This window comes from Vicugna pacos, chromosome 4 (assembly GCF_048564905.1).
Source record: "Vicugna pacos chromosome 4, VicPac4, whole genome shotgun sequence".
NCBI classification, from domain to species: domain Eukaryota; kingdom Metazoa; phylum Chordata; class Mammalia; order Artiodactyla; family Camelidae; genus Vicugna; species Vicugna pacos.
This window is the reverse complement of record NC_132990.1, coordinates 9,466,629-9,702,907: the sequence shown is the minus strand read 5'-3', so window position 1 is coordinate 9,702,907 and position 236,279 is coordinate 9,466,629. Positions and strand designations below refer to the sequence as shown.

The window sequence follows — 236,279 nt, the reverse complement described above, 5'->3', positions numbered from 1 at the left end:
GCATAGTTGAAAATCTAACTCAATGAAAATATGCCCAAGTGGGGAAAAAAAGCTACATCCCTGGCAAGATTTTGAACTTTATGATTTTTTAATACCAACTCCCATTTATGGAAAGACTTTTGTTGAAATTAGGCTCATTAATTCCTATGTTCTCTGATCTCAATCAGATCTTACAAAACTAATCAACCCACTGACTTTCTCTTCTGGAAATTTTTTTTCAATTAAGGTATAATATACTAGTTCATTGTAGTTGATTTATAACATTATATTAGTTTCAGGTATACAGTATACTGATTCAGTATTTTTACAGATTATACTCCATTACAATTTATTACAAAGCAATGGCTATAATTCCCTGTGCTTATCTATTTTATATATAGTAGTTTGTATCTCTTAATCCCATACTCCTATTTTACCCCTCCCAATTTCTTCTCCACTGGTAACCATTAGTTTTCTATATCTGTGAGTCTGTTTTTGTTATGCTATATACACTTGCTGGTTTTATTTTTTAGATTCTACATATAAGAAATATCATACAGTATTTGTCTTTCTCTGTCTGACTTATTTCACTAAGCATAATATTCTCTAGATTCATCCACTTTGCTGCAAATGGATTTCATTCTTTTTATGACTGAATAACGTTCCACTATTCACTCACATCTTTATCTGCTTGTCTGTTGATGGACACCTGGGCTGCTTCCATATCTTGGCTATTGTAAATAGTGCTGCTATGAACACTGGGGTATATGTATCTTTTCAAATTAACATTTTTGTCTTTTCCAGATATATTCCCAGGAGTGGAATTGCTGGATCATATGGTAGTTCTGTTATTAGCATTTTGAGGAAACTCCATACCATTTTTCATGGTGGCTGTAACCAATTTACATTCCCACTAACAGTCTGCTAGGGTTCCCTTTTCTCCACATCCTCACCAATATCTGTTATTTGTAGACTTTTTGATGATAACCATTCTGATAGATGTGAGTTTGTTTGGATCTGCATTTCTCTATTAGTGATGCTTAGCATCTTTTCATATGCCTGTATGAATTCATCTGTATGTCTTCTTTGGAAAAAAATGTCTACCTAGGTCTTCTGCTCACTGATTGTGTTGCTTGTTTTTTTGATATTGAGTTGTATGAACTGTTTATATAGTTTGGATACTAACCCCTTGTTGGTCATACCATTTGCAAATATGTTCTCCCATTCCATAGGTTGACTTTCGTTTTGTCAGTGGTTTCCTTTGTTGTGCAAAAGCTTCTAAGTTTAATTAGGTCCTATTGTTTGTTTTTGTTTTTCTTTTGCCTTAGGAGACAGATCCAAAAAAACATTGCTACAATTTACGTAAAAGAGTGCTCTGCCTATATTCTCTTCTAGGAGTATGGTTTCAAGTCTTAAATTTAGGTCTTTAATTCATTTTTAGTTTATTTTTATATATAGTATGAAGGAGTGTCCTAGTTTCATTTACTTGTAGTTGTCCAGTTTCCCCAGAACCACTATTGAAGATTAGCTTTTTTCCATAGTATATTCTTGCCTCCTTTGTCATAGATTAATTGACCATGTGTGTGTATGGGTTTATTTCTGGCCTCTCTATTCCATTCCATTGATCTATGTGTCAGTTTTTGTGCCAGAACCATGCTGTTTTGATTACTGTAGCTTTGTAGTATAGTATACAGTCCAGGAGGGTAATATCTCCAACTTTGTCCTTTTTTCTCAAGATTGCTCTGGCAATTCAGGGTCTTTTATGGTTCCATATAAATTTTAGAATTATTTGTTCTAGTTCTGTGAAAAATGCCATGAGTATTTTGACAGGGGTTGCATTAAATCTGTAGATTGCTTTGGGTAGTATGGCCATTATAATAATATTAATTCTTCCAATAAGAGCAGGAGATTTCTTTCTATCATCTTCAATTTCCTTCATCAATGTTTCACAGTTTTGAGAGTATAGGTAACCTCCTTGGTTAAGTTTATTTCTAGGTATTTTGTTGTTTTGGGCGCAATGGAAATGTTTATGCCAGTTACAAAATTCTGGTTTCTGAAGTATAGAAGTATCAAGATTTTTGTGGTTGAGATACATCATTTTCAATAACAAAATCATATAATGATAGAAACATTTATCAACATCCATTTTCACGATGTTCTCTCCATAGCAAGAGTTCTTTTGATAAGCAGATACTCTCTCTCATTGATAAAATGTCACCTTTGCCTTGAGGAAGAATAAACTTTTTTAAAAATAGCTACTAGCATCACAGAAAAGGTCAGTGCATTTGGAATACTTGTTGAAAAAGAAAAATATATAACATCTATAAGAAGGACCATTCTTTTGCCACAAGATGGCCAGAAACCCTCCTGTGATACAAAAGATTTTCATAGTCACTCTCTTTTTTAAAAAGTTTGGGATGATTCTACTACTCTTATTATTATTATATCTATGATGTTTTCTCAACTTAACCACATCCAATGACCCCCTGTGGCACTCTACACCCTTCTGACTTCAATTCTTTCCTACACTAGATTGAACACAAATACCAGTGGATGAATTTCACATGTGGAAATAACAGTCTAGTCTCACCCCAGAATAATTTTTTAGTCCAATCATAGTAACTGCCCCATTAGTGGTTACACATAGGTGTAAAATATTATTTTATTTAAGAATTCATTTCCCATGTGACCATAGTTGACAACTGCAAGTCCTGTGCCATGTGTTCACAGATGCCTCATAGCTTGGATGTCCAGCTTCACTGGGTCATGTTGCCAGTAGTAGACAGAGTGTGAGTGAATATTTGTCCATCGTCAGGATTCTAGGGGCCACCTATCCCACCTTTCCTCTCATCTAAGAGAAAAGAAGCTGTTTCATTAACAACAGATACAGGCAGGAAAGCATCCGTTATAATGACAAGAAAGTGCAGAGCAAAAAGCAAAAGAGAAAAAAAAAAAAAAAGATCACTGGTGGGATTACCTAAACCCTTTCTCCTGACCAGGGCTACTCTGCAGCAAATGCAGAGTAATCACCCTGAAGAGCTCTGAAAATGGGTTATTTCAGCTCCCTAGTCAGGATATAATGCAAGTGAATGGAATTCACCTTTTAAAAAAAATTCCTTTTCTGTGTCTTTTGTTCTCAAGGAATATCACAGTAATGAGCTGGATACCCAAAGTATAGTTATTATTTTTAAATGCTCAAATGGCTCGGCCTATATATGCCCTCAAAATACTTGAGTCACTGGAAGAAATTAAGAAAACGTGCTGGAGGGTTAGAAGGGATTTCCACAGGAATCATATTCTCACCTCAAATCAGAGACTCGAGGCCTGCTGTAACTACAAGCTTTGGCCCTTTTCTTACCATATATGAAATATTTGGGCTGTTTCTCACTACTATAAAGATTTGAGATTTAATTTCAAACTACTAAATAAAAGTGACATTCACCAAATTAAAAGTAAGCAAAATCTTCGTGGTATTCTTCATACAAATACCTTTCCATCTTAAAATTAACAAAGCTCCTCTGATTGCAAACGGAATTTAAACTAAAACCTACTGCTACACCCCTAGTGGGTGGGACTTTCCTTGACACCACTGAGTGAGTGGAGTCTCTGGTAGAGGTTATCAATCCTATATATATTTATTAGCAGGACTGTTTTCTGTTTCTTAGGGTGGGGTGCCCAGACATCTTTATTTCTCAGTCCTGTTTGAAGGTGAGAGTATTCAGTTCAACAGAGTTGTAATGAACTACTTTGTGAAAAGACTTGGTCTCAGTTTTGTGAGCACTTCAAATATGAAGAGGTCCCTACTTTCAAGAGCCTCCTTGAGGAAGAAGACATAAATTCATTTTTTAAAAGATGCCGGAAAGTCAATGATATAAGTTACTAAGTAACTTTTAATAAGGGCTCTGTTCCAAAATTCTGAATTATAAAATTACAACATTCACTTAGCAGAATAATCCAGGCTAAAAGAAAATCCACTTTTCTCCTTCAGTCGAAACTAAAGTTTCTATAGGTTGAAAATACAGAAGTAAAATACACAAGGAGGCAGAAAAGACAAATAGGGTAAGCATACTTAACTGCTAACTAGGCTTTTAACCCTCGAATAAACATGATCTATATGTTACCACTTTGAAGAGGTACAAAGTGAAGGAGGGGAGAGCCTAAGAGGGGCTGGGTTTTTAATGACAGGACCTCAAGGACAGCACTGAGGCTGAACCTTCAGCACTGACTGCCTGGTCCTGGATCAGTCAGATCCAGACACTGGACCCAAGATGAGTGACTTCTTGGTACCACGCTCATACCAAACGGACCAGACCAATTCCTAAGCCCAGAATCTAGCCAATCTTTCTTTCTTCATTCAAACCATGACTTACTCCAAAACAAACTTCAGGCCACTTAGAAATATGCAAGCATGTTACAAGAGCAAATAAATCCAAAATAAAAAGATGAGGCCAAAATCAAGTAAAATTAATAAAGCAAGAATGGCTTGGGGAGTAAAGTCAGCCCACAAAGCATAGCAGGAGGTCCTATGTTCTTTCGTGAGTAGCAACCTCGTAGCTGGAATACAGAGGCAAACATAGCACGTTACATGGTGCGCTGCCACCATTCTGGTATGAAGATACCAAAGAAGCCAATCAACAGTCAGAAGATTGTTCAGAACAAAGGAGATATAATGGATCGGGAAGAGACATGCCACCTAAACCCTAGGAAAACTTGATATCTTGTTGCCCGAGCAAGACCCATAGCACAGTGGGTTGCACAGCAACCCACGTGGTTGCTCAGTGTCCTACACGGTCTCCTGTGTCTCCTCCCTGGTCAGGACGGCAGAGCTACTTCTCTGTGCCCGCTTTCCTGTGCTCACACTCCCCTTCACTGACACATTAAGTGTCACCGAGGATACGAGGTGTCTAAGGACACTTCAACCAACTCCTTGTGTGAGTGTGAGACACACTCTGTCCAGTCCCATCTATTCATTTATCCTTGAATTTTATCAGACTGATCCTGCAAACATATTAGGCCAAATGCATTAGCTATAAACTAGATAGATGATTGCCCAAAAGCAGCAGTAGTGCTTCCAAGACATCGGGGATCTTGGCACAGGTTAAACTAAGAAGAGTGGCCCCAGATAAAATTCTCTCTAAGGGATCCTACTGCCAACAGCAGGACATACACAAAGCTTCTGCATAAAAATAAGCATATCTCTTCCCACAGTAATTCAGCCAATGGGAATGTGCTCTTAGGAAGAAATGCAAAACAGAAAAAAAAAAAGTACGTTCAAACATACCCGTTGTCAAAGATGTCCATGTTGTTTATAGTTCTTTATTTTTATAGAATTTGAAACAAGTGTCCAAGAATTGGGAAACTGGTAAGTAAACTACTGCATCAACTCAGTGCTATATTATATATCACTAAAATGATGTTAAAGAAAATGCTGCTGCACTGTAGACAAAGGCTCATAATACAATTTAAGTCTTTTTTAAGGAACATAGAAACTTGTGTGTGTGTGTGTGTGTGTGTGTGTGTATACATTCTGAGGTACTAGGTTTTAGAGATTTCAACATGAACTGGCAGGGGAGGTCACAGTTCAAACCATACAGCCCTGAACCCTGAACCCTGCTTTCTTGAAACTCTTCATCTAAAACATAAACTAACATGAATGAACAAAAAACAAATTGAGAAAGCACTGAGAACCCCTGACCTGCGCTGTTTTGGGGTGGAATTAGCACTGGTATTGTGTGTGACTTTTTGACTGTGTGCAGCTGCCATTTTACCCTTAAATATTCTGAATCATGTAATGAACCATGTCAGAAAGGAGTTCCTAGAGTCATGCTTTTCTGTTCCTAAATCCAGCCTCATGACATGGCACCATGAGCCCTCAGATCCTTCCTCCTGTGCCCTGAACTGATCTTGTAACTGACCCTGGATTCTCCCGGAGTAGATCTTACAAGCTGTTAAAGAAAGCATGATATAATCACTCCGTAAGCACTTCTAGACACCCACAGTGCACATAGTCCTCTTCTCCGCTAGGGGCTAGAGGAAACAAAGACAAGGCTACCCAGCGGATTTGGCCCTACCTTCAAATAGCCCTTAGGCTGCTCAGAAATAACAGCAGAAAGGAGGAAGCTACCCTCACGACACATACATTTAGATGTCCACTGAATTCACAGTTATCATAGGTGAGACAGAATGAAAAGGAAAACAGCCCAGACTGCTAATGAGTGGGAAGACTTGACAGCCTAGACATAAGCATGTCTCCAGAAGAGAGAAATTCCCATTAGGTCTCATGCTTTTCCCCTCCAGGGAACAAGTCACAGTATCTTTTCCCAAGTCTCATGGCCTCATCTTTTTATTTCGACTGCAACAGTTTTTCACTAGTAGAGAGCTATCATATATAAAGCAAGTATTTAAAATACGCATTTGAACAAAAGATATTTTGCCCACAAACTACTCATTTCCAAAAGCATCAAAAAAAGGTGTCTGAAACTGTCACTGTTAGGAGGATCCACATTATGAATCTTCTCAGGGCAAGTTTTCTTCCCCTCCTGCCAATCCAGTATCATGTCTCCCTTCCCATCCTCAAAAACATCAATTTTCAGAAAAAAATTGAAGTGTAAATCAAAGTACGCCTATAGCTTGTCATTTCACTGAGCAGAGTCACAAGCACTTGTTAAATGCTTCCTATGTGCCTAGCCATGTTCTAAGTGCTTGGAGGCACAAAAGAAGCACAAGGAATCTCTCTGGATCCATTTAAAACCCATTTTGGCACATTGAAAATGCCTCAAAGGTTCTGAAGGATAAAGAGGGACAGCATCTCTTCAGGAAACTTTTTTCCTCTGTGAACCTTTGAAGTGCATGTTAAATACTACAGAAGAGTATTTGAAACTTAGAGTCTTAAAGGGGAAAAAGCCAGACTGGCCTGAGGATTGAAAGATAGGTTGTAACAGCCACTATGAGGCATTCTTCAGGGAAAACAGTGCCTTTGGGTTTATGAGTTATTCCTTAGCAAGGCAGCATCTAGCTGGCTGACACTGTGGGTGTTTCAAGCAAAACTTTCATCCTGGCTGGAAGGCAAGAGCTCTAAAGCCAAGCAAGGGCTGCCATGTGTTCCTGGAGGGCAGTTCTAAATCACAAGGTCATGGAGAAACAGAGTGAGGAGAGCAGGCAGCACAGATAGAGGAGGTTTTGCTGTCTTGTCCACAGAAGGAAATGACAAATGTCAGAAGCAGAGCTGCTCAAGGCCTCATTAGGAGGTAGGAAGCCAAGAGGAGCACTCATTTTCAGAAGATAATCACAGGGATCATCTTCTCTACAATAATTTTGATTCAAAGGTCAGAGTGGTATAGCCTCAAGACTCTGACACAAAACAGAGTTAGTCTGAGACCCAAGAGCATTAAGTAGATAAGGTTTAAAGATAAGTGATTCATTGGCATAGGTTACAGGCATCCCCGGCTTTGCACAGTTCCAAGATGTACAAATTTTAGTTACCATAGTTTAAATAACACCAGTCATTCAATAAAACAATTCAAATTTCAGTTAACACCATATGTTAGCCTGAGTCATCACATAAGATATAAATTTTGTGCTAACCTTCAGTTCACCAACCACAATACAACAGATGGGCGTCATGATCAGTGACCACTCACATCTCTTCTGCCCAAGTCTGTTCGTGACTGGCCACTGTACATTTGCTATTCATTTCTTTCACAGACAGTAATGAGCACAGTTGTGTTGCCTCCTTTTTTTCCAGTGATAAACTCACGAAACATTTTACAACAAAGATTAAAGTGCAGCAAATATAAAGTGATAATGTTGGAAATGAAACTGGATGCAGTTAGAAGATCTGAAGAATGACAAAAGAAAAGCAAAAATAGGATGAGATCTAGGCTTTCATGAAGTTATGGTCTAAACTATGTTGACAAAATTCAATGAATACAAAAGACAAGGTAAAGTTGCTTCCACATATTTTAGCTTAAATTGTAGTAGGGACAGAAAGGCAATTATGGTTGAAATGGAGCATTTACTTCTACTTTGGACTAAAGACTGCAATTAAAAAAAAAATCCAAATCAGTTCCACTAGCATTCAGGCCAACACATTAAAGCTGGCTACCATGTTGAAAGAAAATGGCGATACAGGGAGACCAAAAAAGAACCTTTACTGCCAGTAAAGTCTGGTTTCACTGTTTCTGATATTGGCTTGAATTAATTAAGATTAAGCTATCTGATGAAGTGGGTACAAATAAGGATGCTGCTGTGAAATTTGAATCCAGATTGTAAGAATTAGTTAAAGCAGGTAGTTATGATGCTGACATGAAAGTGGCTGTGACAAAAGAATGAAGATGTCCCAGAGGAAGTGACACTGGCAAAAAAAGACAAAAACCCTCAGGTTAAGAGAACTCTCAGATATTTCACGACACTGAAAGTGCAAAGGAGAAAATGTTGAAAGATGATTCAAACTTAGAAAGGATTCTGACAATCTGCCAAGGCATAAAGTACTGATACATGCTACAACATGGATGAACCTTGACTATCACGTGAAGTGAAAGAAGCCAGTCATAGAAGACTTCATTTATATAATTCCATTAACATGAAATGTCCAGAGTAGGTAAATCTATACATACACAAAGTAGATTAATGTGTGCTTAGGGATGGGTGGGGGGAGGTGGAATTGGAGGGTGATAGCTATAAGGTATGGGGTTTAAGCCATCTGTTTAAAGTTATCAGAGAGTTGTCAAAATAACCAGGCTATAAAGGGCCAAAATTCCAAAGAACAGGGAAGCTCACTAAAGTGAGTCCAATATTCTGTTTACCTCTTTTTTCCTCAGGGAAATGTTTCTTAGGCTGGTAGGTGTTGTAAGGGGCCGGGATAGGAGGGCAGGAGGGAGGGTGAGAGTGGTGAGAAACCAGGCGGAGAATGGATGCTGGCAGCAAACATAGTCATAATCTCACAGACTCGGGGAGGGAAAATAAAAGGTGGGGCCTACAAAGACAGTCAGGACTTAAACAGTCAAGGCTCCTGAAGAGGGGAGGCTTAGGAGAGACATCCTGGCATTCAATGATTTTCTTTCAAGATTAATAAAACTGGCCATCCTTTTTAGCAAGATCAATCAAGAAAAAAAGAGGAAAAGTACAGATTACCAATAGTAGAAGTAAAAATGGAGGCCTCACTACAGAGCCTGCAAACATCAGAGACACCAATGGAATTTTAGAACATTTTTAAGACAATAAACTTGATATTTTAGATAAAATGGACAAACTCCTAGAAGAATAAAACTTAACCAAAACTGATATATAGTAAGAAATATAAAATGTAAACAATGCTTAAGCCATTAAAGAAACTAAATCTATCATTTTAAAATCTTTCCACAGAGGAATCTCCAGAGCCTGTTGGTTTCACTGATGAATTCTTCCATTTAAGGAAGGAACACCAATACTAAGAAAACCTCTCTCAGAGAAGACGACCTATAACTAAGTGAATTTATCAAATTTACCAATAAACAAGGTCAATATACAACAAAAATAAAATACCAAAAATAAACTGTAAGAAAATGAGATTTGAAAAATGAGGTAATAGTAACTCTCACCCCCTCTCCTCAATGGAGCTCAGATCGAATTTTTTAAATGATCGTCTGATGATGAATTTAACACCTTGGAGGAAGTCATAAGGTCTATATTTGAATAACTAGACTCCTTTTTATCCAACAAACATGAACACATGCATGTCTTTCTTTTAGACAGGCCTTCAAAACAAATCTTCTGGCATTTAGCTGCAAGGAAACCCAACATCCCAGGTGCCACAATAGTTCCAGGCACGTCTGCCTGAGCTCCAGGAAGCTAAGTCATACAGCTGATACAATCCACAAGCTCACTTTCAGTTTATTTTCAAGGGGAACCCTTGTTTTGGGGACACTGATTCTGTAAGACCTTCCTTGGGCCTGGCTGGAGAACCTCCAGAAATGTCAACAAAAAGGTAAGGACCAGACGTCAAGAAGCCTGGCTGGTGAGCCTCACAATTTGATGGAGAATCTGTTCTAAAGACTATTAACACTTACCTACTACCACTGCATCGATGCTTGTTTGCAAATATGATTATAACAAGTACAACAAAGGGTTATTAATACCCTTAGTATCTAAGGAACATACAAATGTCAATCCAAAAGACCTCTAAGACCCAAAATATAAGTAGGCAACAATCCTGAACAGAATTTACAGAAAAAATATTAATACAAATATCCAATAACCATCTGAAAAGTATTGGCCTGGGGTAGAAATCAAAATTAAAGTTAAAGTGAGTTACCTGTTTTAATAAACATACTAGCAGAGATTTTTTAAATAATAATTTTCACACACACAAGAGATGGGCACCCTTGTATCTGCTGGTGGTGTGTTAATATACCTTCAAAATCTGTGAAAGCTTAACAGAAAGAGATCCGAACAAGGCTAATTCTAATCTAAATGCTGTAAAGAAACAAATGCTGTGGGGATGGGGGTTAATATATTCTAGCCCACCTCATGTCTAAATAAGTTAAAAAAGCTTTTACTTGAAATAAGTACTGCCCTCTGGCTACAGCAAATAAGACTACTATCTTCCTTTATGCTGTTGACCTGGTGTTTCTATCAGGAATCAGGAATGACCTTACTGGAGAGCTAAATCTACTGGCAAACTATGTTAGAAAGAAGAGTTTGGTAGAACATATTTCAGCATTCAGATTGACAACGTACTCTCAATACAGCCCTCCAACACACACACACACACACACACACACACGCACGCACGCACGCACATGTAGTTTCTGAAATTGTTTCTTCCCTTTATTTTCAAAACTTTTCAAAGTTTTTCCTTTCAATCCTCTAACTTCTTTTTGGCCAGTCTTCCCTCCCTGTCAGCTAGTTTTCCTCTGTCTGCCCCTTAAACACCCCAAAAGTTTCATATTCTTGCGTCTGTTTTCTTTAAGGTTTATACCTTCTTGCCGAGTGGTCTCAGACTCTACTATTGCTTCAAGAAGCATCTCTGTGCTAACAACTTTCAAATCCATTATCTCCAAACCTGCGTGAACTTTCCTCACAAATACTAGATCCATGTCTCTTGTATTGCCTTCAAATGTACACATCTAAAATGGAATTTTCCTTTCTTAACCTATATCATCCACTTTTTATCCTGTATTTATTCACTCCAACAAATATTTACCCAGGGTCAGCCACTGCTGACCACTTATTCTTCCAAGCTAGACACTTGTGAATCAACCTTCATTCTTTTCAGCCCTTCTCCTGTTCAGGTCAACCATGTCTTCTAACTTAGGTCCCTTAAAATCTGCCCTTTTCTTCAACCCCACCAACACTTCAGCCCCAGTTCTCATCATCTTTCACCAGGATGCCTGCAGCAACCTCCTATATGTTTTCCCTGCTGGTGAAGTCAGTCCACTTTCCACACAGTTGGCAGAATTAAATTCCTAAAAAAGTAAATCAGGCCATGTCACTCCCTGTTCTTAAAAGCCTTCATAGCTCATAGCAATGGTGGGGTCTGTAGACCAACTGCACTGGAATCAGCTGGGGAGCTCATTAAGCTGTCGCTTTCTGAGCCCCAGATCGACTGCAACCATCTCCTTGGAGAGGAGGCCTAAGAATCCCCACTTCTTAACAAGCTCCCCAGGTGATTGTTGTGCCCACTAAAGGTGGAGACAACTTCCTGAGGCAGAAAATACAAGGTGCTCCACACTATACTGTGGGTCCTCCAGGCCCAGCTGATCTCAGCTCCCTCCACTCTATACCGTGCACCCTACACATCAGTCACACTGTGCTTGTTACTCTTGTCTAGACACTTCGAGGTCTCCCACACCTCCATGCCTTTCTCTATACACCACTCCTCTGCCTCCTTCGCCAAGCAAAACCTGATCTACCTTCCTCTGAGAACACTTCCCTGACCACCACTCCCTGCTTCATCAGCTCTGCTTACAATGTAAAGTTCTATTAGAAAAAACTGTTTTTTCATGATCAGGAAAAACAACCTTTACCATGCAAGACAGGCCTGCCTCTGAAATTTAGTTTCTAACCTTGTAACAAGTTAGCTCAACAAAAAACTCCTTATTTTAGCTGCCTACATTCCTCAGATAATTATAATTTGATGTAATGCTCTACTGTCACTGGGATGATTAATTTTCTATGTGAACTTGACTGGGCCTTAGGGTGCCCAGACACTTGGACAAACATTATTTTGGGTGTACCTGTGAAGGTGTTTCTGGGTGAGATTAACATTTGAATTGGGAGACTGAGTAAAGCAGATTGCCCTTCTCAATGTGGGTGGGCCTCACCCAATCAACTGAAGAAATGAACAGAACAAGGAGGCTGAGTAAGAGGGAGTTCCTCCTGCCTGAGTTTTTGAGCTGGGACATTTGCCTTCTTCTGGCCTTTGGACTCAGACTGAAACATCAACTCTTTCTGGGTCTGGAGCCTGTCTGCTTTCAGACTGGAATTTACACCATCAGCTTTCCTGGTTCCCAGGCCTTTGGACACAGATTGGAACTACATATTGGCTCTCCTGGGTCTCCAGCTTGCAACATGAAGATCTTGGGACCTCTCAGCCTCCATAATCACATAATCCAATTCCTTATAATAAGTAATGTTTGTTTGCTTGTATATATATTCACATCCTGTTGGTTCTCTTTCTCTGGAGAACCATGACTAATACAGTCACCAAGTGACTATATTCTCCCCCACTGAAAACCTCATCCATTATATTAAATGCTCCACTAAGACAGTGCTAGACACAACATGAGTGTGCTGCTGATGCCCAAGTGTATATCACTTCCCTGAGTTCCACACTCATGGACCCCACTGTCTGCCTCACATCTCAACTGAGTTATCACAGAAATAACTCAAATTGAACATATTCAAAACAGAACTCCTGATTTTGCTCCCAAACCAGGTTTTGCCCAGTCTTCACTGTCTCAAAAGGTGGATCCTCATTCATCCCTTTACTCAAGCCAAATTCAACACCCATTTATGACAAAAACTCTCACCAAAGTGGGTATAGAGGGAACATATCTCAACATAATAAAAGCTATTTATGACAAACCTACAGCCAGCATAGTACTCAACGGTGAAAGACTCAAAAAGCTTCCCACTAAAATCTCGGACAAAACAAGGCTGCCCATTTACTCAGGCCAAAATCTAGAGCAATCTCAATCCTCTCTTTATCTCATTTCCCCTCATGCAGCTAATAAGCAAGTCTTGTTGATTCTACTTCAGCATGAACACGTAACACCACCTCTACCAGCTTTCTCCTGGACCAGGCCACCATCATCTCTCACGCAAATGCTTGCAATAGCCTCCCAGACAGTCTCTGCTTCCACTCTTGCCTTCTGCGGGCTAGTCTCCATAGAGTAGCCAGTGGGAACTAGAATTAGACATTTTAAAAGGTGGCGTAACTCCCTGCTCAAAACTTCCAGCAGCTCCACAATCTTGCTTGGGGAACAAATTCAAATTTCTACAAACTCATCCATGGCTACCATCTCTAGCTTCTTCTCTGACCAGTCCCCTGCCACTCACCCCCACCATTGCTGTATCTCCCCAACCATGTACAAGTCTTCTACAGTATCACTGGCTCTTTCTCAAACAGATCAAATTTTTTCCTACCTCTGGCCTTGGAGTTTGCTGTTTCCTTTCCTGAAATGCTCTCTGCATGGCTCACTCCCTCTCATCATTCAGGTATCTGCTCAGACATCACCTCCTCAGAGAGACCTTTGTTCCCTTGCCTTCCTAGCATGGTCTACCACATTAATCCACTTCAGAGCACTCACCACTACCTGATGGTACTTTATTCACTGACTTGGTTGTTGACTCTCTCCCTCCACTAAAATATAAACCTCTTGAGGTCAGAGAATTTGTTTTTCCTGTATATCTTCATATCCAGGGTACCTGGAACACAGTATGTGCACAATAAATAAATAAATGGGGAGATTCTTCTTGTATATAGTACCAAAAAAAAAATTCAGTGTTCGTAAACTATTATGTACCCTCTTATGAGACAAGGAAATTATACAATTCATCCTGTTTCCCCTTTTCTTAACTTCCAGGAAGCCCAATTCTAAATTTTGTATTCAAACTCAACAACTTAGCTTAAATTGGGTTTCCTTTTCAATTATCCCTCTATTACATGGGCCTTGATCTTTTATCACTGTTGCAACATTTTATAGAGCTATCTTTTATTATAAACCATCTTGATTCTTTTGTGTAGGCAGACTACAAAAATTAATACAATCTTGTCCTCTGCTGGTTTTTTTGATTCATATACGTTAATACTGTCTCTCTAACATGACTAAGCTTCCTGAAAGCATACCTATATATAATTGCCCTTCTTATGCCCTCAAGCACATATAAAGGGGTAGAACTTATATTTGCTCAACAAGATTCTTAATGCACTGATGTCTGCAATGATTGACTGATTGATCAACAGCATGACCTGACTTTAGTTACAAGTGAATAAGCTAGGGTCTAGAAAAAAATTGTCATCTCCCTTTCAAAAAGTAGACAAAGATTTGTTAGAAGGGAGAGAGCAGGAGTTATGTGATATAAAAGAGAACTTAATTTGGTGAGTTGGACCAGGAGGACACCACAGGCACAGCTAAACTGGATGCAAAGCTTAGTGCAGAAAACACAGAAGAAACATCCAAGAAAATGCCCCAGAAACCTGGTGGAGAGAAAGTGAAATAAGGGAGGGAAAGAAGCTTGAGGATGCCTCAAGGTTAGCCTTCAAGAAAGGCGAAAGGTATTGATCCAAATCTTGCTGGAGAAATAATGAAGACCCCTTGGCAGAATGGATGAGGTAGAGGGGAGATGGATAAATCTGGTATTAAAGGGATGGGAGCAGTCGAGGGCTTTGTCATTAACACTGCTTGAGAACTGCCTGGAGGTGAGGACCCAAGAGACATCCCTGTGGGGTCTAAACTGAGGTTTGAGACAAGACAGGGAAAAGAGAGAGAGAGGTAAATTCTGAAACAAACCTGGCAGGTCTACCCCCTAACCCTTAACTCTTGACGTTTAGCAAAAAGCCCAGCACTACCCGTGAAGCCAGCAGACAGGAGTGGATGTTGGCCCCACTGGCATCTGTCCAGCCACCGGGCACTCCACGTCTTTACAAAACTCTTTGGCAGCAGCTTCAGTGCTAGACAAGTGCAAGGTTGTGAGTTTCTTTAGGGATTTCCCCACCCCCCACAGGCCTCCTGAATCTGCAGTTTGCATTCCTCACACTGGGAGAGGGCCCAAGATCCCCTCATTAAATAGGATGGAAAAACAAAAAACGAAAAGCTGACATCCCACATCCATACCCTTGTTTCAGCACCCAGAGCCTTCTAATGGATACTCTGCTCACACTTTAATGTCTACATAGGGGCCCAGAAATAGCAGGGACAAAATGTGAAGTTTCATCTGAAAATTGTGCCAAATAACTGCATGTTAGTCAGAGTAACTTACATAATATACCAGGGTTTTTGTGGGGGTTTTTAGTGCTCTCCAAGTACAGTTCTCCACTGCTGAGATACTTACCTATTCCAGAGCAGGAAACAGATGGTAGGGCTAGTTTCAGCATGTGAGGGAGAGCACTTTAGCTTAGAGAACTTTTTGTCCTAACATGGGACCAAACCTAAAACCACTGGCATCTTCAAAATCTCTGGTGAACATTCATTAAATGAGGCATTTTTGGCCCCACAAAGAAATCAGGCTACCCTGATGCAAGAGCTGAGAGGTCACTCATAAATCTAATTGGTATATGCAGGCCCAATGAAGTAGCAAGATTTTTTCCCCCTTAATGGAGGCACTGAGGATTGAACCCAGGACCTTGTGCACACCAAGCCCACACTTTACCATTGAATTATAGCCCCACCCCACAAAATGGAATAAATTCACAATAAATCTTGGAAGAAATGGTCTACTAACAGCTTCCACTGCCCTCTACACCTGCAGAGGCACAGCCAGATCCATACGAGAGCCCACCAACATCAAAGCATGTGCTCACTGAATACTTACCATCTTCCAAGCACTATGCTTACACCATCATCTCATGTAAGCCTTCCAACAACCCTGCAAGGTTGTACCACTATCACCCCATTTCACAGATGAAGAAACTCATTAAGGTTAAGCCTTCACCGAGTTGGTGGAGCTGGTATTCGGACCCACATGTTCTGACTCAAGAACTCCCATTCTTAGCCTCTAAGCTAAGAATCCCAGGGATGGCATAGGGCCAGTGAGGAGAGATGCCAAAATGAGGCACATCGTCCCACACAACTGCCTCTGAAGCGAAGGAAATGGTTGCAGCTTAACAGGGAAAATGGCGTTCACATCAGAGGCAGAGGAGATGGGACCTCTTGAAGCTGTAACTCTGAATACGACTGGCTTTGTTTGCTAAATTAAATTACAGGATCAGCTAAAGTATTGTAGCAATCATTTTCACTTTAATGTAGTTTATAATATTTCAAGTTTCTGCCTAAAAAAACTAACATTTAGGCTTAAGAAAAAAACTTCCAAATGATTTCTGGGGAGATGAAACATTTAAAAAGACTTTACCAATTAATCTCAATGCAGAGATACTTTTAAAACAAAAACTCTAACCTCTGGGTCTTGGATCCCTGCAGAACACCACCCTACTCCTCCACCAACACACACACACACACATACACTACACAAACAATGCACTTACACCACAAGCACACACACACAGTACATACCAGAAACACACACATCCCACACCACACACACACCACAGGACACACTTACTCCTTATGAAAAACTACACCATAAATACACACATATACATAACACATATATACCCAACTCACAAACCACACACCCACCACACATACACACATATACCACAAGGCACCCATGCCACACGAATCACACACACAATACACGCTCCATACACTGACAGTAAACTGGCATGTGCTTGCCTGTGTTTGTGATCCCCTTCCTGCGTCCATTTATGGTGTAATTGTACCTTTCTTTTTCAATTTGGAAAGTACAGCTCTGTAGGGACAATTGTTTTAAATTTGAGAATGCCCGAATTAAGTAACAATTTTAGTTAATTTTATAGTCAAAAATGCAGTTTACATTAGCAAAAAGAAAAAGTATGGGGCTTCTAAAATCATGCTCTTAAGCTTACTGAGTCACCTCAGTTTTAAAGTTTTGGATCTACCATTAGGGGAAAAAGGAAATCTATTCTGTAATCTGGCACATTCTTATGAAGAGTCTCTTACTGTGACTCATGCCATGGATGCTTTGTGCAAATGTAAAAGAAAATACCCAGACTAACATGTGAGGAGAATTTCAATGATGGGAGAGAGGCTGCTGGGGTAAATCAAGCCTTTCCCACCCTCCACTGACTTGGGGCTCCTCAGAGTGCCCACATAAGGCTCAAAACAGCATTCTCACAGATTAGAGAAGAACTTCATTGGACATTAGCAGAAAAAAAGAGGATTTTTCTACTGGCCCTGACCTACACTCCCTTTGTCCACTGAAAAACACTCTTTTAAACCTAACAGCCTATCCTCTATTTCTTTTATTCTCCTAATTAAAAACCTTATGGCCAAACACAAGTGGCCTCAACTGCTTCAAGCTTAGCCCTGGAGAGGGCGAATGCTGGAGAGGAAGGGAAAAGAAGAAGTCAAGGAAGTTAACTGATGGGAGATGAGGTTGAGTAGGTTTCTCAAAGAGGAGGGGTGGGTGGAAAGTGGGTGGGAAGAGCACAGCGTTGAGGAAAGCAGGTGATGCACGTAACTCAGAAGTGTCCGCTTGATTCTCAACATAACATGTGCCAAATAAGTTTACACTAAATCCATTTTGTACATTTCCTTGATGAGTTTGGTTTACATTGCAATTTGGGGTTATCTATGACCATGTAGTTATCTCAGCCTAGTATTTACTGCATTGTGTTTAAGTTTCAGAGGGCAAAACCATCAAGAACTTTAAGTCTATTATTGTAGAAGAAATCAGGTATAAGTGTTTTTATAAATGGTGGTTACTACCTGCCTTTAAGGAAGGTCTTGGAAGTTTACTGTGAATCATTATGACACTGAACAATATTTGAGCCATTTCTCTTCATAAAAACCACTATTAAAATAATATAATTTATCTAAACAATATTCCCTAAGTGCCATAGACAATAGTTAAACAAAGAGTTTATTGTATGCTATAGGAAAGGAACTAACAGGATTTTTTTAGGACTAGAAAAATTCTTATCTTCTCCTTGGATGTCAGGAGCTGGAGAATAGTTCAATCAAAGCCAAATGCATTTGTCTTGGAGATTTTTCTTAAACCTTTAAAATCTAACTCACAAGCACTTTACTGCTAAGTTGACTTCTGTTCTTAAAGGGGAAAAATCATATTTCTGTTCTTTTAATTTTCTTTCTTTCTAAAGGAGATTTATTTGGTTTTCTAACAGCACAGTTGACATAATTTGAAAATAACACATTTTCAAGGTACAGATAATTTTCAAGCTCTGTAATCCATTACAGAGCATTAAATTTAGAGAACTATTTCCGTCATTTAACAAAATTCACATACCCCTGAGTAGAAAAACAGAAAATGAGAAATCAATTCTCTTACAAATGTTAAGTTTTAAAATGAAGACAAGGATATCCAATATTACAACGATTATCTAACATTGCCTTGAATATTTTGGCAAATGGGAGTGGGATGAAGGCAATAAAAAGCAACAAGTATAACTATCAGAAAAGAGAAAGAATTAGGTAGATGTGATAGTCTACCTAAAAACTTTAAGAGGGTATAGCTCAATGGTAGAGTGCGTGCTCAGCATGCACGAGGTCCTGAGTTCAATCCCCACTGACTCCATTCAAAAAAAAACTTTAGCAAGAGGGAAATAGCTCAGTGGAATGCTTAGCTTGCACAAGATCCTGGGTTCAATCCCCAGTTATCTCTATTCAAAAAGAAAATGAAAAAAAAAAAAAGGCTGTGTAACTCTCATGTTGAAGGAAATCAATTATTGAAAGTATGTGTTCACATGTGCAGTTAAAAATGATCATTTTAACAAAACTTTAGAAATCAATCAGAAGTAATTAGAACTAATAAGACTATTAGTTACGAAACAAATTACTCAAATTACTAACTTTCCTTTATATTAGCAATAGATCAAAAATGTGGTGAAAAACGTAAACTGCACCCCAATACAAGAGGATCTCTTTACATATAAAGAATAATCACTAGGAATAAACTTAAGAAATAGATTGAAAAAAATTACAAAACTATGCTGTAAGTCATAAAGGAAGACTTGAATCAAACTATTTCCAGGGCAGTGCAAGAGTTGTAAAACCAAAGTCCACCCAGTGAGACTTCATTCAAGACTAAAAACAGTGACTTAGTGATGCCCAAACCTAGGAAACCAGGCTTCCCACAGGATTCTAGTCATCAGTCACTGGACGATGGGGAAGACCTTATGTCAAAAGGCACCAGCAGGTCCATCTGTCACTATATTTTAGTGGTAATGAGACTGCACACAAAACAATACAGTCAAGTGGAGTTGGGCTGTCTCCACAGATTGCCAGGTTTCCTGGGGTAGGACTAAGTTACTCTGTATGAGTGAAAGTAACGCTTGCCACTGTAAAGATAAACCCATTTTCTCAATAGCTGAATAAAATGCTTATTTAAAAGTCCAGTCATCCTGGGATAAGGAGAAAGGAGAGAAAACAGGTTGATGGGGACCCTTGCCATCTTCAACACACAGCTTTTCAGGTTGCCCTGAACATCAATGTCCCAACAGCAGATGGGAGGAAATGGAGAAGGATGCTGTTTACGAGCCAGATCTGAATGAGGCGCCCTTCACTTCTGCTCACACTCCCTGGATACAACTCAGTCTCATAGCCAACCTAACTGCAAGGGAGCCCGAGAAAGGGGCTCACGTTGCTTCCCAACTCTGACTAAAAGAAAGGACAACTTGGTTTACTATCAACAGACAAAGACAGACTTGCCCGATTGTCTTCTTCATATAACTGCAGCTTGCCCTTTAAACATTTAATTTTTTAATTTTGCACGTATTGATGAAACTTTTCCCAAAATGCATAACGATTTTCCTGTTTCGAGAGAGAGCAATAATGAGACTTTTCCTATGGCTCAGGACCTTCACGACTAACATCAGCTCTCTTCCAGCAACTGTCATCAGGAACACTTGAGGAATTACTGATCCTTTCCCTCTATACCAAAATGCTCTGGATCACTATCCTTTTTTTAAATCCTGGGGTCTTTTGAAATGTCTTTTCTGAATCCTTCCTCCAAATAGAATGGCACCAGTCGCTTCCTGCTGTTACCAGCACACAGGCAGTTCATTTCCCCTCTAATGTCTTGTTTCTACTAAGGGTTTATACTAAAAGTATAAAAATTGAGTGTGAAGTAAAAGCAAAAAGTTGGCTCAGACTAAGACTCACTTCTGAACAAAGACTGTGCACTTCTATCACCTGGACTTGCTACCAGTGACTTTGGTTTTCCAATGTCTTTCCATTTTTTTTTTCTCTCAAGTTTTTACTGCTTTCAGCAGCTATAAAAAAAAACCCAATTACGTTGGTCTAGGATATGATCCTGGGGGAAAAAAAAACAAAATTATGTCTCAAAGAGAATCACTTTAGAAATAGTTCTATCTGTGAAGAAAATTAAATCATAAAAAATAACAAAACCAGAATAACAACCAACAAGGAAAGAGGTCTACAAAATATTCTTAGGTAGAAAAAAGCAAGCTGCAAAATGACATTTGTGGTGCAACCCCATTTTGTGAAAAAAAGAAAAAAAGCATATGTTTGTATATACATAGGAAAAGTCTTAAGAAATCAGGAGTTGTTTTCTCTAAGGGGTAGAATCACCGAGAACTTTTATTTTACAATGTCATTTATTTATGTGTTTGAGTTACAAGAAGCAGATTTTTTTGTAAGCATAAAAAACAATAAAATGAATTTCAAAATAAAATTCATGCTGTCTTCTCAGAATACAAGCTCCTGGAAGACATGGATAACAGATGAGCACTCCTCTACATACTACCTGCTGCCACAAATAAAGGGATTCTTAACAAACACTGACTTTTATAGACTGAAAAATATAGACAAACTAGTTTTGCACTCAGAGTCAATCTCATAGACAGGGCAAGTTCCAAGAAAGAGTTGATGACTTTCCCCTTGGAAGACTTCTGCCCGGAAATCTTCTGGAGACCGTATGAAGCAGAGTTTCAAGAGCCCATCAAAGCCCTGGCAAGCATATGCTAACCAGAGCCACACTGTGACCTATATTAGACTCACAATGGAAACGCACTCAGCTGGGAAAGAATTCTGGGTAAGTACACAGTGTCATAAAGGCTTCCAGAATCTACTTCACTTTTCTAACAAAATGGCTGATCATGCAGCGTGTGAAACCAACATGCACATAAAAGGTTTTTGCCGCTTGGATCCCACAAGACACCTTCTGCTCAGAATTTCTCACTACCTGGCATGAAACTCATTAAAACACACACCAGGATTAAGGCATGAACTCCAGAATACTCCAGTTTAAATGAAAATATATTCACTAGAAAAGTAATGTATCAGTTAACTATTGTCCCCAAAATGCTGCTTAACAGATTGACCCCAAACCGAGAGGTGTGCAACAAGAAGCAGTTATTCTCATGTTCATAAGTCTGCAGATATGATGGGACAGTTCAGCTTCATGACATGGGTGTGTGCATTGGTTGGGGCAGCTATGCTCCACAAGTCATCCTTCTTCTGGGAATAGTGGAGAATCTAGGGTATGTTCACGACAATGCAGAAGTACAAGAGGGCAAGCCAAAACCCAAGGGTATATTTGAAACCTCTGCTATCATCATGTCCACTAACATTCCAATGACCAAAGCAAATCACAGGGTCAGTTCCAACATCAGTGGGACAGAAATTTGTATGACTTCTAGCAAGAGGAACCACAGTCATCTGTCTAGCATGCATGAGGTCCTGGGTTTGATTCCCAGCACCTCCATCAAAAAAAAATAAACAAATAAACCTAATTACCCCCCCACACACACACACACAAAATCTGATGTAGAGAGGAACCACAGAATCACATGGCAGAGGGTGGGAACACAAGGAAGACTGAAGAATTGGGAACAATAACACAATCTCCCAAAAGTAACATGAATTCACTATTAACCAATAATATAGTAACATTTCTGTTTTTATACTTAGCCAGTCTGAAAAGGAGGACACTAAGGAAATAGGACAGGAGGAAGGAGGAAAAGTTGGATCTAAAAATGTGTAGCATTCTAGACATTGCCTATGAAGGAGGAAGGGCTGGAGGAGGTGCCACAGTGGAGGTGTCTGGAAGAGAACATAATAAAACAGAACACCCTCATGAGTGAAATTCAGTGCTGAAAACTCAGAATTGAAGAAAAACAAGATAAGACAAGAGGAAGATATAGTTACATGAGCATAAAAGAAAATCCCAGAGAAAGATAAGTTTTAAGAAACCTGCCCAGAGGAATGAAACTGTTCAGGCACAATGTGTTTCTCCACTTGAAACAGATGACCATCCATGGTCTATTACCTATGGCTTATGATTCATAATCTGAAGAGGTTGCAAATTCCTATGAGAATCTCTCTGTAAGAATCATTTCTACAAGAAAAACAAGTGTGTTTGTGTGTGTGTGTGCGTGTGTGTGTGTGTGTGTGTGTTTTTATTTTCAAACCAGGCAGATCAGAAACTTCCTAGAATTTGAGCCTTGAACACAAGAATACAAAACTGAAAATGGCAAGAGCTCACTCGTCCTTCTGGTTGTCCTGATGAGGCTATGTCATGATTACTGCTATCCAGATTCTCAGAGTTGCCCTGTATTCCTGACCCCTCTAAAGATCCCTCTTGCACACTTCCTCCAACTCTGAACCATCCTTTGATCCTATATATATATTTTGCTTGAATGAGTTAAAATTTATTTCAAATTTTAAGTCAAATAATTGAATTCAAAGAACTGTACCAGATACAGGTCTAGTTCCTTTGTTCAATCCTGCAAGGAGACGAGAGAGAGGAGAGAGAGCACTAAAGACGCCTTGAAGCAAATAACAAGGGACGCGATCACTCAAGAACCTAGTATCTAAAATCATTTCATGAAAATCACTGTTACTATAGCAACCTTTCAGTGTGCATTCAGTGATTTTATAATATATCAACATTTTAATGTAACACAACTGTATTTGGCCTTGATTCCTTTTCAAATACAGATTTTGTCTCATAAAATTTATCAGAGCTGACCAACCAAGTAAATTTACTGTTTCCTCTAAAATTTCTATTGAAATGACACTATTAAGAAAAGCCCTCCATGTTTTACCTCCCACCACCACCACCACCATCATTCTATACACATACACACACACTCATAATATCCACAAGAGCCCCAGTTCCTGTCATCAGAATCTGTTCTGATGACCCAATATGGTTAATATCCCTCTCATTAAATGATAAATTAAAAACCATCAAAGTAATGAGATTTCTAAATAAAATAAGACAAGTTGGAGAGAAAGTTCATCTGGAAGAGTAACTGTGTAAGAGCCAACAAAATGCTGAAGAAGAACACTAGTCAGACAAGCCATGACCATAGGGAAAGCCAAGGTGAATGACAGCAAAGTAATGCACGCAGCCCAGGGAGGGAGAGCCCTAGGGACAGGTGTACCCTTTCCACATCATTTTGAGCTACACAACAGCACTTCATTATCTGCACACAAAATAAGCTCAGGCAAACTGTTTCCAAGGCCATGTGGGACCACTGAGCACCATTAATGTGCTACATGATTCTGAGATTCCATGTCTCATTAATTCAGAGATGAGCTTCACAGAAAATAAATAAAAGAGGAAATAAAGAGGTGAATCCACACATACTGGGGTCAACAATGTTTTCACATCTTCAAAGAACTGAGAGAAAGTTAAGTTAAATTCAGTAATAAAAAGAAATAGATTCTACATACACAGGGTCCAAAGGATCAAAAAGAGGAAGTACAAAGAACAAGCCTTAACTAAGCTGCAATCCTTCCAACCTCAGCAAGGCCTCGAAAGGGTGACACTGGGCAGCAAAGAATGGGAGAGTAAAGAGTAGGGAAAGGACAAAGATTCTGTGATTAAAGAAACAGAGCTGGACACTCATGTTGGTTTGCCTCAACTTCACAGGAATATCCTACAAGCTTGGCTGAAGTGGAAGTAGGGAAAAGAAAGGAGGAAAAGTGGGATAAAGTGGAGAAGAAAAAGAATTTTTAAATTCTACAAAATCATATTAATGAAAATTATGGTATGAGTTTAGTAATAGATGGCTCAACAGAAGTAGAAAAGGGAGTCCATGACAGACTCCTGTGTGTGTTAGGATTTAGCTCACCATAAGTGTGGCATTTCAAGTGAATAAGAAATAAAGGCTTGTTTAATAAGGGAGTTGGGGTATTCAGCTAAAAATTGAAAAAATAAAGATGGATCCCTACCTCACATCATGCCACAAAAAAAAAATGCCAGTTATAATAAAGACCTTAAGTCAAAAACAAAAGTATGAAAGTACCAAAAGAAAATATAAGAACGTATGAATGAAGATGGCCTAATTAAGCAAAATATAAAATCCAGAAACAATAAAGGAAAAAGAAAGAATGCCCAATTTGGCTTCATAATTTTAAACCTCTGTATGATGAGAGATACCATAAACAAAGTTTAAAGATTTAAAGGTCTAAATTTATAAAGTATTTGCAAAATAAGTAACAAATATGTCAAGAACAAAAAGAGAAGCAATCCAATTTTTCCCGTGTACAAAGGAACACTGGCAGAAATTATTTAAAATTTCTAACTTTCATTCTGTGCTGCTTCTATAATAAAATTTTATTATTTAATTGGGCATTTAGTTACACAAAATAAAAGCTTATAATTCACAACCTCCCTTAAAGCTTAGTCACCTGTGGCATGTGACTGAATTCTAACCATGAAAGTATAGAGAAGGGTCAAGAAAGAGCTTCCAGGAATTTTCTTAAGAGCCACTAGGTATGGGTCCTTGACTCTCCATCTTACTGCCCAAAGTGCAGATGCTTCTGTCTTGGACCTGAGATCAAGGTGAGAAGTTGGATTTGAACAGGAAGAGGGACCCCCTTATCCTATGGAAGAAAGTCAAGAACTGTATGCATGTAGACGAGTGGCAGTAAGGGGGACAGAAAGTGAGCAAGGTAATACTTACTGGCCTCAGTCTTTTGATGAGGTAGCAGAAAACAGTCAGTTAAGAGTAAGGGAAGTAAGAACATAAGGACAGTGGTACTGAAATGGAATAGTTGTTGAAGACAATGAAGGAGGAACCTGACAACAGCCAACTGACAGAATGAAAGGGGAGTGCTGAGAGCCCAGCAAGGGTTCAAGGCCATAGATGTGTGGGGGTGCCAATCTGTAAGGTTTATTGCAAGACGTACTGATTTTTTTTCTAACATTGATTAACTAATCTGAAGACAGGAGTAGAGGAAGCAAACTGTGGCATTGATCCTGGGTTAGGATACAGTAGAGTGGGGATTAGCAGTAGGATAAAAGTAAAAGAGGGTGTCTGTGGGAGAATATTTTAGGTGATCAAACATGACGTTCGTGGAGAAGAAAGCAAGCCCAGGATGGGGTTGTTAAACTGGGAGGAAGTGGAAAGAGCACGGGACTGGAAATCTTGACAATGCTAAAAAAACAGAGAGTGGAAATGAAGCTATGAAAAAGCTGAGGGCTGGGATCAAGATACTTAGTTTTACTTGAGTCTTCTCAGATGGAGGTGTTCTAAAAGAAGGCAAGTTCCAGAATATGACCACACAACAGACAAGAAGTGTAGCACAGTGGTTAAAAGCATTCTCTTTGCAGCCAGAGAGAATTTCTGTTATTGGTTTTATTATTTATCTCACTTACCCTTGGTTTCTTCATCACACCTAGCTCATAAGATTGTTGTAGGGATTAAAATACGGAGTTTTGTTCAGTGCCCAGGACATACCAAGCTCTCAATAATTGACAGTTTTAACATTGTAAATCAAACTACACTTCAATAAAAAATAAGAATTAAAAAAATAAATAAAAATAAAAATAAATTTTAAATAACTGACAGTTTTTAAAAAGAAAAAAAAACACACAGGTGCCCTACTATTCTGCCTACTATTAGTGAAGATGGACCTTATTGGGTAGAAAAATGTACTACCCTTAATAATGATGCTAACTTTGCCTGTGGGCAGTAAACATTTCCAAACTGCAAGCAAATGCCTAATAAAAAAACAAGTAAATAGCTTAATCCACTTCATTTTCCTTGATTGAAAATATCAGAGAATGAGTGCTTGTTATGGTGTCAGTACTTCTGGAGGGTGTGCCTATTACAAATTAATTATGTCATAAAGCACAGTAGAAACTCAGACCCTTCAACTAAGCCAGTATTTTGAAAAGAAGGAAGAAATATTTTTAAATGAAAGAAAAAAGAACCTATTTCAGATAACTAGTAAAAAACAATAATAAGTAAAGACAACAGAGCTAGTGTGCCTGGAGATGGAAGAATTATTCTTGGTAAAGTTGGAGACGACATCAGTGTTACCTAGTGCAGTCAGCATGTTACTGTCAGAGAGCTTCCCCTACTCCATACACCCTTATCAGACCTCACTCACCCTGTAAATTATTACCTGAAGTATGGGAAATGTATACTTGTATATCAAAGATTTAAAATAAACCACTTTAGCAGAATCCCTTACGATGCAGCTGGAGAACAGGTATAGCCCCTTGTCATGGGCTAAAGGAGTAACTGCAGGCTTGTTATCTGTTATGCTTGAGGGCACATGGTTTGCTCTGTGATATACCAAAATCCATTTAACTCAAATGGCTTTAGGCCACACAGCTAAAAGGCAATGCCTGATGTCCAGTCCTTAGTACATAGTAGGTACTCAACGAATGTTAAAATCCATTTGCTTATTTATGCAGCCAACATTTACTGAGTGCCTAATATGTGCCAAACATTGTTCTATTATTAGAAATAGAGCAAAAACACTTTTAAATTTTGTCTTTATTTTGGCGGTTTTTTTGCATTATAAAAGTAATACATGATTGTTGCAAAAAGTGAAATAACACAAAGCTGTATCAAGCTTTCTTTATGGTCAGATATGGGATCAAATAGTTTAAATGTTCCATGAACATATGGGGGGGAGTATATCTTCTCTATTCAAATATGAGGGTCCTTCTTCTCTATACATGAGTGCACACCTGGGTGCTTATATGCACGTGTGCACGCACACACACACACATTTACTTATTGTAGTGTTCAGTTCCTATATGTCCTTACTTATTATCTGCCTCCTGGAGATGTCTAATTTTAATATCTACATATTAAAATTTCTCACTATAATTATTTTATTTATTTCACCAGTCAATAAAAATTAAGATGAAAGAATCACACAGCGAGTTGAAAAGCAAGAGCTAAAATCCTTTGTTAAGCACCAAATGAATCAGAAAAAACATTAAACAATTTCTGTCAATAGAACTGTCTATAGCTAAGTACACTGTGAATTAAGTCACAAGATTTTTTTTTCTTCAGAAAAATTCTTTTCCTGTCAATGTCAAATTAAATCCCTCAAGTACAAGAACTACATATCAGATCATTTATCTATTCCCAGTCTGCGAGTCATAATTATTTCCCTTGGCTCATTGTTAATGTGGGCTTTTGTATGGCTGAAAATGACTGTGTAATTAGGTAATTCTGTTAAAAAGACAAAAATTAGGTTTTTCTCTCCAGAAACAGAAGCCATATGAATACAGTGATGAGAGACTAAAAAGCAATTCAGAAACACTTTTAATTATAATACAATGTCCAAAGTATCTGCCTGCATTGTTCATCTTTAAGGTCTGTTGCTTTTCATTTTTATAACTCCTCCTTGGATTTTAAAGGAGAGGACAATGTGAAAAACACAATTACGTCATGTGTAGAGAGTAGCCCCATCCAGGAAGCAATGAGCCACAGAAGGAGAGAGGATGCCCTGTCGACCATCTTCGCTATTAGTCTCACTGGTTTAAAACCTCACAGGTTTTGTGGGGATAGAACACACGGAAAACAGGAGGGAAGGACCCAGAGGGTAGATACTATGATAATGATAGAGGTTTACAATTATACGAAATGTTTACTTTCCTTATAGGCACAACAACTGAGTTAGGATGTTAATCTGCTCCTGGCCAAGGGACTGGGAGTTCAATCTTGAAGTTTACTGTTGCTCCGAACCTTTGTGAAGTGAATTCACCTAAACTGTCATCTAAAGTGTTTTGCTACTTTAAAACATAATAGTTTCAATACTATACAGTGCAGGTTTATGATACAAATGCCCGAAACTATTTGAGAACCAAGATGAAAAGCCCAAAACATATGTATATTCTTACAGTCACTGAACTATTAGAACATTAGGGAGATTCTGTAACTAATAGGAAGGAAGAAAGAATGACTCAAAGTAGGGGATTCAGCTGAAGTTCTCCAGTATCATAAATCTCCACTGTATAGTATTTGGAAAACTAAAATTGGGTTCTTCCTATCCTTGGAAATTCCATGCCCCAGTGCCCTCCAGATAACAAAGTCATGTTGGTAACTGCTGCACATTTCTTAGGGTTGCCATCTAGTGAAGGATAAGTAGAATCAAGTGAATCATGTTCAATTTCAGAGGAACAGAGGCTGCTTTACTGACGTTGATAACCATCTGAATGAGACTTGAGACCTATTTGAATTTACCATGAGAAAAGTTCAAACAAGTTATCTCTTTTGAAATTTTCTTTTTCTTTTAATGTAAAACATTTTAATACGTGAAAACCAAATAAAATATTTTTAGATATCTTAACTGTGCCATATACTTATTTTTGGTTGTCATTTCTCCACATTATTTGATCTTTCATTGATTTGACACCAGTCTGTGCTTTATCTTGTGGTGTTAGCTTCTAAAAAACAGATCAACTTATACATGGATTTATTTTCCCCCAAATTATTTTCTGGTTCATGATGTTAACATATTCAATAAATCCTTCTATAGTAAAATAATAATAATAATAATAGTTTATTAATTAATATAGAAACTACCACTGCTAGCTCTTATGTTTGGAGGAGGGGCTAAATTATTTCCTTTCTCAAAATTGTTTTGAACTAAAAGTAATTTGTTTTGTCAAGAATGCTATTTGGTCCTAAGGCACATTTGGCATCTACTAAAATAAATCTTACGCCTGCTGCCACTGAGGGAGGGGAGATGGAAAGGGCAGGAGGGCAGAGAGAACTAGCATGTTTTGTCATTCTTCACATCAGAAACAAGAATTCCATTGAATAGATTAGACCAATTCCACAAGAAAATTTCCTTTGAAAACAGCTATTTGCCATAATCACCATAGTTATTTACTGACCATCTACCGAGTGCTTTACCCTTATGATTTAACAGTAATCCTACAAGGTAGATGTACTGTGTCCTGTTTCACAGGGGAGAAATCCTAGAATCAGAGAAGTTAAACAACTTGCCAGTGTCACAGCTGCTAAGTGATAGACTTGGCATTTTAACTCCGCGACTTCAAAGCTTCTAGGGTTGTCATCCAGGATGTGGGTCCTTTGGGTTAACATGAGAGACTAAGAAAAATCAATACTGGCCATTGAGGATAGGTACACGTATTTCTCCAAGAGGTGATATTAAAATCACTTTTAGACGGGCAGCCCTAGAGCCCCAAGGATATTACGGGAACTTTCCTCACAGCCCCATGTCTGGGTGTCCAAGCACAGCCCCAGCGGGTCACTAGGGAGCTGCACTCACCCCCGCAGTCCAGCACGATGCCCTCATCCATCCAGGTGGAGCAGCAGCCAGCAGGCGAAGTCTTTGTTGTCCAGATCTTGCCAGGCTCAGGTCCCTGTGACGAGCAAGCAGCTCCTGCTCTCTGAGACGGTCTCTCTGAGCCTTCCATGACTTCAAGCCCCAGGGGTGTCCTCAGACCACCACGACCACCATCACTACCACCCTCCAACCAGCCCAACTAGTCCCCAGCACAAACTTCTCATGAGGGTGCCTCAAAGTCTCCAGTGGGCTCCTGGGGAAGGGCCTGGGGCTTACCCTCCTCTATCCCTAGCCATCTGGAACCCAGGACTCCTTCCAGGGGTCACCATCTCTCTTCTTCACCTCCTATGGCTCAAGCCCCTATGGGCAGCCTCTGACACCCAAGGATGCCACAGAGCCCTAGGAGCGCTCTCACGATGAGGATCCCAGGGCGGCTCCTGCAGCTCCTGCCCCCAACTCAGCACAGAGACCTGGCTCAACTCTCTCAGCCCAACTCCACAAGAAGAGAAGGGAGGTAAAAGGCGGGCAAGAGCTTCACAGGAGCTGGAGCCACAGCCCCTGGCCCCTTCCCCCTCCCACCCACCTCTGCCCCCTCCTGGAGGGGTGCAGTCCACATCTGCCTGGTACTTTCTCCCAGGCAGGCCAGTGTATTCCACTTCGCTGCTGTGGGGAAGGAATGTAAATTAAAACCCAAAGTGCCAAGCCCTGTGTCCAGCACTTTAGATACTTTATTTCACTTACTTCTTACAGTTTTAACCCTTGATTTTACCTCGAAGGAAACTGAGGCTCCAAAAAGCCAGCCAGAGCAGGGCGGATCCAAACAGATCCAGACATGCTGGGTCTCTGATCTCCACCTTTCCACCTCCCCTCGCTCAATGACAGCAGACGTTTTACTGGAGTAAGTCATTTTTCAGCTGTACTTTCAGTTGGGAAGCACATACTTTTATGAAGAGGGCTGAGGGAAGAAGCAGGGTTATCCAAATAACATGTCCCAGCCTTCAGAGTCACTGCCTTCACCTTATGGTCATTCTCAGCTTGCCTTCCAACATACTGTGATTGAAAGTCAAGGCTCAGTAACCAACTTAAAGGAGATGTTCTGTGTGGATACGGGAGGAGGTACCTGGACGTGAGGGAAGAGCTCCAGCTTCTGATTTCCTATCCTCCACCCCCTACCCTGGTCTGAGAAAGAACCACCTTGAGTTGTAAATTCCTCAAGTAAAGTGAAACTAAGCCCACCTACCTTATGGCATTGCTGCCAAGGTCAGTGACTGTCACAAAGGGAGCCTCGGTACTGTTTATTTAATGCCTCCCTCTATACCCAGCAGACCGTACTTCCTAGGCCCCAGCAGGAGGAAGAAAATCTCACCTTGAAGGAACCAGTTTCTAGATCTCATGGTAAACCCAGCATGAGAATTCCTTTTGTCCCCAGAGACCCCCCTGACCTCACTGCTCACCCACACACCTAACACTCCCTATGCCCATCTCCCTTTCACAAACGAGTTCCCATCTCTTTTCTCAAAGAGGGGACACCACTCTGGTGTTCCTCCCACCACCAGGAACTGGAAAACAAGATCTGCCTTTACAGAAAGAACACTACGCTCAGCAGGTCAGCCTGGCAAACTGGAGTTCCAAAAAGATGAAAAGATTCCTGGAGGGTTTTGCAGTGTTTTGGTGAGTGCCTCTGGGCAGATCACACACCATGACAACTTCTTTCCAAATTGTGACAATTCAATCATGTCTTCTACAAAGGACTGACTTTTTACAACTAACATCAGTGGTAGCTGCCCTTGCTCAATTTCCCCCAAATCTTGAAGTAAGTTTGGGATTGTGTTATGTAGAAAAATGCATGGTTTTCTGAACACTGCTTCCATTCTGTGGCACCTGTGAACCGGCAGCCAGGCACAAGCAGGAGGTGGGCAGGCCCCTGCTGATGGTTATGCTGGAGCTGGAAATGCTTTTTGCACACTGAGCCCAAAGAAGGCAGAAGCTTCCATAAACCCATCCCCACCAGCTGTCAGAGGCAGAAAAACAAACAGCTGAAGGAGGAGTGGATGTCTCACACTCTAGTCTCCCTAATTTACATGACTTTCTGGTAGCAATTGCATTGTTTTCCCTTGAAATTCTTCTCTCTAATCATAGTTTCTCATTATCAGGGAAGTGGGACAGCAGGAGGGGAAGAAAGAGATGCTTACTTCATACTAAAAATTTTCCCATCAGGCACTGCTTTAAATCCTTTAACTAATCCTTTAAATAATTCATATGCAAAAAAAAAAAAAGATCTAGACACAGACCTTACTCTTGTCACAAAAATGAATCAAAATGGATCATAGATCTAAATGTGAGATACAAAACTATACAACTCCAAGAGGATAACATGGGAGAAAATCTAGGCAACAATGAGTTTGGGTGGGGCAGGGGCAAGGGATGAGTTGTACTACATTAAAATTAAAAATCCTTTAACTGAGGACAAATTTTTTTGTTGTACAAATAGAACTGAAATGCAAGTTCCTATCTGAAAGAGATAACACTGAAATTTAAATTCATACCAAAGTATAAAAGACTAACGGCAGATCCTTGCCTAGGTCACATGGTTTTGGTTTCATTGTTGTGATGCAAGTAAGGAGAAAGGAGATGAGAGCACTCAAGTATAACTACTCATTTACAAGAAAAGAGGAAGAAAAAACATGTGTGACATGTACAAGGAATAGAGCCTTATCCTAGGGATAAACACACCACTTCCATTTAGCATTTTGAACGTATGCATTCTCTGATGGACATGAGGAAACCCCATGGTCCAGGTCTTAAAATCAGATTAAGTATTTCCTTGTTAACAACAGCCAAGGTAGTCTCCATAAATCTCAGGTCCAAACCAGCAATCAATTCATAGTAATAAATATTCTCATGATTTTAAAGGTTCAATTATTAATAAAAAAAGATATTTTAATACTAAAGTATATAAACTCAGTATGTGACTCAATTTAGAAAAAATAATAAAAAAAGAAATAAAGGCAAAAACAAAAGGATTATAAATCCATGAAAGTAACTAACAAATGCAAGAACTACTTTTCCAAAAATTAACACTTTATAAGTATTCAGCAAACATAATCAAGAAAAAAGAAGAAACACAAAATGCAAGATATGAGAAATGGAGCAGAAACAACAGAAATCAAAATTTCCCCCCAAAAAAGATGATGTGTATAATCTTTTTTGCATCTCTCAAAAATGATTAAAGGGGATTCAGGTCACATCAGGGAGAGTAACCTTCTCCAAAATCTCCTCCCTCCTCTCCAGACCCCTTGACCACTTGAAAGCTCCCACTTCCCAGATGTTTCAAAGTCTTCACCAAATGTTCACTTCCTGTATCTTCTTTCTCCTCTCTTTCTCCCTTTTCATTATGTAAATTGGGTTAGCTTCTCTGACTTCTTTTTATTGCCTCTTCACTTCTCACCTTACTTAAATTCTCTAACACAAAGGATATCCAAAGCCAAAATCCTGACCCTTCTCCTCCTGATTTTCAGGTCCCATTTGCTCCTCCTCTTCTCCTGATATTTTATGTCTGAAGTCTGGGTTTCAGGCCACAAAGCACTCACACATGAGCTAATCTATAAACCTTATCTCCCATCCCCACCTCATCAAAAATGTTTCCTGGTAAACAAGTTTATACTGCATAACACAGGGAACTATATTCAATAAAATCTTGTAATAACCTATAATGAAAAAGAATATGAAAACAAGTATGTGAATGTATATGTATGACTGAAACATTATGCTGTACACCAGAAACTGACACAACACTGTAAACCAACTATACTTCAATCAAAAAAAAAAGTTTTAAAAAATGTTTCCTGGAGCTCAAGTCAACGCTTGAGAGACTAGCCCTCGGAAACCAAGAGGGTTGATTCCCAGAACTCAAGGATGGTTCAATACTTGCAAACTTAATATAAGATGCCATATCAACATAACACACAAGAGAAATCATGGAACTTCAATGGCTGCTGAAAGACATTTGTAAATACAAACAGGAAGTTGCTATGGACAACAGTTTTGAACAAAATGCAGTTGGTATCTCTGTGAAAGAGCGTGATCAAGATTGGGGGCAGAGAAAATCTACTTTTCTAGATCTAGTGGTAGGGAAATCAGATCTAGGACATGAATCACCTTCATTTGTGTCATCCTCAGGCCCAAGGGAACCTGTTCAAGGCCTGGAATTTAGCCTTGCAGGGTGTCTTTCTCCTCTACAGCGGGCTGGAGAACTGATGTGACTTGTTAAAACTATTAGCCATTTTTGGCTTTACTGGCTATTAAGTATAAATAACTGAATGTTGATTTCATTCCCTTGTAACATTACTTCTTTTTAAATAAAATTTTTTTCTCACATTCCCAAATACATACTTACTGCAGCTAATTAGAAATATGCACAACATAATAAAATTTAAGTTACCCAACTTCTTACTATCCAAAGACTACAAATTAACATTTTAGTATATTTTCTCCCAGCATGAGTTTGGGAATATACGCACTCTTGATGTTTAATAAAGACATAACTTTGTCACTGGTGTTAAAAACAACTACTTCAGTGTCCCAGACAACTCAGTGGGACACACAGAGGCTACTAGATTAAAGAATTTTAACACCTTCTCAAGGCAAGAGATTATACATTTGTCTGCCTCCATGACACAGGGGCATTAGATGTTCTCGCACTGGTAGCAGGGTGAATTTCTATATGTGGTCTGGAGAAATGCTCTACCAGATGTTTCAAAATAATCAGGGTCTAAGGGATATACACACACATGAGCGTATACCAGCTAAGAACATCTGCCCTAGGAAATCCATAGATGATTCATCTGTATGGAAACGTATATATGGGAAGAGGGTCCACAGCTCTCACCAAATTCTCAGAATCTGTGACTCCTTCAAAACATTAGCAGCACTGGTTTGTAAAGTTCTTTTCAGCTCTAATATCCTGTAATACTTGAGGTTGAGGTGCTTGTTCTGCCTGCTTAGATGACAGAAGCACTGAAACAGCTGGAGGACAGAGGTGAAGCTGGGTTCTTTTATCGGTAAGAGGCTTTGGGGGAAGCTGGCCCATGAAAAATGCACGCACAGCCCTTTATCTTCTCTGTGGATCATTTATCTCGCTTTGACGGTGCTTCCTCTAATATTGAGCCAACAGAGAAATAACAATTATGTCAATGTAAAAATTATGCCACTTTTCAAAGACATACCCAGGAGAAGCAGTTCCTAGTGCTACTTCTAGGTCTGCCTGTGACTGGAACAAAAGTTACTAAGCTTGGGGTCACCTTAAGAAATGGGAGGGAATGAGCCAGCTAGCATATTTCCAATGCCTACCATACACTTGATATGTCCAAGACCCTCACCTTCTTAGTGCCAGAATCAGACCTCAACCCTGGCACTAGCCAATTTTAGAGTCTATTTAACCTCCAGATCAAATGGCCTCCCCTATCAATCGTGTATGTTTTGTATTCTTATCTACACCCTGGCTTTCTGTCAAACTTCTATCCTAATTAGGAGATCAGTTAAACATACATAGGGCCTTATTTTAAAAACCCTTCTATTTTATTTTAAAACACTGATCCTGAAACATAGAAGAATTACATAAAACTTCCCCAAAAAAGCTCTGGAATAAAGGATAAATTAAGAATTTAATGTTCAAAGGCTGCCATCTGGTGGCCAAAGATAGCAATCCCTCTAAAAATAGAGCCTTCATAGAAAAGGTAAGGAAAACCTCAGCAGCCCTAATCACCCTGTTTGTTAGCAGATTGATAACCTGGAGCATCATGTGGGAAAATATTAACATGTTTATGTTCCACTAATTCTGATACATGAGAGATGTATGATCATAGACAACAGCAGCAGGACATTTATCACAATGTTTCCAAAAGCCAGATGCAGCCGCACCAGACCACACATTTGACACGTAAATCCCGCTGCAAGAAAGAGTTGTTTCCTATAAAGCTTTCAAGGTATGACACAAGGTTTCACTCATTCAACAAAGTTTTATTGGGATCCTATTACATTCTAGGTACACTAAATTTTACTGGGCACATGATGGAGAATCAAAGAAACAGCTTCCGTCCTAGAGAACCTCATGGTCTGGTGAGAAGCAGGGTCCCCACCCTGTAAGGCTGCACATGTGAGCCTCAGCCTCAGGGGTGAGTGTGGGTAAAAGCTTCTGCCTGAATAAGGTGCCTTTCCTCATTCATATGAGACATATATTAATAGTTTCTTAGGTGGGGTATTCAGACAGGTGTGCCTATTGGGGCCTCTCTACAAAATCTTAGGTCTCTTCTCTAATGCCTGACAAGCTAGAGGGATCCCATTTTAGTATTTGACCTACTTCCTCCCCTTGTTCTGTCATGAACATTTTCCTCTTTATGGGTTCTTAAAAGCAAAAGTAATCGTTTTCCAATCCCCAGTCACTGGACAATTCTCTAGGTATTCACAACCTTGAGAATACTTGTGACAGCAGAAATACTATCAGTAGTAGATAAGAAACTAGCTCTCATCTGGCTTCTCAGGCAACTCCCAAAGCCCCTTCCTCTGCCCTGGCCCTGGCCTCCTACCCCAGAATGCAGCCAACGAAAGAGCAGCAGAGGCTGGTGATCTCCTAGTGAGCCAGGACATGGAGCTGTCTCAGGACCCTGGCAACTCCAGCCAGCATGATAGGAGTACATCCTACAGCTTCTGGAGAAGTTTCTGCAAAAGGTCCTTGCATAGTAACTATTCAGTTTGAATATGATAGTTTTTCCTCCAATCAAGGCAAACAGTACAGGTCTGGGGCGGGAGCTGTGGGTTGTGTCAACTTTCAACTTGTAGCTGCCAGAAACCCATGACTGTTTGCCTCCTTTTTAGGCTCAGATCCCAATAACATCAGGGTGGGGTCAAGAGAGCTTCCAGTGGTTGGGATGATCCATATGGTCCATGTGAGTGCTAAATATCTACTATTTTGCAAATTGCTCTTCCATGTTCCAAGTAATTCTAGTGAGGCCATCAGTCCTGTGATCCTCCTCCCCTCACACCTCAAGATGGTCCTGTTGCTCACGATGGCCAGAGTATGTCATCCTCCTAAGAAACACAGTGACTAGTCCAGAGATGAGTATGTGACCTAAGCAGAAAGAGTCAGAGCCCTTTCTACACTTTGGCAGCAATGTCAAGGAAAAGGATTGCCCTTTCTCTGAGGCATGTGGCTATTTTTGTCCTCCCCACCCCCATCCCTGGAGCGAGTCAACACAGGAAAGCAGAACTAAGAGATGGAAAGGAAATGCTCTAATGATGTCATTTAAATCCCTAGATTCGGCTATGCCTTTTGCTCTCCACATGGGTCCACAATCAGCATTAAGTGGGGCAGACGAAGACATCTTTAAAAACTTACTTTACAGGTGAAGGCATGGATGTAAAGAATCTTTTGTGTTCTAGAACACTCATCTGCCAATTTTGGTCTTAGGAAAAAAAAGGAGGCCCTGGGGACTGAACAATAGAATCTAACCAACTGGAGTCTGAAGATTCGAATCTTACAAATAAGATGTCAGTACCTTGCAAGCAACTGGGAAGAGTTAAGAAGATGACTTCAGTACAAGAAAAGATCTGGTTTAAATTGCTAAATGAGCCCCTTAAACCTCCAAGTCCCAGCTGCCTCCTAAAAAAATGACAAAGTTGAAATAGATGGTCTCAAAATAAACTTGCAAAATGGAACAAGCAAAAGGAATTGGGTAGAAAGTGGCCCAGAATCCTAGAACTCCTTTCCCACTGCCCCATGTCCAGGCTGTTTCCTTCCCTGAGGTCGAGGTAGAAAGCAGCTGCCAAAAGGGTGACTCTCACGCATTTGAGGATGTCACTGATTGATGAGTCATTTGACAATCGCTTACATAATACTCACCTACCAGCCCCTCTCTGAGTCAGCCTCTAAAACCCAAAGTTCATTCCTTAGTGGTAGTTTGTTTGCTTAAAAAAAAAAAAGTTAACAGATTAAGATATAAATACTAAATTACTCCATTTCAGAGTCTGCCTAATGGACTTTGAGAGTCTTTCCCTCCAGCCCTGACTTAAGATCTGCTGAAGGTCTGTTCTTCACGCCCTCATATAAGGCACTCACTTGCTCAGTTTCCAGTTGCAGTTCAGCTCTGACGGTCACATCTACCTATGTTCTCTTACAGCAACAGAAGAACTCAGTTATAAAAGTGCCTTCTTGACAAGAGTTTAAAGTATCCATCCATATTCAACTGCTTTATTTTGATAAAACTGCTGCCTTGCCTGGCTATGACGGAGCCAAGATAAAAGAAGATAGTGGAGAAAATTTCTCCCTAATGGAGAAAATATTACGATCTGGCATCATAAATGTGACTTACATGTTTTTTGTCAATTTTTTTCATGCCAGTTTGCCATGTACTTTGAGAAGACTCCACTAACTTTTAATGCAATGATAAATGATAAAATTCCTATATAACATAGGCAAAGAAAGTAATTTTTTTTCTAGTATTGTCAGTAATAGCCCACCTAGTGGAGGGGGTGGCATGGGGTCCATATACCTCAATATTTCACATCCTTTTTCTGGCCCCTCCAAGTCATTATTTACACCTGTTCTAAAAGAGCTATTATTATTCAAGCTCACTGAGTAGCCTGGCTAAACAAAGAATTTAGAGGTGGTTACCTCACTTCCAAATTTTCCTTCATTATATCTCACATACTATACTGTCTGTGATAGTCTCTTTGGTTGTAGTTTCTTATCAAGTATCCTCATCCTGATTTTAACACTGATATATTGAACTGTATAACATTGATTAGGTGGAAAATTAAATTGAATGCTTTTGCAATATCTTTTTTTTTTTTTAAGTTCACTGAGCACATAATCTGAAGTTTAGTTAACTGTTCTGTAATTCTCAAGTGCACTGGCTGGGGCCTCTAAAATCTCTGCATTAGTTTGGCGGTACAAGCTGCTACAAGCTGTACTGGGTCTTCAGTACAGTTTGTAACATTAACAGACTGTACACAAGAAATACTGCCACTCCCACTGTCTTGTGATACGGTCATGATGCAGCTGACCTATTTGTGCAGATGATCAGTACTGTTTCCCCCTACACATTCATTCTGATAAAGCATATTTAATGCCTTTTAGATAGCTTATGATGAGTCTGTCAGCCAAGGTTCCCAAACCCCTCAGATCAGAGGATTTCCCCGTTTCCCAAGACTCCTGCCTGAGTGTGGAGGCTAAACTGGAGCCAGCAGTTCCCGGGCCCGAGTTCCATCTCCAGCCAGAGGCCCCCAGGTTGTGAGTGTACCAAAGGACTGAGGGAGGAGCACTGAGACCAAAGGAGAGCATCCCAGAAACACCCTGGAAGTGGTCTCGCCCCTCGTCCATGGTGATCCCAGACACCTTCTGACATCCCAGAAGCATGCTGATGACCCTTTTCTCCAGAGCAGAGGTTCCTAAGGTGCATCCACAGACCCGTACAGAGTCTATGAAAGCAATTTAGGGACTTTATAAACTCCCTATTAATGTATATAAAATGTGTATATATACCTTATTCTGGGGAGTAGGCTTCATGGCTTTCATCATATTTTCTGTAATCTAGTCTACAGAAGAGATCTGATGAAGTCTTCAAGTTGGGGTTACTGGGACAGAGAGAGACAGGCCAACTCTGTCACAAATGAGCCCTGAAGCTCTGATATCTAGCCACATCCAATGAGTAAGATAAACTGCCAGATGCCACATTCCAGGAAGTGTCCCCGAACCCACAGAGACTCTTAATGGCCATCCCAAGTATAGTCTGGTCTGTGGAGGGACTTTTAGTACCTGGATATCAGAGACAAACCCAGAAAATGGAAAACAAATATGCTCTGAGCCTAAGGCAGGCTGCATTCTTTAGGGTCCCAAGCCAAGCCTCTGGATGAGAAGAGAGGATGGGAGCCACTGAAGAGCAGTCATCAGCTCAACTGGCTCCTAAGAGCCTGGGGACAGAAGCAGTCCTTCCAACCCCTGCAGAAAGGGAAGGATGGTCACTACAGCCAGTCACCCTCCCTCATCTAATGCCCAAGGTCTTCCTGGATCCTGAAATAACACTGACCCTGCAGAGGGAAGGAAAGCCCACAATTGGCCTAGAAAGCCAACCAGAAAACGAAGTATGAGTCCTAATCTAGCAGATTCAGAAATATCATGTGCTTTGAAGCTAAGGGCTCATTTACACTGTGGTTCTCAAACTTTAGTATGAATAAAGATCACCCTGAATGTTTGCTATATAATGCAGACTGCTAGGCACAGGGGATTGTGATTCAATAGTTCTGGGTAGAACTTAGGTATTTACATCTTTTAAAAGGAAATTAGTAATTCTGATCCCTGGAGTCCATGTAGTATACCTTTAGAAACAGAGTTTCTAGGGATTCCAAGGCACCAGATGTGGAAACGTGGATACATCAAGCGAACCTTCCTTCCCAATCCCCACCACTGCCCCCACCAAAATAAAAGTAGGGACTTCTAGTTACCACTTATTGAGCCCTTCTCTGTGTCAGGTACTATGCTAAATCTTTTACACGGATTATTTTATTTAACACTTATAACCCTGAAGTTCAGAAAGTATAAGTAACTTGCCTAAGATTCCTCAGATCTGAGTACCACAGACAGGACTGGGATCCAAGTCTGAATCCAGAGTCTGTTCTTAACCAACAATCCCATGATTTTGAAAAGAGTTACAATGCCTAATACCTGATGACACCTGAAGCCACATCCCCTCCACAGCTGGGCTGAAGGAGAACCCCATGGGCCACGGCATTACTTGCTTACTGCAAGCACTGAAGAAGAGGAAGCAGCCAATTGGGCAGGCTCAAAGGTCCAGGGTTGAGCCAGACAGAAGGAACTATGGATAAGCTGGGCTGACAAGGTAAGGACTACATTCCTGTAATGCAGAAGGAACAGCAGAGAGAGATTAAAAAAAAAAAGAAGTTGGACAAAAGGGGCTTTAAAGGAATTGACCAGCCTCAGAGAAATCAACGAAAACTGTGGAAAATTTGGACAACACAGGGCCACGGCCCCTGCAGGTCTATGACCCCTGATAGTACTGCATTTTACTATTCGGCTGAGAGGGAAAATAATGAGTTCAGTGCACCAGAACCAAGACCAACTTTGGAGCGCAGGACCTCTTATAGGTTCTTAGATCTTCATCTTTTAAAGGGGTCTAACAATAGTGCTTACCCCACAGAGTTACATACAGTGAGAAGTAAATGAGACCATCTGAATAAAGTATTTAGCATAATACCAGAACACAAGAGTTAAACAAGTGTTAGCTGCTATAAGCATTAATTACTACTAATCATGACTATACCCACGCTCACCAAAAAACCACTATGGCATCTTGTTTATTTGTGAAAGACACTGAGATCAAATGTGGTCTCTGTGGATTGAAGTTTTCTCTCTTCAGAGAGAAGATACAGTTAAGGATGTTCTTTTTTTTTTTTTTTTTAACTCAATAGCAAAGAAAGTCACATCCCCAAACAGATCAACAATTGATCAAAACAGTGTTTTAGATCTCCCTTAGCCTTTAGTTCTGATGTTATCCAAAAACCAGCTTAATCCAACTGTTCCATCCAAATTTATTCTGAGGGAAAAGTGAAGTGATGGGGTTCTCTGCAACTTTTTCATTCAACAGCTACTTTTTGTGCATCGGAGCTGACTTTGTGACTATTAGCTGAACTCCTGATAGTTTTCAATTACCTAAGGGAGATGCCCCAAACAAATGAACTTTATTTTCAGACAACAGATTCAGGCCACCAAGAAGAACTGACAGCTAAACCACAATGAACATGTGGCTGAGTATTTCTTTACCAGCCAGGAACTCCTGGTATAAGAAGAAAACTCCATCCCTCCACCCCCTCACCTAGCCTGTTTGCTCAGAGTGAAGGAGAACTGACGAGGCAGACTTCTTGAAAAGGGAGGATTTGGATGGTTTTGGATAGAAAGGAATGAAGAGACAGAAGAACCTAAGTCTTCCTATGAAGGAGGGGAAGAGATAGACTATTACCGACCAGATTAAAATCAGAGAACAAGACCAATCAGTGCCTTCAGGATAAACAAGAGAACACTCTGGCTGCTCTGATGAAAAGGTACCAGCTATCTCCAGGGAGGGAGGATAAATGTAAGGAACAGAAATAAATAAGCAGCCATCTACTTCCATATCCTGCATTTGATCTGAACGTGATTTTGCTCCCATTAGTCAGAGGTGACGTGGCTCCCGGCGATGGTGGATCCAGCCTGTCCCAGGCACCCTCACCAGAGAACATATCCATGAGAAACCCAAATTCCTAATTTCTAAACTATTTCCAGTCACCCCCACATTGTGCCCACTCAGGAACAGAACAAGCTTTGTAGAGATATTTTCTAAAAATTTAAAAACTGCATGTTTTAATTCAAGAAATAAAAGTTCACACGCAATCTGGAACAGATATCAGGAATTTGCTCTTAATCAGCCACACCTGCTGCAGAAGTTCAGGCTCCGCATAATCACTACGGCCAGTGCTTCCTGAGATGCTCTTTCAGCTGAGGAATGGAAGGCAGCAGCTGCTGGCACTCATGACAACGGAGAGGAAGCTGCAAGAGCTCAGACATTCCATCTCGCACAGTCACTCTGCCAGCCTCCTGTACCATCTCAATCACAGCTGCAGGCAAGAAAAAAAAGTTCAGAGCCCAGCTACTCTGGAAAGCCAAGATACCAAATAAAAGGAAAATCTGACTACAAATATGCCAGGTTATCTTCAAAGCCAGTACAGTTGAGGTTAAGTTCACTGTTGTGGGAAAGGGGCTTGGTCAGATTCTAAATCTCAGCAACTTATTTTTCAGATGATTACATTCCTTCAGGATACTCTCTAAGCAATCCATGTTACTACGTCAAAGACATCACAGGGCTTTACCCCTGGTAGCCCTTAATCAATGGTAGCTATTGTTGTTAACATCCCAGCACACTGAAGTTCCACAGTATGCACACCAGGAAGGGCTTCCTTCTACATATACACAGCCTTCCCCTGTTAAGTAACCATTCTTGACAGAAGGCAGCTTCCAAGCCTCTCCCAGCCAATGGCAGAAGAAACAAGTAAGTGTTCAGAGCTTTCATACCCATGAACTCCAAAAATTCTCAGGACAATTTTTAAGTCCCCCAGTTACAATAAACAATCTTTTCTGACCCTAATATAACAGCATTCCTACTCCCCCAAGAAGGCTACTCACAGCAGAGCGGCAATCCTACTACAATTCAAGTAATCCAATTTATTTTCATGGGGCTCTCTGTATAAGCTACACAAAGTTGCACATGGGTTTTTGAAGCCAAGTTATTATTTAAGGAAAAACAAATGAATCAAGTATAAAAACAACTGAGAAAATGAAACAAATGTGAAAACCAAAGAACACTGTTTACCTTGTGATTCAAGGAAGTATTCTGTATTGAAAGAATTCCAATGCTTTTTATTCTTAAGGCAAGGAGAATCAAAATCCTGGCTAATCACATGAAGGTGTACATGGCTAGTTGAGAGGAAAAAAAGACTGACCGTTAAACTCATTAAAAACTACAGCTTAATCAAAACGACAAACAGTAAAAGTATGAGTACGTAAAATATTGACGGTGGTTCCATTTAATTCAACTCATCCATTCATTCACTTAAGAATATTTACTGCTCATTAAATACCTACTAGAGCCAAGCACTGTTCTAGCACTGGAATTCAGCAGTGACCAAAATGGTAAAGGTCTATGCCCTTATAGAAATTATATTCTAATGAGGGCAGAAAAATAATAAATAAGTAAACAAATAGACAAGGAAAATTCAAATTGCTAACACTGTTAAGGAAAAAAAAAAGAAAGCAAAATGGGATAGAGTGCCTAGTGGGTAGAGACTGCCTCTTTAAACAGCTGGGTGTTCGGGGAAGGCCTCCCCCGGGCAGCAATCTGAGCTGAGAAAGCAGTCAGGCAAGCAAAGCTCTGAGGAAAGAGCCTCAGGAAGTGGGAGGCCAAGTGCAAAGGCCCTGTGATGAGAATGAGCTGTAACCAGGGAACAAAAAGAAGGTAATGTGGCGGAATGGCTGGAAACAAGGAGCAGAGATGAGGTAGGAGCCAGGTCATAAAGGGTCTTATAGGTCAGCAGAAGGTTCGCATTTTATTCCGATTACACTGGGGAGCCACTGAAGGATTTTAAGCAGGTGGGTGATATTATCTGATTTATACTTTAAAAGATCACAGCAACCTCACTTACTACTCATTTTGCTTCCCACCCACACCAGTCATAGCTCTTGCTTTTAGCATTCTCCTTAGCATAGCAGCACTCATTGTATGAAAAAGGTATGGACACCATGATTACTATGTGAAAAGCACTATGGTCAAGGGCTGTTAGTCATGAGCTCTGCAACATTAGGGAAACAGGATTATGGGTGACTTTTCGCAACAAATTTTTTGAATAAGGTTTTAACAATAAAAAATATTTTTTAATGATACACAATAGACATTCATCCTGTAATGTAGCAATTCCACTTCTAGGTATTTACACAAGAGCAGAACAATGAAGTACGTCCATGACATACACAACCTGCCTGAATCTCAAAATCCACTATGCTGACCAAAAAAGACAGAAAAAGAGTACACATTGTATGAGTCCATTTACATGAAGTTCTAGAACAGATAAAACTAAGTTATACTAAAAAAAAAAACCAGGACAACACCTGGGGGTTGAGGGGAGAATTAAGCAGAAAGGAGCACAAGGGAACTTCTGGGAGATGATAGAAATGTTCTGTATCTTGAGCACAGTAATAGTTACATGGTATATACATCTATCAAAACCGATCAAACTATAAATCTTACTGTGCATTTTACTGTATGTAAGTTATGCTTCATTTTAAAATAAAGAGTATTGATGGGGAAAAAATGTGGCACAAAAATTTCATTTGGTTAAAGTGGCCAGTAATCTATGCCCTAATTACCCTCCTAATAAAATGTGAGGAATGTTGGGTGATTAAAAAAAAACAATCAATATAGGGAAATGGGTATAGCTCAGTGGCAGAGCACATGCTTAGCATGCACAAGGTCCTGGGTTCAATCCCCAGTACCTCCATTAATATAATCATCATCACCATCATCATCATCATCAACAGAAATTCTGACACAAATTACAACATGGATGAACCTTGAAGACATTATCCTAAATGAAAAAAGCCAGCCACAAAATGACAGATACTGTATGTTTCCACTGGAATGAGGTATGAGGTACCTAAGGTAGTCAAATTCATAGAATCAGAAAGTGGAATGGTAATTGCCAGGGGCTGAAGGGATGGAGGAATGAGAGGTAGTCTGGGAAGATGAAAAAAGTTCTAGTAATAGATGGTGGTGATGGCTGCACAACAGTGTGAATGCACTTAATGCCACTGAACTGTACACTTGAAAATAGTTAAAATGGTACATTTCATGTTATGTACATTTTACCACACACACACAGAAAAACCCCAAGATTAAAACCTTCAAAATCTAATTAGTCTGCTTATCCTGTTACCTAGCTCAAAAGAACAGGAGATCTGCCTTGCTTGAAATCTTTGAAAAGAATCGATCACCCTTTTCTGAATCCATCTTGGTATGTGCCAAAGGAAAACAAGCTCTACTTTTTTTTCTCATTTTATCTTAAATCTTAGATCTACTAAGCTGTCATGAAAGAAGTCAGTGATGCCTGTCTCCTTCAAAGCAATGGTCCTTAATCATTTAGGGGTTACAGATGCTTCTGAAAAATCTGATAAAAATCACTGACCACAGTTTTTCTCCTGAGGGTAATGAAGCTGCTTCATCTAGTTCATAGGTTAGTCTCTCAAAGTTTATACTTTGAAAAGAACAAAGAACCGTATGTTACCGAATTATAAACAGAAGTAGGAACTCAAGGCTTGCCAACAAGTCAGGCAGAAGAGTCTACATTTCAGCCCACTTGCCTTGGCAACATCCCACCCTACTGTCCCTGGGCCTTGGGACTATCAGCACACTCAGGAGACCCAGGCTGAATCCACGTGTCCACCCAGACAAAACCAAGATGGACCAGGACCCCCACAAGGCTTACCTCATGCTGGGAATGGCATGGTAGCCCAGTCGGAAGCGGAGTTTGCTAGATCCAGCAAAGTCTGCAATCACCTTTTCCCCCATAGTGTGCATGTGTTTGAGGAGCTCAAGGTGTTCTCTGGTCACAGCCTTCAGACTGGAAATGGAGGCCCACGGTAAGACCAGCCAGTGGTGACGAGCCTTGGGGTATTTATCCTTAATCACCACCACCTGCTCATCTTTGTAAACCTAGCAGAGGGGCACAAAGAAGGAAACAGGCAACTACTGCATATCTTACATGTGTCAGATGCTGTCACATTCATTAACTCAATTCCCACCTCAATCTTGTGCTGAAGTCTTAGCATTCTAATTTTGACAGACGAGAGTACAGAGACTCAGATAAGCTGAGAGTCTTGCACCAGGTCACACAGTTAGATAGTAGTGGGAAATCTAGAATTCCAACACAGATCTAGTTACTCCAGAGCCTGTGTTTTCAGTCACCACACTACACAGAACACACAGAAGAGGTACCGTACAAAACAGTTCCCAAGAACCTGATGTAAAATCCCTGCAGGCATAAACTCAAATGTTTCTCCACTCGGCAGACCACATCACATCACATCACATCACACACACACACACACACACACACACACACACACACACACACACGTGTGTGTGTGTGTGTTCCAAGTAGCCCTATCAGATCTTGCCCCTTGTCACCCCAGGATGTAATTTAAGAACTCAGACCCCTCCCAGGATGATGCCTGACTAATAGTCTCAGAGAAGCCCAGTAACTTTAGTCATAATACATTATCTGATGCTCTGTTGAAAGGGACCACACTAAGTGGAACACAACTTCCCTTAACAGTACCCAGAAGTTTAGGAGGAATGAGGCAGAGGAAACATTTGTTAGAAAAACTTAGCTTCTCTCCAAACAATTCCAGTTGCTAAGTTACTGACAATGAGAAAAGCCACCTGATCTCACAAAATAACCCAATAAAATGAATCTCATTCAGACCAACTGATCTCCTTTGATTTCATTTGTAGTTATGAGCTCTGTGGAGTGATCATTTAAAACGTGAAATGTGTTTCAATACCCAAATTTTATTCTGACCTGCATTTTGGGGTCCTCCATTGAAATCTTCAAGCCTTGACTCCAGTGGCCCAATGATTTCTAAAACAAAAAATGGCAATGTAAATCACAAATGCTGATAGTTAAATTTTGCATTAGTTAATACTGTTATGTTAACAGAGTCCAACCAAACTTGGAAATAAGGTTAGTTTTTAAAAATTAAACTATATCTCTTTACCTCAATCTTCTGCCTTTATAACCTATAAGCCATCTCCTTTCTCTTCCCATACTCAGAGCCCTATGTCTAGACAGAGCTTGGAAATGCCAGTGTGTGAACTGCATCTTTGCCCTCTCCCTTTCCATCAACAACCTAAGTTCCCACTTTGACATCAGGATGTAAATCACATGACCTATGTACAGTGTTTCAATGTTCACCTTCTATAGGTATTCACATGACTGACCCATTTTAGTAGCTCAGTGTTAAACACACTGCCATTATCGTCCTACCTTCAAGTGGCTTACCTTAGGAATTCAAGAGAAAAGTACATAAAAGGACATTCACCCAAGTGACTGGTGACACAAACAAGTGACTCTTTCATCATGGTTAATAATCCCTTATGCGTCTGGGCTTTACAGCGTACAAAACAATTAAGCAGTCATTACACCTCGTTTAATCTCTACATCATCTATCAAGGTCACTACCCTCACCTTTTTGGTGGATTCATCTTTTTCTTTCTTTGGGGGCACAGAGTACTGGCTAGGGTTGCTCCCAGGTTCCAGTCTTGTACTGGGCTCAGCTTCCTGGGCAGCAGCCCTTTCTGCAGAATCACTGTTGCCTGACATCTTTCTCTTCCTGTGTGGGTCCAGGCCAGGGCTTTTTGCCTCTTCTTCAAACTCTATAATATATGGATAAAGTTCATTCACCATGTGGAGAATCTGGCCAGGCTGCAGCTTCATCTCTTGGTCCTTCCCAATTATGACTGAGTCAATGCTGGTGGGATTGACCCCTACCTATGGAATAATCAGAAAATAATTATAATGATAGCAATAACACCATTAGTACAGCAGCCACTGCTATGTTAACCACTTACTATGTGCCAAGCAGCATGCTTAATATTCACTTACTTTACGCTGTCACTTCTACACATGACAGAGAAGCCTTTACTGGCTGTCACTGACACTCCAAAGTCAAAAGCATAAAAAAATCAAGTATAAAATGGAAATCCAAGTTACAAACAGACATACCTGCTTTACCTTGACATATCCTTTGTTACATTCTGCTTTCAACTGAACTGAAAGAGATTGAAAAAAGTTAAACTCAAATGCCACAAAGAATCAGGCACCTGCTCCTGTTCTCCTTACAACACAGTGAAGCCTCACTCCAGGAGGCAATCTGACAAGGGTTTCCTCAATGGCCTACAAGCAAAATCATGTTATTCAGGTGACTAGGGCTCCAAGTCCTCCCATAAAATGCCCAACAGTGTACATACTCCCTTAGCTACTGCTAATACCTCTATTCAGCTTCACTGAATCCCCATAAGTCTTCCTATTCCAGAGCCCTTGGCCCACTCGGGATCACAGGCTCTGCAGTCAGGGAAAGGGGTCCACTTGTCTCACAAGCTCTTAGCTCAGGATTAAATCAGGCTTCCACTATTATATAAAACTTTCAGATGCCTTCAACAGAGAGAGGTAAAAGATACATTCCTGGAAGACAGAAGGTTAGCTGGCTTTGGGTAGGAAGAGTGGAGAGAATATCCTTTCTAGAAAGAGGACTGCAAGGACAGAACAGTCTGAGCATGTGTGGGAAGAAACAGCACTAAACGCTCATGTTCAGATAAGTGAACAAAAAGTTTCTGGGCTAAAATAAGGAGCAAAGAGACACCACAGCTGCTCTCTGAGGACAGGCAGAGGACAGACTGACATAAACATTCCTACAACTGTTGTTGCAACAAGGGGTATAGAGAGTAAGAAGCAGTGTCTGCCTCTGTATCTTTGGCTTAGTCAGCTCAAGCATGGCTTTTTTTTTTTCCCATTTAGATTAACTCACATGGGAAAAATCATAATCACTGTTGCAAACTCCAAGCCTTGGGAAACCCTGCTACAGAGAACATACTGCAATCAGAGGCCCAGTAGCAGGGAGCATGTCTGGAGTTTACAGGTAAAAAATGAAGTACATGGTAAAGCTCTTTCCTAAGGACTTTCACTTTATTAAATCCCAGGAAAGACATTTCAAGAGCTGGATGCCACGGTCTTTTAAAGATACCACCCTCTGTGTGCGGCAACATGTAAAGGATGGAACCACTTCCCAGAAGCGGTTTCAACCTGGAAATCCCAGAATTCAACTGTCTCACTGCCCAACGAGGACTCTCCCTAGGCAAAGCAGAGTGCAGGCCTCAGTTCCACAACCCATAGTACAGTGTGGAACCTGTACCTGCTCCCAATATTAGTGGAATATTAACCACTCTCAGAGGGTAGAATCTGGTAGTGTTGGCTAAAAGAGCTCAGTTCCTGAGTTTTGTTTATGGCACACAGAAGGTTTTCCCTCAAGAGCATCCAGGAAATATGCATCTTTGATTATCACTATCCTTATCACTGAGGAGCCAAACATGGTAATCTCCACATCCCCATGACTAGTTACCTTGCTGTCGAGAACATTTCTTGTCAGTGATCTTGGTCTCTGGACCACGCCCTACAACGACTGCTTTCAAATGTGGCAGTTTAATTCGCTGGTGCCGGTTGTCCTGTCTCACCAACCAGCACACCCGCATCATTACTCTGAGAGATGAAACACAAGAGAATCGCTGGAAAAACCAACACAAGTCCTCCAGGATCACACCCCAGCACCACCACACATGCCATTTATCAGCTGTTCATCTTGAGGCAAGTGACTGCACCTCCCAAGTCTCAAATCCTCACCTGTAAAAAGTCATAATGACAGGACTCATGAGGCTGTTGTGAGGATTAAATAAGATAATGTGAGTATTTACCTCTGTGCCTGAATCATGCTAAGCAATCAATATTTGTTACATTTATTGAGACACTCTATGTTCTAGGCATTGGGCTACATGCTAAGGATCAAAGAATGATGAAACACTGCCCCATCCTTCAGGGGTCTGGGGTACAGTGTGGCAGACAGACTCATATACCAATTATTACAACGTAATGTCATAAGCACTATAAGGGAGTAACCAAACATGGCATTAGCCTAGGGAAAGGAATGACTGACTCTTGCAGGGAGTGTTAAAAAAGGCTTCATGAAGAAGGGATATTTATCCTGGGTTTTACAGGATGAGAAGGAGCTTGCCTGGCAGAGAACTAAGGACAGAAGAACAGAGGATGTTCTTCGGTCCAAAGGCATTCCTATGTGTATTAGGTTAACTGTCATAACATACTGATGTTAGAACAATACATTTTACTGCCATTGGCCAGAAGACTGTCATAAAAAATACACAAATCTGCAGTTTCTAAAGCATGAATGCAGCATCTTTGTGCACTACACAGCCTGCATAACATGAGTGAAGGTGCTGGTGTTCTTCTGAAAAGTAATCTTCACAGTCATGTAGAGTAGCAGTAACAGAGAAAGAGAAGAAATTTGGGAGAGAGATGAGGCCTGACCAAAAGCAAAACAAAGGAGACGGAGAGAAAGAAGGGCCAGGAGAAATTGTGAAGGTAGACTTAACTACTGACTGTATTTGGGGAATGACAAAGAAGTAAAGGGAGATACCAAGATTCCTAATTTGGAAATGCTCATTAACCAAAACGATGAATACACAAGGAGACAATTTGGAGATAAACAGCAGGTGGAGAAGGGATGATTTCAGACTGAAACACAATTAGATCAAGTTACGTGTAGAACATCCAAGAGTCATGCTGCAATATATGGGTATGAAACTCAAGAGAGAAATGGACTGAATGTGTGTGTGTGTGCGTGTGTGTGTGTATTTTTGAGACTACAAAGAGCTTTCTTTGGGGTCTTAGGAATTACAATTCAGGAGACACAGTTTCAAGTAAAACCAAAAGTGTTTCATGGAAGAGAAAGAATCAGGGGCTTAGACAGGGAAAAGCCACAAGGTTGTTAAAGCTGTCTTGTAAGAACTGACTGGCTCTGACGCAAGAAAGAAATATTTGTCCTTAACTGAATGTAGGTATTTGAGAGGCATCAACAAGTCATAGAAGAGTAAGGTTGAGATCACGCCGGGAGGCAGAGCAGGGAAGTGTGTGGGAGGGACAGGACCAGATCTTTGGGATGCCTCCCCAGACTCCAGAAGCTTACCAATGCTCGAGCCTCTAATACCCTCTCTTTGAGAAAGGACCCCTGCAGGCAAGGCAGCACTTAGCAGGCCCTCTGCAGAAGCTTTGTATCCAAAGGGGAGAGAAAAGAAACCAGATTTTTAAAAATTGTAGTTTAACTACCATCTGCAGAGACAGGATAACACAAGGCAGTGTGAGCAAATGAGTGCCAAACTCTGAGCCGCACGGTGAGGAAAAACGACAGCTGTGTGTAGGCAGGCTGGAGTGGAGAAATCTAGAGTCAGATAATAGTCAGGAAGCTGTGACCATAATGTGGGCCAGAGAGAGGTCCAAAAAGTTAAGCAGGCTTTGTGCAAGAGCATGAAGAATCAGCTGTAAATCTAAAATCCTAAACTCAGAGCCTCAAGTGATGATGGCTACAGGCAAATCCCACTTTTAAATGCTACGTGTTCAGAATGGCATCTGTTTGCACTTGCTGGAAACTGATGAATGAGCAGGTAATGGACTGAGGAGTATGGCTTTATTAAGCACTGGGAAATGAATCATGTGGTGACTGACTATTCACAGTAATAATAAAAGAAGCCTAAAAAGAGAACGGTTAGAAAGGAGGGAATACGATGGACAGCTGAGATCATGGCTGACTTTTGCAGGATAACAGGAACTACCCCTCCTGCCCTAAATAAACACACATTCACATGCTTCATTCCCCCTAAAGTTCTGAAGTTATGATGTTCCTATTTACTACTCATTGAGAAGCTGAAGCAGTGACTATACGATGCTCACACAACTAACCTTAAGCAATGTCTTGGCCCATTTCAGCCACAGATTTCAACTTTTAGGAATGAAGCATTTTAGAATATGGGGAGTATATAAGGATGGATGTTTGTTCCTGAACCTTCAATATGATCCATCCAGTAAAAATCCATAAACTGCAAACTCCATGACTGCAGAAGTCAAGCCTGTTTTTGCTTCCACTATATCCTCAGCACTTACTACTTGGCATACAGCAAGAATATAATAAATATTTGCAAGTGAATGGCCAAATGATAATCCTATCCAGGTTCTCTTCCCTTCCTTCTCTCTCTCCCCTCCTCCAGGTCCTCTTCTTATGTGGGCGCTTTGTTACTCTGAGTAACTCCATCCTCACATCTATGTGGATAAACCCTAATTCTCTCTTTTCAGCCCCATACTTTTCATTCCAGAGTTGTGGGGATTGGTCAGAAAGAAATTCTGATTATTTCTTAAGGGACCCAAGTGATCTGACAGGCCACACAAGGCCAGAGATCTGATAACCTGGAAAGTGCTGTCCAGTAAAATTTTTAGCAATGATGGAAGTGTTCTAAACACCAACAGATCCACCACGTGACAATCGAGCATTTGAAGTGTAGCTGGTGCGACAGAGGAAATGAATTTCTTACTTAGTTTCTTTTAAATTTACCTTAAATTTAAAATTAAATAGCTACATGTGGCTGAAGGCTACCATAATGTCCAGCACAGACCCAGAAACTTGCCCGGCCCTGGTCAATTCCAAATCCCTCAGGTCTGAAGTTAACTTTCATACTCTAATCCCACAGAGGTTACTTATTTCGCCTCCCACTTCTTTTCATAGAACTAGTCCCATTTATCCATCCCTCTCTCTCCTCCCTTCTCCCAGACTCAAACACATGCACCCTCACACACACATACATCCTTCAGGAATGACGTACTGAATCAGGACTCCCAAATGAGTCATTCTTAATATGATCTCCTGGTACTGAATTATACACTTTTCTCCCTCCAAGAAAACCAAATCTTTCTCAACTTCCAAGTCCCACCTCCTCCCTGAGGCCTTCACGGAGCTGTCTTCTGTACATCTTGTTATTGGGTGTGGCTGATTTACCTTCTTTGAAAATTAAACATGGATGTAATCTCACTGGCCTACTGAGATTATAATCTCCTTGTAAACAGACTGCATCCATTCAGGAAATTCAGAGGAAAGGTCACTGGACCTTGCTGGTCTAGGCTTGGTCTGATCCTGTACTTCTGGATCCCCTGGTGTTCAGCATACTTGTATCAAGTGCACACTATGTGCCAGGCACTTGTCAAATGTCTTACTTACATTATCTCATTTAATCTTCACAACAACTCTCACTCTAAGGAAAATTTAAGTCTTAGAGAAAATAAGTAACATATTCAAGACACATAGCCAACATGTGCCAGAGCTAGAATTTGAATTACTCCAAAGAATGGGTTCTTACTCACTACATCATATTCTTTCTGTCTTCATTCATTTGATCATTTAAGCAAAATTACTGCATGCTTACCACGTGCCTTGTGCCATTCTGGTGCTGGGAATAAAGAGATATTACACCTCACTTATATGTATGATGCAGGTATAACACATCAAACCTGCCTTCAAAAGGCTCAGAAAAACTAAAAACAATTGTAACATCCCTTACACCATACACAAAAATAAACTCAAAATGGATCAAAGACTTAAACATAAGACAAGATACAATAAGCTTCCTAGAAGAAAATACAGGCAAAACATTATCTCTCATACATCTCAAAAATGTTCTCCTAGGGCAGTCTACCCAAGCAATAGAAATAAAAACAAGAATAAACAAATGGGACCTAATGAAACTTACAAGCTTCTGCACAGCAAAAGAAACCATAAGTAAAACAAAACAACAACCTACGGAATGGGAGAAAATTTTTGCAGATGAAACCGACAAAGGCTTGATCTCCATAATATAAGCAGCTCATACAACTTAATAAGAAAACAAACAAACAACCCAATCCAAAAATGGGCAGAAGAACTAAACAAGCAATTCTCCAAGGAAGACATACAAATGATCAATAGGCACATGAAAAAATGCTCAATATCACTAATTATCAGAGAAATGCAAATCAAAACTACAATGAGGTATCACCTCACACCAGTCAGAATGACCATCATTCAAAAGTCCACAAAAGACAAATGCTGGAGAGGCTGTGGAGAAAGGGGAACCCTCCTACACTGCTGGTGGGAATGCAGTTTGGTGCAGCCACTGTGGAAAGCAGTATGGAGATTCCTCAAAAGACTAGGAACAGACTTACCATATGACCCAGTAAGTCTGCTCTTGGGCATCTATCCAGAAGGAACCCTACTTCAAAAAGACACCTGTACCCCAATGTTCATAGCAGCACTATTCACAATAGCCAAGACATAGAAACAGCCTAAATGTCCATCAACAGATGACTGGATAAAGAAGAGGTGGTCTATTTATACAATGGAATACTACTCAGCCATAAAAACCAACAACATAACACCATTTGCAGCAACATGGATGTTCCTGGAGAATGTCATTCTAAGTGAAGTAAGCCAGAAAGAGAAAGAAAAATACCATACGAGATCGCTCATATGTGGAATTAAAAAAAAAAAAAAAGAGCATAAATATAAAACAAAAACAGACTCATAGACATAGAATACAAACCTGTGGTTTCCAAGGTGGGAAGGGATAGACTGGGAGTTCAAAATTTGTAGATACCAACAGGAATATGTAGAATAGACAAACAAGATTATACTGTATAGCACAGGGAACTATATACGGATCTTGTGGTAGCTCACAGCAAAAAAAAAAATGTGACAATGAATATATGTATGTTCATGTATAACTGAAAAATTGTGCTCTACACTGGAATTTGACACAACATTGTAAAATGACTATAACTCAATAAAAAATGTTAAAAAAAATTTAACAAATGTGTAAAGTATAATAACTGGTGTATACAAAGGGTGTAAGGGAAGCACACTGCTGGAGTACCCAACCTAGACAGAGGCAGAAGGTGTCAAGGAAGGTTTCCTATAAGAGGTGGGCCTAAAATGAGACCTATATATTAACTGGGTTAATTAAAAATGGGCAGCCTAATTAGGTAAGAAGCAGGAAGTGGAGAAAGGAATCAGAGAGAAGATTCCAGTCAAAGAGAAGAGCAAGGGCAATGCACAAAGAAATAGCACAGCGCACATGAAGAAACAGTTCGGCGTTGCTGAAATCTAAAGTACGAGGCAAAAAAGAGGCTGGAGATGCAGGCAGGTCCAGAAGGAGCAGAGCCCTGGGGGACCAGCTGAGAAGCTCAAACTTTAGAAGTTCTAATGGATTTTGCAACTTAGTAAACAGTAAATATTTGCTGAATAAATGAGAGAAAAGGTTGGATGACTGAACAGACAGTTCTTTAAACATTATTAAGCAGGACTCTGACTCAGTCAGATTTGTTTCAAAGTTCATTTGGGGCAAGGGGATAGGTACTGTGAAGAGCAGATACATGGGGAACAGGACTAGAGCAGGAGAAACCAGTTAGAAGGCCATCATACTCTAGATGAAAAATGATAAATTCTAAAGTAGGACAATAATTGGGACAGAAAAAAGAGCACAGATTTGTGAAATATTTAGAGGACAAAATCAACAGGATTTAGTGATGGATGTGCTAAGATAAAGTTCAGGGAAGATGGCATTTGAAGAGTCTCTGGGACTTGCAGGCAGAGCTGTCCAGCAGGGTAGCCAAAGGTGAGCATGAAATTCTAAGCTGACACTTCAATTTGGGAGCATGTAGGAGGGAGTCAGCTGACGTTTTCACTCTGGCAGGGTGTACAAAATGAAAAGAGCAGTGGGCCAAAGTTACAAACCTTGGAAACACCCAAGATTTTAAGAGAGGAGAAAAAGCTACCCACAGGAGAAAAGATCTGAGAGAGAGGCACATGGAGAAATAGCTAGAAAATAAAGTGTTTTCTCCTTACAGGAAATCACTGTGTCTTGTTCATCTCCATATCACAATACATGTTTGTTGAATAAATCAGCTGGGTGTATTGTCCTGGAAAACAAAAGGAGTAGGGAGTGAGAGGTATCATCAAGTTTCAAAAGCAGTAAAGGTATCCAGTAATGATTGAAGAATGTCTATGTGGTTTAATAATCAATTGTTGGTGACTACAAGGTAAAATTTCAGGGGAATAAGAAATCTGAAAGCTGGACTGCAGAAGGGAACGGAAGGTGGGGAGTTGGAGACAAAAGTCAGAATACTCTTTTTAAAAAGTATGGATAGAAGGGGAGAGAGGTACTGGATGAGAGCCAAAGGAAGATGTATCACCAGGAAATTTTTCTTTCTTTCTGGCTTGTGGGAGGGAGGAAGGATTCTGAAAAACCTTACCTTGCTTATAAATGATTGGGAGACACAGGGGCAGAAAAGACAAAAGAAAGCAAAGTCTCATGAGTGAAAATATGAAAGAAAGGTCAGAAGCAAAGATAAAGGAATTTGCTTTGATCAGAGGAGACAGCTCATCCTTTGATTCTGAAGGAAAAGTAAAGCTGGGTATAAATCTAGATGACTTTGTGAAGAGAGAAAGTAGGGGCAGAAACCCAAGAGAAAGCACATCTGATGACCTTAATTTTCTCCATAAAATAATAGATAACAGAGTTTGGTGTTTGAGAACTTAATAACAACAGTTGAAGAAAATCAATATAAAATAGTGAATAATACCCAGCTTCTGAAGTCCAACTGCTCAAAGTTCAAATCTTGCCTCTACTCACTGTGTGACTTGAGGTCAGTTATTTAACCTAAGTCTTTATTTCTTCAGCTGTAAAACGGTATTAATTATTGCTCTACACTACATGGTTGTCTCAAGGGCTAAATTAATACGTAAAAAGCTCGGTGTTTGCCAAAATGTAACCATTCAACACTATTATCACTCTCGTTAACAGTGAAGGTAAAATGAAAGCATGGATGAAGGAAATGTAAAAAGATCATCTCACAGCACTGTGCAAAGAGAAAAGGCAAACCTGTTTCGTCTGCCCACACGAACAGTCCTGTCTCAAGTGTTTTCGTAACGCCCAATATAAATCAAATTCCCAAAAAGCTCCAAACCTGGACCACATTAATTCCATATGGAAATTATATCCCTGCTTTGTTGAACCGCTATTACTGGTCTGCAGGAGCAAAGTCTTACATCTTCTGGTCTTCCTATAAGGCCTGTTGAGGACGCTGTAAATGGCTCTCAAGTTCCTCTCACGGGGCATTTCTGGAGGAAACAATGTCCTTCCTGAAAAGCTGAGAAGCCTCCTTGGGTTGGGCAGTGCCCATTTCCTATTCTGCCTGTGTTCCGACCAAGCTAGGTACACGGGGAGAGGGGGGCGAGGAGCACTCATGTGAACGACCGCGAAGTGGGGCGGAGACCAACGTGAACGCCGCCAAAACCCCGCAGGAGAGAAATGAAAGCGGAGAACCCTGGAGCCTGAGAATGGAACAACGCTAGCTGTAGGGGAAAGCAGTGAGAGCGTTATTCAAAGCACATCACCCAGGGGTAACAGAGGACCCACGCTAAGGCCCCCACTCAAGGATTTCAACCCAGGCACAGAAGAGGCACGCCGACAACTGCCTTACCTCGAAACCGCAGAACGGACAGGTTCACGTTACTTCTCCGTGCCGCACCACTTCCGGCGCTGCGGAATGACGTCGCGACTCAGGCTAGAGAGCAACCGCTGACGTCACCAAGCGCTTGTCGGAAGAGTGGTTGAGAGTCTCGGCCAATGCCCGGATCGGGAAGCCCCAGCCCTAATTGGTCCGTACTGGACCAGGATCCAAATTTGGATCCTGGCAGTTGTCCCGGTTCGGATGGGCTCTCTCAGCATCTCTCTACTCGAGAGCTGCTGCCCTGTTACCACCTTTTAGCAGCTATCCCCGCGGCGGCCGTTTCTAGGCAGCAGTGCAGCCTCGACATTCCCTTCGTAAGCAGCTCACTACCTTAAAGGCCATCTTTACCTGCTTGTAGCATTGTTTTCCCTCATCCTTTCAAAGCTACAATCTGCTTTCTCTTTTTTCTAGGGTAAAAGAGTGGAAACGGGAAAACCTGCTAAGATTTTTTTTAATGCTGTCTTCACTAAATGAAATGGCTGAAGAGCAATCAGGGAGGAGAGAGGCAGGATGTTGGGATGAGCAGTGTTTACTGATTTTTTTTTTTTTTTGGCAGTTCTAGGATGTTCCCCAAGAGGCACGTGCTGCAATTATTCTAAGGCATTTTGGTATATGGAAAAATTCCTATCTCATTTGGAAAACTGTTTCCTTCTATAGGAAAGCAGAGACTCATTGGTATGATGTTGATATCAAAGCTATCAAAACAGAGTGGTAGGATCCTCCAGAAGACACTGAAGAGAGACTTCCCCTCGTTAGCAGAGAAGATACAGGTTTATATATCCACACCAGGAAGTGGATTAAGCACAGGAAGCGTCTCAGCGGCTACACAGGCCTTGTGGCTGTGGAATGTGATTCACATTGTTCGAGGTAAAGAAACGCTACTCTGGTGACCTGACCAGTTTTGTTCTTCCCTCCGAATTCTTCTCTTAGCCTCTGCTTCTACCTGACCTGCCTATGTGTGTCTTGCATTCAAAATTGGATTGGATTGTTCTAATTAGATTATTCATCATATGTTGTGCAAAATTAGGCAGAATTTTTAGGCCCTATTAGGTCTAGCCCTTTGTGTATAGCATAATACTTGCCCAAGAAGCAGGTTCACAAGGCACAACAAACACATTGCTTAAGGGCATGGTGGGCACTTAAAAATTTTTTCAAGGACCCCAGAACCAAAGATTTATCACAACAGATACATAGAAAATAATACAGAGTAAACCTGTAGTATTATCTAATGCAGTAGCCCTCAAAGTGTAATCCTTGGGTCAGTAGCAGTAGCCTCAAAAGACGGGAAATGCAAATTCTCAGTTCTCAATCCAGGCTTAATGATTCAGAAACTTTTGGGGTAGGGCCCAGCATTCTGTTTAACAAGCACACCAGGTTATCCTTCCTAATACATGCTTAAATTTGAGATTCACCGATGAAGGCAAAGCTTCAAACCATACGCTATGTTAAATGTATTTTTTGGGCTGTTCAGGGCTTTTGGATTTCTTTTTCAAAAAAGAAATCTGTTTTAATTTTTAATTGTGGCAAAATACACATGACATAAAACTTGCCATCTTAACCATTTTTAAGTATAGAGTTCAGCAGTGTTAAGTATATTCATATTGTAGTGAAATCTATCAACTCTCCATTTCCTTCTTCCTCATCCCCTGGCAGCCACTATCGTACTTTTGGTTTCCATGAGTTTGACCACTCCAGATACTCCACGTAAGTGAAATCATACAGTATTTACCTTTTTGTGACTGGCTTATTTCATTTAGCATAATGTCCTCAAGATTGATTCACTTGCAAAGTGTCAAAACTTCTCTCCTTTTCAAAGCTAAAAAACATTCCATTGCATCTCTACACCAAATTTTATTCCTCTGCTTCCACCTTTTGGCTATTACAAATAATGCTGCTAGGAACATGGTTGTACAGATATCTCTTTGAGATCTTGCCTTCAGTTCTTTTGGATACATACCCCAAAGTGGGTTTGTTGATTCATAATTCTGTTTTTAGTACTTTAAGGAACCACCTACTGTTTTCCATAGCGGCTACACTATTTTACATTCCCACCAACAGTGCCCAAGCATTCCAGTTTCTCCACATCCTTGCCAACCATTGTTATTTTCTGATTTTGGTGGGTTGTTTTGTTTTGTTTTTAGTAGCAATTATCCTAATGGGTGTGAGATGATATCTCACTGTGGCTTTGATTTACATTTCTCTAACAATTAGTGATGTTGAGCATCTTTCCATGTTTTTTGGCCACTTGTGTATCTTCTTTAGAGAAGTACCTATTCAAATAACTTGCCTATTTTTTAATCAGGTTATTTTGTTGTTGTTGCACTACAGAAATTCTTTTTATCTTACAGATATTAACCTCTTATCAGATAAATATGATTTGCAAATATTTTTCCCATTTCACAGGCTGCCTTTTTACTCGGTCAATTGTGCCCTATACAGATGTTTTTAATTTTGATGTAGTCCAATTTACCTATTTTTACTCTTGCTGCCTGTGCTTTTGGTATCATATCCAATAAATTATTGGAAGCCTTCCCCCTGCATTTTATAGTTTTAGGTCTTACATTTAGGTCTTTGATTCATTTTGAGTTCATTTTTTATATGGTGTAAAATTAGCATCCAGCATCATCCTTCTGCATGTGGATATCCAGTTTTCCCAACACCATTTCTTGAAAACACTGTCTTTTCTCCATTGAATGGTCTTGGGATACTTATTGAAAATCATTTGACCACATATGCAAGGGTTTATTTAGGGGCTTTCTATTCTGTTCCATTGGTCTATGTCTGTGTTTATGTCAGTACCCTGTTTTGATTACTGTTGCTTTGTAACAACTTTTGAAATCAGGAGGTGTGAGACCTCCAACTTTGTGCTTTTGCAAGATTGTTTTGCCTATTTTGCTCAGGGGGGGTTAATTTTTTTGAATTCCAGTAGTTAGAAATTAGAAGATCTTGCATGAAAATAAGGATTCATGGTCTCTTGAAAAAAAAAATCAAGAAATCCAGCAAATTCTGGCAACAAATAACGGGAATTATGAGTGGCTGCCATGTGCTCTCCAGCTGCCATTGCCTCCACCCACTTATTTATATAACCTGTCTGGTGCCTTGAAGGCCCTGCTTTCTTTGAGATTTTGAGACTCCTGGTCTAAGGGAAAGGAAGTTGGAACCAGAGGACCGACCTGGGGAGGCTGCAGAGGCTGCAGTGGTCTGCTTCAGAGATTTTCTTAAAAGTATAGAGTTCTAGGAGAAAATATAACTAGGAAATTTTATTTGGTTTTTTGTTTTTCTTTTTTCTTTTTTTTTTTTGGTTTGGTTTCTTTGGCAGAAGGGAGGGTAAGGTGGGAGGGGTGTCAGGAAAAACCTGTGTGAGGAAAGGACAATTGTACTGACTCCAGAAAGATTAAAATGAAACCAACTCAAGTGAAGAGTTGGTGGAAGAATATTCTAGGTCTATGATGTAGACTGAGGAAAGAGTATGTACAAAAGCCCTACAGTAAAGCCTTGAGCATATTCTTTCAGGCATGACAGAAGCCCAGGGGAGTTGAGGGATAGATAGTAAAAGGAAAATAGTGAGCAAGGATCAGATAGTAAACCATTTAGGAACTGTATGTGGGCTTATCCTATACTCAATGAGAAAACCGTAAAGAGTTAGCTGGAGAATGACTTTATTTGATTTTCATTTTATGAAGATCACTGTGGATGTTGTGAGGAAGAATGGATTGGAGGGGAAGATGAGAAAAGAAAGGCTAAGAGCAGTCAGGAGTTTACTGATGGAACACAAAAGATGTTGGCAGCCTGGACAAGAAAATAGGGGTGGACTGATTTAAGAGGTATTTTGGAGGCAGCATCAGCTGGACAAGACTTTCTTCTCTGTAGGCCAACTTAGGTCAGATGGCAAATAATAGAAGTCACTTAGTGGGGATAGGACCAAAACCTAGTGAGCTGTAAATGTAGTTGCATCTTTTACATATCCAAAAACTTCTCACTGCAAGCACTTGCAACTCTGCCTGCAGGCTTCCTCTGGCCTCGGCAGCCTTCTCTGACTGCACGCGGGCCGGAAGGGAGGGGATTTACACCCCTGGGAGCAGCAGTGAAAATGATGTAAAGTGGATGGGTAAACTTGTTTCCACAGCCCTGGGGAGAAACAACTTTAAAACACTGTCTCCTCGAGGCTCTCCTGCCCCAGTTGTCTGCAGTGGTAAACTGCAGGTTAATCCACCTGTACTGCTTCCTTCCCATCCCTGTCTTCTTCACTTCTCTGTTCCCCTACTGCTGCTTCCTGGGATCACCTTCTCAACAAACTAACTACACTCAAATCCTTGCCTCAGTGTCTGCTTCTGGGGGAACCCAACCTACACACTCCTGAATATTTTCTACTGATATTTTATTTCTTTTTAGATTAGTTAATAAACTCCCACTGCTTCCCAACTTTTTGACGTTATGGCACAAAGATAAAATTATATATGCAGAGCGTACTGGGTTCATCTTAAGGTCAATGAGGAACTTGGTGAAAAATCACATTTTCTTTATAATTATACATGATATAAATTTAAAATAGACTTTTTGAGAAAATAATATTGGTTTTAGCTAAATATCAAGTAAAATAGTTTAAATTTTTTCATGAGAAACTTGACCATGTTTCTGTGCATATTACTTTTCTTTAAAAAAATATGTAACACATCACGAATTTGCATGTCATCCTTATGCAAGGGCCTATCTTCTAGAGGATGCAAATCCTCTCTGTATTGTTTCAATTTTAGTGCTGCTGAGGCAAGGACTATTACCTTTTTGATATTAGGTTTCTTGGTGAAATAGCTGTATCAGTTATGATTAGGTTTTTAATGATAATCTTTTAAAATTCCTAGTCACACATAATTGGCACACCAATAGAGAAGTTCTGTTCTGTACATTACAGTGTAAACCTAAACCTGCTAATGTATCCATAAACTATACCCTACAATTTGAAATCTCCCACCTATAATTTACACTCCACTGTTTTCACCTCCTACTTTCAGTACTGGTTAACCTCTCCCACTATGTGTTGATTTCATAGCTTAACTCTCTCAAGAATTTTACCTTTCAAGAGTTTAGGGGATTGCCACTGTAATCTCAAGTACCGACATTCATACCGTTGATGGTTCCTATTAGAACTTTTATTCAGTTCAGCAATTCTTATTTGTGTAAATCTCAAGAAGATGTTGTGGTGGTCTCCTCTGAAATTTCTTATAAGCATACTAAGAAGAAAGTCACTAACTTATCCTGCCTTGTATTCTACCGTCTCCTCATTGCCAGCCTTGTACCAGCAATACTGAACTTCTTACCCTCCCACCCCCTCCTCCCCAGTACTCTAGAGAGATAGGTGAGCTATCCCTGCTAAGCCCTGGCCCAATTGCAATACTCTATTGCATTCCTTGATGTTCATGTTATTTCCTCTGGAATGTTCTTTTTTATTTTCTCCCTAATTCACTCCACCTCCCTCTACCCTATTTACATGCAGCTAGAGAAGGTATTTCAAGACACAAATCCTGACTGAAGTCAGTGTTTAGTCTTGCTTTTAAGCAAGGTCTCAACTATCTCTCTAATCCTATCTACCACTTTTTCCTTGCCTACCCACATACACAAACATAGCGGCTTTTTTTCCAATTTTTTGAACTCACTCAATCAAGGTTCTCTGATTGGAAACTAGAAAACTAATGTAGCTAACTTAAAGATTGATGGGGCTGCCCTTGGTGCCACTCCCAAACCATATGAATCCTGCACTATCCAGGCCCTCAACCTCACAATTACAGATCATTAACAGTAACTCCAGAACAGGAGGGCCTGGGCTCTAGGCATTGTCAAGATCAGCTCTTCCCACTAATCAAGTAGGAGGGACATGGCTGTAGGAGCCCACATGGACACCTGCATCCCACATTCTCCAGGGCCTTGACCTCTAGCCAGATGAAATCAGAAACTCTCTAGCTTTCTGTCAGTTAGTACATCTATTCATCCATTCAACAAGTATTTTTGAGTACTTTACACACGTCAGCCATTGTTTTAGGTGCCAGGGCTCTGCCACAGTGAACAAAACAAAATTCTGCAATTAGAGCAGTGTTTATCAGGGATATATTAGTTCTGTGTCGTGACTACTGAGACTGCTCCATCCTTAGTTGGTAAATGATAAAAAAGTAAATGATTGTTGCGATTTTAAGCCACCAATTTGGGGGGCATTTTGTCACACAGCATCAGATAACTAGAATGTTCTCTTAAAAAAAAAGAGGTGCTGTTCCTTCTGTATGTTGGAATTCTTTAGACTGAAATGTCTGAACCCTGGGTCAAGGTTCAACTTCCCTAAAAAGAGGACTGCCGTATACACTGGGGTAATTGTTAGTTTAATATCTGTGCCCCCTTTTATCTGTAAGCTCCATGAAGGAAGGGATTGTGTCTATCATGGTCAACATTGTTTCAATGACCTAGAAAAGACTCTAGCACATACTTAGCACTCAATAAATGTTTTAGTAAATCGCTATTATATTGATTTACTAGCTATATTAGTTCTCCTGTTTGAATAGGATAGTAATTCTTCTTATATTGTTATTATTAGCAAACATCACTATATAATATTTACTACATATAGACACTGTTTTAAGCCCTTTACATGTATTAATTCATTTAGTCCTCACAATAACATATGAGCTAGCTACAACTATTACCCCCTTTTACAGGTGAGGAAACTGATGCACAGAAAGAATAAGTAACTTGCTTGTTGCAGGGCCAGGATTCAAACCCAGGGAGTCAGTTTCCAGAATTCATATTCCTAGCCACTACACTGCCTCTCCCAGTTTCCTGTCCTAGCTCTGGCAGTGTCATTGCTGTTGAAGCAGGAATAGGGTAAGGTTACACACCAGAAGATGAAGAACATCTTTATCATGATGAAGACAGCATTGTGACTATGCAGGTAAAAAGCTGCACATGGGGACCAATTTCCTGCTCTAAAACAGCTTTCCAACATCAGTGACAACAAGAAGATGACAGTCAGGAATGAGAGGTGGTGACACACACCAGGAAGAAAGACCCTTATACCAGGCCTACCCCAAGACTCCAGCTCTGCCAGCTAAAATGACTGTACCCCAAACTGTGAGGTCTGCTCAACCCCAGTCACCTTATAGGACTAAGGAGCCCTGAATCAGTAGCTGCTAGCTCAACGCTGAGTCTCTTTTAATGCCAGTGCTACTGTGACTTGTTACTGAGGCTTCCTGATGCTCAGCAGAGAGATCAATGACCAAGGCCTGCTGTGGCACCATCACCAGCCCTGCCTCTGCTGTGTAGAACAGCCTGGATGTGGGAGTCTAGATGTAAGCCAACAGTACTGCGAAGGTCACCAGCAAACTGACCTCCCAGTTTGATGAGTATGGTATCTTCTTGACTACCACCAGCAAGTGTGTACGCCCACATACAAACGCCCCAGCCTCACTCCCATATTTGGAGAAGACATAAGTTTAAATATCAAAATACTGAAATGGCAATTTATTTCAACAATAGAAGAAATATTTCATAACTGTATTGCTTGACAGCTAAAAAAGAGGTTCAGAGTTGGGGAGCAGGTCCTGGTAATTAGGGCTGGGGCCTTTGAGAGGGAGTCTTCAAACAGTCTTCTCCATTTGACAGTCACCTGAATACTTTTTGACACCTGCTATATGCCAATAATTGTACTAGGTGTGGGAGATAAAATGTGAAGCTGTGATCACTGAGGGTGCTCCATCTCAGAAACACTGCTTTAACCCACTCAGTCGCTTTTTGGTGTGCTGCCATCACACTGTAAGAGGCATCCTTGTGAACAGGCCACCCTGTCAGGGATGCTGTCAAGGACACTGCTCCTCATATAACACAATGTTCTCTTCATGAGCATCCCTGGGAGGCAGTCCAATCTCATCTCAATTCCAGGAATAGTATTACTCCTCCAGCGTAACGGGTTTGTTTTTTATCTATGGACACCATGAATTGTGGGGCCAATGAAGCTGTCAGCTTAGAGACAAATTCATGGCCCAGCTGAAGCAAATGTGAAGGTCAGTCCTATCTGCAATTTTAGTTTTATCCCTGGCTTTATTTTGTCTCTAACCTAACCATGTATTTATTTATTCACTCTCTGCATTTTTAGTTAATGGCATCTTATGTGTGTGTGTGTGTGTGTGTGTGTGTGATTTTTTGTCTTGTAGGTTTTTCTTGTACCCTTAGAAATGGCTATGAACTCTTTCTAAAAGAAGACATTGGCATCAAGGTTTATAATACATTATACACATTTACATAAATGCTATGATAGAGGTGTGTCCACAGAGTGATGTTGGCACACAAGAGGGCTTATAAGTCAGTTAAGAGCATTAGAGTAGACCTCGCATAGGGGTCATTGCTTGAGTTGAATTTTTCTTTTGTTTTGTTGTTTTTTTGAGGACGTTGTAGAGTTTATTCACAATGCAACAATTGTGAAACAAAATCAGGTTGTTAACAAGTGCAAGAAGACATAGAAAAAACTTGCAGAGTAAATTTTTACATATATCATGGTTTTATGGGACACTATAAATAGAAATTATTTAAAAACAGATTGCGACTACTTCCACAAGAGTTTCCTTTCATCCATTTTTTTTCCTGACAAATGGATCATGGGGCAAAATAATTCATATCTACATCAGAATTTATGTGCAGAGAAGGAAATTCAGATGGAATATCGAACAAGTTAGAAGATACTTGATAGCAAAATAAGGAGAAGAATTAAAGTAACTAAAAGATGTGTATACACAAAATGTTAGCAACTGGATTGTTCAAATAAATGAGGACAAACAGGATTTAGTTTAAATTATCTACATCAGGAGTTTCCGTTTGGAAGGGATATAAAAAATCATTTAGCTGTTGCATACCTGTGCAGCACTATTCTTCCTTAATTCTTCACTACATCTTGCAAGTAGACCCCCAGCCTTGTACTTTCCCGGCATTGTGTGGTTGTCTGTATGAGAACAGGTGAGAGAAAGAATACTTGCTGACACATTGTTTTAAGTGTGCTGGATCAGCAGGTTATTTTTAAATACACTCAGTTTGAGCTCTTTAATTCTTTTTTCTTAAAAAAAGAGTTCTAGCAATATAAATACTCGTATTGACCAACTGCATATAGAGGAGCTCAAGAAATAGCTCAAGATCTCAAGCATTTCATAATTTACAAAAATACAGCAATAAACATGTTTACTGCACATCTTGTCATTCTTCAATAGTGTGAAAAATTACAACCATATCTCTTCAGATGAAAGAAAGAGGAAGGAAAGGAGGGAGGGAGGAAAGAAGGAAGGAACCAGCTATATTCCATGACATTTTTCAGCTATCTGTAAGGCCTGGCGCATTAAAGGGGACACTATTCTCCCTTGCATTAGGGGAAATTATTGACTTTTAACTTAGAATGACTATAGAGTATGTATTAATATTTCACCTTCTTTTTTATTAGAATGTTTTAAAAATAAAACTTAAAAGTAAAATTACCTGAAAATTGCTGACTTCTGAAAGGAAAAGCTACTCTGAACTCAGCAATTGGTCACTCTGACATTTCCTGGAGAAGGGCAGCCCAGGCAGCAAGAAAAACCACTAGTGTGCTAGGCTCAATGTTCCAGGATGGCAGGAACCATCTCTGCTTTTTTACAACTATCTACCTAGTGCCTGGCTGAAAGTCTGGCACAATGCATATTCATTCACTCATTCAATAAATATTTTTTATTTTTTACTGATGTATAGTCAGTTACAATGTGCCAATTTCTGATGTACAGCATAACATCCCAGTCATGCATGTATCTATATATACATATATTCGTTTTCATACTATTTTTCATTAAAGGTTAATAAACATTTATTGATTACCTATTCTGTACCAGTATTCTAGATGCCTGGGATACATCATAAAACAAAACAGACAAAGATCTCTACCCAAGTGAAATTTTAGTTCTATTGAAAAGGGGGTATAGAGAGAAAAGACAATAGGTCAGTAATTTGTTGTGTCATGAATGTGAAGGAAAAAGGAAAAAATCAAGCAAGTTAAAGGGGATTGGGAATGCTGAATAGGAAGAGAAGACTGGGATTTTGAATAGAGGAGGCACTGTAGGTCTCACTGAGAAAATAACATTTAAACGAAGCCTTGAGGGAGGTGAGGTGCTCAATACTTGTTGATTAAATAAATGAATCAGAGCAAAGTTAAGAAAGCAGGAAGTACAAGACAGGTTCAGGAGGGGGTGAGAAAACAAGTTTGAGAAGGTAGGCTGTTGGAGATGAAACTGGGAAGGAGGTGGGAGGCTCACTAAGAAGGGCCTTGGGTGCAGAGGTAAAGGGTATGAATTTACAAAATTTAGAGTTTACAAAGAACTTTCAATTATAGTCCTATTTAATTCTTAGATCCCCAGTAAAGTTTCATCTCCATTTTATCAATAGGGAAACTAAGAGAAGCTTGGTAATTTTCCTAAGATCACACAAAGATACAACATAAAAGTAAAATTTAATTTACATTTTAAAAATTATACAACCTGTAGAGCAACCAATAGGTTGTGGGTGCTAAACAGAAAAATTAAAGGAGTAAACTAAGAGCCTATTTTGAGTCATACGTATCGAGTTACTGGCAACAGAAAATAGGTGGCTGAAAACCTATTTCTATAATGAATGCCTTTCTTTTAACTATAAACTTCGGCGAACTTTTACTTTCAGATTGAATCAATTTCTCTTACAAACAAAATACTTTTTGTGACTTAATTTTCATTAAAAAATTATTTCTCAATTATACACGAAATACATGAATACTTTCTTTAAAAGGTTAAAGTCCCCAACCAATGGTCACCCTCCATCCTGGTCCTCGACCTCAAAGATAAGTAAGTACTATCAGTTCTGATTGTATCCTTCTGCTCTTTTTCTATGGATACTTGTATATACAAATGCTTCCTGAATATCCACACTTGAACATTAATACGTTTAAAACTGAACTCATCATTTTCCCCTTAAAGCTAATCTGGTCCTCTGATTTCCTGTGTCAGTGAACAGCATTACTCCATTAGAAACTTTACATTCCATATTTTATTTGCCCACTCACCTACCACAAGTAATCATCAATCCATTACTGTAGGTTTACCCCTTTAATACGTTGTATTACCACTTATCTTCTCCAATCCCACTTCCACTGCTTTAGTATTGGCCCTCTTTACCTACTACTTGTACTACAGGACCAGCTTCATGCTCATATGATGTGCAGTCACCCAGGGTCTCATGCTTAGAAGGGCCCGATGCTTGAGAATGCTCTGCTATCACTGTCTTGAAATTCTCAATAACTTCTGAACAAGGGACCCTATGTTTTCACTTTGCACTAAGTCTTATAAATTATATAGCCAGTTCTCTACTACTGTAATGGCATCTCAACTGGTACCCATTCTCCCAGTATGGCCCTGTTGCAACCCATCCTCTGCAATTCTCTAGGGAATTTAAAAAGGATATTCCAATTGGATCAATTGGAGTTGGATCAACCAATATATGGCACAGAAGTCTGTCCTACTCAAGGCTGAGAGGTCTAAAGTAAGTAATAAAGTAAATAAAATAAATAACAAACTTTGCATTGAAAAGATAAATTATTGAAGAATAAAATTTCCACATAACCAAGGATCTAACCACAGCATTTATACTTTTACATTGTAAGTACTTAGGGAAGGTGGCTAAAGTACACATAACTCTCTGTGAAGCCAGAATGGTGTAGGTGAAGACCACAGGCTTTGCATTCAGAAAGGCTGGGATCAAATTCCAATTTGACCACTTACTGTGTGACTTTGGGCAAGTTACTCAAATTTACTGATTTTTATGTCCTACTGATAAAGTAGAGAAAATTATCTGGCAGGACTTTTATGAGACTCATAAAATAGGGACCCAGTTTAGTTCAACAAACACTACTCTGTGCCAGACATGCCTCCATGCCAATGGCATCGAAATGAGTAAGACATCCTTCAAAAGCATGGGAGGGGGACAGTAACTTCACAGTGGAGAAATCTGACAAATGCTGTCTTGGCAAGTTGATCAAAGTCTGCATTAACAGCCATAAGTCATGTTCATAGTATATACCTTGGATATAATATGATGAAAGAGGTAGTCTTTCTCCCAAAAACCCATAAATCCGGTCTAACCATGAAAACAAAAAGTTAACAGAAACCCAAATTGAAGGACAGTCTACAAGATACCTAGCCAGTACTCCTTAAAACGGGCAGGGTTATCCAAAGGAAGGAAAAATCTGAGAAACCATTGCAGTCAAGAAGAGCCTAAGACACATGATGACTAAAAGTAACGTGGTGTCCTGGATGGGATCCTAGAACAGAAAAGGGACATCAAGTACAAACTAAAGAAATCAGAATAAAGAATGGACTTTTAAAAGAAAAAAACTTGTAACTTTGTACACTGGAAACTAGACTTACTGTGCTGATCATTTTTCAGTGTACACAAATATCATATTGTTGTACACCTGAAACTAATGTAACGCTGTATGTCAATTATGCCTCAGTTTAAAAACAGAATGGGCTTTGGTTAATAATGTAACAATATTAGTTCACTAGTTGTGACAGCTATACCATTTTAATTAAGATGTTGACAATAGGGAAAAATGGGTGCCAGGTATACAGGAACTCTCTCCACTATCTTTGTAATGTTTGTGTAAGTGTAAAACTATTCTAAAATAAAAAGTGTATTTAAAAAATAACAACTGAGGACTGGGGACTGAGACCGTGTGTAGTTATAGATAAGAGGAGAACCAGAACAAACTGGTGACACTCAAAAATAATAATAATTCCAGCCCCACTAGGCCCCACAGTTAATTAAACACCAAATGTAAGAAATTAAAATTAATTTACACAGGCATTTAAAAATAACATTTTAGCTAGAATTTACTTTCCATTTTGTGCTTTCCAATAAAATTTTTCTTTCTTTTTTAAAGAAAAAACTATAGCATCAATTCTACATATCATCCAAAACTCAATTCATCATTCCCACGAACTCTGCCCCATCACAGTCTCCTCTTCCTCCTCTTTTGGGTCTCCCCATCTCAGGAAGGGCATCCCCAAGCATCCAGTTGCTCAGGCCAGAAACCTGGAAGTCAGCCATGATTCCTTCTTCCTCAACTCTGTATCCAGTCACATGACCTGCAGATTCCACCTCTATCTTTTTTTTTTTCCGCCTCTATCTTTATGTTTCCTTCCCTCTCCATTTCTACTATGTAGATCAATTCTAATCTAATCTCTAATCACAAAAGCTTCCTATGACTCCATCCTCCACATTAGCACCCAAATGATTGTTCTAAAATGTACATATGATCAAATCATCTGTAAAACAAGATTGCTGTAAGCATTAAAATATAACAACATTTATAGAATTTAGCACAGTGCCTAACAGACACTCTAAAAAAGAGTCAGCTGTTAGAGGTTATATCATTCCACCCCTAAAATCTTCGAGTATCTCTCAAGAGCTTTTAAGACAAAATTCAAACTTGTAATATAATTCTCAAGCCCTCATGACTTGGCCCTGCCATGCCTCCAGTCATCTCCAGCTATTTCTACAGACACCTGTGATCTGGTCACATGGTTCCTAAGAGTTACAAAGACACCACTGAAATAAAATATAATGGTAAGAAAAGAGAACATTCATGATAGCAACAAAAAGACAATGCCTAGTAACATCTTTAAGAAGAAATGATCAGGACCTAATTTGTTTGTTTTTTTAAAAAAAGATAAAGCACAATAAATAAGGTGAATATACAGTTATATACACAATGTAACTTGTTTATGTGTAGGAAAATTCAACATTATTAGCATGTTAATTCTCCCCAAATTGACTGATATATAAAAGCACTGTAATCACAATCAAAATCACAACGGAATTTTGGGGAAATCTGCCAGAAATATTTTTAACTTCATGTGGAAAAGTAAGCATACTAGAAAATGCCAGGAAAATTATTTTAAAGAAAGAGGGGCAATGAGGAGAAAGAGGCCTACAAGATATTAAAATGTATTTTAAGGAAATCTAGTACACAATAAAAGTGGCACTTCACAGTAGTTAGGAAAAAGTTAACATAGTTAGACAAACTAGCTCAACATCTGGAGAAAGATAAAGCTTAGTTAAATACAAATAAGCCTCAGTCCTTACACCAAAATAAGTTCTAGGTGGAATAAAGATTTAAATATAAAAAAAAGGAACCATGAAAGTACTACAAGAAAACCGGGGAGAATACATTTATAACGTTGGATTGGTTAAGACTTTAAAATATAGCAAATGAAGGAGATGTAGGAGAGGAAAAGAAAGGAAGAGATGAAAAAAATTAAGAAGCCAAAAAGGAAAAGAGTCAAAACTTACTTACATAAAAATTAAAGAGTTTATATGGACAAAATATATACATATACAGTTACAAGTTAAGTGAAAAGCTACAAAACACTAGAGAAAATAACTGCAACATATGACACACTAACACGCTCTATCCCTAGTATAAAAGTGCTATTATACATCATTCAAATAGTGGAGGGACACCACAGAAAAATGGTCAAATGACAATAGACAGTTGACCGAAGAAGAGTCAGTAAACATTTCAAAGATGCTAACGTCACTATTCAAGAAACTCTAATTAAAACAATCAATATCACTTTTTAATCTCTAATGTTAGTTTAGCAAAGACCAAAAAAAAAAAGACAAGACAGAACCCACCCACCAGGCCATATTGGTAAGGCCCTCTCACACACTGCTGACAGCGGTACAAACCAATATGAAAAGTTATTTACTCAACTTAAATCTGCATGCCTATTGAAACAGCAATTTTGGTTCCAGATGTCTGTCTTACAGAAATACTTTCATGAGTGGCTAAAGCTCTATTTAAGAATTTCTCTGCAGCACTGTGAAAACTACCAAAGTGCTCATCAACAGGGAAATGGTTAAAGAAATACAATGCCTGCATACCATACACTACAAAATCATTAAAAATAGCAAACTAGATTTATCCTGACATGGTAAGATGACAATAAGCAAAAAGGGCAAATCACAAACAGCATGTTTAATATGATCCTATTCCTTCACCAAAAAAGATCACATTCTAAAATTATTGCTGATCTTTTTGTATTTTATGTAAATAAGAATGCTTCTTAAAAGTGTTAACTTCTATTACTGAAAAGTCAGAATATATAGCAGGACATATTTTCAGCATCGACATAAAATTCTATGAAGGAAAAAACACCAAACAAAATATATAATGTTTTTTAAGGCAACTAAGACCCTCCTAACTGCTGTCAGAATAAGTTACTAGCTCAAAGCTTGAATTGGGAAGAGAGATTTTTATACTATATTAAGTTTAATTCTTGAAATAAGTACTACATTCAAATGGATTATATACTCCAAAGTTACAGCAATAATATGAAATGTCTCCCTCCCATCAGCCTCTCCTCAGTTAAACAGATCTCCCCACAGGCAACCATATTACAAGTTTTGGGGTATCCTTTTGAAATAGTCTAGCACATACAAGAAAGTACGTACGTAGTTTTCTTTAACTAACTTTTATGATCTTTAGTCTTAATAAAGAATTAACTTGTAATAGCTTATAATGGAAAAGAATCTGAAAATATGTATATATAACTAAAAAAGTTATTAAGCTTACGTAAAAGTTGCACATTTTAAAAGTATTTTCAATATCAAATTTCATAGTCTTAATGTTGCAGCCTCAAGGAGGTATCTTCATGTTTGTGTCACACTTTCATCTTTCTAAAACTTGTGAGAATTTCAACTGGGTTCCTCAGGCAAAAATAAACACTGAACATGGTAATATTTAAGAAACACTAGACATAGTAATATTTATTGTGGAAATTCTTGGTTGAAGTGATTTGATATACACCATACTAATGCTTATTTCATATGCTTAACCAGTATTAGATTCACACACAGCTCATGTTACACTAAAGTAGGAATTTTGGGACTTAAAGCCTACATAACACATGAATGATATTTCTTAGTTGTTTGTTTACTGTTCTCTATTAATTGTTCATGTTTTCACAGTTGCTTGCCTCTCCACCTGGGATGCTCATCTGCATGGTGGAAGGTTCCCGTACTTAGCACCCCAGTACTCTTCCTTTATTGGCATTTACCTCGGAGGATAGGGACAACGACTTATGTGACTTTTATTTTAACAAGCCCTAGTTCGCTGCCCGGCAGTATGAGACTTTTACTAACTGCTAATTAAAAAACAAAACAAAAACTTTCATACCAGAGGTGATATTTGAGAAGGTAACATCTAAGATAGGAAATATTAGGTGTTTTGTCATCTGGAGCTGGAGCACAGACTGGTGAAAAGGTCCATTTGGGGAAATGCAGATAGTGACAATTTACAGAGATAAAGCTGAAGTGATAACCATCAGGATGCCTCCAGGGTAAAGTTCAAAATCCTTAGTTTAGTAAGATACACCAACAAATGTTTGCCAACTAGCTCCGAAGTTTCACCTCTTGTCCCTCCAGCTCTCCTATCTGTGGCTAGATTCAAGCATCTGCAGTTTTCTAACAGCATCAATGTTGTTACACACCTTAACCTTACCCATTCTTTGTGCTTTGTCTTTTGCTAGGAATGCTCTTCCTTCTTCAAAACTCAGCTCAACTGCCACTTACCCAGAAAAGCTTTCTCTGTTCCATCAGATTAATCTAGGAGTCCCTTCCTGGCTGAACTCCATTTGTGGTTCCTTTATACCTCGTTGAACTTGTCTCCCTTCTAAAGTCTGTGCGATGTCAACCAGGCTTTTTCAACTTTGCCTCTCCATCTTCTTTGGTACTAGATACTCGTGTTTGTTTCGTTACTGAGTAAGGAAAATAGATCTCATTTTCCATTATGCCCCGGGCCCAACATTCGAAAATCCCAAGGACTCATTTTGCAGACTACAGGCCAAGATTCATAGACTGGTAGTACTTAAACTTTAGGTCAGATAATTAAAACTTGTAAGTTACCCATTGTTTGGTATTACTGTGTCCCCGGCTGGCCAAACCGGGTCCAAAGCCCCCGGTTTGCACCAAGGTATTTCAAGTACTTCCCTGTTAAGCGCTGTCTGAGCCCAACGTATAGCAAGGCTCAAAGCAAATAACGGGTGTATAAGGGCCAAAGAGCTCTTCCAAATTGGCAGTTTGGTGAATTAGGAGGCCTTGGACTGTGTGACAAAAGGAACAAGATTCAAGGCCTGCTAGATTGTGCTGGGGCCCAGGCCCGGCATGCTCAGCATTTCGTGCTCCGCGGCTTCCCAGACCTCAAGGCTAAGAGGTAAGCCGGTTAGAGACGCCGAGATGAATCAGGTACCGGAGGGGAGGAGGGAGATGCGGCACGGCTTTGTTCTCAGGTTCCCGTTCGGCACACAGCCCCTGCCCGGGGCCCTGTTCCCGAGCCTTCAGAGCCCTCTCAGGCGGCCGCGGCCGCACAGATTTGGGAATCCCGAGTTGGCCCAGAACTGCAGTGGTCTGGGAAACCCCCACTCTCGCCCGATACTCCCTCACTCCGGGGCCCACTGGGTGGAGGTAGGGACTCCAGAAAGTTCCACAAGCGCCAGGAACCTAGGCTTGCGCCCACCCCCACAAGGCCCTTCGGCACAGCCCAAGAGCCCCCGCGCCGTTGCCCAGACAACCGCGGGGCGAGGCAGCGGCAGGAGGGGTGGGACTTCCGGTGGGTGACGCGCCTGGGCTCGGCTACAAAAGACGACGGCTGCGGCGCGCCGGGCGGAACTTTCCAGAACGCTCGGTGAGAGGCGGAGGAGCGGCGGCTGCCCCAGCTGCGCACAGCAAGGCGCTCCTTTCCACTCTCCAACACCGGCCTCGGCCCGCTCACCGGTGAGTTTCAGCCCTCGCGCTTCCCCTCGTCCCGAGGCCGGCGCCATTGGCGGCGCCGGGAGGCCGGATGGAGCCGGGGTCGGGAGGCGGTTGGCTCCGCGTGGGCGGGAGGGTTGTCGGTTACTGTATCCACGATTTCGTTTCTGGAGGGCTGGTGGGGGTGCTCTGGCAACCCTCGCCGGCGCGCAGCGACTGGCCCGAGACCTTTCCTGGAGCTTCCCCCACGTCCCGAGTAGCCTGGGGTCTCCAAGGACCTGCCGCCTCCGGCTTTCCCTCCGCCTGCGCTCGTTGGTGGGGGGGGGTGCGGGGGGAGAGATGGTGGGCGACCCTACGCGCACGCGCAGAAGGAGCCGCGGGGCGAGGGGCTGCGGGAGGAGTCGGGCGGAGGCTGCGGCTTTCGCTTCTCTGGTCACTTCTCTTTGTTGAGGGCTGGGCTTCTTTCACCCCTTCGATCCTGGGTGGGAGAGTGAAAGGAAGGAAACCCTAAAGTTCGGTGCCAAGTGCAGGGGAAACCGCAACAACATGTAAACTACGCCTGCTTGTGAGGGCGAGAGGCGCTCGGCGGTCGAAGCAAAGGAGCTATAGGTCCTGTGATTGAGAAACAGCCTCCGGATTGAGGGAGAGGGGCGCTTGTTTTCTGGAGCTGGTGGGGTTAGTGTCATAAAGCACTCCCCGCCTTGTGCCCATATGTGTTTTCTAGGAAGTGTATGGTTCTTCAGATTTACTAAAGGTAATGTTAGTGGACTGAACCTAATAGTGCTCCTTTACTGCCCCCTGCAGTTGTTGGGGAAGGGAAACGGGAAGAATCCAGACAATGGTCACAGTAGTGTGGAGGTTTTCATATGGGAGAAGGGGAAACAGCTGCTATAGGAGGCTTTTGAATTATTCCTTGATAATTATGAGCTTGTATAAAGTCTGTTAGCATTTACGGCTGAACTATCAAAGGAATTGTTACCTTCTCTGAAATTTAGGGAAGGCAATCCTCTTAAAATCCAATTTGTCTGAGAATATATTTCTTTGCCTAAACTCTGATTTTACTGATTAAAACTACCAGTTGAAAGTCCGTTAAAATGGAATTTTCTTATTTCAGGCTGTAGAAAATGGTGAAAGAAACCACTTACTATGATGTTTTGGGGGTTAAACCCAATGCCACCCACGAAGAATTGAAAAAGGCCTACAGGAAACTGGCCTTGAAGTACCACCCTGATAAGAATCCAAATGAAGGAGAGAAGGCAAGTAGTATACCTACCTATCCATTAATGTAGCTGAGTAGGTCTTGCCAGGTGCTTGGTATTTCCATTACAGCATGAAATTGAGTATGTAATATAGTGGCTGTGCTTTGTAAAACTTAAGGTTTTTGAGTGTAATTTACCCCCTTTCTCACAGTTTAAACAGATTTCTCAAGCTTACGAAGTGCTCTCTGATGCAAAGAAAAGGGAATTATATGACAAAGGAGGAGAACAGGCAATTAAAGAAGGTGGAGCAGGTGGCGGTTTTGGCTCCCCTATGGATATCTTTGATATGTTTTTTGGAGGAGGGGGAAGGATGCAGAGAGAAAGAAGAGGTAAGAATAACAGTCCCCGTGTAGCAAATTAAAGTTAGCCCCTGATCAGAGCAAATTGTTGATAATTCACCTATTTTAAATGCTTGTTTACATGGTAGCATAATGTTGCTAACTGACTGTAAACTGCCACCTTGATTCATGGTATAGTTATTTTGTTTTAATGAGATTTTGATGAAACTAAAAATAGCTAAGCCGATGAAGTGCTAACCAGTGCTTCCGTAGCTCTTGGGGTACATATGACTTAAGTGAGGTAATTAAGGATTAAAGGAATGAAGTATAGGAACACAATTTCGAAACCCATTTTGCAGATCTTTGACCCTCAACCCTCATACCCTCTCCCCTCAACTCCAGTGGGAGGTACAGTGGCCTTCTTCAGTCAAAAATGAATTTAGTTCAGAATCCTAGATTTTTGTCAAGGTCATATACAGCCAGGCATCAGGTCTCAATGGGAGCACAGGTTCATTGCTTCCAAATAGCATGTTGTTTATTCTTGCTTTAATTTTATTATATCGAGATATGTACTCTTAACATTTAACAGAAATGTGGTTTCCAGGCTGTGGAAATATTGCTCAAAGGAGTACAGTGTTTTGGTCAGTTATGCTTACTTTGTTCCCAGTATAGTTGATACAAACAAGGACTCATGGCTAGAGCCTATTTTAGGAGGAATGGGCAAACTGTTAGTTTCTTTTTGAGCTTTTTTGAATTCAGAAAGACTGGAAATTGTTTATTCAGATTTTCTTAAAAGGGAAGGGCTATGTTTTATTTATTTTTAAGGAATTTACCTTTAAAACAATTACCAATCCAAATCAGACTCCTGTGTGGCTTAGATCAATGAAAGGTCATTTTTTAAAGTGAGATTTTGGAAAATACTTGCTTAGATTTCAGAAGCTTTATTCCTTTTCTGTACTCTAAACTATAAAGTAAGAAGAGCACCTTTTAGCATGCCAGAACCAACTACATGGAGCTTTTGTTACAGAACGTAAAGGTGGACCTAGGAGCAGAAGGATACAGTTAATGGTACTTAACTTGTCGTTGGGAGCTAAAAATGTTCTTTAGGCATGTTACACAGATAGGAGTTTGAAAAGTGAAACTTAGGCGTGAGGCAATATTTCATAGTGGGTAAAGTCCTTGTGGAAGAATCACTAGGTAGGAACTTATTAACTATTGGCAGATGACTACATTTGTATAGCCTCTGTCTTTATCTCCACCTTCCACTTCCCCTTCTGGGATGAGACAAGCCACTCCTTTGTAGCCACTTGCCACATCAAATTTAGATTACTTCAAACAAAAATAAAAATTAAGTTACTTAGTTTGCAGTAGCCATACTTATGTGCTAAAAAGTCATGTGTGACTACTGGCTACTGTGTTGAATAGCACAAGATACAAAACATCTCCATTACTGCAGAAAGTTCTACTGGACAACACTATAGTAAAGAATGAGAAATCTAGCCTTTGAACAGTTAGTGCTGGCCTAGCAGTAATTGTGCTGCTCCTACTTCAGGAAGAAATAGGAATTGATAATTCTTCCATGGAGACTGAATAAATACATTAGCTTCTCTGGCTAAACTTGATTAGTTGTTGGAACTTGGTGTGCTGAGTTTTTGGGTGATGTAATTGGTCATGTTGCTCAATACCATAGTAAATGAAAGATAAAAAGAATATATTAGGACAGAACAACAGTTCGGTTAGTTTATTGTGAAATGTGTGTATTTAAATAACACTTTTTCTCAAGAAGTGATTTTGCGGTTTGTTTTTGATTGCTATAAATGTGGGATGGCCACAACTAAATTCTTACAGATTACTTAATCTAACCCAGTTTTCCTCATTTGAGTTTTCCTTCCTCAAATTGAGAATCATGTGTATACCCTGTGGGGCTCATCTTTCATTATCCTTTATTTTTATAGTGCAGTTGAACACAAGATGCAGCTTCTTAGATTTTTAATGACCAGTATTTTGTTGTAGGTAAAAATGTTGTGCATCAACTCTCAGTAACCCTGGAAGATTTATATAATGGTGCAACGAGAAAACTAGCTCTGCAAAAGAATGTGATTTGTGACAAATGTGAAGGTATGTCTTAATAGTTGCAATACAGCTGAAAACAGGACTGAAGCCAGAAAATGGGAATGAAGCCTTTCTGGGTATATAAAACTGAAAATACTGCACTGCCTTAATCTTGGAGAGTGCAAGTATGAAAATCACCTAAATGTACCACCGAGAGAAATACTAGCAAAATATTAGCACTTTTATGTGTGTACTTTGAATGCAGGTGGGATTGATCGAATTTGGTGTCCTTTTTTCCCTACACTGTTTAGAGATGAGTACTTCCTATCTTCTCCAGAACTTAAGAGGCATTCCAGTGGCTTCACAATCTGTAATATGATTCATATAGTGTCTTCTTTTGGGATACTCAGTTGTCAAATTATTGGCTATGAACTTGTTAATTTTTTTAAAATAAATCCAAGTTATTTGTTGGAAATACAGTGTTTTCTAAAGAGACTAAGCTCTTTAAAATGTTCTCATCTATAAATGAAGTAGTCTTTAGAATTGTACTTCGAGAACACATGTTTGAAGTCCAAAGTTCTGAAATGACTTCCTGGGAAAATAGTCAAGATGTTTATAGTTAACTGAAGCTGATTGTAGCTACATTTTTATCAAATGAAAGGCTGAATTTTAGATTCTTAAAGCAGCCTTCCCTTAGACCTTGAAAAAAATATTAACAAAGTATAGCGTTTAGGGACTGTCTGATTAAAACATTCATCACTGGGTCCAATACTTGATTGAAGCATAATTTCTTTTTAAACTACTTAGGCCGAGGTGGTAAGAAAGGAGCAGTAGAGTGCTGTCCCAATTGCCGAGGTACTGGAATGCAAATAAGAATTCATCAGATAGGACCTGGAATGGTTCAGCAAATTCAGTCTGTATGCATGGAATGCCAGGGCCATGGGGAGAGGATCAGCCCTAAAGATCGATGTAAAAGCTGCAATGGAAGGAAGATAGTTCGAGAGAAGAAAATTCTAGAAGTTCACATTGACAAAGGTGAGTTCTGAGCCACTTTTTATTCTGGACTCTCAAGTGCTATGACAAATTGATTAACATTTTTATAGTTAAGACCATCCTAACAGGTTAGTTCCTTAGGAACTACTGGGTAGGGAGTACTTTGACCTATAACTTATTTGTGAGAACTTGTATTATGAATATTACTTTCTAAAGGTTTTTACAGATTATGTAAACATACCGATCAGTTTCTACCTCTTGGGCTTTGGGTTATAACTTAAAATTTTCTTTTCATATCATTAGGATTTACTTTTATTTTGCCAATTCCTTAATTTCGTCAATTTATATAAAAATGTTTTAAAATGTATTACAGTAGTACATATTCACTGTAGAAACTGTAGAAATGTATGTAACCCCCAGAATAAATTCTTCTACTCTGAAATAATCAACATCATTATCTTCTTCTGACTTTGTTATTTTAAGATAAGACTAGTATGTACTGATAGGGAACTGACCTGGTGCGGACATCTTATCGATATACACATCTACATTAACGTAAGCCCCTGCAACAGTATTCTACCATGTGAGTCATGATACTCCCGCTCCATTTTTCTCCCTCGTAATCGGCACATGTTTAGTAGAGTTTGAATTTTTCCCCCACCTGGTAAGACCCCCCTCTTGCTATCAACAGTATGTACTCAGGAGGGCATTAGTTGCAAGTGAAGAAGCCTTTTATAAATACTGTACTTGCCCGTTCTCTTCACATCAGTGAAACTACCAGCAAAACTTAACTGAGTTAAATTGCTTCATTACTGTAGCGAGACAGTTACTTGGCCTCGTGAATGATTAAAGATGGACTGTTTGGTGTTGTCAATGTGTAATAGTGGTATTTTTGGTGTAAGTCCTTATCTTTTTAGAGATACTTAACTGAAGTATTTGAATTAATTGATATGTATGGATTTTAATGGAAATACATGGAGGGAATGCAGATAGAAGTGTATAATACATGAAATACTAGTCATGAGCTGATAATTACTAGATGTATATTGATGGATATATAGGGATTCATTGTACTGTTGGCTGCTTGGTATGGGTTTAATACTTTCCATAATAGAAAGTGAAACAAAAGTTGCTCTTGTTGGGTCATCCCAGTGGTCATTGCTTCTGGAAATCCAGAGCTACTGCTGCAGTATAATGATCTGCAAAACATCTGTTTAAAGAGATGCTAGTTAAGTAAGCCCTTATTGAGCTAAAACATGTGGGCCAGAGGTAAGAGGGAGGAAATCTCAGTAAATATGTTGGCCTAGAAATATTTGCCTGATTGGGAAAACTTCCCTGTATTTTTGACACTAAACACATGGTCTTAAAGTGTCTAGCCATAATTTTTTTTAAAGAGAACTTAAACGTCATTCAAAAGGATTATGGTTTTTGGAAATTTTTAGGTTTTATGCATTGCTGTATATAAATATTGCTAATACTTGAGGGAAGAAAGTCTGATTTATGCTTCTATTAGATGTATTACAAATAATTTGACTAGGATTTTTTAAATGATGAAATTGAAGTAGTTTAAACATTTATGGTTATGATGTTTGCCAGTCATTGATTTGGTGCCCGCGTAGAAATTTTTATTTAGTCCTCATATGAGCCCTGATGGAGAGGTAGGTCTCTGTGGGAAAGTTGATGCTTAGGAAGGTTATGCAACTTGCTTCCCCAGGGTAATCCAGCCTAGTAGTAAATAGCAGCTCTGAGATTTGAAGCCTGACTTGTTTGCCTCTGGAATTTGTTCTCCACTATGATAGCTTTCTTCAGTAAGAAACTGGTCTGATCCTAAGCATGTGGGCATTTTTGGTCAGTTCTGTAAACATGTGGGCATTTTTGGTCAGTTCTGTAAAACTTGAGCTTCCACAAAGGCTTGAACATTTTTTTCATGCATACACAAACATGCGTCTAAGTTTCTTTATAGATTGAGATCCTAAGCTTAGATGTTAAGAGTATAAAATTAGTCCTTTGTTTTTAGGTATGAAAGATGGCCAGAAGATAACATTCCATGGTGAAGGAGACCAAGAACCAGGACTGGAGCCAGGAGATATTATCATTGTTTTAGATCAGAAGGACCATGCTGTTTTTACTCGGTAAAAACTTTTATCAGATACTCTAAAATTAACATCTTGCATATCTGGCGTTTGGGGGATTTTTCTTTAATTTAAATGAGCTTTTCATTATTTTGGGAACACATTTCCTGGAAATAGCCTAGAAGAGTATACCAGCAGAGTTAGGTTATGTGTAACATCTTTCATAAAAGATTGTTAATCATTAATGTTTCTATATTAAAAGATGCTAAAAACAAAAGTAATCAGCTTTTAGCTTTTGTCTAAATTTAGGTAAATTACTGCCTAATCTGGGTTTTGAAGGATATACTTCAATTTGGATATGTTTTGTATGAGTATAAAAAGATGGATTAGGCAAAACTTTGTCGCCAGTTTTTGTATAAGCAGTTAATTGTGAAATAAGTGCCCTAAAGCTTTCATGAATTTCTTCAATCCTGAGTTCATAAGTTGGGTTGCTTTTAATTTTACATATCTAGAATCATCTCTAAAAAATGTTGATTCAGGTCTACTGTTAGAAAATACTTAATTCTGTGTTTATGATGAACCTAGAGTGAAGCACAAGAAAGATAGGTTAATTTTAAAACACTGGACTGAAATAGGGTTCCAGTGAGTTTGTTGGGAATGAACGTCTAAAGGAATAGGTTTTCAATGAATAGTGTCTTAACAATAATAGGACATGTTATAAAATATCTTACTAATATGAATTGGAAAAGAAAGTTAAGCATGAGGAGAAAGTGGGCTGTAACTAAATACAAAAGATTGTATTCATGGAAGATTGTGTTCATAATGTGCCAGGCACTGCATTACTTCAGGTAATCAGTAAATTCTTACTATCCCTTGAAATTGGCCATATCCCCGTTACTTAGTTTTATAGACCTGAATAATCCAGGACCTAGCCTGAGGTGTGTTCCACTTAAATGGCTTTGTCCTTTCTCCTTTATGTATGTTTGCTTTCTTTTAGCCTCATTATTGGAAGGGTGGTTTTTTTTTCCCCCAGTCAGAAACTAGATTTAAAATTAGGTAATGAAACAATTCAGGGATGGTAAGTGGCAGAGGTTGCTGCCTAGAACGTGTGGAAGGATTCTGAAGCCTTCTCCAGGAAACTGCTGGCAGGTTCCATATATTTGCTGTTTGCAGTTCTCAGCTCTGTTTTTAGAATGGAAGAGAAAGGATATCTTTTGAAAGATACCCTTTGTTTTTGTTTTAGTTTATGTTTTGTTAGAACTGCCTGCTTTGGTACTTGTAATCATTGGTGCTTTGAAAAATCTAAGTATATGCCATATTTATATCGTACAGACGAGGAGAAGATCTTTTCATGTGTATGGACATACAGCTGGTTGAGGCATTGTGTGGCTTCCAAAAGCCAATATCTACTCTTGACAACCGAACCATAGTCATCACTTCTCATCCAGGTATGGTAACTAGATAAACTTCTCTTTCTATTCTAGTATTCTCATTGTCTGCTGGTAGCTTGTACAGTCACTGAGAAAAGTAGTATTTAAGTTTCTCAGTACATATCCAGCCTTGAGCTGCGCTGAAATTGTGCATTCTTGGCTCTTTTGTAAGCCCCTAGAAAATCCATAAACAAGACCCAGATCCTTTCACATTAATTTACCTTAATCATTGAGCTCTAGGACATCCTCTGTCCTTTTCCCCGTCTCATAAAAGTGTGACTGTATTTTAAAGACTTTGGCTTCGATGTTTTTAGGTCAGATTGTCAAGCATGGAGATATCAAGTGTGTGCTAAATGAAGGGATGCCAATTTATCGTAGACCATATGAAAAGGGTCGCCTAATCATTGAATTTAAGGTAAGCTATAAAGTACTCTAGGAATATTTGAGAATGATTCTGAATGGCCAGAAACAACAAATTTATATCCTCCCTTGTCCAGACCTAGTATTCCTTTCATATTGAGAATTTTTCAAGTTGTGATTGACTTACTTGCATCATTGGCAATTCAAAGATTGGCAGAGGAGGGGTGTGTGGCAAGTGGGTATATTACTAATGAAAGGCTAAAACTAGAATATTAAAGTTCAGCAGAAGTGCAGTAGCTAGTATGGGTTTTGGGCAAAATACTGCAGTGGCTGTTAATAGAATGGTTCTTGGAACAATCCAGTCATTTCCCTCAATTTTAAATTGAGTGGCCTCGGACGTACAAATTTAACATTTTATTAAAACATTTTTGGGTAAGGGGCTCCCTTTTTGAGTAAGAGTAGTAAGAGTAGTACCCATTAGAAGGAATTAGAATGCATTTTAGGATGAGTTCTCCCATTAAAAATTATTTGCTGAATAGAATAATGTTCATTATAGTGCAGGTTACTAGGATCATTTTTTTAATGTGCCTTGAGCTCCAGCTCAGAATACTAGGTGACATATGCCTTTTTAGAACTTGTATTCTAACCTGGAATTGGCAGATTTACCAAAAGATAATGTGGTTATGTGTGTTTTTCTGGGGGAAAATGGGTCAATGGTAATTTGTCTAAGGAGCTCCAAGGATGAAGTAACTTAACTCAATTGGACTTAAAGTAGAAATTTCTTTTTATAGGTAAACTTTCCTGAGAATGGCTTTCTCTCCCCCGATAAACTCTCTTTGCTGGAAAAACTCCTACCTGAGAGGAAGGAAGTAGAAGAGACTGATGAAATGGACCAGGTAGAACTAGTGGACTTTGATCCAAATCAGGAAAGACGGCGCCATTACAATGGAGAAGCATACGAGGATGATGAACATCATCCTCGGGGAGGTGTTCAGTGTCAGACCTCTTAATGGGGCCAGTGAGCACACTCACCACTGGCATTTTATTTGCAGTAGTGAATGAGTGAAGGACTATCATCATAATATGCTCACTACTTGCTATTGTTTTTGTTTTAATATTCAACTATAGTAGTGTTTTAAAAGTTAATTGAAGAATAAACTCGAATATAAAAGCTCTGACTTTGCCATGTATGTATGATGAGTTCAGTGTGCAAGATAAGTTCAATACCTGTAAAAACTTCCTTAAAAAAGTTTCCCCTAGCATTTGTTAGGTCATACCTTGTAATTCATTTCAGCTGTGTACATGGACTAGCTTAGACTGAAATGCTAGGTGTATGTATTGACTTCAGTGTATGACCCTTATTGTTAAGCTATGAAGTTAAAACTGTATTTAACTGGCAGTCGGACAACTTAATTTGTAGAGAAGTGTTGGTCTGTATAGTTGTATTAAGTGGGATTCATTGTGATGCCTCCGCATTTATTCTATTGCCTTAGTTGTTACTTGAAGATGGCATGCTATATGATTTAATTTAGCCTGTGGTATCAGTGATAGAAATGATACCTTTCTAAAAAGGGGTTTATCATGACATGCTGCTTCTTGAGGGCTTGCATTTGTAGAATTGCATTCCCTTCTGCTGTGCCATCTTTTAATATAGATAACTATCGGTCCTGGTTATTTTTTTCCCTTCTCTTTGGACCACGATAAGCCTCAAAGTAGTAGTGACTTCTGGAGCAGGGTAACTTAGAAATTAGAGTGATGAGACCATTACATGGAGAAGTATTTTGTATGTATGAGATAAGGTGTTTTGCAGTATGTTACAGGCTTACTTCAAACCATTTAACTTATGCTCCAGAGTAACTGTAATTTAATGTTGGTAGTATAGCAAATTATGACAAATAGCTTTAATTGTATGTTTAAGTCATTTGTTCACAAGCTTAAATCTGGATATCAGAATTTAAGCAATTCTTGAAATGTATGGATGTCTCCTTAATACACTGATTACAAAGCATGTCCAATGTGTCACCAACAGGCTTTTTTTTCCCAGCTTAAAATACTGGCTTTTCAGTAAGGTAGGTAATTTTTCATTTAAGTAGTTAAAATGAGTAATACAAAAAATACTATTTAGCCATAGTTTAATGTTTTAATACTAAACAAGGGTGGGGAGTGAAAATGGAGGGGTGAGTAAGAGCAAAAAAGAAGGAGTGGGGCTTAAAAATCTTGACAAACACTGGAGTGCGAGAGAATATGAGAGCTTTTTGCTTACTTATCCTGCTCTGGTTCTGTATCTCCTATAATCAGGAGGTGTTTATTTCTAACCCGGAAGTAACCCACAACTTAAGTTCTCCTCAGAACACTTGAATTTAAAAAGGAGAGACAAACTTCCTATAAAGTGCAAATTTCCCAAACCTTCAGTATTTCATATCATAGTAACATTCTTAATTGATAGCCTCTCTCTCTTGTTTCTTGAGTTATCTTCTTTTAGTCTGTGGCCAGACAGCTACCCCTCGTATTTGGATATGAAGGTGTTCAGGAAAGGAAAACAAATATTCAAAATAATAGTTGACAAATTTTAGTTTTTATTGAATTTATTTATATTACAGATTCTAAAAAGTTCTATAAGCCTGTATTGTAATGCATTTTAAGAAGCATTTTGAAAACTACAAAAATCCTTACATGAGGCTTTCAGTATTACCAGTCATGAGAGAAATACAGTGAAACTTACAGTGAGATATATACCAGTTCACACCTTCAATCCAAAATGAATTGAGAATGGAGAAATTGGAACCTTGTTGGTGAGCATATAAAATGGTGCAGTTTCTGTGGAAAACTTGGGCAGCTCTTCAAAAAGCCAAACATGGAATTCACCATATGACCCTGTAATACCATTCCTTGATTCAGATAAATGTGTGCCTATGTTTATTGTATCCTTATTCATAATAGCCAAAGGGGAAACAACTCATGTGTCCAACAGGTGGATAAACAAAATGTGTTACATATGTATGTGATAGAAAATGACTTCCATTTATGAAATACTTAAGCAAATTTGTAGAGGCAGAGATTACCAAGGGCTGGGAGGAAGAGGAATGGAAAGTTAGCGTGTGCTTAATCATTTGGGGTGGTTAAAGTTTTGAAAATACAGTGATGATTTGCACAACATAGTTTTTAATAATCATTAATGCTACTTAATTATACACTTAAAAATGGTCGAGTATGCTTTGCTTTTGTTTCACTACAGTTAAAAACTTAAAATAGAAATCACTAGAAGAAAAAATAGTTACAACCTGGAGAGGCAGAAACTGACAAGTCTGTAGTCTGTAAAAACTAAAAATCAAATAATGCCTGTTTGGAATTCTAGCCAGGGTTGTTACAGAAATACAAGCGTATCCATGTAAGTGTAGTTCCTGGCCCCCACCACTAACGCTTTGTTACGCTTCATTCATACTTGCAGAGAGTAAGAATAGAAGCTGATTATGTCCCACAAGGGCCCTTGTGGAAGATGGTGGCACATCTTTTGTGAAATGAGAGATCTTTCTCTGCCTTTAGTACTGGCTCTCAACCTTGGGCTACAATTGGAGTTAACCTGGGAAGCTTTAAACATGACTTGTGTCTCACTCTCCAGGGGTTTTGGTGTAGTTGAGCAGGGTGTAGCCTAAGCAACAGGATGGTTACATACAGTCAAGGTTCTATGCCACCACCATGGGGACATGGTTATATTTATTACCTAGAACAGTAATGCCACTGTTAAAATGGCTGGAGACGGTCAAATAATGGCAGGCCTTGCTATTGCCAAGTTTGTTTCAGGCCAAGGGAGCCTCCCAGCCTAGACATATACCATGTATGATAATTTCCTGTCTTCTGAAATAATGTGTGAAGATGAAGCACGTGCTCTGAAAGCACACTAAATGAAAAATGCTACCATGCTAGAGCAACACAGGTGCGCTCTGAAGGGTTTCTGAAATTTTGTACCTCTGCCACCTATCTGGTTATCTCAGCAACCTTTGAGGACTGACAGAACAAGAATTAAAACACCCAACTTGTGAATGAAAATGCCCTCTATGTCTACAGGTTCTCAAATGTGAGCATGCTTGCTGAGCCCCACTGCTGCACTTTCTGATTCTGTAGGTCTAGGGTAGGACCTGAGAAATCTGCGTCTCAAACAAGTTGCCAGGTGAACACTCAGAACCACAGCTCTGTCCTAAGTGAAAAATGACAGCAGACTGGAATCCAGGTTCTTGTAATTCAGTATTCTTTCTATTCATCTCACTGCCTGTGTTCAGTTTAGATAAATTATTAACAGAATGTGGAGAAATAATCCATGGATTCTTTGCCCAAACCTCAAAACTGAGAAGAAACTGACAGCATCTAGATTGGAAAAGAGTAAAGAAAGTGAGCTTTGGAATCCGACCTGGTTTTCAGTTCCAGGAGCAAGGTATGGAACCTCTGGAAACCTGTTTCCTAATGTGTATTATGGGAATCAGAATAGGCTGCTGCTCTTAAAGTGGTTCTGAGAAGGCTGCTTACATAGTAAGGAACATCTTGATAAGTGCTATTAGTGGTAGTAATGCAAGTTGAAAAATAAATTCCTGGAGAAGATACTGAATTGTACCTGAGATGTTATTTTTTAATAATATGCTGTGAGGTATTAGGTGGTGGTTTTCTAGAGTCATTCAACAGGTGAGTGGGGGAACAATTCATGGAGTTAACTTTAATGCCACGTATTTTGAGTTTCAAGTCCTGGAGAAGAGTATCGAGAGTATCAGTTAAATAGGTGGGCTGCAGCACAGCATCTCCTTGAGAACCGACAGAAAATGGCCATTGATGGCTATCCAGCTGCTATCCACTCCTTTAGCCTCTGTCAATTTGTACACTGAACAGCAGCCCAGTAGCTCCAGTAGATGCCTCCAGCCAGCCAGCCACTTCCTGCAGGGGTGAGAGCCCAGGTGCCCATCCCATTCCCACAGTTCCTTGCTGCTCAGCCCAGGGGCATACGCACCCCTTGGGTTAGTGTGGCGTGCCCTTCAGCTCCTGATGCTCCTTTTATGGTTAATCCCTCCAAGGAAGCCTTTCCTAACCCAGTAGGTCTGGGTAATGCCCCTCCCATTATCCAAAAAAAAACCAAGATTTTCTCTTAACCCCAATACCTTAATCCTGTTAACCTGCTTTTTCTCCCCTATCTTCTGACAGAAACTGGTCTTTTTCGCCATCCTCAACATTAGGTGCAGGAGCAGTGGTGTCTGATAAAAATTCCCAGGAGGTGCTGACTAGATTCTTGCTCTCCATGAGCCTTGGCACAAAGTATGCATCTCGTAATTGCCAGTTTGAGGCCATAGGTTAAATCAAAACTCCCAATTTCGTAAAGGAACTTTTTTCTAACTTTTTCCTAAGGTTTTTGTTTTGTTTAGCATAAGCTATTTCTTTTTACCTTAAGTGAAAGCTTCTTTGGGGAGGAACAGGATCTGTTCACATAGAGTGGTGGCTATTGTTCACCTCTCAGAATGGCGGCAAATGACACCCCATGGAAAAGCTGCAGGTTTTGTGGCAAAGGGACGAAAAGTTTTGGGAATATGAGTGGGAAAGAAGGAATTCATAGTGTTGTTAAGAATTATTCAGCAAATACTGAGCAGTACCATGTGCTAGGTATAGCTGATCCCCAATACATGATCAGGCTGTGTTTTAAGGGACCATCGTAAGACTGCAAAATCTTTCCCCACTAATTTTGTACCTAGTAATTGGGAGTATTAAAAGGAGACAGATAAGCCCTAACTTTCTTGAAATGGGTACCTAGCACAGTACCTTCACACATCAACACAGGCACTCCATACATCTTTGGTTGAATGGTTGAAACAGAAAAGAGCCACATACAAAATATTTTCAAGGGTTTTGTTGGCTTAATTTTTTTCCTTTAACTGGTAATGATGCACATAGCAAAAAAGACTTCGCTAAATTTCAGGTGCTTTTCTAATTTTTCAGAACAGCAGCATATTTTCAATGCCAAACCTTCCTTTAAATACAAAGAGGATACTCAAAATGGAATTCTCATAGTGGATCCTACAACTAGTTCTGTCAATGAGATGGAGAGAATATTCTCTGGACTCAACACACAAGCAGGCACAGCTAAGAAAAAGGAGTGCACGGGTGAAGGCAATGAAATAAAGATGCTATTCAACACATGACCTTTTTACATTCAGTCATTCTACCCAGGAATTGACTTCCTGCTGTACTTAAGATTCAGGGATAATACTGTGCCTCTAAGTAAACATAACTAGACGAGTACTTACATTTAAGAACAAAGCCTCCAGAAAGGTGTAAAGTTTATTAACATCTTTAAAAAAAATGGAACAGCTACTGTATTCGGGATAGTTAATAAGTTTTACTGTAGGAGGACCATTTTAATCAGCATTTCAAATAATCAAAGGAGTACAGTTTTTTCCTAGAAATACCAGTATCTCACTCTACAGGTAAAAGATACTGAGAACATTAAGTGATTGCCCCAATTAGGAACAGATAAGCAAATACCTTACATATTTTAACAAAGGGTAACCACTACGTGAATTTTCACAAAATTACTCTTGTGCCTTATTCAATCTGCTTAGAAAAGCTGGCCTTTAAAAAAAAAAAGGGGTGGGGGGCAGCACATGAATATGTCTCCATTTAAGTACATGCTCTCAGGGTAGTTAAAGAGAAAAGTTGAATTTAGGGCTTCCAGAGTTTTAGAAGTCCATCTTCACTGTAAGTAGCAATCAAGTTCTGATGAGGGTGATGTGCAATACCAATCACATCCTTCTCATGAACCTGGAATACGTAAAGCACAGGGTTAGGGCATATAGGTAGTCTATTATAACAAAACCAGCCTGAAGAAGCTTCCAGAGCTGAGTGGAAAGAAGAGTGAAGCTTCTACCTCTCACCAAAGGATTCAAGCCTAAGGTAGCCCCAGAGAGGGCTAAACAAACAGAAACCAAAAACGAGGCTATTTACACTTGTGCACTATAGCTGGTCCTAGGCCAAGACAGTGGCTGAGACCAAACAATTCCTTCAACTCTGGGAACTCAGTATTTCCTGAGTTGGAAAACCACATTGTTATGTTCACATCTTCAATCTGTACTGGAGGCTTCACAGGGCAGGTATACCAAAAGTTAACTTGAACAATTTGAGATGAGATTATTCTCTAACAGAGGTATGTGTGTAATTTTTCATACGTTCACCAGACCACTCCTTCCTGGACCACAGATGACTACATTTTCCCTGCCACCCCCCACACCCCTTGCATTTGGGCTGTGGGCACGTGACTGAATTCTAACCAAAAATGGATAAGGAACAGATTAATAAAAACCACTTCCAGACGTGGGTCTTGAAAAACATCCAATATACCCCTCCAGTTATCGTTTCTCCTAAGATTTCAGAGGCCACGTATTCCAAACGGTGCATCTTAAAGACGGAAGAAGATGATGCAACTTCTATCACACTGTGACATGAGAGAAACTTTCATTGTGCTAGGCCACTGAGATTTGAAGATTGTTACAGCAGTTGCCATTAATTACTCATACTACTGACTCTCACACCACAGAGCTGCTTAAAATATAATTGGTTTGATAGGATAATACATAAATAATTTACCTTTGAAAGGACATGGGAGAGGACTAGCTATATCTGCCACTCTCCAATTGCTCTGGGGAAGGTCTGACTAATCTAGCTGGCTTGTTCCCTTCTTTTCTGCTTTCCATCCTGAGGAAAGCTGAGGGATCACTAAAGGATGATACAAGAGATAATTCCATACAGTTACTATGGGCCCTATATTTAGTGATTAATTTTTTAATTTTTTTATACCAAGGTTCACACTGATAGCAGGCTGGAAAGGTTTACTTCAGAGTTCAGAAAGACAAGCATTAACCTAATTTCTGTAGATGGCCTTAAATTAGTAATACTTACTGTCAAAGTTCTCTCCAGTTTGCCAGTGACTGTGCTGAAACAGTAGAGCACAAAGTCCTCCCCTACACAGTAGATCCATTCCCCACGGGGAGAAAGGGCACAGCAAACAAAGTCACCACCTTCTCTCTTACCAGAGCTGAAGCTTCTGACAATCTAGATCATAACACAACACCCAAGGTAAAAACAAAACATGGATTAGCAACAGTTCTGCTGCAGCAGTTTAAACTGACAACTCTTTTTATTTTGTACTTTGGTTTACTGTCATTCATAACTAGATTACCAATTCCATTAACCGTGTGCTAGATCCTCTGGCCTGGGCAATATTCAAAGGATAAGCTATCTGAAGTCAGTGGCAGAATTTTACAATTCAGATGTCCCAAGTCACCAATCCCGCTCTTTAATAGTCTACTGGGCCATTTTACCCAGAAGCAAAATGATTATCACACACAATTTCCTGAATCAACATAATACCAGTTCTCAAAGCTCTGTGGACCCATGCTTCCGTTTCCTTTTTCTGACAGAATGGGATGCCCTCCACATTCATGATAGAAATCTGTCTCCAGGACTTGCTCTAGTTTATATACCATTAAAATAATCATAAATCAAGTTGAGAAAACCGATCTCAAAAGGTTATATATGATTCCATTTACTATTCTCAAAATGAAAAATTATAATGGAAGAGATCAGTGGTTGCCAGGGGCTCTGACTGCAAGGGAAGGGTTTAACTATAAAAGTGTAGCACGGGGGAGTTTCTTTGGGGGTGATGAACAGTTCTGTATCTTGACTGTGGTGGTTACGTAAGTCAACACATAAGATGAAAGTGGTGGTTACATAACACGAGATGAAATTTCACAGAACTATTCATGTCCTACCTCAAAAATGAATGCATGTTAAAAACCAGTGAAATCTAAATCAGGATTGTATTTGGGTTAATAATTCTGTACCGATGTCAATTTCCTGGCTTTGATAATTGTATAATGGTTATGTAATGATAACATCATCATTGGGGGATGCAGGGGAAAAGAGTACAGGAACTCTGATCTCTTTTTGCAACTTCATTTTGGCCCTTTTTTTTTTTTAATGTTTTCTTTATTTTCTAGTGGGGGTAATTAGATTTACTTATTTTTTAGATGCAGATACTGGGGATTGAATCCAGGGCCTCATGCATACTAGGCACGCACTCTACCACTGAGCTATACCCTCCCCCTGTTTTTGCAACGTCTTTGTGAATCTAAAAACAAATTTATTTTTAAGTTTTTAAAAAGCAAGCAGAAAACTAGGAAGTGGGCAGCTATGGCTATTATGCAATGTCCCAGCAGATACTACAGACCAGCCATCCCAACCATGGAATCTAAAGTACCAATTTATCATTTATAGGGACTCAAACAATGGAGAGAGAGATCCACTCATCAGCCCGTGGGTCTTCTCCATGCTCAGCAGGATCACCAAGTGCCCAGGCCAACATTTCAGTAGCATCACAACACATTCTCAAGGCCTGAGACCTCAACCTTGTGCCTGTGTCCCTGGTGCTTAAACAGCGAGGTTCTGATTGCAAATACACATCGTGAAGACACTGTTGCTCTTCTCCTATTGGAGTTCCACCTCAGATCATATGGTAGCTAGACGTCCCAAGCTGGTAAGGCACACACTGTCTCTCTCCTACACAGGGATTATTACATCTTAAAATTTTCAGTGAGGTTTTCTGAAGGAGGCTTAAAGACAGTCTCATTTATCCAAAGGATGCAAAGAGCATAATCACCCTGGGGAAAGGAGATAACTTTTGAGATGCCGAAAAGATGTTTTGTTGATGTAGAATTTAAATATGTGTCTGGAAAACAAATACAGTGTATATGGTTTTCAGAGTGGTGAACCCGTACTTGGTTACTGAAGTGTGAGGACCAAGACATGCTGATTTGGGAACGGCCCCAGGGCTTGAACAAAGGCACTTTTCTGAGCACTCACCTGTCCCTGCATGTTCATGATCACCACTGTGTTTGATCTGTTGCAAACCACAAAGTGCTCTGGGTTTTTAGGAAGCAGGATCACACTGTTGACAGTGATGTCTGTCCCTGCAGTGCTGCCCAAGGATTTAAAGGTATTTGAACATTCTGTGGTCTTCATGTTCCAAATCTACAATACAAAAATTTAAGGCATAAACATTGGGGGGGACATTTAACAATTTCTAAAGTTTTAGAGTTGAAAAGTAAGTTACTAAAATTAAAAAAGAAAAAACTTCAGGAAAAAAAAGCTTCTTATAGTCCAAACACCTGGCACTGCAACATATTACATAAGAACTCCCATATTTCCTGATTAATTGGTATAAATAAAATAAAAGCCAAAAAGCTAAATAATAAAACACTTAACGAAATCTATGATCTTTTCCTACAAAATTTTCCTTGACTAACATAACAGTCTTTTAAGTTTATCTTTAAAATTAGTACGTATCAACACTGCTACTGTCATAAACAACCAAAATGCTACCTTATCTGGCCACCAAAACCAAGTGAGGGTTTGTTTTGTTTTGTTTTTCCAGATTTACATGCTCAGGACCCTATCCTGAGATTCAGATTTAGTAGGTCTGGGGTGAGACATAGGTTTGTGCATTTTTAAAAGCTCCACAAATGATTCTCACGTATATATTGTACTAACCACTGAACAGAAGTCATAATGTTAACAAACACACACACACACATGAGGATCCATGAAGTGGAAGCTACTCTTGGCCACCTATATTACCTCCCCAGTTCAACATCTCTTCTGCTAATAGTTCTCCACCCTAATGCTTTTCACTTTGCCCCTCTGAGCCATTATGAACTGAAGGGGTTAAACCAGACATCATAGTTACTGAAATCTGAGATGTGCTTAGAGACGGGATGGACCAAATATTGCCCGGCATTGTCTAGACACCATTCAGTGAGGTGTAACCTCAAAGGCATGGACTACTGTGCTGCTGTGCCTTCAACAAAGCCCATCACAAATGTTGAATAAATATCTATAAACAGCAAATCATTGCCCCACTAGTGCCAATATTTATTTGCTTCATAAATACTGTATCATTTGCCCCAATCTCCTCTCTAAAGCCCAACTGCCTAGAACAGAAATTAACATTTCTTCCAGGGATCAAGAGTTCTAAGGCTAGATTCTAGAGTTTTCTGTCCAAAAGGTCAGTGAGATGCTTTACGCCATTCACTGCAGAGCTAAAGGAAAAGACCACAAAACCAAGAGGCCTACACAATCCACCCCAATGGCATTTTACAGGTGGTGAGGCCCACAAACATAGCATAAAGGGCAAATCCCATGACTAAACCACTAACAGCTCTGTTATTTCCCCTGTCTATCCTGAGAAAGAGTATATCTCGTACCTTCAGGTTTCTGGTTCAATTCCCAAGCCAGAACAAGCCATCTGAGAAGGTGGTCTGACTATTAGAGATCTGTGTTAGACTGTTTAGGTCTTCTGCCAGAGAGCCCTCGCTTACGTAAGGCAATTTAAAAGCAGGTCCAGAACGTAAATGGAGTCTCTTAAAGATCTCCAGCAATTTTCTATTTGGATTTCCCATCTTTTCTAGGAAATGAGGCCCTCTCAAAATAATTACATCTCTTAAGGTACTAAAGATCCATTACTTTCAGCTGAGAGCTGAAGGCACTAAGTATCTGAGCAAGGACTTAGTTCTACTCTACACCCCTCCTGTTCTTCTGTAAATGCTGCTAGAAAGGCCCTAAATGTGGGGGCCAGGGGTGCGGTGAGGCTGTGCAATAAAAAAGAGACCTATTTATTCAACCACTGAGCCCTTTGTGAATTTGAGTGTGGATCATACTTATGGCAAGATAGAATTTAACCACTGTAAATGGGGTCACATTTAGAACTCCACATCTCTCCTCTTCTCCTACACATGACAGACTCTATAGGTCTGATTTTGTAGGTTTGAGATTTGAGGTCCCTAGGTCACTAGGAACTGCCCACAGAATATTACTACTATCATAGACTCACCTCAGTTATGGCTAAAATGCAAGTAAAGAGTTTTACCCACCACAATTATCATAACCACCACTGGAAACTACTCAAAGGGCAAAAACGGAATAGACACCCCAAATGAAACCAGTAGTAAATACTTAACCTTTACAGTGCCATCGGAGGATGCACTAATAATATAATGTCCATCTTGTGTGAATGTTGCTTCATTAACGAAGGAGGAATGGCCACGAAATTCCTTCAGGGTTTTTCCAGATTTTAAACCATGAATTCTATCACAAATAAAAGCAAATGAAAAGAACAATTAATATTCTACATTTTATGGTTGGGAACAAGTGTTGAAAGCATTTTAGATGAATTATAGAAGCTCATGTTATAGTAAGTGAAGAAAGAAGGCTATGCAATTATGTATGAAGTATTATTTTCATGTCAAACAAACAAAACCAAAACAAGTTTTGCACAGAGTGGAAGAAAATACGCCAATGATACCACAATTCTGTTCAGCAACAGACTTCTAGGTCTCAGCTGGGTCCCAGGAATCTGTATTTGTCACATGCCCTGTAAGGTGACTCTGTTGCAGATGGGTCCATAGACCACACTTTGAACATGAAACACTGCTAAACCCCCTTTCTAATCTCTCTTCTGGGTAAAGACCCAAATGGACAAAACAAAAGCACTGTTATCAGCTGTACTTCTGGGAAATGAAATCTCACTTATCCTCACTGTCCATCTAAGAACATCCTGGTGAAAACATAAGGAATCATTAGTCCTCCCTCTGGGGCTTCATCATATCAAACCCAAATGAGGGCAGTTTGGGGATTCTTACTTACCGAATTGTCTGGTCAAAAGAGGCACTAAGGATCTGACTGCTATCCTTAGAAAAGCTTAGACAGGTGACACCTTTACTGTGTGCCCTTTCAAATCTCCTTAAACACTGTCCACTCTGAATCTTCCATACCTTTAAAGAAAAAAAAATAATAGTAAAAACTTACAGTGTCCGACACACTACCCTACAGAGCCAAGCAAGAAGCAACACTCACTAATGTAATAAAAACAGTATTAAAAATGCATCCTAATAGCTGAATGTGGTATGTCTGGTCCACACAGTACAATGGTAACTTGAATCCTTTGAAATTTAAATCTCTTTCCTTTTAAATTATTAAAACAGAAATTTAGACTCTTAAGTTCACTTAGCAGAGACCACTTCTGTATTTTATCTAACCCAGGGCATTTTACCAGCAATTAAATACAAGGCACAGCTAATCAGCTACTAATCACTTGCAGACCATTCCATCCCCTAAAAAACCCAAACACAACACACCATGTAAGGTGAGCTATGGTGGCAGAGCAGAAAGGGCCAAGCAGATCTGGACAGAAGTCCCAGAGACATCACCAACTGTGTGACTTTAAACAAATTATTGGACCTCCCTAGGCAGAGTTGTTAGGCTTAAATAAGAAAACGTAAAGTGACTGGCATCAAGCTGACGCTCAATAAAGACTAGCTGTTATTAAGCTAAAAAGCATATGTAGAAGGGGCTTCAAGATGGTGAAATAGAAGGATGCAGAGCTCACCTCCTCCCACAAACACATCAAAAATACATCCACATGTGGAACAATCTTCACAGAATATCTACTGAATCCTGGCAGATCTTATGCTAGCAAAGTTACAAGAGGAATCTCCACGTTACTGGGCAGGACAAAAAAAAGAAAAAAAGAAAAATAATTGGGATGGGACCTGCGCCCCAGGGAGGGAGCTGTGAAAGAGTAAAGGTTCCCTCACCCTGAGAAACCCCTTCACCAGCAGGGAGATCAGCCGGAACAGAAAGGGAGCTTCAGAGGCTCAGAAAGCACAGCAACAGCTTCACAACAGGGAGAATAGAGAGAAACCAGCGCAGGAGATCCAGGACATCTCGCTGCGCTCCTCAACCCGGACACCAGCCTGCTGGTGCATGCAGGAGCTGGTACTGAAACTCAAGCTTCAGAGAACAGACCCAGGGAAAGAACTGGGGTTGGCTGTGTGGAGACAGCCTGAAGGGGCTAGAATGGGTACAGGCTGAAACTGGGAGTGTGTGCAAATGAGCCGGGTCTGCCATAAAACCCCCCACTGTTAGCATGCTGAAGGGAGGAGCAGGACCCTGCTGTAGCGGTCTCCTTCTCGGCTTGCTCTCTAGGCCAGGGGTGGCTCTGCCTCTGGGAGCTCTGGTAGGGCTGGCAGATGGCCCCCAGGCAGAGGTAGGGCTGAGATCTGAGCCCATTCCCAGGGGCCAGCAACTTCCAGGGGGAGCTGAGGTCTGAGCCCTGTCCCAGGTGGTTTCGGCAGATTTGTGCTAACGATGTGTTTGTGGGCTTGATGCTTGCAAGAAATTCAAGTGAAGGGCTGCTGAGCAGCTAGGGCAGGCCCAGCATTAATAGCAAGCATACACATGGTGGCAGGGCTGGGGTCCTGGCTGACCCTGAGCCCACTGCAGATCCAGGTGGGATATTATGGCAGGTCTGAGTGCCTGACTTCAACAGATCTGCCCTGGTGGTTTTGTTGAACAGTGCATGAGCGACACCAGGGCAGGCTGCCTGCATCCCCACAGCTGAATCAGGGCCGAGAGAGGTGCCAACAACCCTGTACTTTATGAGTCCGCACACGGGTGACAGGCGACATCACAGAGGGCACTTCCCAGCAGACATCCCCTGCGGAGGAATACTCAGTGGCTCTTCTCCCAGCAGAAGCACTCCAGCCCCACCTACCACACACAGCAGCTCAGAGAGGAATCTGGGGGCATACACTTCAACAACTGGGGAGCAGACCCAGTCCCCAACAGGGCTGTGACAACCACAGAGCAAAGAGGAGGCCCTAATCAACATCCAGTGCAGGCTCTGGTCACCACAACACCAATCACACCCCCTATAAGGGGATAACAGCCAACACACATGAAGGAAAGATGTGGCAGCCATCCACACTAAAAACAGCCCTCTCATCAAAAATATTAGACACACACAGAGTACACAAGGACACTCCCACATAAAAACAGTCCTTCAAGATGTCAGTAGATAACTGTTACCCCTAAATTGAGTCAGACAAGTAAGTAAAATGAAGAAGCAGAGGAACCACCCCCAATTGAAAGAACAAGAGAAACCCCCTGAAAAAACAATGAAATAGACCTCTCCAGACTACCAGAACTTAAGTTCAAAAAGGAGGTAATAAAAATACTGATGGAATTAAGAAAGGCAAATGATTGTAAAAGGAACTACAAACTATAAAGGGGAGCCAATTAAAATCAGAAAACTCAATTGCTGCAAAATGAAAGCAGAGCTAAAAGCAATAAATAGCAGACTGAATAATGCAAAAAAAACCAGTAAGTGATCTGGAAGACAGAATAATGGAATCCACCAAATGAGAACAGCAGATAGAAAAACAAATGGAAAAAACTAAAATGAAGCAATAGAAGAAACCTATGGGATAATATAAAGAGTACCAATCTATGCATAACAGGGGTCCTCTAAGGAGAAAAAAAAGAAAAGTGGATTGAAAATGTACTGAAGAAATAATTGAACAGACCAATCACTAGAAGTAAAATACAATCTGTAGTAGTAGCAGCAGTAGTAGTAATAATAATAATAATAAAAACTCCCTGCAAACAAAAGTCCAGGACTGGTTGGATTCACTGGGGAATTCTACAAGACGCACAAACAACTTACACCAATCCTTCTCAAACTCTTCCAAAAGACTAAAGAGGAGGGAACACTCCCAAACTCATTCCACGAAGCCACCCACCATCACCCTGATACCAAAACCAAACAAAGAAACTACCAAAAAAGAAAATTACAGGCCAATATCTTTGATGAGCATAGATGAAAAATTCTCAACAAGATATTAGCAAATCAAATCCAACAATACATAAAAAAGATCATACACTGCAATTAAGTTGGATTCATCCCAGGGACACAAAGATTGTTCAACACATACAAATAAATCAGTGTGATACACATCAACAAAAGAAAGGACAAAAAGCCATATGATCATCTCAACAGATGTAGAAAAAGCATTTAATAAAACTCAACATCTATTCATGATAAAAACTCTTATATAGAGGGAACATATCTCAACATAATAAAAGCTATTTACGACAAACCCACAGCCAACATAATACTGAACAGTGAAAAGCTGAAAGCCTTCCCACTAAAATCTGGAACAAGACAAGAATGCCCACTCTCACCACTTCCATTCAACGTAGTATTGGAAGTCCTAGCCACAGCAATCAGACAAGCAAAAGAAATAAAAAGGATCCAAATTGGAAGGGAAGACGTAAAACTGTAACTTATGTAAATGACATGATACTATACATAGAAAACCCTAAAGACTCCACACAAAAACTACTAGAGCTGATAAACCAATTCAGCAAGGTAGCACGATACAAGATTAACATACAGAAATTTCTTGCATTTCTTTACACTAAGAATGAAATATCAGAAAAGTAAAGTAAAAATACAATCCCTTTTAAAATCACATCAAATACTTAGGAATAAATCTGACCAACGAGGTGAAAGATTTATATACAGAGAACTATAAAACATTGATTAAGGAAATTGAAGATGACTTAAAAAAATGGAAATATATCCGATGCTCTTGGATTAGAAGAATATTGTTAAAGTGGTCATACTACCCAAAGCAATCTACAGATTTAATATGGCCCCTATCAAATTACCTGAACATTTTTTATATAATTAGAATAAATAATCCTAAAATTTGTATGGAATCACAGAAGAACCAGAAGTGCCAAAGCAATACTGAAGAAAAAGAATAAAGCTGGAGGAATAACCCTCCCAAACATCAGACTGATGTCTGAAGCTACAGTAATCAAAACAAAGCTACAGTAATCAAAACAGCATGGTACTGGCATAAAGATATATAGATCAATGCGAGAACAGAGAGCCAGAGATAAATCCACACACCTATGGTCAATTGATCTTCAACAAAGGAGGCAAGAAGATACAATGGAGAAAAGACAGTCTCTTCAGCAAGTGGTGCTGGGAAAGCTGGACAGCCACACATAAATCAATGAAGTTGAAACACTCCATACCATACACAAAATAAATTCAAAATGGTTTAAAGACTTAAATATAAGACAAGACACCATAAATCTCCTAGAATAGACCACAGGCAAGATATTCTCTGGCATAATAAATTGTAGCAGTGTTTTTCTAGGTCAGTCAGCCAAGGCAATAGAAATAAGAGCAAAAATTAACAAATGGGACCTAATTAAACTTACAAGCTTTTCCACAGCAAAGGAAACCACAAACGAAACTAAGAGACAACCTACGGAATGGGAGACAGTATCTGCAAACAATGAGACTGACGAAGGCTTAAATTCCAGAATATACAAACAGCTCATACAACTCAGTAACAAAAAACCAACCAATCCAATCAAAAAACGGGCAAAATATTATTCAGCCATAAAGAGAAATGAAATACTGATACAAGCTACAACATGGGTGGACCATGACAACACTATGCTAAGTGAAATAAGCCAGGCATGAAAGACTGCATATTGTATGATTTCATGTATCTCCAGAATAGGCCAATCCATAGAGACAGGAAGTAGATTAGTGATTGCCAGGGGTTAGGGGGATGGAGAAAGTGGGAGGGTGACCGCTTTGCGAGTGATGAAAATTTTCTAAAATTTGACAGTAGTGCTGGTTGTACAATTCTGTAAATATACTAAAAACTGCTGAGTTGTACATTTTAAAAGAGTGAATTTTATGGTAGGTGAATTATATCCCAATAAAGCTATTATTAAAATGGAAAAAAAGATGAACAGATAAGCAAATTATAGTATATTCATATTATGGAAATATAACTTAACATTAAAAATGAATAGACACTGAAATAGATAAACACATGGATGAATCTCAAATACATGCTGAGCTTAAGAACCCAGACACACAAGAGTGTGCACCTTCATATTCCATTAATCTGAGTCTCTAAAGAACAAATCTAATCTGTAGTGACAGACTGCACAGCAATGGCTGCTTGGGGCTGGGGCTGGGGTAACTGACTGGAATAGAGCACGAGGGAATGTTTGGGGCTGATGGAAGTGTTTTTTATTGTTATTGTGGTGGTGGCTACATAGGTGTATAAATCTGTCAAAATTCATCCAAATGTTAAGTTTAAAGTAGTTGCATTTTGTTACATGCAATCTATCCCTCAATACAGTTGACTTTTGGAAAAGAATAAAACTTCTTCAAATGTGGGGAAAAAAGGGGACAGAAGACCTAAACAGACATTTTCCAATGAAGACATACAGATGACCAATAGGCACATGAAAAGACGCTCAGTATCACTAATTATTAGAGAAATGCAAATCAAAACTACAATGGGACATCACCTCACACCAGTCAGAATGGCCATGACTAAAAACTCCACAAATGATAAATGCTAGAGAGGGTGTGGAGAAAAGGGAACCCCCCACACTGTTGGTGGGAATGTAGTTTGGTGTAGCCACTATGGAAAACAGTATGGAGATTCCTTATAAAACTAAAATTAAACTTACCGTATGATCCAGCAATCCTATTTTTGGGCATATGTCCAGAGAAAACTCTAATTCAAAAAGATTTATGTACCCCAATATTCATAGCAGCACTATTTACAGTAGCAAAGACATGGAAATAACCTAAATGTCCATCAACAGATGATTACATAAAGAAGTTGTGGTATATTTATACAATGGACTACTACTCAGTCATAAAAAAGAATAATAGTGCTGTTTGCAGCAACACGGATGAGCCTAAACATCATCATTCTAAGTGAAGTAAGCCAGAAAGAGAAAGAAAAATGCCACATGAATCCAAAAAAAATGACACAAATGAACTTATCTGCAAAACAGAAACAGATTCACAGCATAGAAAACAAACCTATGGTAACCAAGGGGAAATGGGGAGGAGGGATAAATTTAGAGTTTGGGATTTGCAGATACTAACTACTATATATAAAATAGATAAACAAGGTCCTAATAGTGCAGGGAACTATATTCAATATCTTGTAGCAACCTGTAAGGAAAAAGTATATATACACATCTGAATCACTAGTAGTTAGTAGAGACTAACACAACATTGTGAATCGACTATACTTCTATTAAAAAAAAAAACAAAAGCGTATGTAGGACACTAAGTCATTACAGAATTCTCAGAATGTCTACATACAAGAGTTCATGCCACTAATTCATACCTTGATTTTTCCATCTTGGGCACCAGTTGCTAACATTTCTGTATCTCTGCTGAAGCACATGCAGAGGACAGCATCATCCATCATCATAAAGTTATCCTGGGCTTGGTACTTGAGATCCTAGAGGGAAACAATGATAAGCAGTTATCAAAATAACACAAAAAAGCCAGTCACCCTAGATCTCTACAAACTCACTGAAAGCAAGATAATGGATTGTGCCTACCCTAAATCTCCAACGAAAACAGTAGTGTCATTCACAGTATCCTAATTAACAACTGATAATTCTGGGAATAACTTTTTACACAATTCAAATATTTAAAAAAATACAAACAAAATAGCCTACATCTTTAGCTTACTGATCCTTTCTAAGCAAAATTTCCCTACGGTTTCATACTGTACATCTTTAATAAATCTAAATGTATTTATTTAAAGGGTATGATGTGAGAAACTACTGTGTTTTCCCTATTGTCAGTTACCTTTCCTAAAACCATGTATTGACTAAACTATTTATTTTTTTCCTTCTATCATCCATTACTGCTCATATTGAAATATCTTTATTTTTGTCTAATTATAAAGTGAGATGGCTTCATGGTTAAAAAACAAAAGGCAAACTATAAAAAAATATACAAAGTAGAAAGTAAAAAATCACTCATAAATCCACTTCCCATGGATTAATATTTTATAATAAAGACTACATTTTAAATCAGTGGTTAGTCAACAGGTAGTTATTTGGGAAAAAGTTAAGTTGAATCTACACCAACTTTACTGGCCTAAACAAACGCCAGATGGATCAAAAATTAAACATGAAAAGAAACGTAAAAGTACCAGAAGAAACTGGTAGAAAAGATGGATAAATGTGATGATACAAAAAACTGTTAAGTGTATAAAGCAAAATCACATGTTAAGTCAAGAGACAAAAGTCAAAACTGAAAAATGTTTGCAATATATATTATAACGTTGATTTCCTCAAATGATTAAGAGCTCCTACAAATCAGTAAGAAGCAATCCAAAAGAGAATTGGGTAAAGGATATGAACAGACTTCATAGAACAAGAAATAGTGCTGACTTTTCACATATGAAAACATATTCATTCTTTCAGGAATTCATTTATAATGAACTTCATAATGAGAGAAACACAATTAGTACTACAATAAGGTTAAACTGGAAATAATGAGTAATTGCTTACATATGCACAAAGAATATTCCATAAAGGCTACTTAATAAACTGGTAACCCTCGCTGGACCAAGGAAAGGAACTGACTGGCTGAGGGACAAGAGGAGGGAACAAGACTCTTTACTGAATTACTGTTTTATTTTATAAAGCTTTATGAGATGTGCATATTACCCATTTTAAAAATAAATTTAAATTGTAATAATAGATAATTTAAAAACAGTAATAGATAATGCTCCCACTAGAGAAGTTAATATATTTAAAATACTTTACCTTCCTGATTTTTCCAGTTGTAAAGTTCCATACTTCAATGAATCCATCAACAGACCCAGTGACCAGATACTGACCATCTGGAGAAAATCGAGCACACTCCACATGTGATTTCTGACCAAACTGTTTCAAATGAAACAATGAAACAGATGTACTTTTATCTAGTGGCCTTAAAACAATTCCCATTTTAACCTTTTGAGAGCTCTGCCCTAGCATAAAGCCATAGCTAGCCTATATTACGGAGTTCTGAAGGAGTATTTCTGTCCCCAGACATAGGGAGATGGTAGGTATAAATTTTCTCTGACAAGCTGTTTGTCTAAGCTCTCCATTGAAACTAGCTTTTTTTAAAATGACGTTAGTATTTCCAAAGAAAAGCAAAAGAAATAAGCAAAAGCAAGGGATTTAGAATAATCCTATTAACTCAAACAATAAATTTTTACCAAAATCAGCCACTATTAGCATAACTTTCACATTCAATTTAATATGGCTCAATATGATGTTTTTGGGTTTTTTTTGCATCTGGGGAAAAAATTCATTTTTTCAAAATAAATGGTTATTTTCCTATACTATTTTATAAACAAATTTTCCATCACTGTTTCTTTCCATGATCTTCATTTAATCACCTGATAATGTGTGGCTGACTAACTCTAGGAGAACTAATCAGAGCTGAAATATTGCCTGCAAAATATATCCTGAGCATTAAACAGCAATGATTCTTCTAATAACAGATGAAAACTATAGAACATTAGGCACATGAGAACAGAGAAAAGCTCTATTATGAGTTTCATTTTAAATGCCAAAAAATGAAGTGTTTATAACAGAAAATCTTAGTACATCAGCATAATTATAATGGATTTCTATTTGTCTCAAAGCTTTAGCCAGGATAAATAAAAGCACTGCTCAAAAATATCTTTACATGCAAGTCAGAACACATAATCCAGAAAAAACAAATTCAAAACATTAAGCCAGTCAAAGATTTGAGGAATATGAAATATCTCAAAATCTATAAATTCAATCAGAGCACAAATCCAGAGAGAAACTGTAATATAAAGGAGATGCTGAAGTAGCAAATATGGTGGTAATTTTGGGAACTGCATCAATTAGTTCATTGTGCTTGTTTCTAGAAAAGTCTCAGAAGGAAAAAAAGGGAGGTGGCAAATATAGTTCAGTGGTAGAGCACACACTCAACATGCACGAGGTCCTGGGTTCAATCCCCAGTACCCCCATTAACAGGAAAAAAACCCAAGAACCAAACATTAAGACTGTAAAATTATTTTCCTCGAACACTACTCAAGCCCACTTTACAATCCATGCCTGGTACTTGCCCTAATACATAGCAGGGCAAAAACACAACTGTTGAACAGGACAAACAAAAAGTTCATAGTTCTTAATCTCAGGCTTAACCAAAAAGCTAATAAGCATTTTTCCAAATGCCAGGAATCCTGGGAGGAAGTCCATGAGATGATGGGCCAGATGTCAAATGTCTAAGTCCACTTGGTAATATATGAGGTATGCCACTGCCAGGCCACAGGCTCAGTGGTCACTAGCAACAACCCTGAATGTTGTCTGAGCTGGCGAATGAGTTCTGCTCCCCAACCCAAGCTCCTAGCACTGAGCAAGCATATGCTGAGACCCCACCAAATGATTACCAACTGGCTAAGTGCGCAAGGATCCTACCTTAATGTGCCTGCTCAGCTGTGTAGGAAACTTTTCTTCTTCTACGTCTTTGACAGCTGCTTTGCCTCGGAACAAATCTATGGTCATACCAGGAGGAAGCAATCCCTGGTGTTGTTGCCACTTCAATGCCTATGAGAAAAGAAATATATAGCGATCCATTGAGTACTTTTAAGATCTGGCCCTGATTGCTCAAAGCCCCAAAAAATGAGGTTCACAGGAAACTATGAGCCATCTAGACCCAACCATCTTTGGCCATCCAAAAACATAATCTGGACTATTCCGTGCGTCCCAGGAACACAGGCTGAGCTCAGGGTGGAAGAGGACTCTGAGAGCCAAAAGGCTGATGTTTCTACACCTATTTTCTTATAGGTGTGACTCTTATAAACAAATTTGAAAAACTGAAATCTCCCATAGTTCCAACATCCAAACACAGCTACTGTCAGCATTTTATATACTATCTTCTAGTATTTTTCCCCATATGTATCTGATACAGCTGTAGTTATATTGTATGTAAATTTTTATCCTGTTTCACTTATCAGATCATGTTATAACATAACTAACATTTCAATGGCTATAACAATATATCCTAACTAGTGGATGTTTCATAGTTTATTTAATTTATATATTAATGAACATTTATACTGCCTCCAATTTTCGCACTCATCTAAATAATGCTGCAATGAACATCTTTGGACATAGGCTTTTTCTATTGGGAGGATATTCCCCTCTTAGAATAGATTCCTAGAAGAGGAATTATTGAATCTAAAAAAAAGAACATGAACAGTTAAGGTTCTTGATGCACACACTGCCAAAGTGTTTTCCCAAAAAGACGCAATTTCAGTAGCATTCACAACTGCATTACAGGCAGTGGAAAAATCATGGACTTTGGAGACAGATGGTCCTAGTCTGTCATCTATACTATTTTGACTCTCAATTACACCAACTAAAAAAGTCAGGCAAAAAGCCTAATTCCTAGAGACAATGAAAGGATAAAACAAAATAATATATGTAAAGTCTAGATAACACAGGCACATATGATCAATGTTCATTCTTCTTCCCCTTTATTACATCAAGAAAACTCAGTAATTTTAGACATCATTTAAAAACTCTAATGAATGGAAAGTTATGCCCTTCTTTAGTCATTTCTGATTACAGCTTGAGCTTTTCTGCATGTTTATTAAGTATACTTACTACTTGTTTACTGTTCACTCATGTTCTTTGCTCACTTATCTATTGTAGTCTATTTTTCTTATCAGTTTGTGACACTGTATTTGTTATGCTTGCCAAAAAGAATCTTTTCCCAATCTACCTATTTTTGATGATAGCTTTACAGATTTCTTTTTATCTTAAGTTAAACTCTCAAGTAATAAAATTTGTTGACCTTTACCCTTGTTGTTTACTCCCTCATCACAGGAAGTCCTTCCCCATCAGGAAGTCTGATACATTATACTATCTCCTAAATTCTTCTATTTTCTTAAAATACGTAACTTTCAATCTATCTGAAATTATGCTTATAAAATATGAGTAAAGGCTCTGATATGACCTTTCTCCCCCATTCTGAAGTACATGCCCTAACACCACTAGGTAATTCTTCCCTGTTCCTACGTTCTGTGACATTCCCATTATAATCTACTGAATCCATAAAAATAACAGGATCAATTTCTTGCACTGTTGTTGCACTGGATGACACATACCGAAATGATTCAAACTATGAACCTTTGTTAAGTGCGTCAGTATTTCTAAGGCTAATATGCTCTCAGCATTCTTCCTTCCCACAATTTCTTTAATGAGTGTATTTCCAAGTTTGTTTTTTCAGATAAACACTAGAATTCTTTTGTGAAATAGTTCTAATGCTATTGTGATCTTTATCATAAACTGCCCCAAGCGCAGGGTGGTAGCTCAGTGGTAGAGCAAGTACTTAGTGTGCATGAGGTCCTGAGTTCAATTCCCAGTGCCTCTGTTAAGTGGGGGGGGGACCTGCCTTAAATCTTAACATCAATTGTCAGTCTTTTCCAGGAAAATCAATGTTTCACCATTTACTCAAATATTCTTTTATTTCTCTTGAAAGCCCTGAAAGGTTTTTGCCTTTAAAAATGGAAATCATTTATTTCCCACAAAAGTTAGCACTAGAATTTTTATATTGTATGTTGTTCCTATAGACAAAAACTCTTTTTTCAATTAATATTCTAACTGGCTAGTGCTGATATATAAAAATACAATCAACTTTTGTATATTTATATCTGGCAACTTTACCAAACTTTTAAATTAAATCTACAACAGCTGAAATTCTTAATATTTCTAAATACTATAAATGTCGTTCATTTCTTTCCAAAATTCGTATGTTGTTTGTTTTTCATAGTTTACTGCAATAACCAGAAACCTGACCTGCCTCCAGTCTATGGGCACTCTCTGCTGGCTCTTTATATTCAGTCAAATGATTCCCACCTTTAAAAGGAAAAAACAAAAACAAAAACAAAAACAAAAACAAAAACAAAAACCCCTCTCTTGCCCTCTGCTCTTTAGCTACTATGGCCCTCTCCTCTCTACATCACCTGCATTTCCTTCTTTTAACCACCAAACTTTATGAGCCACCTACACTCACTGCTTCACTCAATTTGCTACAATATAGCTTCTGTCCCCATCTTTCCACTGGGAAGTGCATCTCATATATTATAATGGCCAAAACCAGACTCATTTCTGATCCTAATCTGCCCCATGCTCCTGGATTTCTCGACTATGATCACCACTAGTCTTCTTGAAACTCCTCTCTTTGTGTTTCTCACCCTATTCTTGGCTTCCCTTTTAATCTCTCTGGTTGTTTCTTTCTCTGTTTACCCTTTTGACTTTGTGTTCCCTATGGCTTCCTTCTCAATTTTTTACTTTTCTTCTACGTTTTTCCTAGGTAATTATATTTACATCTATGGCTGCAACTATTACTGCAATTTCCAAATCTATAGCCCTAGCCAAAACCTCATGGGTTGCAGTTCAGATTCAAAAATTCCAGTACGTCTACTAGACTTGTATGTCCCACAGCACTTCAAAATTAGTACATCCAAAACTGACTGTATGCCTCATCTGCAGTCTCTAAGTCCATCCTAACAAACCTGACTTTCTTTTTATATTCTCTACTAAGTCACTGAAGCCAGAATCCTAAAAGGGTAATAACCCAGAACAAAAGCCTCACTCACTCCTCACATCTAACTAATTAAATGTGGAGGAACACAAGAGTTTATTTCCACTCTTTCTAGAAACTCCACAAAAGTGACAATAATAAAGGAATAAAAGAGGTAAATACCCAAAAAGACACACAGAATAGAAGAGGTAAAAGCAGAAGAAAAATGTTAAATTTCAGAGCCTAAAAAGTGAATAGACCAGTGGCAACCAAGAAGAGCAGAGAAAAATGAAACTTAATTATACAAGATGGGGATGAGGAAGCTACAAGCAACAAGTCAAATTACCTTGAAAATTCCTAAAAGGCTTAGGAATGGAAGGCACCACACACCCCTCAAGGAAAGGCAGGGCATGAAGCAATGATGCAATCTGTATAAAGAGCAGTCAATGTCCAGGACCGCCCCTAACCCAATGTATCAGGTGACTGCCTTGCCCAAGCCTCAGGAGACGCTGGGTGCTCTATTTTCTGGAATAGTTGAGATCTTGGGCTCTGGAAAACAAGGCAGAGCTGAGGGGCAGGGTATAAGTAAGAAGCTACATAAAATCATGGAGATTCAGAGCAAACTCACATGCTAAAAACAGTGAGATTTCTCTACCCTTGACCCCTCACCAGTATCCTCCCACCTCTGGCTCCCAGGACATAATTTATACCTTCCCCAGGCAAGAAACTAGAGGACTACTCTCTGGAAAAGCTGATTAGTCCAAGAGAATGTATCGACAAATACTGACACATGAAGATCTTCACTCAATGAACCCTATCAATTCCCAGATTCCTCCTTCCATCCCATCCCCACATAGTTTTCAGCTTTTCAGTGCTTCACTCTTAAATATAAACCAACAACAAGGGATCACTAAATATTTGAGGAAAGTTCCTAAACATGGGCACCAAAACAAACAGGTGTAAAAAAAGGAACTCAAAGAACACAGGGGTAATGCAGGGAGGAAAGTAAAACTTTGAAAACTTGAATTAAAAGAGAGACCTACTGTATAGCACAGGAAACTATTCAGTATCTTACAATAACCTATAATGAAAAAGAATCTAAAAAAGAATACATATAAAACACACTGAATCACTCTGCTGTACACCTGAAAGTAATACAACACTGTAAATCAACTATATTTCAATTTTTTTTTAAATGCAGGGAAAAAGTAACTTGCACTATCATTCCAGTTTCCCTGTTTTAGGGGACTCAGTTTCTATGCATAAGTACTAGAGACTGACTGAATAAATGAACCAATTCCCTTACGCATTATCCCCACCACAATCCATCTTTCTTTAATTTATGCATGATTTCTCAACAAAAAGCTAAGCGTACCCAATGCCCCACGCAGAGTTTGGGTGCTAAGCATGAAATTCAGCCCACTATATTAATGGTGGAAGAGTTTGGGGCACCAGATCAAGTTATGCCATTCCCACTGATGAAGGCCACTTTTTGGCCTTCTTTTCTGTACACCACACTCCCCCCCTTGGCAAATGTCTGTAACCTGCTGACGTACGTACCATGCTTCACTCCTCTTAATCTCTTCTAAGTTTTTTATTTATCGTAATACTTGTTATTTTCTATCATACTATAATTTGCTTAAATGTTATGTTTATAATTTATTGTCTACCTTTGCTGCAAGAATATAAACTCCTTAAAGACAGACATCTTTATTTTATGGATGTACCACAAGTATCTAAGCAATGCTTGGCACACCAGGTGCTTAGTATTTGCAGAATGAGTGCACACATGGCTTCTCCTCACATTACCTTCTGCAGAGCCTCTAAATGTGGCTATTTGTTAACTATGGTAAAAAAAAAATTTTTTTTTCCTTAAGACCTCAACATTAAAAATATTTCATGTACACATTAAAAATATGCATAAATACTATGAAATAAAACAACTTGTTAACATTCACATGTAAACTCTGCGTAGTGAGACTCTATTATGATTTTTATTTTCTTTGTATTTATGTACACATTTCAGAATCAACAATTAAAACTTTCAAAATAAAAAGGAGAGGTAAGAGACATTGCTTATACAAACAGTCTCAAAAATTTATCTCCATGTACCCTTTCTCAGGAAGTTACTAGAAGTACTCCATCAAAACAAGGTTCTAAACTTTCTAAACTATAAAAAAGAGGAAAACATGGATCTAAAAAATATGACCCAACGAAAGAGGCACAGAACTTTCAGTATGAAGATGAAAGAAGTCCCAGTACAATCCCTGGTGCAGAAAGCCATGAGAACTAGTCCTGATGGGAACAAGGGAGAGAAGGTCCTCAGGGAGAGTATCAGCAAGAAGCGGGGAGAGGGAATGTTTACAGATGCCAGAAAGATTCAGGCTGAGGTTACAAGCGGTACACAGAAAACTAGGCAAAAGAAAAAAATTGAGAAATTACTGAAAGAAATCATAAAAATCATGTAAGAAATTAAACAATTTTTTTGGCTATGAGTAATATTTATGGAAAGGTAATAATGTAAACATTGAACTGATTTAACCAAAAGTTGTGATATAACTACTGAAAGCCTGGAGAAGAAGAATGTGTGTATGTTGTGGGGAATGGGATGAGATAAATCATCATCCACTAAAGTAATAGCTAATGTCTAAAAAGAAATTTTTTAAATCAAAATATGACATTATAAGCATGATATTCAGCTATGGAGGTAAATGCGAAGATAGTAAAAAAATGATTGTGCAAAGTAAGAAGGTGGAGAAGGGCAGACAGGACTGTTTTTCACTAAAAGCCCTGAAGTACTACTTAAATTATGCACATCTACTACTTTGATAAGAAGTAAATTAAGAAAAAAGCAGCTTAATCCTGAATTTCAGAATCACTGTAAGCCTGTAACAAAAAGATATTGGGCCCTTTTCAAATTTCAGATTTAGTGCCAAGAGGCTATTTACATCTCTATTAATCATTTGTGCCCTGTGCTGTTTATAAAACATCTATTACTCTAGGTAGCTTTATAAATAATGACAATGCTAGTACTACCACTACTAAAAAAAAGAAACACCACCAGCAGCTACCATTTACTGAGTGTTTACAAGGTACCAGATAATACACAATTGCTTTAAGTGCATTTTATCTCATTTAACCCTTACTACAACTACAACTACAACTACAACACTATGATAAGTAAATGGGACCAGAAAAGTCATGTGCTGAAGACTACATAGCTGGTGAGAGAGCTCATATTCTAACTATGGTGAATATTTGCTCCAGTTTGTTTTAGTGTTTTGGCACGATGATCAACAGTGTCCTCACGGTATACCAGATAGGATGATAAATTCTACAATTACCCTAATTCTATCTCTAGACTGTACACCCTTACCCACTATCCTGACATTCCCAGGAAAGATGAAGGTGGCACAGCACAGCTGTTGGTACAAGCAGCCCTATAGGTATTTCCCAGTTTTTAGGATGTCTGATTTTTTTAGCTCATACATACTGTTTATATACAGGAAACACTACCAGGAGTTCAGAGTAATTTCAGTTCCACAGACTTTAATTACCTGTCCCAGCAATGCCATGAGACGAGATGGAGGCACCACGCTGACTTCCCCAGCTAAGGCCTGGGCAATTGCTGCTCGTCTCTTCTCTTTGCTACTTCCATCGGGGTATGCCTGGAAAAGGAGAGGGGGTAGCATCGTTTCCAAGAAGCAGCAAAATATATGAATGTGCTTAATACATATATAATAATAATCAAGCAGAAATATTCAAAAAGGAAAACATAAAAAGAAACTACCCAGTTACATAGAGGATTAATCAAATCAATTAGTTTTTAAAGACAACTTCTCAAAGTCTACCGACTTGCATTTCAAAAGTATGAGCTGAGATAGACTGAGCTCAGCCAATCCACAGTTATTTCTGAAAAGAGTCCAAGTAGACTATGTCGAACCAGAGTAATTTTTTCAGTGTTTGAAAAATCTGCAGAGCCAAAGATTCTTTTATATTCTTCAGTAATTTGTTTCCGTCAATGACTCCCAGCCCAGAAGTTCTAACTTAAATTCTGTTCGGTAATCTAAACTCCTTCCTTTACCCTCATGGTTTCTGCAAGTTTACTCTGACTTCCCATTATCCAGTGCCTATTAAATTCTTCTTCCTCCTGTTTAGACCAGCTTCTATTAAAAGGCTGGGTGAGAAAGAATGAAACTATACATATGATAAGGTTTTGAAAGAAAAAAGAGTATCAGTCACCATGCTCTACCAGTAAGCATAGTCAGCTGAGAAGCAAAACACAAGGTTTTAAGGACTAAAAGAACTGGAAGGAAACTAGAGTTGTCAGTGGCAAGGGACACAAATGCACAGTGAACATACCAGCAGTCAGGCAGCGCTTCAGCGCCAGTTAAGTACTTGGGCTAATGTGGAAGTGATACCAGAATAAACATTCTGCTTCTTCACTAATCAACACACAGTCCTAAAAGCCGGGGTGTGTAGGGAAGGGAAGGCCCTCAAACACTGAGAAAACTCAGAACAAGATAATTCTCTTTAACACACGCAGATTTCAACCAAAGTAAATTAAAAAGTATCATTCGCAAAAATTAAATCAAAATTGCAAAAAGTATCCAATAAAATGGTTAAAAAAGGATCACATTATTGCATGTTTACAAAGTTAACAATTTCTTTTCATTACCACAGTCATACCTCTCGAGGATCAAAGTAAGACCTGGCCAAGAGGTTTTCCAGATGGATATACCGCTCTGGCTGTGTTTGCTTTAACATGATCATGGGGTCAGTCTGTCTCAGGAGAGATCTGGCAGCACCCAATTCACGGAGCTCTATCAATTCCAAAACAACCTGGATAATTGAAAGAAAATGGCAGTTTCAATGCATTCCCTTATTAATATTTCTTTTTCAGTACAGTTTCTGACCCAGAAATGGCCCGCCAAAGTGATTTTCAATATTGGGAAATGCCCCTTCTCCTTTTCACAAGCAATTTCAGGTAGACAACTAAAGTAATCGTAAAGTAATAACTCAATCCTTCAACTTCCATCCTTCATTTTTATCTACCAATCTCCTCTCCTCTCAGGCCTCTTGTTTAGAATACACATGCTGAGGAAAACTAAATATGGGAATATCTCAATAAGTTCCAAAGAAACCTTTCTCCAGTTACCAAAATTTTCTTTAGAGAATTACTAAACTCGTGTGGACTGTAAAGAAACAATCCCACTTCCCTATTTTTACTGCAAACCACATTACATTCTTTTTTTCAGAAAGTGCACACTGTTCTGTTGTATAATAAATAACTTTATGATCTATGGCCTGGTTTCCTCGCAAAGAGCTTCTAAAATCCTTGGAACTTCCCCAACGATAGGAATATCTTTGTTATTCATGAGCCCTCTGCATCACACCTGAGTTAGTGCTAAGGAAATGGCTCAGGATAGGGGCTGGTTACCAGAAGGACCAACTGTGTGATTAGAGGGCAGATGCTTTGAGCAAGTCCAACCCTGGGGAGGGCTGAAGAACTAGAGATTAAATGAAACTCCCCAAAAGTCTCAATGGACCTTCCTGCTTGGTGAATATCTTAATGTGCCAGGTGAGAGACAAACCCTGATTCCACAGGAAGAAGGTATTGGAAGCTCTGGTTCAGTACCCTCCCCAAACCTCACCCTTTATTATGTCTCCTCATTCAGCTGGTCCTAAGCTGTACCCTTGATAATAAAACTGCAATCATTAGTATGTCACTTTCCTGAGTTCTGTGTCATTCTAGTGAATTATCAATTCTAAGGGGGTCGTGGGGACCCCCAAATTTGTAGCCAGTTGGTCAGAAGAACAGGTGGCCCAAGACCCCAAAGTGTAGCTGGTGTCTGAAGTAAAGGCAGTCTTGTGGAGGACGGAGCCCTTAACTTGTGGGGACTGCATTCACTCTGGGTGGTTACTGCCAAAACTAAATTGTAGTACACTAGCTGGTATTAGAACAATTGGTGTTAGAATAATTCATTTAATGGTCACTTAAGAAATAATTTCAATTTGGGAGAATCTTAGCTTTTCCAAGACAGAAAAATACAGAATAGCACTCAAACTTTGACAGTGTAATTTTCAGGGCTGTTACAGCCCTATAATACTTCAAGGAATGCTTACAAATGCCTGTTAGTCAGGGGGCCCACAATAAACCAACCTATAGGGCTCAGCATCACCCTCACTCTTACCTGTTCATAGAGGTCAATGAGGGTTTTGTCTGGCAATTTCAGAGACTGTATAGCTTGCAGAACAGTATCCCAGTGGCCGCTATTAATGTCAGCCACAAAACTCTCAATGCTGTCCACGGTGTTCAGAGACACAGTAGTCTCCTCCTGTAAGGTGGCTAATGCCCGATGTAAACTGTTCTCCTTTAGGTACTGCATGATAAGACGGATCACACTGAAAGAAGCAAGAAGTCATTCAGCTCAGGGATCCTCACCCACCACAGAGGCCACAAAATAAAGCCCACCCCAGCTTATTTCTCCTACTCAACCATCCTCCTTTCACTACCTACTTTCCAAAAAAGTCACAGAATATAAGTTACAAGAGACCTTAGGGATCATCCAGTCCTACCTCCTACTCAGAAATAGGAGAACTGAGTTTCAGAGAGGGGAAATAATTTGCCCAATGTCTCACAGTTAGCTAGAAAGCAAGTTAGTACCAAGGAGATTCTCTTACTTTCAAGGTCAGAGATCTTTTTATTATGCCAAGTTTCTCATTAATTCATATGATTACCCTGTTGCACACCTTTAGTAAAATATTTTAAACCTAGTCATTGACACAAAACATTCCAAATGACTGGATGATTTGGTTCATTTTTTAAATGACAATCCAAAAAATGAATTGAGACTTTCTTAAAAGGGATTTGTTGAACACAAATAAGTAGAGCTATATTGCACATAAAATTAAAACAAAGCTATGTGTCCTCACTTGCAAAAACAATACCTACCCACTGTCTTTATTACCAAATATTCAGGACAAGTGAAATAAAAACATTGTAGATTCAGTTTCCCAAGGAAAAGTGGACCCAGACAATCTCTAAATATTGAGAGAACAAGCAATAATTTTCAGCATGTAACAGAAAACTTATTTATAGTTAAATATATATAATTAAAACTTGATCTTGGGCTTAGTATTAAGGAGTCTGGTGAAGAATATGTTCACAGAGACAGTAAAAGATCACTGCACAATGCTGTGCTACACTGTTCTCCTTCTCTTGCCTTAAAAGTACACATGGCTCACACTGTATTTCTACTGGACAGCGCTAGTATAGGGGGGTCTCACCGTCCTGGTTGGAAGGGATTTCAGATTGGAATTTAGTCAATTCCCCTTCCCTGGAGAGAAATAATAATCAAAAAACAATAGCCGATGTTCACTGTGTGTTTATTATTTATCAAGTACTGTTCTAAGCATTTTGGATTCTAAATGTCCTCAAAACAGCCCTATGAGGATGGCATTACTCTTATGTCCATTTTACAGATCTAAACTTGACCATGTAACAGAGATTAGTGGAAAAATTAAGATTCAGACTGACAGTGTGGCTGTCAGTGAGAGCATGCACCACGGACAGGAAAACTTAAGAACAGTTCCTACAGAGGGAACTGATTACTGCTACTCAGAGCAGTCTTTTATCTCACGGTCCCTTTAAGAGATACCCAGGCTTGGATCCCTGCTATGCCAGTACCACACTATCTTCCACAACATACTTCCATTTACACTCCCCAAATGAGACATCATCCTTGCAAAGAATTCATATTTGACATAGCCAAAAGCAAATCCACTTCCTTCAAATACAATGTAGCACATGAAGAGCTAAAAGCTTTGGAAACAGGCTGGGATTTGAATCAGAGTTCTGTCACTTATTCTGGACAAGTCAGTTAACATCTATTTGCCTGTTTCCTCACTTGCTAAGAAAAATACCTACCCTGTAGGGCTGGTGAAAGTTGACTCCACTGCTTATAGTGTGAATAGCATAGAAAATGCTTAGTAGCAGCCCAAGGCTGGGAGAATGGTCAGCTCTCGCTTTTATTCAGGCCCCAAAGCATGGAATCCTTTCCAACTCCTGCCCTGACTTAGTTGTCTTCACTGCCAGCGTTCTCCATTACCCTTCTTTGCTTTATCTTTCTCCACAACACCTACCACCATCTGCTAAGCCTGTTTCACTTACTGTTTTTGTCTGCTGTTTGCCTTCCTCAATCACAGTGCACTTTCTATAAGGGCAAGGATTTTTGTCTTTCATTCACTACTATATTCCCAGGGTCTAGAACAAGTACACAACAGACTTCAATACTTGGTGAATGAATAAACGTCTCTTCTCCCTAAGGCAGGTCTTCTGAACACTTATGGACTTACACTCAGGGCACAAATGTTACATTTACTAAGTGTTGGCAAGACCAAACTGGAGGATGGCATCCTGGAGAAGTCCACTAAACGTCCTCGAGAAGTTCACTAAAGACCTTCTCCAGCCACTCCTTAGACTCTTTTTCCCCAAATCTATCATTCTCCTGGCTCAACCTCCAGATTCTGTCCCTCTTTTGTGGCTACAGAGCTCACAAACTAACCAAAATTCAGCGCCAGATACAACCTGATAAAACAGCTAGTCGTTCATTAATTTCAAAGGCAATCATTCAGTCTGTACGGTGTGCTAGTAACTAGGACTATAATGAAAAGGAGTCCCTCGGCGCCTAGAGGATGGCAGGGTGGGCAAATAAACAGTGACAATACTGGCTAAGTGCTAGGCAGAAGAAAGCAGAGGGCCGTACAAGCACAGAGGAAACAAACCACACTTGCTCAATGGGGGCAGGAAGAGAAGGCAGGCTGTGACTCCAGGCCCCTTGTGCAGACAGTCAGACCGGAGTCCAGACTGGGTGGCTAATCTGCTCAGCCACAGGGCGCACCAGGAGTCGACGAGGACTAGAACTCAGGTCTCCAAGGCACGTCCTTCCCCTAGCCCAGCGCCACCTCCCATGGGGCTTTGGGCTTCTCGTCCGCTTTTTTGAGGGCCCGCCTCCTCCACTGCCAGATCCAAGAAGCTTCTTTGTGAAAAAGGAAATGCCCCTCCACTCCCCAGCCTCTAGGACGCCTCCTCCGAGCAGCTGCCACCCCCTCACTTCCAACCTTCGCCTCCCGGCCCCCGCCACTTCGCGAATATCCGCTACCAAGGGACTTACTCGGAAGACTCTATTTCAATCGACATCGCGCTAAGTTCCCGGACGCAGGCCCCACTCCACTCTCAGACCCAGTCGCGCAACGCAGTAACGACACCTCCGGCGGCCCCTGCACGTCACTTCCGCTCGACGTCCGACGTCCGACGCCCGCTCCGGAGGCGGTGTGTACGGAAGAGGGGCAAGGAGTACGTGGGGGGCGGAGCTTCGAGGGACGGTCAAAAGTTGGAACCTACGCGCCAGTTACTGGAGAAGTGTCCGTTCTCCTTCCTGGGGAAAGTGTTGTGCTTAAAGGACTGGTTTTTAAATTTTGCTTTTTTAATTTTTAAATCTAGTTGACTAGACTTAAAGATGGAACTGAACATACAATACTTGACTGGGAGAATAATACATTGGAAACCCGTGAACCACTAGCCAACATTTGCGGGAAGAGTTCACTGAGTTTTAAATAAGTGAAAGATTTTGAAGCCAAAACACAGTTTAACCTAATTATGAAAGGTCTGGGACTCAGGGTTTGCACAATCATTTCTTGGAAAGAGCTAATTCCAACTAAGCATTTCCAGATAAGTATTTAGTTGAAAATGGTTTCACAGCAGTGGTACAATTACTGGCAAAACAATGAAACCAAATGAAAATGTGTAAAGGGAGAGATTGGAGTCTTCTTTTAATAGACTTTAAACTATACATTATTAAATTAGTAGAGACAAATGAACTATAGAGGTACCAATGAATTTCATAAAGGTTATTTTTTTACAAAATTTTATTGCCATCCTATATAATCTTTTTAAAAATATTTGCAGCATAAAAATTTTTTTGAAAAAATTTGCAGCACAATGATAAAAAATCTATGTTGTGAAAATTACACATTGAAATGATTCATATGGAGAGTTCCTGTTGGCTTTCAGTCCTAACTGATATTTTTTCCAAAGGTCTGCCACATAACTTCTCTGTAGCCTCTTAAATACTGCTTTTTTCAGATTTTTCCAATTTCCTATCAACTTTTGAAGGACATAGTCTCCAAGACCTCAAACCTCTTAAAAATCTAAATGTGAGGTATGTAGATACGTGTATGATTTCTGATGTATTCTTTCACTATCCCATCTCATGACTCGACATAGAAAATTATGTCTTCCTTGAAAAGAAGACACTGCTCATTTTCATCAATAACATAAGCCTTCATTTTCTCCACCTAGTATTTATCACGTTATTCTTACTTCCATTAAGGTTACTTTCCTATTTCTCTTGTACAAATAAGTCTTCTCCATAATTACTTAATACCGGGTTTTATTCTGTTGTCCATCACACCTCTGCTTTCATTTTGAATGGAATGGCTTCTCTTCTTACAATTTCTATTAAATACAAACTTGTTTATTATACATAGAGCAAGCATCTCATTGCTTCATTATGTCTTTAGTAGTAATGTCCAAGGATTTAGATATTGAAGTACATACTACGATATAACAAATTAATTTATTTTTATTTTTCCTAGATATTAGGCACTATATTAATTTTGTTTCATTATCTATATGTGTAGATTATATTACTTATGAATTTAAGGGTACCAAAGAGAAAGTTACAGAATATTTGGAGGGCCTTGAGCCTAATAGTACTGAAAACATGTTGGAAGATGCCCATCAGAAATTATTCCAACATGGTAACTCCATTCTCATTATTTTTCTTACTCTCTTCTTTTAACCTTAGAAAGGTAGTTTTAAAAATAGTATCTCTTGCGATAAAGAAACATTTTGTATAGTATGGCAGTTCCTTTGGTCTCGTCTTCAGTTTCTATTTATTCAGTCAATTGTGTGTACAATTAAATTGATTACTTTTTCTCTAAAAAAAATAGCATGTATTATATTATCCTATTCTATGAAAGCACAGGTCCAAAATTCTTTACCTGTAATTCTGAAATCAAACGAGCTGTGAAAATTGAAGTTATTTTATAAGTCGTTTAGCAGCAAAATCTGTCCTGAATTTAAGTGAGGCTATTTGCAACCTTTTAAACATTCATATGCAGAAATGTTAGTATATTTAATTATGAAGTATCACCTAGATCCTGATGGAAGGTATTATAAGATATACAGCATATATACCATATTATCTTACCAAAATACAAAAAATTCCAAACTCTAAAACATGTCTAGCCTCAGGATTTTCAGAATAAGTTTTGTGAGCCTGTTCTATCTGTCTACCTGGTCTGCTGTTTTATGTATACATAAAGGTTCTTTGGATGATGTTTATCTAATATCATCTGGGTGACAGAATGTGGACTCATACTCTCTTCATTTTTCTACATCATTAGAATTCTTTTTCATAAGCATATAAAATTAAAATCTTTTTTTAAATTTTCAAGAAGAAAAGTTACAGTACTTAAAGGCGCAAATGACAGTTATCTGAAAAATTAACTTATGTGGGAAAAATTCAATCTCTGATAATTCTAATTTCAGAGAAAAAAAATTGCCTCTAAACTAAAGGAAAAAAGGTGTGTGGGTTGGTGGAGGTTTGGGAGGGTGTAAACTATATGCTAGCTGCACTGCTTGCTGCTTGAGAAAAATTCCTGGTGCCAAGAGCCCTGTTTCAGATCAGAACTCATTATTTGCTGCTGTGTCTGTGGTTTGTGCATCCATGACAATTAGATCAACAGACACCATTGTTAAGAAATGAAACTTTATGATTACAGTTAGCAGCCACAGATGTATCCTCATTCTTTGCCTCTAAAATGTACTGGATTTTTAATCTCTAATTGACAGCCAATGCCCCCAGCAACACAAAGCCTCCTCATCCATGTTTCCTCTGTAATAATGGGATTGAATATGACATTTGTTACTATATGTAATGAAACTACAATCTTTACCTAATTGGGGAGGTGTTTTCCCCCAAAACTGCTTGTGTAAGTCTTCTATATCCCAGCTATATAACCCATCAATTTCCATATCCTTTCCATACCCAAAGCATAAACTTTATTATCTTGCTGATCCCCTGTTAGCAAGATGATAAACTTTAACAATTGCTAAATATCAGTATGTCTAGGAAATTTTGTTTTTAACACAAGTGAAGTCTCTCACGTCTCTCCCTCTGTACATGGATAAAGAAACTCAAACAGTTACACAACACAGACAACTTTTAACCTTTAAACCAGGCAGTTCATCAGGTTCATCAGGAAGCTTCCCACCCCACACTCAGAGCTGGGTCACAGCCTCCTAGACCTAATTTCTGGTGAACAAACATCCTAGAGTGACCCCAAGGGAAATCCGGTCTCCTGAGCACGTACCCTTTCTGGAAAGCTGGCCCTTCCCAGAAGTCCACGTCTCGGCAATCCTCCTTAATCCAGCAGAGGGCAGGCCAACCATAGAAAAGCTGCCATTGTTAACCAGGCCAACCGGTGTCTAACTGGTTGTTAAGGAAGAGAGGTGTATGGGAGAGAAATCACCCATTGGACAAAGGAAGTAGAAAGCAGAGTCAATATTTGAGTGCTTTAGCACTCAATTGGGGCAAAAGTTTGGCCCCTCCTATTAAATTATACCAATTGCTTCTAACGTATGACAATAAAGTCTAGAGAAAAATTATCACACAATTCTACCTGCTCATGGCAGGACATGACTCAGAGGTCTTCTAACTCAACTTCCTCGTTTTTAATTCCCACCTCCTATACCAAGGCAGGTCTCTGCATCATCCCTGATAAAGGACCTTCATCTTTTTTGTATACCTACTTGAACTAAAGCCACCTGTTCCAACTTGGAACAAAATATGTTTTTCTGTAAATCCAAAAGAGCAAGCCTGTTCCCTTCAGAGATTACAATGTGGCCCTGATCTGAGAGTCAAAAGGGGGTTTTCTACACATGGATTAATTTTTATTACGGACAAAACTTTTCCCCCAAACCCTCCCCATTCAGCTAATACATTGGCCAAGATGGCGTCATATGTCCATTGTCAAGCTGAAGCCATCACTGGCAAGGGGAATGGAATTACCATGGGTGGCCTAAACATGCTCGTTTGCCCCCTGGGGCTGTGAAGTTACCACTTTCCTGAGCATCAAAACACAATTGCAATGCACCCAGCAAGGATGAGGAGATGGAGCTAGTGGGATGACTGTCAGGTGGACAGCCAACCCTTTCTGCAGGGTCTGGTCTGTGTGGCTGGGAGGAGGCACTGAAGAGCCCCATCACACAGAAAAGAAAGTGGAAAAGAGGAACTGAAGGGCACCACCCAGATCTCACAGAGAGTGAGTCCCAAGCTTGTAAAAATTCAGCTATGCTAACTAACCTTCCCTTCTTTCTTTGGCCAGTGTCCAGATCAATGGCTGTGGAGGCTGTCCTCAGTGGACTAGCCAAGTCCAGGCTTATAGGACAGAGGGAAGCAGAAAGGAAAGATGCTGTCCAAGGAGGGCAATGAAATGGGACTGAATTGGGGCACAGAGAATAGTTCTAGGCTGATGACATGAGGCTTGGCCAGGACCTGAGCTACACGTGCTTAATCATGGAGACAGATACCTTCCAAGGAAACAGCCTTACTCACAGAACCACCAAAAAGGACAACCATAGGAATCATGTTTCGTGTGACTCCAATCCCCTTCCCTATCCAAACTGACTGAACTAGAGGTAGATAGTAGACCCAAGAGCCCACAAACCATAGGCTGACCAGCATCCTACGGCCTGAACTGGCTCAAAAAGATAGTTGATCCCATCAATTTTAGGACCTTGAAAGTGTGGAGAGATCAGGCACTTAGGAATTGGAGCAGCTGAAAGTCTCTAAGGTGGGGAAACTAGGAGATGAGGAAGATAGAGTGTGAGGTAGCTTTAGCTGAGAGGGGAAGATACGGAGCTGAGGGAAGGAAAGCCAATGAGTATACAAGGCGAGCACAGAGCACACATTTAGATTGTGCTAAGTGGTGTTAATGAAGGGACTCTGGGGTGGGGAGCCTTGACCTCCACCTTGCTGCTAAGGATGCTGGAGTGACCTTTGAGCCCTAGAGAACCTCCAGACTCCTAAAGGCCTACGCCATGGTGACTTTTTCAGATTTCGGTGCTTCTACTTCTTTCTTTTAGCCCAATTCTTTCCTTGAATAACCCCTCCTTTCTTTGAGATAGGTTGCGGGAGGCTGTTTCTTCCAAAGAGCTTAAGCAATTCACACACTGGGAGTGAGAGCAGCAGTACTGAGAGTGGTTAAGAGCACAGATTGCCTGGGTGGGAATCCTGGCCCAGCCGCTTACCAGCTGCGCAACTTTAGGCACGTTGCTTAACTTCTTTGTGCCTTGTCTCCTTATTTGTAAAATAGGGACAATAATAGTACTACCTCAGAGTTATGAGGGTTAAATGAGTTAATGCATACAAAATGCTTAGAGCACTGCCTGCCTGCTATGTAGTAAGCACTGAATAAAAGTTTGACATTATCATCATTAAAAAAATTTTTTTTATTATTTTATATATTAAGAATTGTAAAAGCCCTGCTCTTACTTATGTTTCTTAACACAATAAGAAAATTAATACTAAAAGTCAAACTGAAATCGAAAACTAGTTAGTTTTGGAGGGAGGGACTCCTCCCTCCTCGAGTCGATGCTGCTCTCACAGATGGGTTCGTAACCAGCTCATGTGTCACCAGGTGGTGGGTGGCTGATCCCCTGTAATCCTCTGCTTTGTCTTAACCCCTGGAATCCCTGTCTGTGTCCCCACTGGCCAGTTCTACCCATGTGACCCAAAGCCACAATGAGGTGCGTGGCTAGCCCCGTGTTTATTCACACTGAAAGTGTTCTCCCACAAGCCTGGGGCTCAGCTGGGAGGCCAGGGTTGGACAGCCTGTTTCCTCACACCATGACTGGTTAGCACTTGTAGTTTCCAAAGGTTTCCCTTAACACCTCTTTGATCTGGGATCTCTGCAGGTGGAATCCACAGGTCCAGGCCGGGACAAGCCCCAGCAGTGCCCTGTGCTTCCCCACAGGGAGTTCCCACTGTTGTCCTTTTCTTGAATAGCATCTCTGATCTCCATGTCAGAGTAATTTTCTTCAGCCTCCAGGGACTCCGGGGCATAGAATAATAATCAAATTGAGACACCTGGAATGCTTGGCTTTAACTATCTTGAGGGAAGGGCTCCAAGTTCATTCCCCACATTATTCCTACTCTTACAGCAGAATGGGATTCCCCACTCTCCAAATGCTATGGACACATTTTGGAATGTCTGGCCAACTCACAATTCTTTCTTCTTTCCCCCTCCAACTATCCTCACTCAGAGGTGGGCCTGCTACAGCTACATTTTACCAGGTATTTCTCTTCTCACCATACCTGAATGGCCCAGTGATGGACACTGACCCAAATGAAGCCGATAGGATTTTCTCTTCCAAGAACTAAGGATTGGGGTCAAAATACTCTAGTTCAAACTGACCTGAAGTGCTGAGGAGTTGTAGGTGGTCACTTTCTCTGCCTGACTAAGGAAGAAAAAAGTCAAGTTGTAAAGAAAAGAATCCAGCTGCAAAGAGAAAAAGAGAGATAAGAGCCACGTAGGGTGCTACCTAGGTTTCTGGTGGCTTTTCGTCATCATAAAAAGTGTGGTAGGGACTATTAATATCCCATTTTATGGATGGGGAAAGTGAGGCACAGGATCATGACATTATCCAGGCGATATCACATGAGATCCTGGATCTAGCTGTTCCTAAAGCAAACACAACTTTGGGCATCCTAGTTGTGAGAGCTGGTAAAGGCTCCCTTTTTGTCTCCTTAAGCTGGTTTGGGTTGGGATTCTGTCACTTTTGATTAAGAGTACTGACAAAAGACAACTGAGGTGGATGTTTTTGGATGGATCTAGCCTTGGATGTGACGGAGGACACCAAAACACAGGAAAAGGAGATGCGAATGGGTGAAGCTGCAGACCAGTTTGGAGGTGGGAAGGGGCAGGAAATGGAGGAAGTTCACACCCATGACCCTTGGGAGGCTGGGGGAGGGGGGTTCTCTGAAATGCTAGGAGGTAAGGTATTTGTGCTGAGATCAACCCAAGCACTTGGGATGGGGAAAAGGGTGCTGATGGAAAAAGCAATAGCTGTAAACAGGAACCAGAAGGCGGTTTGTATCAGGTAGAGGAATCCCCAGCTATGATTATAGGTGATGAGTTTTATGTAGACTCACCCACCCAACTGTATGATTTTTCTCCAGTGAGGCTCTACTACGTTGTTGGGAATCAGCCAGATGGAGTAAAAGTGAGAAGAGGTTAGGACTTGCGAGGGTGCTGAGGAGAGAGCTGTTAAGGGGCTACACCTGGAGGTCAAGGCTGTCAGAGATGGGGAGCCATGGAAAGCTTGAGGCCCCAGTGAGGTGGAAGACAAGTGCGGGGAGAGTCAGACCATGAGAAAACTGGAGAGAGAGGAGGGCATGTCTGAGCCTGAAACCTTGGATTCTGAGGTGGAGCCCTTCTCACTGATGATAAGACTTAGGACATAACCACAAGATGGAGTGGCTGAAGGAGAGTAAAGGAGAAATGTTGGAATGGAAAAAGTCTGGAATTTGGGGGCCAAATACATATAAATGTATAAACTTAGGAATACATGCAAACATATCAGATACAGCCAGACACAGGGTACAGACATACATGCAGATGTACACAGCACAGGCAGGCATCACTAATTCACTGACACAGGACACAATACAGACCCTCCCCTTTTCTCCCTCCCAGCATACAACACAGACAGGTACACACACAGGGACACAGGGACACGTACATACACAAGTATGAAATACACATATGTAGACACGCATAATCATGGGACAGACGCAGAAACTCTGATACACATACACACCAGACAATCCAGTGACTTAAGGGAGTAGGTTTTTCCCCAAGATATTGTTTTTCTTGTTGATTCTGGCCACTGTGGTGCCCACATGGCCCATCCCCAGTTCTTGGGGAAAAAAATACAGAAGACTGAAGCCTCTCCCAAGTCGGAAACAAAGGACCTGGCACAGCCCAGCCCTGGCTCACTCGTCCAGGATGTCTGCTCCTACATTTGTCTCCCTGGAACTGGAGTTCTGGCTCAAATACTGCCCCAGGGGCTCCCAGGCAAGGAAAACAGAGCCTCTCCAGGCACAGGGTAGCCCTGGGACAGCTGGCTCAGGCTGGGCAGACAAGCTCTGACACCCAGAGCCCTCGCCTTCCCCAGCCCAATCGTCGCCTTCCCAGATAGGTCAGCTTCACCCCACACAGTAGCCTGCTGGGGAAAGGGAGCAAGTGAGAGAGGTGAGGCTGGAGAGACAGGTAGGAATTAAGGCTTCAGCCAGAGGAAAATGGGGAGAAAATGGGAGACATATGTCTCACATAAGTGAGAGGTGACATGTTTAAATTTGCACTTCAGAGCTCCCAACACTGAGAATAGTGCCTGACACATAATAAATATGAATGGGTCTGGTGGCTTCCTGCAGAAGGAGCTGGAAACTGGTAATTCGAATGGTAGGAACCCCAGAGTTAGGAGCATCAAATCAGTTACAGGGGATGGGAACTTAGTCTGGGGCCAAGGATGATGTAAGAGTGAATTGAGGAAGAAATGGAAGCAACTGTGGATGTGATAAGAAAGGCTGTCCAGAGCTGGACCTCAAGAGTTGCAAGACCTATGGACTTTGAGTCATGCTAATTAAAACATCACTATGATGCAGACATGGAAATCCAACTTGTTAATTTACTTATCATATGGGTATGAAATATGCCTGTCATAAGGATGGCAAATATATATATATATCATCATAAGCATTCCAGTCAGCATACAAACATGATCTGGTATCTCTCATTCTTGAAATTCTTCTTTAATCCACGTCATTCCACTTCATTTCCCACATCACTTCTCCACTTTCCTTCATAGCCAGATTTCTAGAATGAGTTGCCCCCCCAAAGCTATTTCTATCCTTCACCCCATTCATTCCTAGCCTATTTCAATCTGGCTTTCATCTCCACCATCGCACAAAGCCTGCTCATGTCAAGGCCACCAATGACTTCACGTTGCCAAATCCAATGGGCACACCTAGGTTCTCATCTTGAGAAAACTGAGGTTCAGAAGATTAAATAGAATTTCACTTGCAATTTGTCCCAGTCCTACTATTGAGGATTACTGCAAAATATAAAACAAATCTGCTACGAGGCATAGAAGAGATAATAAATTGGGGTTTGGGACCACTTTTTCCCTGGAGGCAGGTATTTGTCAATACCAGAATGAATGACCAAGAGGCAGATGGCTTTTTGGAACAGAAGGACAGGGATTGGAGTCTAGCGATGGCCAAAGTGTGGAGCCCTGATGAACCTCCCTTGGGTTAAGATACTGAAAGGCTGAACCTTAGAAATAAGGATGAATTAGAAGTAGATGGGCTCTCATAGGGGTCAGCTTTAAATCATCTCAAACCTTGAACCTGAAATAAAGTAATTCTGGAAAGCCACTGACTCCCAAGAGCCTGGCAGAAGCAAACTAAAATCCCTTCTGAAGGAAGACATCTTAGGCCTCCAATGATTGCTATAAACAGTTTTTTATCTTGTGTTTTGCGAATACAATGACCTGTGTACTCTCAATAGAGCATAAATGAAAAACAGCAAAAACAATAGGCAATAGAAACAACTCCACAGGGGTTCCAAATATCAGAATTATGAGACATAGACTTTAAAGTAACTGTGTTTACCATGTTGAAAGGCAAGACTGAGAATTTCAGCAGAGGACTGGGAACAGCAACAAAAAAAAAACTAAATGGAAATTCAAGCAGTAAAAATACAATAATCAATGGTAATAAATTGTGGATAGGTTTACCAGTCCTTTTGACAAGCTAAAGAAAGAATTCATAAAAAAAAAGGAAAGAATTCATGAATTGGAAAATGTCATTAAAAAATAACCAGAAGTAAGTGCAGAGAGACAAAAATATAGAAAATACAGAAGAGAGGAACAATTCATAAACAGTATGATGAAAAGCTCTAATCCACGAATAACTCAAATTCCAGAAAGATAGAAGAGACAGAGAACAGGATAAAAGCAAAACTTGAAGGGTTAATGGCCAAAAACTTTCCAAAGCAGAAGGAAGACATCAAGCTAGAGATCCAAGAAGTCCAACTAAGAAATAAAAAGAAATCCACACCTAGCCACATCATAGCAAAGCTGCTCAAAAAGACACACTAACTTTAAAAAAAAGAAAGCAACCCTTGAGCCTTTCAGTCTTGTCTCTAGTTAGAGCAATTCCAGCAGGAGAAAGAACTGTTTAAATTTGGCAATAAAGAATGGTTTCTGAAAATTGTAATTTTTTTTGACTATCAATCCTTGGAATGCTTTTGATTCTGTATCTCTCTGAATTTCTGAACCACAAAAGTAACTATTCATACATCATTTTTCCATTTGTACTAGGAAGTGTTTTTTTCTAGACAGTCAGAGATTTTCACTTGAATTCCCTTTCATTTGTTTGTTCTTTGTTTCTTGGTAATATAGACTGAATGTTTCTTATTTATATTATAATTAAATCTATATGAAACATTAAAAAAAAGAAAGCAACAATTAAACGAATACATGACTTCTCATAAGAACAATGGAAACTAGTAGACAATGGAATTTTATTTTAAAAGCACTGAAAGAAAATTATTGCCAAATTCAATTCTATATCCAGTGAAAATATCCTTCAAGAAGAAAGGTAGGATTCTGATTCCAAAAAATTATAAATAAAAACATACCAAACAATTGGAAGAATTTGAACACTGAATATTCGCTACTGAGTCATTATTTTTAATTATTGTATTTGTGTTTTAAAAATAGAATATTCATCTTTTAGTGATAGGCAATGAAATATTTGCAGATGAAATAGTATGATGTCAGGTATTTGATTCAAAAATAATCTGAGACTGGGTAGGGATGTGTGGAGTGAAACAAGTGAAGTAAATGCTGATAATTGCTGAAGTTAAAAAATGGGTACAGAGGTTCCTTATGTTAGTCTCTCTACTTTAACATTTGTTAAAATTTTTCCATTCTAAAAATTTTATCAGAAAAGAATGAAGGTGAAATAAAGACATTTTCTGACAAACAGAAAATGAGAAAAGTCCATCACCAGCTGAGCCACAGTAAAAATGTTTGGGCAAAAGGAAAATAATTCCAGATGGAAGCTTGAAAATGCAGAAAAGAGTGAAGAGCAATGAAAATGGTAAATATGTGGATAAACTCAAAATTGATGCTGTGTTTAATAATAATCTCCTGTGAGGTTTCAAATATATATGAGATTAAAGTGTATGACAGCAATAACATAGAAATCAATAGTAATGGAGTGAAAGTGTTCCAAGTTTCTTCTTGCATGGTCCTGGAAGAAGGTAGATTCCTATTAGACTTTAATAAATCAAGGATGGATATGGTAACCCCTGTAATGACCACTAAAAGAATAGTAAAAGAATGCATAATTTCTAAGCTAATAGAGGGGAAGGTTGAAAAAGATTTTAAGTACATAATCAGTTTAAAAATAAGGCAAGAAAACATTTGCAGCAACACGGATGGATCTGGATATCATCATTCTAAGTGAAATGAGCTAGAAAGAGAAAGAAAGATACCGTATGATATCACTTGTATGTGGAATCTAAAAAAAAAAAAAACAGAGAAAAAGACACTAATGAACTAATCTACAAAACAGAAACAGACTCACAGACATAGCAAACAAACTTATGGCGGGAAAGAGGGTGGGAAGGGATAAATTGGGAGTTGGAGACTTGCAAATACTATCTACTATATATAAAACAGATTAAAAATCAGATTTCTTCTATATAGCACAGGGAACTATATTTAATACCTTATAGTAATCTATAATGAAAAAGAATATGATAATGAATGTATATGTATATATATATGACTGAAACATTATGCTGTGCACCAGAAATTGACACAGTGTAACTGATTATACTTCAGTTTAAAAAAGTAAGGCAAGAAAGGAGATAAAAAGAAATATAGAGCATACATAACAAATAGAAAACACTTAATAAAATGATAGACTTTGACTGAAACACATCAATAATTACTTTGAATGTAACTGGAAAAAAATACTCCAATTAAAATACAAAGATTGTTGGACTGGATTTAAAAAAACAAGCAACTACATGTTTACAGGAGACACAGGTAAAACATAAAGATAGAGAAAAATTAAAAGTAAAAAGGTGGGAAAATATATAATGGGAAGACTCCAACCAAAAGAAAGCTGATGTAGCAAAAACTCTAAGCCAAAAAAGTGTAACAATTCTAAATTTGTAAACCCCTAATAACATATCCTTAAAACATAAGAGGTAAGAATCAGTAGAACTACAAGAATAACCAGAAAAATATACCATCATAGTGGAAGATTTTTCACAAGTAAAGGGTATAGAAGATTTTATTTTAAAATTCATTAAGGTTATAAAAGATTTGAATAATACAGTTAAGAAATTTGACCTAATAAGCATACACAGAATGCTGTTCCCCCAGATTCTGACTACATTGTCTTTTCATGCATACAAGAACACTTGAGAAAGTTGACTATGTAGTGGACCACAAAGCAAGTCTCAACAAATTTCAGAGTTGATATCCCTACTGAGGATTCTTTCTGCTTACAATGCAATTGAGCTAGAAAGCCAGTAACAATAACCAAAAAAACAATTATTTGAAAACCCACATATGATAAGACATTTGAAAAATATATTTCTAGGGGAGGGAAATAGGGAAATAATAGCGCAGTAGTAGAGTACATGCTTAACATGTGTGAGGTCCTGCGTTCAATCTACAGTACCTCCATTAAAAATATATATATTTCTATATTACCATTGGATAAAAGAAAAAAATCACAATTGAAATCAAAATTTCAAACTAAAAACTATATAATAATAAACACGACATAAAATTATTAAATGCAGTTAAATATGTGCTTGGAGGGAAATTTATAGCTTTAAATGAATATATTTAAATATGTATAAAGAGTATCTAATGCTTCATCTCAAGCTTTATAAGAAAATCAAATTAAGCCTAAATAAAGTAGAAGGAAGGAAACCTTAAAAATCTGATCATAACTTAAGGAAATGGGAATAAACTACAACAGAAGTGGCCAAAACCAAAACATTTTTCTTTTTTTAAAGATAGAAATAAAAAGGAAAAATAACTCTTCAGAGATATGAAAACCTGATGAGGATATTATGAAAAGGAGAATTACTTGCCAATTTCATTCATGAACATAAATGCAAAAATCCTTAATAACAGATTAGCCAACCAAATCTTGCAGTACATAAAAAGTTAATGACTAAATTTGTTCTAGTCTAGGAATACAAGATTGGTTTATTATTTGAAAACCAATCCAAGCAATTCACCTCATTAAAAAAAAAAAGAGAAAAATCATATAATCATTTTAATAGATGCCAAAAACATTTAATAAAATTTAACATCCATTCATGGTTAAACAAAAACAAACAAACAAAAAATCATGTGTTAGCAAACAAAAGACAGAAGGGAATTTTCTTAATATGACAAAGAATAGCTACGTAAAAGAGCATCAAGTATCATTCTTAATGATGAAATAGTAAAGATTTTCTTTTACATATCTAGATTTAAAATAAGGAAAAGGGCCTAGCCAGCACAGTTTAAGGCAAGAAATAAAAGCTATAAGGTTAGGAAAGGAAGAAACATCATTTGCAGATGATGGGACAGTATACATGGAAAATCCAAAAGAATATGGAAAAATGAGAATTAGCATGGTTATAAATACAAGGTCAATACACAAAGATCAGCTGTTTCCATATACCAGCAACCACAGAAAACTAAATTTTAAAAGGCTATCATTGATTACAATATAAACATATCAGATAACTAGGGAAAAAAAGGAAAAATGTGTACGACCCCGAAGTCTAAAGAAGACCTAAACCAAAAGAGGATTATAGCAAGTTTATAGATCAAAGGCTCAATGTTTAAAATGTAATCATGTCTCCTCACTGTGGTCCATAGACTCATTGTCATGTCAGTTAGAAACTCAGCAAATGGGGTGATGGTGGTGGTTGCATTTTGGTGGAACTTGAGGGAGAAAGCAGGAGCGAGGCCACCAGAGACCCTGAAGGCAGGTTTTGTGTTTCACTCTGTGAGCTGAACTCTGTGTTCTTGCACCTTCAGTTCAAGTGATAAGGCAGACTGAAGGAGGAAAAGCAATAGAGCCTTCCAGGAAGGCTTGCAATAATGGCCCATTTCCCTTTGCACACTGACCATGCCCCTGGGGATACCTCAGGTTTGCTGGGAGCTGCCCTTCCCTCCACCCTCCCTCTCCCTGGTTTCCTGGATTGACAGAAAAGGACCTTGTGTCTGACCTTGAGTCCTGACTTAAGGGTCCCAGCAGCAACCTCAAACAGGCAGAGGGGCCTGGAGGAATAAAGCACCCCAAAGAGCTTTCTTAGAACCACAAGCTGGCAGCCCTGAAGGGCTCTCACAGCCTCCCTCCCCCGCAGTTTCTGCATGGGGACCAGAGATGATCTGACCTTCTTCACCTAGTGAGTCAACACTGGTCTTCCAGTCCAGGGCTTCCTCAGCTTCCTTTCCTGCCTGCATCCTCCCAAATCAAGGCACCTCCGACAGTGTGCTAGAATGTGTCCTCACCTCAGGGTTGGTGGAGGGCCAGAGAAAGTCCTGGCAGGCCTTGTTTTCCATGAAGAAAAGCCCTGAAATGGTCTTCTGGAGGGTGTGGGCAGTGAACCTGCAAGACAGGGCAGGCCCGAGGTGGAGAGAATGCCCACAGGCCCGGCAGAGCCAGCAAGGCCAAGCTCATTAGCCAAGCCCACCAGTCATCAAGCCAAAGGCCTGTGAGAGGCAAAGTTGAGCCCCAGTACCTGAGTCAGAGGCAGAGAGCATTTGAAGCTGGCAGGCAGGGCCCTGGCTGGCGTCTGAAAAACATTGCCCAACAAATTGTTCATGATGGAGATTTCTTCCATCCTCAGCAGGTCTGCTCTCCTCATCCCATGTCTCATTGTAGCTTCCATCCCGAGCAAACCGCATGAAACCTCAATCACTGAGGTCTGGAGTCTGATGCATTTAAACCCGGCCGAGCTTTGTAGAGCTCTTGGTTCGGCCTGTCTAAAAACCATGAATCATCAGACATAGCGTCTGGCTTCATTTAGGAAAATGCCATTCGCTGAGAATGTTCGGAGGACTGGGAATAGTGTGTCAGCTGCCCTCTTCTGGGGAGGAGGTCTACGGCCAGGGGGTGGGGGAGAGAAGAGGTACCAAGAAGGGAAAGGGAGAGCTGAGCAGGAGTCCAGGCCTCAGCAGAGCTGCCTGTCTCTCCGCCCTCCCCCACGGTCCCTAGCAGCTCTGGGACAATGCTGTGCTGAGCCCCACTAGACACCAGGTGTCGCTGGGGAAAGGGACAGGGCTCAGCGCTGGGATGAAGGAGCTGTGCTGTCTGTGAACCAGGGGCTGCTTGTTGCCGCCTGGAGCGATGCCTCCAGGGGCAGAAAGCAGCCCCACTTCTTCTTCCGATCCGCATGGGTCCTCAGCACTCAGGGGTCTGTCTCCCTTCCTCCCTGCACCCCGTGACCCAGGCCTCCTGCATCCTTGTGGATGATTTCAATGTTAACCACTCCCATATGTCTCCCAGTTGGAGATGCAGTGATGTCCTCAGTATAGGGAACTGCTGCCACAAAGTATGGCAGTTGCCCAAGTCCTCTAAAGCTGTAAAAGGAAAACAAAACAAAACCAAAAACACAAAACAGAAACCAGGCTCTCGGGTCCAGGCCTCTGTCTACACTGCACTTCTCTAGGCAATGCTGCTGAGGCCAGGCTCGAAGTGCGGTCCATGTCTTCTAGATGAGGAAGGGCACCACTCGGCCTCCGGCCTCCGGCCTCCAGCCTCCACACTATTTTGTGGAGGGAGGGTTGCTGAGGCTGGAGGGGTGGCTGGATCATGGTCCAGTGGCCAGAGCCCCGAGCTGGGATTCAGGATACCTGGCTCAGACACTATGTGCGACCTTGTGCAAGTCACATGACCACTCTGAGCCTAAGTTTCTCATGATTGGGGTTATTGTAGTGAGCAACCCAGAGCAGGTGGGAAAGGGCTGGGTGTGCTCTTAAGGGAAGAACTCTTGTGAGAGATCACAATGATGCAGCAGTTCGCCACGTCCTCTGGTTCCCTTCCTCACTGCAGACACGCCTTTGGTGAAGTGGGGAAGTACAGAGCTCAGGCCTGGGAGCTGGCCTATCTCCTGTGCTGCTGTCACTGGGGAAAGTAAAGTCACTGAAGCTACAGTGACAGGACATTTTGCAAAAAGGGAACATTCTGAAGGCCCCACCAATGGCCCACTTCCCTGGCTGGATAACTGCTGGTGGCCCAAGCTGTCCAAGGCTCTCGGTGAGTGGAGCCCAGCACGCACAGCTCTTGGCACCCCACCAGATAGAGATTCAAAGATAGTGGCGTGCACTCTTACTAGTCATGGCCTGGTACCCACCCTTCCCTGGCGCATGCCTCCCAGGCAGGGACAAGGTCCAGGAAGACATGCCAATGGTCCAGCACTCACGTCTGGCCCGGAAATGAGTCTGCTAGAGCTCCAGTCTGGGTCTGTGTCAAAATCCAGATGTCAGGGCCTCCCTCGGCAACAGGTCTCTTGGATTCTCAGGCCCAAATCCATGGCCAGTGGGGTCTTTCTGGCTTCCTGCTGGGTTTATGCTTCTCCCAAGTTGAGCTCCTATCCAGCCTCCACGAACACCCCCACAGCACCGCCACGTCCCACCACAGGTGTACAGGGCACAGGCCTCCATCATCCCCCGTAGAATGCTGCCGCCATCTCCCTTCTGAGCCTGGGCACTTTAAGGGAATGCAACTCCTCTAGGGGACAATGCAGCTCACGCTGTCAGTGGGGCTAGTGCTGCTAAAGGCCTTGACCCTCAGGCAGCCCCCAAAACACTAAAGGCTGTTATCCCAGAATGGGAGCCTGGCCATACTGCCTGTGTAGAGAAGGGAGAGCATCTCTTCAACTTATTGCCTGTGCATTTGCTCCCGCAAACAATTACAGAATAATTTCTGCACTAAATTATTCAGACATTTCCCTGCCATATATGGAAGTACTGTTCTGCAGTTTGCTATTTTCCCTCAGACCTCTTTCCAGTCAACAAGTACAGATCCACTTCATCATTCTGAGTGGTCACCTAGTACTTAATTGTTTGGGTGCACCTCATTTTACTTAGCACAGTCCCCCATTGATGGTGGCTTCTGGGTCTTCAGTGTTATAAGCAGTGGCAGGGTAAACACTGCTGCACATAACATACACTCCCATGCCTCTCCCTCAGGTCCGATGGGATAATGAGGAAGCCTGAGTTTGGAAAACCTAACGGAGAGCAGGTGGGAGGAGTCTGCCCGAGTGTGGAGGGGCCTTCGGCAGAAGAGAGAGATGGTAACAGCAACAGCATCCTAGCCCTCCCTACTAGGTAAAGCTTTAACAGTTTGTCCTGTGATGCTCAAAGCAGTCCTGGGAGAGGAGCTGGGAAGGCAGGGGTGATCCTGCTGTTTTTACAAATGAAGACTCCGATAAAGTGGTGTGAAGGGTGAGCCTGAGGGACAAGAGGAAACCCACAGCCACCACGGCACTTCTTACTCGGGGAAGGGCAAAGCTAAGGAGAGACCAGGAGTGGGTTCTGAGAGCAAGCCATAAAACATAAGAGCAAACTGAGGCTCAGAGAGGGGGATGGACTTGCCCAGAGTCCCACAGCAAGTGGGAAAGCAGAGAGCTAGAAGTAATGACCATTGTTCGCGTGGCTTCCTTCTGGCCCTCTTCCCAGGCCCGCTGTCTGGTGACCTGGTACCCAGCTTGCTCACATGCAGATATGTTGGGAGTGCCATGTTTCTCTGGTTCCATTTCTGGCCCATTGACCCTATCACTCCCCATGACATCCACACCCTGCAGGTCACTCTGCCTCGCAGTCTGGGTACAGGTCCTGGAGCCCAGATGAAGGCAGCAGCCACGTTCCCTGCCTGGGTACTCTGCCAGTAAGGAAATGAGGCTTGTCTGGCACAACCAGCTCAGTCAGGCAAACCTCATTTCCTTTCTGATGGTGTAAGACGTTCCAGTTCTAAGAAGAAATCGGCCCCTAGGAATGTCCAAACTCCAACCTCCTGGAAGAAACGAGGGGAGGGGAGCCCAGGAGTTCAGTGGAGACTTGGCAGCACCTCGAACTTGGTCATCTTCGTATTTCCTCCCCCTCCCCCTATCCTCCCCCAACACAGCTTCCCTCTGTCATCAGCAGCAAATACTCCTGCCTTGCGGGGGCGGGGGTTACTTATAAACCTCCACGGGCTCCCACCCACCTGGGCCCCACAGCCCTGCCTCCATCTGTGGGTCAGTGATTTGGCATCCTGGTCACATTCTCCCATGGAAAAGAGGTACTGTGTTGGGGAAGAGGGGGATTCTGGCGCCCGCCAAATCCCAACTGCGGCTACTGGGCTCTGCCTGGCTCAGACTTGGTTGGGGTCCCAGGTGGAGTGGGAGGGTAAGCGCACTTCTCAGGGAAATGGCCAATCCCAGGAGCCTGTCCCTGGCCCCCTTCCTCCCACCTTCTTCCTCTCCTGGAGCCTTGGAGCCCACCAGAGGGTGAGGGCTCAAGCCACTCTCCTTCCTCAAGGCTGCCATTCCAAGCACCTTCACTCAGAGGAGGCAGGAAGGGGTCGGAAAACAGCACTAGTGAGGACCTAGGTGTCTCCAAAAAGAGGAGTGATCACTTACCCTGAGATCCAGGCACCCAACTGCCACATAGTTAAGCCCCAGACATGTGCCCTAGAAGAGGAAAAAGGATGCTCCCCAGCCCACTTGGCATGTGGGCAATGTGTGCACAGCAGTCTGTGTGTCCATGTCATCACGTGTGTCCACCTGCACTTGTAAAAATGTAACAAATACTTGTTACACATACAAAGCTCATTATGAGCCAGGTGTGGTCCGAGGGCTTTCTAAGATTAACTCACTTGATCTTCCTACCAACACTGTGAAAGAGGCATCCCCATCAGATGAACAAACTGAGGCACAGGGAGGCTAAGTCATTTGCTCAAGGTCATAGAACTCAGAAGAGGCAACAGCAGGGTTTGAAGCCAGGCATCCTGGCCTCTCCTAGGCACATGTCAAGTGTGTTACACATGTTGGTGTATATGCATCTGTGTGGATGTGCGCACCTCTGGGGAGGGAAGGGTGCTCCTCTTAACCTGGACCTTACAGCTTCAAAGCCCTGTAAGGCAGCACTTTATCTAAAGGAGTCTCCTGGTCCAAAGTGAGATCTGAGTCCCAGCCACCTCTGCTCAAGCCTGAGGCCATTAGGGATCCTTCCAGCAGTCACAGGGGTGGGTGGAGACAGCAGATGGCCCTGGAGGGGCTACAAGGGGCTGCCCTTCCTGCTCCTGCTTCCCAACCGGTCCCACAATTGCAGCTCCATCCCAGCAGGGCCTGTGGCCCCCTCAGCCCGGACAGCGGGGGTGACCTCTGCTGCACATTGGTTTCCTCTGATCCATGTCTTCCAGATGCCAATTTAATCCAGCCAGCAACCAGAGGCTGCCGGTGCCTGAGCCCAGGGACACTGAGGAGGAGGCAGCACCCAGGGTACTTACTGTCTCAATGCCTTGGGTTTCAGCTAAGACCCTTTAGAGCATCTGGTTAAATTTCCTGCAGCTGACAAGAAAGCTTATTTATCCAAGTTAAACTGTGAGCACCTTGTGTCAACGGCTCTGAGAACCATCTCAGAACGATGCTGGCATTTGTGGAAAACAGCAGAATGTGGCCAGAGAGCCGCTGGGGGAACTTCTACTCTGAAGCAGCACCAGCTACTATGGAATGAGTACCCATGAGGTGTCAGGTGTAGTTTCAGACACATCATCTCTTTTAAGCCTCAAAAGGTCTCTATGTGCTATCAATCCCCTTTTACAGACATGAAGATGAGGCTCAGATGGGGAAACGGCTGACTGCAGGCAGGTGCGGGTGCTCTAACTGTGTGATCCCAGGCAGGTGTGTGTGGAGCGTAGCCAGGCGAGATCCCACCTCCTCCCCTCACCCAGCCCCCTACACCCGACACCCCCTGAGTGAGGCAGGCGCAGGAGGCAGACATCGTCTGCTTTCCTCAGATCCTCCCATCGTCAGAAGAGAAACCACATGCTGTTACAAAGATAGGGTCATTTATTCACGTTATATTACCAGATTTTGAAGGCAAAAATACAGTTCTGCTTTGAACACCAAGATCAGACATTCCCCCACCCCCCACTTACAATGGCAGATACATACATTTGCATACACGGGAAATCGAAATACACAGCACGACAGGTCTCTAGGACAGGAAAGCTGCCCTCCCAGCGGTGTGGGGCACCCCACATCCAGCCCTGAGGTCAGCAGAGACACTGCCTGGGCTGAGAGCCAGCACCAGCATTTCATTCACACCCTTGTACCACCTCTGCCTTCTGATCTTTCTCAAAGGCCACTTGACAGGGTCACCAGCAGTGGAATGAACAGAAACAGAGAAAGGCACAGCACATGACAACTTCATGGCGATAACTTCCAGGTGAAGGAAATGCTCTCTGAACCCTCATCCCCAAACGGCCCAGGGAGGAAACAGGCCCTGCAGCATCTCATGACCCAGGCAAGGTCCAGGCCTAACCTGGGGCCCAGGTGGGCCCCTTGAGAGCACCAGAAGGTTAGCGAAGGGGTGAAACAGGATTTCCCTTGGTCCTGAGAATGAACCACATACTTGACTATTCCAATGGAACATGGAGGAAAACGTAATAGGAAAACAAAACAAAAAGAATTTTGCTTTAAGAGTAAAATAACAAAAAGGTTACCACCCAGGGTTATTTGTCTCCTTTCTTTTAAGGCACTTTGGAAAAGTCAGGATCTGGGGACAGAAAGAGAGGCCTTCATTCTTTGCATTTCCCCAAACCGCCTCTCAGTGCACTCATTCTTAGCTCTATCAACATCGCTCTCAAGGAGCAGGGAACTGACAGAAGGAATACTCTTCGCACAGCCCAGCTGCTTCTGCAGTGGAAAATAATTTGTAACCAATACAAAGGCTTCTGGGGAAAGAACCAAGTCAGCATCTGAGATGTTCAAAGTGATAAAGGCACAGGTAAGATTGGGGCTGGGCACCAACTCAGCCTCCACACTGAGGGCTGGCTTCCCGAAGGTCAGTGGTGGAGGTCCAGGCTGCCACGAGCTGAAAGGTCAACCCTAGGATTAGAAAGCTAAATCCTAAGTCCTTAGCCTGGGCTGGACCCAGCAAGGGCGCCCAGTGGTAGGAACTGCCTTGTGCACCTCACCTCAGGCAGGCTAAAACCTCCCGCAGCAGAGGTGGGCTTGGGGAAGACACTCCCTGTGGGTCAGCCTCCCAGGAGTGGGAGCACCTCCTAGAAACCTGAGGGGGGACGGGAGGCTTTAGGCACCAGAGTGGTCGTGGGGAGTGTGAGTGGGTTCAGCTGAACTTCTTTCTAGATCTCTAATTAAAAGGCACATTCATGCTAGAGGATGAACTCTGTTTGAACCTGAGCGCCACACGCCAGTTTTAGGGAACAGGCGAGAGGCAAAGGAACAAAAATGGGGAGGCAGGAAGGAGAAAGGCAGCGGAAGAGAGGAAGGGGAAAGAAGGAGAACCAGTCCTGCGAGGTGGGCCAGGCGGTGCTGCCGGCAGAGCCAGCAGGGCAGCCCCCAGGGCCACGTGGAGGCTTCCTCCACCTCCCCAGGCTGAGGGCCCGCAGACAGCCTCATTTACAACTCCACAGCCTAGGGCCCTAATGGGAGGCCCTGGGGTCAGTCTGAGGAGGTGGGGGTTCCCTTTGCCCTGCCCACCTGGGGAGGGGGGGAGTTGGAGAGGTGCGGATCTGGGCCAGGCAGGCCGAGGCTTCCCTGCCACCACCAGAGGTCCAGCATAATGCTGATGGGGAGGGAGGCCCACCTCTCACCAAAGGGCCCAAAGGTGATTTTGCTCTTCAGAAAACCTGGCCCGCCAGCTACATCAGAGGCCCGTGTGTGGCAATCACAGCATACATTATTTTTTTCCCTCTAAAAAATGCTCAATCCCCTCCCCACATGTAAAACACCACAATAAAAATACATAGGAAATTCAAGTTTACATAGCATGCTCAGAGAAATAAATTGCCATGACTTAACACTAAACAGCTATGCAAATCTGGATCAACACAAAATCAAGCTAGATTATAATTAGAACCTGATTTGTTCTTTCTTTAAAATACTACAAACTGCTACTGAAAAAAAAGGATTTACATTCAGAAATCAGACAATCTGGAGAAAGGCCACTGAATGTGAGAACACCGAAGGCTTTTGCTCTGGTGGCTAAAGTCACCTTGGAATTCACACGTTAGCAGGGCAAAAGGTCCAAGGCTCAAGTTTTAAAATTCTTTTGCTAAGAAAAGACACACACGCATGCGCACACACACACGATTGTAACAGTTGCATACCACCAAAAGAAGGTGGGGGGTGGAGCTAAAATGAGAATGGTTAAAATTGTATTTTTCTATTACAATATGACAACCAAAGATCATCACAGCAATGCAATTTCAGCAGCACTCTCCACGTATTCACAAAGTAATATTACTACAATTTAAAGCGCAGTTCTTACCTATCTGACAACAAATTAGCAGGTTTTTTTTACTGGGAATGAGTCCCACAGTCACTAGATTTGGGGGTGTGTATAGCTCTGGTTCTTTGGGGTCACTCTGTGAACAGGCTTAGAACCCTCCAAAGGCTGACGGTTTCTATGCTTAAATACACCTCGGAGGGCTAAGAAGTCACGTGCCGAGCCAAGTTGGGGGCCAAATGTCCCACTCGTCCTGGTCATCTGGAAAGGCATCTGAATGATGAGCAGAGAGGGCCCATCACTCTAATTGGTAAGAATGAGAAGGACCAGCCCAGCAGATTGGCAGAGATACCCAGCAGAGGTCCCTGGCCATTTTCAGGTCTCTTTATCAGTGTACCAAAACGCTAGCTCGGTGTCCCGATGTCGACTGTGATTTTGGTATACAACGGGTATCTCTGAACGTCCAGCACCAGGTAGGTAAGTGTGTTCAAACCATCAGAGAGCATCGTCTCTTTTGTGTGTGCAATTCGGTCAAACCTACAAGGGAAAAACAGGCAAAGGGTTGGAGTCAAAAAAAAAAAATCTTAAGAAAAAAAAATTAAATGTTTGTACTTCATGGCCCCTCCTCCCTCCTCCTCCAACCCTATCCTGTGGATCAAACCCTCCCTCTCTCTAGGCATGGAGCCCACTCCAGAGCCTCATTCCTGCAGCCTGCCTCATCTGAAAAGGGGAAGAAGGAAACTCACACAGAGGAGAGAATAAAACACAGAACACACCTCTGAGGATTAGGTTCATTTTTCTTGTCTCTTGAGTGGCGGATCATCCGACACTTCCCGATCACAGCATTTGGGCGAGATACAGACATGCCTTTGAAAGCTAATCTGTAAGGAGTAAAGGGACAAGTCATCATTACAGAGCAGCCAGAAGGCTCGCGTCCCACAGTCCCAGCTGCAGGACTCTTGTCCAGCCATCCTGCCTGCTGTTCTCAATGGCCCAGACCCCAGCCCAGCGGGGCACTGGCTAAAACTCACACCTTCCCCATAACCTTTGACCACTGGTTTGAGATCTTGTTGGTGACTATCCTGTGCCAGGCACTGGAGGTGTCTGCCTTCATGGAATTTATAGTGTGGATACTTAGAACACAGGGCCACCAATGCCAGGAAGGAAATTGTAAATACAGTTGTAAATGTATTTGTAAATACAATGAAAATGTTATGTAAATAGTCGCTAGTGCACAGCAAACTCAAGTTTTGCTTTTTGGAACTCTCTGGAATTTTTTTTTCGGAATATTTTCGATTGGTGGTAGGCTGAATCTGTGGATGCAGAATTCCCAGATACAGACAGACAGCTGACTGTATACAGTGTTTCTCAAAGGTTTTTGGCCAAGGGGAAGTCTCTCTGGTTAGAAGTGTATGAATGGAGATTCGGGAACAAGACTAGAGGCAGCCAGAACAAGGTGGAAGGTTCTGTGAAGGTTCTGGGAGAAAACGAATGAGGACCAAAACCAAAGCCTTGATGGCAGGAATGCAAAGTTAGCTAAGGGGCAGGAATGGCTGGTCCTGGATGACTCCAGGGTTCCCAGCCTGGCCTTCCCCGGTGCTGAGCTAGTGCCTGGGACTCAGTGAGTCGGTTCATAATAAAAGTTAGGTTCCTTATCTTTCAAGAAAGCTGCTCCAGGGGGAGGGGCAAGATAGGGGTAGGGAGTTCAGAGGAACAAATTACTATGTATAAAATAAATAAGCCACAAGGTTATATTGTACAGCACAGAGAATACGGCCAATATTTTAGTAATTATAAGTGGAGTGTAACCTTTAAAACCTGTGGATCACTATGGTGTATACCTGAAACATACAATATTGTACATCAACTATATCTCGATTTTAAAAAGAAAAAGAGAAAAGAAGGCTCCTCCACAAACCACTCATCCTTCCAGGCCCTCCTCCCTCGGGGGTCCGTCCTTGGTGCTCCCTCCTGCCAACCTTCCTGATCACTCAGGTCTGTGCTGTCATGTCAGCCCTGGACACCATCCTGCGGGCCCAGTGTGCCCAGGCGTGGTGCTGTGGAAGCAAGCTTGTTTCTGTCTGGACCCCGTGTTCAGGGCTTCCGTGTCCTCCTCCCCATTGGGCCTGCCCGGCCCAGTGCTCTGCATATTGATAACCAGTCTGTACACTCTACAACTCAAGTGTTCTTCAAGGCCTGTATTAAAGACAGGTCTATACCAAGTTCTCATACAAAGCGAACCTTAAATGACTTGGGTGCTGCTCTGACAGATACCTGTTAATGACCAAATTAATGTACTCCAATTAAGAAAGGCACTATCCAGCTCAGTGACAGATTCAGACTGGCTCCCAGAGGGACGATGTGCTTTTTCCCTGAGGCTGGCAGGGCTGAAGACTCCATTACCAGGAAGAACTGGGCAGAATGTCGTTTCAAATGCCACCGACAGATGGCTTTTTATCATCTGTGATGACAGCTACATGATAAAGGTTTCCCAGCTTACAAAGAGCCCCAGGGTGTGGATGGTCATGTAGTACAAGTCAGAGTAAACTCACCCCTTTACTTGGTTCTCATTTTACATTTTCCAAAAGGCTAGTGCAAAAAGCACAGAAGTTTATTTTCCTAAAGACATTCTACAGCAAGGCACACCTAAGTTATTTGGGCTGGGTGGGGACTGCGTCTCTCCTGAGGGTCAATCCTTGCAGAATAACCAAGCACTGATAGAAAAACCAGAAGTAAAGGGAGACAGGGAAGAAAGAGATTTAAGTTGTGACCATTACCTGTTAAAAATGTCATCATCTTCACCTCCCCAGCCCCAATAATTATTAGGAAATCCATTGATGGTGAGAAACTGTTGTTTACTTAAAGCAGAGACACCTCCAAAATACTGCAAATAAGGTAGGCTGGTGAAAAAAAACACACACACACACAAACACAGAGGACCAGTGGTTAGTAAATTGTGACTTTTCAAAATAAAGCTTGCTCAAAGTATAAACACTGCTAAAGTTATTTTTATTCTCTGCAACTTTGAAATTGGGGATTTATGAAGGTTTCCTGTGTTTTGTTTTCATATCAGACTCAGATTATTTTAGAGAAGACACAGATATCAAAAAGTAGAATCTTGCTCTTTCTAAGAACACTGTGCTGCTTCTGTGGTTATCTAGAAAAGCAATCAGTGGCAAGAGTGTAAGCCCAGTTCTTCTGCACTGCTCAGGGATCTGCTCCCACACAGGAAAGCCTTATCCAGGAGGTCCTAGAAACTCAGACTGCTTTCAAGTCTCCCTGTGCCCACTCCATCATGCTCCCCCTTCCCACCCCAGCCTATCCACAGTCTGGCTTTCATTCTTCCAAAGGTACACTGGCCTGAAAATTAACCCCAACGGTCAAGACTGCATTTCTGAAAACTTGCTAAAATTAAATTTCCTTGGAAGTTTCTGCCACATCCTGCCTTAGCAAAATGTATCATGGTGAATCTCTGGACACATCTTCAAGCAGCAGGGCATCTGGGCTCTCATCCTTTCAAACCTTTTTGTATTTCAGTTATTTCAGTGGTTATGAATCATGGACTCCTGAGGGATGCAGAGGGAAAACTGACGAGAAATGTTAAGAATCTGGATGTGTCCGGAGACCATGCAAAGGCCTTCCCGTAGGTCCTTTAGAGGCTGTGGTTTTGTGACGACCCTGCGTGCAGCCCCAAACCACACTCGGGCTTTTATAGGAATCCAAAGAGACCAAAACCCATCATACAAATTAAGGAAAACTCTAACTCAGACTTTGAGGGGGAAGTCAGCCAAACCATATAGAACATACGAAAAAAAGATGCAATTATTATTTTCAAATACATTCCGGAATTCTGACTGCAAGTAGCCACAAGCAAAGATCCCTGGGGGAACCTGCTTTAATGAATCAAGGGAATCTCCTAGTAATTAGGTCTTATCATTGAGGTGCCAGGTCATCCTCCTTTGGCATACCACACACTACAGCCGGCACTCGTAATGTGAGGGTTTGAACCAGAGGTGGCCAGACCATAAAGGCTTTTTTCATAATGAATGCTTTTACAGAAATGGACTGTTAGCCACTTCAATGGGGAAGTACATGCTAGTTTGACAAGATTCGGTTTTGCTGTCTCTGCTGCTTTCTCTTACCTGCCCCGTCCCCCAAGCCTAACCGCTTCTGCGTGAAACAAACATGGTGTTGTGGTAAAGGATGAGGAGGTAAGCATCACCATGCTTCAAAGGAGGAATTCAGAGGAGCCAGCGTCTCTCAAAGAGAAGACACACAAACAGGGAGGGAGCGAGGGAAGACAGGGTACAGATTGCTGTTTATAGTCAGATCTCCTCCCTTTAAGACAGGAAGCTTATGGTCTAAATGCCTTTAATCTGGAAGAAGGAGCATCCCTACTTTCATCTCAACAGCTCTCGTGCCCCCAGCAAGGGAGGACAGAAAGAAATTATGAGAATAAAATGAGTCTGAAAGAGAGCTGTTGTATCTAGACCAAAGGACTGCTGGTCGGCACAGGCTCGCCACACTGTGGTCGGCACCCAGGCCAGGGATGCCCAGCACACAGGGCACCTGAGCACAGCTTTGCAGAGCTTCCCAGGGAGGGAGAGGTCAGGATACCCAACTGACAGGCAACTTAAGACAATTTTATGTTGATATAAACATGGATAAATTAGGGACCAAAATGCAAATTTATTTATTTATTTCAAGATGAAAAAAATGGACCACGAGGCTTATTTTCCACCAGTGACAATGTGCTTTGGATTATGCTGCTGGCTCCTGGGGACAGGTGTCAGCTGCCTTCCTTGAGACGGGCATTTTGGTGGAAAAGTTTGAGTCGTAATGTTTAAGCAGAAGCCTGGGCTTTGCAGGGAAACAGAATCACTTTCCTTCTTAAAGCGCCAAGGAACACCTGCTGAAGTATCCAAGCACAAGAATTTACCGGGGGAGAAGGATTCCAATTTGTCCCCCAAACTGTGTTGGGAAGTGGGGAGGAGAAAAGGAGGTAATATAGCTTCTGTTTGGGGCCCGAGGACAAGAGCTATGCCAAACATGACTCTTCTCACCTGGACGTGCGGAGATCTGGGTGTCTCTGGACTCTACTTGCCTCCTCAGATAATAACTGACTGGGCTTAAAAAGCACCATGTTCTCAGAGGAGGCATTCTCCTCCAGAGCCTCCATGCACTCCTGGGCTGGAGGAATTGCGTTTTCTCGACATTGTGTAAGAGAGAAACATGTTTTTCTGCAGATTCTGGTCAACACCTCTTACCTAAATCCAAACTTATCCATTGCTACAGAAATGTGCCGTGGCTGTGAAAAACACCTGTAGGCATTATGGTCATTCATTGGAATGAGGTCCACATCACTAAACACAAAGCAGTTGTAGTCATAGTCCTTCAGGGCCTCTTGAAAGCCAACGTTGAGGAGCTTTGCACGGTTGAACATGGATTCTCCAGCCTGGTGTAAAGCAAAAGAGTTGATATCAGATGCAGTAAGGCCTTTGAATGGACTACTCATAGGGACTGGTGACTTGTCCACACCACGTGGTCATCACGCCGCTCTTGGGCCTCATTTTCTGCCCTCACTTTACAAATCAGTACCGAATGGCATTCCCTGAATCAGCAGTCCCACCTCCAGGAGTTATCCTGTAGGACTTGCAATTGTGCAAATGACATGTGAGCAATGTGTTCACTGTGTTCACCACATGTTCATCACAGCAGAAGATTGCAAATAATGATACAAGCATCACCAGGAAACTGCTTAAACAAACCATGGACATCCATACAATGGAATAGAGCCATTTTTTAAAATACGGAAGCTCTAAAAGGAAATGATCTTCAAGATAGTATTATTAGGTATTTAAGCATATGTGGCATTTATTCACATACTACACATAAGCTAATTGCAGGAAAGATACTCAGGAAACTGGTGACTATGGCACTTTTCACTTTACCCTCCTTGCATGGTTGTCTACGGTTTGATCACCATATTGTGTGCTTTCCAGATGCCTGTCACTTAACCAGGCACCAGAGAAACATGGCAAGCCCAAGTCAACCTCTGCCCTCACGGTGCTCACAGCGCAGGGTGGGGAGCAGTGTGATACGCAGCATGATAGACCAAGTGTGTATGAGAGAGGAGGACAACTGCTTCAGGATGCCAACCATTGGGTCCCCAAGAATCAAGTATTTTGATGCAAAGGTACTTCGTATTTTATTTACTTATCTTGTTTATTTTCAGTCTCCCCCATTCAGTGAAGGCTGGAATTTTTTTTACTTTTTATTCACCCAGTGCCTAGAATACTGCCCAGCATATAATAAGAGCTCAGTAAATGACTGCTGGTTGGCTGGCTGGACAGATGGATGGATGTATGGATGCATGGAGGCATGGATGCATGGACAGATGGATGGATGGCTGACTGGATGGATGAGCAGACCAATGGATGGGCTTCAACATACAATGGCAGATGGCAATCCTTTGTGGAGGCTCCAACCAAGGAGCCCGTTGGGGGCCCTTGGGTCACCACCAAGGACCTTTGCTCCTACCAACTCCCATGACCCCAGGTTAGTAAGGACAGTAACAGCATCAACACAGCCACCCTTACACATAGCAGTTCACAAGCCCTTCCATACCTGTACTCTTTCTGACCACAATTCTCCCAACACTGCCAAGAAGAAACTAAGGCCACATAAATGACAGAGCTGGTGCTGGAGCCCAGCACTGGAATCCTCACTTAGTGCTCTTTCCCAGTACCTCATGGGATCAACAAGATCAGGGTCCTACACCTTGGGAGACAGTGTGCTCCACAAGGACCCGCAGCAGCTATGCCATCTCAAAGGCAGGACACCGAACCTTTCTCTCCAGGACTCCAGGAGTGGACTCGGAAACTGGCACTCCACCAAACTACCTGTGTGAGGACAGAGCGCACAGTGCCACAGCCCCCGAGCCTCAGGAGGGTGACTCAGAGAAACAAACAGCTTAAGAAGGATAAGCACCAGGAAGTCAGAAAAAAGCAGCTGAGAACAGTAAATGAAACATCTTACACAAGAGCTCCTTTCTTCAAGAGCTCCTTTCTTCAAGGTGGACAGCTGTGCCCAATGGCACTTGGGGCGTTTTTTGGCTGCCCCATCAGTTAAGAGTGATTTAGAAGTCTCTCTTCAGCTAATTCTGCGTAAGTCATGAGGTAAAAAGAAAAAAACCCAAAGTTTAGGAATTGCATATGAAGAGTATGAAGTTTTTGTAATTATTATTATTACAACACATTGCTAATACTTGCTGGGGGGGAATATGACACACCAGGTACAGGTAAGTGTTTTACACACATGGTGTGTCATTTAATCATCTCAACAGTCCTGTAACAACCTTCATCCAACTCAGATTTACTTCATTCCTCCCACACTCTTCTACCTTCTGATGATGGGGAGAGAGGTCTGGTACTTTTCATCCCCATAAAGACCCTATAAGAGTTAGCTTTCTCTGAACACTGTGAAATACCATTCAGCCCCACTGAACACTTTTCCAACAAATGAAAGGGCAATGTCCCAACAACGCCTTGTCCCACCTGTGTAGTAGACCCCGAGGGTGGCCATCCAGTGCTCCCTTCTCTTGGTCTGCTCCCCAATAAAAGGGGCAGGGTGTTGGCGGCCATGTTGCAACCACAGGACCTGGCCTCTGGCCACGATCGTTTGATCTGAGCAGATCCTAACTGAAAATACCCTGAGCATTTTTCCTCTCCCAGGAACAGGGAATTTGGAACCATGAATGGGTGCCTCAGGCACCAAGCCCCAAGACAACGGCAGCCTGGAGGAGAAACCCAAGGAGCAGACCTGTTCTACCCCTTCCCCCACGTGTGGTGTAAGAGCTCCTGCAACTCAATAAGGTGCTGCAGTGTCTGCTCCACACTTAGAAGTAGTCAGAGTCAGGCAGTTTTCCAACATAAACAAAACTACACATCACTCGTCCCATCCTCCCTCCCAGCCTGGCCTCACCTGATCCTGGGAGCTGCAAAGGGCGGGGTACACTTTCAAAAGTGGACCTACTAGAGCAGCAGAATAGTAGATGAGGAAAGTGTGTGTCTGTGTGTGTCCGTGTGTGTGTGTGTGTGTGTGTGTCTCTCTCTCTCTCTCTCTCTCTCTCTCTCTCTCTCTCTCTCTCTTCCTCCCCTGGGATTAAAGAAAAGTCAATCCTAGGCTGCTTTGGATAAAATGGTGTAACATCTCGGGTAACTTCCTAGATAAGAAAGACAACACCTGGCCAGTCTGCCAACCACCACCATCAACAGAAGGTGCTTGTTCTTCTCTAGCGAGTGGGAAGACACCCAGCCCTCATTCCTGTCCCTCCTCCTTGGGCACATTCATCCAATGCATCTGTCACTCCATTCACTCAGGTAAACATTGGTCAAGCACCCACTCTCTGGCAAGTACACAATTGTGACAGACACGCATCTTTACTCCAGGAACTCCAGCTTCTTCACTTATCAGCTATGGGACTCTGGGCAAATCACACCTCTAGGCCTCATTTGGTCACGGCGATGTTCACAGGTGAGTTGTATTCAACGAGACAATGCAAGAAAAGGCCTTAGCACACTGCCTGGCAACGAATGTCAGCAACTCTCATCACAGCAGGAGGTTTCCCCATCCATCCTGAACGGTCAGACCTTTCAAAATGTCTCCCAGAGACCCAGCCTGGAGACCCCTCCCTCTCACTCTTCTGTGTGTCCTTTCCAATCGGCTTCAAGGTTCCTTCCAAATCCTGCTTCTCTGATGGAAGAGGGGATTTCTAAAAAGGATTAAGGCTCAAGTGAGTTACCGTGTGGCTCATACGGTAAGGATCTCTGTAGCAGTGGAAAAAAGTCAGATAAGCTTGGGAAGTCACACTTGACAAGGAGAACATGGTGCCCTGGGAGTAGGTGAACCTCTGAATGGCCGAGCTTTTTAAGTGCAGGCTTCGTCTTATATAGGTGGACAAGAGTTATACTTATCCTTTTGGCTGGATCCTCTTAACAGAGGGAGAGGACAAGAAGGAAGAAGAAAGGCCAAAAGCAATAGGACATTCCCTAGCTGGACAGGGCAGCTGTCTCCCTGACCAAAGCGCACAGAAAAGCCCAGACATTGTTAATCTGACAGTGGGTGTATCAGTCAAGCTAAGCCAACAATAGTCAGTCTAGAGAGGACAGGAGCCTGGGCCTGATCAGGAATGTGGGCCTACGATAGAGTGAGGAGACGTGAAGAGGGAGGCTCGGTACAGGCCAAAGGCCAACTTTCTCAGGGGAGAGAAGAGTCTACAGCCTCAGACACTTCATGTAGCAAACCCAGTGCCCTTTTGGCAAATCCAGGTGGCAGGGACAAATGTCTTAAGATGTGCCAGATGGCTCTCCAGAGCTATTAAAACCTTTTTCTAGTGCTCCATTTACAGTAAACATTAGAGAGAGCAAGGAGTATGTCCACTGAAAATGGAATCCTCATACAATGCTGGTGGGAATATAAAATTGTGCCGCCATCTTGGAAAGTCTGGAGTCCTGGATGAACAAAGAGTTACCATGTGATCCAGCAATTCCACTCCTGGCTCTATACCTAAAAGTACTGAAAACATGTCCACACAAGAACTTTCACACGGCGCTCATAGTAGCATGATTCAAAATAGCTAAAAAGTGGAAACAACACAAATGTCCGTTAACTGGTGAATGGATAAATAAAACGTGGGATATCCATGCAATTCAATGCTACTCAGCAATAGAGAGAAATGAAGTACTGATCCATGCTATAATGTGGATGAACCTTGAGAACATCATGCTTCAATGAAAGAAGCCAGTCCCAAAGGACAACATGTTACGAGATTCCATTTATATGGACGGTCCAGAATAGGCAAAGCCATAAAGACAGAAAGTGGGCTAGTGGCTGCCAGGGCTGGAGGGAATGGAGGAATTGGTAACTAAGCAGTATGGGGGTTTTTTTTTGGCTTAATGAAAATGTTCTAAAGTTGATTGTGGTGATAGATGCACAACTCTGAATACACTAAAAGCCACTGAATTATATACTTTAAATAGGTGAATTGTATGGTATGTGACTATATCTCAATAAAGTGATTACCAAAAAAGAAAGAAAAGGAAAGCCAGGAGAGGACCAGAGGGTCCTGTTTCTCCCTCTTTCTCATATATTCATTCACATCACTCATTGGGTATCTACTCTATGCTTAGCAGTAGGGATACAGAAAAAAAAAAAAAGACACAAGCCTTGCTTTTGAGGAGTTCCAAGGTAAACAGGCAATTGTAATGGGGTGATGACCTCTTCATGGCGGACAGTTACTGGGGAGGGGAGGAGAAGGGAGCTACATAGCCCGGCACGTATGCAGAAGTGGAGGTGGAGACACGAATCAATCCTAGGGAATCAGACAAGGCTTCGGAGAAGTTAGCCAAGTTCAGGGGAGGCATGAGAAGAATATTCCTAGGGCAGAGCAGCATTTGTAAAGGCTGTGAGGAAAAGAGAACATTCAAGGAACTACAAGAAATACACACCAGGAAAAGCCAGAATAAGACATGAAGGTGGATGTGGATCAAAACATGGGTGGGGAGAGGAAGGCCGGGAACTCGGCTAAAATACTCAAGGCTTTATCTTTTATTTAGGCCACAGGGAGCCCTTGAGGTTTATACAAGGTTATGTTTTGCATGTCAAGGAGGGATGTGTGCCCTACTCCCCAACTAAAGGCAGGGAGACCAGTTTGGAATCGGTCGCGTGATTCATGTGAGAGACGTCGGAGTCTAGGCAATGACACCGGGCAAGCAGAGGCCTCCCCCCAAGGGCTCCACTTCCTCATTTCATGCCTCACCTGCAAGCAGCCTTCGTGGGGCTCTCACAGCAGGTACAAGTGTGGTCTAATCCCCAGGCAAATCCTGTGGTTAAGGCTAGAACAGCCTTTCCCTGATTGCAACGGGGGACAGATGACCATCGACAGAAAGCCACAGCCCTCCTTGCCCACGCTCCAGCAGTCTCTAGAAAATCCATCAGACCAGTCTGCCTTCCCTGGATGTCAGCCCACATATCCTCTGACCATGATGGCTTGGGGGCTGACCATACCCGGCCCCTCCTCAACCAAAAGACACAGCAGCAATGAGTTTGGAAACATCAACTCGAAGCCCAGACTTCCAAAGAATCAGAATTTTTGCTCCTGTACACATGCCCAGGTCCATCACAAAGTCATCCCAGCCCCCACCCCAATACCCACAGTAACCCACTGACTCTCAGCCCCACAGATCCAGAGCCGGGTCTGCAGGCAGCACAAATGTTTGCTGAAACACCCTCTTGCATGCTTTTCTGTGCCCACTCAGACGCCACGAGGAGAGGCCTAGGCCGAGGGGGTGGTAGGAAAGCAGAGGAAGCTCCGGCTGGGCAGTCCTGCGGCAGGACTGACCTGCAGGCCTAAGTGTGGACCTTGGGACAGCAGACAGGCCGGCTGGGGGTGATCCCCAGAGAATTACTGGGATTATACAAACGCTGAGTTTGTGGCAGGCTAATATCCACTCACCCATGATTTCCTAGCCCCTGGGTCTCTGACTTTGAACCATAATAATATGGTAGCCCTGAGCTTGGACAGGGCCCACAACAAAACCTGGATCTGAGACTTGAGCTCTTGTCCCAGTGAGTGAAGGAAATGGGCCCTTCAGGGTCGGGGGCTGTTGGGGTGGTTCTCTGTTTGAAATTACTCACAAAAGTGAGCACACCCTTGGCCTCTGCCGGACTAGAACACAAGCTAGAAGCTGTGTAAGTCACCTTTAGAGAGAACTGAGCTAATAGAACAGCCCAGCAGGGATTCTGGGCAAGGTAAACCCAGAGAACAGAGTTTTTAACCCCCAGCTCCACGGCAGCCCCAAAAGGATGTCTGCCTCCCCTCCCAGGGCCCCCGGCACTGAGACAAGACTTTCCACAGAAAAACACTTAGAAAATAAAGGCTTCTTTTTTCAGAAAGCAATCTGGCCACTTATGTTGCAAACCATAAAAATGTTTAGACCATTTCTGAACCCATAATCCCATATTTGAAAATCTAGCCTGGGGAAATGATTCTACGTGTGAAAGAAGCAAACACAGAACAAGCTGCAGACTCAAAGATGTTCATTATAGTATTACTTATACCAGTGATAAAGTGGAAATTATCTAAATGCCCTCTAAAGAGGAATGTCGAAGTTAACTATGGTAAGACGACATGCTCAACTACTATGAAGGCATGGAGAGTGATGATTATGAAGACTATGAAATAACACGGGAAGATGCTGATGACATAGCATTTAAGAAAAAAGCAGGATACAAAAGTATATATACATACAGTATGAGCTCAACTGTGGCTTAATTTTAAGGCTCAGTCTCTTAGACCTCTGCACAACAGGCTGGCTTCCAGCGACCTCAGCATCTCCAAGTGAGCCACAGAGGCCAGTGGCCTTGCCTGGGGGACGCCAGGGCCCGGGATGGCACACTCTCTGGATTATTTACACAGCTTGCCCCTGACCAGCTGGGCCTGGGCTCTGGGTTGGATTTGGGGGCACGTGGACATTACCAGGGTGGCAGCAGTGATGGCAGCAGCGGCAGCAGTCACAGCAGTAGTGAGGTCGGCATTCCTCTCTCTCTCTCTCTCTCTCTAGGAGGTGAAGGGCACAGAAGAGGAGGTGGGTGGAGAGCAAGAAGCAGATCACAGAGAGGAGGTCCTCCTTCAGCTTGCTTTGCTACAAACAGGATTGACAAGTAAAAGCAAAAGGCCCCCACTAGAAGGGAAAAAAAAGAAAAAGAGAAAGAAAAAAGACACAAGGATGGCTGCAAGGGAGAGATGTGAGGAAGAGAGGCCAATGTCCAGGCTGTGACCACCCTCATTCCAGGGTGCAGGCAAATTCCTAATAAGCTGTCATTCCCTGTCACGAAGCCCACAGTGAGCAGAGAAAATGACATTTGCCAGAACGATGCCCAGGGAGGCAACTCACCAGCTCTGCGAGTACCTGTAAGCGTGATGACACATCCCCCAGGGGACCGGAGCGAGCCACAGACGGGAAAACACACAGCAAAGGAAATGACCGACTTCTGGGGCAGCACGCTGCAGCACTGGGCTGCAGATACTCCCAGCCTTCCTGCAACCCTCCCGGGCCCCTGGCCCCCAGAAGTCCTGGCGCCCAGAGGAAGGGGCACTGCAGATCAGGACTGGCCCCACCCTTCGTGAGCCCCACTCCTGTACACATCAATCTGGACGCTGACAGCTAGGGCAGGAAATAGAAATCAGGGGTGGCGGACAATGAACAGACACCATCGAGGTGGAAAGCAGATGAGGGGGGCCTCAGGCCTCAGGCTCAGCAGGGGGTGGACTCCGGAGCTTGCTTTACTCTGCTTCACCTTGGCCTCACCTGGCTGCCTGGCCCGGTGACAGAGGAGGTAAGCTGCTGAGTGTGGGGACAGATGCTTTCACTCACTGTGGGTGCAAAGGGCTGTCTCCAAGCCCACCCACATGTGGTCTCAGACAAGCAGCCTAGAACCACCTTACAACAGGGTGCAGAGGAAAAGGAAGGGGGGAAAAATTCCAAAGCCAGACTCCTCAGGCAGGAGCTGGGTCCATCTTCCAGGCCGGTTTTACCTGTTACCATGACAACGGGGCAAGGCTTCCAGGGGGTCCTGAGGCTGTTACTCCAAAGCTGCCACCTCCCTCTTGTGACCTAGTGGGACTCATGGAGGCATTGCCAAGTGGGTTTCGAGCTGTTCCCCAGTGAAGGGAATCAGGTGTTCAAGGAATACACATGGCAAGGTGAGGCATTTCTTAGGCCTCCTGTGATTTCTGTCCAAATCCCAGTTCCGCCACCCAGCCATCACGGGACCCCGAATAAGCTGCCCGCCGCCGGGAGCCTTCCAACAGCAAGATGGTGGGAGGACCCACTGCCTCACCGGGGGGCTGTTAGAGCCAAAATTCAAAGTGCAACATGAAAGAGGTTCAGTCCAAAAGACCATAATGTTTTATGACCACCAACAACCATAGGGCTAAATTAGGTTCTCTGTAGTTTTCCTGAAAAGGGAGGTTACCCCTGGTCCGCCACAGGCAGGAGGCTTTGAGAAGAGGCCCGGTGGTGACCGGCCATACAGGTTCCCAAAGGTCATGACCTGGCCTGGAGGGGAAAGAAGGCTTCACTTCTGAGAGGCACACACTTTGCCAGAGAACCTGGAGCAAGGGGTCCCAAGAGCAGGTGCAACAGGCAGGAGCCACAGGGAGCAGCTCCATGCTCCAAGCCCTGACCGTGCACTGGACTGCACTGGACTCAGGGAGCCACGAGGGAGTCAGACTTGAGGGACCTGGGGCCTTGGGGCCTAGGGGCTGCAGGACTGGTAGATCTGCACACAGAGAATCATCCCTCACACCTCACTAGAAAGCACAATGTGGCCACCAGGGGACAGAAGGAAGGGAAGGCACACAGGACGGGGCTGGGAGGTGTGTAGCGTAAGCAAAGGTACAGGCAGGGGAGCAGAGGGTGTCTCGGGGGTGGTGGTGAGTCCAGCGTGGCTGTGGCCTGAGTGAGTGAAGGAGGACTGAGAGGAAGTGGCGGGCAGTAGGTCCACGTGGACTGCAGAGGGCCTCCCTCGGATGCCAAGCTCAGGCCTCTCTGGCCCTTCAGACCCTTGCTTATAGGCAGTGGGGACATACTGAAGGCTTCAGGGAGGGCATAACATGGTCAGAACTAGAAAAATCTCGTGCAGCTGACTGAGGTCAGAGGTACCAGAGGATAAACAAACAGAATCAGAGACGGATCCTGGACACTGGCTCAGGGCCAAAGGGCTGCCGTGGTTATTATAAACCCACCTGACTAGCTGGGCCCACATTCCCCGCCTATTGGGTAATTCTTATGATGGTTAATCCCACAAACATCCTGTATTTCCTACTGAGGGCTAGTGCTGCCAGGTGGCAACCTGCCTTTCCGTCACCTCTGGTGGTTTTATAGTTTCCTTTCCCGATTAGAGCATGAGGAAGTGTGGTGTGCACACCCACCCCAGCCCCCTGCGTCTACTATGACATCCTGATCTCCTCCACCGCACCAAGGTCCAGCACTGGACCCTGGGGAGGACAGCTGTGCCTCAGAGCAGCAACCCTGACTCCAAGAGGCTGGACGTCCCCCAACCCTAGCGGGGACACTGCAGACACTGGCGGACTGGGGCCAGAGGCGGGTGGCACTGAGGACCAGCAGCAACACTTTCTCTCCATCTCAGCTGGGAAGCCCCGCCCTGCCCTCCATCCCACTTGTGAAATGTGAGTTGTTGTGGTGATTGGACGGGACTAAGCCAAAAGGGAGCAGTTAATAGCTTAGCATGGACAGGGTAAGGGCCATAAAAGGCCATGAAAGCTCACCCCTGTGTGTGGAGCTTGAGAGACAGCCCTCCTTTGAAGAAGCTGGTGGGCTTGATTGACATGGTCCCTAAGTCCACAGTCCTCTGATACCCTGGAGGCCACACGAATGGGAGGGAGGGGCTCGGCGCTGGTACTGAGTGGGGGTGAAGCAGGAGGTGGGGAGAGTGGTAAAGAGTTTCTCACCTTAATCCTGGGCAGAGGAAATAGGAGGAAGAAGGAGGGGCAGGGAGAAAGGACTAAGACCAGCTAATGTTTACTGAGGGTTTGTGTGCCAGGTGCTTCACAGCTCCGTGTACTAAAGACAGAGACCTTCCTCTCCACCAACGAGGAAACCAAGGTCTGAAGGACTCAAGCCCAAGGTGGCTGAGCTGGGAAGTAGCAGAGCCAGAACCTAGGCAGCCTGAGCCTCACTCCCTCGCCCCCAGCCCTGGATACCCAGACCTGACAAAGACCTCGAGGGAGGGACCCAATGGCCTTGAGAAGGGAGGTGGCGCTGACGCAGTGAGAGGGCACTAGGGGACGGGGCCTGGGCTCTGAGCTGCAGCCCTACTGTTGCTTATGTGGCTTCCTACCAGTCACCTTCCCGTTCTGAGCCTCAGTTTCCTCATCTGCAAAACAGAAGAGTTTTCACACTATCTGGTCTCAGGGGTCCCCACGAATCCCAGCAAAAGTTAGGGGGTAGAGATGGGGACATGGCCCCCACTGCAAGTCGAATAGCACCACTGTGACCCGCTGTGGAAAGGGGGCTGAGCAGCATTTTAGTGGAGCAGAAGGGGGTTTTGTTCTTAAAATCCTGTCTGAGAACCCCTGGACCAGGTGTCTCAGAGGCCCCTCCCATTTTAAGCATCCTTTCTCCCCTTAAATGGTGTGTGTGGTGGGGAGGTGAATGAAGAGTCAAGATGACAGCAGTGTGTCTGAGACGGGAGGATGCCGAGAGGCCAATTTGCTCAACAGATGGTTCACAAAGCCAAAGCCAGATGCCATGAACTCCCTTTCCCTGACCACAGCAATAAAACAGAACACAGGAAGTTCCTAATCTGTAGATGAGACAAGCTCCAAATGTTTTCCCTCCCACCTCGTTCTTTTCAAGCCTTAGGCTTCTTATCATTATTATTTTATTACGGGTTCTTTCTAGGTATCACACAGGACACTCTTAATTGGAAAGGTCGGGCAGACTTCAAGTTTCTCCATGACTTGGTTATCTGGAAGTCCGATCATATTTTCCCAAAGAAATAATCAGGACGGAGCTGGAGCAGAAGAAATAAGATTAGCTGGGGGAAAGGAAGATAGAGAGGAAGAGACTGTCCTCAGGTGGAAAGTTAACCCTTGGAAGAGAAGGACAAGATGAAGATGCAAAAAAACATGGATTAATTGCCTCCCCCCCCCTCCAAAAAAAGACATGGACTGGGGTGGGGGGTAGATGATGATATGACAAGACTAGAGGAAAAAAGGCATAAATGCTTGAAAAACTAAAAATGAAATACCTCTGATGCTAAGTTGCATGTGGGGAAAGACAGGAGAGGGAGGCAGAGTTGGAGGGGGGCAGAGTTGGGGGGTGGGCGGTTCTCATAGGGCAAGTAAGGAGGTGCAGGGGAGGAGGTGTTAATGTAGACCTGCTTTGCCCAAAGTTTGATTCACAGAACATTCATCACTTGTGATGGTTCTTGGAAAACGGCTCTCCAGTCAGACAAGCTCAGGAAACAGTGTTGAGTCCTTCTGGCGGCTATAATGCACACCAGTACACTGCAGCCTCCATGTTCATGTTATTCAATCCAGCATTCCTCAAATGCATTTGGCCTCAGTCCTCCATTTCGAAAACCACACTTTGGGAGAAGCCCTGTCTTAGGCAGGGTCCAGTGTTAGCCAGCACAGGGGTGCCACTGGTCCAAGCTGGCTTGCTTAACTGTTCTGCCAGCTTGGACTGGGGCAGGCAGGAGCAAATAGCTGGTATAGGACACCTGGAAGTCTGTTGTTTGAAACTTGGGGAATAGCTGTTTAAATCATGTCATAGGAACTTAAGATAGTGGCTAAATGTCACTGGTCCAATATTTGCTTTGACTTCATAATTGAAGGGAAATCTCACATGCACCTAAAATACAACCTGTCTGTACATTAGCATCCTGCCCTCCAAGTCTTCCTTAACCACAGTCACCTACATGCAAAAACTCTGCATCATCACTAACTCTCTTTTACCCTCTTTACCCAAGTTTATATTGTAATCTCATATATAGGCCATCCAGACCACCGCTGTCTATCTTCCGCTCAGGCAGATTTGTGGGAGGTCATCAAAGTCTTGATGAATAAGATCTGCCATGGTGTCTACAGTGTATCACTCATCTACTGGTACAATAACTGTCAAAGAGGGAAAGGAGATGCAGCTGGCATGGCTTGTTCTTAGTCCCTGCTGGCTCCTGGTGATGGTGGCTTCCTCTTCCAGGCACTCACTGCCATTGCTTTAATAGCAGGCTCCTGAATCCTGTCATGATAAACATGTGCTCATTGGCATCAGTTACGTGGTCCTTGATGACAGGGCTTTTCTTAAACAGATATTTGTCGGATTGAAGTGACTTGGAATTTGCAGGGCATTTACCTATTGTCTCTTACATAATTCATATATTCTTCTAAGATGACCCGCAACTATCTGGCTACCTTGCCTGCAGATTTTCTCAGGGACCCGGTCCGTGCCTTACTTGGCCAAGGGACTCAAACAGCCTCGAGGGGGTTTGCCAGCCACCCGCTCTCCCACCTTCAGCTTCAGTCCTTGAGATTATTAGCAAATTGTTCCCTGGAAGGGTCCTGCTTACCATAAGTGGGGCTGAAAGCTTCAGGACAGGTAGGACTGGGGACTTAGGTTTCTTTATTATCTCTCTGGAGCTCTTTGCACCGGCAGTGCTCCGAAATGCTTGACGAACAGACACACTACTCTTTCTAGCTTCCCTTCTGGTCCAAGGAAGGCCCACAAAGTCCCTCAACTTTGATGGAAGCTATCAACTGCCAACAATCTTACTACTCAAACTTACTTACTACATACAAGCAGATCCAGAGTTTATCCTGAAATGAACGGCCATTCAGCCCTTTAAAAATGGGCAGACTCTGTCTCTTCAGATGAATTTCAGTGGAATTTGGTATGTAGCTTGTTAGATGTCTTATTCTACCCGGCAGGTTACAATCTATAGATATGCATTTAGGTATTCAGGATAAACTTGAAATACCAAAGTTATACTCTTGGAAAAATTAAAAAACTGTTTGGCATTTAGCTCATTTGCACTAAGATAAGGAGAGTGGTGGTGGGTGGAGTTGAAAAATGCCAGATGTCGAAAAAAACACTTCCTTTCCTTCATTCCTCATTAGTCTCATATCTGACTGCACAAGCACACACGCGCGTGCACGCAAACACACACACACACATCCGCTCCCTCCCTCCCTCCATCTTCCCAGACCTCACCTGGTTGATAACATAGATGCCATAGTCCAACTGCTGACGCTGTAGGATTGGGTGCAAATAATACAACCAGTACTTGAGGTGTTCCTGTCGGTTGCGGAATGGAATGATGATGGCCACCTTGTGAGGGGAGATGCAGTCCTTGGGGGCGTAGCGACCACCCAGCTTCACCTCCGGATTCTGTTTCTCCACAAGCTTCAGATCCACGGGCATGTTAAACTCAATCATCATGGGGCCGACTAGAGGGGTGGAGGGAAGGAGAAGTGGTCAGGCCACAGGACTCCGCAGGGGCCAGGCTGCTGCCACAGGAGCATCTCCTACTGGGAGGCTGTGCGGCCGTGGGAAAGGCACTCACACCTGGCACTAGGCACCATGTCCAGCAAGAGCGTGACCAACCATCCCAGGAAACCCTCCGGTTACCAGGCAAAGCCACACAGCTGGCCATCCTCTGCAGCACTCACCGTCCCAGGACCCAATCCTCTCAGACTGTTTCTCAACTGAAAAATGGAAATGGAGTAATTCCTACTCAGACTTCCCAAAAGGCTGTCATCAGGATCGGAGAGCATGGTTGAGAAAGCACTTTCTCAGAAATCCTGAGTTTGAAACCTAACTCTGCCACCTCCCAGCTTTGTGGCCTTGGACAAACGACTTACATCATCTCTCTGAACCCAGCCTAGTTGGGGAAAATTGTGTGTGTCTTCGGAAAGTCAGTGCTGAGGGAGTCAGCCTGAAATCAGAAGGCAGCAGGGAGTGGCATGACTAACCCCTGTCTCGGGAAGGGGCAGGATGCACAGATGAAACAAACTTGACAGGCAGGGGCTGGAGGAACTGAAGGGAAACAGGACAAATGGCCGGAAAGAACATCGCAGAAGAATGCTTAGTATAAGTAGGGGATGAAGAAGGGAGGAAAAGTCAGGGGTGACTCCAAAGTTTCTGGCCTGGAAGAACATGGCTGCAAATGAGAGAAATAAGTTAGTAGGAGAGCTCTTGGCTTAGAAGAAAAATTGACGAGATGTGGGTGGTGGATTGCGAGGTAGTGGCGCATTAGGAGGAGAGAAGGCCAAGGTCAAGACCCAGACACGGGCACGGCAGTCCTCGTCTCCTACGTAGAAACAGCTGGAGCTCAGAGAGGGCCTCACTCCCCAAAGTCTGAGGGCCGCCCTCCCACAGCACACGTGGTGAGGGCAGGAGAAAGATGACTGGCCCAGGGACACACAGGAAATCAGCCACAGAGTCGACACCTAAACCCAGGCCCCCAGTATTCCCGGTAGGCCAGACTTTCTCAAAGTGGGTTCCAGGAAACACTAATCCCAGTAGAACACTCAATGGAAGAACATATCTCCTGGTTAAATAAGTTTGGGAACCCTGCATACTCAGTCTTGCTTCTGGAAAGTCATGGTACACACCAAAGGCCCTGAGAAGCTGAGCAGTCAAGAACCCCCCTTCACTTTATCTAACCCACTGTTTCCCAAATTTATTTGGCCACAGAACCATTTTATCAGGGAACACATTTTGGGAACCGTTACTCTAGCGTAACCAGCTTTACCTGTGAAGGAAACTGTCCATAAGAGCAAAGGAAGGAAACAACACTACAAAATAGAAGCCAAACGCTGACCACAAACTCACAGCAAGTTCACCTAAAACACACTGGTGAGGACGACCCAAGGGCCAGGGTGCAGCCCTCTGCCATCCTGCTTGCCCATCTATTGAGGTTGAGGTTCAACAGCACCACTTGTTCCCGGGGATCACTCACCCCCCGAAATGAGGCCACCCCCCAAAAAAGGAAGCTGTGACTCCTGCTCCTCTTGCAGGTGGGCGGATGTGGACTCGCCATCTCCTCCTCCTCTCCCCTCTCCTGCATCCCAAGGACTCTGCATGCCCTCCCTCCCTCTGACACTGACCTAGTTCCACCATCGCAGGACCTGCCTCCATTACTTCATTTCCTTCGAAGACGCAGCTCTGATCATATCACTTTCCTGCTAAAACCCTCCAGTGGCTCTAAGGCTGTAGCCTTGGACAAGGGAAGGTAAGCCCCTAGCTCTTCCGTCCCAGTTCTCCCCCTGCCCCTTTCCTATAAACCATGCCTACGTCCACACTTTCCCCTTTGCCAGACATGCGCTTCCCTCTTGCCGCTAACAGCAAACCTTTGCACTGAGAGACTAGAATCTTAAAATCGAATCCCTGATCTGGCGGGTCCTTTTGCTCTCCTCATGCCTGCAGAGCTACAGCCCCTGAAGGGGGTCTTCAGGGTTCCAAAAGCCCTGGTCCCTCCCTGAGCATGCACCTCCCTCTCTGGAGGGACAGAGGCCTCACGGATCAGACCCTCACACGACTGTCTGTTGACCCAGCCCCCGCCTACCAGGGTACCCTCAGGTGTGCAGGTACTATGCTCCAAAACTAAGCAAGGGCTCGGTGTGGTCCAGTTTTTCCCACATCTATTACCATAATCATGTGAGGCAATCAGTGAAAATACGGATTCTCAGGGCTTTCCCCTGGAGAGTCTGACTCACTACATCTTCGGAAGGACCTACATAAATAACAAGAAGCCCAGTGATTCTTACTGAGCAAGCCGGGCAGCGGGGAGCTGGACCCTCCCCCCTTCATAAGTCTTGGGGTGTTCATGGAGGTAGCCCTTCCCCACAAGGTCCAGCAGGCCTGGGTTGCTCGACCCCCCAAACCTGAACAAAGCCTTCTACGAGGCCCTGCTGCACAGGGCACTTGTGAAAAATATGAAAAGAAGATCCGTCATTGGGTTTTTCCCACTTCAAGGGGCCCCACAACATCTGCACCCCACTCCAGCCCGCCCCACCTTTGGTTCTGAAGATGCTGCTAAACATAACTCCATTTTCGGGAACCCAAGAGGCATCTGGACTGTGACCCTACCAACTTTCTCACACCTTCTGAAACCAACCCAGAAAACAGGAATTCATACTTGGGCTGCCCAGCCTCCCCGGAGCAGACACCTGCAGGCCGGACAGCGTCTTTGTTGTGCCCCTTTAGCGGTTCCAGAAACGTGGTCCTGAGGTAGAGTTTCCTGGTCAGAAGAAAACCTGCTTGGGCCCTAGTTCAGCTCGACCAGTGACTTGCTGGATGATCCTTGGGTGAGTACCATCCACTTACAGGACACTGGTTTCCCGTTTGCAAATTTCAAGGACTGGAACTCAGATGAACTCTTATCTGACTCCCCACCCCCCCCACCCTCCACCTATGGCCAAACCTGCTTCTGCTCCAGAGTTCCTTCAGCAACTGATGACACTGTCCACCTAATTATGGGAGCTGAGAACCTGGGTGTTCCATCTGCTATTCCCCCTCCCCTTCCTCCAACCCCAGCACACATACACACACACACACACACACACACACACACAGGAGGTGGCAACAGCATGAGACAGTCCATCCTTGGGAGCCTACTCAAGCATCAAGCCAGAGTCTTTTCTGAAGTGTTGGTTTAACATAAACTTTTCCGGCAGTGTGCCAAGGCCACTTTCAATTAGTTTCCATCCACACTTTCTGGGCACCTATTGTGTGCCAGGTTATGTGCCAGGTGGGGGAGGTGGGAGGTGATGGGAGGGGCAGGACAATTCCTGACTTCAAGGAGCTCCCTGCTGAGCATGTTGCAGGACCTACATGAAGGCTGCCCTGGTTCAAGGTTGTCTGAGGGACTTGCTGCCCCAAGGGCTCCAGGCAAAGCTTGATCACCAAACAGCCTCTTCTCCTCCCCCGCTCCCCTCTGGGCTCCTCTCACAAGCCCGCCCCCCACACATCTAGAGCACCCTGACCCTACCCTACCCTCCCTGCCCAACCTGGCAATTCTTTCTCCACCTTCTCTCCTTGAAGCCGCCGCTGCTCTGAGAACGCTGCAGCTCACACCCCTGAGGTAGGTCAGCGCTCAGCAGCTCTGGCGGTTCCAGACCTGGAACTGAGTGCCCTCCTGGGTCCAGTGCCAGCCGGGAGGCCTCCCTGCATGCCCTGCACACCTCCTGCCACGCGGCAGACCTGGCTCTGTCCTAATGAAAGAGTCCAGGGAGGCCAGACTCCGGGAGGGCAGGGATCAGCTCTGCCCAGAACCACTCAGACCTGCCAGCAGGTCTCAGAGCCACAGCCGGGGCCTCGGGAAGGAAGCAGAGGGCCGAGGCTTCATGACAACCCTCAGGCCGAGCCAAGGCTCCCTTCTGTGCGGCGCATGGCGTGTGCTACCACAGGCCCTCAGCCCCGCTGGGCCGGCTTGTGTGTTTTCTTGGCTCTGGGAGCAAGGAGGCAGGGTTACGTAAGCAGATGAGCAGATGTGAGCCTGTCCTCGGCTCCCCCCGCTAAAGCCCCGCCACGTGGGCCTCTCTGCTGGGAGTCTAGGTCACGGCCTTGCGTGTAAGTCGCTCAATAACTTCAATGTGTGAGCTCAACTCCGATAAATTCCACTGCTCGCTTGCCGGCACGGCAAACCCAAACACACACATGCCCCTCCATCAAAAGCCCTGCGCCGACCCAGCACAGACTCCCGGCCTTGCCTTTGTGCTCGCTGAACTACTCTCTCATTCCTCTAGCCTCAGCAAAACAGGCTGGAACATCTAGTCCACTGCTTCCCAACTCACCGGCCACTGGTTCAAGACAGTCCTCAGCCTGATGAGGGGTGTGACAATGTCTCACCAGCCAGAGACAAAACGGCCAAAGTGGTGCTTTCATTAAGATCAAGGTAATCAATGTATCAGAAACCCATTCTTCCAAGATGAAGTGCTTCTTACTCTTCAAATGTTAAAATCCCCTTTCTTTATGAAATGATCACAGCGGATTTTGATGCTGGATTGATCTTTTAATTTAATTTCTTAAAAACCCTTACTTGGCAGTGGTGGTTCAGACCTCCAAGTCTTAAAAATTTCCTGGGCGATGAAATTCACATATTTGGGAACTATAAGAACAATGACATTTTACATTACAGAGCTTCAGTGGTCATGAAGAGAGTATGGTTCCCAAGTGGACAAGTGTATAAAATGTAAACAATCAATTAAATACAGAGAAGACATAGAACATGCTGATTCTTGCATATGATCAGAAAAAGTAACTGTGGTAAAAAATGAAACCATCTTAAACTCTTGAGGCAAAAAATTGTGTCTTTGTAGCTAACCATTTGGTAAATAAGGCAAATAAATTACATTTTTAAAATAGTGCCCAGAGCACTGTGGATCAACAAGTTGAGATGTTGGAATCTCTTCCTTGGCCAAGCCTCAGACATGACAGTACGGCGTGGCCCCTCTTCAAACCATCCCTCCCACTGCCCAGCCCTCACCCCACTACAGTGTTATTCCTCAGGCTTACGTAGGTGAGCCATTTTGTTCTGCGCCAGTCTTCTAAAGGCCAGACATGCACTGGAAGCCAAGCCAGGCACTACCAGATCCCCAGGCATGGGAATGACAGCTGTCTAGAGTGGTCCCACCCACTCAGGATGCCCCTGTGACCTCTCACACTAGAAATGAGAAGCACCATCCACTGCACAGGGCTCATCCCAAATCTTCTCTCCAGTCCTTCAGGGAAGAGAAGCTCTCTAGAGTTCTCCAAGAACTTTGTTGTCACTCATCCAACAGCTGCCTGGCCTCAGTTCAAATATCACCTCCCCAAGGAAGCCTCCTCAGACCACCCAGGGTTGGTTCTCACTCTCCCTCCATCTCCTTTAAATACCCAGAGCACTGCATGCACTCAGCCATGCCTCTGGTCAGCACACACTACATGCCAGCTGGTGCCAGGCATGCAGCAGTGGGGCTGAGTTAAGAAGAGGTCTTTGCCCTTGGTGGGGAGGGAGACAAGCAGCGCAAACAACCATGGTGAGGGTGACAGTGCTGAGAACAGCTGAAATGGTACAAAGGAAGGGGAATCAACTCCAGGGCCAGGGAACAGAGTTGAGGAAAGCTTTGCAGAGAAGCAGTTGACTCCACTGGACCCTCAGCTTCTCTCTGGGAGAAGAGTTATGAGTGTCCACTTGGCTGCCATGGACACAGAGTATGCCAACAAACCTTTGCTGAGTGGATGGTGCATGGCTACTCTCCCTGCCTCCCTGCCACCCATGCCAGCAACCAAGAGGGTTTTGATAAACCTCGAGAAAACTTGATGGAAGAGCAGAGAGCCGCCTGATGGGACTGCTCAAGGCTCACGTTAAGCATTTCTCAATGGGTTTTAAAATCTAACTCACAAAGCCTTCAAAAGTACTGGAAATGATTTATTTCTTAAACCAGATGTTCAGGGTATTTTTCTTTATACCTTACAGTCTATCTTTAAAATTGAACAATAAATATTTAAAAATACAACCCAAGGACAAGAATTAAGACCCCCTCCTTCGTCCTTCTTCCAATAATGAGGTGTCTTCCAAAATAAAGACTTCAAAACATACAACTCCGTGATCAGAAAACAGGAATAATCTACTCCAAAGGCTGACTTGATATGTCTCAGGCACACTGCAGCAGAACACAATTTCAACACTCACTGTTCTTTCTGCCAACTCACCATCCAAGCCACTATTAGACCCTGGGGGGAGGAAACACTTTTTCAACAGGAAGCAGAGCACATCTGTGATCTCAGAACCCTGCATTTGAGGGCATAGAGAAAAACAAAGTATTTGCTCAAAAAATAAAGGTGCCTGCCAGAGGAGGTCTGGAGAGCAGAGCCCAGGTGGCCAAGGGGAAGCTGGACCAATCCGGCACAGTGGGGCCGGTAGCTCATCTGTTCATCTCTGGGCTCAGGAGCGGCCCGGCCACGTGCCTTGAACTGCCACACTTTGCAGGTCTTCCAAAATAGGACCTGAAAGCAGCCTGGCCAGGAGTGAACTTCGGTGGAACTGCTTTTTCTTGGGCTCTGCTCTCTCTCTCATTAAATTCCCACCCAGGCTTCAAAGGCCAAGCACTCTCATTTGCTTTATTGCATTTGCTTTCAAGATCCTATTGAGGTTTCCATCTACTGCAGAGATTCTCAAACTGCAGAGTGCACAAAGAATCATCCAGGGAAGCATGTGAAACTGCAGATTCCTGGATCCTACTCCCCAGAGCTTCTGATTTGGCAAGTCTGGGGCTGGGGCCCAGGACTCTGCCTTTTTACAAGTGCTCTGGGTAACTTTAATGCAGGTCCCTAGACTATATTTTGAGAAACTGGCTTACAGGCTCACTTGTTAACCACCACCTCTCTCCCACCCCCAGGAAGACCTTTAGGAGGGAGGCACAAAGAACAACTTACACGCAGGAACTACTATGTATTGCTGCTCTCTGACAATGTTTCATTTGTGGCTTTTGCAAAGGTACAGATGTAATAGCTGTGCTGGGCTGCAATGTCTGAGTACATTTTAACTCTTTCCCAAGCTTAACTTTTTAAGCTACGTTTTCTCTTTTTCTTGTTTCAGTTTATTTATGTCGATCCTTTTTATGATGTGTATTCCTATAAGTTCCCTCAAAAACCTCTATGAAGTAGATAAGAAAACAATCCTTCAAACTTCAAACTCACCTTCAAAGACTTCCCCAAGTCCCTCCGGCCAATCAGCCCATGCTCCAGATGCCCACCAACATCCTTTACGAACCAACATTACAACCTTTACAAGCCCACATCCAAGCCCCCTGGGGGGAGGGTACCAGTCTATCTACCTGCTTCCTCCATCAAGATCCTCATCCGCATGAGGGCAGGGGTTGTGGTTGTGTCCCATTCCTTTCTGTACCTGGGACGGTTTCTGGCAGAACAGGCTGCACAAATGTGTGGTGACCCCACAGCACTTGTTCAACTACGTGTTAAGAAGCTGAACTAACAGAGTAGGGAGCCACCTTGCCTATTTGATGCTTGAGAATCTAGGCTGTTGTCCTAACTACACATCTACAACCAAGGCAACCAAGGGCAAAAGCATTCTCCTTTTTGGCCTCTAAAGAGGTATAGCACCTGATCTGTGATCTACAAGCACATCCCCGCCCTCAGTTTTAAATGAGTTTCCTCCAGGTTCTAAGCCTATACTTTGACACTTTATGGTGGTGGACAGTCTAACCTCCTAATGAAAACGTTGCTATTTCCTCATCTAAACCTCACACTGTCACGTCAATGGGCACTTCACCAAATACCACTTGTTCCTTGAGAGAAATAACCCCAAAGCTCAGTCATAAGATCACCAGAAAAGCCTTGAGTGGTCACTCACTCCAGGATCCTGTCACCAAGGGTACCAAGGTGTAAATCTAAGGGAGCAAAGTCAAGGTCAGATTCCATCACCTTGAAGGGGCAGGATCCACCTTGAACCAGACCCGTGGATAATCCTGGCAGACCAGGGCTGGAGGAACCTTGAGAATAATATTTCAGCCCCAGGGTTAAACATGAGGGAAAGTGAAAGCCAGAGACTAACAGATTTCCTCAAGGACATTCTGGACTTTGCAAAAAAGCTGTCCTTATCTTCTCCTTATTAATCCTTTACGGTTCTGATGTTCATGGATGCATCTACAATGGACAGCAGATCGCAGCTCACGTGCCCCTCTGCTGTCCCTCTGCTGTGCCCATAGGGAGTCTGTCTCAGAATCCTCCTCAGCCTAGGGTTCTAGCAAGCCGCCAACTGATCCAAGGTAGCATTAAGGTGAATCTGATGTGACATCACTGAGCTAAACCCTTCTCAAGTGTATTTCTGTACATACACAGTCACGGCTCAGAATTCGGGGTGGGGGGGCAGTAGAAACAAGGAGAGAGCACTGGGAAACCCTGGGAGACCCCAGAACTGGGGCCATAACAGTACACGTCTGTCCTGGGGTGACAGAGTAAGGTTTCCATCAGCACTGAAACCATAGAGATGCAAGGCCTGAGGTCAGGAGGCAGTGCCCAGGGATTACAGCTTTTAAAGCCCAGTAAAGAGGCCTCCCAGGGTTGTCCTCTGGGGAAAAATTGTCCCAGGAGGAACTTCTGCTTTCTTTGGTTCCAGCCCAAAGGCAGATTTCCTCCCCAGCCAGCCCTTCTCCTGCCTGGCTGCCCTCCCCACACCCCTCCCTCCACTGGAATTCGTGGAAACTGCGCCTGCCTACAGTTATCACTACCAGGAAAGGCTCGGGAGGCCAATTCTCCTGGAAATTCTCTGTTAGCCCAGGAAGTTCTTGATGCATCTCTCTCCTCCTAGAACTAGAGCACTTCTGGAAGGGATAATTTGAGCTTCTCAGAAAGGATTAGATGATACAGGCCTGGGGTGTTATTTTAAGACCTTCCCCTGCAGGCTGAGGCAGCCTCCCAGCCTCCTCTGGGCCCTGCACTCTCAGCCCGGAGCCGGTCACGCAGGCAGCCCGGGGCCTGCCACTTGAGAACTCCAGGCCCAGGATGGCAGGAGCTACACTGACCTCCATTCCTCTCCTGCTTACTTTCCCCCGCTCCAGATGCTGGGGGAGAACAGTGTGCTTGCACCTTCTTTAGCCATTTGCTAGAAGAGAGGTAGAACTCTAACACACAGTTCAAGAGGCACCAAATGCGACTTCCAAGGGAAGCAGCATGGTAGGAAAGGTCACAGATCAGGGTTCAAATCCCTGCTCCACCTCTAAAAAGCCACAGGCACGTTTCAATAACTCTGAACCTTGTCTGTGATAAAGCAGGGTGCCTAACACACAGTAGGCCTACAACATATATTCGCTGAATAAATATATGAATAATACTTGTATGCAGGCCTTACACTCTAAGAGGTAAAGTTATTCTTAACAGAACTCAACAGAGGCTAAGAAGTCATTAGACAGACTGTTTGCTGAGGAGAATCAGGAGAGTTTAGCTGCATCTTAAATGCAGAAGGACTAAGGGTATTAACATCATTACAGAAAAAGAGTCCTGGTGAGAGAATGCACAAAACAAAGGGGAAAAGGCCTTACACTCAAACAAAAGATAACACTGGCAAAGTGAACAGAGAGATGACAGATTCAGAGAAGAGATCTGCGGTGTCTGAGACCAGCAAGGGACTAGTATCCAGGATGTATTAAAAAATCTTGCATATCATCAAGAAAAACATAAGAGCCCCAGTGAGAAAAACAGCCAACGGATTACAAAAATAAGCAGTTACCAAAGAATCCCAAAGGCCATCAAGCATACGAAGAGATGCTCCAGCTCATCTGTAATCAGAGAAAAGCAAGATAAACCAAGAGCTCTCCCAGCACATCTACTCATTTGGCAAAGGTTAGGGAGTTGGTTAACGCCAAGTACTTGTAGTGGTACAGCCATGCTCTTGCTCTGCTGGGGGAAACGTAACAGGGGACAGCCACCCTCGAGTATCTGGCACTCCGAAAACAACATAAACATACACGCACAGGCCCATAAAGGACGTGGAGAAGGCTGTTCCTTATGGCAGTATTTGTGAAGGCGGTGCTGGAGGCTGTGTGGAAGTCTATCATTAATGCAGGGAGAAAACTGGGATGAACACCATGGACACCAGACTACATATTGCAGTGTGGACGGAACTTACATCCAAGGGTGAGTGCCTGGAGCCCAGCTCTTGGTTTCTAAATACCCTTAGAGAAGTGGCTGACTCCAGAGCTGAGTCAGGGAATGAACAGGAGGAGCCTGGCACATCTTGATGTGTCTAAAGGAAAGGAAATGCTCGAAGAATGATGGGCTATGCCAAAATGACACAGGAGCCGCTTGAAGGGGATCTCATTGGCCAAATGTGACAGTGAGCATCAAAACAAATAATGCTAGTAAAGGATTATGAGCTATTGAATAAAGTAAGAATCCATAAGTCTGCACTAATATATGAATTAACAGAGGAGAAGGGAAAGCTCTTCCTTACAGGAAAATGCCAACCAACAAATGTAGAAGCAATGACAGAATCAGATCACCAGCCACCATAATAACAATTGATTCAGGCAAGAATCAACAGGTACTAAAGACCAACAGATGAAAGTTTGAGGAATAACAGGATATTTACATAATTTCAAAGTAAATGCCCATAAGACACATTTTAATTAAAAAGGGTAAAATAGCAAACTTGAGCGTGGAGAAACAGCAGGTGTCACCACAATGAAATGACCGAAGTTCACATGGCCAGTAAGGAATGAACTGACAGCATGTGACAGCACCATTCACATGGTATTCTTGTCAAAAGTGCATAACCTGAACCTCATCACAAGGCTACCTCAAACAGACCCAAACTGAGGGGCCTTTACAAAATAATTGGCCTGTACTCTTCGACAATGTCGGTATCATGTAATGTAAAGAAACGGTAGGCATTGTTCCAGATTAAGAGACTAGAGACACACGATAACTGAATAAAATGCATGCTCTTTTACTGCAAGGACATTCTTGGGACAACTGACAAAGTCTTCATAAGGTCTGTAATGAGATAACAGAAATTTCTCAGTGTTGATTTCCTGATTTGATCAGTATACTATGGTTATATTAAAAAAAAATTCTTGTTTTTAAGAAATACATACTAAATGTTTAGGGGTTAAGTGGCAAGATTCAGAATAGGACACACATACATGGAGAGACAGAAAGAGGGAGAAGAAAAAAAGGAAATAAAGTAAAATGTTAACATCTGGGGAATTTAGGGGGATCCAGAGGATATTCAGAATTTCTTTGTATCATTCTAGCAACTTTTCTGTAAGTTTGAAGTTATGTCAATTTTTTTAAAAATTGGGAAAAAGAAAAAGAAGAAGCAGAGCTGGGTGAAAAAATTTAGAATCAAAATGAACTATAAAAAAATCATTTACATAAGTTAAAAATATATGTACACATGCTGTATGATACCTTCACATGGCATTCTCAAAAAGATAAAACAACAAACAGTAATGATTAACAGGGGTGATTAACAGGGGTGAAGAGTGGAAGGAAAATGTGACTATAGGGGGATTTCTGGGGGTGATGGAACTGTTCTGTGTCCAGATAGTGGCGGTGGCTATTTATTTATTCATAAAAATTCATAAAACTATAAACCAGAAAAAGATCAATTTGACTGTAGGTTAATCTAAAAAAATCAAAAATTTTAAATTAAAAATTTCATTTATATGAAGCAGTGACACCCATTTAGCAAGAAAAAAAAAAAAAAACTACCAGATACACATTAAACACTTTAGGATGGCTGTCCCTGGTGCGGTTGGGAAATGAAAGTGCGAATGAGGATAGAATAGAACAAATAAATAAGGCGAGACAGTCCTTGATGATAATAGGCCATGAAATAAAAAGTTGGATGGTTGGATGGAGAGAAAGAAAAGAATAAAGAAAATACAGAGGAAATAAACAGCAGAGTGGTGGATGGAGCTGGATGTGTCCTTGCAGAGCTGCAGAGGGGAGGAAGGAGCCACCTCTGGACCAGACCAAGGTCCCTGAAGGAGTTCTGCAACACTGTGGGGACGGACCCATCAGCCATGACAGCCTGACACCATCCAACATTAGAGTACAACTCATTTCCTTGCCCTGACTTCTGACTTACCCACTGCCTGAGTATACTATGGCTTCCCCTGTAGTGCTGCCAGCAGCCAGAGGATTCCAAGCCTCTTGAAAACAGTTCCAATCTTCCCAGTAGCACAGCAACTTAGCATTTCAGCATGTAAATAAGCCTCATGGGTGTTTTATTACTGAGTCAGCTGACCCTCTGATCAATTCTGGAGCACGACTGCATTTCTGGAACAGCAATGCTGGTAACAAGTACATCCTTCTCCCTCCAACTAGAACCAGACCTTGGACTAATGGAGAGAGCCTGCTGCCCTATGGGCCATCTGGGCAGTCAGCCAGCCATGCACTCCTGGCAATACCTCTCTGGTATCAGAACCTCTTTGAATACAGCCAGCTCCAGTTTCTTCTTCTAAGGAGTAGAGATAATAGTGTATTCTCTTCAGGTGGTATATGAGACATATACATATATATACTTACTACAGTGCTTAGCATTAATAGGTGTTCAATAAATATTACTTTGTACTAATAAATGTTCAATAAATATTACTTTCCCTTCTCCCCTGAATCCCTAGACTTCAAAGCCTACAGATGATTACAACTCTATAACCACAAGTGCCTAAAATTTCACACTTCTATTCTAGTCCTCCAGCATCAGTGATCTGGGATGACTGAGGGCCCTGTGGGTACCGTATAAGGCTTCTTATGACATGAGGGTTGAATAGCCATTTTGTTCTTCTTTTACTGTCAGGGACAAGTACTAAAATGTTAATTTAAAGAACCAGCTTAGAAAAAGAATACAGAAGAAAATTTCTATAATCTTAGGATAATGAAGACCTTCCTAAGTGCACAAATAACCTGAGGTCATAAAGGAAAAGAGACACTTAAGTCCATAAAACTTCTGTATGATCAAAGATACCGGAGATAAAAGACATGTGGCAGATGAAGAGACCATATTTGCCAATAAAGGAGTAATATCTGCAATATTAAAAACTCCCATGAACATATTTTTAAAACTAATAGAAAATGGGTTAAAATATTAACAAGTAACAAGTAACAAAAGAAATACAAATGGCCAACTAACACATGAACATTTGCTCGACATCATCAGTAACCAGGGAAACATATTAAAACAAGATACCACATTTGACCATCATATTGGCAAATGTAAAAAGACAGACAACGTACAGTGCTGCATGGATGAGGGAATCGGGCACTTCTCACACACTGAGTGTAAACTGGAGGGCAATTTGATAGCATCTACTAAAATGCTAAAAGTACATGATCTTCACATCTCAAATCAACATAGCCTAACCTTCTACCTTAAAAAACTTAAAAAAAAAAGAAAGAAAAACAAACTAAACCCAAAGCTAAAAGCAAAACAGAAGGAAGAAAATAACAAAGATTAGAGCAGAAATTAATAAAACAGAGAACAGAAAAGTAATAGAGAAAATAGATGAAACCAAAGTTGGGTCTTTGAAAAGTTCAACAAAAATGACATACTTTTGGCTAGACTGACCCAGGGGCCGGGGGGTGAAGAGAGAGAGAAGACTCAAATTACCAAAATCGAGAATGAAAGCAGAAATACCCATACCAACCTTAGAGTAATAAAAAGAATTATAAGAAAATACTATAAACAACTGTATGTCAATACATTAAATGACAAGTTCCTAGGAAAACACTAACTACTAAAACTGACTCAAGAATAAACAGAAATTCTGGGAACAATATTAAATATATTGTAGTGACCTATAATGAAAAAGAATATGAAAACGAATACACCCATGTATATGTATGACTGAAACATTATGCTGTACACCAGTAATTGACACAACATTGCAAATTGGTTATACTTCAATTAAGAAATAAAATTAAAAAAGAATAAACAGAAAATCTGAATAGACCCATAAGAAGTAAAGAAACTCAGTTTATAACCAAAAAGCTTCCCACAAAGAAAAGCCCAGGTCCAGACGGCCTCACTAGTGAATACTATTAGATATGTAAAGAAGAATTAATACCAACCCTTCACAAACTCTCCCTGAAATTGAAGAGGAGGGAACATTTCCTTACTCATTCTATGAGTGAGGCAGTGTTACCTTGATATCAAATTCAGACAAGGACATAATGAGAAAGAAAACTGCAGACCAGGGGGAGGGTGTAGCTCAGTGGTAGAGCAGCTGCTCAGCATGCATGAGGTCCTGGGTTCAATCCCCAGTAACTCCATTGAAAAAAAAAAAAAAGAAAAGAGAGAAAAAGAAAAGTACAGCTCGTTTATTTGTGAATTATACCTCAATTAAGCTAAAAAAAAAAAACCCTACAGAGAGACAGTGGTCTCTTATGAATAAGAATTCTCAACAAAACAATAAACTGAATCAAATAGCATATAAAAAGGATGACACACCTCGACTAAGGGGGATTTACTCCAGGGATTCAAGTTTATACCTGAAAAATCAACGTGTAATACACCACATCAAGAGAACAGCAAATGACAAAAACATATGATCATCTCAACAGACACAGAAACGCATTTGACAAAGCACATCAACACCTGTTCATGATAAAAACCTCAACAAACTGGGAATAGAAGGGAACTTCCTCACCTGATAAAGGGCATCTATTAAAAACTCCACCACTCACATACTTAAAAACTGAATGGGAAAAACAATGTTTTCCGCCTAAGATCAGAAACAAGGCAAGGATGTCCTCCACTCTTACTGCCGCTATTCAACATAGTACTGGAAGTTCTAACCAGGACAATCGGGCAAGAAAAAGAGCTGCTGTGAGAGTTAATGAAAACAATGCATACGTAGAACTTTTCCCATGCTTGGCAAGCAGTTAGTGCTGAATAAGCGTATCTGTTGGTGTGGTTATTGCTGGAGCCTAGGACCCTAGATTCACAGCAGCTCCCACTGATTGGGTTTTCAAGCTGATCAATTTGCTTTTTTTTAATTCTTATTTTTTACTGAAGTGTAGTTGATTTACAATGTTAGTTTCATGTGCATAGCAAAGCAATTCAGTTATTCATATACATACACACATTTTTTTTCAGATTCTTTTCCATTACGGCTCATTACAGGAAATTGAATACAGTTCCCTGTGCTATACAGTGGGTCCTTGTTGTTTATCTATTCTGTGTATAGTAGTGTGTATCTATTAATCCCAAACTCCTAACCTATGCCCCTACCTTTCCCCCTTGTAACCACACTTTGTTTTCTGTGTCCGTTAGTCTGTATCTTGACCAATTTACTTCTGACCTGGGGCCTAGAAACTGGAATTGCTGGAAGGGTCAGGTGGGTGTGAGAGAGTCCAGTAAGACTCTCCTGGCTCAGGGCCACTGACAGTCACCCAGCCCCACGTGGCTGGCCCTAGTGGGGACAGCATTCAGCTGTCCTGCAGCTAAGCCATCAAGCTGTACTAAGCAGGAGGGCAAGGCTGCATCAGAACTCCCAGGCAGGAAGAGACTTCAGAAAACATCCGAGCTAAGCCCTCATCTCCTTCTATCGATGGGTAAAGTGAGGCCCAGTGAGAAAACATGAATCCTCTCAGATCGCTCAGTAGGTTGGCACCAGAATGGAACTGAAGGGCTTGGCATCCTGGCCTCTAACACCAGCCCCTGGGTAGAGTAAAGACAGGCTATCTAGAGGCCTGTGCCTTCATTTTTCTAACAACACAGTGGCACAGGTCACTGGTCAGCCCAGCCTGAGTCCACCTACATCTAATCTCCTTTTTAAAAACAACAACAACAACAAAAACCTACCCTTTTTCATCTCCTGAGACTCCACCACATATCTAGTGCTCCCTCTGACCCCTTCCCCCGACCACTGAGCCACCTGTAGTCTGTGATGGCCTCTCCCCCGACACTAACAAACAGTGCCCACCTGGAGAAGGGAAGGCTAGGGAATCACCACAGAATCTGACACGCCGGACACCTGACGAAACGCACGCCAGGTAGTGGGTGTCATGGATTCAACAAAATGGAGGCCTTCTCTTGTGCCCTGCAGTAGGTCTGTTCAGATAAGCCAGGCCATAGTCCCCACCACAATTTGGCTCCAGGCTAAACCCTGTCTCTAATCTGCAGGTACAGCCTCACAGCTCTTAACTCCCCCAGGGCAGACTGAAAAAAACTGCATTTGAAAAAAATTTTTACCCTGCAGCCCTTAGTGCCCAAGGGGATGTAGTCTGCTTCGATCAAAAGACAAAGTAATGCTATTACCACAGACCTCATCTCACTCAATCCTCTGAGGTAAGAATTATCTCCCCACTTTATACAGGAAGGAAGTCTTGCCCTGGGTCCCCCAGGGACAATGTGCTGGACAGCAGCTCTGGCTGGGTTCCAAATGGGCCCAGAGAGTACCCGGTTAAGTCACAGCTGATTGCTGTGGAATGCAACAGAGGAAAGGACACATGGAGTGGCTACAAGATGAAGGGAGCATCTGTGACAGGTTGAATGTGTCCCGTCTACTGAGTCTGTAAACCTTACATCACTGAAATCACTAGCTCTAAAGCCATTCTAACATTTGGGTAAGTAGCAGGCTCCTGTCTACTCACAAAAGAGGCAAGTGCATGGGGGTGCCACGGGGACAGAAACAGCAATTCATGTCTGCAGACAGTGGCTACCAATCAACTTATTTATACCCAATGTAATGTAAAGGCCTCTCTTCATTTAGGCTGCATGGCTGGATCCCATAAGCCAGGGCTGTCAGATCAGAGTTTGTCCACATGGGCTAAATGGTCAGGTGCCCAGGCTAGCCCACCAGAGCTCAACCCTGGCTCTACATTCAGTGTTTCCAGGAACTGATCTGCCTGCAAAGTTTTAGATCAACAACATTTATTTTAATTTATTTCTTTATTGAAGTATAGTTGATTTATGATATTATATTAGTTCAGGTGTACAACATAGTGATTCAATACTTTTTATAGATTATACTCCATTTAAAGTTATTACAAAACAATGGCTATAATTCCATGTGCTGTACAATATATCCTTGTAGATTATCTATTCTATTCTATTTCTTTTATTTTTTTATTGAAGTGTAGTCTGTTTACAATGTTGTCTCAATTTCTAGTGTACAGCGTAATATTTCAGTCATACATGTACATACATATATTCGTTTTCATCTTCTTATTCATTATAGGTTACGACACGGTATTGAATTTCCTGTGCTATATAGAAGAAACTTGCTATTCATCTATTTTATATACAGTAGTTAGTATCTGCAAATTACAAACTCCCAATTTACCCCTTCCCACCTCCTTTCCCCCCGGGTAACCATAAGTTTGTTTCTATGTCTAGATCAAGAATATTTTTAAGTCAGGGTTTTAAAGCTAGGATCTGCCTCCATTCTACAGGTTTGGCTCCACAAATAAAGGAAGGAAGGATCCTTATGTCCTGTAAATCAACTCTTTGGCAAAAGTGTGTGAAGTGTAAAGAGCCACCAGTAAGGTTCCTTTGTGGATACCCAGTACCTCAGCAGGAAATGCCCAGAGGCAATGGCTTCTAGGAAAAGCCTCATTCCCAGAGCAGCTGGTGTCCTACACAGGGAACTTTATTACACAAACACTCACACACACATGCGTGCACACACAGAACTGAGAATGTGAGACCCCTGATAAATGACTCTCCCTTGGAGTCCACGTTGTTTAAAAGCCAATATCCCTGACCCAGGAACTTACAGTTGAGGGCCTGTGGATTATTCCAACCCTCCTAGAAAGCAAAGTGGCAGTGTGAACCAGTGTCGTAAAGATGACCATATCCTCTGGCCTCTGGAAATTACCCTCTAGGAATTTATCCCCAGGAAATAATGCAGATGAAGCAAAGAGCTACATGCAGCAAAAATGCTCAAGATGATCTATGATGGTAAAACATGGAATATTGACTGTTAAGGGAATAGCCATCAGGATTTTAGGCAACAGCTACAAAAGATAATTTGGATAATTATAAGCAACGTAACAGTTTATAGAAGCCACGTAACAGTTGAACAAATACAGCAGGAGGCAAAATAGTTTCACACTATGATTGCAACAGAGTAAAATATACATGCATTTGGAAGGTAATGGCAAGTTTTGTTACAGTGGTAGGGAGTAGAATTATATACCTGTGAACATTTAATGTGGTAACGTTGCATATTCAACCGAAAAAAACGCAGGGAGGGAATCCTACAAAGCAAAAGCCAAACTTCATAAATAAGAACTGTCAGTACTACCAATAAGACAGAACATGTATTTGGAGCTTATTTTGTGTTAAGCACTGTTTTAGGCCCTTTCATGCCTACTATCCTCACAACACCTTTGAGGCAGATACTATTATTATCCCCATTTTACAGGTGAGAACAGTGAGGCACAGAGAGGATAACAACTTTCCCAAATCACACAGCTAGCCAGTGTGGTAAAAAGAAACATTACCCATGCCATTTCAAAGGTCATCCACCTACTAAAATCTTTATGCCTGCTTAGTCAGAGACGACAAAATCCTCAGCAGAGGCCTCACCACAAGAGTCCTGAAATGGGTAGTGGGTGATGAGCCTCACAGGAAATCTCAGAGGGCTTTCATGTTGCAGGCACAACCGGGATTTCCCCCAACACCAGACTCTGGGAGGAAGAGAAGGAGAGGCACTAAAGACCCACAGGTTTAGCACGACTCAATCTTCAGAGAGGGGAGCAGAGACCAAGGCAGTCGGGACTTGCCCAAAATGATATAATGAGCTAGAAGAACCAGAACTCAGAATCCTCACTCCAGGGGCGCTCGACGCTTGTCCCTACGCTCTGCAGACCACAAGCACCTCTTTCTGTACCTCTCTCCCATTCACCTTCCTCCCTTTGGTCCCTCAGTCTAGCTATCCTCGGCCTTCCCTTGTCCAGCGCAGTCCCAGCTACACCAGCATCTCTTTTATCATCTTCCCTTCGCCCTGCCTCCACTTCCTGTCCTCTCCTGCCCTGCTGGTCACCACATGCAACAGCTGGGGTTTCAGCTGGGGCAGTCTCCTCATGTGACAGCAACAAGAGGAAGAAATTACAGTCAGGAGATCCCTGCCCTTTCCAACCAGGGAGACTGTTCAAACATGCTGAGAGACAGGGGTGCTAAAATCAGTGTTTGGAAGAAAGGCCCTTCATTTTGGCTCTGGCCCTGGCCCAGACCACCCATCTGGCTCCCCGCACCTCCCCAGTGCCCTGGGAGCACCCATGCTTCCTCCTCTTTGCCAGGGTCCATCCACCGCTGAGGGGCTCCCCGAGGGTGGCAGCAAGCCCTTGCTCATGTGTATCTCCTGCACTTCATATAGCATAGTTACCAATAAATGTTTGCCGAATAAGCAAATGAGTCCCCATTTTTCCTCTTCCTCGGGGCTCCTCCTGACTTGGGGTGAAGACTCAAGTCTGCCTATTCTCAGCCAGACAAGGACCCTGCTCAGGCTGCCTGAATAGCTCATCTGAACGCCAGGAGCTACCTGACACCTCCCGTCAAGTGTCTGAGCTCCTATACTGCAAATGCCAGTTTCCCTAAGTCCACCCTAGCTGGGAGTCCTTTCCTGTTTTTTCAAGCTGTTGGTGTCCTGAAACACAACGACAGCTCTGCAGTTTCAGGACGTCAAAGGCAAAAGGACATTATGCAAAACAGGAAGAAACTTTTAAAGAAATGTCTAAAGGCATTTTCAGAATGCAAACTGACACGAGGCCAGGCAATTACTGGATCCCTGCCAGGGCCCTCCCCATGACCTCCAGACCCAGGTGGTGGGGCAGGAAGGAGCCTGACCTCACACCCTACTGGTCACACTGGTCTGACACAACCCTGCCCCTTCCCTCGGTGCAGCCTCCCCCTCGGTCCCTGGGCTCTGTGCCAAATGACCCTTGGCAGAGTCCCAAATCCAAAGTGTCCCTCAGAAGAGGAGAATTTAGCTCCAGTGAGGACATTCAAAGTGGAATAACTTCAAAATAGACACCTTGTGGAGAGCCTAACGCACGAGCCCGACTGAGTGCCAAGTTCTGCTGGTCTCTGAGGCTTCCCCTGAAAGGACTTTCTAGACACCTACAGGTTCTCACTTTCCGGCTCCTCCCCAGATCTCAGGACCCTCTGGACGTGGGAGAGCTGTGCTGCATGTTTCAGAGCATGGTTTGCTAGCTTGTTCCCACACCTCCTGTGGAAACAGTCACAGCTCAGTGATGTCAGCAGCACTGGGTTAGCTAACCGGTGCCCACCCAGCACCATGGCCCCATGCCACAGTCCAGTAAGCCCGGCCCAGGGACTTGGCTGCTACGAGACAAATGGAGAAGTGACTGAGAAAGCTGATTCATGGGGCATCACTCCCACTGATTCTATCGCTCAGCCTGATCCCAAGAGCCTGTCCTGCAGCCTGGCCCCCTGCCCCCTGCCCCAGGGGCTTCCTGCACCTAGTTTTCAAATCAGAATCCTAGACACATCCTTCACTCAGCCATAAATGATATTCATCTGCCACCACTAAGCAAACTTGAAATTTCCAACAGGTCTATCCTTTAATAAGACTGGTTGAAAAATCGAGCCCTTCTCAAAAAAGCATTTGACCCTTTCTCTTCCTTTTCAAAAAAACTCAACTGTAGAAACAATCCAAAAAAAGTGTGTAAAGCTTTATGCTTGAGCCTCAATGAATCACGAAGAAAAAACAAAAACTGTATGTCTGTGTGTTCAACAGCAGTTGAATAATAAAAGAAAGTTATGATATATTCAGCTGACAGAATGTATAGCCTTTGCGGTTTTTAAAGGTGTAGGACCCAGCCTGTGACAGAATCTTAAGTGAAAAATCTGGACACCAGGCTATCTCTATCTATCTGTACCAATCTATCTGTCCACCTATAAAGATAGCAGCTAAATTCTTAAACGTGTACAAGAAAAAAAACTAGCAGGAAATCTGTCAATGTTTCCTCTAGGTGATGGGAAGAGAGATGTGCTTTCCGACCTCTTCTAACGTCTCAAATTATTTTCAATGAGCCTGCATCACTTTTTACAAAAAAAAAAAAAAAAAAAAGGAGGAAGAGATTACCTGTTCCTCAAAAAGAGGCAGGCGAAAGCAAAGCCCCACGGCCCTAGCCTCCGGTATCCCAGTAAGACAAATCCTTCTCCTCCTCTCTGGGCTTTGTGAGGGGCTTGGAGAGGAGGCAGGGGGGAAAAGAGGCAGCTACACTACACACCCAGACCAGACATTAAAATCACTGCCAAAGAATTCAGCAACAGCCAATTATATAGCCTCTGGCCTTCATTTGTGCAGGGAAGGGGCGGGCAGAGGCCAGGCTGAAAAGTGGAACCTGAAACACTGAGCGTGTGACTCAGCCCTTCTGCCTCCTAAGGACGAATCCCTTTAGGCCACGTTCACCCAGAACCGGCTCCCCGCCAGATCCTGTCCCCTACCCCCAAGCCACCACAGCCTTCCAACCTGGAGGTCTCTGACCTTTAGAACAGGATCCAAAATCTCATCCCCAAGCTGGTGGTGCGTGGGTCCAGGTAAACACAGAGGGCCCCACAACTGAGGCTTTTCAATCTCAGCTACAGTCTGGCGCCCAGGGTCCCTCGCCAAGTTTGGGGACAGGAGGGACCCTGTGGAGGCCACCAAATCCAATCTCATGACTTGTTAACTCCCCTAGGAGTCAGAGTCTGGCGGGATGGCCTTTACAGTGACCTCATCGCCTAGACCCCACTGACAGTGCCAGAAGCAAATGTAAAATGGCCACAGTGGAGGCCCTCATGGGAATTAGCCTCAAGGGTGGACCATCTGTCCTAAAACAACTGGACTGCTGCTTAACCAGGTAAGAACAACTGGAATTTCCAGGTGGACATGGATTCAAGCAGAATTTTAGTCTCTGCTTCTTGTCAGGAACAGGCAGGGAATATGACACAGGAGGTATCAGGTAAACGGTCAGTGAAGAAATCACCAGGTTGCCTGGGCCCCTTTCTCACACACACAGAGCCCAGCTGAGCTCAAAGGGGATGAGCCTCCCAGTCCTGTCCCCAAAGTCTGGAAGGTCCTGAGAGTAGAATCCACGGAAGGACTGGGACAGCCTGGGTATTAACTGTCCCATCTTTCCCAAACCATAAATTAGTCTAGTCCCAGCCTGGAAATCTCTACCCTGCTGCTACTCAAAGACCATAATACCCAACCATGTGGCTGCTGATGTCTCATTATAGTCATTATAAAGCAGCAAGTTAAAGATGGCCCCCGCAGAGCTAATGCAGAGCTTCAGAAATTAGAGAAACAATTCCACCCAATCAGATAAAACCAGGACTGGAGAACTTTGATATGACTCTGGGTTTCCGAATAAGTGGAAGAAAGAAGGAAGAAAGGAAGGAAGGGAGCGATGGACAGGGAGAGGGAAAGACTAAACATACACGCACACACTCTGGTTTCCCTAAATGACATCAGCACAGTTTAACTACATCTCCTCTGCCTAAATGGTCAGTCCCAAAAGAGGAGGAATTAGCATCCAGACTAGGACAAGGACATTGTCAGAGATGAATAATGAAGTTACCAGCTGCCTTAGCCATCGAGGACATCCAGACAAGCTGTCACCTTACCGGACCCACAGACACACCTAGCAGGAATCTTCCCAAACTCAAGGCCACATGTGGCCACCCTGAGCCTCTGCATTAAGTGTCCACCAGGCAGTAACTTCAAAGTGGGAAGCAGGATACATGGCTCCAGCCCCATCTGGCCACTCCCTGGCTGTGTGGCTTGAGGTAAGACCCTTCCCCTTCAGCACAATGAGGGGTGGGGGCCAGGGACCTGGAGAGACCCAGCCTGGGATGCTATGGCTCCAAGATGCTGCCGTCCAATCCCAATCCCACACGCGGCTCTTGCTACCTGTGCCCCAAGGAGGCACCACCTGCTTTATCCGGTGAAGGCCCGGTGCTTGCTCAGAATCAGGACACATTACAACAGGCAGCAGACACTTCTGCCACCATCAGGCTGAGTGGCAGAAAGTGAGCCAGATAGTCCTGCAGGGTACTTCTCCATCTCAAACTGTTAGACAAGAAGGCATGTCTGTGTATATGTCAATAAATTATCTTCCCCAAGAAAAGCAACAGGATAAAACTGGTCTGAAGGATTAGTTACCTAACCTCTCACAGCTTAAGATCTGGACACAGGGGAGACTCCTGGTGCCCCCCAAGCCCCAGGATGAGGCTCCACCCCAAGTTGGAAGGTGATGAAGCCCCAAGACTCATCCCCAAAGGGGAGAGAGAGCCCTTTCCCAAGCTGAGGCCAGGACAGATGTCCTCAAAGCACACTCTGTCCCCGGCAGCCTGTTTGCATCTACATGTGTGCATAAGGGGGAAGGGGGGAGAGCGGAAACAGTGTGCTGGTGGACAAACACCTGAGAGCCCGGAGCTCAGGAGAAACCCAGCAAGCGCTTTGTCTTCCCAAGGGCACAAACCATGGGAGAGGCTGGGCTGACGGCCCCCACAAAATCCGGGGAAAATGGCTCATGGACAAGTGCTCTTCCAGGACCCTGGCTACCTGTGGCTGTTTGCTGGCCCAAGTGCCCATGACTCTCTGGTGCCCACCTCTAGATTAGAGTCCTCTTCTGAACAAATGAAGACGATCTCTTCAAAGCACAGCTGGGCAAGAGGGGCCTCGGGTTTAGGCAGTCCTATATTCACCACCACCACCCCAGTGCACCCTTGAGGGGACTGCACCAGCCGTACCAGGCCCCAGTCAAGACCCCAGGTCAGCCCTGCCTCCCCTAACCAGTCCTACCTGAGGCACTGCCCACCCTTACCCAGCCCCTATCTGGGCTGGCAGTGCCAGCACCAGTCAAGTTATGTTGAGCTGCCGCCAGATTTAAGCAGAGATAAACATTCCGGGAAAAGAAACTCCACACAAGGCAGCTGCTCCTCCCAAGCAGACTACATCTCAGGCAAACGCCCAAGCAGCCAAGAAAGGGAGCGTCACTGCCATGGTCAGTGAGATGTTGCACAGCCCAAGGGCCAAGAAGACGGCGCCTACAGACAGGCCTGGACTCCCTGGGAGAACTCCCTGGGGAACTTGTGGGAATCCTCAGGAAAGGCCCGCCTTTCCACTGCAGCCCTCGCTCCTGAAGACCTTACATCGGCCCACGAGGGGGTGGCATGGGACGTGCCCCAGGGCAGAGCCTACTATGACTCCAAACACTACAACCTGCCCTAATGCACAGTGTAGACAGAGGCAGGATTCAAAAACCCAAGTCTATCTGAAGTCTGGCTCGAGGCTCTGACCACCCAGAACAGCTCAAAGGGTGACCCGTCAACAGCCCAGGGAAGGGCAGGCCCATTACCCACCATCTACCAGTCAGAAGGGATCACAGCATCTGGCACAGACCCTTGGACACCAGAAAGTAAAGCCAAGTTGAGGAAAGGAACTGCAAGTAGTGAAAAGGCCACAGCTCTAACCCCCACGGATGCTTTCTCCCACCAACCTCAAAACCACCACGCCAGGGCCTTGGCTGACACCTGCCCAGCTGAACAGATGGGCTCAACTCCCCCAGCCCACACCCCCTCAGGGAGACTTTCAGCTTTCTCAAGACTCCTAAACAGGCGCCTGCACTTCGGGAGCACCCAACCCTCAAACCTAAGGGCTCAAAGTGAAGAAAAACCCTCCGCCCCCGCTTTCTGGGGCTGCTTCAGCAGCAGCTGAAATGTCCCGGTCCCGTGCATGTCACACCAAGCTAGAGAAGGCCCAGGGCCTCTCTTCTCACCCTCAAAAACATTATCTCTCAAGAAGTCTGTTCGTGTCCCCAGTTCAGAGTCAACTCAGAAACACCGAGAACTGGTCACTCATCAGTAGCAATGCCATTAAAAAACAAAACAAAGCCGAGGTGGGCCACCACGGCCTCTCCTGCCTCATCGAGAAGATCTTATATCTCAAACACCAACCTCATGAACTTTGGGGTACTTTAATTTGTTAATTAGTTTCTCTATCTTCCTGCATAATATCCAGGCAACAACTAAAAACAAAAGTACAAAACCTGACCTCTCTGGGGTCTGGGGACTCACTCTCTTCCCCCTTCTCTGTTCAGAGCCATCTCTCCACGCGAGTCTGAGAAAATGGAACTTCAAGCCCCAGGTCCTCTTTGAGGTGTACTTAACATACACAACCTCATTTAGTGCTAAAAATAACCCTGTGAGTTAAGCATGGACAACCCCATGTTACACACGAGAAAGAGACTCGGAGGAACTCTGTAACATGTCTGAGGTCAGACACTTAGCAACGTGACAAAGATTCGACTTCATCTTACAGGACTAGTCTGCTTCCCAGCCTAACCATCAAGCCCAAAGGAATTCAAGTTTCTGCTTTAAAAAAATTCCCCTTTATTACCACAATTCATGCCTGACCGATTCCAAGAGTGTCCTCCCAAACTTGATATGAAAACATTGAAGTAATTATTGGAGAAATTGAGCAAGAGCATGTAGGCAGCCTGCCCTACCAGGGCTCTGAGAAAAAGTGACAGAGTTCCTACTGGCAGGACTCCAGCCTTCCTGTCAGAGCCCCTCACTCAGAACGACTTTCTCTACATCCTGGCATTAAAACTGAGCAGCCCCCCTCTGGTAACCTTGGGAGCAACCTGTGGCTGCCCTGGGCCTGACTGCCTGTGGATTGCAGGTCAAGGAGAGGTCCCAGTGGGCATGGGATCAGCCTCATCCAGACTTAAGGAATGCAAACCCACTGACCCAAGTTCCCTGCCTGTGCGGAAACAGAGGCTGGAGGCCTCGGTTCAGATCATTTGAGCAAGATAACTGAAGACTCCAGGCTGCTCCCGGGAAGGGACAACGTGGTGCTATCTGGGTACACACATTATACTGGTACAAATCCTGTAAGGGGCCCTCCTCACTTAGATTTTGGGAACCTACAAGGGCAGGAAGCAGGGTAGGAGGGCCCCAGGGCAGGGATCTACACAGAGGAGGAACTATACACAATAGTGACAATTTACTGAGGGCTTACCCTCATTAATGTAAACTTTCGTTTACACTGTTTCATCTGATCTTCCAAAACGCCCCTGAAATAAGTAGCATTTATTCCCATTTAACAGATGAGAAACCAGCGGTTTAGGGACATGTCACTTGCCCAAAAGCTCAGGAAAAAAGTTAACTCACACTCTCATTCACTTCTATGGGAAGTCAGGAGATGTCAACTGGTAGGTCTGCTCACTTCCCAACTGGAGGCCTCACCATCAGTCTCCCAAACTCGAGCCGGTTACTCTGGGCTGCCTTACAGTTCCCGCCAGAGTTAGTAGGGCAACGTCCTAAGAAGACTCAAACTCCCAAAACTTCTTGAGGCTTGGGCCAGAGCAGGGAAGTCTCCGAGGCCTTCTCCGGTTCGGGGCGAGAGGGGCCTACGTCTTTCCTAAAGCGTCCCCGCCCCAGCCTCCAGCATGAATCTGAAGGAACTCACCTCCCAACCCCTCACTCCCATCCAGCCCGGAACCTCTGTTTGGGATTAGGAGCTCTGATCCGGAATGGGGAGACTGACTGTCGTAGGAGAAGGCTTGGGCGAACGTCCGGAGGACCCTGTTGGGGAAACTCAGGGAAGTCCCCAAGTCCTTACCGAGCAACGGTGACTCCTCAGGGCAGGCAGACAGAGAGGGTGTTGTGGCGGGGGCCACTGGGGCCGAAGTCAGGTTGCCCGAGGGGCCGGGGCCGGGGCGAGAGTCCGCGTCTGGGCTGGAGTCGCCACCCGAGCGCGGCTTGGCTGAGGTGCGCAAAGGCGGCAGCAGTGCGGCCCCTCGGGACCGGAGCTCTCCGGAGGGCTGCCCGATGGCGGCGGCGCCGTTAGAGCTGCCCTGCAGCGGTGTGGGGACTCCGGCCAGCTGAGGCAGGCGGTTTAGATCGCGGCCGGCCAGGTAGTAGACGAGGGTGACGCCAAGATGCAGCGCGCAGACAGCCACGAGCAGGCGGCAGGCCCGCTGCAGGGACGCGCCCGGCATCGCGGCGCTGCCGCCCAGGAACGGCTCCCGAAACCTCATCTTCCCGCCGCCGCTTTAAGGGGGGGTGGGCTACAGCTGGGAGGGCGGCCCGCCCGCAGGCCGCCGGCCAGGCACTGCCCGACCCCTGCAATTGGGGGAGGGACGGGGGGCGGGAGGAGAGGGAGCGGCGCCAGCGGGCTGGCGGCAGAACTCGGAGGCTCGGGCTGGTTAGGCAGCCGAGCGAGCCGAAGTGCGCCCCAGGCGCGGGCGCGGGCGCGGGCGGGGGCCGGACCGCGGCGGCCAGCGGGGCGGGGACAGGACCGCGGGTGGGAGCCGGGTTTTCCGGACGGGAGCTGGAGGGCGGGGCTGTCCGGGGCGGGGCCGAGCTGCGGGGCAGGGCCTCCGGAGGGTGGGCTGCCGGGGGCGGAGCCGTTTCGGGTGGCTGTCCGCAGCCCGCAGGCGTGGCGCTGAGCTCTCGGGCTCCCACGCCGCCCTCCTCCCCAGTCTACACTGTGGGGCTTCGGTCCCCACCAAGCCGCGCTTCCTCCTCCTCCCCTTCCTCCGAGCTGCCCTGGAGAGGCGCCGCCACTTCCTGCGGTGCCGAGGGCTGGGGTATGCGCCTGGGCCTGCAGCGCGGCGGCAGAGGAGAGGGCGGAGGAGAGAGCAGGCTAGTCGTCGTCTTAGGGGGTTGGGGGCTTTCCAGACCGTGGCGCTCGGTAGGCTTGGGGTGTCTGGAAGAGGGGCGGAGAAGGGTTGCCCAGGGAACGGCTTCGACGCCCGGCGGGAGTTGGGACGGCCGAAGAGGGATTCTCTGGGACGTTCGGAACCCCCTCCCTTGGCGGAGCGAGGCCCCTCTACCAATGGGGTTACCCAGCAAGGAGGCGCGACTCACCCCGCGCCCTGAGGAAGAGAGTGGACGAGTCTCCGCTTCTCTGGCTCACTCTCCTACAGCCCAGGCTAGGGGATCTCAGAGACCCGCCCAGCTCGGTTTGGAGGTGCGTGTGGGTGCCTCTTCTAGTGCACCCCACACCGTGAGGACACATGCTTTGAGTGGGAGAGCGGCAGGGAGCCTCAGTAACGCCCACGCCGCCTTGCAGGAGGAGAGCAGCCGGCTTTACAGTCTACACGGGCCTGGACACAATCCCATGAAGAACGAACTGTCCCCATTTTACAGATAGAGTTCAAGGCTCGGGAAGGTTAGAAGCTTGAGTAAGAGCCTACAGCTGATCAGAGGCAGAGGCAGAATCCTGGCTCTAAAACCTTTATTTAATACAACATTGTAAACCGACTATACTTCAATTTAAAAAGATTTTTTTAATAAAATGAAACCTTTATTTACCACTTGTTGATTTGCAAGTAGGGGTTGGAGGCTGTGTGGGTGAGAGGTTCAGGCAATGAAGTCGCTTGGTTCAAATTTGACCCAGAGGCCACTTGTGGGGCCCACCTGGTTGCCTGAGTGACCAGGGACTCATTCCTCTTTCTCGGGAAGGACTCATGGAGGTGCTGTCCTTTATGTGGATGGGGAAGCCGAGGGCTCTGGCAGCCTACTCTGAACTAGAGGAAATAATAATAACGCTCCCATAGACTGAGAATTTCCTATATGCCTGTCAGACACAAGTCTAACTGCTTTATGTTTGTTGCCTCAATCCTAGCAACGCCATGAAGTAGACAGTTGTTACTGTTGCAGTTTCACAGATGAGAAAACTGAGGCTCGGGAGTTGACACCTGGTTGTGATCAAACAAAATGTTTCTTCGTTTGGTTTCCTGGACACCAGGCTTCCCTGATCTTCCTCACTTCACTGGCCACTGCTCTGTCTCTTTTTCCGGCTTCTCCTCTTCCCCAGTTGAAGACCCCAGGCTTTAGTCCATGCTCCTTTCTGTGTATGCACTCTGCAGGAGTGATTATAATATCTGTATGCGGATAACTGCAACATTTCTATCTCAGCCCCGACCAGCTGACTCATATTCAACTACCTCTCTTACTGGCATTTCCAACTCAACACATCTCACCCCCAAAAAACTACTTACTCCCTACACTCCACTCCCCTTCTTACCTACCTCAGAGAGTGGCACTGTTGTTCATCCATTTCCCCAAGCCCCAAACCTAAAAACTGCTCAGCGTGCTTCTCTGATTCTTAAATGCCATTTCCAAACCCTCAGCAAGTCTTGTCAGGGTGCCCTTCAAATCGTCAGAATTAACCACTGGCTAACTTTGCTGTAATTACCCTGGACCAAGCCACCATCATGTTGGCCTGGATTATATGGTAGCCTCCTAATTGGTCCCCCTGCTTCTACCTCCTCCATGCCCCTCCTCAGTCTGTTCTCCCAACAGCATCTAGGGAGATATTTGTAAGCATTAATCAGTTCACGCCATTTTATTCAGAACAAATTCCAAACCTGTAGAAAGCCTGTTTAATCTGGTTTCCACCTCCCTTCTCCACCCTTTTCTCCTATCACCCTCTACCATACTCCATCTTCTTTAGCCACACTAACCTAATTGCTGCTATTCCTTCAACTTGTCCTGTTTCTTCTTGCCTTTGGACCTTTGTATTTGCTGTTCACTGAGCCTGAAATACTCAAGAAATACTTAGCCCCATATTTCATTCAGATCTCTCTAATGTTACCTTATGATAGAGGTCTTTTCTATGTAGAATAGTCCCTCACCCAATTCTGCTTTTCCCACTTGATTTTTTTCAGAGAAGTTATCACTACCCAAAATTACACATTTTTTACTGTTGTCTTTCTCTCTCATTAGACAATCAGCTGCATGATTGCAGGAAGTTTCTCTCTTATTCACTATCCTCAGCTCCTAGAGCTGAACTGGATACATAGCTGATACTGGATGGATATTTGTTAAAATACCTGTTAACTGGATGCTTATGATCATCTTGATAATGTGGGAAAGTGAGAGGGGGAGAACTATTATATTTAGAACACAAAAGTCAAGAGTTCTTCCCCAGGGAATGGTGAGGGTGAAGCTGACCCCAACAGCCTATATTTAGAGAAAAATGCCTGGCCAGTGAGTGAGGACAGGTCAGAACAATCTCCAGTCTGAAAAATGATGGGAGGGGAAAATGGAGATATATCTTCCATGTGTCCAGATAATGACCAGGCAACAGAATTGAGGGGAGGTTAGGGGTCACAGACTTACCCCAGAACCCTCTCTGTGGCCAGAAAGTGAGGAAAAGGAACAACACTTGCTAACTGTCTTTCCCCTGGGAACATGCAGAGTCACTGAAGCTTGACACCAGCCTCAACATACCACCTCCCTTCCAAAGGTACCTAGAATTGGTAAATTTCTTGTTTCCAAAAGGTCCAGAAGGTCAGAAACTTTCAGGGTAACTCTGTCCATCTGTCCAAACATGAACTGAAGTTGGAGACAAAGACAGACCCAAGATAGCCTTCTCCAGCTCTTTCCCACCCTTGACCTTGTCAGGTGAAAAAATTAATGCCGTGGGGAGACACCTGGAGGAGGCAGTTACAGTGCTGGCTGGACAAAGCTGGGATCTGGGTTTGACAGTTTGCCCATCCAATGATTTGCCCAGAATAGCCCAGCTCTCTGCTTCTTCCTGCAGGCTGCCGTCAACTGGTTAGTGGCATTTCCTCTGCCCTCTCACAGTACCCTCATCTGCACCTGTCAATATACATTTCTTTCATGCTCGTAGATCAGAAGGGCAAAGAATAGTGCCTAACACATGGTAGACAGTTATATCAGTTATTTATTTCTGTATAACACACCACCCCAAAACTTAGTGTCTTAAAATTAACAATTTCTCACAGTTGTGTGGTTTGACTGGCAATTCTGGTCCCTGTGGTGTCGGCTGGGGCACAGGCACAGTTGGAAGTTCCAAAATGGCCTGACTCACAGGGCTGGCAGTTGGTGCTGGCTGGCGGCTGGGTCAGAATGCGTCACGCATGGGTCAGGGGCCTTGGTTCTTCTCCATGTGGGTTTCTCCACAAAGGCCTCTCACACGGCTACTTGGGTTTCCTCACAAACTGGAGGGTGTGTTCCTAGAAGGAGCACTTTAAGAACAAGGGAAGAAGATGCACATTCCTTATGGTCCAGCCTTAAGCATCAGTTCCACTGGTGTCTTAGTTAAAACAAATTACAGGGCAGTCCAGATGCAAGGGGAGTGGAAACAAACTCCATCCACCAGAGGAGAGGTAAAGAATTGGCAGCCATTCTTTTTAATCCTCCGTAGTTTGCCTGGTGGCCACAAATTTAATTCCTCCCAGGTGCAAAATACATTAATCTCTCTCCAAAATCCTCCAGAGTTTCATCCCATTATGACTTCAGGCTGAGGCTCCAGGTCCAGAATCATATCATCTAAATTAGACCCAGGTATGATTCCTCGGGTTCAGGGACCTAGGACCTACAAAACAAATTATCTTCTTCCTCTTCTTGTTCCTGAGTAATTCAATCTGAAGGCCATTAGGTAGCAAAGAACAGGGTAGGAGTCCAAATGGCACAGGCAGAGGCAGTATGTCAAAGCCCAACTGAACAAGGAGACGAGGTGGGGTGAGGGGAGTGCCAGCCCAGCACACGGTGCCAAAGTCCAAGCAGAGAAAAGAGGGCATCCATGGAGTATTAGGGTATTAGGGGTTTCTGTGAAATAGGGCAGCCCAGTGTAGGGTATTGGGATAAAGAGACTGTCAAACACGGGGAGACAGATTAAAAGTAACTATATGTGTATATATATATCTTAATATCAAAAAACCAAACAACCCAATTAAACAATTGGCAGGAGACCTAAATAAGCATTTCTCCAAAGAAGACATACAGATGGCCAATAGGCACATGAAAAGATGCTTAGTATCGCTAATTATCAAAGAAATGCAAATCAAAACTACAATGTGGAATCACCTCACACTGGTCAGAATGGCCATTATTAAAAAGTCTACAAATAATAAATGCTGGAGAGAGTGTGGAGAAAAAGGAACCCTCATACACGTTGGTGGGAATGTAAAAAACTAAAAACAGAGTTATTATATGACCCAACAATCCCACGCCTGGGTGTATAGCCAGAGAAAACTAAAATTCAAAAGGTTACATGCACCCCAATGTTCATAGCAGTGCTATTTACAATAGCAAGACAAGGACGCAAACTAAATGTCCATTGGCAAATGAATAGATAAAGATATGGTGTTTGTGTGTGTATGTGTGTGTATATATATATGTGTGTGTATATATATATGCACAAATAATATACACAAATATATATACATATATATAAATACAAACATACATGTATGTATATACACACACACGCGCGCACACACACACACACACACACACACACACACATGCACGCAATGAAATACTACTTGGCCATAAAAAGAATAGAATAGTGCCACTTGCAGCAACATGAATGGACCTAGAGATTATCATATTAAGTGAAGTAGGTCAGACAGAGAAAGACAAATAACATATGATATCACTTATATGTGGAATCTTAAAAAAAAAAAAGATCCAAATGAACTTATTTACAAGGCAAAAATAGACTCACAGACATAGAAAACAAACTTATGGTTACCAAAGGGGAAAGCAGGGGGAGATAAATTAGGAGTTTGGGATTAACATATACACACTACTATATACAAAATAGATAAACAACAGGGACCTGCTTTATACCACAGGGAACTATATTCAATATCTTGTAATAACCTATAATGGAAAAGAACCTGAAAAAGGATATGTATATTCTTTGAATAACTTTGCTGTACACCTGAAACTAACACAACATTGTAAATCAATTACACTTCAATAAAAATTTTTTTAAATAAAAACTTTTTGTAAAAAACGTATATATAGGTAATGAGAGTCACCCAGGTTTCTGACTGTCAGAGAAGGGAGTTACAAATAGAGACAAGTAGAAAACTAAAATGAACTCTGATACTTTATTGGAATGGGAGAAACTGCTGTGAATTCATAGTTTTTAATACATAGATAGATAATGAAATGAAATATAGATGTAAGTTTGTGTTTGTTTATATGTAAATAAGAGTGAATATCTGGGAGAAGTCCTGCGGGCAGAAACTTCCCAACAGCAATGAGCACATCTAGCACCTGAATCTTGGTTTCTGATTATCATTTTAGAATGAAAGGGACTAGGTATTTTTGGAGAAAAGGCTGATTTCAGGGATATCATAAGAAGAGCCTGGAAAATCTTGTGCCAGAAAGTAAGAAAGAGCTCAAAGAATGACGAGGATGTGTCAAAAGAACACAGAAATCTGTTTGAAAAGGCTCCCATTGGCCAAATCTGGAACAATTTGAGCATGAAAATAAATATTGATAGGAACAATCTACAACCAATTGAACAAAATAGGAAACCATGAGTTCATACTGATATAAAGAAAGTTCAATGCATAATGAGATATTGACATAATTTCAAAGTACCTCCCCCACAACATACTTGTAATTTCAATGAGAAACATTAGATAAATCCAAATTATGAAACAGTCTACAAAATAACCATCCTGAAATCCTAAAAAATCGTCAAAGTCATGACAATCAAGGAAAAATTGAGGAACTGTTTCCCACTGAAGGAGACCAAAGAGAAATGAATACAAAATGCATCACTGATTCTGAAGTGAATCCTTCTGCCCTGAAGAATAATTTGGGAACAGCCAGTGAAATATGACTGGGGACTAAAGATAAGATGATAGTAGTATATTAGTGTTAATTTCTTGATTTTGATGGTTGTATTGTGGTTATGTTAGAAATATGCACATAAGATTTGGGGATAATACAGCATCGTGTCAGAAATCTACTCTCAAATAGTCCAGAAAAGTATTTGTACTAAACTTGCAACTTTTCTGTAAGTTATCTTCCCCCTAACACGTCTAACATACAATGGGAAGACAGAGACAGAAAAATCACAAAGACACTCCCACTTAAAAAGAAGTAATAAAAGGGACATAGCGGTCCTTAGGTCTTAGGGATTCTGAGATCCAGTCATACACATCACCAATTCCCCCTGCTTCAGGGAGAATGTGATTCTCTGTGGCTCTGTATCCTCTGGGCTCTTGGCTCCATCCTCTGGGTCATTCCTCCTTTCCCAGCAGAGTGATTTGTTCAGGCTGCTTCACTGGTTGCCCAGTGTCCTCATTTCATTTCGAACTGTCTTTGTCTATTTTAGTCCAGACTAGTGGTATTTAATGCTAGTATAATTCTCTTAGCAGGGAAAAGCAAACAAACAAAAACTTTGTGGGTTTCCCATGAAACTTGTTGGGTTTCACTCCATTAGACAAAACCTGTACCCCCAAATCTCAAGATAAGCTCCTCCCTTCATTAGGCTGTGAGTCAGGGTGCTGTGGGACAAACCCTTAAGATTCTTAGAGGCACTCTTGTCTAGCTGAGAGATCTAGAAGGCACTGCTTGAAGTCTTTCTAAGATCATAAGGACTTGTACAGTCACATCTTTGACCGTTAGTCGAAATTTTCCTGGGAGCGTCCTGGAATCAATCTTTCTGCTTGGTTTTAATTTATTTTGAGTAAACTGTTTTTGCAGTCAAAAACCTGATTGGGATTTCTTAGAACAACTAGGTGGTTTTCTGCTTCATACAGTGTTGGCTGGGGTAATAGAATGTGTGGAAGGTATAAATAAGCCTCATTCACATGGCTGAACGTTGGTGCTGGTTGCTGGCTGGGAGTTTAGCTGGAACTGTTAGCCAGAGACCTTGGTTTCCCTCCATGTGGGCCTCTCCACGTGACTGCTCAGGCTTCCTCACAGTGTGGCAGCTAGTTTCTAAGACGGAATAGTCCCAATGCATAGGAGGGAGTGGAAGATCTTTTAAGGCCAAGTCCTGGAAGTCATTCATTGACACATCTGCCACATTCTGTTGGTCAGAACAAGTCACAGGGCCAGCCTAGATTCAAGAGGAGGTGTTTTTCTAGGACTCCCATCGCACTTGGTGGCTAAAACAACAGAAATTTACTGGCTCACAGTTCTGGAAGCTAGAAGTCCAAACACAAGATATCAGCAGGGCCATGCTCCTTCTGAAAGTGCTGGAGAAAAAGATCCTTCCTTGCTTCTATCTTAGGTGGCTCCCAGCAGCCTTGGCATTCCTTGGCTTGTAGCTGCATCACTCCGCTCTGCCTCTGTCTTCACGTGGCCTTCTTCTCCATGTGAATATTTCTGCCCCATTGATGTGTCCTCCTCTTATTAGGATGCCAGCCACTGGAAATAATGCCCACCTTAATCCAGATGACCTCATCTTGCCTTAACTAATTACACCTGCAAAGGCCCTATGTCCAAATAAGGTCTAGTCTGAGGTTTTGGGTAGACATAAATTTGGGGTTGGGGGTACAATAATCAGTTGCCATGTGGAAAGAGCCTGCCTGAAAATTAAGCCAGAAAGGAAGCCAGGGCTATGCCCCGCTATGGCCATATCAGACTCCCCCTGGATGGATCAGTTACGTGAACTGGCAAATCCCCTCTTCCCTTTCCCCTGCTTAAGTCTGTTTGAAGTAACAGAAAGAAACCGATGACCACCTCTCCTTTTTCAAAACTGGAAAATCATTTGCACATGACGAATGTTCCAAACTTCTTCCTACTGCACACGTCCTCCAAAAGTCTCTGACAGGGATTGAGCAATCTCACTTGGAAGTTCTCTGAGCACCTCGGATTTGCTTCAGTTGGCCAGGAAGCAAATTTATTTCGAGCAGTTGGATGATCTCTTACAATGTCTCCCCCCACAATAGAGACCACAGAGGGAAGTGGACCTGGGAATGAAGGGTTAGCACTGCCTCTATCCCTCTATCCCTCTATCTTCTGGCCCCATTCTTGTCCCTCCTGAGAGCCAATAGCATTTCTGCCCCTGGATTCTGTGCCTCTGGATCCAATCTCCTTCTATTGAAGTCATCCAGGTGTTGCACCAGTGAGTTTCGCATCTTTCCAATCAAAGAGACTGACAAATAGTCGTGGTCATATATAACAAGTGGGGACAAAATTAGACACTGGGAAGGGTAAGGGCTGCTGAGCCCAGGACCGGAGGTCAGTGTGGGTCACTGGCAGGTGGGTAGAGAGGAGGCCATTCCTGGCAGTAATGAAGTTTCAGGAACCAGAATAGAAACTTGCTCCCTGCAGGCAGAGTGGACTGGGCCCTGCCCAGGCTCCCCTTGAGGCCACCAGGTTCATGCTGCCTGCCTGCCAGTCCTCAGCTGGGAATTCCCTGAGCTTCCTCATTGTGGTAGACTGGCCATGCCTGAGGACACCTGTTCCCATTAACCTCTGAGAACTGCGGTGTCCCTGCTTTATTGCCACCTGATGTTAGTCTGTCCCCTCCCAAGTGCCAATAAAGAGCTGCTGCCTGCTGGTTGTGATTCTGGTCATCTTCCCAATCACTGCGCCACTCTGTTAGTCCCTAGCTGGGATGTGTGAGGAGGAAGTTGGCCTGCAGGTTGGTTCTAAAGTCAAAGGCAATGATCCAAGCCCAGCTCTTTCATTACAGATAGGATGGTCAACTTAGCCATGTTTGCCTACAAAGGTCCCTTTTAAAACTGAGAATCCTACATCCTAGGACCCCTCTCAGTTCTGGGAAAACTGAGAGTATTAATCACTCTAATTATAGAGCCTCCAGGTCCTCAGTGAAAACCTGCCTTAACACTGTGCTTTGAAGGCACCGTCCCAGGTCTGGAACTCCAGACCCAACCCCTACTCTCCCCAGGATTCCCACCTCACTGGGACTTCTGAAACCACCCCATCTCTCCACAGGCCTGTAGGCAGCACGGCAAGTTAGGAGCACAGATTCTGAAGCCTCCCGTTCACTAGCTGGGTGAGCTTAGCCAAGTTCTCCAGCCTCTCAGAGCCTCTCCAGAAAAGTGGTACCAAGAACAATGCATCTACCTCATCATGTTGTTGTGGGAAAAGTGAGAATAGTGCCTGACTACGTAAAAGTGGGCAATTATTTCCATGCCTTCACTCTGATCTAGTCGGTGCCTCCTCCCACCTCACTACTGCGCACATTTCAGAGTCCCAGTGGCGTGGCCCAGACAGTAGGACGACCCAGGCTGTCTCCAGAGGCTTCACCTGCTCCTCCCTTCCCTTGTCTCTGAGGCCGGGCCTCAGAGCAGGGCCTGATTTCTTTCATTTCTGGGCAGAATCCCCGAAGGGGAATACTCATGAGGTCCATTAGAAGGACCTGGCAGAAAGGGATGAGTCAAGGCCCTAAATGGCTGGGTGTCCCTCTCATGTGGACAGAGGGCCCCCAGGTCTCTGGTCCCCTGCCGTCATGGTCAGCCGAGCCCCTCACCCTGCTTTCTCACACCTGTCAGCCAGAAGTATGAGATTCTAGGCCAGGAGCATTGTCCCCTGAGAATCCTGCGAACAACCATGGGACGCCTCGAGGACTGTCAATGTGAGCGTGGCAGGGACGTGCACGGAGCCCCTGCAGACAGCTAGTCCACCCTCTGAGACCTGGAGGCGGGGGCTGTCTGCTCGCAGAGGAACCCCGGCCTGTGTTGACTTCTCCTGCCCCATTCACCGCAGGGAAGTGTATGCACCAACGCTGGCTTTGTATGTCATGATGAAAGCAAATCCCAAAGCCCTGGTGCTGGGTTTCAGGTCCTCTAAGGAGAAAACCCCAGGGGTGCCTGGAGGCCTCCCAACCTCCTCTCAGGCCAGCCACACCAGGCCAGCTCTCAAAGGCCTCTTGTGTCTGCCTTTTCTCTCATCTCTCCCCACTCTGATAAATGTCTTGGGATTAGCCCTTCTGTGTTTATTGGATGAGCAATTTGTGTCTGTCTGAAAAGCTCCGTCTGAATAATGTTTGGCACGAGCTGAAGAAATCTGATCTGCCACATTCCCCTCCAGGCAGCTCTCGAGCCAGCCATCTCCTGCCAACAGGGCTCTACAGCTCTGCAGCTGGGTCTGCAGCCTCAACATGTTCTTGTGGTGGGGAGCAGGCAGAGTCAGGAGGAGGGTGAGGGAGGCGCCTGTGGTGGCACCAGAAACCCAGAAGAAGGACAGAGGGGTAGAGCTGCCTTAGCAAATCTGCCAGTCATTGTGGAGCCCCTGCAATAATTCAGGGACATCACAGATGCCCATGGTGATCACTGGGACCTGGGGACACGAAAACCAGGGCCCCTCTGCAGCTCAGGAGCTGGGGTAGTTACCTGGGCCCAGAGTCCCAGGTGTGAATGGCAGCAAAGGACAGGCAAAGGAGTCCAGGGGTAGCATGAACATCTCAGGCCTGGAATGGTAATTAGTGCTGGGCTCTTGAGGTTTGAGTGTTTGTGGGGCGAGGGGAGTGGTAGGGTGTCCTGAGGCTGTTTAAGTGTTTTCTGACTCCATCTCTACAGGCCCCAGAAATGGGGAAGACAGAGCTTGCAGTGACAATCAGGCAACCCAGTCATAAGGGTTGCAGAGCATAGAGGAAGAGGAAATTTGATGGGTGCAGGTGTGTCTGCAGCCTCCATCCACACTCCACCCTAGAAGCCTCTGTTGTTCCCCGTCAGCACCCTCCCTGCCCCCCTGATGTTAGGGCCCAATCACTTCTCCTTGAATCCTATGACTCAGGCCTGCATCTTTCCTCCACCTCTGCCCTCCTCTCCTCAAGTCAGTGATCGGATCAAAGGCAGGACATGTCCCTGGGGCCCTAACAGCAAGCACAGAAGTGGCTGTGAGGAGGCCTCAGTCATGGTTTACTGAGTAAAGGAATGAATGAGAGAGGCTGGGAGCTCAGATTTTGGTGGTCACAGATGCACAAGAAGACAGCAAAGGAGAGGTCAGACCGAAGCAACAATGCAGGAGATGGGTTCAGGGGTGAGAACGTGGCCACAACAACACCATCCCCACAGTCTGCACTAGGCTGGGGCCATGGGGAATGCCAGCTCACGGGGACGGGCCCCCCTTGCAGCTCTTCAGTAACTGTACACAAATCTTAGTGTTCTACGTGGTTCCTTCCATTCAGATAATGTGTTTTGAATCCCTCTCTTATACCATACTCCACAGGGTACTGTCTATCCCCTCAAACAGGAAAAAAAACAGATGTACCCATAAAAAGGTAGGAGCAATCTGTGCTCTTACAGAGGCGTAGAGAGAAGGCTGTAAAAGTTCAGAAAAGAAAAAGGTTAATTTCACTTGAAGGAGCAAGGAAGTCTTCATGGGAATGGGGGAATGCATGAGACCTGGACCTGGGACAAACTGCATGTGTGTCCCAAGTGTACTGTTCATCACCACCCACCCACCCCACCCCATCCCCAGCACACACCCAGTTTGCTGTCCATGGCAGATTTTGCTGACTGATCCCTTTACTCTTACTGAGCCCAGGTATGTCCATAGAATCCTTCTCAATATGGTAACACAGTCAGACCATCAGAGCAGATGCATGAAACACATTTGCCATCCGCTACCTTGGAAGCGGTATACAACGGAGACCTGCAGGAATGCGAGACAAGGCACAGAGTGAGGAGAGGCACTGTGGTGGGAATACACAGAATGCATAAGATGAAGGTGAGCGGGCTGGGCAGACTTGCAGTTAAGGTTTGTGAATAGGGAACAGCAGACCACGTGGCTAGGAAAGTAGGTTGAGGCAATTATCTGGGTTTGGGGCTTGCTAGGCTAAGACACGCAGGCTCAGGCCTGCGAGGGACAGAGGCAGTCACACATTTGAGCTGTGTTCAGGATGACATTCTGGCGGCAGTGGGCAGTGTGGGCTGGAATAGGGCGGAGCCGGAGGTGGGTAGACCAGTCAGACAACCATCCCAGGCAACCGGTAACAGAGCATCCTCTAAGCTCCTGAAGCACTTGGCAAAAACATCTGTTTTACATGCACCCCTCTGTCTCTCTTGGAGCTGTCTTTTGACAGCCTGATGGCCCCACAAGCCTGCAAGTTCCTTGACAGCAGGAACTGTTTGCTGCCTCTGTGGGGCCCCAGGCCTGACATGCTTCTTGGCAGGTGCTCGTTATATATTTGTGAAGTTACTGAATAGGGCAGTGAAAAAAAGAACAAGGGGCATACAGAGAAGGGCACAGATTTCCGGGTTAACATCCTGTTTAGCAAGCGCAGTTCCTTACTCCTGGCATTGGTGCAGCTGTCCTTTGGTGTGTGTGGAGAAGTAGGGGCCTGTGCGGACAGTGCCAACGGGGAAGGGACTGCATCTCAGTCCATGAAGCTGGGAATCGCCATGATTCGTGTGTGTGTGTATTTGTGTGTGTGTGTGTGTGTCCTAGAGAGAGGCATGAAGATCTTTTGGCTTTTCAGAGAGAGATGGACACACAGACAGGAGACTTTATGACCTGTACTGTCCTAAGGTGCCTTAGGAAATGTATTAAAACTCTTTTGATTGCAAGTGATAGAGTCTCAATGTAAGCAATCTTAGAGAAAATGGGGTATTTATTGGCTCATAAGGTGCCTTTGGGGACAGACAGAACAAGGGTTCCAACAATGTCAGACTCCTTCTATCTCTAATGTCGGCTTCTCTCCACAGATCAGTCAGCCTCATTCTCGAAGCCGGGCTCCCTGCACAGGCCGGAACGTGGCTACCAGGAGCCTGGGTCTCACATCCGGGAGCTTCCCCACCAGAAAGGCATCAAAGGCTTCTTTTCTCCTGTCTCAATTTCATACTTCCCAGGAAAGGATTCTGATTGGCTCTGCTTGTGTCAAGAGCCAGCCTCTGGCCTTAGGCTAAACGCAGGGGCTAAGGAAGTAGGGTCATGAAAGAAGGAAAATGCTTCCACCAAAACCTCGTAGTTGAAGCGGAAAAGGGGTATTTCCCAGAGGCAGAGCTGGCAGTAGTCATTCTGTCCTTTGCATAAATTAACTATTCTGCACAAAACCCCTAATAGGTATTACTTTTGTAATCATTATTACCCTTGAGAATTATTGCCTCAGGAAACCAAGGCACAGAGAGGGCAAGTAACTGCCATAGAACACACAGCTAGTAAATAGCACAGACGGAGCTGGGATTTCAGTCTGTTCAGCGTAGCTCCAGACCCTATATCTTCCTATTATGTTATATTGCCTATTCACTACAAAAGGAAAGAGAGCAGGGTGTAGAGCTGTGAGGAAGGAACCTAGACAATTTCTCCTGAGAAAATCCCAGGGTTGAGCTGAGGAGCCTGTGGAAAGATTAGTCCAATGTCACGGAAATCTGACATAAGAAACTGGAGGTATCTGAAAAGGAATGTTTCACTTTAACTTCTTTTTTCTTCCATCTTTATTGACTTAAAGTAGAGTTAGATAACGCCAAGAAAAGCAAATGAAAGAACAATGATGTCCCATTTCACCTATTAAAAATTTAAGCAGCAGGATGATAGTCATGCTGGCAGTGGTGGGGAGATGGTTTGCTTTTAAATGGCTGGTGACAGGATAAAGAGGTCCTACCAGTGGAAAACGGTTTATTTGGCCGTGAGGGTCAAGAGCTTTAAAACCCTTTACTCTTTAGAAACAGCTCATGATGGGTAAGATATAGCTCAGTGGTAGAGTGCACGCTTAGCATGCACAAGGTCCTGGGACTGAAGTAATCCCAGTACCTCCATTAACCAAAAAAAAAAAAAAGAGAGAGAGAGAGAAAGGGAGAAACAGCTCACAGAGTCACCAATTAAAACCTAACTGGTGCCTTGTGTGAGAGACACAGCTAAAATAGTGTTCCTCAGAAAGACTGAAAGTAAAAGAGAAGGAAAAAATAGAAAATAAAACAAAGACCGCATATGCAAATACGAGCAACAAGAAAAAACAAGAGTTATAGTATTAACACCAGACACGGTTGAATTCACAGAAGATCAGAAAACAAGATATGGGAGAAAATGTTGTAATGATACAGGCTGAGAGCCACAAGGAAGATCTGCCATAAATATTTATGCACAAAACAATGTAGTATCAGAATTCACAGTGCAAAACCAATAGGCAATACACAGAGAAATAAACAGAAATACAGTAATAGTAGAAATTTTTAATTCACCTCTCTTAGCCTATGACTGATCAACAAATCATACAATAAGTAAGGATATGGAGGACTTGAGTTCTTAAATTAGTAAAGTAGGTTGAATTAAAAGATACCAATCTCTGTACCTTGAAAACCTGCAATATACTCTTTGTGAGTGCCTGTGGATCACTAACAAATGACCACATGTAAGGCCACAAACAAACAAACAAAATCTCAATACATTCCAAAAACTAAGATGAATATAGCTAACATTCTCTAATTTCAGTGCACCAAAACTAGAAAGTATAGCAAAAACAGAAGCTGAAAAGCAATAAAAGAGATGAAACTTAAACACGAAAAACAAGCAAAAAACTGCACCTGGGTGGAGTATTATTCAGCCTTTGAAAGGAAGGAAGTCCTGACTTATGCTAGGACACGAATGAACCCTGGAGATGTTATGCTAAGTGAAATAAGCCAGTCACAAAAAGACAAACACTATATGATTCCACTCACAGGAGGCATCTAGAGTGGTCAAATTCATAGAGACAATGTAGACTCTATATAAGATATAATCCCATCAGGGGCTGGGAGGCGTGAGGAATGGGAAGCTGCTGTTTAGTGGATACAGAGTTTCAGTTTTGCAAAATGAAAAAGTTCATCTTGTATACTGCACAGCAATGTGATTGTACTAAACACGATTGGACTGTGTGTTTGAAAATGGTTGAGATGATCGATTTTGTGTTGTATGTATTTTAAGAAATTCTCTCTTAATTTCAAAGTGTAAAATATTTTTTTTTAAGGTTAATTCCCAAGGAAATAGGGCAAAAGATAAGTCAAGGGAATGGGCATTTTTATGGTTCCTGGCCAAGTTTCACATAATCTTCGGGGAAGGATTTGGAGGGATAAATTCTGAACAGAACAAGCTCTGAGACTGACGCATTGAAACTGTTCAAAAAAATGTTGGTTTTTCTTCCTGCACTTAGTTAACAAGAATATGTGCCAGGCCCTGTCTTAGGCCCTGGAGAAACCGAAAAGGGTTAAGTTTGTCCCTCCACAGTGAGGACAGCCTGGAGCGAGGCACGCCTTGGAGAGATGTGTGCATCAGTGTGTGAACCAGAGCCAGGCTGGACCCCGCCTGGAGGGCTACAGGAAAGGGGGCAGAGGGAAGGAGGGGAAGAGGCCCTACCAGGGCCAGGACATTGGAGCTGGCCTCTGAAAGAAAGCTAAGCGTTCACCAGAGAAGTGCTGTGAAGGGCAGTGCAGGCAGAGGAAACCACGAGAACAGAGGCCCAGAGAACAAAACTGAAAATTCCGTTCAGCCTCACCAGGTAGTTCTGAGAAGAGGAGAGAGTACCAACTGCCAAGGGTAAGATCCTCTTCCCCCTCCTTACCTGGGCTTCTGATCATGGCCTCATCATAGTGACCATAGGTCAATCTTTCAACCTCTCTGAGAATCCACTTCCTCCTCTACAAAGTGCAACTGACAACACCAGCTGGCTTCCAAGTGGAGCCAATGTGATCAGGTGTGTTAAAAGGTTTGGCGCCTCACAGGTATTCAGCCACAGGAACTGCTGGTTTGCTGCTGGCAGGCATATTTTATAGACGAGGGAGCATTCTCTAACTGAACCACATTCCTTATTCTCTTTGAAGGTTTAGATGTGCCTAATTCTTCCTTTCCTGAAGCTCTTCCAAGATTCTGTCTACATACTTACAAGTATATATATATATATATATATATATATATATATGTATATATATATATATATATATATACACTTAGACACCAGGTTATCAGCTCCCTGAGGAAAGAGAAAAGGTTGGCTCTTCCTGCCATCTCCAGGACCTGGCACTTGTCGAAAAGAATGGACCCCTCAGCTTCAGGCAGCCTAATCAAAGTCACAGCCACTGCATCATGCCAACCACGGTGCCACGAACACCCAGGGCCCCAGCAAATATCATAGGGGCAGCAGCACCTTCTACCTTTTGGTGTTTTGTTTTTTCCTCTGTACCTGGCAGATAGCATTCTTCATGAGCAGTAACTTAGTTTATTTGCTAACTAATCGACATGCAAACAAACAGTTATAAAATTGCACCGGAGAGCTGTGGAAAATGCAGTGGGGACCCGGAGGAGGAGTCCCTAAGAGTCACAGAGGAGCAGCATGAGCCGGACTTTGAGGCACCAGGAGGGAAAGGACATATGGGGTTAAAGAAAGAAAATGCAGTTGAGGAGTAGATCTTGGGGCCCCTGGAGTTTCTTGCAAGGCTGAGGAACTGTTTCCCATGAGGCCATGCCCGGTGGCAAGGACACAGCAACTATTAACCTCCTCTAGAAGGCTCTCTGCAAGTCCTCCTCTCACTGCCTCAGCCCTCTCGGCCTTACATCGTTGGCGGAGCTTTTTCCCTGAGGACAACAGGGCTCTGCCAGAGTCCCAGAGTGAGCGCTAATGGAGCAGAGATTAGGATCTGACTGAGTTATAGTCCTAGCTTTTCTATTCTTAACCCCTAGGCTTTTATGGAGCTCTGGGGGTTGAGCTGCCTTTTAAAAGACCCACACGTGGAAAGCATGGTGGGTACAACTTGCTCACCATTAGGAAAAAAATTAAGTTAGGGCTCCAAGTCATGGCTGTTTTTAGAATAAATTCCAGATGGCTGACAGTTTTGAATGTAAAACATAAAATCATAAAAAGAGTAAAAGAAGAAGATAGATAAATATTTATCATTTTGGAAGGGAGAGGGAGTCCAGAAGATCATTTTAACACCAAAGGCCGGTAATAAAGAAAAGATTAACATCGGTTTAAAAAAAAAAGTCATGCACAAGAATACTGGCACAAAAGTAGAAATATTAAGAAAGAACTTCAATTTCAGAATTTCAGAGTTAATGGGTCTGGGCCATTCCTTGGGAGTGGTTAACTGGGAAACTGCACTGGGAGCATCTGATGAAATTCCCCCTTTCCTTTTCCTCACATCTATACTAATCAGCCAACTACAGGGGGGGATTTACCCCAGACCAAACCACTGAGCATGGGCTGTTGGGCCAGAGGCAAAGTCTTGTCCCAAACAACTAATGCCCAGGAAGGGACGAGAACTGATATACGCAAAGGACAAGACAGGCCCTCTTCTTCCTTGCAAACACACCCACATCTACACCCAACCAGCACATTCCATCCTCCTACCAAGTTGCTACATGCAGGCTCAGTAAACAGAACAGACAGGAACAAGAATGTACAATTAAAACACAGACGAATGTCTAGAATAACCACACATTTGAGTGAAGTCAAGACTATGAAACAGGGCCATCACAAGCCGCCATAAGAAAAACTAACATCCAAGAAACAGAATTCATAGGTACTCAGAACAAGAGTTCAGATTAAGCGCAATGAATAGCTTCACAAAAAGTGTGAAAGGGCATTTCATATATTAAAAAGAACCAACTGAGCGGGGAGGGTATAGTTCGAGTGGTAGAGTGTGTGCTTAGCATGCATGAGGGCCTGGGTTCGATCCACAGTACCTCCTCTAGAAATAAGCAAACCTAATTACCTCCCTCCTACCAAAATAAAATAATTAAATACTACAATAATAAATAAAATGTTTTTTAAAAATTAACTGGCGATTCTGGAAATTTAGGAATTTGGTTTTCCAAATAAAAATTCAATGGACTGATCACAGAATAGACATGGCTGAGGAGCAAATCACAGAGTTGAGAGATCAAGTGGAGAAATTCTCCCAAAATGTAGTTCAAAAGAACAGAGGTGGGAAGGATAAAAGAAAAATTAGAGGCCATGACTGGTTTGGCCACTGGCTGTAGTTTGCCAGCCTCTGTTCTGTGACTCTCAGTGCCCTCCTTTGTAAGGTAGGGACAATAATTATACCGACTTCATAGGGCTGTTCTAGGCATTAAATGGGGTAGTGTGTCAAATACTTTGCTCTTTGCCTTATACACAATAAGGAACCAATAAATGTTAAGTATTATTGTTGATGTGGTTGTTGGGGTAGGTGCTGAAAATAAAAAAGGTCATGTTTATTCAGCACTTACTGTGCACACAGCAGGGTAGAGTCTTAAAGGAATCAAAGGACTTCGTTTAGTTATTGTTGTTGGTTACTTAATAAAAATACCCCCTGTTGGCATAGAAAAAAAAGAGGGGAGGGAAGCATGGAGGACGGATCCAGAAGTTCTACCATCCTCTTGAATAGGAATTCTAGAATAAGAGAACAAGGGGATGGAGGGGGAAGAAAAGGAACAAATTATGTCCTATTTCCTAGAGGTGAAGAGAGGAACAAGCTTTCACAGTGAAATGACCCACTGAGCACCAAGAAAAGATATTTTTAGAAAGATCTACACCTAGATTAATTATCATCAAATGTCAGAATACCAAGCATAAAGGAAATACCAACCAATTTTGTTCCATCTCCTTACATTTGTAAGTGCGTTTTTCTAGGAAGAGGACCCAGAACAAATATCCAGTTCTCAAAAGAGCTACCAAAAAGGAAGTCGAAGAACAACTGCCCTCTGTGAAGGCAACCTCTACACACAGGATGGGGGTGGGTAGGAAGGCGCTTGACCCTCCTGCAAAGGTTGTTCCACATCTGGATCTGTTATTAAAATACCTCGTGTTGGCAAAGGGAAAACAAAGAAAAAGAAAGCTTAGGAAGCATGGAGGATGAGTCCAGAAGTCCTACCATCCTTTTTGATAGGAATTCCAGAGTAAGAGAAGAGAGGGAACGGTCCCTTTCACTCCTTTTTCTTGCATACTTGGAGAAGGAAATTTTGACCAACCTCAAAACCAACCTGCCCTTAACTCAGACAGCACATTATTATACTTTCTTCTCTCTGACAGGAACGTCTGCAAAGGATTTCCCCCAGGAATGTGCGTGCTTTTTAAAATGTCTCTGAGCAGGGAGGGTATACCTCAGCAGTAGAGAGTGTGTTTAGCATGCATAAGGTCCTGGGTTCAATCCCCAGTACCTCCACTAAAAAAAAAAAATTTTTTTTAAGTCTCTAACACTCAAGAATACTAGTATTTGTTACTCGGAAAATCTAGCTGGGGAAATGGAGAGGAGGGAAGGTCCAGAGAGACCACTGCAGTCTTACAGCATTGGGGACGTAAAGACATGGGCCTGATCACTGTACAAGCCCTGTCTGGGAGGCTGGAGACTTGAATGGGAGACTTGGCTCCAGGACTTCCAACTGTGTGGCCTGTGTGATCCAGACAGATTCGCTTTACTTTCTGAGCCTCTGTTTCCTGGTCCTGAAGTGGGAACACACTTGTTCTTCCTCTCAGGGTAGTTCTGAGGTTAAAATGGTAAAATAATGAAGACTCTGAGACAGCAAGTTCTAAACCAAAGGTCACTCATGCAAATACCTTCAAGGGCCACTCAGATAATGCAAATTTGTGAAGTGGCCAACATAAGATCTTAAGGAATGGGGGAGACCCTGACCTAACAAACATGACTAGAAGCCTAATGAAGCCAAATTTGGCCCTGGGTCACCAGTTTATGATCCCTGCTCTCAACAAAAATAATGATGATTAGATCAAAGCAGCTCTCAAAATTGATGTAAAATAAAATTCTTCCCCCCCCCATTATGAGATCAATTGTATCATCCTGCAGCTCAAAAAGAAAAAAAAAAAAAGGAAGGGGAAGTCCTAACTCCAATATGGCCCTATTTGTAAATAGGGTCATTGCAGACTTAATTAGTTGAGATGAGGTCACACTGGAGTAGGACTGGCCCCTATTCTAATATGACCGGAGTCCTCATAAAGAGACAGTCGTGTGAAGACACGGGCAGAGAAGGGAGTGATGCAGCTACAAGCCAAAGAATGCCAGGCTTGCCAGCTCTCATGGGAAAGTGGGAGAGAGGCTTGGAACAGATTCTCCCTCAGAGTCCTCAAAGGGAGCTAATCCCACTGGCACCTTGATTTCAGACTTCTAGCCTCCAGAACCGGGGGTGAATCCATTTCTTTTGTTTTAAGTCACCCAGTTTGTGATATGTTGTTATGGCAACCCAAGGAAGCTATTACATTCCCCAAAACAAAACTTTTTTTTTTTAGAACAGCTTGAGTCAGTGGGACTCCCAGCTTACGTGCAGTGCCGGCAGGGTCAAGGACAAGGGTGGGGCATGTCAGGTGCCTGGGGCCCACAGTTTCTGGAGGCAGTCCCTCTCAGGGCGCTGCAAGTACTGATCCTCACAGTGGGTGCCTCCTTAAGAGAGGGGCACCTCCGGCTATGCTGGAGAGTGTGGCTGTAGTCCTGCTCAAACGCTTCATCTAAGATCTTTGAGTGGTGCTTCAGAGCTCATTATAAAATGTAGTTTCCATCCGCTTTAACCCAGGGCAGAGCAAACACATATTTCTCACCATCTCAGAATATTTCCTTTTTGCTGAAGATGGAGACTGCAGGGTAGCCGAATATGCCACCCCAAAATATGACTGCAGGAGTTCAGGACATGCCACCCCAAAATATGCGGTTTTGATATATTGATTATTTTGAGCTGTAAGCACTTGAAAAACAGCAAATGCAGGGAGAGACTTCCTCTGAAATCCCCTTATCTGTCTAAAGACAGAACCTCCAACAGGAACTCAGTTGTTATAAATTCCTTCCAAGAGGTACATCGCTAGTGAAGACAGACTCTGATCATGGGACAGGAGGCCTTAAGTCACTCAGACGAACTTGATCACAAACTATCATACTTCCCATCTATTCTTCCAAGGGCCCATTCATCTTTCCTAAAAACTATTACATCCCACCTCCCCTGTCCCTACTGAGAAGGTATTTAATCCTGAATTCTAAGCCACCTCAGGGAATTATTCATTTTTCCCTGGGTATCTCCCATGTATGCACGAAGTACAAACGATAATAAACTTGTTTGCTTTTCTCTTGTTAACCTGTGCTTTATTACAGATGTCTCAGCCAAGAACTCAGAAGTGTAGAGAGGAAATTATTTTTCCTCTCCTGGAAGGCTTACAAACTAGAGTTCTCTCTCTCCCACTCGCCTCATTCACTCCCATCTATCAATTAATCAGTAAATTCTCTATCCTAGGTGCTGGGGATTAAGAATTAAGTAAGATACCCAAGGTGGTGGGGGAGACAGATTAATTAAAAAAGAAAAAATCAGTTACTATACAGTGTGATAGATGCTCTAAGAGAGACAAGTTCAGGGGCCTATGAGAGCTCAGAGTGGTACATCACCCAGACCCCACCAGATGGAGAAGATGGAGTGAGAAGACAGTACCCGCACTGTCTTAAGAGTGAATAATTGTTAATTAGTCAGATGAGAAGAAGAAAGGAGGAAGGGGGAAGGAGTGACAGATTCGAAGAAAGAGGAAAAGAAGGAGTTGAGAACAACAGCCAGGTCTCTTGGATGATGGGCAAATGTAGTGCCAGTCACTAACACAGGAAAGTCCAGAAGAGAAATAGATAGGAAAATAGATTGAATCAAACTTGGACAAGTTGAGTCTCAGGTACCTGCAGATCTACAGGGAAAGATAACCAACACAGCCTTTCCAAAGTGTGTTCTAAGAACCCATGTTCCAGGAGATATTAATGTTCCAGGAAAGGGGGTGGGGAGAGCAGTTACTGAAGGTTGTTCTAGCCCAGGTTCCCTAGAAAACAGAGCCTGAGGCAAGGATTGTATACTGAGGCTTTTTATACAAGTGCAAACCCAAAGCCTCAAGAATGATACAAAAGGAAAGAGAAGCAGGGCGTGATGGAAAACAATGCAAGATGCAGGGAGGAGCAGCTGGTTGGCCACAGAACTACATCCTTGGCTACAGTGAAACAGTCAAGTAAAAGCAAAAGGTCAGGGGCCCAGGGTTTAGGCAGGGCTGAGAGAATCTGAGGAAACATATTGTGTCCAATAGAGACATCAAGTCAGTTTTTAAAATACTTAGTATTAGATGCCCTCTCTTAGAAAATTTGCAATGCATATTAGCACAATAGTTCTAAAAGCTTTTCAGCAAAAAAAATAATAATAATAATAATTTAATTTCATTCTATTTAACTCAGCATTTTCTAAACTTATTTGACCACAAAATCTTTCTTATATGCCCTACTTGTCTGTAGAACTCAGTTCTGGTCAGCTGTGGATACTGGAATCTGGGGCTCAAGAGAGAGTACAGGTTGGAGGTAAGGATCTGAGAAACATACAGATAGTGATTGAAACCTGGAGAACGGAGGGGATCATGCAGGAAGAGTTTGTAAATTGATCTGAAGCCTGAGTCTTAGGGTACACCAATATTAAGGGACAGACTCAAGAAGATCTCTTAAGAGAGACAGGGAAGAAACAGTCACAGAATTAGCAGAATCAGAAACCATCATTAGGTACTGGTAAGCAGAGGACACTCTAGGACTGAGCTACTAAAAATCCATCCTAACCATCAGACATTACCCAGGAGTTTGTTAGAAATGCAGAATCTGAGATCTCACTGCAGTCCTACTGAATCAGAATCTACCCTCTAGCTGGATCCTCAAGCCAATATGAACTTCAAATTTGAGAAGCTATGGCTCACAACATTGCAGGAAGGGCTGAAGGAGAAGATTTAAAATGGAGCTTCCAGAGATAACTGCAAGCCCTCAGAATCATCATGCCTCTGTCACTGTGATCAGGAAAGAAGTCACCAACCACTCTGCTACAGGAACCAGGAAGCTAGTGACCATGAAACAAGACTGCCATGATCCACACCTGCAAAACTGATACCTCACCTGCTCCTTCTCCCCACTCAACTTATTTCCAGGTTCAAGTCTTGTGCAAGTTCATTTAATTGGCAATTCCCAAATGACATCTGAAATGCCAGCTGCAAGGGAGGGAGTCTAGGAAGTGTGGCTTCCCAGCTTAAACTAGAAGAAAGTAGAAAGGGATATTGTATGAATCAATCCACAGTATCAACCACTGGTAACATCACAGAAGTTCTGACAGATGTTGATATTTGTCCCCCAGTATCTATTCTCGCCTTCATCCAACTAATAGAATTTTTAGCCGGGCATGTGACCGCCCAGAATAAAGACATTATTTCCCAGCCTCTCTGCAGATAGATAGAATCATGTGGCTGAGTTTGGCAGGCCCATAATGTAAAAGTGGAAGTGTCACATAGTAGCTCCTGGGAATCTTTGTGAGACAGCAGGACCATGCCCTTTACACTCTTCTTTGTCCCTCCCTCAACGTGCTGCTTGGAGCATGAGATGCCACCATCTTGGACAATGAGGTTGAAGGTTACACCTTGGAATTGGCAGAGCAGAGCTAGAAAAAGCCACCATTCCTGCTCTGGTGACTTATCTCTGTTTAGATAAAAGACAAATCAACCATTGTTATCTTGGCTGTCTGCCAGCAGAACCCAATTCTAACCAATACAGACTTCAATGGCACTGGTTCTCAACATTTTGGGAAATCATTGATCCCTTTGAGAATCCAATGAATGCACTGGACCATCCTCCCTAGAAACATGCACATTTGTACAACACTTTGTGTAAAAATTTCAGGGACTTACATGTGGTTTCTTCCTGAAGACAATCTAGGTGCCCATGGATCCCTAGTTAAGAACTCTTAGAGCTGAGATTTTCAAGAAGAAATGATTGTAATCAACAGGTAAGTGAAAAAGTCAGAGAAAAAGTAAGAACTGAAAAGTGGCCCCCGGATTTGGCTTCAGATTGTTGATGTCATTGGTGGGAGCAGTTTCAGTGGGGTGGGGTGAGGTGGGACAGAAGCTACACTGTCCCACCTCACCCCAGATTGCTGGAAGAATGGGAATCAAGAAAGTGGAGGCAGGAAGTATTGTCAATCACGTAGAGTAGCATGATCCTGAAGACAGTGTTGGCCAGGAGACAGTACAGTCCATGGGCTCCAGGGAGGGTTTTCCTGGCCTTCCTCTGCCTCTAGGACTAGACCAGCCAGAGTGAGCCTAACCTGAGATATTTAATACCATTCAGTGTTGCAGCCCAACTGGTGGCTTTGGCCTTCACTGCCCTGGAAATGCTGATGCTGTCTCAGAAATGAAGGTGGAGAGGGAGCCTGGAAGCAGGAGACAGCTGAAGGAGTGAAGGCTGCAGGATGGCTTGGGTTCAGCCAGAGTAGATGCCGTCAGTCAAGTTCTTCCCCTTCAGACAGTCCACGCTGGGTGCCTCTGGGCATCCTTCCATGAGAAGTCTGCTCCCTCGGCCCCCTCCACCCCCATACCTGGTGCTGCTACTGTAGCTGGATCCCAGACCCAAAACCAGCATGGCCAGTAGCCTCACCACATCTGTGGAGCTAACGTCAAAGCAGACCACGGCTTGTCCTTGGGACAGGGAAGGGAACCACACCATGTGTCCTGGTTTCTCTTCTCACCAGGACGCCCTTTCACGCTCTTCTGCAATCAGGCCTTGGACTGGCGTTCCTGGTGCGACTCCATGATTCTCTCCGCCCACACCTCTTCAGCCCTGCTCTGCCATCCCAAGCTTGTCCCTTTCTTGTCACCCTGAGCCCTTCCTTTTCATTATCCCTGAATACAGTAGTCACTTACGTCCTTTTTTTCTTTTAAAGCATCATCCTTTCTAATGCTAAAACCACCTTCCCAATGAAAGATTTATTGTGCAGGGAACCCTCCCCAGCTCCCCACATTGGTGAAATTAGACAAAGGCTAATCACATGTGGGAAACTGGAGAAGGAAATGGCTCAGATTTACACCCAATCCCTGCGGAACAGCACCCGCCTACGGCAGAGGCTCCACCCTGAGTGACAGAACTTTATGGAGACACAAAGTGTCCATTTATCCCCTATCTTGGGAGGAAGTGAGGTCCTCACTGGAGCCTACCACTTGCCAGTTTGCCGATTGTTGGGCCAAACTGTCAGGTTTTAGTAGTCCCTCAAAGGCATCCAGGGAGACAGCAAGGGTCCCAGGTCAAGCAGAGTTTGCTCTCACCTCTGTGGTTCCTCTTCCCAGGACATAACCCTGCTGCTCTGAACCATGGCAACCTCCAGAAAGGAGACCAGGCTTACGAGGTGGAAATTGTCCAACAAAACTTGTAAACATCCCACCAGTACCCCTCCCATTTCCCTCTACAGAGGCAGCCCCAGTGTTCAAAAAGCACAGGGCTTAGCAGCCACAGAAAGCCTTTCATATAGATTAAAGCTGAGCCAGATATTCAATACTCGGGGTCTGGTTCCCTAGGGCATCCTTGTCCTCCTCCCCTGACCAGCATTTCCTGGGTGAGGAGGAAGAATTCAACAAAAGGAGTAAGTGTCCCCCTGGAATTTTAGCAAGGTGCCTGGAAAGAAACAGGGCTCTGACCTCTGAAAAACCTGGGCGGCAATCCTATCCCTGCCACTGACCTGCTGTGTGACTTTGGGCGCATTCCTTAACTTCTCTGAGCTTCCACTTATTTTCTCAACTGTAGAATAAGAGTTCGAATTCTTCTTATATACGGTTTTAAGAATTAAATGAAATAAGATCTACACAGTTCCTGGCTTTTATTAATTAAGTTACCAACTTGCTTGGAGATAAAGCCTCTAAAGAATTTGTTTCTCATTTTCCAAAATGCTCTACTTCCTGCTGTAAACTTACCTTTCTCCTCTGTCATCATTTCTTTCCCAGGACCAGGAAGGATATCCCAGGTCCTTGCTTTTCAAAGTACCAGGGCAAGCGGCCTCCTCTAGGAGCTGGTTAGAAATGCAGAATCTCAGGCCTCGCTCCACTCCGGACCCTCTGAGTCTGAATCTGCATTTTAATAAGATCCCCAAGTATTTCTTTGTGCAAACTAAAGTTTGAGAAGTACTTGCACTAGGTTACCCCTTGCTTCTTTTATTTACAACATCAAATACCACTGAACCTCACATCACTTAATAGGAGTTTCCCTCTAGCAAATTGCTTATGCACTAAAATCTCCTGAGTTGTGACACCTGAATAACAAGATGTCATAATATTAATTAAAATAACAATAACACAATCTAATAAATGTTTAATGCCTTGGACACCCTTTTATACCCACATAATCTCATCTGATTCTAGAATATGGGGTGGTTTTCTTCAATCAGAGACTGAGTGAGTGAGTGAATGAACAAATTATTGAATGGATACTTGGGGACTACTTAGTGGAGAGAAATTGAATTATGAGAAGGCTCTTAGGGTTACACCAATGAGGAATTCTGTCCAGCTGCTAGTAAGAGAAATCCAAACCAACAGTGGCCTAAATAAGACAGAGGCTTATTTTTCTCTCACATGATAAACCATCATCAGGCAGGCCAGGCTGGTACGAGGACTCTGCGAGGTCTAAGAAGCTGGAATCTGTCATCTGCTCTGCCATCCTTAGCACGTGACATCAATCTTTAAAATCACCTCAGGGGTGAAAGATGGCTGCTAGAGCTCCACTCATCAAGTTCATGTCCCAGGGACAGAGAAGAAAGAATAGGGGGAAAAGGGCAAAGGAGTGCATGCTGAGTAAACTCCTTTGAATAGCTTTCTCAAAACCCCACTCAGTCACTTCCATTGATTTCTCATAGCCATTCCCATCTGAAAGGAAGGCTGGGAAATGTGGTTTTAGAAGTCAGGCACATGCTGCCCCGAACACAGGAGTAAGGAAGGTGCGGATAATGGCTGCTAGGATGAAATCTAGCATTCTCTGCCAAAAGGGGCTCGAATGAAAGGGAAGAATGCATATACAGATCATGTCCAGTGTGTCATGGCCTTCCTGGAAGCACTTTGTGTTTCTCCCTGTGCAATAGCTCAATAAGGAATAGAAGAGTCTGGGCAGGAGGGAGTGGTCCCTGCTCGGCTGCTTCTCAGGGTAAAAAGAGAGTCTTCTTACCAGTGTATTAGCTGATGGCCCAGAATCGGGGGAGGTGAGAAACCAGGACCCTCAGCTGGTCCAGCTTAGCTGGAGTTTTGCTTTGTCTCCAGAGGATGCTGGTTCATGATGGAGTTGTCACACTCATGCTCTTCTTCCTGCCTGGGGTGCTCTCCCCATCCTAATTCCCATCTTCTTCCACAAAATTCCTGCCCAGTCCTTCAATTCTCAGCTTATACATTCTTACAACCTGTGGTATGTTCTGTAGGCGAGCAAAGTTTGCCAGAAATACGTCTCTTTGGCAGGAGGAAGAAACAAAATATTCAGGAAGATTTTTCTTTTCACCTCCCCCTTAAATACCTAAAAGAATTTAGAGAGAGAGCCTTTTCCAGGAAAGAGAATTATCACCAGAGATATCTAAATATAACATGAACTAGGTGCGGCAAACAGGGAGGAACCTAAGAAAGTATGCTTGTTAAAATTCCTCAGTCCCATTGTTTCTATACGGCTCAGCAAATATTTGTTTACCAAACATTTGCTCTTTTTTCACCTTATTATAAATTGCCTTCCTTCCCTTTGAAGTCCCAGACCCCTGCTCCCTTCTCCTTGGTCCAGAATAACTCATATATATATATTTCATTTTGCCTGATTGTTTTGGAGTCTCCCACGTTAATGTGGATTTCCTGTACATAACTAAATTTGATTTTCTCCTGTTAATCTGTCTCATGTCAATTTAATCCTTAGACCAGCCAGAAGAGCTGAGAAAGGTAGAGAAAAAATTTTTTTTCCTTTCTGCCAGTTCTCATAAACCTGGATTTTACCTGTATGGGACTTGCTCCTGGTCTGTCCTGCCCTAGGCTTTTATCCCACCTCCGAGTATAAGGTCCCTGAGCGTATATACCATGTCTATCCTAGTCATCATTAAATTTCCAATATCTTGCACAGGACCTGAAACATAGTAGTTGCACCAGAAATGAATAAATGTGTTTGATAAGAAAGTTCATAAAGTTCATACAGTTCCTTAGCTCTTTGGATTGTAAATGACCAAAAAAAAAAAAAACTTAAACTAGGTTAAGCAAAAAGGAGAAACAATTCCAATGATATGGGGATATGTCACAGAGACTAGATTATAGCCTAACCTCGGGAATGGAGCAGAATCAGAAACTCAGACACCACTGGGAGTCTCATCTTTCATCCTCTCTCATCAGCCAGCTTCTCCTACTGTTACTGCCACACAGTAAGGGAAACATGACAGTCAAGAGAACCTAAGGTTTACATATTATTGGACCCATCAGCTGGAGAGAAGTTAAAATAACTCTTTCTCTCTCATCTCTATCTCTTCAAAATTCCCGAGCAGAAGAATTACATTCCATGATGGGTCAACTGCTAGTAAGAGAAATCCAAACCAACAATGGCCTAAATAAGACAGAGGCTTATTTTTCTCTCACATGATAAACTAATGAAGTGACCAGAGGCCAGAGTCCTACTGTAGAAACATGGCAGTTCCCACTGCAACCTTGTGGTTTGGGTGTGGGAGACTTGATTCCTGAAAATGAAGTTTTTGGGCAGACCAAACAATGGATATCCACTGAAATCAGCATGGACTCCCCAGCACACGCCAACCCCAGCTCCTCGACCACAGCTCCAGCATCTTCCCTGGTTAATGCCAGGTTCTCGGGCCTCCACTGGCCCTTGTCAGAGTCCTCTGGTAGATTCTAGTATTTGGATGTCAATTCTTTATTAATTTCCCAGAACCCTTCTTCCCCAACAACACCAGTGTTCAGAGATACCATGGAAACAGGGAGGGCCTCTTCAATAACCAGAAGATCCTGCTGGGCCTTCCTGGCTGCAGAAGGTGGAAAGTGGAGGCAGAAAAGTCGTTAGGCAAGGTCAGACCTCATGTGGAGGCAGCTGTCTCCACGAGTTCCCCCACCCAGCACTTGACTCCCCCTCTTACATTTGGCCATGATGGCAGCAGCAGGCCATCATGGGGGGATGCACTTCCATAACCAGCCGACAAATGAGGAAACTGAGGCCCTGAAAAGGGCCAGGATGTGAGGATGGTCATTCAGCAGATCAGTAGCTAAGATAACACTTGAGTTTAAGCCTCCTTTCTTTATGCTCTTGGGATAGGGACTGGAAGAGTTTGGCACTTCTGTAGAGAAAAGGCTGGGTTTGCCAAACACAAGCTACATTTTCCAGGACCCTTTGTATCTAAGTGTGGACCACGTGACTGCGTCCAGCGCATGGAGGAGGGTAGAAAAAATGAATGCCACCTCCACATTTGCCCATAAAATATCCCAAATAATCTACACCTTCTCCCTTCCATCTGTGAGGCTAGAAGCATAAGGCTCTGAGATGGTGGAGTCTTCCAATAGAAGTCCAAATCTTCGATTTCACTGCTTGGAGGAGAGCTGCCCAGGAGAGAGTCACCCTACCAAGAAGATGTGCATTGGACTTTAGTGGAGCAAGAACTAAATCTTTACTGTGTTAAGCCACTGAAATTTTGAAGCTATATGTTCTTATCCACAGCCCAGCTTACACAGACTAGTACATCTCTGAGGGAACCCCTCTTCTCTGTAGAGAGTTAGACTTGACCTCCTCCAGCACTCTCTCTGTCCTTTGACCCTGACAAAGACCCAAACTGAAGAGGGCAGTGCCACTTTGCGATCAGGAACATAGGTCTTATATCCAGTCAGATCTGAGTCTGAACTCCAGACGCATCGCAGACAGACCAACGCAGGTTTCTTGACCTCTTTGATTCTATTTCCACATGTGTAAAATAATGATACCCAGTCAGAATGTGGTTGTAAGGATTAAATGAGATATTATGTGTCAGTGCTTCTCAACAGAATGACTCCACCCCACCCCGGGAGGAAGGAGCTGGAAATTAGTAAGGCCACATTTGGCTATAACAATGACTGTGGAGCCCTTCTGGCTGGAGACACTGGATATCCTGTGATGCCAGGACACTCCTATACAATGAAAAGTTGTCCCTCCTCTCCCTCAGCTTTCATTTGATCCATCAGACATTCATTTACCTGACGTTACAGTTATGTGAGGCCAGAAACTGACTCTGTTATACAAATAATCACAAAGTATCTTTGTGTGGTTTTAACACCTACGGAGTGTTCCAGGATGCAGTTGTACCTGTCAGGGCCCCAACAGAGATCAGCACATCCAAGTTAGGATAATTTACAGAGGTGTGGATAGGCATGGGGAAGCCAGACGGGGCAGGGCAGACACTGGAGTCCAGCAGCAGCACAGCTGTCACCACCACTACATCCAAAGTGTGTGTGGCGGGACAGTCGGGGGTGATGTCACCAGAACCTGAAAGGAGAGACAGTGTTGCAGTGGGCCGTGTTGCAGACAGTATTCATTTACTAGGGCTGCCATAACAAATTACCACAACCTTGGTAGCTTAAGACAACAAAAGTTGATTCTCACAATTCTGGAGGCCAGAAGTCCAAAATCAAGGTGTCAGCAAGGTCACAGTCCCCCTCCAAGGCCCTAAGGGAGAATCCTTCCTCTCCTCTTTGTGCTTCTGGTGGCTCGCAGTGTTCTTTGCCTTGTGCCTCTGTAACTCCAGTCTCAACCTCTGTCTTTACATGGCCTTCTCCTTTTCTCTGTGTCTTCTCTTCCGTCTCTTATAAAGACGCTTGTCAAGAGTATTGGCAAGATGGCAGAGCAGAAGGACGCATAGCTCATCTTCTCCCACAAATACACCAGAAATTACTACTGCAGACGGATCAATTCGCACAGAATACCCACTGAACTTTGGCAGAATATCTCTTACTTCAGGAATACCAGAAATTGACACAGCATTGTAAACTGATTATACTTCAATAACAACAAAAAACAACAAAAAAAGACTCGTCACTGGACTTAGGGCCCACCCAGATCATGCAGCTTGAGCTCATGTCAAGATCCTTAGTTACATCTACACAGATCCTTTCTCCACATAAGGCCACATTCACAGGCTCCAGGAGTTAAGATGTAGACATAGCTTTTGAGAGGCCCTCACTCACCCACCATAGCCACGTTGAGAGCAGCAGTGACTTTAGGGTGAGGAACATAGACTGGGTGGTGGTCAGAAAATGAAATACCCCAGTCTCCCTGTTGTCCCTCACTCCATCTCCTGCCAGGGCTCTCAAGGGCCAAATCCAACAGGAAATCAGAGGGCATGAGTGTAGTTGGTGGGTCAGCCTCCCAGGGCCAAGGGCCGGGAAGAGAAGGATCTCTACCCTGGGGACATGGAGGAGAATGGATCTGGAGGGGCAAACAAAAGATAGCAGGGCACCATGTTGATCAAGGGATAGTTGGATTCTGTTTTATTCGGAACTTTAGCAGAAGAGTTCACCACTGGGGAAAATCATAATCGAACGGCAATTGTGCTGATGGTATGTGAGCCATTCATGTAAAACATCTGTATCAGCCTGCATCTGTAGTTGCTGCAGATTGGTTGGGAATGACTGCTTCGCGATATTTTCTAGTGGAAGGGCCTGTCCAAGCATTTCCCTACTGAAAAAAAAGAGAAGGGTATATATACTCTTCTCCATATGGTTCCAATTTTAGCATATGTGCTCCCCAAGTGAGCATGAACTGTATGTTCTTTTATTGTAAATTCTTTTTACTTCTCTCTTTATACTAATTGTGGCATTTTATGGTTTAACATTATGAAATTGTGATGTATGTTGGTTATATTATCAGTAAATGCTAAAGTGGCACTGAAAAGTTTTGTAAGGAAAGGGCACTGTGGCAGGGGGTCGGGTGGGTATAGCTCAGTGGCTCAGGTAGAGGTCCTCCTTTCAATCCCCAGTACCTCCACTAAAAAAAAAAGTAAAAGAAATGGCAGTGCATTGCATAAAGCTGAGAACTACAAGACGTGGGTGACTCAGTGCCAGCACTGAGTAAACAGTACCTATTGTTAGGCAGGCTGTTATCACCCTGCGTCACTTCCAGGTCCCATTGGGCTGAGAACCCTGGAGACCAGTCCTGCTGTGAGTCACCAGCGCAGTCGGGGAGGAGAGGGCGAGGGTGTAGCCTGGAGCCAGTTCCCCTGCGTGAGCCTGGGTACCAAGCAACAGCCCCCTCCCCCAGAAGTAAGGTGTCTCCAGAGGAAGGGGCTCTTTCTTTCCAGACCTGAAAGCCCCAGATGAGCCCCCTACCAAGTGCGCCTGTGCGGCTCCCTCGGAGCAGGCCAGCATCCTGGGCTGTCCCCCAAAGCCAAGAGGCCGGCCAGGCCTGGCTCCAAAGCTGCAAACCCGACTTAACCCAGCCCTGTTGATGTTAGCGGGGTGGGGAGGAGTGGGGTTTACCTGGAAGCCGCCTGTCTCATCCCCCGGGGAAGGGAGGAGGTGAGAGGAGAGGGAGGAGAGGAGGGTGGGAGGAGAAAGGCAGGCAGGGATGGGGAGCCAGAAAGCCTGCAGAAGGCTGACTCACAGCAGTCTGGACAGCTGTCGGGAGGGGAAATGGCCCTGCCTGTAACCTGGCATTCATGGCCTCTGCCTCCATCTCCATCCTCATCTCAGCCATTCCCTGCTGCGCCTGGGACCCTCCCACAGAACTGCTTGTAGATCCCTCCAAAGGCCAGCTAACCCACACCTGTGTGCCTCAGGTTCTCTGCCTGAATTGCTTTTCCTTGGCTTATCTGGCTTGAGGCTTCCTTGAAAATATCACCTTCTCCATGAAGTATTTCCCAGTCCAGACGTAATTACTCTTGTCTCTGTGCTAAAATCCATAGGTGTTTACAGTAGACTAGAATGGCCATTTATTTCTGTAGCACAGAGTTTGGAAACTTCAGTCTACACCCAGACGGCTTGTTAAAACACAGATTGCTGATTCCCAAGTTTCGGTTTCTAATCTGATCTGGGGTGGTGTTGGAGGAGGAATGGAGAGGCCATGACCACAAGCTGACCCTCGAGCTGGACCCAGGCAATCTCAGGCCCCTCACCCCTTTCCCTGTCTTTGGAATGTACGCTGTGCCTACTGTTCCCACAGTGGGAGCCGTTTCAAGGACGCAGCCTTGACAGACAAAGGTGTTGTTGAGACTATCTGGACTGAATATATGACTAAACTCAGTCAAGTTTTCTTTAACTTGAAGTTTCTGGCAGGCAGATGCAGGGATCTACTCACATGGCCACCCAAGACAAGTCTGGTAAGTAAGTGCCCTTGCTTGTTATACCTGCCACCTACAAATCTGGAGTGGCCTGCCTCTTCCTTCCATCTCTCCCTGCCCTCTGTGAAAGGGGCCAGTTTGTGAACGAGCAGGTGGGACAAGAATTTAACTTGAACGAAGTTCCCAGGTGTTGTTGATGCTGTTGGTCCACAGATCGCACTTTGAGAACCACTGGTTTAGTGCAAGAAACCATCATTCCTCGGTATGATCAGTGCTCATTTGTTAATTCAGTCAGTGAATGGCTATGTGGGGCCTGCTATGTGCCGGCCATGGACGAGGTGTTGAGTGTTCAGTGACAAGAAAAGCAGGCATAGACCCTACCCCCATGGAGCACCCAGTCAACTGGGCAGAAAGACATTAAGCAAATAAACAAACTATTAAGTATATAATAACAAATTGTGATAAACTCTAAAGGAAAAGAAAAAGAATACTATGAAAAAATAGTTACAAGGACCTACTTTAGATTGAGCAGTCAGGTAAGGCTTTGGGGGGGAAAGGGACATTATACAGGCACGTTTTAAACAGACCCCTAAAGGGTGCACTTATTGCACTGTGTCATGACCTATTAACAAAACAAGAATCTTGTCTTGTTAATATTTGTGGCTTCAGCATGCTGCAGAGAATAGGGCCTTGATTGATAATGTAAGAATGGATGGAAAGATGGAGGGATCATTGGAAGAATGAACAAATGAATGACTATAATATGTGATGATATATGCATGCATGCGTGGGTGGATGGATGGTTGGGTGGATGGACGGATGGATGAATGATGGACGGAAGGATGGATGGACGACTGCCTCTGGCAGCAACCCAGGGAACCAGGATTCCTGGTCGTACCTGTGAGGCCAGAGTAGAAACTGATAGAAACTTAGCTGACTCCTTTACTTTATTTCCAAACCCTATTCATCATTTAAAGTGACCACCAACGGCCCCTCCTCACCAAAGCTCCCTTGATTACCACTTCTAAGCCTCACTCCCCACATAAATGTGTTGCTATCACCTTTCACACTTCCACACACGCCACACTTACTTCAACACACACAACTGTCTTATACTTGCCACTTAGTAACTACCTGTGTGCAAGTTTCTCAGGGCAGACCATGCTCTCTGTGTCAGTCTTAGAAGGGAAAGGGGGTGGGGAAGGAAGAAAAGAAAGGTTTTTTCCCTACCTCTGAGCTAAAGAAAGTAAAGAGCTCAGAGGGTGATAAAGAGATTCTTGCTCTGATAATTCCTCACGCAACTTCAAAAAAGCACTGTAAATAACACGTTTCCTCTGAATATGTGTTTTACACTCCTAAGAGGGGTATAGTTTATTTACAGACTCAATCTGAGTTAAATAAGAAGAAAAACACCCAGGGTCCTTCTGGGGTGTTTAAAAATGGAGAGTGAAAAGAAAATTTTATAGAGACCAATTCCTTCCCTTTGAAGACTCTCCACCTGGGATCAAAGTTGGACTGACTGTGTGTGCTTCAGACTTCCACACATTTGTGTCCAGCCCCCAGCTCGTCCGCCTGTGCCGAAGGAACTTGAATGCAGAAGGGAATTTCCAAAGGATTTACAGGTGGGAGGAAAAAGGCTCTCACCATCCATAAGAGTGCAGAATAAAGAATCTGGGGGGTGAAATCCCCCAGAGATTGAAATAAAGTCCTTCTCAATTGTGAAGGACTTGAACAGAAGACTCTCAGCATTTGATCTTAGCCAAAAGGCCGAGAAGTGATAACAGAAGACTCTCAAAACAAGACAAGCGATAACAAATAGGGGCATGAATATCCAACCCCGGTATCAACTAGAGAAAATGTAAGGAGAGCAAGATTTCATATGTATGCACACCACACACACACATTTCACACATTTCAAACTATAATACTCTGTGTGAATCAGGATGTCCTGAAATGGTCTCTCGTGGGACTGTAATTGGTACATTTCTGAAATCATTGGGTAGTAGATCTCAAATGTCTGTAAAACGTTCATGCTCTTGCATCCCCCAAAAGAGGAGGATACTATCTGACACCAATTTATTCCCAGTTCTGATCATTTGTCCTAACGGAATTACTTGAAACACAAAAATGAACCAAACAACAACAGGAAAAAGAACACTAACCACAAAGATACTCACCCCTGGGTTACATATATTAGTGAACAACTGGAAACAGCCTAAAAGCCCAGCAACAAAAGAATGTTTGTTGGTTGCACATCTATAGAATACGATTTATCCATGCCCAATTATGTGTTCCGCAGGGTTCTTCCTTGGGGAATGTGCCAGCAGCAATGTTGTCAGCAGCAAAGGCTGCAGATCCTTCAGAACACCCTGATTGAGTCCCTCGAGTCCACAGCCTGGTTCTCAGCTCCTTGGGGTCAGAACTTGACTTCTTAGGGCAGACTCTTGGCGACAGACTCACTAATAACACCCACGGCTGATCGCATCAAAGGCTGATTTATTAGATTATGGTGGATGGCATCCCTTACCAAACAGCAGAATATGTATCCACTGCCCAAGAGCTGTCCTCCAGCTAGTTTGAGGGTAGAAGGGAAGAAAAATCAGGTTTCTTGGTGAACAGGAGGTTTGAATAAAGGGAAATGGATAGTCTTGAGGAGTATTTTTTCAAACCATGGTGAAGCTTGATGAACTGTCCCTGATCTATAGGACAATTTCTCTAGTGCCTGAGATGTTTGTTTCTCTCCCCTGGAGAGCCAAGGCTGCTTGGTGACCAGTTTGCTTTCTTGCACCTGCCTGTCCATGCTCACTGCTTCTCTTTTTATTATTGCAGTTCCATTCTCAGCACAGGTGACTGACCAACCCAGGGGTGGCAGCAGCTGGACCAGTCATCATCCCTTCTCTGGGCATACGGACATGGGATTGTGCTCATTCTCAATCTATTGCCTCTAAGCTCCAAATTCGATCTTCATTGTCCACCCTGCAAAAATGTAGCGGATCATCTCAAAATGTTTCCGTTGCTGGCTAGCGGATACTAAGCTTTGTCAGTAGAGGGCACTGGAGAAACATGGTAGGAGGGATTTTCCTTCTTGATTCCGGTGTGGTCTGCTCAGCTAGCCCCTGTGGCAGGCAGCACCTGGCTCCTACAGCATGGTCAACTTCTCCAGCATCCGGCTCTGGCAATGCAAGCGACTTCTCTAGTATTAGGTTCCTGCAGGACAGATGGCTTCTTCAGCACCCAGCTCCTGCAGTGCATGGTGGCCAGCATCATCCAAAGGCCAGCTGCTTCCCCTGGCACTATCCCTACAGGTGGTCTTGTAGAGGAGTAACCCCAGTGAACATACCCCCAAGCACTTCAGAGGGTGGATTTCCAGCACGTTCTGCCAGTGCAGCACTATAGTGACTTCTCCATTCAGGGAACTACAGTTACATCGTCTCCAACAAGGTTTGGATCTGAGATCAGGGTTGGGGGCGGTGGGGGGCTGTCTCAGGTGCTCTATCCATGCTCCTTGTAGCTGCTGCCTATACTCCTAACGTCCACTGGGCCTTGGGAAACTCCCTGATGTCCTAATAGTCCTGATAATTAATGTCCCCCTCTTTTTGTTTTCAGTTTAATCTATCTATAATGTGTTTCTGTAACTTATAAATAAGAGAGACTTAACTGATACCATCTGACTCTGGGAGACACTGCCTCTTCTCATTATAAATTAACTTTAGTAGAACATTTAGAGTTGATGTCCCCTTTTGAGACAACATTATTTATAAAAGTGAAAATGAGAAACCACTTGGAAGTCCAATAACAGATATGACTTGAAAATTATTAATGTACTCGTTCCTTGTGTCTTTCCTCTTCAGTACAAATCCTGTGGGCTGGTTATTCTCCATTTGACCCTTCAAATCTATTGTCCACCATTTTCCACTTACTCTGTGCGCTGGGAGGTTGGCCTCTGCAGAACACTTACTTCTCTGCCTTCCAATTCATTACTGCTAATGGAAGGCACTTGAAAGAGATCAGAGGGCAGGTGGTGAGAGTTGTCAGATCATTTGTTACTCCCTCTTATTAGTTCCTTCTCAGCCAAACCATGAAAAGGCAATGGCCGCATCCCGCCACCTAAATTCCTGTGGGACTGTCTTTCTTGCACAGCTTTTGCTTTGGCTATTGCTCCTTCAGGACTAGGGGTGGTAATGCCCTCACACACCTCTGGTCCTGAGCACTTTCCCATTTCTTTTTTGTTACCCTAGCCTTGCTGGGTAACTCTTCAGTGACCACATTGAATAAGCCACCTGTTTTCTGCTGGGTCACTGGCTGACTCCATATCCATGAGAAGGCAGGAGGAGCAGAAGTTAGAATTTGTTACAGAAGGGATGCAGAGAGAAAGACTGAGGTTCCTGACATGCAAAATGGGATCATGTAGAAAGATAAAAAGCCTTAAAGGCAGGCTATTTAAATTATTTCTTCAGATTATTCTTTAGTTAGATTCGTTGTTAATTTTCCCTATTAAGCAGGTAGGAAGTTGTGTAGGAGACTGGATCAGTTAGAAACACAGAATATAGAAATCACAGGTTTTCTGCACGTTCCTGGTTGAAGTGTGATGTAAATCTGCAGCCACTACAGGGACGTGGCTAACTGAATTATAGAAGAATAAGATACAATATTAATGATGATGACAGCCAATGAGTAAGAGCTTATAATGTAATCTCAAATGAAAAATGAAGTCAAGAGACTCATACTACGATTTCAGCTATGTTAAATACATACACATATATATGCACAGAAAAAAAAAACTTGTAAGGAATTCACCAAAATGTACAAAGAGGTTGCCTTTAGGTCGTGAGATTAAAGGTGGTATTTATGTTTTCCTTTGTATTTTTCTTTATTTTCCAATTTTTCTGCAGTGAGCGTGAATTACTTTTGTAGTCAGAATTCTTCTTTTTTTTTCAGAGCACACATACATCATGCTGTGCTCATGTTATCAGTAACAAACCAGACTGACCTTGGTAGTCCCAGCCAAGGCATATCTGCCTCCAGATATGCCTTGGCCTGGTTTGTGTCAAGAACCTCAGCAAACAACTCTCTGAGTTAACTCTTTCTTCAGCAAAGAGTAGGAAGTGGTCAGGCAGGGACCTTCCGGAGGTTGCCTTGGGGAGCGGGGTTGCTACAGTGGATCCAGTTGTCCCGAGCACCTGCTGTGGAGCTATGGGGAGTCCTAATCTTAAAGTCAGGGTTAGGTTGGGCTGCCTGTACTGGGCTGCAAGGAAATAAACTGAGGCAGAACTAGCCCTGTCCTTGAGGAACGAACAAGGATCTACCACCCGTGACATGTACAGGGCATGAATAGTGTCCTCAGAGAGTGGAAAGCAGAGTAGGGCCAACTTCATCAGGACTGGAGGAAGGCACGTAAGTGGATGTTCCCCTTCCCACCCGGGTGAGTGCTGTCCTGCCTTTGGGCCTTTGTGTGGGCCCTTCCCTCTACTCGAGATGCCACAACCCTAACCCATCTCCGTCTACCATATTGCTGCCTGACTTACCTTTGAAGTATTTAGGTAGAATAGCAAGAAGTCACCCTGGCGGATTCAAGCATTGGGTGCTCACCTCATCTGTCCAGGACCCTGGAGGGTACAGACTGGCGCCCCCTACTGGGCAATGCATCTATGTAAGACCAGAGGGCAGGGGCTGTGTTGGTGTTGGCAAGTTAGGATTTTGTTTTGTTTTGATGTTGTAGGGGAGAAAAAAATAACGGTCTCTTACCCTTCTGTGTTCTTAGCTGAGACCCCTGTAATAAAAGACAGATTAACAAGAGAAAAACAGAAGTTGACTAACGTGTATCTCTCATTGGAGATACACGGTGGGGGGTGGGGGAGAATGAATAACTTTCTGAGGTGCCTTGGAATTCAGTATTGAGTGTCATTTTAGTAAGAAAAGGGGAGAGGAAATGTGTGACTGTCAGGGGAGAAGAAACAATTTTTAGGATAGATGAGTGGGCTCTTGGATGAGCGGTGTGATAATTCATGACAAAGTTTATCCTCTGAGCGTGCTGTCAACTTCTAGCCTCCTCTCCTGTGATGAGTCACTCTTCCCTAGTTGATGGTGCCACTCGGGAGGGAATCTATGACAAACGAGTTCTTCTGGAAGATCTATCTTTAGGCATAGAAGGAGAATTCAGAGAAAGCCTCTCCCTACATTTGCTATTTTTCAAATGCTTAACAGTTCAAAATAATCTATCCAAGCAGCGTATTTTGGGATGGCATATTCTGCTACCCTTCTTTGTGGTTACTGATGTTGTGGGGTTTGGTTTCCTTCCCTTTAGTGACCCATCTGACGAATTCAAGCCTCCACCCATCACAAAACAAGTCTGTGCGAAGAGCCTTCCCCTGGGTGGGCACCAGGACCCCTAGCGAAGGCCCAGCCCGCCTGCAGCCTCACTGAGGCCTGCAGAGCCCGCCCCACCAGTGCCCAGGGCTGGGCCCGGACCAGCGCGTGACCCGTGGAGGGGAAAAGATTGCAAATCCGGATCATCTGTGCAGCTCAGCGCCTAGGTGCGCTCGCCCTGAACTTCTTTGCTTCTTGATGGGTCCAGCTGTCGAGAACCCTCCCTGTACCTCCTCCCTTGACCAATGTTGAGGATCAAGAAGTTGAAGCCCCAAGTTCTCTTTACTGAGCCCTGGGCTCTGTGGCTAGCTGTTTTTCTGGTCCAGAGCAGACATGGTGTCTTCCAAACCCTGCCTTTTCCCTTCCTTCCAGTAATGCCCACTGTGCCCACCCAGTCGAGGCAGACGTCTAGACAGGAAGGACCATAGCCATGGCCTCATCACCTGTCCTTGCTACTGGCTGGCATGCCTGCAGCCTCACCTGGTGAATTAGTCATTTGTAGATGAGGGCGAGGTGAGGAAGGAAGACCCTTGTTGCCTCTACCAGTCTTCCCTTCCTATCCTGTCGCACTGGCCTGGCCTGGAGGCCGCTAGGCCAGCCTTCGGCCAAGACACCACACAGAACTGCGTTTTGGTTCTACTTACATTCTTGTTGGAAAGTGTGTTCATGTTAAGGCAGTGCTTCTCAAACGGTAACGTACATAGAGATCACCTGGAGACCTTGTGAAAGCACAGGTTCTGACTTGGTAGTTGCAAGATGGAGCCCAAGATTCTGCCTTTCTAAAAAGCCCCAGACACTGCAAGGATTAAGGGACCCAGTTTTGTATTCTAGACGGAGTGAGGTATTGCCTGATCTGTGAAGATGATCAGAACTCCAGTGTCAGAATTAATCACTGGGTTCCATTTTTCTCCCCAATGCCTGGCTCAGATCTTGACTTATCTGCTGACACAATTTGACTCATCTGTCCCACTGAGGACTGCTGGAATGAGTAATCTTTGTAGTCCTCATATCTGGAATGGTGTAAGCCCAACAGTTTTTTAAATTAATGAGTCGGGGGGAGGATATAGCTCAAGTGGTAGAGCGCATGCTTAGCATACACAAGGTCCTGGGTTCAATCCCCAGTACCTCCAATAAAAATAAACAGATAAGTAAACTTAATTACCTCCACCCCTCAAAAAAATAAATAAATGGGTAAACACTTTAATGGCCTTTGAAGGCAATTTCCAGAAGATGTAGGTTGTTAATAGCTAAGACAATGTTTCCTAAACTGCATTCCCTGGGACACCAGTTCCGGGAAGGTGTTCATAGATATTTGTTAAACAGTGGGGGAGGGGTGGTAAAGTTCTATAGTCAACCTGGGAAATGCTGGATTACAGACATTTGAAGAGCTTCTCAAAGCCTTTAATAAACTAATGGTCATGGCCAGTGTCCAACAGAGGGATCCAGAAGGGAGTTTCGCTCGCACATTGGCCACAGAGAACTTTCCTGAGAAGCGTCTTACAGTGCTAGTGTGCAGAGGAATATAGGGAACCGGCATCACTCTGGGTGCTCAGCCAAGGACTGTAGACAAAATTCGGTTACAAAGGAGATCTAGAGAGAGGCGGGGAGAGGATGTGAAAACTGAAGAGAGAGACCCCCTTTTCTGTTCCCCTTGCAGACGGGGTCATCAGACTTTTAAGATCTTAGCCACTGTGGGCTTCCACCTGCTCTTCTAGATTCTTCCGTGGGAGGAGGGGGCCACACAAGAAGAATTCTGATTCCCTCTTCCTCCTCTGATGCACTGTAGTAGCTGAGAGAGTGAGACCAGGAAACCTAGAGAATACTTCTTGGTTCTCAGTCCACTAAAAGACTGAGGGCTTTAGTAAGTACCTTCAGAAAGAGCTTTATTCCTGCTAGAAAGTGGCGGGGGGTGGGCATTTTTAAAAGGACTATGCAATATATATGTGTATTTGAAACTGACAAAACGAAAGGGAGAGTCTAGAAAAAGCGTTCCAAGTGAATCCCAGACTTTATCTCCCATGAAACAGTGGTTTTCAACTGGAGGTGATTTTGCCCCCTTCATTGGACATTTGACAGTGTCTGGAGACATTTTTGGTTGTCACAACCAGGGAGGAGGGATCTAGTGGGTAGTGGCCAGGGATAATGCTGAACATCCTAGAATGCACAGGACCTCCCCCTCCAACAAATAATTATCAGACCTGAAATGTCAATAGTGCCACTGATAGAAACCTTGTCTTCAAAGTTTCTCTAAAACATCACCTTCAATTTAAAATTTAGAATGTTGCTTAAATTCAGCTATTTTACCACAAAGAATCAGGGGACATTTATTCAGAAGAAAATTCACACTTATCAATTTGGAGGTCCAAATCTTAGTCAACAATACTATTTTGTACATTTAAACAACATCACAAAGAGCACTACACATTTTGCAAGGAGACATACAAATAAAACAACTCACAGCAAATATTTCCTTTAATTTAAAATTTTAGGATGTTGCTTGGAGTCAGCTGTTTTAGCACAAAGAATATAGAGGAAATTTATTACTTAGAAAGGATAAAAAAGTACAAATAAATAAATATTATGAGTGGAGACGGGAGGGACCCCACTCCTGGCTATATCATTAGAGATAATTCTCACACAGGTACACAGACATGCAAGAGGATATTTTACCACAAAGTTATTTGTGGTGGTTGGAGAGCTGGACACAATAAGGCATCCATTACTGGAATGTTCTATCACAGTCAGAAGAAATAAACTAGATATACACACAACAATGGAAATACATCTTTAAAGCACAGTGCTGAATGGGGCAGGAGGTGGGGCAGGGTGAGTAAGGAAGAGAAAGAGATCTCCAGCACAATACTGTTGATGGAAATTAAAATTACATGCCTACAAAACAACACCTCATGCTTCCAAGAACACTCACAAATAGATTAGATTTACGAATCTGAAGCACTGCACACACTTTATGGTTGGACTCTTAGGAATTAGTCTCTACTGCCACCTGGTGATAGCAATCCAAAATTGAGGCATAATTCTGTTTCTACTTCTACCGAGGTATAATTTATGTACTATGAAATGCACAGATCTTAAATCTTTAATTTGATGAATTTTGACATTGTATACATCAATGTATTATCACTCTAAACAATATAGAGAAGATTTCCATCACTCCAGAAAATTCCCTCCTGCACTTTGCAGAAGATCCTCCCCCCACCCTAAAAGCAACCAGTGATTCGTTTCTGTTAGTATAAATAGGCTTTGCCTGTTGTAGAACTTCATGTACATGAAATCATACCACATGTACTCTTTTGTGTTTGCCTTCATTCGGGAAGTATAATGTTTTCAATTCATCTATGTTAAAGCATGTATCAATAGTAAATTCATTTTTATTATTGAGTAGCATTCCATCCCAGGGATGTTTCACAGCTTATCTATTCACTGGTTGACAGACATTTGGGTTGTTTCCACTTTCGGACTATTAAAAATAAAGCTTCTAAAAATATTCATGCAGAAGTCTTTGCGTGGACATATGTTTTTATTTATTTCCAGTGGAATTACTGAGTCATAAGGAAGATGTAAGTATAATTTTTTAAGAAACTCTCAAAATAATTCTCCAAAGCAGTTATATCATTCTCCACATTCACCAACAATGGTTTATATAAACAATAAAAAAAATGGACAATTTTAGTTTATTCTTTTTAATTGCTGAGTACTATTCCATTGTAAGATTATATCCTAGTCTCAGACTTTCAGCCTCCAGGACTGTGAGAAAATAAATTTCTATTGTTTAAAATAGAAAGAAAAGATGGACAACCCAATTTATTTAAATGGGTAAAAAGACATAAACAGATCCTTGATGATATGCAAATAGCCAAAAAGCATGCATGATGTCCTGGGTTCAAGAATAAATAAATAAGTAACCTAATTACCTTCCCCCACCAAAAATAAAGAGTATTCCCATCTCAAAATCCTAGCTTAATCACATATACCAAATTCCTTTTGCCATGCAACTTAACAAATTCTTAGGTTTTGAGAATGAGGAAGTGAACATCCTTGGGGGCCCATTACATCCAGGGACCTTAGAACATATTTGAAGATCACATGTTTTGACCCCATAGCATCTTGAAGCTAGAAGCTGCCTGCCACCTGGGGACATTTCTTAGGCTTGACAGGAGGTGGCGCTGCAGGGGTGGGTAGGATTTGTAGCTTGTGTTGAGACTAGCCTGGTTGGGAGATCAGACATCTTAAAGGTTCCCTTGTCCTCCAAGCCAGCCCGCAGAGCATGGTACTGCCACGGCTGCCGCCGTGAGGAGGTGCTGTCAGTGTGCCAGAAGCTTCATTACAGCACTTAACAAAAAGAGTCCCGGCGATCCCATCGAGTAGCTGTTGTTACCCCCCTGTTATTGAAACCTAGTCCCCCTAAAACTGAGTTCCCTGCTGAGATTAACCTCTCTATCCAAAACTTTATATTCTTTCCTGTCCCCTCTGTCTTCCATCCCGTGCTAACTGGACACCAATCAACCAGATCAGATGACTAAAATTGCTCTTGTTAAAAAAATTTTTTAATAAAATAAAATAAAATTGCTGTTGTTGATAACATCCTTAACTTACAGACTCAGCTTGTTCCTTCAGGCAAGATGAGCTGACAGATCCCTGGGTCACTGACCACCAGACCAGGGACTCCTAAACCATAGGTATCCTGACTCTTGAAACTATGATTAAGAAATGTCAGAAGATGATGATTAACCCCAGCTGCTTTGTCCTTCCCCTTAAAAAACCCCTAACTCGAAGGCCAAGCTGGAGTGGATCTGAGGCTTGTCCCCAGCTCCCTTGCTTGGCGCCCTGCAATGAGCCGTTACTTTGCTGCAAACACTTGCTGTCAGAGTTTGGCTTTCTCCCCAGGGGCACACGAGGCCACTGCTTGGTTACATTATGAAAGAGGAAACTAGCCCTCAGAGAGATTTAGGAGTTTACTCAAGGTCACACAGCTACTAAATGCTAGAACCTCAATCAAACAAGGGCTGGCCTGCTGCAGAGCCCTGCACTTTCCATCTTGCCAGTGTCTCTCCTCAGCCTCGCCCCTCCTCAGAGTGGCCTCAGAATTCCAGAGAGGAAGGGATAGCAGTGGCTGGACCGTGTCAAAAAGAGCATGTCCTAGTGAGGATCTTAGGACCCTTGCTCCAGATTGGGAAGGAAGAGGTGGGCAGAAGCCCGGACCATACCCTGCAAGAGGGAAGGCGGGGGGTGGGGGGGGTAGGCCAGGGCTGCGGGGGTTGGTGGGGGGTGGCGAGGGGGCTCTCTCCTCCTGCCACTCACTTCCTTGTTCACTTCTGGGGCGGGGAGGGGTGTCTTTGGGTAGCTGGCAGAGCTTGGGGAGGAAATGATCCCCAGGGAGGGGCAGACAAGGCCTGAGGCCTCACCTTCAACACTGTCCACATGGCGACATAGCAAACATTAATCAAGTGCCATTGAGCCCAAGAACAGGAAGCTCCCTCACCTGTTTGGATCAACGCCCATGGGCTGCTGACAGCCTGTGTGGTCTGGCCACTCAAGATGGCTATCCTCTTGCTCTCTGTACATCCCCTGCTCCACCAGTGCCCGCTTCACTTACACCAACTCAGTCATACATGGCTGACTTTCCTATGTACTTCCCACCTCACTCCCCCTGGCCACCCCAGCTAGTGATTGCTCTAATCTTTAAATCAGAACATCTCCACCAGGGAGCTCATTAAAGGGGCAGTGAGAGGTGTGTTTCTCTGCTGGTTTCCCTGGTAACCAATGAGCCAACCTGACGTCAATTGCCCCTATAATTGGTAACCTCCCTCTCCTCGCAGAAGCAAAGAATGCTGCCCTGTCCTGCCTGTTGTCTGCCACACACAGCGGGTTGTTACCCCAGGACCTTGCTTCAGACATGTAAGATCCCCTATTCATTAAACTATTGATGTCTCTGTACTGACTCCAGGCTTTTTCTTCGGTCCTGAGGCTGGGTGAGTCCAGGGCCTGCAGGCCTGTGGGGTACAGCCCAGCGCAGCCCCGACTGGAAGTGAGCACCCTGCCTCCGGAGGGTGTGTACCACCACCAAGGAGGGGCTCCCGAAGGAAAGACTTTCCAGGACTCCTAGGACCCACACTGAGGATGTTACCGAACGCGAGTTCGTGTGCCCCAAGCTCAGTGAGGCAAAACAGACCGAAACGTCGGAGTTTGGAGCAAAAAAAGGTTTATTGCAGGGCTAAGCATGGAGAACAGGTGGCTCGTGCTCAAAAAACCTGAACTCCCCAGTGCTTTTCAGGGAGATTTTATAGGCAAAATCTGGGGTAAGGGCTTCAGGGTATGTGAATTCGTTCTGATTGGTCAGTGGTGAGGTAATGGAGCGGGAGTTCCAGGAATCTTGTGCTCAGCCTGAAGTTACCATCCTCCACCTGGGTGGGGGCCTAGTTCTGGCAGAACTCAAAGATATTGTTATGTATATTCCTTCAGGAGGACCCAGGACCTTGCCCCATCACTGCACTATTGTTTCTTAACTGCTCCTCCTTTGTTTCTGCCTTCCCTACTTCACTCATTAGCTGAGAGTGTGTTGCATGTCCTGTGGAGGCTGCCTCCAGCTGACCCACGTGAACCTCTGAGCAGTTCTCCCGTATCAGGAGACTTCAACTGGATCCCTGTTGGTCCAGGCTTATGAAGTCCTGGGGTCCTGTGAGTGAATTTATCCTACAGGTAAGGGATCAGCATATGGGAAAGATTTAGTGACATCTGAGACTGCTGTCTGACTAGCAATACTCCTTCTCCTGGTAACAGGTACTCAGATTGCTTTGGAGACCTACTGACCCCATTGGATACAATCTTTGAGGACTGTCCATCAAAATGCCCTACCTTTCCTGGTCAGGAAGTGAACTCTAGCAGGTTCTATCTTGGGCCCAGTTCTTTCGATTTTCATCTAATTTTTTGTGTAGCTCCTATAGCAGGCACTGTAGCAGGCCCCACCCACAACTTGGCACTCACCATTCCTGTGCAGAATGAGAGAACTGGGAGGAAGGGTCTTCTGAGGGAGGAGCCATGGTGGGCCAGGAACAACATTTGCATCCCTGAGGGAAAAGGTTGAGGTGGTAGGTTAGGGCAGGCCCTGATCTATGGGTTAAAGTCTGGTCTGTTGGGGATGGACTGTTAAGGGGACCAGGGGAATGCAGAGATGCCAGTTAGGAGGCTGATGCAAAAATGTCCATTTCTGGGTGTATGATACCCAGTATCCCGCACACCAGGTGTTCCTGCTCAGACCCTACACCAAAGACAGCACGCTGCATAGTTAACTTCCTTCGTGTAAAACCTATAAAATTGCCCAGTGCAGGGTATCCTAGACGTACTGTTTCTGCTTTGGATAGAGACAGTTAGAGCTGGATTTCTCACTCCAGTCTCAGTCCTGCTGTCACAACACCTGGACTGGATGTCGCTCTTATCCTAGGCTTTGATGTTCCTTCTCAGGGTAGGGGGTGTAGCCTGAGTTAAGGCTTGGAGCCATAAAAGAGCCTGTTGGGTGGTTCTGTCTGATGCAGTGAAGGGTTAAGTGGCCAGAGATGAAGTTAGAGAGGCCAGCAAAGGCCCGGCCATGGAGGAATGTTTATGCAATGCCAAAGGGTTTGGTTTTCATCTTCAAGTCAATAGAGATTGAATAGTTTTAATGAAGCAAAGGGAAGGACAGGCTGTGGAGCTGACTGTGTCCAGACCTGGCCTCCATGGAGTGGATGCCCACACCTGGGCTGCTCAGAACAGGTAGATGGGGGGTGGGGAGAGGAGGCAGGCATCTGGGGCTGGAGGAAGAGTGGAACAGGATGTGGGCTGAGAGGCCAGGTCCAGGGGCAAGGTGGTCATGTTGACTGTGCTATCTGGCAGGCTCAGGACCTCATTGAGCTCAGTTTACCCAGTTTAAGTCAAACAAGGCCCCTGTCCCCTCCACCCGTCAGCAGGGTTCATGACTCAGACCTAATGGATGCTGTATTGCCGTCATCAAGGAGGGGCTGTATTGCCGGAGGAGCTGGGCACCCATCCAGGTCTCAGCAGGCAGCCTGAAGTCTGCTTGAGTGAGGCTGGGTAGTGTCAGCTCAGCCAGCAAGCTCGGCCCAGGCCTTCACTGTGACCTGGGGCAGAAGGTGGAAGAGTCTCTAGCAGCCCTGCCTGAGCTCTGTTCTGTCCTTATTGTGTTGATCCCAGCACTTGTGTAGGTGCCCAGGACTTTTAGGGCTTGGCCTCTATTCTGCTTATAGGAATCTCCACTCAAACTACTTCCTTGGCATCATAGAGGCTGCACATGTCTCTCCTCTTACTGTCCTCTTCTGGGAGTCAGGCTGGAGGTGGTACATGTCAGTGGGTCCATTTCTCAGATGGGAGCACATGCACAGGCTCAAAGAGAAGGGAGGCACCCAAGTTCACTCAGTGAGTTGGTGGCTGGGATGAGACCTGAGTATGAGCTGGCTTCTCCTGCCACTCACTTCCTTGTTCACTCAGCTCCAGCCATCATGGGTTCTTTGATGCTTTCCTCCTGAGCATACTAAGCTTATCCCATGCCAAGCTTGTTCCTGTCCCAGGGCCTTTGCATTTGCAGTTCCTCCACTTGTCAGGCTCCCCCCTAGATCTCTGCAGAACCTGCTCCTTCTTGCTCAAACATCACCATCTATAAGAACAGCTTCCTTCCATTTTGTCACTTTCTCACCTTACAACATAATTTCTCTTCGTATAACATATTATGTGCTTATTTTGTATTTCTTTGTAGTTTGTCACCACTAGAATGTAAGTGCCTGGAAGACAGGGACTTTTCTCCATCTTATTCATAGCAGGCCCCTGGTGGCTAGAATAGTGCATGAAATAGGAGGCACTTAATATTTGTTGAAGGAATGAACAAACGCGCAGATCACCTCACTCCTGGTGCGGATCTTTCTGTCTGTACCTCTCTGCATCCCAGAGAAGCCAGAGCAGGGGGATAGTGAGAGAAGGGTTGGCTCAGGCTGCAGGGAGGCAGTCTTGCCCCTTTGCCAGAGGCACACCAGGCACGCTGAAGCAGGCCATGGCGTCTGAGGTCTGGTGTGTGTCAGCGGGTTCTCTGGGGCTCTCATGGTCTCCCAGGAGCATTGGGGGACCAATAGGGATAACAATTGCCTCCACTTCACACCTCTTTCCCAATGCTGGGACCATCTCTGTCCTTGGACCCGCTGTCCTCTGCCCCCCTCTTAGAACCAGCACTCAATATTTATTGGGCACCCACTGTGTGCCAG

At 43.0% G+C, this 236,279-nt stretch overlaps 4 protein-coding genes, 1 long non-coding RNA gene and 1 pseudogene across 16 annotated transcripts; 2 read left to right on the top strand and 4 right to left on the bottom strand.

Moving 5' to 3' along the window:
• Positions 1–2,623: 2,623 nt before the first annotated feature.
• APTX (aprataxin) lies at positions 2,624–75,159 on the bottom strand. Of its 10 annotated transcripts, none has more exons than XM_072959255.1 (10): positions 74,858–75,159; positions 74,232–74,416; positions 66,467–66,552; positions 49,546–49,682; positions 48,153–48,199; positions 47,616–47,918; positions 46,950–47,009; positions 45,855–46,081; positions 43,190–43,293; positions 42,188–42,437 (listed from the first exon to the last, which is right to left on the bottom strand). In XM_072959255.1, exons 4-10 carry the CDS (start codon positions 49,676–49,678, stop codon positions 42,286–42,288), a joined length of 1,026 nt encoding a protein of 341 aa, XP_072815356.1. In that variant the 5' UTR covers positions 49,679–49,682; positions 66,467–66,552; positions 74,232–74,416; positions 74,858–75,159; the 3' UTR covers positions 42,188–42,285. The 10 variants fall into 10 exon arrangements, with proteins under 10 accessions (XP_072815362.1, XP_072815356.1, XP_072815357.1 ...); XM_072959256.1 differs by having other exon boundaries at positions 74,908–75,159; XM_031676647.2 differs by lacking the exons at positions 66,467–66,552; positions 74,232–74,416; positions 74,858–75,159 and adding exons at positions 55,915–55,988; positions 57,552–57,622.
• LOC140695983 (uncharacterized) lies at positions 43,906–59,284 on the top strand. 3 transcript variants are annotated; one of them, XR_012071870.1, is made up of 6 exons: positions 43,906–43,965; positions 45,310–45,383; positions 48,945–49,065; positions 56,873–57,895; positions 58,138–58,448; positions 59,235–59,284. It is a non-coding gene; the product is annotated as an uncharacterized lncRNA (long non-coding RNA). The 3 variants fall into 3 exon arrangements; XR_012071871.1 differs by lacking the exon at positions 59,235–59,284 and having other exon boundaries at positions 58,144–58,476; XR_012071872.1 differs by lacking the exons at positions 56,873–57,895; positions 59,235–59,284 and having other exon boundaries at positions 58,144–58,476.
• LOC116279980 (U6 spliceosomal RNA) lies at positions 62,240–62,356 on the bottom strand (annotated as a pseudogene).
• Positions 75,160–75,285: 126 nt separating the features above from the next.
• On the top strand, positions 75,286–85,861 carry DNAJA1 (DnaJ heat shock protein family (Hsp40) member A1). The gene is made up of 9 exons (XM_006216827.4): positions 75,286–75,431; positions 76,522–76,663; positions 76,818–76,995; positions 78,958–79,062; positions 79,804–80,031; positions 82,007–82,121; positions 83,394–83,509; positions 83,806–83,906; positions 84,643–85,861. Exons 2-9 carry the CDS (start codon positions 76,532–76,534, stop codon positions 84,859–84,861), a joined length of 1,194 nt encoding a protein of 397 aa, XP_006216889.1. The 5' UTR covers positions 75,286–75,431; positions 76,522–76,531; the 3' UTR covers positions 84,862–85,861.
• Positions 85,862–90,145: 4,284 nt separating this feature from the next.
• On the bottom strand, positions 90,146–118,518 carry SMU1 (SMU1 DNA replication regulator and spliceosomal factor). Its single transcript, XM_015249962.3, has 12 exons — positions 118,367–118,518; positions 115,385–115,595; positions 113,880–114,032; positions 112,748–112,858; positions 106,079–106,207; positions 104,405–104,524; positions 102,964–103,080; positions 96,578–96,705; positions 95,893–96,019; positions 93,740–93,907; positions 91,778–91,930; positions 90,146–90,643 (listed from the first exon to the last, which is right to left on the bottom strand). The coding sequence occupies exons 1-12, from the start codon at positions 118,390–118,392 to the stop codon at positions 90,545–90,547; spliced, it is 1,542 nt and encodes a 513-aa protein (XP_015105448.1). The 5' UTR covers positions 118,393–118,518; the 3' UTR covers positions 90,146–90,544.
• A 22,433-nt stretch (positions 118,519–140,951) lies between these two features.
• On the bottom strand, positions 140,952–187,229 carry B4GALT1 (beta-1,4-galactosyltransferase 1). Its single transcript, XM_006216825.3, has 6 exons — positions 186,557–187,229; positions 159,675–159,910; positions 146,145–146,332; positions 143,655–143,777; positions 141,654–141,758; positions 140,952–141,414 (listed from the first exon to the last, which is right to left on the bottom strand). The coding sequence occupies exons 1-6, from the start codon at positions 186,972–186,974 to the stop codon at positions 141,282–141,284; spliced, it is 1,203 nt and encodes a 400-aa protein (XP_006216887.1). The 5' UTR covers positions 186,975–187,229; the 3' UTR covers positions 140,952–141,281.
• Positions 187,230–236,279: the final 49,050 nt, after the last annotated feature.

Excerpts from the sequence above, each read along its gene's own strand:
- APTX (XM_072959255.1), bottom strand. The coding sequence starts at position 49,678 with ATGATGCGGGTGTGCTGGTTGGTGAGACAGGACAACCGGCACCAGCGA. Across the intron at positions 48,200-49,545 it reads GAAATGTTCTCGACAGCAAG|TTCAGTTGAAAGCAGAATGT; the intron begins GTAACTAGTCAT and ends AATCTCTTTCAG. Across the intron at positions 47,919-48,152 it reads GATATGTCAAGGTAAAGCAG|GTAGGGGTCAATCCCACCAG; the intron begins GTATGTCTGTTT and ends ATTATTCCATAG.
- DNAJA1 (XM_006216827.4), top strand. The coding sequence starts at position 76,532 with ATGGTGAAAGAAACCACTTACTATGATGTTTTGGGGGTTAAACCCAAT. Across the intron at positions 76,996-78,957 it reads GATGCAGAGAGAAAGAAGAG|GTAAAAATGTTGTGCATCAA; the intron begins GTAAGAATAACA and ends ATTTTGTTGTAG. Across the intron at positions 79,063-79,803 it reads GATTTGTGACAAATGTGAAG|GCCGAGGTGGTAAGAAAGGA; the intron begins GTATGTCTTAAT and ends TAAACTACTTAG.
- SMU1 (XM_015249962.3), bottom strand. The coding sequence starts at position 118,392 with ATGTCGATTGAAATAGAGTCTTCCGA. Across the intron at positions 93,908-95,892 it reads CCTCCGATGGCACTGTAAAG|ATTTGGAACATGAAGACCAC; the intron begins GTTAAGTATTTA and ends TTTGTATTGTAG. Across the intron at positions 90,644-91,777 it reads AACTGGAGAGAACTTTGACA|GTTCATGAGAAGGATGTGAT; the intron begins GTAAGTATTACT and ends TACGTATTCCAG.
- B4GALT1 (XM_006216825.3), bottom strand. The coding sequence starts at position 186,974 with ATGAGGTTTCGGGAGCCGTTCCTGGGCGGCAGCGCCGCGATGCCGGGC. Across the intron at positions 159,911-186,556 it reads TGAGGAGTCACCGTTGCTCG|TCGGCCCCATGATGATTGAG; the intron begins GTAAGGACTTGG and ends CCACCCCTCTAG. Across the intron at positions 143,778-146,144 it reads ATGGATAAGTTTGGATTTAG|CCTACCTTATTTGCAGTATT; the intron begins GTAAGAGGTGTT and ends TTTTTTCACCAG.